This window comes from Denticeps clupeoides, chromosome 9 (genome assembly GCF_900700375.1).
Source record: "Denticeps clupeoides chromosome 9, fDenClu1.1, whole genome shotgun sequence".
NCBI lineage: Eukaryota > Metazoa > Chordata > Actinopteri > Clupeiformes > Denticipitidae > Denticeps > Denticeps clupeoides.
Genome location: NC_041715.1, coordinates 12,297,204 through 12,505,381, shown reverse-complemented (window position 1 = coordinate 12,505,381; position 208,178 = coordinate 12,297,204). Strand labels below are relative to the sequence as shown.

The following is a 208,178-nucleotide window of genomic DNA, read 5'->3' as shown; positions in this document are numbered from 1 at the left end:
GAAGCAACTGGAGGATAGCCATAAGATTAATCTGTTAGCTATAACTAAATTTAACATTTTGGTAGCAACTGTAATGGATCATTTGATTTTTGAAGGTCTCTTGGTGTTGGTGAAACGACACATAGTGGAGGTCTTGGGTCCTGCGGCTGGTGATGACACAGGTAATTCACGTCACAACACATCAGTAGGGCTTAGAATTTAAAAGCTGGAATCAGAGACCTCCTTCTGTTGTTCACTGACGTCACTGGGTATATAAACAGGGTGAAATGTCTAAAAAGGGAAGCCTTTCTCTTTTGATCTTTATCTGTGGAATCTGTTGTTGTCGTTATTTCATTCTTTGATTCTTGTTGAGTAATTTTTTGTTTGTTTTTTAAGTTACTAGAAATACTAAATACTGGGAATAAAGAATATTCCATCGGTCATAAATTCTTTCTGTGTCATTCATTAAAACTCCTACCCTTTTGTTTCCAAAAACGGGAAACAAAAGGGTAGAGGTTTTAATAAACTCTTTCAGAGGTTGTTACTTTCCAGAGGTTGCTACCTCTCTGGTGATATAGGTAAACTCCTTCTGTTGTTCAACTCCACCCATCTTGGACGTCACTGGGTATATAAACAGGGTGAAATGTCTAAAAAGGGAAGCCTTTTTGTTTGATCTTTATCTGTGGAATCTTGTGTTGTCGTTATTTAATTCTTTGATTCTTGTTGAGTAATTTTTTGTTTGTTTTTTAAGTTACTAGAAATACTAAATACTGGGAATAAAGAATATTCCATCGGTCATAAATTCTTTCTGTGTCATTCATTAAAACTCCTACCTACCCTTTTGTTTCCCGTTTTTGGCCCTCGTGCCATTTTCCTTTATAGTTAATAAATCACTGTTACCAGTATGTCCCGCCTCTGCACCATGTGTACTGATATACCAGTAAATCAAGAAAATCTTGATTTCTTGGCCAGTAGTATTCTGTGACACTCCTGTAGATCTTTGATTTGTAAAAGCTGCCAGATCTTCAAAGAGTTTGTCATCAATGTACTGTGAAAAGTATTGGATCGGACTCCAGTTTTCACAGGTTTTAGGGTCATCTTGATAGGCAGGAATCCCAGGTAGCACTGGTGTAAATCTATTTTGATGGATGAATAAAAAAACCCAAATATTGGCTTTCTATTGACCAACTTCATAAGCATATCTTTAGGTAACTTGCACATTTTTATGGCAGTTACGCATAGTACATACAAATACTATAATAATCTAACATGATAACAAAATTTGAATACATTAACCTAACCTAATAAACTTACAAACAAGTTTGTCCTGGCACAAAGAGCACAACAACATTCCTGCTCCCTACCTGGATCTGAGCCTGTCTAAGAAAACAGAAATTATTCAACTATTTTCAGATGTAAAATATTGTCATATCCATGTTAATAAACAAGCATATGTATACCTATCATGGTAAAATTAGCAATAGATAAAGAATAACAATTTTACTTACCTCTCATTTCTCCATAAAATGTAGTTGCTGGTATGGTGGCCATCTTGCTAGAGAAAAAAAAGTAAAGTTCCCTCGATGCAAACCCATCACATGACACATAACTGGAAAACCCAGGATGTCCTCTACAGAATACTATAAGGCTTAATGGTGTAACTCCAAATACTTAAGGAAGATACTTAAGGAAGATCCCTTAACCACTAACCTGACCTTGAACCAGATGAAGGCCCCTGACCTGGTAAGCTGTCCCCTAAATTATAAATATAAAAATATTAATGTCTGTTACGGCCAGTTTTTTATTTTCTTCAGTATTTTTTTGTTTAAATTTTTGAGCACTTCCCAGTCTGTAAATAAACCTGCACCACCTTTTTTCCTTCACTACTCCTGATGTCTTTGTCCTTTTTGTTTAGTGGAAGCGCGCAGTGTAGACAGGAAGTGTATGTTACTGTTTCACACTAACGTTAGTCTGTTAATATTAATAGTCTGTTAATTATCTCAAATTTTTATGTTGTATTACCTAATTAGCCCTGATGGCCGCTCTTCAATTAGAGCTCTGATCACATTTGAATTGCACTTTTTTTTATTTATTAATGAACTAAAAAATTTTTTTATTTTGTCAACTGATTAAACCCGTTTTTTATTCCTAACCCCGGAATCCCACTTTATTTTTTTAACAAGATATCTTGGGCATTGTCTGTCACGTTGTTCTAACATTCCCTGGGCATTCAAGCTTTCTTGTGCTTTTAGTATTTCTTGTTCCTTTTTATTTTTTTTACATGTAATAAGCATACTTGCCTTTGAAAAGTTAATTAGGAGGGAAAATAAAATAAAAGAATATAACAAAGTCAACACCCCAAATTTGCTAAATATGTCATTTATTTCCATTTAAATGATTACTATAATTGTCAATTTATATAAATAATGTTTGATGTTGAAAAGAACATTATTAGCGAAGAATTTTTAAAAATTCTTTGATGAGTGAGATGACAGATACAGTATTGTTCATAAGCAGTGCAATGTGACTAACCAGAATAATCCAGGTTTTTAGTATATTTTTTATTGCTAGTTACCAGTAGGTGCAGTAGATTCTCAAACAACAAACAAGACCCAGCGTTCATCGTATACACGCTCTTAACGCTGTGCAATTGTGCAGTTAGTTGAAAGGGGTGTTTTAAAAAAAATAGCAGTGTCTGCCGTTGACTTTACAAACTCAAAAATAATTTGTACAAACGTTTTTGTTTCTAGGATTTAGCAATCCTGTGAAACACTAAACTTCTTGTAAGACCAATTTCACTCCCTGATTCTTAACATTCCACAATTCATTTACATTTCTTGGTTTTGCTTCAGAAACAGCATTTTTGATATCACCCCACAAGTTCTCGGTTGAATTAAGGTCTGAGGATTGGGCTGGCCACTCCATAACATTAATTTTGTTGGTGTTTACTAGTGTTGTTTGGGGCTGAGGTTGGGCTTGTTGAAACACCCATTTCAGGGGCATGTCCTCTTCAGCATAAGGCCCATCACCATAGTAGGAGAAACATGCCCATATCATGATGCTTGCAACACTATGCTTCACTGTCTTCACTGTGTACTGTGGCTTGAATTCACAGTTTGGGGGTCGTCTCACAAACTGTCTGTGGCCCTTGCACTTAAAAAGAACAATTTTACTTTCATCAGTCCACAAAATGTCCATCCATTTCTCTTCAGGCCAGTTCTTTGGCAAATTGTAACCTCTTCTACACATGCCTTTTTTTTAAAAAAGGGAGTTTGCGGAGGATTCTTGAAAATAGATTAGTTTCACACGTCTAGACGTCTTCTAACCAATGGACAAAACCAATGCCTCCTGCCAAAAAATAAAAAAATGTGCAACGACAACTTTGGTGAGAAATGACAAGAAACTGTTCAATTTCCATATTCCAGATGAACTGCTTCAACAACAAATTTCAACAATATGAGTGTGTATTAGCAGTGATCTCACAATAAGACACGTATCACGATGTTTCACGAGATATCAAATGTAAAGGTTATACGCTGAACAAAAATATAAATGCAACACTTGTTTTTGCTCCTGCTCAATATTCATGCTGTCCATTTAGCCCTTGATATGCCACACCTATTGGGTGGAATAGATTATCTTGGTTTAATAACACAGATTTTGACAGGTTTCTGAACAATATTTGAGAGTAATGGGTCTTTTGTGTATGTAAAAAATGAAAAATGGAAGTGTCACTGCTGGAGTTCGGGGACGCATTTGCAGGCATGCTGGGAGCAAGGGGACAAGTCGTCGCACGGGGAGCAGACATAGGACGCGCTGGGGAGGAGGACCGGAAGCGTTTGGTCGGGGAGAGGGAGGCCGGAGGTAACGGGAGTGGAATCGTGGACGCGCCGCAGCACGGCGTGGAGGGAACTAGGGCTTCGTGGGGGGTAGCGGGGAGATCGTCTTCTTACAAGGGTCAGGCAAACTCAGTGTCAGTGGCAGGCGAAGGTCGTGGTGTCGAGGTGGAATCCGTCCGTAGATCTTCGTAATAAAGGGGGCAGGCAAGGCTCGTGGTCAGGGACAGGCAAGGGTCGTGGTCGTGGATTCTAGTCAGCTGGGCGTGGGAAAAAAAGGCTAGCGTCTCTGGGGAATAGATTCAACTCAAAGAGCGGGCAGCGTCTCCTCGGAGTTACCTGACTTTTATACTCTATGCTGCCCGCTCTCGTTTCCGCTTCCGGGTCGCCGTCTCTCTGTCTGGTCTGGTGCTCTCTGGTGGGCTGGAGGTGTATTGGCTGTGACAGAGCCCCCCCTCCTAGGCCCGGCTCCTGAAGGGCCCGGCAAATCAGGGTGGCGGTCATGGAAATCCAGGAGAAGGGCTGGATCCAGGATATCCCGCCGGGGAACCCAGGACCGATCCGCCGGTCCATAGCCTTCCCAGTCCACCAAATATTCTAGGCCGCGGCCCCGCCTCCGGACGTCCAGGAGGCGACGGACCGTGTAGATCAGAGAGCCGTCGATGCGCCGCGGAGATGGTGGCAGAGATGGGGGGGGGTTGCAGAGGGGATGAGTGAGCCTTACAGAGGTGGGAGACATGGAAGACTGGGCTGACACGCAGAGTGCGTGGAATGGCCACCTGATATGCAACCGGGTTGATGCGTCGAGTCACTCTGAAGGGTCCAATGAAGCGGGGTCCTAGTTTTCGCGGACTGGACGGCATAGGCAGGCCTCGGGTGGAGACCCAAACTCTGTCTCCGGGATGGTACATGATGGCCGGCCGACGGCGGCGATCCGCCTGTCGTTTCATGCGCTCCGCGGTGCGGTTGAGGACCCGGTGAACTTGGGACCAGACCGTGTGGAGCTGGCGGAGTCGGTTGTTGACCGCCAGCACCGGTCCCTCGACCATGGGCGTGGGGAACCATGTGGGTCTGAGGCCAGTGACCACCTCAAAGGGGGAGCGCTCTGTGGCCGAGGAACTGTGCTGGTTCCGTGCGAGCTCCGCCAAGAGGAGGTGTTGGGACCAGGAGGTTGGTCGGGCCGAGCAGTAGCAGCGAAGGTAGGTCTCCACCTCCTGGTTGACCCTCTCGGTCTGGCCATTGGACTGGGGATGGTACCCTGATGACAGACTGACCGATACCCCCAGTTGTCCCCAGAAGTGACGCCAGAATCTGGCGATGAACTGGGGGCCGCGGTCAGAGAGGAGGTCTACTGGGGGTCCAAACTGCCATACCACTTCTTGGAGGCAGCTGTTGGGAGTCCTGGAAGGGCAATGAACCGGCCCATCTTGGAAAAACGGTCCACAAGTACCATAATGGTGGTCATCCCTCTTGATCGTGGCAGTCCCGTGATGAAATCCATGGAGACATGGGACCATGGGCGATGGGGGCGAGGCAGGGGAAGGAGAAGGCCTTGGGGTCTTTGTGTGTCGGCCTTGTGTGAGGCGCAGGTGTTACAAGTGGCAACGTATGCCTGTACGTCTGAGGCCAGGCCTGGCCACCAGAACGTCTGCTGAATGTTGGCCAGGGTGCGCTGACGTCCAGGGTGTCCGGCCAATGGAGTGTCATGCCCCCATTGTAGGACGCGTGGTCGGAGAGGGGGTGACACGTAGGTGAGGTTGGGAGGCGTGGTCCGAGGTGGGGGGTGGTGTGTGTGATCCGCAATCACTTCTTGCATGAGGGTCCAGCGTACGGGGGCCAGTAGGAACGGCTGGGAGAGGATAGGGGAGGACGGATTGTCCTCAGCCTCTGGGGTGTAGCGGCGGGACAGGGCATCAGCCCTCGCATTCTTGGTGCCGGGGATGTAGGATACGGTGAATTCAAACCTTGTGAAGAACAAGGCCCACCGTGCTTGCCGTGGGTTAAGGCGTTGGGCGTTTTGGAGGTACGCCAGATTTTTGTGGTCTGTCAGTACCAAAAATGGGTGGACTGCCCCCTCCAGCCAATGGCGCCACTCCTCCAGGGCCAGTTTGATGGCCAGGAGTTCCCTGTTCCCGACATCATAGTTCCGCTCCGCCGGGTTTAGTCTTCGGGAGAAGAAGGCACATGGGTGCAATTTGTGGTCCAGGGGGTTGCGTTGCGATAGTACCGCCCCCACTCCTAGACTAGACGCGTCAACTTCAACGACGAATGGGAGTTGGGGGTCTGGGTGGAATAAGATGGGGGCCGTGGTGAATAGCTGTTTGAGTTTACTGAATGCCTGCTGAGCTTGGGGGTTCCAGTGGAGTCGGGTTGGTTGGCCTTTAAGGAGGGAGGTCATGGGTTGTGCCACCTTGCTGAAGTTGCGGATGAAGCGACGGTAAAAGTTGGCGAATCCGAGGAACTGTTGTAGCTGACGAATGGTGGTGGGTACAGGCCAGTCCGTGACTGCGGTTGTCTTGATGGGATCCATGGCAATTCCTTGGGGGCTGATTTGGAACCCCAGGAAGGAGATTTCCGCTGCGTGAAAAGTACTCTTTTCCAATTTCACAAAGAGACGGTTTTGTAGAAGGCGCTGGAGGACCTTTCTGACGTGGGAGATGTGGGTCGAGAGGTTGGGTGAGTAAATTAGAATGTCATCTAGGTAGACGAACACAAATTGATCCAATATGTTTCTGAGGACGTCATTAACGAGCGCCTGGAAGGCGGCTGGGCTATTCGAGAGACCAAAGGGCATTACCAAATACTCATAGTGTCCGGATGGCGTGATAAAACCCGTCTTCCACTCGTCCCCTTCCCGGATCCGAACGAGGTGGTATGCATTCCGGAGGTCCAGCTTAGTAAAGACAGTGGCCCCTGCCAGGAGTTCAAAGGCGGTGTTCAGAAGTGGGAGGGGGTACCGGTTCTTTTTAGTTATCGCGTTCAGCTTCCGATAATCAATGCATGGCCGCAGTCCCCCGTCTTTCTTACCCACAAAAAAGAACGGGGATTATGCCGCTAGCCAGGGATGCCGTGATGTACTCATCCATCGCCTTTCGCTCTGGAAGTGAGAGCGAGTACAGTCGGCCTCGTGGTGGTAAGGCACCAGGGAGCAGGTCAATCGCCAGATCATAAGGTCTATGGGGGGGCAGCTCTGCTGCCTTGTCCTTGTCAAAGACCACAGCAAGGTCATGGTAACACTCAGGGACCCCCAGTAAGGAGGAGGTGGTGTCATGTGGAGATCGAGGTGTGGTCTCTGGCAGCTTTTGGGTCACATCGTCTCTAAGGGGCGTGGTTTCAGCTAATGGGCGTGGTTTGCAGTCTTGGACCGGGGTCTTGGTCCTAGGCAGGGAGCATGGCATGGGTTGAGGGGCGTGGCCGAGTCTCACCGTTGCTACATGTGTGGGTCCAGAGCGGTTCGGGGGCGTGGCCTGTCGGGGTTGGTGGTGGATGCATTGGCGTCCCCACTGTTTGATGGTGCCTGTGGTCCAGTCAATGTGGGGCTCGTGGGTGGCCATGGGTATCCTAACACAATTGGGTCATGGGGGGTCGTGGTTAAGTAGAATGTCACGGTTTCCACATGATTGGGCTCAAGGCAGATTAGTAGGGGTTTGGTTTGGAAAAGGATTCTGCCTGAGCCCAACGGGCTGCCATCCAGTCCCATAACCACACGGGGGGGATCACACCGGGAGACAGGGAGCTGGAGTCGGGTGGCCAGATCGACGTCGATCAAGTTCATGGCCGCCCCGGAGTCCACCAGCGCTCGCCCCTGATGGTGGCCGGGTCTGGGTTTATTCCAGCAGACGATGATGGGAAGTGAGCAGCGGGTGGTGGCTCTGGGAATGGCCTTGGTCCTCGCCAGGGGACTCCAGACCTCAGGGAAGCGTGGGTTTTTTCCAGATGGGTGTGGTTTTATTCGGCGGTTGGGACAGACGGCGCTGAGGTGGTTAGGTTCTCCGCAGTAATAGCAGCGTCTCTGCTCTTCTCGGCGCTTTCGTTCCTGGGGAATGAGTGGGGGTCGGGCTCGGCTCATTTGCATGGGTTCGTAGGATCGACGGGGGGGCGGAGCCCTAGGGGCGTCATGCAGGCGCGCGGCGGGGGCACAGTGGAAAGGGGCGTGGCTACGCCGTTCTTGGTCGCGCTCAGCGTGACGTCTGTCTATGGACGTGGCCAGCGTGATTATACTGTCCAGCGTGGTTCCCCAATCGCGATTTACCATGTCGTCTTTCACCGCCTCCCGGAGGCCGTGGTAGAACGCGGCGGGGAGCGCGGCGTCAGTCCACCCACTGTCGCTCGCCAGGTTTCGGAATTCAATCGCGTAATCGCTCACGCTCCGATTTCCCTGACGTAGCGACAGGAGCTGCAAAGACGACGCGCGCCGCCCGGTCTCTCCCTGAAACACGAGCTGGAGGCGGTCCAGGAAGGCGGGGACAGACAGACAGATCGGGTCGCGTCGCTCTACCAGCGGCGTGACCCAGTCCAGCGCGCGTCCGGTCAGCCGTGTAATTATATACGCGACCGCCGTTTCTTCGTCAGGGAGGTGGGCAGCTTGGAGGCGGAGAAGCAGCCGGCACTGCGTGACACATCCGCGACAACTCTTGGAATCACCGTCATAAAGTGGCGGGGGGGCCAATCCCGCCAGGGTGGACATACGTGACTCTGGAGTGGGGACTGCAGGACCGGGACAGCTGGGCTGGGACTGCAGCGCGTGGACATGTGCCGAGAGGTCAGCGAGAGCGGAGCTGACCTGGAGAAGTGCGCGTTGTTGCTGGAGCTGCGTGTCTTGGTGATCCTGGATGGCGATGTGCTGCAGCTGTAGGAACGCGGTCAGCTGACCGAGCGTCTCTTGCATGGTGGACATGCCTGCTGCGTCAGGAGATGGCCCGCTCTTACTGTCACTGCTGGAGTTCGGGGACGCATTTGCAGGCATGCTGGGAGCAAGGGGACAAGTCGTCGCACGGGGAGCAGACATAGGACGCGCTGGGGAGGAGGACCGGAAGCGTTTGGTCGGGGAGAGGGAGGCCGGAGGTAACGGGAGTGGAATCGTGGACGCGCCGCAGCGCGGCGTGGAGGGAACTAGGGCTTCGTGGGGGGTAGCGGGGAGATCGTCTTCTTACAAGGGTCAGGCAAACTCAGTGTCAGTGGCAGGCGAAGGTCGTGGTGTCGAGGTGGAATCCGTCCGTAGATCTTCGTAATAAAGGGGGCAGGCAAGGCTCGTGGTCAGGGACAGGCAAGGGTCGTGGTCGTGGATTCTAGTCAGCTGGGCGTGGGAAAAAAAGGCTAGCGTCTCTGGGGAATAGATTCAACTCAAAGACGCTCTCGTTTCCTGCTTCCAGAGGGGTGGAGCGCCATAGAGCCCCCTGGTAGGCATGAGGACCCAGCTGGGACAGGCAGGAAGAGGGCCTGCTTGTCCCAACTGACGCAGAAGGGGCTAGCCGGATGGTCTGGCAATGCCCCCCCCTTGGCACCAGGGGCGTGCAGTGAGAGGGACTGCACGTGCCGAGAAGGCACGTGCAGTCATCCTGGGGTGTCTGGAACAGTCGCCGGAGGCTCTGGGACAATCTCCCTGTGCGGTGCAGGGGGTGACACAAGACGTGTCAGAGGGGACGTGCGGAGACAGGGCCCGCACGTACCCTGATGGATCGGCCTGATTATTGTGTGCAGGTCTGAGGGTCCAGGACAGCCACGCGGGACCACGCCAGGGAGCCAGGCCAAGGGACTGGGGCCGCTACGCTGGACCACACCGAGGAGCCAGGTCGAGGGACCGGGGCCACCACGCCTGACCTCGCCGGGGAGCCAGTCTTATCTGAGTTGAGCATGCTAACGGACATGGTCACAATGTGTTGGGTTGTATGAACAAGATAATACAAGACAAGTTAATTGTAGAGTTATTATAAAGTTATATATCTTTTCCTGCAAAATGTCCAATGTACTGCTGAGAACTGGGTTAAGTTAGTGACAGTGGTTGGTTTAGGCCTAAAACTTTTACAGGGTCTGTTGCAGAGTTGAAAAAAGCACTGTACAAAAATGCAATCAAAAAGAGAAAATAAAGCCCAAATCAAAGCAGCCACAGTGAAAATGTTCTTCCTATAGCAAACATAAATTCACTGACAAGTGAGCACACTGACTGCTGATATAAGAACTGAAATAAAGCACCTACATAATACTACAGCTGTCACGTCTACGGGTTGACGGGGGAAGGAAGCACAGAGATGGGACATCTTGCAAATAGGATTTATTACAAAACAAAGGAAAACTGTCACGACGGCCAAAAACAGGGGAATCAAAGGGGAGGACAATAACTAACCCGCAGGCGTGTGGCGAGGTCCTCTGTGCACAGAGGAGAAAGTTGTATGCTTGTACGAAGTGGTCAGATGGAAGCCAATATGAAAGTGGCTTGTAAACGTGCGTACGTCTGAACATTATTCTGCTTAAATACAGAGAATCATAATAAATGTTCTCATGTTCTAATATCACGTTCATGGATCACGCATACTCTGCACGAGCTCTCTAGATGACGTAATGACATCGCGCCATAGGCCAGCTCTAACACCAGCGTGTGTCCGCTACCACTTAAGTTAAGTAACATACAAACAGGCGATTATCCCAGCCTCCTTTACTTAACTATATTCCCAATGAGCTGAAATATGAGCATGACATTTGTCAAGGCCATACACGGCCAGGCTATCCAATGGGCGTAGACTAACCAGAACATAATTAGCAGCACAACAAACAACTCATCGCGAACTCATATGCAGTGAACCCCTTGTATTTGTACGTTGTTTTTTGGATTGCCTTTGTCTCACGCTGACTGCTTTGTTTCCTGATTACTCTCCTGGATTATCCAAACCTGTCAGATGTTCTGACCCTGATGTTGCTGACACCATCAGAGGGCTCCACCATCAGGGGTCCCACCAGCCGCTAGTGCACACCAAGTACATGAATATGACAGATTGTTTACACTCGAATGAACACACGCGGTTTTGTACGCACTCTAAACACTCAATGAAACACTGTGGTACATCATAATATTCACGTTATGTACTCACATTTATCGATACGCACACCATGTACAAAAGAGTTATTAGCAGGAGTACCGTAGCTGACTGTGCCTCATCTTCATCTACTAAGGAGTTCTGACTCCGGGTACACCACTTGTGGAAAAGAGGCATCAGGCCGCCCATTGAGCAAGATGTTTGGGGTGGCTACATTAGACGACACGTATCCCAGAGGTTTTGAATTAAGGAGCTCTTCCACCTCAATTAATACTGTCCTAGAGTATCTTGCAAGATAGCTCTGGTGGTCAGACATTTGAAAATCACCCATTTACGCCATCTATCACCCATCTCATTTATCATGGATGGATTGTTGTTTCTTTGGAACTACGCAAGAACTGGTTGACACGCTATAGTCGTTTTACCACTTATCCAAAGGTAACAAAAAAACTTTGATACACAGCACACAGTGCACACAGTGAAATGTGTCCTCTGTATTCAACCATCACCCTTGGTGAGCAGTCGGCAGCCATGACAGGCACCCGGGGAGCAGTGTGTGCGGATGGTACTTTGCTCAGTGGCAACTTGGCAGATCAGGATTTGAACCGCCAACCTTCTGATTACAGGGACGCATTCTTAGCCGCTAGGCCACCACTGCCCCACAGGTAGGCCACGGAGCCATATGCTTGCTCAGAAGCATTGCAGAATATAACTTCTCTTTGACTGTCCGAACTGTCTAGGTCAGGTTCAGTGTAAAAATGACCCAAGATAGCGGCGCGCCTGGTTGCAGCAGCCGCTCCGGGGTCCAACACTTGGTGTAAAAGTGTGTTTTTCTTTTCCTTTTTTCCTTTATATCCACCATAACACTGTCAACATGTGCATCCGAAAAGCTGGTGCACATGTTTACGACCACCAGACCCTGCTCCAGATAAAAGAAACATGAGTAACCTACCTCAAAGATGAGCTGCTGCTGCTTCTCCAAGATCTACGTGGACCGGGCCCTCAGACCACGGCATCGCCTGATGCAGAAGACCAGGGAAACAAGTCACCCAGTGAGAGTTCAGAGACTGTTGTGCTTATGTACGGAGACATGGCTCAACGACAGTGTTCCAGAGACGGCTACAACTATCAACAGCATACCGTAGCGACCGTGATGCTACTCTTAGCCACAAAGCGCGAGGGGGAGGGCTTTGTATTTACATGAGCTGATCTCAAGCTACTGCTCTCCGCTGCTGGAGGTTATGACAGTCAGATGCAAGACAGTTTTCGGCAAATTCTACCAGTATGTAGATTTTCCGACTGTGCTTATACAAACATCCCTGGCGCGTTCTGTGCTGAGCCCCGCCCCCACCTAGATCCTCCGATCACGTGTCCATCATGCTCATCCATGCCTACAGACTGCTCGTCAGACGTGCCAGACTTGTTCAAAAAAAGGTGAAGATCTGGCCCCCAGGAGCCATCTCTGCCCTTCAGGACTGCTTTGAACACACTGACTGGGCCATGTTCAGGGAGGCTGCAACATACAATGACAATACCATCCTGGAGGAGTACAAATAATTGATCATGGTTACACATTCGGCGCATGTGGCAGGGCATCCAGGCCATCACCAACTACAGAGCATCTCCACCTGCCTGTGATGATGAAGCCTCCCTTCCAGACAGGCTGAATCACTTCTACACATGGTTCGAAGGACAAAACAACATGGCAGTAAGGAAGTCCACCCCACCTCCCATCGCCACCAGCCTTCACCTGTCCCTCATCCATCTTTGTTCATAGACTTCAGCTCAGCATTCAACACCATCATTCCCAAACATCTGATCGGAAAGCTGAGACTGCTGGGCTTAAACACCTCTCTCTGCAACTGGGTCCTGGTCTTCCTGACTGGAAGGCCTCAGTCAGTTCAGATAAGGAGCAACATCTCCAACACAGGAGCCCCCCAGGGCTGTGTGCTCAGCCGTCTGCTTTTCACACTGCTGATCCATGACTGTGCAGCCACGCATAGCTCAAACCACATCAAGTTTGCTGATGACACAACCATGGTGGGTCTGATCAGCAGGAATGATGAGGCTGGGCTGCTGAGCATTGGCTGCTCCTCAGTGGAGATCGTCCAGAGCACCAAGTTCCTTGGTGTCCACATCGCAGAGAACCTCATGTGGAGCTTCAACACCAGCTCCATCACCAAAAAGGCCCAGCTGTGTCTCTACTTCCAGCGGAGACTGAGGAGAGGTGGTAGTAGCCTAGTGGGTAACCCACTCGCCTATGAACCAGAAGACCCAGGTTCAAATCTCACTTACTACAATTGTGTCCCTGAGCAAGACACTTGACCCTAAATGACTCCAGTGGGACTGTCCCTGTAAATACTGATTGTAAGTCGCTCTGGATAAGGGCGTCTGATAAATGCTGTAAATGTAAATGTAAATGTAGGAGAGCACACCTCCCACCCCCAGTCCTCACCATATTCTACAGAGGAACTATAGAGCACTTTCTGTGGCTGCATCACAGCCTGGTACGGGAACTGCAATGTGGCTCACATGGAAGACAGGATGAACTCAAAGGGATGGAGGGAGTTGGAGACTGTATGTGATGGGATTAATGTGTGGGGCTTCAATTCCCAAACCTTCTTCAACACAAAGAAGAACCCTGCCATGGCTGGTGAGATGGTTTCATTCCTCTGCTCCATGACCTGGTGTTCAAATTTGGAGAATGAGTAGAGATGGCGAAGAGGTGGTGTTGAACCAGGGAGAAGATCATGTCATGTCTCCGCGGTGATGTGGTGGGAGCTGTGCTGCCTTGGCTGGGCTGAAGATGGTGGCCAGGTTACCTTCTTCACTAAGCCCAACCAACACTAAGACTGAACACCAAGAGAGATGGGGTTAAACACAGATGGATTAAACACTGGTGCAGGATAGTAACCTTCTGGAACAGATGCTCAATAACAGTGGCCTTCTGGGAGACCTGGTCACACAAGGCTGCAAACTCCGCGGAGTTAATAGATGACTCATTCATTCTGTCACACAAAGGAGGATGAGACAAAACAATGACCGAGTGAACGCTGTCTTATATCCAGGATGCAATTACTCAAAAAACTCAATTACTGGGTGAGAGGGAAGTTTACACAATACAAAATCATACACTGATACTATCATATTCTTGTTACATAGAATGAAATGAAGCTGTGCTGGCTATGTAAAAAAAAGAAGTTGGCACCATTTTACATTGTATATGGGATTTTCTTAATCTGTTCATTTGTTTTGGAAAAATATGGTAAATTTCCTGAGTAATTGTTCAGGCACAATGGTCCCTCTGACTGCTGCTAGAGTCAGCTAGAGGACAGAACCCAAAAACTGAATGTATCCACACTTTGCGTTGTTAGGTCTAATCACAAGCCTTATAGAATATTTGTGTCATGATCCGGTCCGGCAGGGGTTATGTCACGTCTACGGACTTACGGGGGAAGGAAGCGCAGAGGTCTGACATTCTGGGAAGGGGGTTTTATTATAACAAACAATAACGAAATACAAAGAAACAATGGCGCGGTGGCCGAAAACAGTTTAACGTAAATAATGAACTGAAACAAACCCGTAGGCGTGTGGCGATTGCCAGAACGCAAAACACATAACACTAAACAAGGTCAAGTTCGTGCAGAGAGTTCACGAAAATGCCAGCGACCCCGAACGGGTGGAAACTTCCGGCATTTATGGGGCGTCAGGATTGGCTTCCGGTGTGGAGCCCAGCTGCAGGCAATCCTGACAGAGCCCCCCCTCCAAGGGCTACGTCCTCGGAGCCCCAACAGTACCATCAGTGGAGGCGGCGGGGCGGACGGCGGCAACCACAGGGCTCCTGCCCTGCTGTATCCTCCCCTTGGAGGACCCGGTCCCTCGGCCTGGCTCCCCGGCGTGGTCAGGCGTGGCGGCCCCGGTCCCTCGGCCTGGCTCCCCGGCGTGGTCAGGCGTGGCGGCCCCGGTCCCCTCGGCCTGGCTCCCCGGCGTGGTCAGGCGTGGCGGCCCCGGTCCCTCGGCCTGGCTCCCCGGCGTGGTCAGGCGTGGCGGCCCCGGTCCCTCGGCCTGGCTCCCCGGCGTGGTCAGGCGTGGCGGCCCCGGTCCCTCGGCCTGGCTCCCCGGCGTGGTCAGGCGTGGCGGCCCCGGTGCCTCGGGCTGGCTCCCCGGCGTGGCCTCGGGCTGGCTCCCCGGCGTGGTCAGGCGTGGCGGCCCCGGTGCCTCGGGCTGGCTCCCCGGCGTGGTCAGGCGTGGCGGCCCCGGTGCCTCGGGCTGGCTCCCCGGCGTGGTCAGGCGTGGCGGCCCCGGTGCCTCGGGCTGGCTCCCCGGCGTGGTCCCGCTTGGCGGCCCCGGACCCTCGGCCTGGCTCCCCGGCGTGGTCCCGCTTGGCGGCCCCGGACCCTCGGCCTGGCTCCCCGGCGTGGTCCCGCTTGGCGGCCCCGGACCCTCGGCCTGGCTCCCCGGCGTGGTCCCGCTTGGCGGCCCCAGACTCTCGTACCTGCACACAATAATCAGGGCCGATCCATCTGGGTACGTGTGGGCCCTGTCTCCACACGTCCCCTCTGACACTTCTTGTGTCACCCCCTGCACCACGCAGGGAGATTGACCCAGAGCCTCCGGCGACTGTTCCAGGCACCCCAGGCAGGTGCCTTCTGGGACTATGCAGCCCCTCTCGCTGCACGGCCCTGGTGCCAAGGGGGGGGCATTGCCAGACCATCCGGCTAGCCCCTTCTGCGTCCGTTGGGACAAGCAGGCCCTCTTCCTGCCTGTCCCAGCTGGGTCCTCATGCCTACCCAGGGGCTCTATGGCGCTCCACCCCTCTGGAGGCAGACGCAGGCCCATGCCTGGCCCGCCCTCCTCACTGGCTACCGGAGGACCCAGCTCAATCGCTTCCCCACCTCCCCTCCCCTCAGGAGGAGTCCCCAACCCGAACTGCACCCCCCCAAAAAATTCTTTGGGGGAGCACCCCCCCCGGCTGGACTTAGGGGTACCTTGGGGCTTGTCCACCTCGCCTTGGACCAGCACATTCGGGTCAGGAACCTCTGGAACACACAGACAGAGACCTGGGGTTCGGCTCCGCGGCTGGGTCGCCATCTGGTGGACACAAAGAGGGGAAGTGGGGGCGACATACGGACACATATGCCACGCACACACACACAGACAGAGACAGACAGAAGAGAGGGTCGTCTGGCTCCCTCTCTGGGCTCTCCAGGACCTCCTCAGGGGGCACAGCCAGGATCTTGGGAGGTGCGACCTTCTCGTCGCCCGCCAGTGCTTGGTCTTCTTGCCCCGGATCCTGACTGGCGCTGGACGTGGTGGAGGGGCAGAGTTCGATCCCTGGCTCAGGCTCTGACCGATCAAACTCCGCCCTCAGTCTCTGCTGGAAGTCCCGAAAACTGCTGTCTGTCTCTCCCTGCTGCCAGAGGGCTGCGCTCCAGCCCCATGCTGACCCAAGCAGACACGTGAGGATGGTGGTGGTCTTATCAGTGTCTGCTGCCCCACTGAAGGGTCCCGGGACAATTGGGCTGTCCCACATGGGGCTGGGCACGTCGCTGGAGATGGTGGTAGGTGTGTGGTGTGGAGGGGGGTGGACGTCTTCTCCAGCAGGTGTGGGCGCTGGTGCTGCGCTGCCATTTCGCTGGGGAACGTCCGGGCAGAGGGAAGGCGGGTCGGCGACTGGAGCAGGAATGGAGGATTCCCTGCGAGGCAGTCCCGGCAGCGCAGTTGCTGGCTGGCGACATCCCGTCGCCCTCTTCCACCAGCTTTCCTCACACTGCTGGGGGGGACGTGGGTCTCCACGGACCTCGTGACGATCCTGGATGGGCGCGATGGGCGGAGCCATCCCGGCACCGACTGCCCAAACGGCGTCATCCTGGTCGTCGTCCGTGTCCACCTCGTACCCCCGGAAGTCACATGGGTCATCACGGACGCCGCGATGATCTCGGACGCGCACGCTGGGCGGAGCCATCCCGGCACCGACCGCCCACCGAAAATCCACGTCATCATCGCTTTCGTCATCCGTGTCCTCCCACCGGTGACTCCAAGGGTCATCCACCCTGCGGACATCCTGGACCCATGGCGCGATAACCTCCCATGGGCAGTACTCTGGCCATTCGGGCTGGAGGCTGCCCACCTCCTCGCTGGAGGAACGCCGCCGTTGTTGTTGCCGCTTCTCACCCCCCTGGAAGTGACGTGGGTCCCCACGGACCTTGCGACGATCGCAGACTGGCGCGATGGGCGGAGCCCAACTCTCGTCTCCCGTGCTCTCGTCGTCGTCCGTGTCGTCCCAGTCCACGGGGAGCCTGGCCAGCAGAGCGCAGAGTTCTTGGCTCGACATGGCGAAGATCGTGGGGGTCGCATCTTCTGCGCTCGCTGCCCACGTCACTTCCTCGCTGCTGCCGACGCCAACGTCCTCGCTCCGCCCACTCACCCGCCGACGTTGTCGCTTCCGGGTTTCGCGGAGTTTCCCGGGGGTGACGTCATCACGCGGCGCCGCGTACCACGGCTTCTCAGGGAGAAAACGCTCCACCAGAACGGGCGCCGCGTCTCTCCCCTGGCGTCCGCGTTCGCCGCGCCGGGCTGCGTCCTTCGCGGCGTTTCTTCTCCTCTGCTTTCCACCTCTGCGCTTTTGGGTAGGTCGCTGGCATTCTGTCACGTCTACGGACTTACGGGGGAAGGAAGCGCAGAGGTCTGACATTCTGGGAAGGGGGTTTTATTATAACAAACAATAACGAAATACAAAGAAACAATGGCGCGGTGGCCGAAAACAGTTTAACGTAAATAATGAACTGAAACAAACCCGTAGGCGTGTGGCGATTGCCAGAACGCAAAACACATAACACTAAACAAGGTCAAGTTCGTGCAGAGAGTTCACGAAAATGCCAGCGACCCCGAACGGGTGGAAACTTCCGGCATTTATGGGGCGTCAGGATTGGCTTCCGGTGTGGAGCCCAGCTGCAGGCAATCCTGACAGGTTACTCCGGGTCCGGAGTTCGGACTGGAGTTTCATGTTCGTCCTGTGTAATGTTCCCTGATTGTTATCACCTGTGTATCATTGAATAAAACTATCCTGTTCGTGTCTGTTCGCCTTTGTGTGGTGATGTTTCCCCTGTCCTTTGTATTATGTATTAAGCCCCTGTCCTGTGATGTCGTGCGTATGCGTCCTCCTTCCTTGCCATGTCTAGCCATCGTGACAGTTAGGTTAAATAGATTTTGTGGTGGTGGAGGTGTGGTAGTCTTGTGGGTTTTCTGTGCAGGATTTAAAAGTAGAGCAACATCATTACTACTACTATTATAGTAAAAATGTCTATGTAACAAGGTAATTACAAATATTAATATTTTATTTTATTTACATTAAGGCAAAATGCAATTTACAAAAGGCAAAATGCACAATTACATTGTGCTTTTCATGGATTTGTTTCCACATTTGGCAACCCTGCACCCTGAGTGGTTTATGCTGCACACACAGTGTCCACAGCAACAGCCTGATATGATTTGTTGTGTTTAGTGCAGTACAGTGACTCTTTGCTGCTCTTCATTGGAAACAATTGTCGTTACAAAACATCATCAGTAAATCAAGATTTTCTTCTTATGTAACGCGTGAGTACATTGGTAAATTGCAGAGATTTAAAACTTCTCAGATCAGGAAATTATGCGTTTCACAACATAAAAGATGTGTCAACATAGTTTAAATGCTGAATAGTGGATTGTATGTACAGGCACTTGTTCCCATTCAGCCTACCTCTCCCTTTTTTAAGTTCATGTCAGATTAGTTTATTACTTCATTAATAACAATTAATGATTCAAGATGGGGTTGTTGCTTATATAGGCTTATGTTTGGACTTTTATGATTTGAAAAAGCCACGTATCTCATCGTTCACCAGTGCAGTGAGTTGCGCAGAATCCAATTGTTTGCAATTGTGGATGATGAGTGTGCACAAGATATGAAAATCACTTCCAGATAAGGTATAATGTAATTGAAAATGTGTAATGTGTAACCTATTATGTTTGTTTGGGGCAGTGGCGCAATGGTGACCTAGCAGGTCAGGAAGCGGACTCATAACCAAATGGTTGTGGGATCAAATCCTGAACTGCAAAGGTACCACTGAGGTACCCGTGAGTTATTCTAACTTTTTAAAAACAGATACAGGAATCATGATTATACTAGCTTTGTTTGGACCTACCTTTTCGGCTTCTTTAATGCTTTTCATTAATTTATCAGAAATTTAAATGAGACTTAAATTAAATCTCACAGGTGTGTTATAAGAAATATGCAAAGGTGACAGAATTTAGGCATACAGTATATGCATGTTTTTTCAGTAATGTCAGGTACTTGTCACATGATTCCATCCATGTGACCGGGAGCAACATGAAGATGAGGTAACGTGACTCCCATAAATTGGCAAGATGGCAACTGCCATCCGCTCAGTCATTGATTACCGTGACACTTGTTATGTAATTAAAAATAGATATAATTTATATTTTTTTATGTGGGTTAGAGATACTGCGGTCGGTGATGTTGGCCAGTCCTGCACTGACTGATGGCCATTGATCAGATGAACCATGTGGGAAGGATGCAGTGATTTAATGTTCCAGTGTGCTGTGTTCTAGCCTGCAGGCAATGAGATTCAAATCTGCTGAGACGAAGAACATGGATGCCTTTCCTTCAGGGCTCATTATCGGTAGGCATATCGGTGTGCATTCTATAGTCTGTAGTTCTTTACTGCATGTTTAGTACATTATCTGTTTGTGAATAAGCAGCCCGAGTGGACAGACTATTATACTGTAGCACCCTATGCAGCCTCGTAAATATTGTCTGTTCAGAATGACTGTTCTATCGTTAATTAGAAAGCATTTGATTATACCAACCTGAAAAATCAGTTTTATTCCTTTGTTAATTCCAAACCTCTGTAATTCTCGACAGGAATGCTAATATGGTCAGCACACTTTTATTTATGTTTTGTCGAGTTGCAGTAACCACTCAGTTACATATCACATCACCCAGGGTCTTATGAAGGTGCTGAGATGAAACAGAGGAGGAAAGAGGTGTACAGACAGGAGCTGCTGCAGCAAATAGCGGAGAATCATACCAACAAGAAGAGGTAAGTTAAATCTGGCTATAGGACTGGGTTTACAAATGCTGTAAAACCATATCAGCATATTTTTCTGTTCCATGCATTCAATCAATCATTCATTGCATTCTGCAATGTTCTTAATGTTTAACAGAGAAAAGGAGCTTGAACTTCTAGTTGCTGCAAGTGGTGTCACTGACCCAGAGAAGCAGGTAACTCCACTATACATTAGGCATGCGCAGAGCATCCATTACTTGTATTTCTGATGTTTGAATGTTTGATAAATGAAGCCCAATGTGAAAGTGACAGATTAGTCAGGGGTTGCATGAAAGACCTAGTTACTGTTACTGGTTGCTGTCATGGGTAAAAGAGCAAAATTTTACACATTTAACCCCATTACACATTTAACCCCACAGGTTAAATGAAATATTATTTAAAAGAAAATTTATCTTTGTTTTCATTATAACTATTCATAAATGGTAACAGCTAAACAAGAGTATAATGGCAAATAACACACATCTTACACCACAGCCAGATCGCCTCAGACAGTTTGGAGCTGTGAGGCAAGAGTATCAGACCCAGAAGAGGGACGAACCATATAACCCAGGGCCAAAGCTGGACTCCCTTGGTGCAGACTCTTACAGACAGTCCACAGAAAAGAGGATCTCTCCAGGTGTAGAGAAGAGAGCAACCCCCCTTGTGGCTTTCCCACCTTTTGACAACAGTGCCATCCTGGATCGCCTAACCACATCTGGTGGATTGGGGGCTCTCAGCATAGCTGGTATTAGTGGGGTGACCTCCCACAACCAGGACATTCACAAGAGCCTTGTGGAAACTCTGGGTGAAATGATTGCTCCCAGGTAGCTGTACATTGTGTTTACAGAGCCAAGAGGAAGATATGATCCTAATATGATTTGGTGTTATGTCAGAATTACAGGTGCAGTGCCCCCAGTTCTCCCACCAGTTGTGAGCTCTGCCTGTAGAAGCCCCTATGATGATGTTTATTACCACTATGGAGTGACGAGTCCACTGGAGCCCCATCTGCCCATATGTCTGTGCTGCACTTAAACATGTGACTTTTCTCTTTACTGAGTTTGACACAGTTCTTGCTGACTGTCACACTCTTTTCAATAAACAGAACATAGCTGCAAAAGGAACATATTTGTAACACAACATTTTTTTTGTCCATGTGGACCCTGGGGTGGTTAGCATCATCACTGGCTATTTGTTTGTAAGATACAGGATTTAGCACCCAGTGGCAAAATATGATCGCCTTGTTCATTCAGATAGTGTCTAAATACAATGATAAAATGGCAAAATCAGTCATTTTAGTAATGGGATGGTACGCCCTGGCCAACTAGGTGATACATAAATAAAATCCTTGCTTGTCATTTGCCTCATGTGTAGCTAATAATTTAAAGTCTTCCAGGTGTGTCCTACATTTTGTTAGATTCTCACTGAAGGCATCAAAACTATGAATGAACACATGTGGAGTTATGTACTTAACAAAAAAAGGTGAAATAACTGAAAACATGTTTTATATTCTAGTTTCTTTGCTCTGATTACTGCTTTGCACACTCTTGGCATTCTCTCGATGAACTTCAAGAGGTCATCACCTGAAATGATTTTCCAACAGTGTTGAAGGAGTTCCCAGAGGTGTTTAGCACTTGCTGGCCCCTTTGCCTTCACTCTGCGGTCCAGCTCACCACAAACCATCTCGATTGGGTTCAGGTCCGGTGACTGTGGAGGTCAGGTCTCCACTTTTTGTTAAGTACATAACTCCACAGGGCCACTAGAATGTAATTATTGCAATGACTGAATTTTATATATAGAAGATTTTATACATGTAAACATTTAAACATGCATACTTAGTTTAAGAATGCTAAAATTACACATGAAAAAAGGGACAAATATAATAATTTTGCACAAATTAAAAAATAAACAGTGTGATCTCTGCACTTTTGTTAGATGGTCGTGGAACAGGAAAAATTCAGCATCCCCATTCATTGAGCTTTCCTCCACTACATTCTCAACGCCTCATTAACCCTGGCCTTCAGACACAGTGGGTGCATCTCTTCATATCATCAATTCTTTCCATGAAAGATGTTTTATTTCTATCCCTTTTTGTCTGGTGTCTTGTATTTTTTTTTGATTGAACAAAGTTCTCAGTGGTCAGTTTATCTTTTTATCTGATTCTGTCATGTGACCTTCTAGTTATACATGATCATCAGTCTGCTGTTTGTACCTTTGCTTTTTTCATGAAAAGCTACTGTTTTTATATGCAGGATGCCTGGAGAGTGTGCTGCTGCTCCTACTACAGAAAGCACTGCTGGATCAGGTCCCAGACTCAACACAGAAAGCGCTTTGAGTTACCTGGAGGTGTTGAAGCAGCAGGTGGTGGTCACAAAAGTGAAATATGTCTTTATATTAGGGCTGGGGAATTATGCCTTAAACAATTAATCTAGTGATAATTTTTATGATTTTTCAGTTAATCTAATGATTTGTTTTTCCCAAACCGGATCAATTAGATACAATCCGATTCTCGGGGAACAACTTAAACTAGCCTGCAGGCTTGTGGCAGGTACAAAAACAAACAGTTGCACTGTCAAAATGTCGCCGCTGCTGAAGGGGCAGAGTTACCGACTTTTATTGGCTGTCAGAATTGACTCCAGCTGGAAACCTCACCTGGAGCCAATCCTGACAGAGCAGCCCCTCCAAGGGCTACGTCCTTGGAGCCCCAGCAGTACCATCAGTGGAGGTGGCGGGGCGGACGGCGGTAACCAGCTCCTGGTCGGCTCCTGCCCTGCTGTGTCCTCCCCTTGGAGGACCCGGTCCCTCAGGCTGGCTCCCCGACATGGTCCGGCATGGCGGCCCCAGTCCCTTGGGCTGGCTCCCCGACATGGTCCTGCATGGTGGCCCCGGACACTCGGCCTGGCTCCCCGGCGTGGTCCCGCATGGCGGCCCCCGGACCCTCGGACATGCACACAAAAATCAGAGCCGATCCTTCCGGGTACATGCGGGCCCTGTCTCCGCACGTCCCCTCTGATACTTCTTACATCAATCCAGGCTGGTGCCTTCTGGGACCATGCAGCCCTACCCCGCTGATAGAGCGGCCAGCTTCCCTCCCTGCACTGCACTGGGAGGCGGTCCCGGAGCCTCCGCCGACCGTTCACGGCACCACTGGCTAATGCCTTCTGGGCCCATGCAGCCCCTCTCGCTGCATGTCCTGGGTGCCAATGTGGGGGCTTTGCCAGACCATCCGGCTAACCCCTTCTGCGTCCGTTGGGACAAGCAGGCCCTCTTCCTGCCTGTCCCAGCTGGGTCCTCATGCCTACCAGGGGGCTCTATGGTACACCGCCCCTCTGGAGACGGACCCAGGCCCATGCCTGGCCCGCCTTCCGTACCAGCTACGGAGGACCCAGCTCTGTCGCTTCCCCACCTACCCTCCCCTCAGGAGGAGCCCCTAACCCGAACTGCACCCCCCCCAAAAAATTCTTTGGGGGAACACCCCCCCCCACTCCCAGCTGGACTTAGGGGTACCTTGGGGCTCGTCCACCTCGTCCTGGACCAGTGCAGTCAGGTTAGGAACTCCCTCCCTGGGGTTCGGCTCCGCTGCTGGGTCGCCATCTGGTGGACATTAAGAGGGGAAGTGGGAGCGACATACGGACACAAATGCCACGCACACACACACACAGACAGAGACAAACAAAAGAGAGGGTTTCTCTGGGACCTCCTCAGGGGGCACAGCCAGGATCTCGGGAGGCGCGACCTTCTCGCCGCCCGCCAGTGCTGGGCCTTCTTGCACCGGATCCTGACTTGCTCTGGGTGTGGTGGAGGGGCAGAGTTCGATCCCTGGCTCAGACTCTGGCCAATCAAACTCCGCCCTCAATCTCTGCAGGAAGTCCCGAAAACTCATTCTGTCTGTCTCTCCCCGCTGCCAGAGGGCTGCGCCCCAGCCCCATGCTAACCCATTCAGACACGCAAGGATGGTGGTGATCCTATCCACGTCTGAAAGGAGGGAAGAGCAGCAAGTACACACCACAGGATGTTATAAAAGACTGGTATGTACCTGCTGCCCCACTGAAGGGTCCCAGGAACATGGGTATGGTTGGCAAGAGTCGCTGCCACAGCAGAAGTATAACGTTTCAGCTTTCGCTGTATATGGACCACGTAGGGACGGATACACACTCAACACAGACCTCTTTGTTTCCGGGAACGCCCACAGCCTGTGGTGACGTCCTCGTTGTTTTATTGTTACATTGCGCCTTCTCATTGGCTGCAATACAATCAATTCTAACCATATACCTTACAGGTATGTTCCACACAGTATGTTCCAGACACATCGGTGAACATGGTGGTGGGTGTGTGGCATGGGGGATGGTGGACATCTTCTTCAGCATGCGGCGGCGCTGGTGCTGCACTGCCGTTCTGCTGGGGAACAACCGGGCAGAGGGAAGGCGGGTTGGCATCCGGAGCTGGGAAGGCTAATTCCCCGCGAAGCAGTCCCGGCAGCGCAGTTGCTGGCTGGCGACCTCCCATCGCCCTGATCCACCAGCTTACCCCTGCATCGCCATCTTCCTCCACGCTGTTGTCGCACCTCTGGGAGTGATGTGGGTCGTACCTCGTGCCCCATGTGGGTCTTCACGGACTTCGCGACGATCTCGGACGCGCATGATGGGTGGAGCCATCCCGGCCCCGACCGCCCACCAATCCACGTCATCGTCGCTTTCGTAGTCCGTGTTCTCCCACCGGTGGTCCCGAGGGTCGTCCACCCTGCTGGCATCCTGGACCCAGGGCGCGATCCACTCCCATGGGCAGTACTCTGGCCATTGGGCTGGAGCCTGCCCACCTCCTCGCTGGAGGAACGCCGCAGTTGTAGTTTCTCACACCCCTGGAAGTAACGTGGTTCCCCAGTCCACAGAGAGCCTTGCCAGAGTTCCTGGCTCGACATGGCGTGGGGGTCGCATTCTCTGCGCTCGCTGCCCACGTCACTCCCTCGCTGCTGCCGACACCACCGTCTTCGCTCCACCCACTCACCCACCGACATTGGCAGGGATTTATTAATAATAATAAATAAACACAAATAAATGTGGCTCGGTGGCCAAAAAACAGTGAAACAAAGGGGAGAACATAAACTTGCCCACGGGCGTGTGCCGGTTGCCAGAACTCAAAACATAAATACATTCGCCAATGGAAGTCAAGTTCATGACCGAGTCCACGAAAATGTCGTCGCTGCAGAATGGGCAGTGTTACAGCCTTTTAAAGGCAGTCAGAATTGGCTTCAGCTGTAGCGATCACCTGGAGCCAATCCTGACACACACACACACACACACACACAATTTATACATTCTAATTTACATATCTGACTGAACAAAACATTTATTTCAATGTACATAATTAATACATAGTTAGTGCTCTTAAATAAAAATCAAGTAATAGTAAAATATGTGCAAAATAATGTTAGAGGTAGCATTCAATGAATAACAAGGTTACACAGAATGCTTTCTCAGAGCAATTATCAATGTAAACTTAGTGGCTTGAATACAGAAAGTGTTGTATTGCTTTTATTAAAAAAGCAGCAATAGAAGCTGTCAGTCCACCATGGTGCCCTTCCTGTACCAACAGAATGTCATGTTATGTCATTTAAGTGAAAATTTATACATTGAAGTACTCCCACGTCTTTGACGAATTAGTATTTCTTGCACAGTTGAAATTGGCCCATTCCATATTTAGTGTATTTGTTGTGTTGACCAAATAAGTGATATTGATGCGTTGCCCCTGTTACTTTACATCTACATACAGTACAGGCCAAAAGTTTGGACACACCTTCTCATTCAATGCATTTTCTTTATTTTCATGACTATTTACGTTGGTAGATTCTCACTGAAGGCATCAAAACTATGAATGAACACGTGGAGTTTTGTACTTAACAAAAAAAGGTGAAATAACTGAAAACATGTTTTATATTCTAGTTTCTTTGCTCTGATTACTGCTTTGCATACTCTTGCATTCTCTTGATGAGCTTCAAGAGGTCATCACCTGAAATGGTTTTCCAACAGTCTTGAAGGAGTTCCCAGAGGTGTTTAGCACTTGTTGGCCCCTTTGCCTTCACTCTGCGGTCCAGCTCACACCAAACCATCTCGATTGGGTTCAGATCCAGTGACTGTGGAGGCCAGGTCTTCATTTTTTGTTAAGGACATAACTCCACATGTGTTCATTCAGTGAGAATATACCAATGTAAATGGTCATGAAAATAAAGAAAACGCATTGAATGAGAAGGTGTGTCCAAACTTTTGGCCTGTACTGTACCTACTTCATGCCTACTTGTCAGGGCCCGGGTCCTGGGGAGAACGTGCTGACATGGCCAAAGCTGGAGAGGTGGCCAGGGGGCTGGGGTTGCATGAGCAGAGTGTAGCAGAGAACTTTATACACAATCCCGGCCCTGACCACTTCAAGGTCATTTTTCCTGTGGGCGCCTGCGTGTACGAGTGGTGGGGAGGCAGCCACAACACAACTTCATATCTACACTTGGTCATTTCAAGAGTTTTGTGTTTTTTCCAGATACGAGAGCAACAGGAGCGAAGGAGGCACGAAAAAGAGGAAAATGAGCGCTACAATGCTAAAGTGGAAGCGGAAATGAAGGCATACAACCCCTGGGGTCGAGGAGGTGGTGGAGCACCACTGAAAGACAAACAGGGCAATCTTATCAGTGAGTTAATAGTTGAGTTTAAATGGCACTTCCATGGGTATATTTATTGTGCTTTGCTTGCTTCCCTGTATTCAGGTGATCTAAAGTGGATGCACAAAACCAACGAGGAGGCATACCTGTACCCTGACGTTCAGGACCGGAACGGGGTAGGAAACAGTCCTCAAGCAACAGAGCAGGTCCATCTCAGCATGTCTTCAAGTAAGGCCTTGGTTCTCAAACTGTGGAACTTGCTAGTGGTATGCCGGGAATGTCTTTTAGTATTCTAAATAAAAGGGGGTTTCTTTGTAGATGAGCCAATGTCTCAGCAACGGTACAAACAGGACAAGTACAGGGATGACCTAAGACAGCAGGTAGACACCATAGTAGCACTCACATCCAGAGGCCTGTTTCAGTGCTCGGTTATTCATGTGTCTGTTTTTATCATGAGATCGAGGAAAAGAGGCAAGCGCAGATGAAAGAGAGGAAGCGTATTCAGCTGGAGGACGAGAGGGAGGAGAAGAGGCTGGCGGAGCAGAGGGCTCGTATCCAGAGGGAGTTCGAGGAGGAACAGAGGAAGCAAAGTCTGCAGGATGTAAAAGCATAAAATCCAGATATACATGATTCAAAACACTCTTCTAAAACATTGCTGAAAAGTTAAAGATGAGGATGAAACATCTGTTGTCACTGTTGTATCGTGTGCCAGATGATTTCATAACCACCAGTAGCCTTAGTCAAGCACTTTTACTGTTCATGTCTTTAGCCAGTCACCAGAAATCAGGCATCAATCCATCAAGCGGAGGAGCAACAGAAGGCGGTCGAGCAGAAGAGAGATGAGGCAGAGGAGGAGGAAGATGGGGAGAACAGCGCCCTCCAGCTGCAGTGGGAGAGACACACACAAGTCAGCGTCACTGTGTTTGTGTGTGTTTTGAATAAAGATGCACCGATGCCACTTCTTTGCAAACCGATTTGTGCATTTTTATTTGTGTTATAGCTTATACCGAGTATCAATACCGATACCGATACTGAACAGGGAGTCGGGTCATGTCACGGTGGCAGGACAGGGCAGGAAAACGGACGCGTTCACGTGACTCACAAAAAAAGAGGGATTTACTTGAAACCTGATACACAGGACATCTACTCACATGACAAGGTACAAACACAACAAGGCTACATTTACACGCTTAACATTAGGGCATGAGGAAGACACACAGATTTAATATAACTTTCGTTATATTAAATCCCATAAACAGCTGATTGCTGTGGTGAAATGCTATTAAGATGAGTACCTGCACAGGCATCCGAGGACAGTGCTTTGCCATCCCCAATATTGTGGCAGATATTTGTTGAAAATTAAAATAAAATAAAGTGAGTGAGTGAAAGCCTCTGTTATGGCCTGTGAGCTGTCATTAGACATTTTCTCTTATGCAAAGCATGAGTTAAGTTTGGTTGCTGCGGTCTTGCACTAGCAACACTGGTTGCCTGGCGATCTCTATGTACTTAGAGCGTCATCAGATGTTTAATCCAATTTTTGGTGTCCTTTCCGCCCCTCAACGCCATAGCAGTATAGACCTTACAATCTGCTTTACTACTGTCAGTGTCTCTTAACTTCAAATAATCCCACATCACAGAAATTTTCACTGTGCCCAGTAAAAATCTACTGGCAATTATTATTGGCAATTAATTTAGGAATATGCGTGTTCTAATCAGTAGTATTTTTGCATCAGTATTGTTGCATCCTTAGTTCTGAACAAAATAAAAAGCCTTAAAAAGCCAGGATCCTTCTGTTGGATTTTCTGACATCATTAAAACCCTTGGTCATGTTGTCATTTTATTCAATGACAGGAATTTGACAAGTCTTACAGAAAATTATGACAGACTTGGTTTATGGCAATGTCAGGAAGAATATTTTTGCTCCCCATTTTCAGTGGGGTGACGTCACGTGCTGCCAAACTGAATTATAGGTCAGTCACTTTGCATTGCTTGCTGCAGAAAGTTTACAAATATTTACCTTTAGAATTAGAAGAGATTGAGTGTCCAGAGCTATTTAGTTTGACCAAATCATTGTGAGGGTGCTGTAGAGTAATCCTGTCTTTTAGGGTCTGACTGCAGTGAATGTGCAGGTCACTAATGTAATCAATGTAAAGACTTTGTTCTTCCATGTTAATGACTTCTCTAATGACAAGTAATGACAGGAGATGTCACTCTATGTCACAGAGTGGTATGGGGTGAGCCAGGAAGGACGTTGTTATCTTACGCTAACTGATAATAAACTGAAGTGCCAAGTAATGTTAATGTTAAACGTTAGTTCATTATGACTTTGGAACAGGTCACTGTCAGAAACTGGTGATTTAGCTGATGCTGCAAACTTATTCTCTTTACTGTGAAGACCAAGGGGCAGTTGACCCCTCCAACACCAGCCCAGCGAAAGAGGGTCATGGGCCAGCAGACTTCCAGGCCTCCCTCAGGAGAGTCAGGAGAAGGCCCATCTGTAAGTTATAACTCAGAAAGCACACACAGCATGAATTGGAAAGCAGGTGTGATTAGTGAATGGGATTGGTAACATGGGCTGCAATCTAGTGGGGCTTCTTGGTGTTTGACATGATGTAGTAGTCACCGGATTAGGGTTTTGGGTAAGTAGTGCTGTAGTACTTTTAGGATTAAAGTGCTGTATTGACTGTGATTTATAGTGATGGGGTTATTAGTTAGGGATACACCGATCTGATAAGTATATTGGATATTGCTCAAGTAATGATTCAATAATTTATTAAACTTTTTTTTAAAATAAAATTAAACTTTGACCGCTGTGTGATGTGATGCATTGGCACACGATCAATAGGCAAGCTCTGTTAGCATTTTTGATACAAATTTTTGAACCACATTCAATGTTAGCATGCTAACATGCAAATTTTTCAACATGCTCCAAATGTCACCAAATTTTATGTGACGCATTGTGACCATGACTCATTAGCATTCTTTAAGTTTAGCATGCCAGCAATATGCTGTAAACATCACCAAATTTCTTGTGTTAATATGTCAATTAAAGCCCAAAAATATTTTTCTCTCATCTCTTCAAGTTTTACAATTTCATCTATTCCACAAAATTAACTAATTGAACAATCGTTCCGCTCTTCCTCTTTATCCTTTCATCTTCTTGTCTTGTAACCTTTTTACTGCTTTCCGAGCCAAAATCAAACTTTGTTCACAAACTTCCCTTTTGTAATTGTTATATTGTCTTTCAAGTACAAAAAAACTGAATTTAAGGGAATATTTTAGAAGATCAGTCTTCTCCCCACAATAAGACAGTTTAATCATTAAATACCATATTGGTATTGGTATCAGAAATGAGAAAGCCAGATCGGTGCATCCCTAGTTAGAGTTCTGTGATAGTGTCATTTCAGTTGGGCTGACTAAGTTAAGCTAAACTAGTGATGTGGTGTTATCTTGGCTTAGACACCTTGGCCATCGGCTCCTCCAACTCCTGTTCCTGCCCGCTGGAATCAGCTCAGAGGTAGTGGTCCCCACCACAGCTGGTTACACTGGGACTTCCAAAACTTACTGTGCCTAATATACTGTGTGTGTGTGCGTGTCTGTCTGTGTTTCTGTGTGTGCGTCTGTGCATTAGAAAATGGCATAAGTGAAATGTCTGCACTCAGCAGACGTCTATGCATTCTGCAGAGGAAGATGGATAGCCAGCGACTGCTGACAGGGCGGGAAGAACTGGATAGCCCCATTCCCACCAGGTACAGCCAGTTGGTGGGGTCTGGGTTCTTCCAAACTGAAAAGTGTATAAACCATTCACTGGGGTGATTCTTAGGAAGCTGTGGTGGACATATTTGGGTCAGGCTTTCCAAAAAAGGCATTTCATATCCACAAGATCCTCCTCCTGACCTACAAATGCTACACCTACAAAAGTATTTATGTGACTGGTTGCTCCACAGGCAAAGGACTCCTTTTCATCCCTCACACCAGGTTGTGTTCCATCAGTGCTGATGCTCATGCTCTCTGGAATTCACATCCGCAATGCCCTGTCTCTGGACATTTTCAAGAGCCAGATGAAACAAAATTATTCTTCAAAGCTAATTAATATAAAGTGACCTTGGATTCCTGGAAGGGTACTACACAAATCAAAGTTATTATTTAATGTTAAGTAACTGTGATGCTTTCTATAAAGAAAGTATTAAATCTATCTGATGTAAAAAATGGTTATTAATGGTTATTATCTGTAACTATAAATTATGCTGCTGCATCAATTATTCCTACTGTTTTTATTTCAGCAATTGGGAGAAGCTGCTCCTCTCTCAGATGTCTTGGAGATTACAGCATTGACCATAAACCAGCTTTTTGTTCGTATATCTCTGGTCCAGGCGCAGAGGTCCACCCCCAGTAGATGTTTCGGAAGAGGGCAGAGTCAGCATACAGGTCGTACCCAGGAAGCCTTCACCCAGAGCCACTAAACCCATCAACATCCACAATATTTTTGACTTCAACCAACTAAAATGCAGAGGCAAGTACAACAAACACACACACACTCTACATGGACTTGGGTGGTAGGAGCCTAGTGGGTAACACACTTGTTAGCCTAGTGGGTAACACCTATGAACCAGAAGACCCGGGTTCAAATCCCGCTTACTACCATTGTGTCCCTGAGAAAGACACTTAACCCTAAGTTGCTCCAGGGGGGACTGTCCCTGTAACTACTGTAAGTCGCTCTGGATAAGGGCGTCTGATAAATGCTGTAAATGTAAATGGACTTCAGAGTGTTGAACAACCACACAAGCGCATATGTGATTTTGTCTATGTGCGAGATGTAGTGCCAGTGTGTGACCATTCTCAGAGAGTGCCTCCCGTAAAGAGGTGCAGCGAGTGTTCCCAGACCCGCCCACTGATGGCCAAAGTCTGGAGCTGCAGCAAGAGTCACTGATCCAAGAACAGCAGCGTGTGATTAACAACATGAGGGCGAGAACAACTGGTAAGATATACCAGCACAGTTGATTTATTGATGTTAAGAGAGAACAATAGGATAACAGAGCTGTTCTCCAAAGACACAATGTCATTGTTTAATGAAAATAAGCATATTATGCAGTAAAAGGTTCAGGTAAATCAATATTTGATCAATGTTTGATATAGGGTTTTTTTTTTCTTTCACTTTTCACTACAATTTTGCACTATACTTTATATATTATGAATGTGTGGTGGGATATTTGATAGTCTCTTAAGAGGGGAAGTGTTTATTTCTGGGTGTAAGCTAAAGTTTAACTAATGTGTTTCTCGCTTAGTCTACAGTGGGAATGATGTCACTGGGCAAAACCCATCTGAGCAGAGAGCCAACCAGATTGATGAAGTGAGAAGGCATCGGCTCCAGGCAGACAGTGATGTAACAATCAGAGCTAATTAATATTTCTCCATTTAGCCCTTCAGCAAGGACTGTTATAAACAGAAATAAAAGTAAATGCAGCATAGTGTTTACTTATAAAAGACAATAAGGAGCAAACTAAAAACAATGCAGATATTTTTTTTTACTTAACACATATATACTGGAAAGTTGCAAAGAGTGAGTTGACTGATTTGTCCACAGGACTTGCCATATCTAAGCTTAAGCAGCTTTAACATCGAGAAAATCAGGGAGAGGAACCAAGGCAGGCTGAGGCATCTAGAGGAGGGAATGGAACCAGACCGGAGGTCAGGTGAGGGATGCTAAAGTGACCCCTGGCTTCTGGGGTAACCTTTCATATACATGATTGGATGCTGCTGTCCATATTCATCTTGAACGTCATTTAAACAAATTCTGTAATAATAGAGGTTTCCAAACACTCGTTTTAATATTGCAGCTAAATTTTATTAGAAAAGTAACAGATTTTAAATGTCATAGCATGTCCCTCGTCTCCCAGAATACATAAATAACATTCAGTCGAACCAATTGTTTTGGACATTAATTTTGTTCATGTTATTAATGTGGAAATTTCACACTGATGTGAAAGTGTGTGTTTGTGTTCATTCTGCCTGATGCTCATCTACCTAGGTGCTTTTTATGTGTGAACAAATGTTGTTTGGTGATAGCAGGTTTGCAGATCTCTGATTGGTTCCCTCCACAGAAGAACGTTTTATGGATGAAGGGGACTACTCATGCCCTCCTTCCCCTCTACCAGGCGGTAGAGTCTCTGTAGATACAATTGACACAGAGCCCTGGCTGAGACCAGGAACAACGGAAACGCTGAAGAGCTTCTTGGCCATGAGGAGGTGGGCTGGGCAAGATGCTACAACTAAGCTCCGATCAGCTGACTGACAGATGAAGCCCACATGAGCTCTGGCACCCTGTCAGTCCCCAAAGCTATTTACAGAAAATCAGATACGTTTGCTGAATGATGCTTCATTTATGCTCTACCCAAATATTTACATTTCTAAATACATCATGCAATTACTTTTACACAAGTTCCAAGTTGTCCTGCAGTATATTCAGAAATGCAATATAATCATTTAGTTCACATATGTTGCTTTTGTATTTGCGCAGCAGAGCCAAGTCAAACACAATTCTAGCAGAAGCAACTACCACCTTATAGAATAATAAAGGTGCAGAAAAAAACGAAGCATTACGCTGAAGAGATAGAGGTATGGAAAGGAGGAAATTAATCCTGTTGCATTTCACAATATACCCACAAGGTGTTACTCTAGATCCATTTCAGTGTGGGTTTAGTTTAAAGTGAATGGAACTACGGAGTCAAGATTTGAGAGCTATTGTATAATGAAATAGCTTTCATGACAACCGTAACTTAAATGAAATTAATAATTGAAATCATTAAAACACAATCTACCACAATCCAATAAAAAGACAGACATTGTATCATTACAAAAACAATAGAGTGCAAAATTGAAAGTAACAATAAAATAAACAGACATAAAATAAACTGGCAATTTATCTGCATTGCCATTATTTAAAACTTATTTTTTATAGAATTAAATTAGGAATTTTTCAAGTGTCCAATAAAATGGGGACAACTTACAGGATAATTTGTGTTCCATGTAACAAATACATGCCACCTCCGCAAGGATGCTGAGACTTTCTTGACTTGAAAAGCTTTCTGCCGCTCTTAAAATTATTGTAGTATGTTATTATAAATTGTAAATGTTTTTGCCTTTATACAACTGTGAACAAGACAGAGGCTGGATTCACTAACATTACATTAAGCATGTCTTCAGAGATTTCGGCAAAAATGCACACAATAACATACGGGCTGCTTGCTAGTTGTATCTGAATTAACTAAACGTGTAGCTGGCACTTGTATGCTTGATTTCATTTGTGAGATTGCAGAAGACATACTGTGTGTACTTGCTGAGATGTTGTCAAATGCACCTCATGTGCATTCTGTCTGATTTATTTGTCCTGAATATGGTGGATGAAGAAGAAGCCCATAAAATGTGTTATTCAATTAGTGCTATGCTACTACATCCAACAATACCATATTTCCCCATTTTATGAAGGCGAGTGCAGCGTACTGGAGTCTCACAACCCCAATGTCAACCTAGAGGAATCTAGGTTCCTGGTGGGTCGTCATGGAGACAGGTTGAGGTGTTAACAGTGTTTGGGATGTAAGGGCCCATGTGATCTCCAGGGGCAAAGCGATGAGGCCTGTGCCTTAACAGCCCTGCCAAGGGACTGCCTTGTCTCCGAGGCCAGTCATCACCAGGAGCTGTTACCAAGTGTGCTTCTACTGGGATCTTCTCAGTGCACTCCCAGACTCTCTAGGCGGTCGTCTTTCCTCCCTTCCATGTCACCACATTACTTGTTTCGTCAGACTAATCAAAAAATTCATTAATTGTTCTTTTTGTAGTACTTAATGGCTTATTATTTTAAACACTAAAATGATAATTAGACCGTTATGTGAAAGCGGCATGCTTGGGAATATAAATGTAATGTCAGAGGAATATACATCAAAGAGGTGTCGACCTGTTTGTGCATGCAGCAAGTGTTTGTCCTGTCTGTTTGTAGTAATGGCTCTGGGTCTCTGGAGATTTCAAATCCAACTCCAGGCACCAGAGTAAATTAAAGGACTCATTTAGAATTTTACCACTGTTTTTTTTAGCACAAATCAACAAGTTTCACATTTTTGGGGAATTTATGGCACTTCAAGTATTGGTTACCTGCATATCATAATGAGGGGGTGACAATCCTCTATGCATCTCGAAAAAAGGAACAATGGATGACAGATCATTTTCTAATCTATGAGGGGCTTAATTCATTATAACAAATTAATATCTTTGCGTACTGGAGTGTGGTGAAACAATGCACAAGTGTGGGCTGAATTAGGAGATTGTTTTGTTTTACACATTTTTTGGGTTCGAAAGACGTTCTCTGTGGACCGCATTTTCATTACAGGATGTACGGTGGGGATCTTAAGATGTCGGTATGAAAAAGCTCTTATAAAACTCCCCTTCCCTGATGGCTGTTCAGCAGCACAGAAGTATGCAAGGGAACTGAGCTTTATTGATTTTTATTACTTTTTTTACGGCACCCTTTTCATCTCTGATTTATCATAACGCAGCGTGCTCTCCAATCGAGTCGCCGATTGTGCAGGGGAGATAATAACTTCATAAATCATTATAACTTTCTGACGGCTACATGTGTGTATTGCATCCAGGACTCACCCTAACATCCTGTCAGAGCCCGTCGCAATAAAGGCCAGTTCTAGTCAGGGCATTTAAGTGTTTCATATCTCCCTGCATACAAATTGAATGGTGTGCTAAATGAAGGAATGGAGGAATGGTAAGAGCTTAACAGCAGATCAGCGTCCCCGTTGCTCCCGCCTCAGCAATTATCTGATATAAATGATTGTAACAGTTACCGGTTAAATAATGCAAACTAATTGCTTTTGAATCGGCTCCGACTACCTGCCACCATTAACATACTCTCACATGCATTGTGGCCAGTAATGCTTCAGTACATGCATGCAACATGAAAACCTGAATTCAGAAAATTAATTAATAAATAGGAAACAATAAAAAAGTGAGCATGGAGCTGAGTGCTGGAGGTGGGAGGAGATGAGGAGCAATCATTGCTGTGGGAGGGAGGGGCTGTTCTGTTCCCATCATGCGGAGACATATGTAGTTTTGGCCAACAGCTCAATTTAAAAGGGTTTTGCATATCACTCAAAAGAGTGACATTTAAGTGTGCAGTAACCATTTAAGTGACTAGTTCTGTTTCTATTTTCATAACAACAATTTGAGAGAGAAAATTTATTCAGCAGCATCATGAAGTGAAAAAGTGAAAGTTAAGTGGTTGCCATTGTGATACACTGCCGCACAGCACTCGGTGCACAATGAAATGTGTCCTCTGCAACCCTCTGATTACAAGTCAGCTTCCTGTGATTACGAGTCAGCTTCCTACTCGCTAGGCCACCACTGCCCCCATTTTGGGGAATTCGCAGGGGTCAGCACAGCCAGAGTGCAATATCTGAGCCTCGTCCTGGGTGAACCGCTGTCTTGATCGCTGTCTTTCAAACGGCAGCTCAAGACCTTCCTCTTTACAGAATATTTAGATTAACTTGTAACCTTCTTATTGTCTGACTTATGTATAGAAATACAACAAAGTGAGTAAAAAGATTGTATTCATAGTTGGGAGTCCTAGTGAACCAGAATTGATCACTTCATTGATTGTAACATGGAAGCACGTTGTAAGTCGCTCTGGATAAGGGCGTCTGCGAAATGCCTTAAATGTAAATGTAAAAATCACGGTATCACGGCCAGGTAAGTTTCATGTTATGTCACTCTTTAGTACATTATCATAAAAAAAGATGAATTATCAGATTTTTGCACAAATTTATGGCATCTGTTAGGGGTAGGAATCACAAATAAGCCTGCAATTAAGTCATCCATGATAATACTGATTATCCATGATTATACTGATGCTAATAACAATGCGGTTGATTTGGCCGTAGCATAGTTGTCATGTTACTGTGCAAAAGAGAAACTAAAGCATTAATGAAACCATACAGAAAGGTTTAAATGTTCAACTGGGACGCCTAAAATGTATCACAAATGAAGTTACATTATATCTCTACCAAAACCGAGATTTCTAAAATGTAAGATTGTTGATAATATCACATGCAATTAAATGTATTTAATTAGGCTTTTGAAAGCTGATCACACACATAACGTGTTACATGGAGGGTCCTGTGACATTCAAAATGTGTTCTAGAGTCGATAATGTGGTTATTCAGGCAGTTTTGACCATTTACTGGGTGCAGGTGCACAGATATGAGGAAGTGAAGAAGTGTGTGTGTGTGTACGAGACTAGAAGCTGGAGGGGTCATGCAAATGGGATTTGTGATGAATCTTGTTACTAGTCATATTGTTGTTATTTGGTAAGCCACAGGCATCCCGAGGGCATCGGGTGGGGATTCGGCAGGGAGGCTGTCCTGTGGCTTTGAAAACAGCCCTGCTCAGTATGGCTAAATGAGTAGGGGCTCCCTCAAGGGCCCTGGCACGATTTCCGAATTCAAACACACTCAACTCAAGGAAACCTGACACCTTCCCATAGGACCGAGAGCATTTCAGTGAAAAGCTAGATAGAAAGAAGAGTGATATCAATCCCCACTCACACAAACCCTGTGTATACAACATTTAGTGAAGTAAATGACCCAGAACAAGATAAATCAGGTAGGCCAAAGGCACTTTCTGAACCATTGTAGATCCTCAGGTACTACTGCTTATGCCCGTTTGCCAGGAAGCACAAAGAGAAAAAATATAAACAAATGATCTTTCTCAATGTCAGCCTGAATGTGTAAGCGGTTAGAAATCAATAACGTGAGGCGGTGAAGCTTTTCTGGGACCAGCAATATCATAAATCGTGCTCAGCCCCCCTGTATAGTCATGTGGATTCCTGTTACTGTAATTTTGGCTGCTATTTATAATGTTTTATAACATTCAGGGGTAAAATACCATAGCAGCCACGGAAAATGTCAGAATCAATAAAATTATAGAAACTAAGTGCACAGTCGTTGCATGTACACCTCAGCTCTTTACTGTTCCAGCATGCCACATGGGCTTCACTCTTTATTAAGGGTGAAAATCAAGAGATTAGCACAAAATGTAACAATATTTTTTTAAATGTAATGTTCACGTAAACATATTTCTTCTTGCCAGTGCTCACACGAAACCACCAAAAAAGAAAAGATCATAATTTCATCATCACAGTAATGAAGATGTATCGCTGAAATGAACATTTTCAGAATCTGTCTGACATATCTGATAACACATTTGCATAACCATGCATTGTAGATGTGCACTACACAGTGACAACTGTGACCATTGCCATTGTAAACTATTTCCTCCCTGCCTGGAAATGAAAACAGCAAGTTTTGTAGTTAAACACTGAGACACTAAGGGCTACATGCTAAGCGTGGGGCTTGTTTGCTAGTGCAATTTTAGGCGTCCACAGGACTTACAGAAATAAATAAAAGGCAAGAAAGAACCACTTGCTATCTGTATCTTGAAGAAGAGAACCTACTGACCCTTAATTTACCCATTACATACATCTTTTAATGGTGTTTTTATGAGCAGAGTCTGATGAGCCTGATGATTGATAACCCACATGCGCACTACTTCCTCATTCTAGGTGATGTAAACCAGTGGCTGTCATCACGTCACATCATTAAAGATCATGTTTCCTTCTAGTTTTCTTTTTTTCTATGTACATCTATTTTTATTTACATTTATTTATGTAAATCTCGATTACACCTCACCTTATAACAGTGAACAAGCCCCACACTTAGCGCATTGTGCCGCCCCACCAGTTTAAAATTAGGGGCCCTAATCCTAGACTTGATTACCCGTGAGACACTGATTTCACAAAACATTTAGCAGTTGACTTCCCAATGCAGGACCTGTTTGACTTGGTAACAGTCGAATGTTTCCGACCGACAGAAATCCCTGATGCAAGTAGATTTCATTTTTACCAGACTACATTTTTAAGAAGATATTGAATTTTGAAAATTGTCCACCCATTTTAAACTCTATGAACCAAAATGGACCAGTGGTGTCCAACTGGCAATAAACACACTTTATTAAGCATAATAACAGATATAATAACATCGTATGTGTAGGCCTATGGTCATTCAGGACGGCAGTTTAACACCACTTAATTACACAGGATGAAGTGAGAGGTGTATACACATACACACACATCCACCGTCTCCTTGAGAAAATGCCTCCTTATACCTTCCTCAGTATCTGTTATTTAACCCCCACCTCCCACACACACTCCACACTGCCACTTAAACACTCTGATTAGCTCTTGACACTCTCTTGGTTCCTCAGCATTAGAGGCGGTCGAAAACACCTGTTAAGATTTCTGAAGGGTCCTAACTCCCAGTGGCTGTCATCTGAAACTCAGCATGATGGACAGAAATGATGTGTGAGAAGACAGGCAGCCTGACATCTCAGGGGAGCCTGACTTGCGCTGATGGGGATTGCTATGACAACGAGAGAGAGAAAAAAAAACAGAAGGGACAAGCATTTCTGTCTCTACAGGTGACCAGCAAGTTGAAGACTTGAAAAGATTGATGCCCACCAGTAAAACTGACTTTACTGAGCATGAATCATTTATTACTCTGGTGCTAAACTATATTATTAATGCATAGACAACCCACGAAAATAAGTAACTGGACACAACTAGTCAGACTAGTGGCACAATTCTATGTTCACACTACACAACTGTGAAAGAAAGTTTGGGTACAGTGGCCCTGCTCATCTACTGAGACTCCACAAATAGCATTTACTGTAATAACGTAGCGTTGTAATCTGCTTGTAACATTGGCTGTAGCTCTTCAGTGACTTGACCAGATGTTTAGACGAGAACGTCGGCAGCCGTGCGTCTCCATTTGAAAATGTAAATGCAACATGCAAAACGTGAGCCATCGCAATCGGCCCGAAAACTCCTTCACTGTCAATCTCCATCGTGTGGATGAGTTTTGCTTCTGTGCCAAAGGTCAGACCCCACACACGAAATAAAATAAAGCGCATTCATTTATTTTAACACGTTTATAAATGAATTGCAGCAATTCAAATGTCAACCTCTGATTTAAAAATATATAAACCGTAGTGACAGTTTGACAGTTGAGTTCATTTTATCCTCTTCCTCGACGTTGACCTGCTGTTGACCACAACCCACACCTACTTACCACCCAGTCTGCACAGAGAACACGCCAGTAACCCAGTAAAGGTCAAAGAGGAAGTGCACCCTCACCACCCCTCAATACCTGCCCCCACATTACACCCCAGCAGCTCCCAGTTAAAGGGCCAGAGTCCCCGTTTACACACCATGTACAGCCCAACCAGCACTCCACAGGCCATAACTCTGCATTCATTCTCAATCAGCGACATTTTATCACGTGAATAAAAACAATGAGTCAGTTAAAAGCATCCCGACGTCGCCCATTCGCGAGTTGTCACCAACATGTTCACACACACACACACACACACACACACTCGGTCGTGACTCGACACGGGGACGGGTGGAGAGGGGCAGTCGCCGGTCCGCCCCCACCCTCCCAGACACCCACCCAGCAGCGCGCTCCGCGGCGTCCGCGACTCCAGCCGGACTTGAGATGGGCGCCGCAGGAGCGGAGTAGCGGCGGAGCGGAACCATGCCTACCGTGTTCGGGAAGAAGGGGAAACTCGTAGACGTCTGCTGCATGCTCCGACACGCGTTCCAGGTGAGACCCGCCCGGCATTCGCCGGCATGCGGCGCAAAAGAAGGCGTCAGACCGCGCTTATTCTTCCACAACCAACGCGTTCACTTACACGGAAGAAGTTTTGATATTTTCACGGGCACAGCACTACGCACAGGTGGCTACAAGTAACACTACTGCCACAAATAGCATTTCCATTATCATTATTATTATCATTATTATTATTATTATTATTATTATTATTATAGGTTCTGTGCAGCTCTTATTTCAGATTGCGGGTTGACCGTTGAAACGGTTTCCGTCGCGCTCTCTCGCACCTTCTTCTTCTTCTTCTTCTTCTTCTTCTTCTTCTTCTTCTTCTTCTTTTTTTTTAGCTTTATCCTGATTTCAGTCTTGCTTTTGCGGACGTGTTCGACTCAGACACAAGGCAGGGATGTTACAGCATGTGTTTTGGCATGATGACTGATGCATTCTTCTAGACCGTTCATAGTTATTTGCCATGTTCATGTTACGTGGAAAAAATAATTTAATTTCTACAAATATAAGCGCAAGAAAGTGCAAATAAACTGTTTCATTTTAGCAATCCGTCAACACACATTAAGCACTGCAAACGCTGTAAAATATCGCGTTTGGCGCCATCTACCGGTATTCCCTTTTACTCGTGACGCCGAATGGAATATGATGCCAAATATTTCCGGGGGGGTCTTATATTCGTGTGAAGGTGTTAAAATACTTTGGCTTTACTTTATAAATTAGGCTTTCAGAGTACAGCCGGAGAGTTAAAAGTGACACGGCAGGCCGCTGAAGCAATGGGTGAATAAGTGAAATTTTGACTCCCTGTCTCTCTCACATTCACACCTTCTCTGACTTTACCCCTCTGCCATCACGGGTGATCCCTCCTCGGGTCTCTTGAAGAGTGACAGACACCTGCGTCCCTCTTGTCTTTCTAAATGTCCTTTCCCGTCAGACAGAATGAGTCACTGAAGCGGCTTTCACGATGGCTCCTTGCCGCACAGAAGAGAAGACGGGTGGACAGCATAACGATTATCTCCCTTTACCATCAGCTATTGTTATTTATGAGTCAGAGACGCATCAGCCACAGCCAACCCCCCTACCACACCAAACCAAGCCAGCCCCCCCTTTACAGGCCTGAGGCTAAACAAGACACTGTGCTGTGTGGAGTGGCGAGGGTGCGTCTGCACATGCTAACTAAGTTATAATGAGCTCTCTTGCTGATTATTTCTGCAATTGTGCAAAGGTGTTTGTGTGTGTGTGTGTGTGTGTGTGTGTTTGTCTGGGTCAGACCACACATGTGCCATGCCCAACTAGTTTCGGTTTATCCCAGGGCTGTTTCTTCCTTTTTTTTTGTCAGATTTTGGGCTGTAGAGAGCAACGACAGTGGGTTGACAGCTGGAGACAGTCATTATAAGACAATCTCCAGGGGCGAAGATGTGTGAAGACATTTTCAGAGAGGACATTATATTTGCCAACAGGGGGTCTATAGTCTATAGTCTATTAAATTGACCCTGTTCCCCAAAAGACACGTCTGCTGTATTCTGTCAGGTTTTAGCCTCGTGCATGCATCATGCTTTGGATTTAGACACTAGAATTAAGAGTAGAAGTTGCTCAAGATTGCACGGTTCTTGTAACTGCTTACATCCTGCAACACTGACGTCTCATACATGACGCGGCGACTGTTTGCATTTGAATCTCCCTGTTTACATTTGAAAGTTGTGTGTGTACGTGATAGGATGTGGTGGGCCTAAAAGCGCGTGGCTTGCCTCAGTGCGCAGACACACACACAATATGCGCTGGGCAACCATCATCTTGCATGCGTCTTCTGAAAGTTGAGTGGGCGCGTGGTTTCACATTGTGTGTGTGTGTGTGTGTGTGTGTCCACACGCACCTGAACGTTCGTATATGTTCGAATTCGAAAGGCCACTCGAAAGTGAACGCAGCTGCTCCTCTCAAGATATTCTGCCTCTGAGATGTAGACTTTGTTGCATCCCTTATCACTCCTTCTTATTTTGGCACTTCCCTTCCAGGGTCAGCAGTTCCAGTGCCCATTCAAAAAACTCAAACATTACATATTTTTATTTTTTGAAGAATGGATTTGCATGTGCACACTAGATCCATATGTAGCAGACCATATGTGCCATAAGCCTCAGGAAATGCGAGTAAAGGGACTAGAAAGTAGGCCATTGCCACTCGCTCCTGTGTTATTGGGCAAACGCAAAGCATGAGACACTGTGCGTCGAGAGAGAGCGAGCAAGAGGGAGAGAGAGAGAGAGAGAGAAGGGCAAGACACGAAGCAGAAAGACGGCAGCAGGCTCACCTGGGAAACCCTGTTGCTGAGAGGAGAGAGGAGAGAGGGACGAGGCGAGGTCCTTGGTGGCACTGAGGAGCCCAGAGATAATGAAGGAAAATGGATGAGCGGAGAAGGGGGAAAAGTTGCACTCCAGAGGCAGGAGTGTGTTTGTGTAGCCAAGATTGCCAGAGGACATAGACAGAGAGGGAGAGGGAGGGAGCGAGAGCGAGACAGTCGGCGTGTTTGGGTTGCATGCTACCTCAGGAGGTGAGGAAGCTAAAAGGCAGACGTTAGACTGCGCAGAACCGAAGGTGCTCACTTCGACTTTATTCCTGGAGCTCAGGACAACACAGAAGACGTTTATGAGCCTTTGTTTGCCGATTCTTAATGAGCCCACTCTTGGTGCAGCAGCAGAATTCTGCTGATCGCCTGTGACATTTCGTACTTGCTGTTCCTCTTATACCTCCAGATATTAATGTGCTGAAACAAACAAATGGCCTCCCCTAGCACAATAAATTCAGACATGCATAAAAAAAATATATGAATCAGACACATTTTAATATTAAAGAAAAAGCATTAATGCACCCACAATAATTTAGCATTAATTACAACACATTTACATTTTGGAGGAATGTTTTTTTGTCTACTCTGTAAGCAAATTTGCTCCAGTTCTGCCAAAAAATGAAATGTGGAAACCAATTTTCGTGTTGTAGCCGAGATTTTCAATTAGATTCAGGGCTAGGCCCCTGCCGGCCATTATTTTTTCCAAGACGTTGCCTTATTAGTTTGTGTCTGTAGAGTAGTCTTCGCCTTAAATGCAGATTCTCCTTAAGAACTGGCCTGTGTTTGGCTCTATCCATATAAATCCTTGGATGAAAATTGATGCCACCACCATGCTTGACAACAATGTTGATGCCGAGTGAGCCTTGGCCTTTTTTTCTTTTTGTTCTAACTTGGATAGTCATCCTTGGAAATTTGATCTGATTAGACAAATTTATAAATATTATTTGGTTCTAGATTGATTGAACCCAGGCGGATTAAAATGATTATTTGGATGCCCAGTTAACATTGATTAAAGTTTGGTCTTGTGGTTACTTGTATACAAATACATAACAGGTTTATGTTGATGCCATTATGTCCACAGAAGAGGCTATATTCAGTGTATCCTTAAACACGTTGTTTTTGGTAGAGATGATTTTGGTAGCATTGTAGTATGGCAATATTGAGGCTGAGAAAAAAAGAGTTAGAGTTTGTGATATACGAATGCTATTAAATTGTACATTTTTGGCATAGTTGCTTGTATTTTTAAGTAAATTAGTTCAGCGCAGGGTAAACATACTGTGATGTGAATAAATGACAGATTGTGAATAGTTTTGTAAATCACTGTATACGTGTTATGTACGCTGTCAGACAGAAATCACACTGCTTGGGAACGGAGGAGTATTTTAAAGAAGTGTGAATAAACGGGAGCTGTTACAGCAGGAGGGTTAAGGGTCATGGAAGTGCCAAATGAACGTGTGAGACTAGAATTTCGAAAAAATTTTCTCACCATTTTGACATATTCATAGGTCATTAATCATTTGAGATACTACCCATGTGAATTTAATTGATCGGATTTCCATGTATTTGCAGCATGATGGACTCTATTTCTGGCCTGGTGCTAAGCTTGTTTGCTAGTGTAAGGTCAGCGGTATCCTCTGGATTTATATATGGGATTTACAAAATGGCAGGAGCAAGATGGTTGACACACGCTTCTTCTGACACGCGCTTCTACTTCCTTCTGTATGAAGTTCCCCTCGTTTTATCCGTTATATCTATGTACATCCTCACACTAGCAAACATGCTCCATGTTTTTGCGACTGCCTTCTCCAGTGACAACCCAAGTTGTCATAACCGATAATACATGACCTTTTCAGTTAAATACTCCCTGTTCATAGCCAGGGAAAGAGAGGGGAGTTTCCTGGTTTCGAGCGATCACATGACATTGCCAACCTCCATGGACTGTCCTACTTGGCCCTCTGGTGACCCCATCCTATAGTCAACTGCTGGGACTTTAACACAGTACCTTGATGGTTCTTCATAATACTCAAGTGGACTACAATAACCTTCATATGCCATCATTTTCTAAATGTATTTGATTTAACATGCAATCCAGTGCTGACCAGTGGAGGATGGGTTCCGCTTGCTGAGTCTAGGTTCCTCTCAAGGTTTTCTTTCGATTGAAGGCAATTTTTTCTCTGGCTTGCTCACCTGGGGCCTTGAGCATGGTTGTATTTGTTAGGCACTTTGTGACAATGCCCATTGTAAAAAGCGCATTAAAAAATAAATTGATTGATTGATTGATGATTCAGTCCTGAGATGCTAGAGGGCACCTTATACACCCTCGATATACATGCACACACACATGCACATGCAAAGGAATGTTTGTGCAGTTTCCACAACCTGAAGCACTCAAAAAGGAAGAATAAAGCCCACTGAGACATACTTTATGTGATTTTGGGTTATATAAGAAATAAATATTGTTGTTGTTGTTGTAATGAATATACAAACCGGATTCCAAAAAAGTTGGGACTATACAAATCGTGAATAAAAACTGAATGCAATGATGTGGAGGTGCCAACTTCTAATATTTTATTCAGAATAGAACATAAATCACAGAACAAAAGTTTAAACTGATAATATGTATCATTTTAAGGGAAAAAAATACATTGATACAGAAATTCATGGTGTCAACAAATCCAAAAAAAGTTGGGACAAGGCCACCACTGTGTGACATCTCCCCTTCTTCTTACAACACTCAACAGACGTCTGGGGACCGAGGAGACCAGTTTCTCAAGTTTAGAAATAGGAATGCTCTCCCATTCTTGTCTAATACAGGCCTCTAACTGTTCAATCGTCTTGGGCCTTCTTTGTCACACCTTCCTCTTTATGATGCGCCAAATGTTCTCTATAGAAAGATCTGGACTGCAGACTGGCCATTTCAGTACCCGGATCCTTCTTCTACGCAGCCATGATGTTGTGATTGATGCAGAATGTGGTCTGGCATTATCTTGTTGAAAAATGCCGGGTCTTCCCTGAAAGAGGTGACGTCTGAATGGGAGCATATGTTGTTCTAGAACATGCAAGCTGCCCATGCCACACGCACTCATACCATTAGAAATGCAGGCTTCTGAACTGAGCGTTGATAGCAACTTGGGTTGTCCTTGTCCTCTTTGGTCCGGATGACATGGCGTCCCAGATTTCCAAAAAGAACTTTGAATCGTGACTCGTCTGACCACAGAACAGTCTTCCATTTTGCCACACTCCATTTTAAATGATCCATGGCCCAGTGAAAATGCCTGAGCTTGTGGATCTTGCTTAGAAATGGCTTCTTCTTTGCACTGTAGAGTTTCAGCTGGCAACGGCGGATGGCACGGTGGATTGTGTTCACTGACAATGGTTTCTGGAAGTATTCCTGGGCCCATTCTGTGATTTCCTTTACATTAGCATTCCTGGTTGTGGTGCAGTGTCGTTTAAGTGCCCAAAATGTACTTTTTCCAGCTTCTTATTGCTACTTGTCCCAACTTTTTTGGGATTTGTTGACACCGTGAAATTTTTAATCAGCATATTTTTCCTTTAAAATTATACATTTACTCGGATTAAACTTTTGGTCATGCTTTGGTCTGTCATCTACGTTCTATTACAAATAAAATATTGAAATTTGCCATCTCCACATTATTGCATTCAGTTTTCATTCACAATTTGTTTAGTGGCCCGGTTTGTACCTCATTTCTGTTCTGTTCTCATTTCTCCCATGAAACTTTGCTCATAATTGAGCATGTCCCGGTGGCCCAACCCCTGAAAATGTCTGTACAGTTAAACAGCATGAGCCGTGACTACGTTGTCCCCCTGAATGATCCAGGCTGTCAGTGTAGTACAGGTGTGTGTGGTCACACTGTCACAAAGTGCTAATAATAATCCTTGTCGACAGACTGAAATGATTCATGACTCTTTCCTGTTACGTTCCCAGTAAGGATGTTCAGATCATTGATATTTTTAACCTATCAGATTTACAATACAAATTCATGAATGTATCAGTAACCACTGATGCTAATTAACATTTTCATGATAACTCATTGTTTATTTGCCAATGTGATGAGAACTAGGATTTGGAAACCTGTGAAAATGTAGCCTGATCATGAAGCTTTGATAAGATCGATAGAGAAGATAAGATAAGATAGCACTTGCCCAAATTATATTGCTTGTCATTTTAGTTTTATTTTATGTGTACAGTTATCTGTGTAGGGTAGTTGTGGCCTAGGGTGCAAGAAAGTGGACACATGAATAAAGGGTTGCAGGTTCAAATTCTGAGCCACCAAGGTGCCATTGAGGTCACCTTCCCCAAGGTACCGTCCCCACACACTGCTCCCCGGCCACCTCTCGGTGGCTGCCCACTGCTCGCTGAGGGTGACGGGTTAAATGCAGAGGACACATTTCATTGTGTACACTGTGTGCTGTGTTTCTCAATGACACTTCACTTTCATGTGAATATTTCTATTGAATGTGTTTAATAATTGTTATTATTGACTCAGTTCTATTGTTTACAGCAGTTTGGGTGCTTTTTAGAATAGATTCCCCACAAGTGTGTGCAGAATTTGGAACCTGACATAAAATACCTCCACCATGCTTAATACGCTGAGAAGACTATGTGCCTGGGGGGTCTGTTTATCTGTGCTGATAGTCACTGATGTTATCAGAGCGTTTCCTCCCATTAGGGAAGTAATCCGGCAGGGAGTCAAACAATGACAACACGGCAGATGACAGATTATTTACAAAGTGGACAATGATCTGCTTGGTACCCCTTCGACAACGAGGGGGGAGGAAACAGATTTCCTTTTGTGTGTTGAGATGCAGGGTGGAAGATTAACACTTTATTTTGACCTACTTTATCTAGTTGTGCACATCCTTTTAATGCACTTATCTTTTGGTCTCTATTGCTTCTATTCTGTCGCCTCCTCTCCCCCAATCATGACTTATAAGTCCTGAGGTTCTTTACTTTCTTTTCTGAAAACATCCCTGTCTGCTTGTTTTCTATCTATGAAAAAAATGGTTGAAGGGTAGCCAATCTAACCATCATCAGCAGAGTTGCAAGTAGTACTGCACGCTGCACCACATGTCCAACACGCCCTCTGGTGGCGGCTGTCTCCACGTACAGACTAATGAAGTGAAATGAGCCAGCGGGAGGAACAAGATAATAAAAACAACTATGCGGCTCTTAGCGACGCCTCTGCGGGGGTTGCTGTGCGTGGGACATCGATACCTGTTGTGTAATTTGTTGGCTCCTTTCATCTTTACATCTTCTGACCTGTCTGACCTTTGGCCCTACTCTTTCTGCAGGACATGACCCACTCCTGGCCTTCCCAGCAACCCCCAGGGGGAGGGAATGGAGAGAATTTCCTGTACCACTCCAAGGTGCACCATACAGTATTGTAATAAAGGCTTCTTCAGAAGCATTGTAACCCCTTCGTTAAAGTATTAATTCAAGTCTCATTTCCTCCACAGGAAGTGAAACAGAGTGGCTCTCATCACAAGCCAGGTAAGCATTTATCTGTTAGTCTGACAGCCCCATCTCTCCCTGTCTGTCAGAATGTTCAGTTTTCTGTGTTTTACCCTTGTTCTCTTTTTCAGTCAGAGGTGACACTCACATGAGGACAAGCCATCCACACATTGCCCCTCACAAGTGGTAAGTGGAACGCGTTACCTGATCTGTCAGCAGTAACCAGGCACCAGTGCTCTGTGCATGAGTTACCACTGACTGTGAAGTTTATTATACACACACACTCACATGCATAAATGTTCCAAGAATTTTATATTTGAAATTATAATTGTTTTTTACAAATGTTTTCTTTTGTCAAAAACACTACAGCTTGGTAGACCTTGGCCATTGTAAATGTCAGTTTGTTGAGGTAATTGAAAATCAGGCAATGAAAGCAACAGACTTTCGATAGTTAACACATTATTCTATTGGAATTCAAGACTAATGTTTGCTAATAAAGTTCCTCTCCACATATATGTAGGTATCAATGGACATTTCCAGCTACCAGAGTCATTTACAACATGAACAATGTCTGGACAGGATTTTTGATATTTGATATTATTTTAAATGAACAAAATTTATCAAAAAGTAGGACATTTCTGAATCACTATGATCATTTGAACAATAGCTTCATTTGCTGGGGCTCATTGTAATTCTCACATTTTGGATATGTGACTAATAATAAGGCATATATAAGCTGAGGATGAGGATATGGAAACTTTATTACACCTTACTCTTCATTTAACTTTAGTAATACATTTTTGTTTTCAATAAATTTCTGTCATTGGAAATATATTATTGGTAATGATATATTTCCAATATATATGGGTAATAGACAGTAGCAAAAAGTAGTTGGATGGAGGAACTGCAGGGGACTTGGAAAGAGAGTGAATGGCGGGGGAAGGAGGGTGGGAGTTTTTACTACTCCACAGTATTGCTGTGGCTCAGAACAGGGTTCACGTGGAGGGTCAAGCCTCTGTTTTTTATCTCTTTCCTCCCTGACGACTGCACCCGTCATTAAATGCACACACATTTTTACACAGTTAGCATGCAATTAAGTGGCTGGGGGAAATTAACACCGTGTGAGCGAGAAGGAGGCCGAAGGCCAAACAACAATGAAAACCGCAGTGCCATTACACAACTGAGGGGTGTGTTTATAAGCGTGTTTTTGTTTGGCACTTGCACTGCCTGTGCAGAGCATGGTCCTCCTGTGCTATGATCTTCTGCTCGTGCTAATCTGCATGTGTCTGCTGTGCTCCACCAGCATGCTTGCTGACGACCTGAAGCTTAGCAGCGATGAGGATGACAGTGACAAGGTAGGACAGACCTAACCGCAAAGCAGACACAGGCCGATTCCTGAAAGAACCTCGGGCTGGCCTTAGGAATTGTCCGTGTCTGCCTGTTTCTCAGCTGTGTGACTTTCTTCTACTATATACCTCTGCATTGGTTGGGAAAATAAAAGAGGAAATATGGTTATCTAGAAAATACAAAATTGCATGATGTGGTGAATTGAATTGACTTTTGAAACAGAGAAAAAAAGAGGCAGAGACGTGGACTCAGGGAGAAATAAAGAAACGCACAGTGCATCTGTGGCCTGCTAATAAAGATTGTGCTTATGGTAAACAGCAGACAGCACATCTGTATCAGCCTAAATGGCACTTTGAAAAAATACATTCCTGTTCAAATACCATTCATTAAGAGCCATTTCCAGCTACCACAGTCATAGCATGTCAACGTCAGGAAAAATCAGAGCTTCACAATATCAGAGCCGCCACTGCCTTGGAGGTAAAGTCAATTGCCTAGGGCCCCAAGCTGAAAGGAGGGCCAAGAAAATGGCTAATTTTGTACTTACACAATAACCATTACTCTGCACTTAAACCCATTGGGGAAAGATTAACACCATCAGAGTGTTAATCGGAGTATGGGTCTTCACTACTGAACAAAATACTACTGCCTGTGCAAATCGTGTACAACCAATCAAATTAGAATGTTATAATCAGCTTTTGCATAAATTATTCTGTTATTTACACTGTCAATAAAGCAAAGGCGTAATACACACTACAACATTCTGATCCATTTACATTTTCCAAAGATTTAACTTTTTACTTTAATTATTATTCAGATAAGATCATGTTTGAATAATTAGATTAGAACAGAAGAATTTTCACCTATGGTCTCACACACACAACAAATACACAGTTGTGTGCACGGTTTAGACACATACACACACACTGTCATCTACTCTCATCTTTCTTATTTGACCTCATTCTTGAAAAAGAGGGGGAAGTCGCACTCTGTTTTCATTAAATCCCCTTTTCAGGCGGTAATGGCATTGCTGATTAGTTTTAAATAAATGCTATTACACTCCATTGCATGGTTCACCGCCGCCACTGTGTAAGTCACACTCATCTTGTGTATGTGTGTATCTTTTCATCTTACAATAAACTAGACAAATTAGATATGAGTAAGACTCTTGAAGACAGCACCACAGACCATTCAGGATCCCTGTATTTACATTTACTATGTATGAGATGCTTGTGAAAGTGACTTTTTAACCCATCCCATAAGTTAACAGGGAGGTTGAACGGTCACCAGACTGATAGTGACACCTGTCCACAAATGACAGGGAGATGACCCTTGTCTTTCCTTTTAATTGTCCAACAGGGTCTTCAGCAAACAGTCTCTCGGGGAGATAATGACCAGTAAGTTTATTTTAGTGTGTATGCATGTGTGTGTCTTTGGGTGATGCGTAGGAGAGGTCAGTGTGTGTGGAATGTGACAGCTGGATGGTAGACCAGTTTCTTCTGGCCTTAAAAAGGACAGTAAGGAACAATATTTTACTATCACTGCACATGCATACATCCTGACATGGACAGTATAATGGACAGTATACTAGTGTATATCATGCATATGTCAGTCACGTGCTCATCTGTCTTGATTGTGTATCTTTCTGTTTGTATGTGTGCATGTTTGTGTATGTGCATGCATTGACTTTTCCAAGCTCTAATCTAATTGGTATGATTTCAGCAGGTAGAATGCATGTGCTTGTGACTAACGTACATATACATGAGTGGGAGTGTGTAATCTGAGCTAGAAATCATTGGTGTGTGTGTGTGTGTGTGTGCGCGCGTGCACGTGTGTGTTGACCGACAGCCTGCCAGGACAGCAGCGCGCACATACACATGGCGGGAGGGTGAGACATTCCAGCTCGGACTCCTCGGCCTCTGATTCCTCCAGTGAGTCGGAGAGCAGCAGCCAGCTTTCCCGCAGCCCGAGCCCAGAAGCGCGCTCCCCGCCTGGGACACCTACACACCCTCTGACCTGCAGCAAGGAGTTGCCGCAAGTATGTCTACAACTTTCTCGTTTCGTCCGCTTTTGTACTTTCACTTTTCTCTTGTCATATTTGTCTGTCTTGACCCCAGCCTGTCACCTCTGAGGGCTGGAAGAGATTTTGGGGCCATGGTACGCCAGGTGGAGTGGTCGTTGGGGAGCGTAATGAGTGGAGCTACTCTGAGGAATGTGCATGAGCAGAGGTGGGGGGGGTGTACGGGCCGGGGGATTAGGGGCTGCTGAGAATTTGAGTTTGGGTGTCATGTCAACACAGGGAGTCCCAGTGGAATAAATGAGTAGGAAGTCATGGAGGGTCTGTTTCACTCCAGAATCCACACACGTCTCCTTTTCTTTCCCAAGACACAGTAGCTTCAAGGAATTGGAGGCATGCACCAAGGACTGTGCGCTTTCTGTCTGTGTGGAATGGTTGTAGTCATGTCAAAATATTTTTCCCCTGCTCAACTGAAGTGAGGAGCTGGGGGTTATTGTGGAGGGGGAAGGGATCTGGTCTGGGCCGCATGTGGAGAGAGAGCTGGAGCCTTGACCTGCCACACAGTATGAATGAAGGTGCCTGTGCGACATAGTTGGCTCTATTACTTAGCATATATCAGGAGCCTATAGAGAAGGAAAGGAAGTGTGTGTGTGTGTGTGTGTGCATGTGTGTGTGCGTGCGTGTGTGTGTGTGTGTGTGTGTGTGTGTGTGCATGTGTGTGTGCGTGCGTGTGTGTGTGTGTGTGTGTGTGTGCGTGTGCGTGTGCGTGCGCTCAAAATGGGGGTAACACCATGTGTTTTTCATCTGTACGGAGCTGCACAGTGTCTCACAGGAGGAAGGCTTGGAATCAGCACTCAGAGTTCCAGGTAGAGGGTGAGAGAGAGCGGGAGAGGGAGGAGGAGAGGGAGGGAAGACTGTGGTAGAGAGTCCACAAGAGATGCAGTGTCTTCTCTGGAAAGAGAGAGAGAGAAGAGTGAGGGCTGAGGGAGGGGGTTATGTTTGAGTAGAGGTTTAAATTAGCACTGCTGGTCAGCTACTGCAGAGAGAGGCGAGAGAGAGAGACGGTATATGCCGCAGCCTGCATGTGTTTGTGAGACACAGTGTAAGTGAGTATGATTATCTTTACTTACTGGCTATTTTTAAACTGGCTTTTGGTCGTATCACTGTAACAGTGATTTAGTGATTTGTACACTGGCTGGGCAGACTAAGTTGCATATGTGTCAGTGTTATGTGCTAGGACTTGTGTGCGGGCACGTGTGACTGCTGAAAATTATTTTCACATTAACTGCACTTTTTTTTCATTTAGTTTTCTTATCACTAGATATCGGTCTGCCAAAAGAAATTGTTTATTCATACTCAATGCCTTCATGCTTATATCTAATTGTTGGTACAATATATATGTAAATTAGTGTGTTTGAAGTATGTTTTTTTGTGATTTCTAAATCACATGGACAACCATTTGTATAAGCTTGAACAGGAACATGCTTTCTAAGAGGCCTTTATTATATTATTGTAATCTCTGTCAGATAGATTAATTCTATCGTTTCTCTGCCTTGTTCCACAAAACAATTAATTACTTTTTAATAAATGCTGTACTGCCATACATACAGAGTTCCAGTGATTCTGTTTTGGATTCCAGGCTGACATGCTACTTGGGGACAGGGTGTAAACAATATATCATTATTAATTTCACACATTCGAAAGTTGTCAATTCACAGATTGAACAATAATATACGTAGAACGGAACTACTGGAACTGCTGCAGTTATTTTGGAACTCTACAGAAAGTTCATGATCCAACTCCAGGCAATTAGATATATTAATCTATGGCTCTCCTGTTTTTTGTCATTTGCCGATTGCGTCCTTTTTCCTGCTGTGTCCTGTCACCATGACAGCCAGATATTCAATTCATTAATTGCCATTTTATTGGTATTATTATTGTTTTGTTTCTTTCTATCAAAAGCAATGACTTTTAAATAATGTAAATTTATGTGCTCAAAAATTTCACGTAGTCCCAAAAACAACATTTTAACACAAAGTGGATTGTTTCATTTTTATTTATCTTTGCCAGATGAGGATTCTAATGAAAAACTACGTTTTGTTATAAATTCTGACTTTCTGTCATCACCCTTTCCTCACTAGGGCACAGACAGTTCCTCTTGTACTCAATGGCAGCTAGACAAATGGCTTGGAAAGGTTCCGAAGGACCAAGGCTCCTTTGAACACGAGCCAAGAGGGAGAGTCTCTGATTCTGAACGAGGCCCATCGCCAGGGAGGTCCTGGGTGAGAGACTACAGTCCAAATCGAAGCCCTGTTCCCAGTCCAAAGTTTGATTACAGTCCCAGACATAGTTCGTTGCCAAGTCCAAGCTACAGCCCCTGCCCAAGCCCAGGTAATAGTCCAGCCCCAAGTCCTGTGCCAACTGTGTGTCTAAGCCCATCTGCAAGCCCTAGGGGGAACCAAAGTCCCAGTCCCATTCCCACACACGTCCCCAAAAGCCCTAGTCCAAGCCTTACACCGACTCAGCCATCTCGACCCAACCGCGGTCTCTACACTCAGGTCCAGAGCCGCCATCAAGAAGGGCACAGCTCTCCCTTAGGTGACACAATCAGATCCAGTCCTGTCCGCAAGCCACGAGTTCGGCCCTGGGTGCCTCCACCCTCCAACACTGACCTGAAAAAATCCCAATCAAACTCTACTTCTCACCATCATCCCCAGCAAAATTCTTTTGCAAATACATCTCATAAACAGCTCAAAAAGTCCAAAGCCACATGTACGGAGCCAAGGTCCAAGCATAGGTCCAGTAGCATTGGTCCAACTGCAAACAACAGCCCAAGGCATAAAGCACCGCCTAGCGCTGTATCAGACCCTGTTCTGAAACCCAAGCATTCTACATTGACTGTACGTAGCACAGAGCATAAACCTGTGGATCATACTCGTAAACCCAGTGGAGAAAGTCACAAGGCCAGCAATCACATCCACAAATCCAGTGAGCATAGCCATAGATCTGCACACAGTTCACGTTCCATCTCCAGTCATCAAACTCAGTCAAGTTCTTTGCCTGCACTGAGCCCCACAGCTAAAGCCAAGTGCCCTTCATCCTCTGACAGCAACAAGCAGGCCAGCAGCAGAAGCAGTCAGGAGGCCAGCTACAACTGTAGACCGCCATCTCAGCCCGATCCCCGCTCTGGTTCTAAATGCAGATCCAGTCCCAAGCCAAAACCAAGGCTAAAATCCAAGGAAGTCCCTCTTGTGCACAACTCTAGGCCCTCCCAAAAGGAGTCTAAGCCTAAGGAGAGAGACCGGGGAGTGGCCAGACACATTGAGGTCCCTCATCAGGCTTCAGAGGGCACAAGGAGACTGGCGGAAGAGCAGTTATTAAGACACCGCTGGCTCCAGAGCTCTGACGAGGAGGGGGAGCAGGAGGAGACCAACAGAAGGTGGCAGGAGGGTGAAAGGGTGAGGAAGAAGAGGAGGAGGACGACGCACAACGGCGAATGGCAGGCAGTGCAGCCAAAGCAAAGGCCCCACACCAACACCACTCATCCCCTCAACCACCAGCCCCAAAGACAAGAGCAGGACTGGGATGGTGGAGACGAACAGTCAAGGAAAAAAAAGAAGAAAACTGAAGACACATCACAGCCTCATTTCAGAGAACCTTCACCTACCGTCTCACACTCACCCACACCTGTCATCCCACCAACCGACTATTCTTCATCGTCCTCTTCCTCTTCTTCCTCATCCTCTTCAGAATCGGACTCTGAAACAAGCCCAGCACAGAACGTCACCAAGGTCAGGGCAGATTCTACATCAGGTCAACGGCAAGTGTGCAAGAGAGTGCAGCAAAGGTCCACAAGCCCGGCAGAGCCCGGATCTGGGGCTGATCAGCCTAGGAGGTTGAGTACAGATGCCTTAGGCCAAAGACAGCAAGGGAAGCACAAGCTTTATACATTGGTGCCATTTGGCAGGAATGAGAAGACCCCCACTGTCTCCCAGCGAGGCCTCAGAAACCTGGTGGTCAGGATAGATCTCTCCCTAATCTCCCGAGTGCCTAGTGCCACTGCAGCCCCCCAAAGAAGAAGAACCTCATCTTCTCCATCTGTGAAAGCCAAAGATAAAACATCCATGAGGCACGTTTATCATCCAGAGCAGGACCCCGAAGGCCTCAGAAGAAAACGCAAGGTAAGAGTGAAAGATGGAAATTGGAAGACCTACAAATCATTTTAGTGGACTATGATGCTCCAGATCATTAAGTTAAGGCTTGTTTCTCTGTTTACTCTTGCCTTAGTCTGAGAATGGAATGGTGCACAGGGATGGTAAGAGAAGTCATGAACATTCTAACCACCCATCAGACAAATCTGGCTCAGGTGGTCTAGACAACCTGGATGCCTACTTCAACATCAGAGCAAATGGGTAAGAAAAAATCCGTAGTAGCAAAAGAGTAGAGAATTCAGGGAAGGCTTGGTGAAGTGAGACGATACGTACAGTGTGACACGTAAACTTGATCCACAGTGTCTTCATGTAGGCGTGTGTGCTTTTCTGGTTTATAGGTGACCTTTGGGGTGAAATGTTTAAAACGGCATAGATGTGATGCCATATACAATATCAGGAGAATGTTACACCACAATGGAAACTGAAATGAACACAAATTAAAATGATGTTAAGGGTGTAAAAATTCATGGTGAACTGAAAAAAAAAATGGTCTTCAGTCTATCTCGTCTGTTGCGTATTAGCACTGTGGGACGGATTGGACTTAAGGTTTTATTGTCTTCAAATCACACTCTTCCTCAAATAATAGTGTTTTCTTTCTTGTTTTCTGTGAATGTCTCTGGAAGCAGGTATCAGGAAGATTACATTGACACAAAACTCCAGCCACTCTCCCCTCTCTCTCCTCTTTCGGACACTCAGGAGCCCACTAAATCATCAGACAAACCTCAGGACACTGACCAGTACTACGCACACTCAGAGAGGGATAAAGACGCTGCTAGAGTGAAATCACAGGTAAGTGCTATCCACTGGCATCTGCCATCAAGGCTGAAACACAAGAAAATCAACAGGCTCACTCTTCAGAGGCTGTCGTAAGAGGTTTAAGAGGCAACTACTGACCTGTCTTGCCATAGGTGCAGAGGGCACAGCTGAAGGTGGAGAAGGAGTCCGTAGGTGTCTCAGGACAACCTCAGACTTCATGTGCACCTTGGGCACCCACCCTAAATCCAGCCTTACACCACAGAGGAACTGTTCCGTACAAAGATGTGTAAGCTATGCTGTGCCCTTTTTGCATATATATGGAATGTATCTAATGCATGCTTATGTTGAAATGTGTCTTATTTTGTTTCAATTCTGCCTCTTTTCTGAAGCACACAGCATGCCGAATACTACATGCATGAAGCAAAGAGACTGAAGCATCGAGCAGATGCCATGGTGAGAACTGCAGGGTAACACACGTGTGTAAATGTCAGTAAGCCAGCAAAACCTTGACTCATTGCATCATTGGTTAATAAAAGACCACCAGCAGTAGTGGAAAAAAACCTTAAATGTACGTTTCCTAAAATAACTCTGATTCCTGAATATTTTGATACATCTGCATAACTCTTTGTTGCTTTTTTATACAGGTAGACAAGCTTGGAAAGGCAGTTAACTACGTGGATGCTGCCCTGTCATTCATGGAATGTGGAAAAGCCATGGAGGAGGGACCTATGGAGTCCAAGTCTCCTCATGCCATGTATGCTGAAACAGTGGAACTAATACGGTAATTTAATTGTGCATACAGAAGAACAGACACACATTCAATTACAATACATGGGTCTCATCCATTAAATGTTTGTGGAAGAAATTTTGCTACAACCCCATGATGCATATGTTAGAAATTATTTGCTTGTATTACAGTATGCATTATGTTTACAATTAGGCACATGTCTTTTAAAAAAAAAAACATTGGTTTATGGTAAGTTTTTTTTTTAAAGCATTTTACTTCAATTGTTGTACATATAATGTCACCCATGTTTATGGTGTATTCATATTGATCGATATGCACCAATATCTATTTGAACCACATCCTTATATACAATAGTTGTAACTGATTGTCTGGTTTTATGTTACCCATTATTTCAATAACATTTATGTTGTTATGATTCAATCTTTTTGCCTCATCACTATCTATACTTATTTTCAAGAGCTATAGCACAATGTAGCACACTTGACAGTGGCCCATCTTCTGTCTTTGCAGGTATGCCATGAGGCTCAAGAGCCATTCAGGACCTGGGGCCAGTCAGGAGGACAAGCAGCTAGCTGTGTTGTGGTGGGTGGCTCCTGTTGTACATCACTCACAGTGATTGCTTAACACAAAGCTCTTGTTTTATTTGTGTTCATTAAAATATATTTGTGTGTTGTTTTTGTTTTCTCGTTGTTGTACATGGACTCCAGTTTTCGGTGTCTGGCTCTTCTTTACTGGCAAATGTTCAGACTGAAGAAGGACCATGCCTTAAAGTATTCCAAAGCTCTCTTAGAGTACTTCAAGGTATGCCTTTTGTAATGCATCACAATTATGGAAATATTTCATACATCTACCAACAAACATGAGATGAATTCAACATATAGAATAAGTCATGTCATGTTGTTCTTTTCCAAGCAGAGCTCCTCGAAAGTCCCTCATAATCCGTGGAATGACGCTGGAAAGTAAGGCTGGGTCAACATTGTTTAAAAGTGTTATGATTTGTACGTCCACTGGATACTGGTTCCTTAATGTTTGGCACACACTGTGTGTGTGATTGTAGGGGCACAGTGCTTCCCGCGACAACACAAACCCCCATGGGTGCAGGGGGGACCCAAACCAGCGTGTCTCCCTACCCTTTCATCAGCATTCCCCACCGCATCCACCAGATGGCAGCAAACCACCTGAATATAACCAACAGTGTGTTATACAGTTATGAGTATTGGGAAGTTGCGGACAACCTGGCCAAAGAAAACAAAGGTGAGTGCACAGTCCGACTGGTTGAGTTTATGGATTTCTGTTAATAAAATAACAAGGTACTGCAGGCTTAAAGCAGCATTGCACCCACATTTCATAGAAATATTTGATCAGGATTTCTGTCCCTGGAGTCAGTTGTCTTGTTGTGAAAATGTCATATTTTAATGTTTTATCATCCAACTATGTATTTCTTTCTTTACAGAGTTTTTCAATTACCTCAACACACTTACTGGACCTTTGACTCTCCACAGTAGCATGGCTCATATTGTCCAGTACACAAGGCAGGGACTGCAGTGGATACGAATGAGTGGCAATCTGTCTTAGCAGTCTTGCTGAAGTTTGTCTTCTCCGTCTCTGAGCCATGAAAAAATCCAGAGCAAAGGAAAGCATCCTTGAACCTAAATGGTTCTATGCCTTTGCTCTCTATCTTCTGGTTGGGAAATCCATTTCAGTGTCTACTGTGGCTCTACTCACTGACAAAAGGACTTGCCTTGTCTTGAATGTCCAGTTTGCCCTTACCTGATACAATTAACCCAATTAGACCTCAAAGACTCTCCATGCACTCACACTGATACATGGACCCTCGTCAGGGATGAAACATCTAATGTAAGATCTACTGTTGACAAGAAGTGGGAGTAAAACCTGGATTGACTGGACAACCTCTTCCAGTGGTTGGTGCTCAAACTGTAAAACTGTAATTTTTTAAGGACCGTGTAAAAATTTGTGGCTACTGAAATGTCCATTGTCTTTGCCAAATGTGCCACACAACATGTCATAATTTATGATACTACAGATGTCTTTTTTCCCGTTTATATGAGTGTGTTGTCTCTCTTGCCGTAAAAAAGACAAGTCTGTGAAACATACATGCTGAGAAGCATAAAATCCAAGTGCAGTTTTTGACTTTTGAATGTGATCAGTCTTTGTTCACATATGCCCCTATTTGGTTTTGTACTTTTGGGACAACAAATTGCAGTTGCCTTTAAATGAGTTGATATTCTTCATTTCTATGCAAAGAGCATTGCTAAAAATGCAATATGTTGTAATTAAAGTTTTTTATATTAAAATGTGTTATTGCACTGAATTAAAACATACTTTTATTAATGTACAGTAAGCGCTATAGAATTATTCACCTCTTCCAGTGTTGCATGTTTTCACAACTATTCTTCTGCCCCCTACATGGCCTGTTGTAAAGCTTGTGGTACATTATACAATCCTCAAAGGATAAGGATAAAACCCCAAGACAAGAGGTCATGTTTAAATTTCAACTGGTAAGTCGCTCAATTGATGGTACATGAAAAGGGAACGAAATGACTGCACGCCGAGGAGGAAGTTCTACAGTAAAGTGCCGCATTTCCTTCCATTTGTACCACTACAGCTACTACCGCAATGCGAGTGGTTGTGTTGTTTGCCCGTTACAAAATCCTGCGGTGTGATTGGCTAACATTGAGTCACGCCCATGTTGCCCCGCCCAGTCTCTTCTCTCCCCCCGGAAGTAGATCACTACGCTGTAGTTCGCCACTGTTGCCGCGACGAGGCCTTCCCTGCCATGCAGGCGCCGCACGTTTAATCTGTGTTGATCGTTTTCTTTTAATTCGTGTTTTTATTGCGTCGTGCCGCCATGGCCACCGCGGCGGAGAGGACGGAACCGGGCGACAGCGAGCAGGACGAGGAGGAGGATGTGTATGAAGTGGAGAACATTGTTGACATGCGGGCGGAGGGGGTGAGTTGGTCAGCTAGCCGCGTTTAGCGTAGGCGCCCGGCGAGCCCGGACAAATTTTCCCCGATTGTTGGCTCCAGCACACGGTTCGCTTCTCAGTCCTGGACAAGCGCGGAGTCCGAGATTAGGACGAGCGGAGGGTGCAGATTTTCGGTCCTGTGTTCAAAGTCCACAGCTCCTCTTCAAAATCATTCTCTTGTGAAAAGTTAGTTGTGCTGCTGCGAAAACCGCATCACGGACACACTTGGAATTACTGAGTAAAAAACCCAACACCCTTGGTTCCGTGTCTGTTCCCAATCATTTAAACTACTAGTCTTAGCTCGACAGCGCTGAGACGTTAGACGTCCATCCTGCTCCAGGCCGCAAGAAGAACCAGACGCACCCGACGACGTCACGTGCACGCGCTCAACGTTTTACAACAACATTTATTCCTTATAAAGCCCAAAATCACACACAGTGTGTCTCAATGGGCTTTGACGGGCCCTGCAGTTGACACCCCATCACACTTGACCCTTCTGCACACAAGGAAAACTGTAGGAGAGGAAAAAAAGAGAGGAAGAAACACTGGGACGGAGTGATAGAGCGAGGGACGCTCTTCCAGGGTAGAGTGAGCCTGCAAGTGGTGTCGGTGCAGGGTTGGTGATGATCTGTCCAATAAGAGAAAAAGTTGTAGAGGTGGAGAAGTCCATAGTGTAGTCCGGTGTCATTGTGTACAACACGTGTCCATTGTGATGCTACTGGTCCATTTGAAAGTCCCTGAAGCTTTGTTGTTGTTATGGTGGTGGTGGCTCTGGTGACCCTCTGGTTCGTTCAGTCTCCCTGGACACACTCGGGGTTAAGTGGTAGTAAGTGGGGTTTGAGGGAGGCTACTACCACCCTTGGGTTTTGATTATGATTATAATGAGCCTGTATTATTTTACCTGTCCGCGTTTTTTCCGCGTGACATGGGTCTGAATAGAAGTACAGAAAGAATTATAATTAATGACTGACCAAGTTCGACTGACCAAAAAATGAATATGTATCTGTATATATCTACAAATTTACAATTTAAACAATTTAACAAAATGTACCGAAGTGTGTTTGTTTGTCTGACAGCGGTTGGAAGAAAAGACCTTCTGAACCTCTCCTTCCCACATCGTGGGAAGCTGCTCAGTGCTGTCAGAGTTTCCTGCATGGGGTGGGAGATGTTGTCCAACAGGGCCACCATTCTCCTGTCACTCACCACCTCCACTGGGTCCAGAGGGCATCCTAGAACAGAGCTGGCCCTCCGGATCAGCCTGTTCAGCCTCTTCCTGTCCCCAGCAGAGATGCTGCTACCCCAGCAGACCACACCGTGAAAGATGGCTGATGCCACTACAGAGTCATAAAAAGTCTTCAGGAGTGGCCCCTGTACTCCAAAAGACCTGAGCCTCCGCAGCAGGTACAGCCTGCTCTGCCCTTTTTTATAAAGTGCATTAGTGTTATGAGTCCAGTCAAGTTTATTGTTCAGATGAAGGTACTTGTAGCTCTCCACAGCCTCAATGTCCATACCCTGGATGTCCAGTGGTTGCAGTGGAGGATGTTTGTGCCTGCGGAAATCTACCACCAGCTCTTTGGTTTTTCCAGTGTTGATCTGGAGGTAGTTCTGCTGGCACCAGTCCACAAAGTCCCGTGTCAGTTCTATGTACTCCCTGTCGTCTCCATCAGTGATGAGGCCGACTATTGCAGAGAACTTCTGTAGGAAGCAGTTAGTGGAGTTGTGTGAGAAGTCTGCACTGTAGATTGTGAAGATTGTCCCTCCGGGGCCCCGTACTGCAGACAACCGTGTCTGACACACAGTCCTGAGCTCTCACATACTGTGGTCGGTTAGCGAGGTAGTCCAGGATCCATGTGGCTAGGTGATGGTCCACTCCTGTGTACTCCAGCTTGTCCCTCAGGATTGTGGGTAGGATGGTGTTGAAAACACTGGAGAAATCAAAGAACGTGATTCTCACAGTGCTCCTAGCGGTCTCCAGGTGAGAGAGGTGGATGTAGGAGGTGGATGATGGCATCATCCACTCCAATGCCAGGCTGGTAAGCAAACTGAAGCAGGTCCAGTGATGAGCTCACCCTAGGCTGAAGCTGGGCCAGGATCAGCCGCTCCAGGGTCTTCATCAGGTGGTATGTCAGAGCCACCGGCCTGCAGCTGTTGAGGTCCTTGGGATGTGGAGTCTTTGGCACTGGTACCACACAAGAGGTTTTCCGGAGCTGTGGGACTCTCCCCAGCTTCAGGCTCAGGTTAAAAATGTGCACCAACACCCCGCACAGCTGATCTGCGCAGGACCTGACAAGCCTTGAGCTGATTCAATCTGGACCCGCTGCCTTCCTGGCTCTCACCCTCCTCAGGTCTCTCCTAACCTGCATGGTTGAGAGAGACAGGCACCAAACAAGTGACGTTCCTAAATGACCCCAAACCTCCGAACCCTGGCGTATACATTTCCATGCTGCTCTTGGTGATTTTCGGTTTTGTGCTGGTCTGTTCACTGCACTGGTCCTGGAGCACAGTCTAACTTCTTCCTGAAAACCAGCACCTCTGCATTGGACATTGTTTTATGCTGTAGACTCGTTCCTCACTTCCGCTTCTCTCCCAGACGTCACTGTGTTCCATGCTGTATGTCAGCGTTTGTACCCTCCTCGCGCCCTCCTTTGACTACATAATTCCCACGTTTTTTAACCTTTCACCGCTGAGCTTTGTGTTTGTTCATATGTCTGTCACGGTGTGGTGTGTGTGTGTGTGTGTCCAGTCACGAAATGAGAGATGTAACATGCAGACCGTCTGCATCCCTTCAGAGTTCATCCTCGTGTATACTGGATACACACGAGCTGATCATAGCAACAGACAGATCTTATGTCCTTTCTGCTTGCAGAACATGTCACTCTTGCTTAATTTATTCTCCCTGCAATATAAGACATGCACACAATTTAATTAACAAAGAAAGTCTTCGTGTATCAAGAGCTACGTCTTGGTCACCAGCAAAGACTGGCCTGCATTTCTACTGTCACACACCACACCGGCAACGTGAAGTATTTTCAATACTTTTAATAATTTCTTCAGCTCCCCAAACTACTCAAGAAATGCTTTTGCCTCACTGCCTTACAGCTTCTGACTTCACAGGTCCTTGGTTTCAGACCAGGAACATTTTAGTGCCACTTTGTAGCCAAATTTACCTACCAATATAGGAACCAACATCAGCCCAGGGGGAAATTGATATTAGAAAGTAGTCCATTGTCTGTAGACATATCTGTTGGGATCTGGAAATCTGAGACATGTCATCCACTCTGTCTCACCAAAGCACACAGCATCCCAAACAGACTGGGCTGGCGAGGAATGTGTCACCTCGGAGACAGCCAGTGCGCCGAGCTCGCCGCTCTTCCCCACAGTGATGCATGTGACAGATTGGTTTCCACACTGACTTCTTTCTTCATGTTTTATTAGGTCAAAATACCGACAATACTGTGAAAATACAGGCTTGTCTTGTTTTCATGAAAAATCACTTCTACATTTTAAAAAAAACCTCATTCATACTGTTTGGATATGGAAGATAGGAAATGAACCTAGGGCCATAGAGAGAAGTGAAGGAAAGTGAGTGACAGCACTACAGGAGGGAGTGTGCAGAGGGGCAAAGAGACATGAAGCAGGAATGGCAATGACTGACAGAGAGACAGACAGGAAGTCCCGCCCTTGAGACCTGGCAGATGAACTGCATTATGTTATCTGCAATTCGCTGTCCAGGAGACTTTTAAAAATGGAAAGGGCTTGACGTTGAAAAGATATATAATGAAAGTGAAAGGAAATCCTCAATATATACTCATTATGAAATATATATATTCATTCAGTGTATTGCTTTAAATGGTAAATTCTATTCTGTGTTCTTTCATGCATCATTTCTTTAGAATATCATTTATAATTTAAGGCTGATTGTTGAACTTGTTTTTGTAAAGTATAAACTACAGTGTGTATGTATGTATGTACGTTATATGTACATATTACACCCTACCAGTCAAAAGTTTGAACACACCTACTCCGAGACTGAGGTGGGGCCAATTATTTCCACTTTCACCTTTTCCATCATTATAGTATGTTTTACTGTTCTGAAATGAAAAACTTTAATTAGTTTAACTACTGCTTAAAACTTTTGCACAGTACTGTATATCATTGGCTTTTTGGGCCTTATTGCCACATTTATTTGTGCTATTTATTTATTTATTTGTGACCTTTTACGTTTAGGGGCTGGTGCTATATCGTGTGCGATGGAAGAACTACACATCAGATGATGACACGTGGGAACCAGAAGCTAATTTGGAAGACTGCAAGGAGGTCCTGCTGGCATACAGAAAGGCCCTGGCTGAGAACAAGCCCAAAAAGGAATCTGGCTTGGTAAATGCTCTGAAATATAAAATAAACAAGTATATCGATAGAGGTTCATAACAGCCTTGCACTTTTCATCGAAACTCTTCCAGGGTTGTACTAATATCTTTGCATTGTTGTTTTGTTGTTGTCTTTGCTCAGAAATTGCCTACAAAGAGTGAAATCTTTGATGCTGATTCTGAAAGTGACAGTGACCCAAACCGTCCCAGGGAAGTCCCTGTGAAAAAGAAGAAGAAAAAGAAGAAACAACAAGAGGAAGAGGAGGAGGAGGAAGATGTTTCTGTGAAAGAGAGGAAGAAAAAGAAGAAGAAAGAGAAATGGAAGGAAGACAAGCCTCTGCCAGCGCCCGAGACTGATGAGGAGGACACCAGGGTCCCTTCACCTTTACCCCAGCAAAGGAAAGACAAAACCCTCGACAGCAAGAAGAGGCTGAAATCAGACGATGAAGAATCCCCTGTTGCCCCGAAGAAACATAAGAAGGACAAGACCAGAGGTGAGGGAAAGCAAAAGAAGGACAGTACACAGGACATAAAGTATAAGAAGAAGAAAGTAATAAAAGGCCTGGAGTCGTCTGAGGATGAAGACGCAGTCAGTGAAGTGACGACGGAATCGCACACTGATGATACAGCGACGGCAGAGACCAACGCAGAACAGCAGATGAGGACGTCCTCGGGGAAGGCGGTGGAAAAGCCCCAGCAGAAACCTGAGGGTGCTGATGCTACCAGGGCCAAGCACAAGAAAGGCAAGTCGGACCTGAAGCTGCAGGGCTTTAAAGACCTCCTCCAGGAGAAGAAGTCCAAGAAGTCAGAGGTGTCCACGCCTCCCCTGAAGGAAAGCAGCCTCGGCAAACTCAAAGGTCTCACCGGTGCCAAGAGCAAAGCCTCCCGGAGCGAGGAGGAGCCGGACTCCAGCGACCCTGTACAGAAGTCAAAGTCAAAAGGCAAAGGTCAGGAGGTCACCTCAGCTCCTCAGAAGCTGCCCCAAGTATCCCCGTCGTCCTCTTCGGCACCTGCCCCTGCGAGCAAGTCCAAAGAAGAGGAGCCGAAGGAAGAGGGTGGGGACAAATCTCGGTCCACAAATCTGTTTGAGAAGTTTCTGCTGAACTGTGAGGCGAAAGATCGCGTTCCCAGGAGGCAGCCAGCTGCGGGGTCCGGAGACAAAGTAAGCCTTCACAGAATGCTTCATGGTATTTATGGAGTGTTTTGCCGGACGATGGGCTCACTAACTTTGCCTCTTACTACATTGTAGGCCGTGGCCAAGGCTGACAAGAAAGGGAAGCCCATGAAGGAGTCACCTGCGCGGAGGCCTGAGCCGGAGAAGCCGGAAAAGAACAAGGAAGGTGAGGATGACAAGTTATTTAAATCAGTGTCACTGAGAGCCGAATGTCAAATCAGGAACGCGATACATTTCAGTCTCAGCAATGAAAAGATGACGTTTTTAATGCAGCAATTGACGCGCTATTAACACAAATGCGGGTTAAAGACTGCAGAGCAAGATTATTGGGAAAGTGATGCAGTTGTTCGAGGTTATTTCCACTGCAGACTTTTTAATACATTTTTTTACAGAGGGAGCAATGCAATTACATATCCGACCGAAGCACAGTTTTTTAATTCTGTCCAGATCACTCTGCTTTTAGTGTGCGATAATTCTGTGTGCTTATTTGTAATCACCGGTCTGTTTGAATCTTCCCATCTCCCAGCACTTCGTCCGGCTCATAGCCCTGGTACCCCCGAGATGGAGGAGAAACCCGAGGAGACGACGGCAAAGTTAAAGGCTGAGGATTCGGCACGGGAACGAAAAGAGCGTTTGGAAGAGGAGGAGAGAAAGAGGAAAGAAAGGATAGAAGAAGCTCAGAAGGAGCGGAAAGAGAGAATGGAGGAGGCGCAGAGGGCGCGGCAAAGGCTGGCAGAGGAGACCCGCCTAGACCGGGAGAGAAGAGCCTCAAGTGAAGCGATGGCATCTCCGGACTCTCTTGAAGACGCTGGGAGATGGAAGGACAGAAGAAGGAAGAGGCAGGACAGTGAATCACGCCTCTTCATATCTTGTGAAGACAATCAGGACAGTCTGGAGCGGCCGGAAAAAATGCCCGGTACGTAGCTCTTCCATGCTGACTCTAAATGCCTTGGTAGTGGTCATCCTTTCCATACTTTATCGGCCTGTGTTCTTTGTTTTTTTTTTTTCACGGACAGATAGGGGTCAGTCGTCTTTGAACCTTGGGGGAGTCGATCTCAAGCTGAACTGGATGACATTGGAGGACTTTCAGAAACACTTAAACGGAGAGGATGAGATTCTCTGCCCAAAACCGCTTTCACCAAGTGAGCGCTTGTCACACACACACACACACACCTTCATCGTCTTCATCGTCATCATGTTCTGTGATTATAAATTTTTTGCTGTTCACATCCTGAAACATGATGTTGACTGGTTTTAAATTATGAGAACATGAACACTTACCTAAAACTTTATTAAAAGCGCCCAGTCGTTGTCCAATATTGATCTCAAGGTGGTGTAAGCTATCAATTGATCATCAGTTAGTTACAGAATTGTGACCCATTTAATTATTATGCTGTCATTGTATCAGGCTTTACAATATTGAAATAGGTGTGAGTACAAGTGTTAGGAATGTTCACATTGTTAACTGACTGTGCGCCCGTACTTGAGACGGTGGATTTCCGTAATGTTCTACTAGCCTCTCTTGACTGGTTCTGTGCTGCGGCATCTTTCCATTTACAATTCAGGTGAGCTGCGGGAGGCTGTAAAAACTGGAGATTACCTGGCTGTGAAACTTGCACTCTCTTCTAAAGAAGAGTATAATCTGGACCAGGAGGTGCGTGTCTCGGCTTGAAAACTAATTTGCAGGAGGCTTTAACTAAAGCCCCTTTTTCCATTGTTGCTTGTTTCAGCCCTGCTGTAACCAGCAAATTGCATCAGTGTGATAATTACGTTACTTTACATTTACATTATATAAACTCCCCCTGCCATAAATGAAAATGTCGGTACAATGCCCTCTACAGGACTCCAGTGGTATGTCTCTGTTGATGCTGGCAGCGGCAGGCGGTCAGGATGACATCCTTCGGCTGCTGATTAAAAAAGGCGTGAGGGTGAATGGCAGACAGAAGAACGGCACCACAGCACTGATGCATGCTGCTGATAAGGTATGCCGGTAACCACACAAGTTCTTGTTCATGAATTCATATAGAAGATGCTCCTATCCAAAGTGACTTTATGTTTGTCTAAACAAGCTACTATCGATCAGAATCTGTCTATAATCTCTATCATAGTTATAGTGTGTGTGTGTGTGTTTGTATATATGTGTGTGTTTCTATTTATTTCTTTAATTTACACCCTTCAGCCGCAGAATTTTCTGACAACAGTGGCTATTCTGTTGGAGGCAGGGTCATTAGTCAACGCCCAAACCCAAAGTGGGGAGACTGCGCTGATGAAGGTAAGGCGTTTGAGCTGATTTAAATTACGCCACGAGGTGTTTGGGATTGGCTGTTCATTTCTTGCCTTCTACTGCCAGGCGTGTAAGAAGGGGAATGCAGATGTTGTGCACCTGCTGCTGGAGTATGGCGCAGACTGCAACATCCTGTCCAAGCACAAGAACACAGCCATGTACTTTGCCAAGATCTGCAACAATGTTGCACTTTATGACCTAATCAAAGACCACATCAACACGTGAGTTGGCAGAGGTGGCAAAAGAACAAACATTCTGCACTCAAACAGCACTACAGATAACCTGGTGAAAATGTAGTCGTTGTTGTATTTGCCTCTATTAGGAATACAAGCGTCACTAAAACAGTTGCATGTTTCCTTGCATGTCTTGCCCATTTGTCTTGTTATCGTATGTTATGTTAAAAAATGTCTAACATGTCCAAACATTCCAGTGGGAATATGTAGATGCGTGCACATGCTGCCCTGGCCCGCTGTTCCTCGGTGAGAGTTCAAATGAGTGTTGAAAGACCGAGAGAGAGTGCTAGGTAAACCAAGTAGGTTCAGTGCACAATGCCACAGTGGTTGGTCAGCAATCGTATGAAAGGAGCTGAACTAGCTCCTGGCACCTCTCAGCAATCTGCGCACAGGAGTGTCAGTATGGGGGGAAACGCCAGCACTGCACACCTCAGGTACCCCCTGAGTACTTCACCACAGTCCTCCCATGGCACATGGTTCAGATTGGCTTCTGCAGGGAACAAGGATGAGGCCTTTGCATGTATTAAAGGAGTAGGAAGTGTATGTAGCTAAAAGGTGACCATAACATTTAAAACCAAGTTAAAGATACCCAGAAACCCTTTCACTGCTGAAAATAGATAGCACAATAAATGTTTCAAATGTGAGAAATTTCAAATGTGATGCCTGCTGAAGATCTCAAAGGAGTTTAGCATGGTGTAAACAGTTTGAATATTGTCTGGGCAAATTCTGGATCTTTTCATGGCAAGTGTTTCAGATGTGTATCTTCGTGAGACTAAAGTGAAGTCAGAATGTATCTTGGAAGTCAACTCCTATGATTATGCAAACAACACGGTACTTTTCTGTCGCCTTCCACTCAAAATATCAGTATGATGTATTTTTCAGATGGTCAAACAATCCAAAATTTTTCTCAGTTTGTACACAAATGATATTATACACACTATATTTTCTCTCTCTCTCAGGTTGTCAACAGTAGCAGAGGAGACCATTCGAGCGTTTTTTGAAACAAGGCTTACTGTGCTGGAGCCAGTGTTCCCACTGGCCTGCCACAGGCTGTGTGAAGGACCAGACTTTTCCTTGGAATTCAGCTACAAACCCCCTGCTCATAATTTAGAGGGTAAAGTTAAAAAAAAAAAAAAAAAAAAAAACATGCACTTCAGCTTTCACACTATTGTACATGTTGCACAGAATATGCCTGGAAACTGTTTTATAGATGTAGTGAGAGCTGTTGAATATCATACTGCAAGCAACATATGTAATGGAAAGGGAGTAATGACTTTTTGACCAGTTTATTTTTTTGAAGATACTGTATCTGTAAGGGTTAGTGGATGTAAATCTAAAATACTTTTGTATTGACAGGATCAGGCATCTTGCTCTTCATCTTCCATGCCAACTTCTTGACTGAGATTACAGCCAGGCTCTATGGGCCATGCAGTGTCCATGCAGTCATTCTCAATGACAATTTCCAGCTACCCATCTTCCTTGTGAGTCACTTCTGCTTTGAATTTTGGTTCATTTGCATAAAGCCAGTTAGGTGAGAAGCATCGGGCTATCATTTCTCTCAGTGATTTTGTTTAAAACGTTTGTGTGTTACATATACTTGTAAATACTTGACAGTGTTCTTTGTATCTTGCTGTAGGACAGTCACTTCATCTACTCTTTTAACCCTGTACTGGGCATCAACAAACTGTTCATCAGACTGGCTGAAGCTCCTACAGCTAAGGTACAAAACAGATTGGGGTTATGGAAGGATGTACATTGACCATTTTTGTGACCCTGAGGTCACAACAGTTAACATAAAAAACAATAACCACAGTCCTGAGATTGGGCCCGAGCTCTCAAATAAAGATATATATATGTTTACAATAAAAATCTGAGGGGGGAAATAAATAAATAAAAATAAATAGACAAACTTCAAGCAAAAATGAAACTTAAAAAGAGACATAAGTGGCCGATACAACAAGGCTTTGAACTGGTCTCCATCTTCTTTCAAAGATGTGAGTCTTCAACTGTAGTTGTGCTGTCAACTGTTCCATTAAATATAACTGTGTGGTTTTTGTTTTTTTTCCACTGAGATTGTGGGTGGTTTCCGGTTTCAACCATGAGGTCTTTTTAATATATATAAAAAATATGTAGTTAATATGTAACCTAACAAATTGACTACATATAGGTAGGTCACATTTATACTTTTGAAATGTAATCAAATGATCTTTCTTGCTTTCTAGGTCAAGCTTCTCATCTGTGCATACAGAGTCCAGCTGCAATGATGCCCTTCCAGGTCAAAGTTTAAGAGAGTTTCAGTAAAACCAGAACTTCAGCAGGATACTCAAGGCATGCCAGTCACATGAAGCTGTGGTTACTGGATGGAGCAGTAATTTCCCAGAGGTGCCACCAGCGTTACAGACCATGCGATAATGTGCGCCACCCCGCATGATACATCAGAAATGTGCCACCCCTGATCCAGCCAGTGGCATAGGCGATGGATGTGGCAGGGTGGGCTGTGTTCCCCTGTCATTTGTAAATCTTGTTTGTACATTGTTTTCTTTCGTCAATAGATTTATTTATCTGTGTATTAAATTAGCTCAACATTAATCCGCTCTCACTCGTGCCTCAGAGGTTACCTTCTGTGTGTGAGACCTTTGTTACGTGTGGATTTTGCGTGTGAGCACACTCTTGTGTATTCGTGTGTAGGAATGCCCAGTAGTGAAAAACTTGGCACCCAATCACCAGAGCTTCTGGAGCTCTAAGGGTTGTTAGAGTCCCCGTAACTTTTTATAAAGAATGTTTTCATTTCTTCAGCTCTTCTGAGATCTCTGGGCTCAACGGGGTAGGTGGAGTAGGCTGTTGTTTTTTTTTTTTTTATAGATGTCTGGAGGAGGTGTATACATACAAACTGAAGGGCTATGATTTTTAAATGTTTTTTATTTGAATTTATGTTCGGACGTTGACCCTTTTTGGTGTCTAAAACTTAAAGGTTCATTTAAAAAAAAAAAAAGCTTCAATTTTTTTTGTCTTTTGAACTGCTGCTATCCAAACCTATCTTTGTTTTGATGTTAAATACTGCCTTGTTTCATTTGGAAAGACAGAAGTTCTGTAAATGGTGTCCATGATACCAGTATTAGATAAGAGTAAGTATCATTTATTTGCCTGGCCTACATGTATTTTTTTCACATAACAGAAGCAGAGTTAATGGAAACGATTTTGCAGTTCTGAAAAATAGATAAAATTTGCATTCAAAAAGAAATGGAGCTTCTTAGATTCGCAGAATGATATACAAACACACACCCACTTTTCAGCATGTTGCTGTACGAGTGCTAGTGTGAGAGGGCATGTGTGTGGTTTGCTAGAGGATCTGTGCTTGTCCTTCTCCCAAGTGTTGGGTCTGAACCCCCCAATTAGACTTTATATTAACAAAAAATCTGTACATAGTGTTTCCATTTAAAGAATTAACATCTGCTTTGTTGGTTTTATCTACAACTGTAAAGCAGATATGTATTTAAGATGTTTAGTTTTTGACTATGTCCCATTTACCGAAAACGCCATTAAACAGACTGGATGGTGACACTTTTTCTTGAAGAACTTGAAGGCTTCTGTGTAGGAAGGTTGTGTGCTGAATCTGGAAATACTGAGTGGTTGTTAAGACTATATTATCTTTTACGGGGCAGTGGTGGCCTAGTGGTTAAGGAAGCGGCCCCGTAATTAGAAGGTTGCCGGTTGGAATCCCGATCCGCCAAGGTGCCACCGAGCAAAGCACCGTCCCCACACACTGCTCCCTGGGCACCTGTCATGGCTGCCCACTGCTCACCAAGGGTGGTGGTTAAAAGCAGAGGACACATTTCGTTGTGTCGCCGTATGCTATGCTGCAGTGTATCACAATGACAAACACTTCACTTTCACTTACTAGTAACACAAGTGGGACATTTACAGGCCATTTTGCTCCCTGGACCGGCTTCACTGGTTGATGGCATTGTGTGATAAAGATTGGCATGACAAAAATTTCCAGCCTGTATATATACAGATAAACTTAACATAGTGTAGGTTTGGTTATAGAAAGCTATGATATGATGCATGGACAATACAGATACAACTCATATAAAGAACACCACCAATGGGTAGAGGTTGCATAGCGGATTAGGAAGCGGCTCCATAATCAGAAGGCTGCCAGTTTGAATCCCGATCCGCCGAGGTGCCACTGAAATGCCATCACAATGCAGTGTATTACAGTGACAATCGCTTCACTTTCACCATTTAAAAAACTATTTATTCCCCATGCTGAATGTAGTTCTAAAAAAAATAAGAGGTCCGCCGTGCAGTTTGGGGTTTTGATATTAAAATTAGGCAAATGGTTAAATGCTGCACGTACACCCCAGAAAAATGGAACTTGGCCAAGCCATACACGTTTACAGGAGCCTACTGTGTGGGGGCAACAGGCCCACCTCTGTTTGCATCACCTCCTGCTTGTCCATTATTAGTTTCTTCTGAAAACCTTCACTTCAACAAGGATTTGACTCCAGTCTCACAGACCTACACTTTTTCTGTTGAGGACCACGTCCACAGGTTAGCTAAGGTTTGCTGAACTTGCTGACGAGTAACATGGATTGCTTGAATAAATGAATAAATTCTTGGGAGGCCAATGTAGCCCAAAAACCTTATCTATTAAAAAAAAAATTCCTTATCTATTAAAATCATAATACCCTCAATAAAGCATTGCCAAGACATGTAGATTTCTGTATCACAGAATGTTACTGAACAGAGTGTTAACAGAAGGTTAATGCTAATATCTAATTCGGCTATTTTTTTTCCATATTACAACGTTTCAAATTTTGTACGTAAACTAAGTTTTTTTACGCATGTATGTAAATGAAATGTAATAACACAATTCCACCGCTGGGTGGGGTTAATGAAACCATACAAAATATTCATAGAGACCGCGCTCCCGGCGGCTGATTTAGAAGCTGTTAACTACATTTTAAATAAAAAATAATAATATTCATAATAATAAGAAGAAAACGTTGCTAGGAAAAGTTGTCGTGCGCTTCATTAGACGATGTCAATTGAACGGGCGACCTGCTACCGAGATATGAGTCGCTTAACCCCCGTAGTTAAACCTGGCCCGCCATGTTCTGAGTCCAGGTTATTTTGGTCATGGATATGTCGTTCACACCCGGATCCTGTAACGTTCATCCTGTTTTACTGAATTGTTTACGGCCAGTGATCTGTTTATAGGTTGCCTTTTTCATCCTCGTATGTTTTATTCCAGTAATGTTTTCAGGATGCATGTTTTCATGATGTTACACTGGCGCAATCGTCACAATATACAGTGGGTTTTATATTAACTGAATGTCCTTTCACGCAGTTACAAAATGTGCAATAATGCAGTGCAATCTGCATCATATATTTTCATTCATTAGTCGAATTCGTGTGCACTATAAACCGCCACATAAGGACAAGTTGGAGACTGTCGCGTCGAACGTACTGCGCATGCGCCGCCACGACAGAAGCTACGAGACTTGGCTGGCACCCTCCATCGGCGAGTGCAAGAACGAATTACGCGTATTAATAACAGCATCTGAAGCAATCACGCACAACGGCACATTTTCCCAGACAAAGATCAACAGATGGGGGGTTGTTTTGCGCAATGGAGCGTTAATTAAATCACCACACGGCTAAACATGGGCGAGCGTGCGTTGTACAATCCCAGCAAAAATACAAGGCGTTAAATGTTGTAGTACTCATATTTACATAAAACGTGGCACCTGCCATTCCGTCGCCTTGGCCTGTGCGATTCGTGAATGGGGAGCTACAACTTTCTGCGTGAGGGGACCTCCGCCAGTGCTATTCAGCAACTTGGTCTCTCCTGGGTAAAATACAGACAGATTGGACGGACGGACGGACGGACAGACTTTTTAATTGCGGCCTCGTCCAGCGCTCCGCGCATGCGCCGCGGAGAGAGGCGAGCCACGGGGCCCGTTCGTCGGCGGCGTCCTCCCACGCGCCGCGCACGTACCCCTACGTTCCCGCGCATGCGCCGCAGGATTCATGTCACGGCACAAAAGTGGCGCCCTGTCGTTTCCAGCTCTCCCTCTCCGGTAAGGAATTTCGCCGACGCTGCTGCTCCCAGGCTCTGCTGGGCGGATTTATTAGAAAAAATAAAAAATGTTTGGTCGCTAATTGGCCAAAGTTCGTCCCCGCCCGGACCAAAGTGGCGCTGCGTGTGCGGCGCGCGGGAGATCTCGCGAGCTTCTCGCGTCGTGGCGCTTCGTTTGCGGGGCGAAATTGGGCGGCGAAACGTCGCCGCCTCGCCCGGGGCGCCTCTCCCGCTCGCCGCCGCTCGTGTATTGTTCCGCCCGGGCTCTAATGGCGGACGCGAGGCTGGGCTACTTGCTCGCCGGAGAGGGGGGCAAATTGCAGCCCCACTCGGACCCGGTTTCTGGGTGTAAATAACAACGGTGATGGTAATAATCCCGGCCGCCGCGTTCGGGCCGACGGCGAGTTGCCGCGCCGCGCCGGCCCCAACAAAAGTGCGTGCGGCGTTTCGCTCACGCTTTTCAATTTACGCGAGTAGTTAGTAGGAAATATTGGGCTGCGTGGCGCCTCTGGCGGTGGCCACTGGTATCGCTCTTTGATTGCCCGGGGTTGTGGCTTTGGGGTAACTTTCCAATTAAACGTTGCACGGCCTTCGCCGCCTCCGTACGAACTACGATCTGTCCGAATCGGCGTCCGCTGCAACAGTCATGTTTATTTTATTATTATTATTTTTTTTTTTTCAAGCTGGAACATGTACTGGGTGCCGCCGCCGCGGTGGTGACACGGGGGCAGTCGGCTTTCCCGGTGATGATGAAGTCAGGTGCGTTAGCTGTGATTTTATTTTATTTTTTTTAATTTTTCCTCGTTCTCGCCGTAATAACAATGGCGCAGTCCGGCGAGCTCTCCTCCCTCCGGTCCGCCGCTAATCCAATGGCTGCGTGCGGCGCTGCGGCCTGGGGTGGGATCGGAGCCCCCCGATCCGCTTTTTTTTTATCTGTTTGTTGGTGTGTTTATGGGGGCCGTCGCGAACGCCCGAGTCACCGAGCATCACTCGACCGCCGATCTATTAAAAGTTTTCGGCCGCCGTTGGCACCCAAGTTCGGCCGAGTGAACGTGGGCGCTGCGTGTTGACGTCGTTCTCCGGCGAACCGCGGTTCCAGCCTTGCGCACAGTCAAGGGCACCAGCCCAGGGCCCGTGGCGGCGTGGACCCCCAGGTGGAGCCCAACTCGCGGCGGCGACTGCAGCCTGCGAGCCAGATGCGACCGGGCGGTGGGTGACATGTACGAACAAGATCGAGTTTATTTTTTTTATCGATGTGTATCGTAAAGGGACGAGCTCGTGGATCACTTCAGGGGGGGGGAATGCGCAGTCTGGTTCAAATGTCATCGCCAGTGAATGTGTGAGGCTCTGGTAAGTAACCCGACGCCCTGTCACCTTCGTGCGTGTTCTGGTCGCGAGGAGGTGGAGGTTCGACGCACATTCGCGTTTCGATCGCGGCCGCGCGAAGCCGTCGCGTTTCTTCTTCTTTCTTTCTTTCTTCCTTCCTTCCTTTCTGTTTTTGTGCCGGATGCGAGGCGGCGCTTGAGCTCCGTTCCTGGTCCTCTGTTCTGACCCGGGAGAGGGCGAGATGGAGGCGCCTGTTCACAGCGCTGCATTGCAGTCTCATGCTGGATGAGTTGAGAACCCGCCCGCGGTGTGTGTAGGTGAGGTTGTGGAAAGGGAATCCAGGATTTAAGCTGATGGCTGCAGCAAGTCAACTGGGGGGGTGTAGACCGGGCAAAAACCTCCAGCACCTGTGCAGATTTGAACCTCCAGCTCTGTGGAGCAGCCATGCTGCTTCTGCTTCGGACATTGCAGACATCTTTCTTTAATTTCTGCATTATTTAACAACCCAACTGCATCACAGATGGGTGTTGGGTGGCCAGTGCCCCCCACCTTTATTTTAGAGCAGGGATTGTTGACTATGGTAGATTTTATAAGCTTTATAATCATCAAAATAAAGGTTTTGGTTGTGTGTCTAAAACTGAAGGGCACCGTAAATGCACAAATAAAGTATAAATTTATAAACTGCATAATAGCAATAATGTATTTATTTATTATGTTAGGTGCTATGGTCAGTGCAACACGACGATGATGATGATGACGATAATGATTATGTAATCACCCTGAAGAGTAGCATGTCTACATACAGTGGGTATGGAAGTATTCCGGCCCCCTTAAATTTTTCACTCTTTGTTATATTGTAGCCATATTCTAAAAAAAAATTATTATTTTTTTCCTCATTAATGTACACACAGCACCTAATATTGACAAAAACCACAGAATTGTTGACACTTGCAGATTTATTAACAAAGAACAGACCCTTCAGACCCTTTGCTGTGACACTCATATATTTAACTCGAGTGGTGTCCATTTCTTCTGCTCATCCATGGGATGGTTCTACACCTTCGTTTGAGTCCAGCTGTGTTTGGACTTATGCTGGTTGGACTTGATTATGAAAACCACTCCCCTGTCTATATAAGACCTTACAGCTCACAATGCATGTCAGAGCAAATGAGTATCATGAGGTCAAAGGAACAGCAGAATTGTTGCAAGGCACAGATCTTGCCAAGGTTATAAAAAAAATTCTGCTGCACTGCATTCTGCGATTCCTGAGAGCACAGTGGCCTCCATAATCCTTAAATGGAAGACGTTTGGGACAAACCAGATCCCTTCCTAGAGTCCGGCCAAACTGAGCAATCGGGGGAGAAGAGCCTTGGTAAGAGAGGTAAAGAAGAACCCAAAGATCTAGGTGGTATGTGTTGAGAAAACCAGGCACTGCTTATCACCTGTCCCATACAGTCTGAACAGTGAAGCATGGTGGTGGCAGCATCATGCTGTGGGGGTGTTTTGCAGCTGCAGCGACAGGACAACTGGTTTCAATTGAGTTCAAGATGAATGCGGACAAGTACAGGGATATCCTGGACCAAAACCTTCTACAGAGTGCTCAGGACCTCAGACTGGGGGAAGGTTTATCTTCTAATGAGACAATGGTCCTAAGCACACAGCTAAAATACTGAAGGAGTGGCTTCACGACAACTCTGTGACTGTTCTTGAATGGCCCGGCCAGAGCCCTGACTTAAACCCTACTGAGCATCTCTGGAGACCTAAAAATGGCTGTCCACCAACGTTTACTGTCCAACCTGCCAGGACTGGAGAGGATCTGCTAGGAGGAAGGTCAGAGGATCCCCAGAGGATCCAGGTGTGGAAAACGTGTTGCATCTTCCCCAAAAAGACTCATGGCTGTATTAGATCAAAAGGGAGCTTCTACTAAATACCAAGCAAAGGGTCTTAATACTCAAGGCCATGTGATATCTCAGTTTTTCTAAATCTGCAAAAATGTCAACAATTTCTCATGTACTTAAATGATTGTAGCAAATTACTGCAATATGACAAAGAGTGAAAATTTTAAGGTGGTCTGAGTACTTTCCGCACCCACTGTTCATATCAGCTGGGCTGCCCAGTGTTTGAACTGTGTAAAAGCAGTGTTTTTTTTTTTTTTTGGTGAACCCAAGTATTTTTGGCCTTGTTGCTGACACTCGTGCAAATTGACATTGGTGTACCACAATTTGAGGATTTTTACGTTCTGATGTGATATTTTGGTGCAATATACATTATTAGTTAGGAATCCTGTAGTGAATGAAATTTTTGGATGGATTTAGTTAGGCCTGACTTCATGTGAGTTGAATAAATCTCTGTATGGGGCTGAGCCAAAATGGATCCCATGGTGGGGAATCTGTGACCTTGTTTCCGCTTGCTGTGGAGCAGCATGGCTGTTGAGTTGCTCTGAATTTGTATTCACCCCACCCATCCCCTCTTCAGCAAAGTGACGCCATTACAGCCTTCCTGGTGGCATCACCTTCATTCCAGAAATGAATCCTTTTTCATGTAACTTTAATTCTGTATTTGCATGTGTGTTGCTGCTAAATAGAAAGGAGACCACCTGGTCCTATGGACACCGAATCCCTGTAGCAGTGTCATCGCTACGGCAACCGTGGACTTGCTGCACAGTGAGGCTGCAGAGATATTTAAGAGGACATTGAAAGTGGAAGTCTAAGATGGGGATTCACTGAGATGGAAAAGGCTGCCGATGGTGGGGAAATTTTGCCAAATAATGAACTGGATTATGGATGACAGGGATTGACAGCAAAACCCAATTGTCAGTTGATGCATTGCTATTAGTCAAATAGTCACTCCACCAATCACAGTGATGTGCATTTGTTGTTTGGTGGTGGTTTTCGGCCTTCTGGGCACATGTGGCTAATTTAGCCATAACCTGTGTGAATAGACAGATACTTGTTTGAGTTCTGAGCCATGTGTTCTTTGTAACCTGTTAACTTGATCAATTTGGACTTATGGACTAGGTTGGTAGTAGCCTAGTGGGTAACACACTCACCTATGACCCAGAAGACCCAGGTTCAAATCACACTTACTACCATCGTGTCCCTGAGCAAGACACTTAACCCCAAGTTGCTCCATGGGGGGGACTGTCCCGTTAACTACTGATTGTAAGTCGCTCTGGATAAGGGATAAGTCGCTCATGGATCGTGTCTAATGCCTGTTACGGTTCTGTAAGGAGGCAGGTATTACTTCAGACTGTGTCTGTCCCCTGTCAGTCTGTCTCTCACCTGTCTGTGTTTGCGTACGCGTCAACAGGTGGTTGCCTAAGCAATGGATGGAGATCTGGAGCCCAGGACAGAGGTGGAGGAGGGGAAAATAGCCACAGAGGAAGAGCCGGAACAGAGGGAGGGGGAGGAGTCTCTGGAAACCACTACCCAGGAGGAGCAGGCCGTGACCACAGATGGGTGTGGCGGTGAGTCAGTTGCCACGGCAACGGCTGTGCCTAAAACTGGCGAGGACAATGATGATGATGTCGTTCTGGTGGAACAGACCCCTCCTCTTGCACAGACCACAACCCTTTCAGGTGCAGGCCACACCCAAGCAGATGCCACTGCTGCAGCCGCCAAACTCGCAGACTGTGCGGAGCCTGCTGCCATGGCAACAACAGACGCAGCATCATCTGTGACACCAGCCTCTCCTGCTACCACTGCTGCCTCCAATTCAACATCCATCACTCAGAGCGAGCCCATTGTCATCGATGATGAGGAGGACCCCTCCGCCCAAGCAGCTGTGAAAGGTCCACCCTCAGACAGTGTGCTGAGCAGCACGGACCCTCAGTCAGAAATAAAGATCGCCTGCGTCACCACGCTTGGCACCACATCCTCCTCTTCAGAGGGGGCGTCGTCAGACGCAGCAGACACACCTTCGGAAACTCAGGGAGACATGAACCTGATGATCACCAGTGTGACATCACTGCAGGGCGGGGTCAATTTGGGCGAAGCCGTGGAGAACGGTCTGCAAATTAGCAGCACGTTTAGCCTGAACCCTGATGCCCAGCAGAGCCAGACTGTTGGTTCCAGTGCCCGGCCCTCACCCACCTTCAACCCTGGCCGGGTCAGCAATGCCAGCCAGCCTGTGCAGAATGGAGAGACAGGCACACACCAGAGGCCTGGTAATTTCACCTCACGTGTATATAGCTTTTTTTTACCCATTAGATGTTCATATCAACAATAGAAATGAAGGCCTGAATGGACACGCCCGGTTATGTTCCAAAAAAGTTCCAGCTCTGGTTTTGAGAAATGTACCTTTCAGGTCCTCAATCAGAATGAATTGATTGCGGTGTGGTCGTAGTTTCTTGCTTGTATAACAGCTTGAAATTTTAGATTTACCTCATCTTGCTGCTTCGTTAATTAATATTGTGTTTCATCAAACTGATTGTTGTATGCACACACATTATTTTATTTTTATTTTCCCGCCCACCTCTAAATTCACTCCTTATTCAGGTGAAGTATGTAGTTATTATTTTCAGTTACTCTACTTTTTGTGCAGTTCACTGGTAAAAAAAAGCTTGTCTTATCTGTGGGAAATCATCATTACGGATCAATCGAGTATGTAGCATGCAACTAAACTAAAGATAAAGCAGTCATGCCTGGACTAACATGCCCTACCCTGAGTAACCGTACTCATTCCACAGTATATGTGACTCAGACTTGGGGCTGTTGTCTCCGGCAGTGTTAATAACACCCTTCCTGGCTTATCACATTTATTTTGTGATTCGGGCGAAACAGATTAAAGTTCTGTTTCAGTATGAAAACGCAACTGTGCTAAAGGCAGTAAAATTAATGATATTGCACTTGCACAAATATTACTGGGTAAAATATTAACAAAGCTCAGTTTAAACTGGAATCAGTTTCCATGGTAATAGCCTTGTGTAGTGTAGCCAGGTTGCGAAGACACTGCGTGATGTTTGTTGGTATTTATGTATCATTGTTTTAGCTATTCAGTCAGATCAAACCATGCAGTGGGGACTTGAATCCTGGAGTCCAGTTCAATCCTGTTTTTAGTCCTACCTGCAAAACAAAATGTGCATTACTCAAGCATACATCTTTGGGTGTGTGGTCGTAGTAGCCTAGCGGGTAACACACTCACCTATGAACCAGACAACCACAAAGTTCCAGTTTACTACCATTTACTTACTACCATTGTGTCCCTGAGCAAGACACTTAACCCTGAGTGTCTCCAGGGGGGGACTGTCCCTGTAACTACTGATTGCAAGTCGCTCTGGATAAGGGCGTCTGATAAATGCTTTGAATGTAATTTCATCATGTTCAGTCAAAAACGTACATTTCATGGCAGTGGTGGCCTTGTGGGAAGGTAACTGACTCGTAATCAGAAGGTTGCTGGTTCGATTCCCCGGGCGCCTGTCATGGCTGCCCACTGCTCACACAGGGTGATGGTTAAAGGCAGAGAACACATTTCGTTGTGTGCTGTGCTGTATTTTACAATGACAATCACAAAACCTCTTGTTACCAACCTTCTCTCTTCCAATAACCAGATTCATGGATCTCTCAGTCGGCATCTTTCCCCCGTAACCAGAAGCAGACAGGGGTGGACTCTCCATCTCCTGCAGCCTCCCTCCCCAAGCCACAGGGCCAGTCCCCCTCTGGCTCCCAGCAGCCTCCGCGCACAGTCAAGGTCACCTGTGCAAACTGCAAGAAACCCCTGAAGAAGGGCCAGACGGCCTACCAGCGCAAAGGCTCTGCCCACCTGTTCTGCTCCACCACCTGCCTCTCTGCCTTCTCACACAAACCCCAGCCCAAGAAGAACTGCACCATGTGCAAAAAGTATGAGGTTTGCCCCTAAAGATTTATGATTTCTAAGGCAATGAACAGTCCCTCCAGGATTTACCCGCAGTCACAACACACATTCAACATTACCACAAGTTATAAAATCTGTGGGAACTTGCTATTCTTACCAATACTTACCAATTTTCACATTCTAACACAGTGTTCACCTACAGGAAACATCTATACACAATCCCACCAAAACCCACACAAAAAAATCTTAGAGGGACTGAATAAGATCTTCTCATCTGTACATGTGCTAGTGGTCATGAAGTGTGTTCTAACAATCAGTCTAAATATGTACTGTCACCAACAGGGACATAACTAGTATGAAAGGCACGATTGTGGCCCAAGTGGACTCCAGTGAATCTTTCCAGGAGTTCTGCAGCACTGGCTGCTTGGGCGCCTATGAGAACAAGCAGAACCCTCCCAAAAGCGCCCTGAAAACCAAGTGCACTGTCTGCAACAAGCTGACAGAGGTCAGTAGGCACCAAGCACTAATGTTGTACACAGAGAGTCTGAGCCCTGGTTTCCATGGTTACCACGGTTCTGAATAGATTTAGTTTATTTTTTTTCCTGCAGCGTTCATGTTCTACGTTCTGTTCCCTAGATTCGACATGAGGTGAGCTTCAAGAATGTCACTCATAAGATCTGCAGCGATTCCTGCTTCAACCGGTACCGCATGGCCAACGGCCTCATCATGAACTGCTGCGAGCAGTGTGGCAACTACCTGCCCAGCCGCGCCACGGCGAATCACTTCCTCCTCATCGATGGCCAGCAGAAACGCTTCTGCAGCCAGAACTGCATCAGGGACTACAAGCAGGTCAGCAGCTCAGCGACTGCTCATCATGGCCTGAGTGTTCAGTCACAATATCTTGATTCTAAGTGTAAAGCGTTCGGGGTATATTTCGCTCATGGCGAAGCGTCCGTGTTCCTTATTCTCTGTGCCCCTTACCATATCGGTTCTTCTGTCGTCGTTTTGCAGGCTCACGGGAAGATGCTGGCCTGCAGTGGCTGTAAGACGATGTGCCGGTCGTTCGACGTTACTCACTGCATCGGGCCCAGTGGCACTATGGAACCGTATTGTTCCACTACATGCATGAGCAAGAACAAGTTTGCAGCTGTGCAAAGTGAGACCTTGCATTGACACTCATACACATTTTCTACGTGAAGAAAAAATATGGTTTTATGCATTCAGTTGTCATCAAATGTGATCTGATCTTCATCTAAGTCAAGGGTATTAATAAGTATAATGTGACTTAAAACAACCATAAACACTGAGTGTCTCCAGCGGGACTGTCCCTGTAACTACTGATTGTAAGGCGCTCTGGATAAGGCCATCTGATAAATGTTGGAAATGTAAAGCAAATAAAGAAAAAATGTGCCTTTTGGAGCCCAGACCTCAACCAAATTGAGATGCTATGGAATAGAGCTGTACATTTTGGCCCGAACCCGACCTGACCCCATCCGACGGGTCAACTTCTATCATATAATTGGTCAGGTCACGTTTGCATTGTTAATGAGCACTCTCTCTCTTTCTCTCTTTCTGCAGACGTGGAACCTTCATGTCATTTCTGCAAGAGGAATGCATTACCTCAGTATCAGGCCAACCTGCCCGAAGGAAAGGTCTTAAACTTCTGCAGCTCGCAATGTGTCACAAAATTTCAGGTATTTGTCACTCAATCTTAATTGCCATGTTTACATCAGTATACACTTTGTCCTAATTTATGGACACAATTTGTATCATCTGTAATTTCATAAATATCACCTATATAATCATATAAATTTTGTTTAACCATTTTGACTACATTCTTCACTAAATTTATATTAGTCGGAAAAATATTCTTGTGATACATTACAATGAGCCAGAGAAATTCAGATCTAACCTCATTCCTTCCTGCTCTTCCCCTGCAGAACTCCACAGTACAGAATTCCACCAACGGACAGACGCCCAGCGACCTCCAGCTGAAGTGTAACTACTGTAGGGGCACCTTCAGCCTGAAGCCGGAGGTTCTGGAGTGGGAGGTGAGACGTGTGCCTGGACAATTCTGTGTTTCCGTGGCTAAATGGAGGTATGCCGCACTGTCGTGTTTTGTACTACGTATAACGGCACAGTTGTTTCTTGCTCACTCATGCCCAATCTTTAGCTTTTATTTAGTGTTTAAATTGACAAATTATTGGTACCTTTGTTAATGGGGCCAGGTGCCAATGAGCAAAGCACCGTCCAAAAAATAAAAAAATAAAGGACAGTCAGTTGCAATGAATGTTTCTAAATTGTGAGCATCTTTGACCAAAATGTGTGGCTTTAGATTTCTGAAATGTTTTCTTTGCCCTCCAATGAAACTGCATCTGTGCACATTTACATTGTTAAAGATTAGATGGCGGGCTTATAGTTTGTTTGAAAGGTCTGTGCAGTGTCTGCTCCAATGGTTCTGCACAAGACTATGGTCATTTATACGCTGGAGAGTCTGCATCAATCTACGGATGTTTCTGGGAATGTGTACTGTACCGGTGGTGTCCGTTTTCTGCAGAGGATCTAACCTGCCTTTTCTAGAATTATCATAATTTGTTCTTGCACGTGTCAGGCTCAATGTGAGTCAGTGTTTTTCTTTTTTCTTCACATGTTCCCTGTTCTGCAGAGTAAAGTCTACCAGTTCTGCAGTAAGCCCTGCTGTGAGGATTACAAGAAACTCCACTGCATTGTTACCTTCTGCGAGTACTGCCAGGAAGAAAAGACGCTCCACGAGACGGTCAAGTTTTCCGGAGTCAAAAAACCCTTTTGCAGTGAAGGTGAGCGTCTCACTTCTTTTCTTGTTGCCTTGAATTTTGGTGTGCAATTAGCATTTAATGTATGACACATAATAGCAAGATTGCCAAAAACAAGCCCAACGTTTTGTACAGACTTGTCAACTTTGATTTTAGACATTGTTTTCAAGGTCATATGAAATTCACTTTTATTTGCTATAGTCAGAGCAGCTTGAACATATTTACAGCACTTTTCTTTTCTATTTTTTGGATTGTATGTGTAGGTTGTAAACTGATGTTTAAGCAAGACTTTGCCCGCCGCTTGGGCCTGAAGTGTGTGACGTGTAACCATTGCACTCAGATGTGTAAGAGAGGGGTCACCAATCAGATTGATGGACTCACAAGGGACTTCTGCAGCGATAGCTGTGCCAAGCAGTTCCATGACTGGTACTATAAGGTCAGTGCAGCTGCCAGCTTCTCAAAAAACACGATAATGATTTCATTCAGTTTCTAAACTTAATCGTTGTTGAAAATAGTTTTAAAATAGTTCCCCCACCCCCCAACATTTCCTGCCACATTCATTCTTGCAATTATCAATGAAAATCATGTATGTATGTATTGGAGGGAGATATGAGATGATTGTGCATTTCCCCCCATGTCCACCAGGCGGCGCGCTGCGACTGCTGTAAGGTGCAGGGGAACCTGACTGAGTCTGTGCAGTGGCGCGCTGAGATGAAGCACTTCTGTGACCAACAGTGTCTGCTGCGCTTCTACTGCCAGCAGAACGAGCCCAACATGGCAACCCAGAAAGGCCCGGAGAACACAGCTCTGGGTATGGCGGCAAGCATCCATCTTCACAACTTCTACGGGTGAATTTTAGTCATCTTTTAACCGAATGAACTGTTGTTTTATAGAATTTGGAACCCAGACGCAGGGATCTAAAATGACGGTAAGTGTGTGCCTGTGTTTGTTGGTGAGGTAGGTGTTGACTGTGAATTGGTGTGAAGGGCCTTCTCTCTTTCTCTCTCTCTCTCTCTCTCTCTCAGCTGTTTAACCAGGGCCCAGTGTCGTACGCCGGAGGAGGGCTGTTGAAGGACGTGAAGAACAAAGCTGTGCTGTGTAAACCCCTCACCATGACCAAGGCAACCTACTGCAAACCACACATGCAGAGCAAGCTGCTTCAGACAGGTGTGTGGATGAACTTGATGGGAACGTTTGGTCACATTATTAAAATGTATTTATTTATATTGTCTTTCAAATTCACCATCCATAATATATGCATTTTTATTTTATTAATTTTTTTGCTCATTGTGTACAGATGAAGGAGACCCTGATTTGGTGAAGAAGGAATATGTGCCTGTACCCATCCCTGTGCCTGTTTATGTTCCTATGCCCATGAACCTCTATGCTCAGGCCACACCTACTCCAATCACGCTTCCGGTCCCGGTAAGGACTGAACTGCTTCCAAATTCTGAATCCAAAAGACGAACAGGAGCTAACATTTTATACATGTGCTCTTAGAGGAATTCAGATAAAGAAGACCGTATCTTATTAAAACACATATATATGGATGGATTTGTGTTAAGTTGATTCTTCTTTTCACCAATGTCTTTAAATGTTTCTGCTATCCGCATCCTAAAATTGATTTGATATTTTAATATGACTTCCTGTTACACCACATCCAGTTGGATCATGCGGAGCCTGTCTCTTCGTTCTCTCACTCCGTCAGGTTCCGGTGCCGTTCTTCCTGCCCACAACTCTGCAGAACACTGAGCAGATAATAAAAACCATAGAAGAGCTGAAGGCCAAACTCTCCTCAAACTTGCCCGCAGCTGACCTCCTCACTGCAGGCAGCAACGGCAAAGACGAGAAACCAAACTGTTCAGGTAAGGAGGACCTCGGTGCACTTCTCACATCTTAAAGACTGCATGGTTGCGAATGTTGAACTTTTTCAAACTGTTTGTTGGAGTCTCATGTTTCTAGTGGATTCTGTGCATGATGCACATGCACGGTCCTCTTGCTACTAAACAAATAATAAATTAGTGTGTATATATTGGTGTAGACATTCACACGTCTGTTTTAATAATACTACACTTAGAAGCACGAAGATTGGTTAGATTCAGCATTTTAACCTTGTTGCACTGAGTTGCACATTTAATCTGCAGCTCGTTCCTCTTGTTTCAGACGTGAAAAGTGAAGAGCTGACGTGTGGGGTGAAGCGGGAGCGGGTGAAGAGCGGGAGCAGCAGCAGTTCGGATGAGCATGAGGCTGAGGAAGATTCCGAGGAGGAAAAGTATGAACCCGACCTGGATCTGGAGAGCGACTTTCCTCAAGGTGAAGTTCAACAGGGGCTCGGTATGGCAAAGGTTTTTGAAAATATTATGAACCTCGAGTGCAACTACCATTATCTAATCAGGAAGTAACAAGCTGAATGAATCGATCCAGTCAAGTCATTTCCAAAAAATGCTAACATGTTACATAACACATGATGGTCTGGAATCTCCAGGGTTCGGATGCAATAATGACATTCGTTCTTTCTTATTGTTGTAGTACCCATCCTTCTGTGACATCTTACAGCTGGCATGTCTGTATGAAGGAAATGGCACATAATGATCCGTAATTGTTTTGGCAAGCGTTACTGATCTAACTGGTGCAACAAGGGCAGAATCTTTCGTTTTTGCAGCATCACATGCAATTAAAGAATTTAATTCCTCTTCACATGCAGACAGAAATGTCTACAGTAGGGCTCGTCATTCAGGATTTTTGTCGAATTTTCACTCATAGGTGTGCTCCGACTTGATCTGTTACACAACTGATTGTTCTTTTTTTTTTTTTTTTTTTTTTTACTGAATTTACTTGGTTAATTTATGAACTTTTGTCATTTTATTTATGTATTTGCTTGTTTCTCCTGCAGCCTCTGAGCCGGTCCCTGTGTTGGAGGGTTTGGATGCCGAGATGGGCTTCACCCTGCCTCCCGTTCTGACTGAAGAGAAGGAGAAGACGCCTCGCCCGAGAGCCAGAAGGAAGGTACTGCGGTCACTCTGTTGTTCCTCTCGCCTCTTACCTGTCCTGTGATTATAGCCAACTCTACTGCTGTTCACATGCTGATGTGCTGTGATTATGGAGTTTGAATATGAGGACAGTTCAGACTGCAACTAGTAGAAGATGCCCTACAAATCAGCTAAATGAAATTAAAAGTCATTAAGATTCATTAAGAAAGTCCCAGATAGAGTGAAAAATTAATTTCATTAATTTGGTCTCTGAGCATTCTATGTATGCTCAGGGTCTGCCTGTAAAAAATTGCATAAAAAATATGTACGTTTTTTTTGTTAAAGGGAGCCAAAAAGCAAGCGTTGGAGGAGGATTCATCACCTGTGTCCCCTGCAGCAGAGCCTCAGGCAGGGACACGCTCATTTCCACTAACACCCCGCTATGGAGTCAACGCCTGGAGGAAGTGGGCATCAATAGCAGCTCAAGAGTTCAAAGTCTCTAGAAACAAAGATGGACTGAGTCGAGGTAAACTCATCTTGATTTAATTTCATCCATATTATATGTAATATGTAGTCCAGTTCTGGGAGGATAGAAGTGTTGTATACGCCGTGTTCTTATGCTGCAGCTGTGGGGGTGAAGGGTAACCTGCTCTCCCTGAGTGCTTCCCGCCTGAATCAGGCTCTGTCCCGCTTCGTCAAGGAGGTGCGGCGGCCCAACGGAGAGCGCTACAGCCCAGACAGCATCCTCTACCTCTGCCTCAGCGTTCAGAAGGTTGGGCTCCTCCTTAATCATTTAGCCATACGTTAAACTAACCACATACATTCAACTCTGCATGAATCCACATTGGAGAGTACAGTGTGTAGATTGATGTGTGTGTTTTTAGCATCTGCAAGACAAAGGGAGGACCGATGACATCTTCAGTGATCCTTCTTACCAGCAGTTCGGTGAAGAGCTCAACAACATCCTGAAAGGTTGGCAGCCCACGGTGTTGCCGGATGGTAGGTACAGTGTTTTCTTTGCCCGTACTCTCTTTACATTCCTTTCATGATAAAATGTTGGTATACTTTATAACAGTTGCAGAGGCAGTTTTCTGTATCTATCATTTGGCAGAGATACTAAAATAATGGAATACGTTTTTCATTGTATTTTAATAGTCAGGCACATGAAAGCTGTATTTTCCGTGTTATAAATGCTGGTTCCATTGGACTGTAGCAACTAACGTATGTAATTTCTTCATTATGAAACAGCCCAATTTAGTCACCGTTGGAGCCATTTTTTCGCCCATTCATATTTGTCTGTGTGTAGGGTCGCTCTGGGGTCGTGTTCAGGAACAGTGTCTGTGGGAAAGCAGACAGTTGGGTGAGGAGTCCCCCACAGCCTTGCTGCGATCGCTCGTCTATCTCAACACCAAGTACTTTGGCTTGCGCACCGTGGAGCAGCACCTGCGTCTGTCCTTCACCAACATCTACCGACCCTCTGAGAGCAGCTCGCCCAGCCAGGAGCTCTCTGTCTGCATACGCATCCCCTCCATCTCTCAAGATCATCAAGGTCTGATTCTAAGCCCGGAGGCTTCATCTCCTTTTAGGAGTTTTGTTTAGGATCTAGTTAGATGAGTAAGGAAATAATCTGTTAGAACAGAGGTTTTTGTGTAAATGTTTGACATTCACTTGTATGTTAATATATTTTGAGTTTACCACTGTAAACAGTTGATATTCAGGCCAATCATAAAATTATATAATAGATATCTGATCGTTTAATTACTGTCAAAAAAAAATAAATCTTAAAATGTTAGTATTGAAAATACTACAGAAAAGGTCAGCACTGGAGATAGAAAATGGTTTCACATTTAATGTGAATTTCATTGTTTTTGTGCACTGTTTACTTGGCCTTGTGGTATTGCAGTTTTGTAATGGATTTGAAAATTTTATTTATTAACCTTTAGAGCAACTGGGCACTAAGAGGAAACGTAATAGTGAATGTGAGACGGGGGACGATCCATCCGCCTCGACTGGCTGTCCAGTGAAGAAACACGAGTGTCGCTTCTATGAACTTTACCTGTCGAAGTGGTGAGTCGCCTACGCGTCCCGTAACTACTGAAAGCGGATTTCCTACCTTGCTAATGGTGTCCTGTGATTATAGCATTTTTGCTGTTCACATCCTGAAAGTTGGTGTTGACTTATTTTTTTTAAATGAGGACCGATTACTGTTAGGATGTAAGTTTTGATTTTCAGAATGTTATTTAGATGAATTCATGAATTTCTCTGTCTGTGTGTCTGCCCTCCTTTCCATCGTAGCCCAGCATCTCTGAGACAGAGAACGGATCTCTTTTACCTGAAACCAGAGGAGACCAGCAGCCCGGAGAGTCCTCTGTGGTTCAGCAGCTCGCCTCTGGACAGGAGCGTCCTGGAGAGCGTCCTCACACGAGTGCTCCTGGTGAAGGATATCTATCGAGAGAACCACCCAGAGGAAGAGGAGGAAGAGGAAGTGGGTGACCTTGGGGAGTAGCACCAAAAGAAAACACTATTTTCCTGTAACGCCACCGCTACCACATGCCCCTCCCGCACCTCTCCTCCAAACCACCACCTTACCAACGTCACGAAATCTCGAACTCTTGTGTGGACAGGAAGTGCATGTCCTGTGCAAAGAACCATGCGGACGAAGACCAGGATTAGAGGGGCGGAACTGGGTATTTGGGTAGACCTCAGGGGTCCCTGAGAAGCAACCCATAGACTGCTGCTTTTTAATTCTTTCCCGTTTTTTTGGTTCATTTTTTGAGAGGAGACTCTGTACATGTGATGTAGCATTAATTACGATGCCCAGATTGGGCTACCCTTATATCTGTAAATACTTCTGGAAGTAGTGGGCTAGCAGGAGCGTGGTTGGGAGTGAAGTCCTGTATCCAAAAAACAAGAATATAAAAGCAAAAAAAAAAAAAAAAAAAAAAAAAAGAACACTTGAGAGAACCGAAGAGGCTTCCTGATTCTTCCTTCACCGTTGACCCAGCAGGCCTTTTAAACACATGTATTTATTATTATGGATGGTTGATATAGGTTACAGTGTGAGCTCTTTTTACGACCGGACTGGATGTGAGGTGGTTGTGTGTGTGTGTTTGGGGGAGGGTGTGTGTGTGTGTGTGTATGTATGTATGTATGTGTGTATGTGTGTGCGATTTCTCTCCTAAATGCATTAAAATCTGCTGCAGCCCCAGACGCTCCTGTCTGTTTCTCTTTTCTTCTAGTAGGGTGGTACAGCTGCAGGAGTGGCATAACTTTTATACTCGTACATCATCTCCCCCCTTCTTTTGTTATTTCCTCACCTCGTTTCATTAAGTAAGGCGGTTCAGCCTCCCCTACATATTACTGTTATTTTTTTAAAACTAGTGAACGATCCATTCGGTTCCACTCCTATCATATGATGCGTATTGTACTCAGTCACGATAATGTAAACGGTTCATCAAAATCAGAATTCGGGTGCGTTTAGTTCCAATGCCAAAAAAATACTTTTTTTTTTTTTATGCTAACGCATTGCCGTTTATATATGTGATTGAATAATTGATATGCATCCGTTATATTCTCCCATCCATTTACTTTCGTGTGTGTGTACATTTTTTTTCTAACAATAAACTCTGAATGAGTATTTTGTATTCACAGTGACTGGTTCAGCATAGGGGAGGGCCAATAATCAATACGGCAGTAATTAGAATCACTATGCTGTTTGTATCCCATATCATGGTTTTCACTGAACATTTACAAATGTGTGTGAGAGTGTGCTTACAAAAGGACAAGGAAGGTAATGTTGTTTTTTAACACATGCTGCAGTATATGAGTACTGCTTTTTTTACTGTATATACTGCACTTTTTGTATTGTTTTCCAAATGCAGTGTTTTTTTATGATAAAATTGAGCTCTATTAAAGATGAGTTGTTTTTGAATGTTTTTGGCCCGGCAGGTGCTGCAAGTGGCTCAGCCACCAGCAAATGAGAGCCATTTACCAAATTAGCATTAACATACACCTTTAAATGCTTTACTGGAGCACTTACCCTGTTCTTAAATAGATGAAACAAAAGTGAAGTGCCATTCTGTCGTCTGTTTTTGGCCGTCTTTGTAAGTGACCACCACAACCCCTACCTAATCCTGAAGAGCGCATGTGGCGCACGATGCAGCTGCTGATCTCAGAATGAAGCCAGTAACCTCCATTGCCCTTTATCTCTATAATTATAAAGTTATGTAACATGCTCCTGCCCAACCAGTACAGTGTCTCCTACGAACTGTGCGGTTCTAGTCCTGTACTTCAGGAAATTACACCATTTTACAGTCATCTGCACTGTGAAGTCAAGGACAAATGTTTATGTGTTAAGCATTAATGTACAGAATACAGCTCAGATGGGAAATGAATATATATATATATATAATTCAAATGTGATCAGTACTTCATTTAAGAATTTAAAGAATATGTTCATTATGTTATTCACAAGCCCGTCAATGCAGAAATAAATGGCGGTGTAAAAATGTATTTGTTTATTCCTTTTCCCCAGAGCTGCAATTTGGTGCGTCACAATTTGAAGCCATTGAGCTTTACTGAGCTTCACCTGCAGCAGAGTTACATTTCTGCAGTCAGCGGTTTGTAGCTCTCACAACAGAGGGCGCTGCCTGTTGGCTGTTGGGTGGAGGTGGAGCGTCGGAACTGAAGTCCGGTTGCTGCACCATGTTAACGGTCCCACAGCGGATGCCCCGGTCAGGTGTGTATTTCGGCGGGTGCACAATCCCTGAATATCTTTTCTGTTCTGGTTTAGAATGCGCAGGTGTGTCTGAAGAGACGGCTTTTTCTTTCATTCCTGTTGGTTTGGGTTGGCCAGTAAGTTGACTCGTTCATTTGACCCTACCATATTCCTGTACACACACACACACCCACACAGAGAGAGAGAGAGCCTGGCGAATGTGGGTGAAAACATTTTTCCCACTCGTGTGTGTGTGTGTGTGTGTGTGTGTGTTTATGGTTGTGTTCAATCCCAGTCCTTTCAGGCAGCATAAAGGAAGCGCTGTGATCAGCAGGGTCATGTGGGATAGGCCTGCAGTGGAGGCGAGGCCCAGACTATAGGTGGCGATTAGGCCCTGTAATGGGCGCTGAATCCTTTTCAAATTACATGATATGATCTAATGTCACCATTTAATTATAAAACAACAGAGGTCCTGGGGGCGGGGAGGGCAGAGTCGTGGAGGGTACAGCTGCACTACGGCGGGAGAGAATAGAGCGGTAGAATGGATGACAACTGCAATTCTGACTTTTGTGTTTGTGTGAATGAGAGTATGACACCTGGTGAATGCCCCATAGGACAAGGATCACACACCAAGTACCACAGCTTCATGTTTGTATTTAATGTGGATTCGCAGTGTGTGTTATTATCTTGCGTGTCCATTCTGCCTGGTTGTACAATTTTTTTTTTCTTGAATGCCTGCAGTCTATCCATCAAATCATAGCTGAGCTGCACCCTGGGGGCAGTTGGTTTTAAACCCTTGTCTCTGAAGGGGATTAAGTTAAATTTAGGATGACCTATCCCTGCTTCAGAGAACACTGGGAGGCCGTTCCTGTCACCCATCTGACTACAGGCCACGTTCCCACTGGAGATGGGTGGTGGGAGGTCTCCTTTTCCACCTCAGTCTCCACCTCTGGAGAGCGTGTGGCCAGAGCACTTCACGCCGGATCAGAAATAGACCATGTTCAGTGGCTCAACAATGCAGTAATTTAATACGTAACGGAGAATGAAAAATGACTTTCTTCTCATCACCCAAGTGGATTACATGAATTGGTGAGGTGGTGTCATACATTTGAGGTCTAAACATTAGAGATAACACCACATCTGGTCATTTCTAACAAATGTTTTAATCTTAAATAAGGGTGGCCAATACACTCTATACTATTTTTATTATACTTTATTATAGAATTATACTTCTTATCCCAAAAATATAGGTAGAGCTGTAGAGCACAGGTCTCTTGAATCCCTTGTGATCTTCATGCGTCTGAGCGCTTGGGCACTGATCATAACATTACCTTGTGTAAGACATACAAGTGTTCCCCTTTTAACGCCACGGTGTTATGATTATCCTGCCATTTCTCTCAATTATGAAGCCGGCGTTTGGATTTTCACTCGGCTATTATTAAGCGTCATAACATATGTGCACTCACACATGCTACAATGGAAACTTGTTGCGCACTTACTTACTTAGGGCCTGTGTGTGCAGAAGAGGCTGGGGGTGAAGGCCTCGTAGAACCATCCAGGGCATTCCTGAAATAAACAACGAGCGGCCAAAGCGCTCGTGCTGCAGGGGGGCCACAGGCAATTTGTTCGGTGATTAAAGGCTATAAATAACCGTCTTAGGCCGCGGGCTGAGAGGCAGGTCTGTCACACGGCCACAGACCTTCACAGCTCACTCCCTCGCCCTTTCCTCGACAGGCAGGCATCTAGCGACACTCGGCAGCAAGTGGGTAGGCCACTTCAGCCGCCACCCTCCCCCCAGCCCCCTCGACCCACTACCCGCCTCTCCAGTTGTAGTAAATGCAAGTATTTCCATTCTGGGAGAGTTTTTACTTTAAAAGGTATACTTCAAACATACTCCACGACATTGTGTGCCACTCCTTTTTACTTATGAGTCGATAAAAATGTACAGCAGGTTCCTGACTTTTTGGGGAAATGCTGCGTTGTGCAGTGTGAGTGGCACGTGTCTTTTTATTCAAACACTAGGAAATCCGATTTACTCAGTTTATATTTGTCACTACAGTGCAATAGTAAAAAATGAATCCTCAGTTGTGCACCTATTTTTAATCCAAGTTTAAACTTAAAAGTTGCCTTTTCTGAAATCCTGTTCTTTCATTGGTTCTACCCAATGGGTATAGTTGTCCTCCAATTATCACTTTAATTGTCATCAGACGAATTAATGAAATTCCGCTGAAATATTTCTGTGAAGAGGCTTTTCACCTAACGTTGTTAAAATGAGTCCTGTTTCAAAAGTGACATTAGGACTTGTTTTTGATAACGGCTACTTTTGCTCAAGTGTAAGTATTAAATTTTAGCCTGACCAGGTTTGACAAACTACTGGTCAATAGATTTCTAGATTGATTTAAAATCAATTAAAAATCGTTAGCAGTTAGCACTGAGTTCAAAACACCACAGAGTTATGTGTGGTTATCGTCTTACACAACATTTACTCCTGCACATTCTGTTCATACTCCACTCCGAAAATAACACACAGGCTAATTCAGATCTCACTATTGTGTTTCCTGAATGATTAAAGCAGAATGTGGGCAAACACACTTTTTTTTCTGTTCTAAAACACGGGTTAAGATGTGGGAGTGGGAAATTGTGGGAAATTTACATTGTCACGCCAGAACGTGGACAGTGCAAGAGCAAGTTAGCAAGTACTTTGCATGTCATTTTCTCTCGAAGGTTGAGACTGAAAGCTGACAATGACTTAGGTATGAAAGTTATATTCACTTTAACAGCACATTTCCTTCTTTTAATGAAGGAATACTGTGAATATCTTGCCATTTTCCCTCAGATTCCTAGCTTGGTTAGCTAGCCAACAAAACCGGCAACATTAATAAATGTAATTTCCGGTTTTGAAAGCTGGTTGAACCACATTCAAAGCTGTTGTAAACACTTCCTGCAATCTGTGACTGCATATCACTTGAACCATAATTCAGTATGAGTTACTTTTTATGTGTGTGAACATATTAGCATGCTGACATTAGTTGGGGACGATATTCGATTCTCACTTTCCTAGAAGTAAAATTTTCCATTTCAAATTAGTCAAGAGCAATACTAATACTCTATTCTACTTGCACTGTTGCTAACAGCCTTGTGACCAGTCGGGTCTCGCAGTCTGCAAATAATTGGCATTGACATGTCATAACTAAAATAATTTGGGCTATGTGCCTGGCCCTAGGACCTATTCCATCATGCTTGAGAATTGCTTTTTCGTGCATTTGTAACCTTTGGTTTTCCATATAACAGGAGGAACCTGTTCTAGTTTCAAACTAGAATGTTCTAGTTTCAAACCTAAATACGTCTCAGATGCTCATTAATTAGCTAATAATGACTGGACATTCTCCTGGAATAGCACTGAATCCCTGTACTTTTGTACTTCCTTTACAGTCATTTTATGCACAAGTATCTGAATGCTTGGAGTTTTCGTAGCCTGTGAGCAAGCATGTGATCAAAATCTTGTATTGCATTGAGATGTGAAACAATCTGGTTTATGTTGAAGCAATATGTGAAATTGCTACAGTACATGTTATTTTAATTACGAGCACATAATGAAATTGTGTCATTATATGATGTGTTATGAAGCAAAGTGCAGTGTCATTCGTGCTATATGTGTCTTCCTGTCTAATGTAATGCATTATTTGGCTTCTTTTGGAATTGTTTGGAACAGAAGAAGGTTAAAGTTCACATGAATGTGAATGTTTGAAGTACCGTGAATTGTTGATTTTGACTTGTGACCACCATGTGATGTGAGTCAACAGTTAAAGGAATCTTTGTAGTGCAACAAAGACTGTGTAGCCACTGTGCACATAGGGGCCTTTTCATTTTCATTACTATACTGGGACAAAAATGGTTACAACAACATATTGTGATGCAACCTTTGGTGTTACGTTATCAAAACTCCAGTTGGGCAGAAATGTCCACCACCACCTCACTGTTTTTATGCAGCTCAGTGCACTTGACTTGGTTCAGGCAACACGTTGCATGCTCTGAAATGAGGAGATATATAATCACTCCTGATAACTCCTCTGTATTGGTGACCTAAACAGCCAGGTCAGAACAAACATCTGCAGTAATCAGTGCAGGAAAGCAATATGTTACAAAAATTTTTATTTAGTAACATTTCTGTAAACATCTGAGGTAAATGAACATTTACATCAACTTGATCTTACAAAATTCTAATACATAAGGCGTTTCCCATAAGACAGCTTTGAAACAGGCTGTTGTAGAGGGTTTTCTGACCGGCCTGTGATATCATGCTCTGCATGAGATATCGACAATCCAAGAAAGACTTTGGGCAATTAAAAGAATTCATGGGTCACACAGCCACCCTCATTTTGGTGTGACATTAGGGCATCATCAGGGAGTCACGGGAATGTTGTGAGAATGCAATTAAAGCCATACTTGAATGCTTACTCTAAGTTGAAAAAAGAGAGAAACTCTTTTCAATCCTGAAATTCATGTTTGCTTTTGTAATACTGCCTGTAATGCAAAATAATCATTAAGACATTTCTCGTAGCCATTGTCCTTTTCCTGTCACAGAACACTTTGTTTTGGCCTATATGTGCAAATTTTCATTCACCAGTGTAAACTTTAAAAACCAAAATTACAAAATAACACACACTTGAGTTTCTTTCTGAATACACTGAAAAGTTTTTACATACTTCTGAAAGCAATGTATTTTTTTCTGGTAGTACAAGCAATAGTGACAAGCAATGATATGCAAAGTTTTTCATTTTAGATCACAAAATGTGGCCTCTGGGATTTTGATAAATGGCATGTGAAATGTTTTTAAATATCGCAGCCTAAAGGTTTGATCGAGAAGCCCATCCATCAGATGCATATCTCAGCATATCTTTACTTGCTACAGGTGGTATTCAGCGCTTGGGTCAAAATATCCAAAGAACTGAAATTAAATAAAAATGAATATGTGCGAATTGTTTCATTTTGGGCCAGCTACATCATGTACTGACAGTAGGTATTTCCTCATAGGTTTCAGTTCCTTCAAAATACCACTTTGAAGAATAAAATCATTGTAAAGCATCACATATAATGTATGCACCTTCTGTTCACACGTTCTACATGAAGATGATTAAAAAGTGATCTTCTGTTTCTGATGGCAGTCATTATATGTTAAAAAGAAATGTTGAGATGTCATGGTATGACATCATTTTTGGAAGTAAAACATCTACTTTAATGTTGAATTATGAACCTTGAAACTGTGTACCAGCCGATTAGATTTTGTTTCATGTTCTTTACTGGTTGGTTATAAAATGCCAAAGCTTCAAAAAGACAACTAATTTGTTATAGTCGTTCATGGAGAAATATTGTAATTTGCCTGGTTTTGAATGGCCGTATGTCTTCACTTTGGCTTTTAAAAAATAAATACATATTTCATTGTTAGACTCAAATGTAGAGGCAGGAGCTGGAATGATGCTAGCAATCCAGTATCTGTTCATGTCAGAGGAGGCACTGTATATTGACCTATAAATAATAAAGAGCCCCACTTGTCCACATTAAATAATACTGATTCAGGTCATATAATTTACATCGCAAGCATAATAATCAGTGCAAATATATTCATGTGAAATAATAATATTCTTCCTTTTCTTCAGTGAACACTGCAGATAAAGCATTTTCCCACCTCATTGAGTTATATTGGAATGTGGAAGTGGACTTCCAGATTTTAGACTGCAGGCTCGGTTAGTGAGACGAGCTTTGAGACGAGCACCCTGATAATCTACCAGTAGCCATAAAACGGCATAATACAGTGCAATAAACGCAGTTAAGCCATAAAACGCAAAGTATCACGCGTACATATATAAAAACCGAGGCACGTAAAATACCAAACAAGCAGCTGGAATAGATCAAGCTGAACTTATTTTTATTAAAACAACGTCAGGAATTCACACTCGCTGACATTGTACCATATCAGTCCTGCAATAGGAAAAGTGCATTGATGAAAGCCATCTTCTCTGACACTGCAAACATTGTTTTTCATTGTTACGGACCCTGCGCTTGTACCATGAAGTCCTTGCAATCTAGCCAGGTGGTACGGTATTCAAAAACGCCCCCTGACAACACCACCAATTTAGACAATCTAATTTAGAAACCGCAGCCAAGCAGGGTTGAACATTTTGCAATGCTGTGTTACGTAATATATTAGATCTTCCCTACTTGCTCCAGTGCAATAGTCCGTAGGCCCATGCGATGCTCTCCATTTAGCGCTAGGCCACACTGGACCCGTAGGTCTGATGAAGAATTTAACAGCACACAGAACCACCAATTCCACCGGCAGAGCTTCATCAGTCATGAAATAAATGTCGAGGTTATACGAGTAACGCCGTTCTGAGACCATGTGGAGAACATAATCTCATCACAAGACACCTGACCCACTGAACGTGCTCTACAACTCACCAACCGCCCGGCCTGTCTGAGTGTTTACTGTTGTAGCGTTGTAGGAATGTGCTGCGTTGGAAAAATCCCTTTAGCTTCCAGCAGCCTGCCTCACATTTTTGACCTCCAGCCTCCTGCCCTTTTTTGGTTTGTAGCATTTATGTTTTTATTTATTTTTTGCACTTTATATAAAAAAAAATGTAGGCATGTGTGTGCGGGGGGGGGGTAAGGGGTTCTGAGTGGACCTACACTGCCAGGTCATTGGGTCTGGCTCTAACACTGCCGCTCTTGCTGGCTCTGCTCAGCCGGCGCGGGTCTGCCGCCGCGATGGGCGGTGCGTGCATCTCCACCGTGGTGACGACGTGCCCGTCCGCCGCCTCGTTGCTTCCGTTACTAAGGCTGCCACCGCTCAGGCTGGGGCTGGCGGTAGGCGGGGCCACATGGTTTTGGACCGAGGAGGTGGAGGAGGGGGAGGAGGAGGTGGCCTTCATCTCCCGAGTCTGCTGCTCGGTGGCCAGGTTGGCCCAGTTCTGCTCGGCGGCAAGCCTGTGGTTGTTGTTGCTGCTGATGTAGAAGGCTGACGTCTCCGGAAGATCCTTGCTCAGGGATTCCAGCTTGAAGTCCACGCCGGAGGGGGACGTTGGCCTCGTCTGCAAGAAAGCGCTGCCACCGGCGGTCACATCCGTGTAATTTGGGGGGTAGCTAAGGGTGGAAGGGGCAGTTCTGGGGGCGGGGATCGCAGGCTCTGGCTCGGCGTTGGCCAGCGACTCGCGGTCGGGGCCAAACTCATTGGTCACGCCCTGCTTGACCTTCTTCCATCCGAGGTGATAAATTTCTAAGAAATTCAGCAAAAGAGACACACAAGCCACTACAAGCATGAATAGGATGAAGATGGTCTTTTCCGTGGGCCGGGAGATGAAGCAGTCCACGGTGTTGGGGCACGGCCACCGCCCGCACTTGTACAAGGGCCGCAGCTGGAAGCCGTAGAGAAAGTACTGGCCTAGAATGAACCCCACCTCAAACAGGGTCTTGAAAATGATGTTGAACACATAGGTGCGCAGCAGGGCACCCCGGATGCGGATTTTGCCGTGCTCGTCTCTGATGGGCGGCTTCGCCTTTTTCCCGCCCCCTCCCCCATCCTGGTACAGGAGTTCCGCCTCCTCCCGGAACCTGCTGGACTTCCTCAGCTCCTCCTCCCGCTCCTTCTGCTTGTCCTCCATGCGCACGATGTGCAGGACGTGTCCCAGGTATATGAGCGTGGGCGTGGACACGAAGATGATCTGCAGCACCCAGAAGCGGATGTGCGAGATGGGGAAGGCCTGGTCGTAGCAGACGTTCTCGCAGCCGGGCTGCTGCGTGTTGCAGGTGAAGTCCGACTGCTCGTCGCCCCACACCTCCTCCGCCGCCGCGCCCAGCACCAGGATCCTAAAGATGAAGAGTACGGTCAACCAGACCTTGCCAATCACTGTCGAGTGTTCCTGTGCGTTTTCCAGCAGCCGACCCAGAAAGCTCCAGTCACCCATGCTTCACGGTGTCTAGCCTGGGGAGAACGTACGGTCAGGAGTGAACAAAGCAAAGGGGGTAGAGAGGAAAGGGAAGAGGAGACAATGAGGGGAGGAGGGGGAAAGAGAGATCATCAGGACTCAGGAATCAAAGGAAACGCAAACTACCAGCTGAGAACACAAAACAGGAACGGAGTGTTTTGGGCTCAGTCCGGTTAACAGTCCTCGCGCTGGAACCACGCTGTCCGACAGAGGAGCGGACACAACAGGAAAGAGGCCAGACAAACAGCGGGAACAAGCTGATTTGTCTGGTCGCGTACAAGTGCATTCACGGGACACAATCGAAGCTCCGAAAAAAAAAGCGAGTTCCACTCTAAACGTTCAACTTTATAGAACGCTGATGCGCTGACATGCACCAAAATGGGAAGTCTCTTCTAATGCGAAATCTCTGAAACTTTTAACTGCTGGCAATTACATGGTATTTACTGTCTGCCTCACACACACACACACACACACACGAACACACACACACACACACGTTCTCCCTCACCTGCTCGCTCCACTGCCCAGCTGGCATGTGCTGAGATCAACATTATAATGGTGAAAAACAGCGGTAAGCCCAGCGAGGACAGCGTATAGGAGCCGTGCGAGGCCGGATTCCACAGTTCCCACTGACAGCCCTGTTACAGAATTGTGCCCAAATCCTGTTTGCCCAGCACATCTTAAAATGCTGAAACATCACCACCGCACGCACAGCAGCACAGAAACGCGCTCCCAAAAAATCCGGCAGATTGTTTTTTTTAGTTTTTAACTTGCTAAGCTGTCAATAATAAGGCACCGCAGTGCTTGTTGGGAGGTTTTAACAGGCATCTGAGAGTAAACTTTTATTAAAAGTAATATTAAAAGATTATAAGAAAGTTCACTTACTAAAATGTGCTTGTGTTGTGGGTAATAAATCCATTGACTAAAGTTGAATATGTATTTGGTGTACCTGGAAAAAAAGAAAAACAGAAGCATTTAGTGTAATATAAGATAACTGTGTGCTTGTGGCCATAATGCATGTATCAATAAATAACAAAATAAATTGCCAATTCATTTAAGTGAAAATGAGCTCAAGCATTCTTTCTGCTACGTAAAAGTCGCTAGTAAATACATTAAAAAACAACTTTTTATTGTGTTTTGTAAGTTTTTATATAAAGAATCAATTAAATCATTAAAAATTTGAGCAATCTGTTAAAATAAAATGAATTGATTTTCTGATTAACTGAACTAAAAAAAAAACGTCTGTGAAACATTTATATACAACCACATAAATATGTCTATTATAAAACCAAAAATAAATCTACGCTGATGTATAGATTAATTTTTTTATTACTGCCATTTCTATAATAAGGTGATAAGGTGATGCTTTAGACCTGCTGGAGCTGAGTGCAGGCTGGGAGCAGGAACAGACATTTCTACAGACATTTCTAATATATCTATATCTATATATATCTATATATATCTAATATAACACAAGTTGCGTGATGAAAAGGTGGCGCCTGCCTGCGACAGTGCAGAGGGGGTCCGCTGTCACCCACCCGTCTCGACCATACCTTCAGGTATCCGGAGCCCTCCCCTGTCCCCTGTCCCCTGTCCCCCCCGGATCCTGGCAGCTTTGCCAGCTTACCGGACTGCGTGGGAGGACCGGCGCGCCGGCGTCTTCGCGGGGGGGGGGAGAAGAGAGAAAGTTACTTTTCTCGGTGATGGGCTGTCGCGTCCCCGGCCATCGCCAATGTCACGTCGGATGAGCATGCATGAGCGCGTCCGGAGAGTCACCAGCGCACAGGGGCGCACGCCACGCCACGCCCCCCCCCCCCAAATCACGCAATTCTGCCCCGTTCAACACGGAGCAGCGCACACTTCAATGGGCATTCCGGTCCAAACCGATATTAACGACATGTGGAGGTCGGCGACGCACCCAGTGCAATGTTCTCATATCTCATTAGGTATAAAGTATAAAACGAGTCACACGCCGGCACCGCCGCTACACGCGTAAGGACGAACCCTCCTGCGCATGCGCACACCGGCGAGCTCGTTCTTGTGGTTCTTTTTTTAACAAAATTTTCCCCCAAAAAACTCTGTTGAAGTTCACTCTAACATTTGGTTCTCTTGTTAGGTTTCTGATTTTTTGCCTGCTTTGATCCGGTGAAAGGAAGCTGTGGTGCTCTTTAAACCTTTACTACATTACTGTACTCCCTTCTGGAATATCGTTTATTCAGTACACTTATCTTTATTTGCTGTGATGCCACACAGTGAATGGTGTAGTGTAATGGCAGTACCAGCCGAGCTTCAGAAGAAGCTTATTAATGCATGGACAAGAGCAAACCAAAAAAACTCACAATGGCAAAATAGTTAATACATTTTTTATTTTAAAACCTCTATGACAGAAAAGACAGATACATTTAGAGTGCAACTGGATATCCAATTGTTTTAATGCATAAAGATCCTTAAATTCTCCATGATATTGCATTCTTTGTAATGTTTAAAATTATACGTTATGCTTTGATTCATTTAATGGCAGACAAGCACAGAATGTGTAAAAACTATTGTCTAGGTAGTTAGGAAATGCAAATTACCTGGATGTGTACTTCAATAAAAACATATTACATTATAATAACAAAGACAGAAGGCACATTGGCTCAACAATCCCTCTTCACGGTCTACCCTGACAACAAGGTCCAGAATAGAAAACCCCATATACTAAAATGGGCCCTACTCCTATAGTAGGCTCCACAGGCAACATCACGTCAGGCCGGCTTAATACAGTTTCTGGACATGAGCGTTTCTAGTGACAAATACAAACAACTCAAGGATGTAACACTAAACTCCTCACAAAAGAAATCATTTCTACCGCCAAACACTTTTCAGCATTTAATATAAACATACTTTACATACAAATGTCAGTGGAAAAAGCTTACGGCCTTCCATATTTAATAAGAAAAAAGATCTGAAAGTCAGGCCTCTGAACGGAACTCGAGGCAACATTTGATCGCATATTCATTTCACTGGGCCTGTTCAAATAGAAAAACTAACATGGAAATGCACAGAGATAGCAAAGTATAATCAAAATGTCTCCCATGATGCCAACTACATAACTCTCAAAAACAAAAAATTCACAGACCTGTAAACTTCTTACTTGGCTCTACAGTGTATTAAAACGATGGCATATCATGATTATTGCTATTGGCGTCAAATGTACAAGAACAACACAATAAACGAAAAAACTGTATTGTGCGCTAAAACATAATGGCCACCAGGTGGCGCTGCTGCCCAAAACGCATTAATCTAAAAGCCACCGCGTATTAAAGGTGTCTACTTCATGAATCGTTTTATTTAGGCAAAGCACACCTAATGGCAAATATAGATACTATTTTTTAATGTGCACATTATTTTTTTTGCATAAATTTGCATGCCACATGTGCACCACCTCGTTCCCGATTTAAAATCCTTCACGAAACCAGACGAGTCTGGAATACTGAGGTTGTCCTCCCTGCGCTCGGCTGATGGGGGTCACGTGGCCCTGCTGCTGGAGGAGTCACTGGATGAAGACAGCAGCATCTCGTTGGTCTTGTTGTGCATGTAGGCCTCCCTGGTTGAGTAGTCCGAGTGGACGTTGACGTGGTTCCTCGCGGGGCTCTTGGCCGAGCACCTCATCAAGGCTTTGATGATGAGGTAGACGAGCTCGGCGACGTTGAGCACCATGCAGGTGGCGGAGGAGGCCACCATGAAGATGGTGAAGACGGTTTTCTCGGTGGGACGTGATATGAAGCAGTCCACTTTGTTGGGACAGGGCCACTGCTCACATTTGACCAGTCGGGGCATCTGGAAACCATTGTACACGTAGTAGAGAGCGTACATGAATCCGGCCTCGAAGACGAGGCGGAAGAACAGGCTGCACGTGTACGTCCACCAGAGTGGGCCCGTGATGTGCAGCCGCTTCTTCTTCAGACTCTCCAGGTCGTTGGTCTTGGACCTCTCGCCCTGGGAGGCGATGATGTCCTTCTTCTCCCCTCGCTTGCGGTAAGCGACGTGCATGGCCACCAGCAGGGCCGGCGTGGACACAAAGATCAGCTGCAGGCACCACAGGCGGATGTGCGAGACGGGGAAGAAATGGTCGTAGCAGACGTTCTTGCAGCCGGGCTGCTGGGTGTTGCAGGTGAAGTCCGACTGCTCGTCCCCCCACACGCTCTCGGCGGCCAGGACCAGGATGGTGACGCGGAAGATGAAGAGCACCGACAGCCAGATCTTTCCCAGGCTTGTGGAGTGCTTGTTCACGCCACCCAGCTGGGTGTACAGGGTCCCCCAACTCATTTTTCACACCACCTGACAACACACACACACACACACACACACACACCTTTACTAACTCAGCCTTTACTCCTGGGCGTACGACCAAAGGAGGATACCAGCAGGTCTACTGGTCCTGGACCTGCTCCATTCTGCTGATACTCTGCGTCGGTTTCTTGGTTAAATGTCTTTGTGAATGTTGAATATTATCGAGCCGTGCTGGTTCTGGACTAGAAGCGAAATGGTGCAAATCCGAACTATTCCCCACTTGGCTCTCAGTAAAATAAAAGAGTTTAAGAACAAGCACCTTCGGCCATTCCCTCTAAAGTAGATTTTTTGTTACAAGCGAGACGGTAGAAACCACCGGAACGTTCCACGCAAATATCCCATTCATTCCTGAATTTCAAAAACTTACTACAATCGTTCACATGTACATCTTTTTTTTTTTTTTAGAGAGAATTTACATCATTATATCGCTGTTGTTGAGATTCCACGCACCGCCCGCTACTGTATCACGTGGACGCTTCGTAAAAATGGTAAATGAAATCGAATTAACGAATGAATGAACTTACCTCGCGATAAAAAGGAATAGATAAATACGATATGTGTGTGTGTGTGTATAAAATCAGAATCCCTCCATAGACACAAGTGTCGGATTTAGGCGGCGAGTCCCCGGTGTGACGCGCTCGTTCGCTGCACCTGATTTTTGTCTTGAGGAGGTTCTTCCTCCTCCTCCTCCTCCTCCTGCTGGGTGGAGTCGGCGCATGAATGTCGCTCGTCCAGCATCCGAATCAGGTCTGTTTACACCATGGCTGCCCCTCAGTCGCCGGGAACCAGGAATTTATTATTTAAAACCAGCGCTTTCGGAACCACCGCAGCCGCGGGTCCAACTAAAAAAAGATGATAAACCAAATCGGACGTGGAGTTGATTTAAAGGAAAATAAAAAAATCCAGGAAGTTGTGATTGGACTCTTCGATGATCTTGCTTTGCGAAACGCTCACAATTGTACATTTCATCAGTGTTTTTCAAGTGCATTTACTGTCAACCACATAACATTCATATTTATCATCCCAATCATCTTCCTCCTCCTCCTCCCGACATGCCCCGCGTACCCGACCTTGGGAGCAGCATGTCACCTGCATCCTGGGTATATCCTTCTCACCATTGACTATTATCTCCTTCCTATAAATCTCCTCACCGCCACAGTGCGGGTCACGCCAGAGGTCAGCGGTTTGAGTTGATACTAGTACTGGTTAGTGCTCGCTGGTAACTGGTCAGCTGCAGGTCTCTGCGTCAGGCCCCTGCAGTTTATTTACGCCGCCTGCTTTTTACAGAACATTCTGTAGAGCGCGGTGACAGTAAGTGTCAATCCCTTTTAATTCAGTGAATTAATCAATACGAATGAAACAATTATTACAGTAATTGTACAGTAATTACTACTTTTTTTTTTTTTTTGTTTGTTTCTCGCAGATTTCAAACGTCCAAAGGACCATTCCTGAAGGCTTCATTGATGTTCAGTGCTGAGGTCGCAGAGGGTTCAGGTGACCCTCCATCCTGCCAGGCAGAGCAGGAGCTCACTTCTTGAGCTTAGACAGGCCCATCAGGAGCTGGTCCCGCCGTTCCCTCCTGGCCGAGAGATGTTCCTGGTCACCGGGGATCAGCTCACCGATCTCCTGTGGATGGTTCTTCAGAACGTTCATTCCTCATTGTGGACAGGCTTTGTAAATCAGGTATTAAATTCTCACGTGCATAAATTACATCAACCTTCACACTTCTTTCTCAATTGATGGCATTGTGTGTCTATAAAATAAGAAATTCAATCCCGATCCGCCAAGGTCCCACTGAGCAAGTTCAACAGCTGAATTTCAAATTGAAAAATCCAATCGTTTTCCAATAATGCAAAATAACTAAGTAAGCAAGTTTATAGCTGCCGTCAAATAATAAAACAACGCTTCAACTTAGGGAGGATTCCACAGGATGAAATATGGCCACCCACCTTGTTGATAGCTGCAGCTTCCTCACCGGCAAATTCAGGTATAGGCCCAAAGGTTGCCAGCACCCTCCTTATTCCTTGCCGGTAGCGCTGAAGATAGTCCTCCAGGCCTTACAGAAGAAAAAAAAAAAAAAAAGGGTGTCAACACTGTATTGTCTCATCCTAACTGGAGCAAGGTTTGATATTTCCTTTAATCCAGAATCAAGTTTAAGGTCAAGTCTAATTTTTCACAACATTTTCTTCAAGGGACAATGCAAAGGGGAGCTTTTAAGTCACAAAGGTACAGTTGTCCTTGTGCCTGATATTGCCTCATCTGTCCCTCGGTACACTGTCTGCGTCTGTCTGCAACTGGTACACATCGTAACAATTTTTCAAAAGCACAAAGGAAGCACAATCTGATACCCCAGCATTGGTGTTCACCTGCACATAACCCCGACCTGCAATGATGTTGTTCCAGCACGAACAGCAACGCGGAGATATCAGATCAACCAAAAAAGGAACTCTTTTGGAACAACCTGGACTTCTGCATGAATGGCCCGGGTGGCCTTTTTTTTCCCCACTTAAGGCAAAAAAACAATGAAATTCATCTCTGCTGCACACACATTATAGCCATGCACATGCAGTGCATTTGTTCCACAAAAAAATCACGAGGCAAAGTCAGCTGCAGTTAGTCAAATAATATCATATTGTTTTAGTGAAGTTCAAACTTTTTATTTAAAAAAAAAAAAAAAAAAAAGTTTTACCTGTATAAGACACAAGCAATAAATCACTCTAAAGTGCTTGATTCACTGTGCCAAAAAGTAGCACTAGTGAGAAAGGTTACAGAAGGGGCACGTTTGGGCAAAAACGATGTATCCATGTTCACTATCACTATCATTTCCCCCAGTCTATCGCACACATTCCCATTCCAATCGATTTCCTGCTGTAACAAATGCAGCCATTGTGCTGCTGATGTGAACAGGGAACGTGCTTGTCCCATCGCTGATTTCTCTCCAACCAGTGGAATGACTCTGTTGTTTTAGGGTGAAGTCTTGCTTCTGGGAAGTGGGCGAAAGTCATGGAGCATGACTCAAGTGGTTTTGTACCTGATGTGCATGAATACGTTTAGAGTGGTACTATGAGAAAAATAATGCGACACCTCTTATGTAACAAGGCTCATTCCATCAGGACCCGTCACATGTCCAGACGGGGGGGCGCACGAACAACGTGAATGGGGTTACTCTCCAGATTTCACACGGACCTCTGACATTCTCCATGCTCATGAGGACTCTCCATGCATAGGACATGTGAAGTGTATGTCTGGCCCAAAGCACCAGCGTGATTCTATGGTTCTTGCATTGTTTGACACGGTTCAGTCACAAGGCTGCAGATGCCAAATTTTCCCTAGGGCTTCATGCCCATTAATATTTATGGTTTCTTTTTGTTGCTAGATCTAGATTGTTTAGTTCATTTCTGGCACTTGGCACACGTTTTATTTGCTATTAAAGTTCGGAAATTTTGTTTTGTTGTAGCTTCATATCACAAAGTAATGCATCTGAAGAAGCTAAACAATGACAAATATGACAAATAACAAAATAGCATTTCCAGAATAACAACTCCCGCAGCATGACAACTCTGGACAAAAAAAAATAAAAATGCTCTAAGTAAAATGCAATTATGACTTTTAATAAGCTGTTCTGTGAGTAAGAAGCTCTGATCCCCAGTTTTTAGCACCTGCCTATATAAGAAGAGGAATTTAGACTCCATACCATACAGATGAAAGGGGAAGGAATTTTAATAATAATATTAATCAACAAAGTTCTGAAGGCTCATCAGTGTAGTTCTGCTCAGGTAGACCATGTCAGGTAGGGCACTTTGAGCAAGGCCAGGATTTATAAACTCCAAATTGAAAAAAGGGACTTGGAATTATATGAAGCTTTTAATTATTTAAATTGAGAACAGCTAGATAAGTTTCTGAAGCAAGGAACCATACAAATGACACACAGTAAAGACTCATTTCTGGTCACTCTAGTGCGACATCAAAAGGTGTCTGCCTGGAACTCACCTTCAGGTGCATTGAGATGCATGGTTTCCATGGGACCAATGAAAGCGTAGCGCATGCCCAACCCCTCTGACATCACCAGGTCGATGTCTTTGACTGAGATGATTCCATCCTGGAAACGGAGAGGAAAAAAAAAAAAAAAAAAAAACACCCACGTTTAAAAACTTTTTTTCCTGCATGGCACCAAGACAGCATGCCCACATTTCATCCTCGATCTTATCTGATGAACAGGCTTCCACTGTATCTGTCTATTCTGGTTCTTAAAGCCCAACATCTTTTCATCCCTACAGTGTGGTTCTAAAGGGGCTCCCAACATATTGGGTTTCTGTAATAATCTGGTTCTGTGTGCTCGGAATAATGGGAAGGCACACTGGGGGCGCTGGGCGGCCGTGCCAGGCCTGGCTCTGCACGGCGCTCAGATTTCCTGAGGTTTCAGGTACCTGCTGGCTGAACTGGGGTGAAATCAAAGCTCGGACAACCGGCTGGGAAAGAGGAGGGGACAGGGTGGTCTTTGTTAGCTTCCAGTGGCCAACAAGGGCCCCGTTATCTTGGCGTCACAAGGCGCTGTCCAGCTTGGGGGAGTCGTGAAAGAGGCTGTTCCTCGGTGGTAATCGGCGCAGAAACCGGCATCTTTCTCAGACGCTCCACTTTCTAGCTCCGGCAGCCGCTGAAAGGACCAGCGCGGTCAATATGAGTCAAACATGAACATGACTGCCATTCTACGCTATTACTGGATTATTAATGATTTCCCCATTCTTCGTTCAGGCTCCTCATAAATACAAAGGAGCTCATGAAGGAAGCCTGCCAGCCGGAAATGTTCGGTTCTTCCTCTAGTGAATACCTTCACCAGTTCTGCACACTATGAATGTCAAACCAGTTCACCCACTTGTGACATAAGAGATTCCGAGGGCTTCTGTGCTGTCCCATGACGAATGTTCGGCATGGAAGTGGTGAAAAATGAAACTGTCATGTATGTATAACAGATCCATGTTAGGAAACCAGAAACGGCTCCATCAATAAATAATCTTCGTAAACATCCACTCCCATCACCGCCTTCATAGCCATTCTATTCAGCGTCATTCACCATGCCAAACCCAGACAGTACACGGCACATACCACACTTACAATAGCTGACATGTGACCAGTCCTACATGACATATATGAACTGTTATAAGCTTCATTCTTCATTAGGGCCAAAGCATGGGAGGTCCAGACTGCGTACATACATGAGTTAACAGGGATGTAGTAGCCTTGTGGGTAAGACACACAAAGTCACAGCTTCAAAACCCACTTAATACAACTGAGCTAGTCTCCAAGGGGACTGTCTCTTTAACTACTGATTCTAAAGTCACTCTGGATAAGGGCAACAACAACAACACGCTGTAGTGCCCGCTGCTGAGATAGCTCAACTCCAGGTGTAATTTAAGGATTCTACGTGAAATTTGACATACATTATGAATCCTAGCCACTAGTGATGAACTACTAAATAGACAATTTGTCTTGAAACGAACCAGAGGGTCACCACAGCCACCACCTCCATAACAGCTAAAGCTTCAGGGATCTTCAAATGGACCAGTAGCATGATAATGGACACTTAATGTAGACCATGACACTGGACTAAACAACTACTCTGCACTGTCCGGTACATCAAACGTGGACAGATGCTCTATACTACACTTTGGACTTTTCCATCTCTACAAATGTAGAATTTTTCGACAAATCATCACAAACCCTGCACTGACACCAATTGCAGGCTCACTCTACCCTGGAAGGGCGTCCCTCTCTGTATCACTCCTTCCCAGAGTTTCTTCCTTTTTTTCTCTCCTAGTTTTTTTGTGTGGAGTTTTTTCTTGTGTGTGACGGGTCAAGCGTTGGAGGTGTCAACTGTAGGAACTGTCAAAGCCCACTGAGATAATCACATACAGTATATGGGCTATATAAGAAATAACTGTTGTTGTTTTTATTATGCCAAGATGTCACTTATGATATGCCACAATGTGTGAAATTGCTGATGAACTGAATGTAAAATCAGTTGATAGTGCTGAACATTTATAACACATTGGTTAATATTATTACGGTGACACACATGCCCAAAACCCCTGGTAGACATAGCACCACCAGCTGGCAACAACGGGTATGTATTTTCACTTGTCTGAGGTACTATCACTGCTTGGCAGCAACACGTTTTTCACAAGGCAGGTGGAAGCGTTTTTGCTATTGTTTGTTACGCTGACTAATTAAGATCTTAATAACCAAAAATAATCATGCACAGATGATCAAAAACAGACCCACTGGCCTATACACACGTCCATTTAACCATTCAGTACAACTAAAAGTATGTCAAAAGTCTTTTTAAAATGAGCTGAGCTGGGCAGGTTACAAATAAATTCTTATGAGAATGTTACATAAGTGCTGGCTTCGTAAACAGTTGGCCGGATGCTCGCTGCTATGTAGCTCCCGGCTATCATGACTCATTTAAATTACTTAATGGTCTACGAAAGAATCTCACCTAACACTAAGATAGCTATGCAAATAGCACAACAAATTCAGATGCTTGCAAACACAACAACAGGACAAATCCCACAATCTTGTAACCCAGCAATAATCATGAGATCAATGATTCAGGTAGATGTAAGTGTTATTCTATTCTTTCTTGGTGAAAACGGTAAAAACAGCTTGATGCTTTCTTCACCTTCCGAATATTCTTCAAACTGGCAGTATGGACAGGTACTACAATATTATAATCAACTTAAAAGTGAAAGTGAAGTGATTGTCATTGTGAAACCATGCAGCACAGCACACAGTGACACAACGAAATGTGTCCTATGCATTTAACGATCACCCTTGGTGAGCAGTGTGCAGCCATGACAGGCGCCCGGAGAGCAGTGTGTCGGGATGGTACTTTGCTCAGTGGCACCTCAGCGGTCCAGGATTTGGAATACAAAGGGAGCACTTCATACTCAAAAAGGGACTTTTGGTAAAGAAACACTTTCAAACCAGTCTGGTCTGATGCCACTGAAAAAGGAAAATGTTATGATGGGAACAAGTGCTATTCTTAAAGGTAAAATAGTAATCAACCTTTAGAAAAATGGCTGAGCAGCTCGATTTACATGCTGTATAAAATGGTTAAAAAGGCAGGAAGCAACATGGTAAACATGAAAGAATTTCAATTTCACCATGTCCTCCAGCACTGACTGAATTCCACGCAATGCAATATGCAAATTACAGAATCTCTAATATGCTAATATTTCTATACATGTGGTTGTTAGTAGAGGCACAAACTAATTTAACTTTCCAATGAGCAGCAGAAAAACAACAACTACAAGCGTATCAGGGGAGTGGTTCTGGTAGAATGCGACTGTTTATGACTGACCCATTGGACATGTTGGCAGTACCCAAAAGATCACTTTGTGAAGAGCAAACTGGCCTGTTTGGTCTGTGAATGTTCTCAGAGCACATTCCTCGGTAAAGGGGGGGGGGGGGGGGGGGTGTATGCCTCAGAAGAATTCACTTGCTAATATGTGACAGGTCATTTATACTGAGAGGCAATGAAGTTTCACACAAATATTTAGTTATGCATAGAAGGTTGCTTCAAAGAATTTAAGCATAGAGACATTTTGTGACCTGTCACATGTCAAGTTCTGTGCAAAAGAATTATTTTGATGACAAAAAGCGAGGTAAAATGCACCTTCACCCATAAGAAGCTGTGATTAGTCCACAGTGTAGCTTCACTTTTCTCTAAATTTATAGAAATGTTTGTTCATTGATTCGACAGTTAATCCCCAGAATACAACAAGTTTTTAACAAGTTGCATTTCATTGTTTTTTTGCTACTGAATAAAAAAAACATTACATTTACAGCATTTATCAGACGCCCTTATCCAGAGCGACTTACAATCAGTAGTTACAGGGACAGTCCCCCCCTGGAGACACTCAGGGTTAAGTGTCTTGCTCAGGGACACAATGGTAGTAAGTGGGATTTGAACCTGGGTCTTCTGATTCATAGGCAAGTGTGTTACCCCTAGGCTACTACCACCCCAACATCAACATCACCAGTGGTGAGGGTGCGGGGACCTCCAGACACACCCTAGCTGTAAAAATTTATTCACAGGACCAATCTCAGGTGTGCATCCTTCCATAGGTACTTCAGTACTTCATTTGCCAGTTTCCTAAAGAGACTTGGGGAGGGGAAGAAACAGAAGCCCTTCTGTCTCCTTCTGTCTTCTCTCCAAACAAAGAGTCCATGCTCATCCTCCTTATTAGAGTTCAACTTCATAAAAATCCAAATTACAGGCATGGTTTGCCCAGCGAAGCTTTTTCCCTGTTTCAGGGAAGTCTGCCATGCTGACAGCAGATCTGAGGCGGCAGGGCTTCTCCTGACTCGACTCTTTGTTTCAGGGCAGACGCCGGCAGGGACCAGGCGGAAGAAAGGATCAGGGCCCAGAACATTTCAGCCTGCATCTGATATACTTCAGCTCTCAGGTAAAGTGTACAAGCAGGAAGAAAATGTCCTGTGTGAGATTTTTTCACCACACAAACAAAGTTAAACCGAAAAGAGGAAGGAGGATGTTCGCTTACTCCTGGACACAAAGACAGAGGGTCCACTGTCAGCAGATCGGCCCCGCCTCTCTCGGAGTTCGGGACAACTGAAGACAAAGGTTGGCGTAAGACAAAGATTGCAGCAATTACTGTAATCCTGTGTGGAGGACAAGCTCATCACCCACAGGACAGGGCAGGGTGTGTTGCCGCTCAGGGACTCGGGAGGAAGTTGTTGGGAAAGGGAGGGGGGTGCTTTGTTGCTTTACCCACCTTCACCAGCCTCCAAGACTCCGCAATGATGGCGTACTGGACGCGGTTCAGGGCAAAGCCGTCAATCTCCTTGTTGAGACGGACGGGGGCCTGGCCCACCTCGGTCATGAGGGAGTAGGCGAGGTCAACCACAGTTGGGAGTGTTTCCGGGTGCGGCACCAGCTCCACCAGGCGCACGTAGTAAGGTGGGTTTACCTACAGGGCAGAGAAAGGCACCCCCATTCAGACGATCGAATCAACTACGCCCATCCTTATCTCTTCATCTGACCCCGATAATCTGAGGCGAGCCTGCCAGGATTAAACATTCACCGGGTAAACAGGTAAAGGTGAACTGTCTCTCACTGTTAACCAGAGGAAGGAAGGGAAGGTGTGCCAGGAGATAAGGCTGGAATTCCAGTGTTTTTAAAAGAGCGGGACAAAGTTCAGTGCAGTTTCATTATAATGCACTGGCAGCGGCACTCGAGGACAGATTTTGGTGGCCCCATTACACACGTAGTATGTGGGGAGTGTCTGCTAATTCAGGATTTACAGAAATAAACAAGAAGTGAGAGCATGCAACTTTTTTTTTGTTTTTTGTTTTTTAAGTGATTGTCATTGTGATACACAGCAGCACAGCACACGGTGCACACAGTGAAATGTGTCCTCTGCATCTAACCAATCACCCTTGGTGAGCAGTGGGCAGCCATGACAGGCACCCGGGGAGCAGTGTGTGGGGACGGTACTTTGCTCAGTGGCACCTCAGTGGCACCTTGGCGGATCGGGATTCGAACCAGCAACCTTCTGATTATGGGGCCACTTCCTTAACCGCTAGGCCACCACTGCCCCTACCTCTTGGGACCACGTCTTTACATGGACATAGATAAGGGGCGCTTTATGTGAAGACCCTGGATTTTGCTTACAATTCCAATGTGGTACATAGAAATGGTGATAATTGAAAATACAATATTGAAACAAAGGTTTCGGTGTTGATAAAAGCGTCACACAGAGCTAAATGTTGATATATTGAGCACAGACTCTCAAAATCAAGAAGAATTCTGGTGCATACACCATCTTACCAAGATTTACAAATGCATCAGATCTTATCTGCACATACTACTATTATCTACTTAGTGTCATCTTTATCTACAAACACATATCGAATTAATACAATGCTAATCGGGACCGGTGTCACGGTGCAGCCTGACCGTTACTGGATTTATTCATTCATTCAACATGAAAAGCGCAGTATTTTAAAAAAACATCTGATTGGTTGAAAATGACACAAGACAGAATGTGTTCTCCATGAGAAATCCGTGTGAACGGCACTGACCGGGTGAGATACAATGCATCGAGTGCGGTTCTGGACTCGGGAGAACACGTTGCTCGGCATCAGGCAGGAGGTGGAGCTGCTGAGGACCACACCCTCTCCCACGTGAGTCTCTAAAGCTTTAAAGACGCTCTGCTTGGCTTCCAGGTCCTCAAAAATGGACTCCTGCAGACAACACACAAACAAATACACACAAAGTCACCCGGACGCAGCTCATGTGTCACTTTTTATATTTCCAACAACGTTTCATCTGTTATTGTAATGCCACCTCTGATAATCCATGACCACCACTGACCAGCAACACTGCATGGATGCTGACATTATGCTTTAATCAGAAGAACATCCTGGAAGAACGTAACACGTCTACACCACAAGAGCAGACAGCATGACAAAGTTGGTTCTCATATCATTTAGAATGTGAAATAATCACATTCACTTCCAGCCGCTTTGTCATTAGCCAAGCAAAACTGTCCGGATGATTCCACAGTCACATGCAATTTGTCCTTCTGCCACTTCGATGGAAACAGTCAAATATGCCAAACTGTCATGCCTTTCAAGGTGAAAAGTACAGTTTCTTCACACTCCAGGATCTGGGCGACTATGTTAAGTGTTACATTTTTAAACACAAGCAAAACGTTCATGAACAAAATATCATGCATACCGCTACACTGCTTCAAGAGTAACCTTGTCAAAGCAGCAGCGTGCTGTGTGTGTATCAGAGAGAAGAGCCTTGAATTAACTCTAAAGTAAACAGAAAATGTTTCTGGCATCTGCACCATTGTAGTCACAGTCGTCAGGGCCATAAACCTGCTGCTCTGCACCGGGCCTCAGGACACATTTCAGCCAAAGTGTGTCTTCTTGTAAACACTCTCTTTGTTCTGGTCAGTCAGGAAAAGACTTTATTTTTCTATACAGATTAAATCTGTTTGCAGTCTTTCACACCGTGTGAAAATGGAAACAACACTCTGTCCAATCCACATTAATGCGAAAGACATATTAAAATGTGAAAAAAAGAGAAAAGAATACACGTTCTGATCTGAACGTCTGATCTGAAAACGAATCTATTTAGGACTTAAGTTGGAAGCACACTGTTCAGTGTATGCAGGGATGTCAACATGTAATTCCATTTCTGAGACCTCAGAACAATTAATATATTCATCTGGATGAATATGTGAAGAGTCACATTGTGACAACACCTCTCCCCAGCAGTGGGACAGTGGAACTAGTGTAGTACTGATGACGTAAAACGTAATGCCACTCCCATCCCAAAATATCCAGGTAGAAAACATTAATCTCTGACACCAAACCCTTTACAAATGGAAAAGGAGTAAGAGGTCTAACAGTCTTTGTCTGTATATCGAAATGATGTGTCCAGAGGATCTGTATGAAACCTGAAAATCTGAAATATATTTACATTTATGGCATTTATCCAGAGCGACTTAATATCAGTAGTTACAGGGACAGTCCCCCCCTGGACACTCAGGGTTAAGAGTCTTGCTCAGGTACACAATGGTAGTAAGTGGGATTTGAACCTGGGTCTTCTGGTTCATAGGCGAGTTTGTTACTTACTAGGCTACTACCACCCATGAGCGGTGGTAGTATAATAAACGTTTTTAATGAATTGTTGAGATATTTCTATAATAGTAGTGTTTTTCTTTCTTTTTTACAGCTGGCTTTTCTTAGAAAAACTGAGTCACATTTCCATTTCCTGCTCTCACTGCCTTGAAAATCAAGACCTTTCTGTAGACCATTACTAACACCACAAACCTGTTTGGCCCATTTTCAGGACATGGCTTAACATGCACTGTGTGTTCATACAGTATTTTTTTGAAGAAATGAAAATGCAAAAAAAAAAATGTACAGTACAATAAAACACAATAATAAAACGTGTAAAGAATCTATTGTTCTATAGTTAAACAATTAGCTCTAGGACACAAAAAATGACAGAATGAAGGAATTCACAGTTGTTTGGCGTACTATGACCCAAGATCTTGATCCTCACCAACTGATATTGTGCTCTGGACTGGAATGCCAATTTAACACATTTAAAGAAAAGAAAATCTCTCAAGCTTGGTAAGTTTATTGTATTCAGAAAGGATGTGCTTTGTATCCTACGCAGGAGAGAGCAGGTCGATTCTATCCTTTCAGCATATGTCAGTGGCCGCAGTGTCATTCTGTACCTGGACGAAGAAGGCGCCCTCCAGTGCCAGGGCCAGGTCATCATGGCTGCTGAGCAGAGCGAGCTGCTCTGTGGCGCTCAGGCTGCCCCTCAGCATGTGGGACTGTTGCAGCTCCTCAAGCTGTTTCCTGCCCCACCAAACATACAATAAAAAAACATCACCAAGACACACACACCTAAACACTCGTGAAGGGAGGAAAGGGAGAAGCTTAACAGCACAGTCACTCCTAAGGCTACTTCAGAACGCATTCACTGAACTGGAAAACCTGAAGGACAGTAGTCTACTAAACTTATTCAAGGGCATGAAGCGACAACCAGCATAATGGCTTCCGAACAATGACAAATGACACATAAAAACACAAAGGCTGAAGAAAACAAACACAACAAGTTGGTGTAGCATATGTGGCATTTTCAGAAAGGCACAAGCTCTGCCCTTTAGAATGAATAAACATGATACCAGAACCGAATGAGGATCTGTGTCTGCATGATAAAGTCTCTCAGACTGACAGAATGAGTTAAATTAAATTACTGTTGCGATATATGAGATTTTAGCCATGGTGCACTATACTTTTTTTCTTCTCATTTATTAATAAGCAATAGAAAGCTTCCAGTTGACCCATGATATCATATTATATATATCATTAAGCATCTGGATGATGACACATTATGTTATTTTCACTACATTAGCCAAGTCTCCAATCCAGTTGTTCTCCCTAGAACCACTCAGGGTTGAGTGCCCAGCCCATGGCTCAGGGCGTCTGTATGAACCTCCGACTTTATGGCTCAGCTGGTTGAGGTCATATTTGCTGCCCAGTGGGCAACAACCATTCCCACATCTTGTTACTGCAGCTGTACTACACAGTTACTGTTGTTCTCCAGCCCCATTTATTTCACACTGATCACATGCAAAATAGCAGCCTAGTAGTTAAGAAAGGGGACTTGTGAACAGAAGTTCCAGGGTTCAAATCCATGGTGCCACTGAGGTACGAGATGTAATGTGTCAAATGTATATTCCCAGCTACAAAATATATAAAATTTTTTCGGAAGTTATATCCAGTAGAAGTTGTGGTTAGTGAACATGAGCAGGTTGCTGGTTAGAATCCCAAGTTGCCAAGATGCCAGTTAGTAAGGTGCCCACACACTGCTCCCCGGGCGCCTGTCATGGCTGCCCACTGCTCATCAAGGGGTGATTGTTAAAAGCAGAAGACACATTTTGATGTGTCACCGTGTACTGTGCTTCACAATGACAATCACTTCACTTAGTTCCAGTAGTAGTAGTTCCACCTGCTGGCAGCAGGGCAAAGATTGGAAAAGGTGACCTCCACCCACATTCAATTGTAGTGAAACCCCACCCCCTAGTGACAGACTAGATTAGACTCTGTATTGTCTTTCACAGAGTTTATGGTCTGTTTTCCACCGACCTGATCTCCATGATGGCCTTGGCAGCCTGACCAGGCTGGTTGTCGTAGATCTTCACCTTGTAACCCCCACTGAGGAAGACCATGGCCCAGGAACGCCCAATCAGCCCACTGTGAATATACGAACCCCAGGAAGACATGAGGGAAGCTGGAGACTCACACTGCGCAGTGATTTGTCTCATAATGGATTCAGCTTGAATCAAACTCCACTGTAGGACACTGCGTTATGCAACACGTTATCCAATGTACACTCCACAGGACTTCAGGGTTTCTTGAAAGAACTCAACTGTAATTTTGTAATGTGAATTACTGTTCATTATCTGGCTATTTACTCGTGATATTCACATAATCTGCACTGAGGCAGTACAAGTGACCATTTAAAAAGACTTACTGTGTGTGTATGTGTGTATATATATATATATAAAATATTTTTTCTCACTTTTTCTTCTAGTTGTGACACTACACAATAAACAGGCAAAAGTCTTCTGGGGAGCGTTGTGCTTGAGCAGCCCACTCATTAATCGTTAAGATCGGGGTCGAAGTTCAAGATGCGAGTTTGAACTCCACCATCTGACCCACAGCAAAGATTTCATCTCCCTAATTTTCTCAAAGCTCTTCGATGAATAACAACGTAAGGCTCACCTTCCCACAATGGTTATTATTTTCCCTTTTGAAGAACTCATTTTAGCTAACTTTAATGCCTTTACTTGTATGTCGCTGGACCAAATTAAATGCTTTTATTGCCAAGTGCAAAATAAACCTTCTAGAGAGCGTGAATGAAGCTGTCCGTGGCTTTATCACATGCACAGTAGGCGGGTCAGGCACGTGATTTATCTACGGTGTCCTGCATAGGTCAAACATTCTGTTGCCAGGTCCGCTTATTTATTGCCATTTGTCCTTAAAGGTTTATTACTATTTTTTTTTTGTTATGCAGGCACCTATCTCAACGAGAAGTCGGTCATTTTTATTTGTGCATATATGTTCCTTTTTATTTGTAATTCGTATGTCTTGGAGATCCATCTAGTTTAGTATGCGTTCGTTTTTATACACACCGAAAGAATCTGGCAACATTATTCAAGACAAAATTCACAAGCGGCCTGAGTACATCAATTCTGCTGGAAAATACCACTAAAATAGGTGAATCCTGTTTTTTTCAAGTGACTCCATTAATGTCGAAAGTGAGCTCATATAGTTTGTTAGAAAATCATCAGTAGAATTACCCGCACTATGCAGCAGAATGTTTAAACAGATATGTTTAGTTCTTGGTACTTTTGACGTCGCCTGGCTAATGCTAACTGAGAAGCATACATCTTTACGTATCATAGCAACTTTGACGATTGTCCAATACGCTTGCAGGAAAAGGATGATTGAGAAACAACGGACCAACCGTTGCTTCGAGTTCATTTTAGTCCCGCCCACAATGTAGCGTAGCCTGTTATTCCTAAAGAAATAAAAGATTCCTCTAAGGCGATAGCGGTCAACACGTGTATTTTAAAGTTCTTATTGTTTTATTTCGTCAGTGTTGTGTTTCAGCGAGAAAAATATGTTGTCGATGAAGTACTGTTTACATATTCGTTGTCGCCAAGCATGTTAAATATCAAGTTGCTACCATTAGCAAGCTATTATTTTTGTAGTCCCTTGTCAACTACAACAAAAGTGTGACTATTTTGTTTTATAATATTATGAATTTATTCTATTTAACTTAATTTACTATCTTCAATCTTTTTACTATCGTACTATCTTTTAGCAATTATACTTTTGTATTTTTTTGCCAAACCCCATCCCTCATCAGACAGATTATTTTTTTCTTTTCTTAAAAAGCAATGGAACATGTCCATTTAGCACCTGAGGATGAAGATGACCTATACACAGGGTACAATGACTACAACCCAACATTTGATTCAGAGGTAAATAGATATGTGTGTACACACACACACACTCACACACACATAGTGTATACTGTAACAATCGCTGTGTATTTTAGGAGCTGGACAATGATATTGGCTTCCAGCAGGCTGTCAGGACCAGTCATGGCAGAAGACCACCAGTAAATGTTTTTCCTTCCTTAATAAAGACACAGTACATAAGGAATCTGGCTGATTCTTGTTTTTCGTGGGATGATAATTGAGGTTTTGATGATTTCTGTAGATGACTGCCAGGTTTCCGGGCACAGCAGTTGGAGGACGGCCTTTGGCAACATCGTTTGGGGTGAGTTAGAATTAATGATACCGATGCTGAATAAGCTCTAACCTGTTGCTTAAATTAGTTTACACAGTCATTTTGAAAAGCAGGGAGGACAGACTTACATTTTTTTTCTTTTTCCAATGCTGGCAGTCAAGGGTTCCCTTGATGTCTTCAATGGGCAGACCCATGACAGGGGCTCAGGTGAAAAAAAAATCCCCAAATAATCACATTTATCATGGTTACACTTGTACATATCAGTAAATGTAATGCATGGTATTGAATAGACTATGAATTGACTGCGGTTTTCCAATACAGGATGGTGCAGCCCGTCCAATGACTGCAGTGCGAGCCGCAGGCTACTCTTCCATGGCTAGAGGTTAGATTGTCAAATGAGAGGTCAATGCCAGTGATGTCAGTAAACAAAATACTTTTGACCTCACCATTTATTAAATCATGTATTCAATTGTTTTGAGTTAATATGTACACATATGTGTGTATATGTGTGTATACTTGTACCCATACCCATTTTATAGTGAATAGAGTGGTTATCCTGCATCTGATGATATTTCTATAAAATAATACATTTACATATAAATAGCTGAAGGGAAATTGAGTTATCATCCTGTTATCATCAATTTTTATTAATTGTGTTTTTACAGGCTCTGCATTTGACCCACTAGGACAGTCCAAAGGCCCTGCTCCTCCGCTTGAGTCCAAAAATGAAGACTCGTGAGTTTCAAAAAAACAGCAAGAAGAGAACAATACTGCCCAAGGCTTTGTCTAATTACATTTAATGTTGTAGTCCTGAGGAGAAGATTAAGATCTTGGAGAAGAAAGTGAACGATTTAATAGAAGAGAGTTGCCTGGCCCAGAGCCGTGGGGACCTGCAGTTGGTGAGTTGTAGAAAAACTGTTATACTGCACTCCCACAGGGGACAGAAACTGGCTTGACATTTCATGCGTCCTCATTTGCTGTGTTTCTGGGGGTATGTCCACAGTCCCTTGAAAAAGCTAAAGAAGCAGGAAGGAAGGAAAGAGCCCTAGTCCGACAGAGAGAGCACACAGGGACTGCAGATCACATCAATTTGGACTTGACCTACTCTGTAAGTTCTCCCTGATACATTTTACATTACAAAATGCTGGGATTTTATGACATATTATGTTTTACTTCATTTTCAGGTACTGTTCAACTTGGCTAATCAGTATGAAAGCAATGACATGTACCCAGAGGCCCTAAACACGTACCAGCTCATTGTGAAGAATAAAATGTTCAATAATGCAGGTACAGTAATTGTGATAATGAAAATGTAAAATATACTTTATAATGAAAGTGCTTGGTCTGATGAAACAGTTACATAAACAGAAAATATAAACATTCACTTTTATTCTCAAGACATTGCCACACATTAGTCACGCAGAAACAATCCAGTTCATCAAGGCCATGCATATTTTTGTGTAACTTAATTATATGTTCCTTGTTTATAGGACGCTTAAAGGTGAACATGGCTAACATTTATTTCAAGCAGAAGAATTATCCGAAGGCTGTCAAATTTTACCGTATGGCTTTGGATCAGATTTCAAATGCACACAAGGAGATGAGGTAAGTTATTATTTTTTGAATTTTTATCTTTAAAAAGATTCGTATTTGGAAATATAACATTTTGTGCTGCCCAGATATTTCCCTAAACCCTATGTTTTCCATTGCAGAATAAAGATAATGCAGAATATTGGCATGGTGTTCATACGAATGGGCCAGTACTCAGATGCCATCACTTCCTTTGAGCACATCATGAGTGAAAGCCCAAACATTAAAACTGGCTATAACCTCATCCTCTGCTATTATGCAATAGGGGACCGTGATAAGATGAAAAAATCCTTTCAGAAGCTCATCAGTGTTCCGCTGGGCATTGATGAGGAAGATAAATATATACCACCTAATGTAAGCATGCTGCCTCTATTGTTTAATTTTTGGGGCCTTAAGTGTTTTAAAATAATGTCATTTATCTAATGTCTTTTTCAGGACGAACCTCATACCAATATGGTGTATGAAGCCATAAAAAATGACAAACTACATCAAATGGAGAGAGAAAGGTACTTAAATACACACTCGCCCTATGCTTACTGTTGTGGATAGAGCTTAACAGATTATCAATTATTGCATAATAAAAAGGTTATCATTTGAGGTCTAACTGCATAACTGCTACCAATTGAAAAAGACAAGTGGATTGTTGCTACCCATAAAACAGATATTGCACTCACGTGCAGCAAGGAGACCAATGGCAATAGCTGAAATATAGCATTTTTAGTTTAATCTTTGATTTTCTACTACAGCTTGTCTATATATATTTTTGTCTGAACTAATTGCGGTATAATTACATATATATATTTTCTGATATGACATCAGAATCTATATTTGAGAATTGTAGTCAAATGAGAATTTTTAAACGTTATGTGTTTTGATCTTTGCTACAGGAAAGCATTAGCAGAAAAGTTCATTATGACGGCAGCAAAGCTCATTGCTCCAGCAATCGAATCTACATTTGCAGCTGGTTTTGACTGGTAGGTGTCCAGTAGGGGGGGCAATATAGTCACTTCCTCAATCCCTCTTTAAATATGAAGGTCTCTTGCAACATGTCCTTTTCTTCAGGTGTGTGGACATGGTGAAGGGCTCTCTGTATGTAGAGCTGGCCAATGATCTGGAGATCAACAAGGCCATCACATACCTGAGACAGAAAGATTTCAACCAGGTGAGAGGCTCACGAGTCACAGCCAGACTTTGTCGTGCTATTCCTCGTACAAAATGAAGTCCAGATGTCTGGCATGTCCTTTTTCATTGACTTTTTACTTTAATTATTGATGCTTTGTCCCCTTCTGTTATAACATCCGCTGTGTTCACTGGCCCTGTTTTTCTTTTTTCCACTTTGTCCATCTGCATGGCTCTTGAGGCTGAGGTATGTGTGTCTCATTCATTTGTAGGCATGGACGTCCTGCTAGTTTACTTAATAGACGCTTGACTGCTCTGTTTTGTGCAGAAACACTGCTTCTTGACCTAACTATCTGTTTTACATATTTGTATACATATCTCTTTGAAATCATAATCAAAAAAGACTTTTATCACCGAAACACTGAGGCTATAACCAGTGCTGCCTTCTTTCAGGCTGTTGAGACTCTGAAGACCTTTGAGAAGAAGGAAAGCCGAGTGAAAAGTGCTGCCGCAACAAATCTCTCCTTCCTCTATTTCCTGGTGAGAGTGCCTTGCTGCAGTGACATCTGGTTTGCTGATACTTGTCCTGACACTGAAGTCACATTTTCCTCAGGAGAAAGACTATGAACAGGCTGATCGCTACGCTGACCTGGCCATGAGCGCAGACCGCTACAACCCTTCTGCCCTCGTCAATAAGGGAAACACTGTGTTTGTGAAGCAGGACTATGAGAAAGCTGCAGAGTTCTTCAAGGAGTCTCTCCGCAACGACTCGTCCTGCACGGAGGCGCTGTACAATTTAGGTTCTTTTATCTTTTTTAATTATTATTGATCCAGTTCATCATCCATCATGTGGTACATTTGTGTACTCTAATCTCTGATTGTCCTTCATAGGGTTGACTTATAAAAAGATGGGTCGGCTGGAGGGGGCCCTGGACTGCTTCCTGAAGCTCCATTCCATCCTCAGAAACAGCGATCAAGTCATGTATCAGCTGGCCAGTCTGTATCCTTCTTTGTTTCATGTGTTATTTGCAAAGGGCATTCGATATAAGCAGGACTAGATAAGACAAAATATGCTTACCATCCACCAGAAACCCATCAACAATGCTCCTCTGGCTGTTGATCAGTATGTTTCATTGCAGGGGCTACAACATTTAAGCAAACATGTTTAAATTATATGTACCTATATATAAAAAATCAGGCCACAGCAGCTAGTGGGGTGGCTTCACGACACAAAATTTGTGAGTTCAAATCCCCATGATGCCGCATGTTTCCTCCGGGTCTCCAGGTTCCTCCCACCGTCCAAATGCATTGATGCTAATTGAATTGTTGACTCTAAAATATACCATAGGTATAGGCGAGTGAATGACTGGGAGGTGCGTGGTCACTATGGTTGGCTGGCATCCCAGTGTCCCAGGATAGTGAGTGAGTGATATAACTAATCAACGTCTTCCACGACACTCGTCTGGCCATTTGGCATTAACCTTGACCACAAATAGATATGAAATGCTGGAAGACCCCCATCAGGCCATTGAATGGCTGATGCAGCTGATCAGTGTAACTCCCACTGATCCACAAGTGTTGGCTAAACTGGGGGAACTCTACGACAATGAGGGGGATAAGTCCCAGGCCTTCCAGTACTACTATGAGGTACTTTATATCAGACCACTTGCATGGTCTGCTGCCTTTGTAAATCTAGATTAACGCTGAATTAAAATGCTTTAGAACCAAATGTTTGTTTTAATATGTTCAGTCATTCAGGTACTGTCCCTCTAACATTGATGTGATTGAGTGGCTGGGCGCATACTACATCGACACCCAGTTTTGTGAGAAGGCCATTCATTACTTTGAAAGGGCCGGTCTCATCCAGTGAGTCAAACCTCTTTAAGTAGAATCAGTGAGTTTTCGTTTGCGTTGGAATTATTCAGTTTAAATTATAGTGCATGCTCTCCTTTTTTGCAGGCCAACACAGGTTAAATGGCAACTTATGGTGGCAAGTTGCTACAGGAGAAGCGGTATTACTTTTATGTCACACACATGCTATTCCTACTCAGACATCTCCTTGAGAATGTGAATTTTATAGCAATCTCTTCTTGCAGGAAATTATCAGAAAGCACTGGAGACTTACAAAGATATTCATCGCAAGTTCCCAGAAAACATTGAATGTATGTATTTACAACCTGGAATTAACTTGCGTTGTTTGAGACTTTGCACCATTTTTTTTTGAGGGACAAAACATACCTACAATTTGTGTTTTATAAGGTTTTTTTTTTATTGTGACAGAAAACGAATTACATCATAACTGTTGACCTCCCTCAAAACCAGCACATTGTAGAACCACTTTTTCAGCTACAAGTCGCTTTATATAAGTCTCTATGATGCTGCCACCACGTTTCACTGTGGCGATGGTGTTTTTGGGGATGGGTTGTGTTTGCACCAGTTATAGCTTTTCCCTTGGTGGTCAGAATAATTTTTATAGACACTGTAAATCCAGTAGAAAGTCCTTTTAATAGAAATGTAGGTTAGTTCATGGTGTGTTAATACGATCTGATCTGGTGTGGAATGACTCTGATTTCCCCTAGGTTTGCGATTTCTGGTTAGACTGTGCCAAGACTTGGAGTTAAAGGAGGTACAGGATTACGCCACCAAGCTGAAAAAAGTGGAGAAGATGAAAGAGATCAGGGAGCAGGTACTGTATGTCATCATCTGATCATTGCTGGTTGCTGAAAGTCTCTTCAAAATATGTTGCATGTCATCATGTTGAGGTCACTTTTCAACAAACAATCTGGTCATATAATTTGGTTAGATCTTGCAGTAAGAATAAAACAGGTTCTCAGTAGAGACGGAAAAGTCTAGCAGAGCGGGGAAGTTCATCAGATTTCAGATATCCTTGGATTGGGAATGACACCCCAAGATTGTATTTTTCTCTTTGTTGACTAGGTCGTCACTTCAGATCTTGTTTTGTTTTGTTCACCATGGTAATGTTATGTTCAGATGTGGAAACAAGTCACATTCCCCTGTATCTCTGATTACAGACCTCCATGAATCATGTTTTTGGAAAGAAGACATTCAACGTGGCTGTGATTTCTGTATTTTAGCTGCTGAATCATATTCTCCTACTTTTAATGTTCTCCTCACTAGAGGGTGAAGTCGGGGAGAGAGGGCAGTGCTCAGAGCCGTAGAGAGGGAAGTGCTGGCAGTGGTAAGTGTGCTTTTTTCCCCTCCGGACTGTTTCACAACCTCCTATTAAAAGTGCCAGTGGGCAGCCATTCAGTCTTGATGTTATTTCTTTCCCATAATCAGTCCCATCTTTCTCTAGATACCTTCTCTGACACAGTGGTATGATCTCCGTGATTCTGTTTACTTATGCAAGATTAAACCTCTCCCAAACACACCAAGCTCTGTCCTGTCTCAGATGCTGCATTCTTCTGCAGTCTTTTATCTGTGTCACTAGCAGTCACTAGTGTCACCGTGAATCTTAGTCCTCTCGGTCCTGGTGTATCCTTCATTGTCCTAATAGGACTCGTCCATAGAACACATTTAAAGGTCTAAAGGAAAATGGACAGTGTTGTTGTGCTTCTTTTGCACATTTCAGCCTTCTGTACTGTGGCATAGCATGTATTCTTCTTATATTCTGATAGGAAGGCAGGACCAAAGAGCAGGAAACTTTTTGGCCTAGCGGGTAAAGAAACGGACCCACGTTTGAATCCCGAGTCGCCATGGTGCCATTGAGGTGCCACTGAGCAAAGCACCGTCCTCACACACTGCTCCCCGGACGTAGTGAAATGTAGAGGACACATTTCGTTGTGTCACCATGTGCTGTTCTGTAGTGTTTCACAATGACAATCACTTCACTTTAATCGTTTAAGTGTTCATAATATTTTTCTAACGTTTATCTTTCTCCTCTTGTGCAACTTCAGAGAACGCTGGTGCCCAAAATGTCTCTAAGAAAGTCAGTGGTATGACACCTGGTCACTGTTTCATGTAGACTAGTGTAGTCTCAGCAGGATAGAAGTCAGCACTCTATACATTTTTACCAGAAAAATGCAACCATTTAGACTAAAAGAAGTGAATACACTGATCAGCCATAACATTAGGACAAGTCATTACAGTGGCAATGGGTGGAATATATTTGGAAGCAAGTGAACATTTTTTCAATGACACTGAGCGCAGATAGGCCTGTGTTGTCCCATCCAATAGAAATTGCTTATGGCAAGGATAACCGTTTGTTGTGTTTTGTTATATCTCAGTGATGTGGATGTTATTTTGACACATACCACCAACCTAAACTTTTTTTGGTGACCAAAGTCTAGTGTCACTTCAAAAATGTTTCAGAATGTGTTGAGGACCACAACAATGAGTTTGAGATGTTGACTAAATTCCCCATATCCATAAATCCAGGTGAGTACATGTGGGATATGCTGAAAAAAAAGTGGATTTCATGTGGGCATCACCCCAAAACTTGTAGGACTTGGTACTGTAGGTGGGTGTTGTAGAGTCTATGAGTTGACGGGTCAGGGCTGTTGTGGATTCAATTTGAGATGGTTGTTCATAGTGTTATGGCTGAGCAGTGTATATGTAGTAATTTAGTATTTGTGGAGCTGATTTTAATTTTACTTCCCTTTTGGACTATAGAGGTGGACATCAGGCCAGGTGAGCAAAATCTAGCGAGTTGGAAACTCATATTTGATAAAACCGTTCCTGTTAACGACAACTTCCGTTGTCCTTCTCATTCCTTTTGTTGGATCTGCAGTCTCTCAGTCCAAATGCAGCCCTGTGCTGAAGCAGGGCAGAGGTATGTAACTGAGGGCACATCTCCATTTTGGGTTTACAGCATTTTTAACACAGCTTCGCCTCCAGTGGTGAATACTACACCCGAAATGCATTCCAGTCTGCAGCATGATCTTCTCAACAGACCCAGAGTCACATTCCTGTCGAAATTCTGACAAGCTGCTGTTAGTTGCGCTTGCCCAGAATTATCCTTTTCTCAAGCTAATATTTATACTGACATGCCTGCAAATACAAGACGGTAGTGTGAATGCAACAGGAATCACATTACTGATTTTGTTTATTTTGAGCCTCATGGAAGGGTCAGGGTAGTCTGGGAACATTTAAAGGTCCCAGAGTTCACCTCTTGTCCGAGATTGTGGTTTTGAGACTACCTATCTCCATGGTTACCTGGCTGCCAAATGCAGGCCTGTGACGCTCACATCTGCCCCTCGGCACTTAAGCTCTGCTGTGAGCCAGGTCTGTGACAAACGGCGCATGAAGGAGGAGCACACGTCAACTTGGTAACGTTGTATTAAATCACACTGTTCCATATTAAAAGGGGAAAGTGTATTTCTCAATGTCTCTTCTGAGGCCCACATGTTGAGCAGAAGCTTTGTTGTAAATGAAAACCTGCAGCAACATGATGTTTATATGTTGTGTAGATCTTGTTTGTTTCTTTCTTCTCAGACAGTGGCAACAGTGGTAACAGTGGACGGAGTGATCATCTAAGCACAAAGCTGAGGTCCCTGCCAGGCTCCAATGAACCATATGAGACCAGTCCCCAACGGGACATTGGTGAGCACCAACAACTGTTCTTTTTTTGGTGGGGTTTGTCATTTCTTTTCTGCAAGACAGTGCTGACTCCACCTCCACCCCCTTCACTCCACCTCGTCTGTTCATTCCATTTGCACATCTTTAAGAGCAGCTGGCGGAGGTGTTGCTGTAAAAAGCAGGGAGGGGTCCACATTACACCAGTGGGTTTTCTGTTACACTGTGTGTCTGTACGGCCTCTTTTTCCATTTAATTTATCTCACAATGCTTGCAAAGATTGTCTTTAAAATGTCTTTAAGATCTACCTACGACTGTTACTACCACGGTCACAGATCCACGTACGACTGTTGCTACCACGGTCACAGATCCATGTACGACTGTTACTACCAAGGTCATGATCCACGTACGACTGTTGCTACCACGGTCACCAATCCACGTACGACTGTTACTACCAAGGTCACCGATCCACGTACGACTGTGGCTACCACAATCTCCAATCCACGTACGACTGTTGCTACCAAGGTCACCGATCCATGTACGACTGTTACTACCAAGGTCACAGATCCACGTACGACTGTTACTACGACAGTCACAGATCCACGTACAACTGTTGCTACCACGGTCACAGATCCCCATACGACTGTTGCTACGTACGACTGTTGCTACCAAAGTCACCGATCCATGTACAACTGTTGCTACCATGGTCACCGATCCACGTACGACTGTTGCTACCACAGTCACAGATCCACGTATGACTGTTATTACCACGGTCACAGATCCCCGTACGACTGTTGCTACGCACGACTGTTGCTACCATGGTCACCGATCCATGTACGACTGTTGCTACCACGGTCACAGAACCATGTACGACTGTTGCTACCACGGTGAAAGCTCCATATAAGACTGTTGCTACCACAATCACAGATCCACGTACGACTGTTGCTACTAAGGTCATCGATCCACATAGAACTGTTACTACCACGGTCACAGATCCATGTATCTATTTACAACCATTGTATCCCTGAGTATAGCACTAATCTTTATATTGTTCCAGGTGTCTGTCCCTGTAACTGCTGAGTGCAAGTCGCTCTTGATAAGGGAGTTAATTGTCATAATTTTAAATGTTTCCACATACGACTGTTACTACCATGGTCACAGATCCACATACCACTGTTGTGAAGTGTGAAAGTGAAGTGATTGTCACATGTGATACACAGCAGCACAGCACACGGTGCACACAGTGAAATTTGTCCTCTGCATTTAACCCATCACCCTGAGTGAGCAGTGGGCAGCCATGACAGGCGCCCAGGGAGCAGTGTGTGGGGACGGTGCTTTGCTCAGTGGCACCTTTGCAGATCAGGATTCGAACCGGCAACCTCCTGATTATGGGGCCGCTTCCTTAACTGCTAGGCCACCACTGCCCCACGGTTGCTACCACGGTGACAGATCAACGTACGTCTGTTACTACCATGGTCACAGATCCACGTATGACCATTGCTACCACGGTCACAAATCCACATACGACTGTTGCTACCAAGTCACCAATCCACGTACAACTGTTACAACCACGGTCACAGATCCACGTACCACTGTTACTACCACGGTCACAGATCCTCGTATGACTGTTACTACCACGGTCACAGATCCTCGTATGACTGTTACTACCACGGACACAGATCCATGTACGACTGTTACTACCATGGTGACAGATCAACCAGAAAGTAAAGTAAAGCAAAGTGATTGTCACATGTGATACACAGCAGCACAGCACACGGTGCACACAGTGAAGTTTGTCCTCTGCATTTAATCATCCTGAGTGAACAGTGGGCAGCCATGACAGGCGCCCGGGGAGCAGTGTGTGGGGACGATGCTTTGCTCAGTGGCACTTTGGTGGATTGGGATTCGAACCGGCAACCTTCTGATTACGGGGTTGCTTCCTTAACCGCGCGGCCACCACTGATCCACATACGGCTGTTACTACCACAGTCACAGATCCACGTACAACTGTTACTACCCCGGTCAGAAGATCCACGTACGACTGTTGCTACCACGGTGACAGATCCATGTATGACTGTTGCTACCACAGTCACCGATCCACGTACGACTGTTGCTACCATGGTCACCGATAAACCTACGACTGTTGCTACGAAGGTCACCGATCCACGTACGACTGTTGCTACCACGGTCACAGATCCATGTACCTATTTACAACCATTGTATCCCTGAGTATAGCACTAATCTTTATATTGTTGCAGGTGTCTGTCCCTTTAACTGCTGAGTGCAAGTCGCTCTTGATAAGGGAGTTAAATGTCATAATTGTAAATGTTTACTTGTTTTCTGCATTGTGTAAACACTCTGAACCAACAGCAGCATGTATTTATTTTATAACTGCTTATTCTATATGTTTTAGATGCTTCTTATGTGGATCCTCTTGGACCTCAGATGGAGAGACCAAAGACGGCGCTGAAGAAACGTGCTGATGAAGATGAGTTTGCTGATGAAGAGTTGGGGATGACTGTTGCCAGAATAGCCCAGTTGTGCTGCCTGTATGGGATATGCCTTAAATGCATTCCAAACACTGACTGCGACAGGCACGCACATCTACACCTACCAATACAGCAACGCACATCTCCACCGACAATAGACGTACCGCACACTACACCTACAAGACGACGGCCACGCAAGCGACAGCGACAAGACGACGCAACGCACAGCGACACGACAAGACGACGCAACGCACAGCGACAGCGACAAGACGACGCAACGCACAGCGACAGCGACAAGACGACGCAACGCACAGCGACACCGACAAGACGACGCAACGCACAGCGACACCGACAAGACGACGCATACGCACAGCGACAGCGACAAGACGGACGCAACGCACAGCGACAGCGACAAGACGACGCAACGCACAGCTACTACCGACAAGACGACGCAACGCACAGCGAACCGACAAGACGACGCAACGCACAGCGACACCGACAAGACGACGCCACGCACAGCGACACCGACAAGACGACGCAACGACAGCGACACGACACAGACGACGCAACGCAAGCGACACCGACAAGACGACGCAACGCACAGCGACACCGACAAGACGACGCAACGCACAGCGCCACGACAAGACGACGCACGCACAGCGACAGCGACAGGCGACGCAACGCGACGCAACGCACAGCGACACGACAAGACGACTCACGCACGCGTACACCGACAAGACGACGCACGCACAGCGACACCGACAAGACGACGCAACGCACAGCGACACGGACAAGACGACGCAACGCACAGCGACACCGACAAGACGACGCAACGCACAGCGACAGCGACAAGACGACGCAACGCGACGCAACGCACAGCGACACGACAAGACGACGCAACGCACAGCTACAGCGACAAGACGACGCACGCACAGGCGACAAGACGACGCAACGCACAGCGACAACCGACAAGACGACGCAACGCAAGCGACAGCTACAAGACGACGCAACGCACAGCGACACCGACAAGACGACGCAACGCGACGCAACGCACAGCGACAGCGACAAGACGACGCACGCACAGCGACACCGACAAGACGTACGCAACGCACAGCTACACCTACAATACTACTCAACTCACATCTACACCTACAATACTACTCAACTCACATCTACACCTACAATACTACTCAACTCACATCTACACCTACAATACTACTCAACTCACATCTACACCTACAATACTACTCAACTCACATCTGCTACTTCGTTGGTCAGTTTATATATTTTGAAATATTGTACTGTAAAAAAGATTAATCTAAAGAAGTGTTGTTGGTTTGTCCGCGTTTGTTCTGTGACTTTTAGAAATAAAATGAACACGTGGAGCTGTTTGGCTTCCCGCGTGGTTGTAGTATGTTGACAGCGGCCCCCGTCCGTACACGCTGGCGTGCGCGCGCCCTGATTAACGGAGACGTCCCACCGCGAGCTGTCGGTGGACGCGTTCCCGCCATGCTCAGCCTGCTCGGCGTCCTGTCGGTCGCGCTGCTGCTGTTCGGCGGAGACGGCGCGGCTGCGGCCGGAGCGCGGATCTCCAGGCGGTGCCTGGACCTGCCGGACGAGCTGCTGGAGCAGATGTTCGGGCGGCTGTCGGCGGGGGTCCTCACCGCGTTCCACCACACCCTGCAGCTGGCGCCGCCGGAGCGACTCAACCTGTCGTGCGCGTCCGCGGCGCGCGCGCTCGGTGACCGCGCGTCACGTGCACGCGCTCCGGTCAATCTGCGGAGCGTCTCTCCGTGGGGGTACAGGTAAGGAAGAAAGGATTAAATCCGATGGTTTATGTGTAATTGATGTTTCTTCCTTAAATCTCATACAGTCCTGACAAAACGGTGCACGCCAATATTGCACAGACCCACGTTGACGAGCAGTAGAAAAGTAGTTCTAAGCGCTACAAAAAGTTAAGCACAATACATCGTTAATAATCTGCATCGTGTCTAATTAATAACATTCGCTTAGTTCAATAAAAGTACATGCCTGGTCATAAGAGGCAACATTAGTAATATAAAAAGTTTATTTGGGTTGTAGTAGCCTAGTGGGTAACACACTCGCCTATGAACCAGAAGACCCAGGTCCATAGTGTCCCTGAGCAAGACACTTAACCCTAAGTTGCTCCAGGGGGGGGACTGTCCCTGTAACTACTGATTGTAAGTCGCTGTGGATAAGGGCGTCTGATAAATGCTGTAAATGTATTTCTGTAAATAGATCGTGCGCCATCTAGCGGTCAAACGCGATGTCGCAGCGACGCCAAACGAAAGTGCTTTTTTTTTTTTAGCAATTTACCAAATTAATAGCATCAGGAGTGATTGTCCATTGTTACTTTCATGAAACAGGATCTCCCATGACCCGGCGAGGTTCCCCCGCTTCATCCCGGAAGCCTACTGCTTGTGTAAGGGCTGCCTAACCGGACCCTCCGGCGAGGAGAGTGACCGGTACCGCAGCACCCCAGTCTACATGCCCTCTGTGATCCTGCGGCGGACGGGCTCCTGCGTGGGTGGGCGACACTCCTACGACGAGAGCTACGTCTCCGTCCCAGTGGGCTGCACATGTGTCCCGGTGCTGGAGAGAGACAGGGACACTCCGAGCAGGAAGCAGAGCTCCGGCCGAGGTCAGCGGGTCAAACTGAGCGCGCAGGGCAGGCCCGGCAAGAAAACCAGGAGGTCTCAGCCACAGTGTCACAGCCAAACATAGATGCTACTCACGTTTTAACCAACTAAATATACAGTACAGGTCAAACGTTTGGACACACCTTCTTTCCATGTGTTTATTTTCATGACCATTTACGTTGGTAGATTCTCACTGAAGGCATCAAAACTATGAATGAACACATGTGGAGTTATGTACTTAACAAAAAAAGGTGAAATCACTGGAAACATGTTTTATATTCTAGATTCTTTGCTCTGATTACTGCTTTGCACACTCTTGGCATTCTCCCGATGAGCTTCAAGTGGTCGTCACCTGAAATGGTTCTCCAACAGTCTTGAAGGAGTTCCCAGAGGTGTTTAGCACTTGTTGGCCCCTTTGCCTTCACTCTGCGGTCCAGTTCACCCCAAACCATCTCGATTGGGTTCAGGTCCGGTGACTGTGGAGGCCAGGTCTCCACTTTTTGTTAAGTACATAACTCACATAACATAACCTAACTCACACATAACATGTGTTCATTCATAGTTTTGCCTTCAGTGAGAATCTACCAAAGTAACTGATCATGAAAATAAACAAAACACATTAAATGAGAAGGTGTGTCCAAACTTTTGGCCTGTACTGTATATTGATGTTAATTTGATTGGAGGATATCAGCATTCAAAATGTAAAAAGCAGAAACACAAGAGTACCCACTGACACTAAGCGTCCACTGAAATGTTCAGATATTATTTTCATCGCTTGATATTAATAACAATGAAGAAGGCAGAAGGCATCTAAATAGCCCAGGACATTTTTATACACATGAAAATTAAAGTCTTGCATTTTTAATATAATATCTTGACTTTTTATTTATTCTAAATCCAGTTGTGTACAAAGATGATCTGTGTCAAATATTGACAAATCAAAATGAATTAAGAGTTATATACAGTTTCCTCTCCAGGTAATCTGAGAAAGCATTCGTTTTTATTAATATTGTGGGTAGCTGGTCATTATAAAATATCAGGTTTACGTTACTCTCACAAGAGTAAATGTGACTCGTAGTTGACGTAGCAGCGGAACTCATTGCCCAGGTTGTGGCTGTGTTTGGGCAGGAATTTGCACATTTTCAGGCCCATGAGTTTTTCAGCATGTTCCTCCATAATGGCACCTTAGAAAATTGAAAAGAGAAAAAAAATTAAAATAAATCAGAGGCAGAGAAACATCTGACATAATCTGACAACCACGTTTTAAATGGTGTTACAGAACTGTGCACATATCCCATGTAATAAGTGAAAGCGATTTTTTTTTTTTTAGATGCACAGCACATGCTGACAACGAAATGTGTCCTCTGCTTTTAACCATCACTCTTGGTGAGCAGTGGGCAGCCATGACATTTACAGCATTTGTCAGATGGCCTTATCCAGAGCGACTTACAATCAGTAGTTATAGGGACAGTCCCCCCGGAGCAATTTAGGGTTAAGTCAGGGACACAATGGTAGTAAGTGGGGTTTGAACCTGGGTCTTCTGGTTCACAGGCAAGTGTGTTACCCCACTAGGCTACTACAACCCATGACAGGCGCCCGGGTAGCAGTGTGTGGGGACGGTACTATGCTCAGTGGCACCTCGGCAGCTCGGGATTCGAACCGGCAACCTATTTTAAAAGTTCAAATCCTACAAAAATGTACCTGTGCAGAGCAGAATCTTTCCTTTGCTAAGAAATTTGACTGTTGTGGCCACCTTGCTGAGGCACTCCTCTGACAGGTACGGGGGGTCGGCCACAACAATGTCGAAGCTGTGAGGAGCGGCGTTCTCCGGCAGGCACAGGGGGTCGTTATAGTCGTAGTAGATGAACTCGTCGCCGTAGGCAGAGAACCGACGGTCGTACTCCAGAAGGACCACGGACACGTCCCCAGACCCGTCCAGGTCAAGCCGCTTCACTCTTTGGTACACGCTGGGGGAACTCAGACAGGCTATCCTGATGAAGGGGGGCATATAAAATATGGACTATAAAAATATGTACCACCATAAAAAAAAAAACACAGGCTGACCGAGAAAACCTGGCGTCTCCAAAAATGCCTCACCTGCCTCCTTTACCAGCCTGCTGAATAATTTCCTCAGCCAGCCGCTTCGCCGTCTCGTCGTCGTACCAAAACTGGCTCATTCGCTGGGGGGAGGTGGAAGCAGCAGCACAGATTCACACCAGAACACAAGGCAACAGGATTTTCCTGGATTCACCACCCACACAGCACAACTCAGGTGAAAATAAGAAGTTATAACAAACGACGATGGCAAATTATACACATGTAACATGAGTCTAGGTGCAGCGGTCACGCAATTCGATTCACTGAATCTTGAAATGAATCTTGTGTGAAGATTCATCACAAGAACTATGCTGCGCCACATTGCGGATTAAAATGACACAGATTGTCACTGTGATACACTGCAGCACAGCACACGGTGACACAACGAAACGTGTCCTCTGCATTTTACATCACACTTGGTGGGCAGCCATGACAGGCGCCCGGGGAGCAGCGTGTGGCACCTTAGTGGCACCTTGGCGGACCGGGATTCGAACCGCCAACCTTGTGATTACGGGGCCACTTAACCCCATGTAGTAATCGCGCCGAAGTGCGCACTGGGAAGTGGGGGACGCAGCACGCACCCAGTCCTCTTGCACCGCGCCCACCGAGTAGAGGCGCTCCGGGCCGCCGGCGGGCTCCTGTCGCCCCCGCTGCTCCGCGTAAAACTCCCGCAGCGCCGCCGTGGCCTCCGCAGAGAGCCCGGGGACGTCGTCGTCGCTGTCGCCCATGGTGCTGCTCACGCCGCCTACGAGAAATGGCGACAGCGTTACAGCGACATCGCTTCCGCGCCATTTAAAAAAAAAACCAAATGGAACACCAGCACAGCGGCTCACCTTAAACAGAGCCACGTTATTAAAAGGCTTAAACAGCCTGGTCGTTCCTTCAAGCCCGGTACCGGTACCGCTCCATCTGAAACACGCGGCTACGGCGGCCGACAGGGTCCAGACAGAACCGCCGCGTTCACTTCTTTTTTTTAATGTTTTATTTGTGGTTTTCAATTTTTCAACAACAAACAAATAACTGTTGATTGACTTTTTTTTTTTTTTTCAAAGCAAAAAACAAAATACCGTAAAATCACATATTTATTACTTCTGCGTTACCTTTCATGATTACGTGAACGTTTAAAGTGACCAGATGCAAGCGCTACGATGTTGCCAGACGTACGATCAATAACTCCAAAAATCCCATAATGTACGATCATTTTACCCCTTCATTATATAAATTAATTCATTAGAGCAACACGGTACAAATCTCTGTTGTCATCTGGCCACACAGACATACAGTCGTGGCTAAAAGTTTGACACGGACACTGGTTTTCACAAAGTTTGCTGCTTCAGTGTTACATCAAGTTTACGCAAAGAGTCAATATTTGTAGTGTTGGACCTTTTTTTCCCAAGACCTCTACAATTCGCCCTGACATTCTGTCAATCAACTTCTGAGCCAAATCCTGATTGATGGCAACAAATTCCCTCATAATCAGCGCGTGGAGTTTGTCAGAATTTGTGGGGTTTTTTGTCCACTTGAGGATTGACCACATGTTCTCAATTGGATTAAAGTCTAGCGAGTTTCCTGGACATGGACCCAAAATTTCAATGTTTTGTTCCCCAAGACACTTAGTTATTACTTTGTCCTTATGGGAAGATGCTCCATCATGCTGGATACGGCATTGTTCTTCACCAAACTGTTCTTGGATGATTGGGAGAAGTTGATGTTGGAGGTACCATTCTTTATTCACGGCTGTTTTTTCACACAAAATACTGATTGAGCCCACTGCCTTGGATGAGAAGCAGCCCCACACATGAATGGTCTCAGCATGCTTTACTGTTGGCACGAGACAGGACTGATGGGAGTGTCACCTTTTCTTCTCCGGACAATCATTTTAACAGATGCCCCAAACTGGAAAGGGGCTCAATCAGAGAAAATGACTTTACCCCAGTCTTCAGTAGTCCAATCCCTGTACTTTTTGCAGAATATCAGTCTGTCCTTGATGTTTTTCTTGGAGAGAAGTGTCTTCTTTGCTGCCCTTCTTGACACCAGGCCATTGTCCAAAAGTCTTCACCTCACTGTGCATGCAGATGCACCCACACCTGCCTGCTGCCATTCCTGAGCAAGCACTGCACTGGTGGCACCCCGATCCTGCTGCTGAATCATCTTTAGGAGACGGTCCTGGCGCTTGCTGGACTTTTTTGGGCTCCCTGCAGCCTTCTCCTTGAATTTTTGGATTATCCAGTAAATGGTTAATTTAGGAGGAAAGCCAAGTACAGTCATGGACAAAAGTTAACACGCTGTTGTCCCACATGTCTTTATAGCAAAGCATTGCAAGAAGTAACACATAGGTTGGCCACATCCGGCCTATGAGATGATTGAACATATATCTATTAGTAGGCCCAGCGATTTGATCCAACAATGCAGTGTTTTAGTTGCCTTGGCGAACACGATCCAGAACGTGTTGTGTAGTAAAGGTTACATTACACACTATAATATGCACAGTCTATGAGTTATGTGTTCCTGAAGCAGATTTTCTGAGCAACATCAGATTGGAAATTGCGAGTGTATGATAATACAATAATTTTAAGATGCTAGTACCATACTTTAACATTTAGGATCTGGAAACACTGAAGCACCCTATTAATTGTAGACCTCCAAATCACTCTGCTTCTCTCACTAACAGACTCAGAAGATGGAGTGTGGACTTCGGAGCCTCCTCAGGATCACCGCTTGGCCAGCATCAGGGTGCAGACAGCAGAAAGCCTTGGGAGTGCAGGCTTTGAGGATGGTGGATAATTCTACCCACATGAAGACATCATGGCATAAAACAGTAGGCCTAATCTGAATAATTATTACACTACAGGTGAATCAGAAATCTTGCCCTTGATGAAAATTGACGTTTTTAAATGTGAAACGTGAAAGCACTTCTACCTGCATTAATACATGACGATTCATTAATATCAATGCTGTAAGTCCACTGTCAGGCCACAGAGATTCTTCTGATGACAGCAGGCATAGACCTAGAACCACATGGAGTCATTTAACAAATGGTGTTGACGTTTACAACGCCATTCACCAGAATGGACTCACTTACACAGAACAGCACAAAACACACAAAACACAGACAACGCCTCATGTGCAGAAGACTCCCGATCAAACAAAAAGGAGCTTAGTTCTCGGTTGAAGAAAATAAAAATGACAAAATACCAGTCAGTGAGGTTGAGAGAGAAGTAAATAAAAAGTCTCCATATATTTTATATAATAACTTTATGTACACTTTTACATCTCATTACAATTCAGGCATTCCAAAATAACATTAGTACTCTAAACAACGGGAGGGTCAGGGGCTCAGTCAAATGGCCCCAGATAAAGCAGGTAAACCCATTCTGCTTTTCTTTTTGGTTCGTTATTGCTACAGCAACAAAGGTTTCTCCACAGTTCCAACCCATATTCTGGATCTGACGTGACTGATACAGTGTGGTGAGTCTAGTACAAAAATTCTGAAATGAAAAATTAAAATGACCCTTTTTTTGAAAAAAAAAATCAAAAGGTTGATTGAAAGGACATGCCTCAGTGCATGTTTGCGAGTCATCTTCTGCCAACTATGTTTCCTCAGAGATCCTCCTGTAGCATGGAAGGGCGGTCAGCACTAAAACAGAACATTTTTAACAAGGGCACAATGTAAAACTTGGGGAAAAAAAAAAAAAAAAAAAAAAAAAAAAAACACGCGCACACACACACACACACAAACTAGCCCCTTTTATCTTCAGGTGACGCAAAAATCATAAAAAAATTGCTTCTGTCCTCTAACAACTTATAAAAACAGCAGTCCTTTTTTTGGAAATTATATGTACACCCTTGAACACAAAGTCATTTGGTTTTTTTTTTTCCTCCAGAACGGCATTCTTCCATTTTCCTCCAGGTTTGGCAACCTGTTGTCATGGTAACACATTGCTCACTGTGGCGATGGAGCGCAGGTCTTGCACTAAGACTCGGTTCTGCACGTCACCAAGAGACAGCAGAGACACGACACAAACAAGAAAAACAAAGGCACTCTGGGAGGGGGTTGTGTCTGTGTTTGTGTAAATAGTGTGTGTGAGAGAGAGAGCGGGCATGTGTGTGTGTGTGTGTTTGCAAACAGAGGGGGCAAAACGTGTCCTGGGGCAATGGGGTGGGGCCCAAAGCGTAGGGCTTTCTACTGTCCTCTATTTGTGGCTGCAACAGAGTGACAGCCCCCTCCCATATCTCACCCCACACACACACACACACACACACACACACCACTTTCTTTTGCCCAAACTCCCTCGCCACTTCAGCGTTCCGGCCTGGCAAGGCAGCTCTACACAGTTTATCGGGAGCGGAGACGTTCGCTCCCTGTGGTTATGGGGCGGAGGGAGGATTCATTTCGGGAGAGGCGGGGTATAAAATGAAGGCGACGGGCATTGGTTATTTCACGCACAGCAGCCCCCCCACGTTGGCCACAAACTCCTCTAGACTCTTGAGGAAGGCCACTTTCTGCTTGCGGTCCATGGTTGGCGGGGTGCTGCTGGCTGTCAGCTTGTTGAAGGCATCGGCCAGACGCTGGTAGATCACAGCGTCTCTCTGGCTGGAAAGCAGAGACTCGACCAGCTCCGAGTATTCTGCCTGAAGCGGAGGAAAGGAACAAACAGAACATAATCAGTCGTGTCTCCTACAGTTTCATGCCATATTCTCCCTCAAAGGCCGCCCATAACAAGGCCGTCCATAATGTCCCCCTCTGTTTTATTTTAGGTAATTCTTTCTGAACTGCAATCTACTATTAAACTGAATAAGTAAAGTGACAAAAACAGTGGACTTGCTGAGGTTTTCAACAATGCATCTCGCCATGCAATAGCTCCACGCCCAAATATTTAGGAACCGCTGTCATAAATAAAGGAACCACATAAGGGCTCAACTGCATACATACTGCTCAATTTAATACAACCCAGTACAATCAATCTTTTCTGTCAATGGTGGGCACAGACATTTCAGATATGATATTCAGATATAAAATAAAAACATGGAATCAGCACCAAGGAAAAGTCCAGAACTAGCTGCACTACGAGGGTAAGACGCCATGGCTAATGCAACGGATTTGACTGCCAACAAGGGCACTCACTTGGTGCAGGCACACAAGCGTGTAGAGCGCCTCTCCTGCTGCCACCGTCATCTCAGTGTTGTGCTTCTGAAGCACCAGCATGTCAAACACCAGCTAACAAACAGAGAAAGGGAAGCATCAGAGCCCTGAACAGTCCAGCTTCAGTAAACATGAATGGCCGCCAGGGGGCTGCATGAGACAATCTGCGCTCTGGCAGCGATGTGGGCTCCCACCTTGAGGAAGTGGCGAGTGGCAATGAAGAGGGGAGTGTCTGTTTCCTGGGTCTTGGCACACTGCTCCGCCAGCGGGGACAGAGCTTCCAAACACAGTTGACTGATTTCTGAGCTCATCCTGCAAGGTGTGTTAAGGAGAATACAGGCTCCTCAGACAACGAAGCACTTTCAACAGACCATCCCCTAAAAGAGATGGTAAAGCCCAGATGAAAAACAACAAAAAAATGTCTTTTCAGGACTTCCTTAAGAGTTTGGTTTTGTAGAACATAAGTTTTACTATAAATATTAAAAGACATAACATGTTTTAATTAATCTCTTATTTATTCATTTACTTCTGAATATCTGCACACTGACCAAGTATGCACAGGCTGTGTTATCTATACCTACATAATACTGATTTTCATGTCCGTTTTGAGGCACTGATTTATTAAAATGACCTAAAATATAAATGTTGACATCCAGAATGTGCGTTATCCAATGGCTAATTTTATTTATAGCACACTTTACATAAAAACAGTCATACAAATAATCATTAAAAGCAAGGATTCACGTGACTGTTAAATGAATAATACATTTCAAATTCCACAAGGGGGCGATATAGAATGTACTGGCCTCTTACACCTTGATCACCTGACAACTTGTTTGCATATTTCACAGCTTACTATTATGCAAAATGATAATTAATCCTTGATCATGCCTAATTTAAAACTTCCTGCAGCACAAAATCAGACTGTAAGAAGACTAAGAAATAACTTGTGGTGGCCTAGCAGAAGGAAGCGGCCCCGTAATCAGAAGGTTGCCGGTTCAAATCCCGACCCGCCAAGGTTCCACTGAGGTGCCACTGAGCAAAGCACCATCCCCACACACTGCTCCCCGGGCGCCTGTCATGGCTGCCCACTGCTCACTCAGGGTGATGGGTTAAATGCAGAGGACAAATTTCACTGTGTGCACAGAGTGCTGTGCTGCAGTGTATCACATGTGACAATCACTTCACTTTATATAACTTACTTATGCAGTAATCTTTATTTCATGTCATTTGTTAAAAAAAAATAATATATATATATATATATATAAAATTTCGTTCTTGTCAAACGAAATGTTTTGCTTACAATAACGTACCCGGACACACACCTACTCAGCCACCCACACACACAAGGTAAGGATACGAGGTCATGCCCAGCTCCAGTGAGTACATGAGGCTCTTGAAGAGTTCCTCCGGCAGCTGCGGAATCTTCTCGGGGAAAATCTCACAGATGAATGTGATGAGCTTATAGTACTGGTTACAGAGAGATGGGAACTGGAGACAGACACGAGGTCAGACAAGGTCAAGGTGGTGTTCCTACAACAAAGTGCACTGAAAGGGACAAAAAGTCCTCACCTTCAGCAGGTCCTGAGACATGAGGGGGAGAACAATGTTGACTCCAAACAGAACCACGTCAGCAGCCGACACGGAGCGAGATGCTCCAGAGCCCTGCTCCTGACCTCGGAACACTTCATCTAAACACACACAGAGACTCGTCAAAACACCGCAACGGTGATCATACGTCACATACAATTAATAATACATACGTTTTTATGTACAATCTGAAATTGTTGACTGTTGTAAGTAGAAATCAAGTCAAATAAAATAAACTAATGATAGTATAGGGAGCCAATAGAGTAAAAAAAAAAAAAATAGTAGAAATTTCGCACCATTACCAGTGTCGCTGAAGTCAATGAACTCTTTGGAAAGCAGGTTTGTGAGCAGTTCCATAATCAGCAGCAGGTCCTGATACTGGTCCTCCTCAGCGGTGACGTCTGCCCGCTTGCGGCCCAAATTATTCTTGGAGTAGACTTGGAGCAGCGTCAGACACGCTTCATACAGCTTCATAGACTTAGACTGACGGAAGATTAAAAAAATATAATAATAATTGTAGATCACTGTTAGATAGAGATGGGCTGCAGTTTGAAATGTACCAAACTGCACATGATTGTACCTGTGAAGTGTAGGTGTACATAATAAAGTGATCAAATGACCATGTCCAAGATATAGGTGTGAATGGACTCGTAACTGAGCAAAGCACCGTCCCCACACACTGCTCCCCGGGCGCCTGTCATGGCTGCCTGCTGCTCACCAAGGGTGATGGTTAAAAGCAGAGCACACATTTCTTTGTGTCACCGTGTGCTGTGCTGCAGTGCATCACAATGACAACTTCCACTTAAAACAAACAATCTCTTTACCTCTCCCAAGTAGCAGATTTGTTTGTGGGCCACCTCCACAAACACTTCGATGATGAGGTTGACCGTTTCCGGCGTATTCCGGTACACCTCCATCAGGCCGATGCAGCTGGACAAGAAATCCATGAGGAAGCTGAAGAGGGAAGCAACATTGTCGATCTGCGTTGCCTCGGCGATGCCACACAATGCCTCCAGCGTAGCCACGATCTCACGCTTCACAGCTTCCTCCTGGCAGATCTGGGCAAAGTTCTCCTGGTTGATGAGGTTGAGGAAGCGCTGCTGTAAAGGGTGCAGAACCTAGGATGGGCAGAGACATGTTCATGGAATTGAAAATCCCTGTCTAAATAGGTACATAAAAAAAACAGGAGTGAGGAGGTGGATAACATTACAAGTGAGGAAAATATCTATGCAATCTGAAATAACTATATAGAAATAAGGTAAAAAATATTACCTTCAAGCACCTTCATTAAAAGGTACAGGGTGGTAGTAGCCTAGTGGGTAACACACTCGCCTATGAACCAGAAGACCCAGGTTCAAATCCTACTTACTACCATTGCGTCCCTGAGTAAGACACTTAACCCTGAGTGTCTCCAGGGGGGACTGTCCCTGTAACTACTGATTATAAGCCGCTCTGGATAAGGGCGTCTGATAAATGCTGTAAATGTAAATGTAGGTACGATCTGTGATTTCAGGTCAACTTTCCCCATCCACTAGGGGGCAGTATATGAAACCGGTGGGAAAGAGCAGACTTGACGCTACAGTAACTAATTATGGCCACTTTCCTTACACAGTGTATAATGTGTAAGAATAATGGAAGGGTGGGCTACTGACAATTTTGTCTTTCAGTCATGTTTCAACCATAAATGAAACAGTCGGTCAGTGTTTTGCCAACCTACCTCAGCCCAGTACTGCTGCTTGGTGTCGGAGTCCATGTGGGCGAAGCCGCCCAGCACCAGGGCCTTCATTAAAGTGCGCTGAACAGAGCTGGACAGCAAGTGCAGAGGGGGGCTGCGGCTGGCAAACTGCTTGGCCAAGTTCCACCAGTTCTCACACTGGACCACTATGTTGGCCCTGGTAGTGGATGGAAGGAGAGAACAACAGAGAAATGGAGAGAGCAGGGGGGGACATAGGTGAGTGGTACAGGTTAAGTAGTCAATATGTGATGTACGATGAACGAGTGGACTCACCTAGCTCCAAAAATGCTATTGCTTTTTAAAAAAATTTTTATTTAACGAGGATTACCACAGTAAAATATAAGCATGACTGTGTGATGGATGATTGGCTAAAGAGATAAATCACCAGCACACACCCACAGCTCACCTCTCCCTCTTCTCCACCAGTGTCACCAGCAGCTCCACAGTGTCATTGGCCAGCTCTGCCTCTGAGCTCCACACGGAGAGATTACTGATCACTTTCTCCAGCAGGTATCCCACAATCCACTGGGCCCCCTCAGTGTCTGCCCCAAAGGCTGTGCTGAGCGGGATACTTATCTGTTGTATGGGGGAGAAAAGTAGAAGTTGCGTTGGAGCTTTAGTGTGCTAATGTTTAAAGAAAAATACACAATCCATGTTCTCAAACCTCACCTGGCTGTAGAGTTTCTCATCCACCAGCAGGTACGTCTTGGCCCATCGCCTTAAAAACCAGACAATGTCCTTGCCCATCTGTGGGCTCAGCAGCTCAGTTAGACTGGCTCTCGTTGCTCGAGATTCAACCTCCGACGTCCTCAACACTGCGGACAATAACCTGAAAACAGACAAAGCCTGTAAGATGGGAGAAGGCTGGAACAAGAGAGAATCTCAAACTTATCAATTCATAAGTCAAAATCTATCAGAACCGAGGGGAACCAAATTCAACATGACAAATCTAGATCTACATGTCTAATACACATTTATAAAAATGTCTAATTGGGAGAAGAGCACAAAATACACAAGTTATCTGGGCAATTTTCTTCAGTTCCATAGTGAGTTATGGCTTCAGATTACATGTAGTATTCTTAAAATATTGTGAAAATAGAGTACTCATAGTGCTCCATTCTGTACCTCAGCACCTCAGTGATGTGTTGGTGGAACAGCAGCGTGCAGAAGAAAGACATTACACCAGATAAGTGCCCCGAGAGACATGGGCCACACTCAGAACGGCAGGTCCGCGCGTTTCACATTGTTTGCCACAACAAAACCCCATTGACATTTCGCTGATGCGGTGTCGGGTGCCGTTTTTCGGGAAACCCAATCCGCCTGCCCACTGTCTCCCCAAATCCCTCAACCTCCAGGTCACCCCACAGACACACGCCCCATCACCACCTACTGTGTTCTCAAATCCCCGAACATCCAACCCCCAACCAAAACACACGCGCGCGCCATCAGTCCGCTGCCTTTCAAAACGCTCACGTCCCTCTTACTACCAGTGCCTCCATCGGCTCACTGTCTCCGGAAAAATGCCCGACCTCCGACCTTCCGACCTCACACCCCAACTCAATCAGCTCCCTGTCCTCCACACGTCCAACCAGGGATCTGCTTTCAAAATACCTCAGGCTCGCCACCAAACACTGACTTTCCAAGCCTGTGACCCCTCCAACCCCAGTGTCCAGATCGTCTCTCCCTGTCCTTCGTACCACGCCACCACCCGTCAACATCCACCCTGAGCAGAGCCGGAGAAACAACTGTTCCGAAAGAAAACCTTAATACTACGAACAATCAACCAACAGAATACACTGAGCAGATTCGGTACAGCTTCAATTGCATATTAAATGTACTTTCCACATATGAATTAAAATAAATATATTTGTTGAAAACACCAGTCATTTGAAAATTATGATGAATTTAATTATTGATTGGTTTTCACTCCATATTTAAAACTGTGCTTGTTTATGAGTCAGTCTACAGAACAGTGAAATTTTAGCTTTTGACATTTCATGAGTTCATTCGCTTATTAAGAGCCTTTAAAAGATGAATACCAAAAGCATACACAGCTGCCGACTTCCAAACTTGTATGTTTCCAATCTTTTTCATAAATAGATTTAAACACAATACACGTCATGCTACACTGTCAGATTCTTTTGGACACACAGGCCGCCACAATTAGCAAAAGGCATTGCCATGAAGTACTAAATCGATACTTGAACATGATAGACTGAAAAAAGCTGGCATGGATGACACACATATTTATTCATTTATTTAGAAAATGTCCTGTGTATATTTACCTAGATTGAGGACCGATGGTGGGGAAACTATGTTCCACAATGTTTAATTGGGTTGTGTAATACTGGGAAGTATGAGGAAAGTCTATTAAAGGCTGGGAGATCTATTGGTCAATCTCAACTTCTGATGCCAGAAGGTCTTTCTACATACATGCAGTTTGCTGGATCAAGTTCACTTCCAGGTAACATTGAAGACCAATGGCCAATTGCAAAATGTACAAGCCACTCTTCCACATTACAGCAATCAGACAAATCTCTTATACTTTCAAGAAACTGCAACACACACACACACACACACACACACACACACACACACACACACACACACACACACACACACACACACACACACACAGAGAGACAATGAGCCGTAGCCCTCGATCTTAGCAGCACCTGGCTATGATTTAATTGAATAATGTGCAGGGAGGGGTAATAAAGCCTCAATGCTGGCGCCTTAATGCTGGCTGCTGTAAGCACCCTTAAGCACGGCTGGTATAGCTGGGCCCATGCCAAGACATTCCCCACTGGGCAAAAGGATCTTGGGCCCCCTTAGCATGCCACGCCCGTATTATTATTTTTTATTTATTTTTTAACAGGGCACCACATTCGGCTGGTTCAGCAGCGAGCGTGGCAGAACACAGCTAAACGGACGAGGCGCACTTGGCTTCCAGCTTCCGTGGAGCGCGAAGACATGGCTGTCTGACACGGCCACACACTCCCAGCACGCGACAGCTGACTGCCCGTCAATATGGCCTCATAGAAATAGCTGTGACAGAGCCGACGGCCGCCTCTCAAGATGAAACACAATCAACGGAGCAACAGGCAGAGCTTCTCAACTGATGACTGATGCGTTGTGAGCCATATGGCCGGACAACCTGTGTGAGTCATGTTAGAAGTCTTCAACACAACACACACACAAGTTATGGTTTCTACCTCACTACTGCTCAGCCTTGGGTCATGTTTCACAATCTGAACATCAAAGGCTCCACTAGTGTTCATCTTTACAACCTTTTAGTCAAGGAAATTTTTCTGTTAGCCGCCCCCCCCCCCCACACACACACACACACACACACACACACACACACACACACACGGCTCCAGGTCTCAGCCATTTAGATCTTTGGTCTAAAGCTCCATCAGATCTTTGATCACCAGCAGTAATGACTTACACCTGATGAAGAAATGATCCAAATCTTTGCTAATAAGATGCCCTCAAAGTAGAGAAGGTTCTGGAGAAAACTACGATCCTGTCATAACAAGCAATGTCACAGCTGTGGATGCACCTATATCATACATGCACCTGCTCCGGAGCTATTGATCTTGGACTATGTGTGATTGGTCTGCGGTAGCATTACCGGACCAAGAATGCAGATAGAGTTCGGAAAGTTCCGCAGTCACAAAAAAAGGAGAGGAAAAAAAAAAAAAAAGAGAAAACAATGGCAGAATTTTGAAGACGTAAACATCGTATCAATTCAGTTCCATAAATGTGAAAAATGTAAAACAAGTAATGTAATTATATTCCAACCAGCAGTGGACTCACCTGATCACAGAATCAGTTCTGTTGCATCCTGGGATTGAGGTGGCCTTCTCTCCAGGTGAGCCCAAGAGTTGGAGGGTTGTATTGATGTCCACCTCAGTTGAGTGCTTTATCGAGTACTCCATCACCTCGGCCGGGATGAGAGGGGTCTCGCCCTGAGGGTCGTCTGCCAAGAGGTATCCTGAAAAACAAATGATTTAACAATTCAAGGGGTCCTGACTCCGCAGTGACAATACCAGTATAAACCAGTTTGGACTTCTGACCTGTGACTAATATGAGCCAATGAATGTCCTCATACAGGTCATCTAAAACTTTACGGTCAACTGATCCAGGGTCTGGTGAGGCCATAAGGTGCTGCTGGTGCCGCTGGAGTTGCCCATGAAGCCGTGTAATACGGTCCTCCAATAAACTATGAGGTCAAAGGTCACACAATCAATGACAATCCATTCTAAAGGGCGTGGGTTGGAGTGTCGGTGTGTGAGTACGAACTAACCTGATGAGTAAAGGGATGCAGTGGTCAGCTGCAATTCGGCCCAGCATGCCTATGCTGGACAGCTGGTCTGAGAACAATTCTCTGTCATCTTCCTGTAGCTCGTTTATCTCGTCTTCATCGTGCGAGGCCACGCCGTTTGCTGTCTGGAGGGTGAGAAAGCAAGATTGTAGAAATTTAGGAAATCAGGCAGACACATTATCAGTCAGGTACAGAAGCGCAGGGAAATGGCGTTCCTCACCAAGTTACGAGTGCCATCAGGGGCCGCGAGGTGACACTGGATATAGGAATTAAAGACCTGCACAGCCGGCTGGACGAAGCAGCCGCGGGGGAAATGTTCGTCGTCCTGGACCAACGTCAGCCACGACTCCAACAGCTTATCATACGCCTCCATATAGACCATGTCATCTTTATCCAGCTGATCACACACAGAGAGCATGGAGCAACATTACATTTACAGCATTTACCAGACGCCCTTATCCAGAGCGAGTTACAGTCAGTAGTTACAGGGACAGTCCCCCCCTGGAGACACTCAGGGTTAAGTGTCTTGCTCAGGGACACAATGGTAGTCAGTGGGATTTGAACCTGGGTCTTCTGGTTACCCACTAGGCTACTAGCACCCTAAATCATTTACGCAAATAAGTCACTTTATTTTTAACAGATGAAAACATCTAAAGAATCAGAGATTCATGAGATGATCATTAACATGAGTGAAGGAAAAGCAGCAAAAAGAACTCTTTCAGGAGAATTGGAAAACCACACCTTGTCTAACTTCAGGTGTTTGATAAAATCTGTGAGTGTGAGGTGTGACCACACTTCAAATATGAAACATTTTGCTTTGTTTACGACGGCATCATGATGACTTTTTTGCACAACGATGTAACATAGGGTCCTATGAATTCCATGCTTTCCGTTAACTTTTTATTCACCTTAGGGGAACATGGGGAAAAATGTAGTATGACAAATCACAATCACAGTTAAAAAAAATGCTTGTGCATTTATGGTTTGCTTTTGTAAACCATTTACAAATTTACGTGAATTTCATGCAAATAACTGTTTCACAATATTACACATTCTTCCATTTGTAAAATAAAAGTGCTTTACATTTGGAATCAACATAAAACCTTATCAAATAAATAAAGATCAATAAAGATAATCAGCTGTAATTTACATGATTTTAAAAGGAGACGCGTGGCTGAGAAAGTTCTGGAATATGGAAGCAACGCACGCAGTACCACAAGACGTGGTTCACTATAGACTGCTCTAGTTTTAAACATTCTTGTTGTAAATGTAGAAAAACATTTCTTGGGCAGGCTTACCACGTAATTAATGCTATACATTCATGTGACAGATTTCAATGACTCTTCCATGACTGTGTTTATTTAGTTTTTAACCCAGTAAGTAATATATTATTTTAAATACAAATTTTCCTTCAAAATTTCTGTTATTTTTTAGCCTTTGTGGATGTTAAAGGTCCCCTGACATGAAGATTATGTAACATTAATATGAGTTCACCTAGCCTGTCTATGGTCCTGCAGTGGCCAGAAATGGTGATATGTATAAAGAATGCTTGGGTCATTCTGCTATGTCGTTCAGAGTGTGGCAGATCAGATGGTCGAATCTGGAATTTGTCCCCCTTGGGTAGTCATGAGGGAAAGGTTACCTACCGTTTCTCATGCTTTGTCCGCCCAGAGAATTTCCCACCCCTCCCCTAAAACGGTAACTCCACTGACAGTCATGGCTTGCACAAATGTATTTTTTTAGTTCAGTCATGCAAGACTCAAGAAACAATGGAATATTAATTCAACTTTTTCTGGAATAACACAGACACGACTTCCTGTCTGCGCCAAACATTGTGGTTGGTGAATGATGACTTAATTTCTGCGAATGCCCCCTCAACTTCTATAGGCTGCTCACCTCATTCCGTCTCCCTCCTGTTATGTCAGGGTATCTTTAACAGAGTCATATTAACTGTGATGCAGCAAGCCACTAGGGTGCGACTGCAATATTTTCAGTTTCTTTCTGTGAGTCATTTCCATGCGTGCAGCGCACTTCGTGAACCCGGAAATGAGCAGTATGCCGTGATTTCATTCAATTTAGAATAAAGCCTCACTAGGCTATTCCTGATTCAGTAATATCAGAGAAAATTTTAATATAAGGAGAACTCCAGCTCTCAGAACATGTCCACTGGGGAGTAAAGAATTTTGCCCTCGAGCTCCATACCTTGTTCCGCTAATTCCAATCTCATACACAAAAATGCAAAAGGTTACTGTAGAGGTTACTTGGAAAAAAATATTATTGTGTGTGCAGAATTTTGAATTTATGTATGGATTTATGGATTACTAGTAGTTTTTAAAATGGTATTTAAGGCCCTGGTTTTCAAAAATCCAATATAAGACTTAAGGATCCACGGATACCCGGTTTAATGACACTTATAAAAACACAGTTCAGTGTAGAACCCTGTCCAACCACAGATTAAAAAAAGAAAAATCAGTACACAAGCTCAATCAAAAGTGTGAAAGTGCAAAATACAACAGTTAATTTACTTTGCAAAACGAACTATTTTCAACATTAATTGGCGGACCACCTGCAGAAAATCTTCATTTTGAAAAATCTAGATTATTGTACAGAGTAGAGGACACTAAAGGTGAACAATCTCAAACTGGGATTTTGAATAGTCCTGTAATTTACCACCTGTCACCCTGGTCAATTCATGTATTGCAGAGTGGTGCAAAATATTCACAATTGAATACGACCATCAGATCTACAGAGAGATCAAAATTTCCATGGCACGCTGCTAGTTTTCCCCTCATTAACTGGCTTGATTAAGTAGGTTATAGTGTTTTATAGGTGATTTCTGCTTTTCTAGTCTTCCTGTAAAACAGAGCACTGCTTAAGACTATTATTCTGATGAATATTAATCTGATTAATTACTGTAGATGACTCTACACCTATTCTCAACTAGCATTTTTCAACCAATCTGGCAACACCACAGCCTTCTTGAAATGCATTTTGAGGTAAATGTCAAATCATGCAATCCTAATTTCATTCCATGTACTGGCTGCATTAATAACTTCAACAACAAGACGGACAGTCTATAATGCCAAATCCTGAAGTGTGTTAGGACAATCTGAATGGTTGTAGAGGGCCAGTAATCAAGTTTCTCTGGTCATCAAGTGTATTTAGGACACAGGAAAGCAGTGCTGCTATTCCGGGAGGTTTTATGTATGCAGGTCCTGGTCTGACTCAAAGGGAAGCTATATTTACACAGCGCACTTCAGCCGCTCAAAAACGGGCCGAAGAACTAAGGGGGACCTGAGCATTATAGATACCCCGGGGGTGGCTGTTGAGTAGATGCAGTACTCACCACCTCCTCCAGTGCGGCGCTGCGCCCAAAGGAGCAGGTGAGCAGCGTGAGACAGTTGATGAAGGAAGTGAAGAGTTCGGTAGGCAGGGCCGTCAGGATGCTCCTGGGGAACGTGGTGATGAGGTTACTGATGATGTTTGAGATGCCCACTGCCTCAGAATCCTCGATCTCTATACTACAGAGGCACACAGCAAAAGTAGATTTAATAAAAAAAAAAGAAAAGCAGATATAGTAGAAAACAATGACACATGTTGCCTTTTCACCTGTGAAATCATATACCACACCACATCACAAGCAGCTACGAACAAACCCAAAATGTTCTAATAGATCGGACTATTAACTAATTTTAGGTTCCTGTACATACACAGACAGTGTGTGTGGGTATGGTTTTCCCGCGGTAAAGCAGGGAACGCTGAACCCAGCATTGTCAGGGGGCTGCTCAACCCACTATGGCTGTCTGGTGTGGTACTAAACCGTATCAGATGAAGTTAAATTGCAAACAGAACTCAATCACAGCAGATTGGCAGACCTGCCGCGTAGCTTTCCAATGATGCAAATGGAAAAAGTTCCAGGAATAGGTGATTACTGAGTGTGTGTGTGTGTGTGTGTGTGTGTGTGTGTGTGTGTGTGTGTGCACGCATGTATGTAAGAGGGAGTCAAAACTATCTCCACCTACTCGGTCATGCAGCCCAGGCAAAAGTGTGTGTGCATGTGTGTGTTATTAATACATGAACCACAAGAGAGAGATAATTTGATGAAAATTGGCCCTCACATATGCACTTCCCGTTTACAGCTTAAAAACTTCACAAACTGACTGATCACTTGCTGTGGATTATATATCCAGACGTTGACAGGTGCCATTGTAATAATAGTCATTATTAAAAGTCAAAAGTTATTCACACAAACAGTCACTGGTTTTAAATGTTGTCGCTACACAGGGACTGAACCTGTTGCACTTAAATCAGCAAGTCGAAGTCCCTCTGGGCATTGTTGGTCATGCACGAAGCGGCCACCACGCTGCCTTGTGGTGAAACCCCTCACCCATTAATCATGTTGAGGAGACCTTCCACCAGATGCGCCAGGTAAGACACCTGGGCGTTTTCGTCTGGAAAAATAGGGCCGTGCAGGGAGGCCAGCTGGGCCAGGCACTGCAAAGAATCCTGGGCCATGTCCGAGTCCTCGCGGATCTTCCTGTGTACCTGGAGACGACAAAGTGAAACAAAGTGAATCCCTGCTGAGTCTTCATATCAGAACGACGAACGGGCAAAAGGAAAATGAATGCCGCATGAAACCGAAGGACGAGGACCGTGTTCCATTAGGCTGCAGAACTGCTCCTCACGTTAAGCTGGACGTTATGAGAAAGAGTCAGTGGGGGTACACATGGAGATACCAGGCCAGACATACCCCCTCTAAGAGCGCAGGAGTAACTCCAGACCAAGACACTGGCAGCAGACCAAATGCACGGCTTGAGAGCTCACACAGCCTTTCTGAATTACAGCCACACACACACACACACACACTCCTGAAGCTGCCTTCGATTTCGCACCCGTGCGAGTAAGGAAGCGCTGTCTGAAACAGTTAGGTGCTAAACCATCGATACCAAACTCACCTCTTGGTCTTTCAGCACGGAGGACGACGTCAATCAAAAAAGACGCCGCAGGCAGGCAAGCCTGTCAATCAAATCCGGGAGTCAGAATCAGTCCGCCGATCAGCATGGTAGGGGGACGGACGCAGGTCTCTTGTCAGAGCGCCGCCATGGCGACGTGCCCAAACGGGCGCATGACTCCAGCTCTTCTGTTACGGACGCGCGATTTTACCCACACGGATGAAGTTTGGCTTCGGAGCGTCTCCTTCTGCCCACCCCGATCCCAGCCTCTCTTCCAGGATTTTGGGGAAGAGAGTGCATCGACCCGCTGGCCAGACCCAAACAAGGCCGGTGCCCAAAACGCCCCAATTTCCTCCGGAAAGCTCTTCAGGCTGCTAATGCCAACCTCACGGCGAGGACCCCTGACTGCTGTAGGGGCGTGTTCTGGCTCCGTAGTGTGAAGAGGAGTGGAGAGGAGGGCAGGAAGAGAGGAGGAGGGGTGGGGGTGGTGGAGGAGAGAAAGAAGAGCAGGAGGCCAAAGGGGCTACGAGCGGCGCGGCTTCTAAAATAAAAAAAAAAACAAAAAGCAGCTGCCAACGGGAACATCCGCACCATGCTAACTATGCCAATCGGCTTGAGTTGGACTATAGTTAGAGACCGGCAGGGGGCGGGTGCGCGGGGGGAAGGAAGGTAAATCAAAACAAGACGGGTATCCACCCCCCCACCCCAACAGAGGGACGAGAGACACAGAGAATGAGATTTCTATTTTTAGAAAGAAGACAAAGCCTCGTGTCGGCTCCCTCGGGGGGGCATTTTATTCTCTCCTCCTCTCTCCCCGTTCCGTTCCTCACCGCCTTATATTGTCTTTCTGTTCTTTCATTAAGACCATCCAGCAGACCGTAACCGGACTGCAAAACAACCTTGATGTTCACATTTACAGACGCCAGAAAAACAAAAAAGCATATGGTCTAATAAAACAAAGTGCATATTTATAATCCGAAACCACAGCTCTGGGGCGGTAGGGCTGAATTCTGGTTAGGAAAATGTTAGCTTAGTGGCAGCTTTATTAGGTGTTAAAAGATGAGGGGGCTTTTATTTCTGGCACTGGGGCTTCTTTGTGAGACCGCTGTCTCTTTTCAAATCCGAGAGGGAGTCCAGCCCTGTTTGACAGAGACTCGATAAAACTGATCCCTTAGACTCCAAGGCCACCAGTGATGCTATTGGTCCAGGCTCACAGGCCTCAAACTGTGTTTAGGACACTGGGGCTGATGTTAATGGGGACCCCTAATCTAAAGGTCAGGAACTAATCCGACTGTGGGTTCACCATGACCTCTTTAACCTGTGGCACGTGTCTGGACGTTGACACCGTTGAGTGTGTGTGTCAGCTGTATGTGCGTGCAAACCCACACACTCGTGTGTCATTGTGGTGAATCGCTATCATAAATGTGTCACATATATTACATATGCGCAACAAAAACCTACTGCTCAAGGCACTTGCCTTGGTGACCGAAAATAAATATTTCCTTGCCTTTTGGTTTTACGAAGTAATGAACTGTACCTTGTGGGGACAAGTGAGACATCCCCTTAATAAGGGTGTGTACTTGTTTTTCTAACATTGTGGGGACACTTGTGTAGTAAAATAACTACACAGACAGCTGAAAACACTACAGGCCCTAACAATAACAAGTCACCCCACCCGCTGTAAATGACAAGCGCCCTCACCCTAGACAGACATTTTAAAAGGAGCCGTATTTGGAGGAAGGGTGGGGGGGTGTACAATATATGCATTGGGAGCAATGTATGTTCAGAAGTACACACTAGCAGTATGATTGTCATTATGAATGTTATAATAAAAATGAACATGGGCCAATAAATCCTCATATTGCCCGTACATACACACAGTGGACATTACTCTAACAAAATTATCCAAACGAGGAGGACAATTTTTAAGTCACTTATTCAGTAGTCATCTAAATATGGGCAGCACTATCCCACAATCCCAGTCCCCAATCCCACAATACGAGCCCAAGTATCAGCCAACCACCTCAAGTCAGCAGTTATCTTTCAGTGCAGCACGGCAATAATGGAGCGGCATTTAGCACCAGTCTGCTCAGCTTGTAGACATTTCCTAAGTGTAATAGTGGAGGAACGTAGAGCCTTATCTGGCAACAGACCCCACCAGAGCTGATGGGGTGTGTGTGTGTGTGTGTGTGTGTGTGTGTAGGGGAGCAACCTGGGGTAGACCCTTCTACAGTAATGGAGGAAAAGTGGTGCAGTATTTGGCAGCTGATGTACTAAAGAACTGACTGATTTGTTCCACATTTCTGCTCGCCCACCCCCGCCACACACCAACTTCTGAAACACATGAGCTCTTTTTAACCACAAAATTCCATTCAAACACATTCTTACAAATGCTTTCATCACAGCACGACACCACAGTCGACAGACACGCATGCACAGATGGACACGCGCACCACTGCGAAAAACACATGCACACTCGCTCCATTTTACGCCACCGCTTGGAGCCGCTCCTCTCCGGCTCTATTTTCAGACATGGCGTTATAATAACACTCCGCTCGGCCGCCACAGAACACCGGCGGTGAAATAACAGCGCCGTCTTCGAACGCGGAGCTGTATAAACACCTGTGTGTTGCTCTTTCCATGCGTCTATTAGGGAAAAATGGCTCTTAAGATCTCTGAGCAACAGCGAGGTCAGGTCAGAGGTCAGACGAGGTGAAGTGAGACGAGGGGGGGTACAGATACAGAAAAGAGTACATGATCCAGAATAAAACATGCACATAAACAGAGAGAAGCAGGCACTAGCAGGCAAAGAGACACTAAAAGAGACAGACAGGACAGAGAGACTCACTGTGAAGAAGAGGTCCATGACACGGGTGTCCAGCAGGGCCTCCCTCCATGACTCAGGGGGCTTCAGCATGACGTTCTGGGTGGCCTCAAACATTGCGATGTAATGTCTGCCCAGTGACCCTTCCGTTAAGGTCAACCGCAGCATCAGTTAGAAGACAGACTTACAGTAAACTCTTCAACCCTCCCTCGCTCGCTCTTTATCTGTCCAATTCTCACAGTTTTCCCTCCGCTGACTCGGAGTCTGCAGTGGAACTTTCCTTCTCTCCTCTTTCTCTCTGTCTGTCTGTCTTGTCTCCTTCTCTGCCTCCTTCAGTCTGTCTCCCTTCTCCATGCAGTCTTTGCCTCAAGTCTCCCTCTCTCTCTCTCTCTCTCTTTGAGGAAACTCCCACAGGAATGTCTGATCAAAGCCAGTCACCGGCATAGAGAAGCATTCCACTGGGCCCCACAGTCACTCCCCGCACACACACAATGTACGGTGCATCCATATGTATACACACACACACACCCTTTACAGAACACATGTAAGTCCACACGGCAGACAGACGGTGTATTGAATGTGTGAACATCTGTCCCTTCTTCCTACACAATCGGAGGCACTCCCAACCTTCAGACAGTGGAGTCCAGACACTAGGGCCCAAATCCACAACAACTCCAGCTGTGACAATGCTGAGTGGATCTGAATGGTGAATAACGGGATAAATAAAGAGTTGAGAGTCTCTGTCTCCTTAATGTAGGCCAAACGTCTAAAAAGGGCAAAACCCTGAAATAAGGATAGCTTTAATCCTAAAAAATCTTATAACAGTGGTTAAGTTTATCACAAAAAAATGGTAACAAACACGTCTGAGAGACAAAGAGATGAAAGGTGAAACCAGACCCAGAATAATTCATCCACATGACTGCACTTTTCCATCAGCCCTCCAATCACCTGCTCCTGGTTTCATATGGTCCACTCTAGAGAGTGACTCCCCCAACACACACACACACAGACATTAAAAGTACAGTGCGAGCCCTACAAAAATCACAAAAAGCCCACAGTCGAGCCCTACAACACAGATAATAGGTCACACACACACACCAAACGTTACACTTCAGAGCTAGACTATATTACCACCTAATAAGCATGTGAACATGTGCGGGTGGGTCACATGAACATGTTAAAATAAATAACCAACTAAATGCCTAGATTGTACATGCCCTCTTCAGTCTAAAAAGTGAAAACCATTTTCCAGTCTTTCCACTGAATTAAAAAAAAAAGTCAGCATCAGATTTTATGACCGAACTTCTTACTGATAAGATGAGGAACCCGAAAGGAGCTCCTTCGTCAAAAAGGAATTGCAATGTGATCTGTACATTTTGGTAATGACCCAAAAAAAAAAAAAAAAAAAAAAAAAGTCAAATAAAATACAGGGTCTCTCCCTCTCCTGCACACGGCAACGATGACGCGAAGGCTGTAAGGAAAATGGGGTAACGGGTGGCCCAAAGTACACCCACAAAGGCGAAGGGGAGGTCAACACACAACGTGTCTGTATGAATTACGACGTGACTGGAGGGGGGGGTACCTCTGGCAGGGAGGAAGCAGGCGCGTCTGAGATGGGCGCCGAGCGTGATGGATGCGAGCTTGGCCGAGAAACATTTCAAACTTCAGAAATTATGGAGTGCTAGAAACCCCCAGAAAGCCCTGTTCCTTGATTCGCTCATACTTTATCGGTCGCGTGTGTTTAAACACAAGCTCGGAGGGGGGGGGGGGGGGGGGGGGGGGGCGTGTACTACGTGTGTATACAGTGTCAGGCAGCCCGGCCGGATTTATCTGCCGTAACGGTTATGTGGGTGTTGACTGAGGCCCGGTGCCAGAGAGTCGAAGACGCGTGCTCAGGCCACGAGGGGGTTTAAGTGTCACATCCTCTCTCTTAAGTCAGCCACGCCGGCCTGGGCATGTGGAATAACGCCGCAGGAATGCCTCGTCCAATTACAGGCCAGGAGAGGGGTGAAGGCCTGGTCAGTCATTCTCCTTCCCCCAATCAGGACAGTGACCCTCCCAGCCCAACTTCACAGGCCTAAAGGGTTTAATAAAGACTCGCGGTAATGCAGACGTGAAGTGGGAGGCGGTGACGAGCTCGGCTTTGGGGCTCGGGCAGATGACACGTGCACGCAGCGATGTGGACAGATGACACGCATGCCACAGCAGCTTGGTTCAGAGGGAGCGGGCCGCTGCCGCCTTCAGAGGGTTGGGCGGTAAACGGGGGGTATGCTTTAAGAAGGCACACATGGCCGCCTGGCATGCAATTAAAGGGCTGGTCCCTGAGAGGGGGAGGACACACATATTCATGCTTGTCGCATCCTTAATAGGTTACAATGTTGTCACTTGATTTTTCTAAATTGCCAAAAAAGCAAGTGTAATGAACTTGAAATGCGAGTGTGATTAGACCTTAATGGCATTACATTCAGACAATTCTGTAACACTTCTCAAAGGTCTGCATCCAGTACCAATAGGCTGATAATACACACACACACACACACACACGCACGCACAAAGAACATGCCTCACATTCCAGCTGGTCACTCAATGGAGAGAGTGCCAGCTATCGAGTCGGGCGAGGGGTGAGCGCAGCCCCCTCTTTGAAAGTGATACATGAACCCAGGTTGGCACAGACGCCAACGTAGAGCCTTTTAAACAGACTGAGGGAGGCTGAGACGGATTAACACTTCAGTGAGCTGAACAGGGCTGACACTGACATATATACACACACACACACAATCCAGGCACTAGGCTAAAGAGACACAAATGAGAAGAGATACGTGTGCTTAGAATCCCACAAGACACAATCAACACTGACACTCAAACACATTCTGCAAGACACTGCGTACACTAACTTGCACTTCCTTTCTGTCATAACACACACATAATCCCAAAATGGTAAACACACACATTTCATAACGCATCACACACATATACACTATACAGTATTTTAAAACATTCCTCTGTGGGGAAAAAAGGATATGATTGGGTGGGAGAAAGTTCCAGCTGAGCACCTGATTGGCCAGTGCCAAGTAACGCTGGAACACAGAGGACATCTGAGCATTTAAGTTCTCCCTGCGACTAAACTCCTGCAGAACCTCCATGGTGAGCATGAAGATCTGTCTCAGGTCATCTTCCTGCTCACACACACATACATACATACACACACACACACACACACACACAATGTGAGAACTGATTTTTTTTTTCCCCTGAAAAAGAACATATTGAAGAATTAAACCACAAGGAACCTGAAAGAGGCGTTTGCAGTTGCCGTGGAACTCCATACTGAGGCCGATGTTGCTGGTCTTGCTGGAGCTGGAGAACTCGCTCAGGAGAGCAGTCAATATGGAGCAGGCCAACGTCTGCTGTAGGAACAGACACACAGACAAATTATAGACAAATCATCATCAAGCTAGACAAATCATAGCATTGGTCTGAGAAATTATAAAAACATAAAATCTCATTAAGCAAAAACATAAGAATATATTACATGAAAGGGGATGGGCAAAAGTTTATACTTCTGCCTGTTTCTTTGAAACTTCTTTTGAAAATAACTAACTCTAAAATGCTAAATACTTCAAATCTAAACTAAAATTAATATGTGAGCTGAACTTTCTGGAGTCAAGCAAAATTTCTTCTTTCACGCACAATCGCTCATTTCTATTGAGCATTGCGCCACCTAGTGGACAGAAAACAGCTCAACTTCTAAAAAGCCATCTTACTCTAAGAGGACTTACCATGCGAGGGGAAAAAAATTAAGATCCAGGAATGACAAAAGAGCTGAGCTTTTTTTTAAAAATAAATAAATAAATAATACAAAAAAAATTTTTTTTTTCGAAACTGGCCAGCCAACAACAAAAAAAATCTGAACATAGTAGACATTAGGAAAGCATTCTCTGTGCGACCAGCAAATGTGTAGGTGAGAATATGATCTAAAAAAACCACCTAAACTAGCCACAATATTAACATGCCCATTTTTGTGCATGTTCATATTCCAGCTCTGATGTCAATCTGCAAGAGCTCTGAATTGGTGTCTACAGACACCAAATCCTAGTCCTACAGTCAAAGGGTGAAAACTCATGCTGAAAATACCTATTAACTATTAGTAAAATACAAACAGTGCACACAGGGCTTACTGTTCCCATGGATCAGAATGAATCCAATGTAAAAATGAATATTAAGCTTAAATTGAAAACTAACACACCAGTGGACAATGCTGGAATTTCACAGGGCAACAGTTCATATAATCCAATAAACATTCAGATTAGAATATCAGACTGGGCTGCGTGTGCACTGACATTCAGAAGACATTCATATTTCACATCATAAACACATAAGCTTAGCAGGCAGTAAAAATATAGAACCTTTTCGCTTGCCGTAAAACATGCACTGGATTTCCTCAGTAATTCTCTAATATCCATCTGAGCAAGTGTGTAAACGTTCCCAGAAGGTAGGATGTTGCTTAATATTCATGTCAAAATCGAACTGAGGTCATGTTAAGTTTGGCTCTTGTAAAGTAACGTCCTTTCCACTTAGTGACCAGGGAAGTGACTTAAAAACTCCTTGTTGCTGCTGTGTGACAGACCAAGTTACAATTCATGCACACATTTTGTAAAATGAATAGGAAGAGAAGTCATTGTGCAAACCATTTTCTGAAAACACAAATAAACGACAATTAAAAAAAAAAAAACAAATGTGCATGCTACATACTCATGATGGCCTGGGAGACCACATATTACGGAAACCCCATAAATACCATCCTGACTATTTTGTTTATTGACGCAAGTGACACTCTCATTTCAATCACTAACTTCCTTAAAGTATTAATATTAATGTGCATTTTAATATGGTGGAGTGAAATTGTATTAGCCATTTATAAATCCATATAAACCTTGATTAGAAAATAATTTTCATTCATGGTCGTCCTTCATTAACAAATGTTTGGTTTATAGTAGTGCAAAGTTGTACATATCAGCCTTATCAACCAACTAAACCGCAAAACCGTAAAGCCAAATCACAGAGTCCTGGCAGAACCACCGGTTCCCACATGCCTGCCATACAGGCATCACTGAGGTCAGATAAAACATGATGTGAACAGAAGCACAACATAGCCAGGCAACTAGCACCATAGAACAATTTCATTTTTAGTCAATGCATCAGCAGCAGATTTTGGACTACATTTTCCCAGTGCGGTCAGCCTAAATGCATGTGGAGGATTCATGGCTGCCATTCACTAGTTCACCCCTCAGAATGCTTAATTTCAACATAATTCTGCAGCACCAAGCTTTTTTCAAAGTTGTTGCTATCAAAGGCCAATTTAGTGAAGCATATGAAAAACAAATCACACCGAATTATATGCCAAGTTTCAGAGAAGGGAGTCAACTTTATAATATCAAGCAATACTGTTGAAATAAGTTAACTACAAGAATGGCTGTCTTTGATTCTATCCCCGCATTTTACAACTATGTAATTGCATATATTTTTTTTAGTTTGGCTCAAAAACATCAAAATACATTTCTTTCATTGATTTGTTTAATTATTCATTTATATATATAAATGTATAAATATTATCTATCATTTTTATCAAAGGATATATAATTTATTAATATTTATTCATTCAAGTCTTTATGTTGTGTGTGTGTGTGTGTGTGTGTGTGTGTGTGTGTGTGTAATATACAAACTGGATTCCAAAAAAGTTGGGACTATATACAAATCGTGAATAAAAACTGAATGCAATGATGTGGAGGTGCCAACTTCTAATATTTTGTTCAGAATAGAACATAAATCACAGAACAAAAGTTTAAACTGAGAAAATTATCATTTTAAGGGAAAAAAATACGTTGATACAGAAATTCATGGTGTCAACAAATCCAAAAAAAGTTGGGACAAGGCCACCACTGTGAGACATCTCCCCTTCTTCTTACAACACTCAACAGACGTCTGGGGACCGAGGAGACCAGTTTCTCAAGTTTAGAAATAGGAATGCTCTCCCATTCTTGTCTTATACAGGCCTCTAACTGTTCAATCGTCTTGGGCCTTCTTTGTCACACCTTCCTCTTTACAATGCGCCAAATGTTCTCTATAGAAAGATCTGGACTGCAGACTGGCCATTTCAATGGTCTGGCATTATCTTGTTGAAAAATGCCGGGTCTTCCCTGAAAGAGGTGACGTCTGAATGGGAGCATATGTTGTTCTAGAACATGCAAGCTGCCCATGCCACACGCACTCATACCATTAGAAATGCAGGCTTCTGAACTGAGCGTTGATAGCAACTTGGGTTGTCCTTGTCCTCTTTGGGCCGGATGACATGGTGTCCCAGATTTCCAAAAAGAACTTTGAATCGTGACTTGTCTGACCACAGAACAGTCTTCCATTTTGCCACACTCCATTTTAAATGATCCCTGGTCCAGTGAAAATGCCTGAGCTTGTGGATCTTGCTTAGAAATGGCTTCTTCTTGTAGAGTTTCTGTAGAGTTTCAGCTGGCAACGGCGGCTGGCACGGTGGATTGTGTTCACTGACAATGGTTTCTGGAAGTATTCCTGAGCCCATTCTGTGATTTCCTTTACAGTAGCATTCCTGGTTTGTGGTGCAGTGTCGTTTAAGGGCCCGGAGATCACGGGCATCCAGTATGGTTTTACGCCCTTGACCCTTACGCACAGAGATTGTTCCAGATTCTCTGAATCTTCGGATGATGTTATGCACAGTTGATGATGATAGATGCAAAGTCTTTGCAATTTTTCGCTGGGTAACACCTTTCTGATATTGCGCCACTATCTTTCTGCCCAACATTGTGGGAATTGGTGATCCTCTACCCATCTTGGCTTCTGAGAGACACTGCCACTCTGAGAAGCTCTTTTTATACCCAATCATGTTTGACCTAATTAGTGTTAATTGGTCTTCCAACTCTTCGTTATGCTCAAATTGACTTTTTCCAGCCTCTTATTGATACTTTAAAATGATTCATTTACTCGGATTAAATGTTTGATTTGTCATCTACGTTCTATTACAAATAAAATATTGACATTTGCCATCTCCACATCATTGCATTCAGTTTTTATTCACAATTTGTTTATTGTCCCAACTTTTTTGGAATCTGGTTTGTATATCACACACTTTACTACAAATATTCTAAAATATTTATTTTCAGTAAAATTACCATCAAAAACTGTATCGAGTACCATCCTTAGTAGAGTTTGATATTTCAGTATCATGACAAGCCTACTTACCACTGTTGGGTTGCCACTGCTGATGAGCTGGCTGACCTCGTGGAAGATGCCCTTACAGTTGATTGATTTATCCAGAGAGCCCCGCTTCACTATAACGGCAACCGCTAAGAGCACCTGCTCACGAACATACTTCTGTAGACTGAAGGGGAGGAGAGGAGTAGTCACTTCAGGTAGAAATAAAAGTCTTCATGGGTCCAACAAGAACTCTAGTCAAATATCGAGTCTAGCTCATCTTATAGAAGGTAAAACATTGAACGACATTAAAATGTTAAAATGCCTGTATCTGTGCAACACTAACACCAAAACATCTGAACTAATGAGGGAAATACAAGACTTTGGCCTAATATGTATTTAACCAAACAACATAATGCGCTTGGTATCCTTCACTAATCCATCAAGAAATGTCCATTGCATGATGAACATGATGAAACCCCATGGCCAGAAACTCAAGTCATCATTATTTAAAAGTTCTAGGCTTCCTGGACCTTCTGGTGTTCTGTTTATTGACTAATTAAGATATTAACAATATTTTTTTTTTTAAAGACTATGCCAGAGGTTGCTGTGCAAGCACATACCAATCAGCTAATGTCAGCAGTGAGAATCTGAGAACAATACTGGCACCATGCAGTTCTACACCTTCTATACTTATGACAATATGAAAACTACCGTATTGTTCCATTCATTTTCTTTGATGTAGATGCAGCCAAGCTGAGATTCTGGTTTAAAACTTCAGGCAGTAATAATAATAATAATAATAATAATAATAATAAATGCAAACTATATTATCCAGTAAAAGGAGAAACCCCACTCTCCCTCACTCTATTGCACAATTACAAAAAGAGAGGAAGAGAGAGAGAAAAAGAGAGAGGAAGAGAGAAGGGAGGGAGAAAAAAAGAGGAAGAGAGAAGGGAGGGAGAAAAAGAGAGAGGAAGAGGGAGAGAAGGGACTCACTTGGGCCTTTGTAAGACATAGGTGAGCAGGAATGTGCGTAGAGACTCTATGCTGCTCTTCTCCAGCAGGATCCACTCCCGCACCACGGCCTCCATGATGGCTGTGGCCGCCTGGAACAGCACATAGTCCACCTTACTGGTCTCTGGAGAGAAGTGGAGAGGGAGAGAGTAGTGTCACTACCTCTTCTCATGCAAAAACAAGCAGCACGAACATGGGCTCATTCTTATCAGCTTTTCTCAGAGCAGCATCGAAGAGTCCAACAATGTTTTGGAAATCCTGCAGGACACAGTATTCCCACGGGAGTCTGTTTCATTATTCACAACTTATCACGACAACACAGGACAGTTTTTATACACACACACACACACACACACACACACACACACACACACACACACACACACACACACACACAGTTATAAAGACAAGAATGTACTAGGGTGGGAATCTATCTGGGAATTAATTTTTATTCTTTCATGGGACTGGGATGGGAAGTGAAAATACACACCAGGGTCACTTCATCCACTCTGAAGGAACAAGAGACCCGTTCACCACAGAACGAAAGACGGACTCCACTTACCCAGAATGTGCTTGCATACAGCGAAGGGTGACTTGGACTTTCTGAAGGAAAGGAATATGTGCTCTGCATGCTGCCTCTGTTCTGTGCTGACCATGGACGGCGGTGCCTGGGAGCGCAAAGAGAGAAGAACGAGGCGATTACGTTCCCACCGGAAAACCCTCAACCAGCTAACCAGACAGACAGTCGCAGCAGCCCAGCACTTCTGCCCCCCGTGTAACACATACACGCACATTCCAGTGTTAATTCCTGCGTTCGGCCTCCAGCAGAGAAGAGTTCTTTCATGAAGGCACCACCACTCATCCCACGCTTCGAGAAAATAAATAACAATAAAAAAACAGCACTTCATAGAATGCATGGGCCAACCTGAAATCATTCCCGAATAGCTCTTAAAATGGCTGCTAAGAGCAAATTTGACAGCATCACATTACTGCTGCCTGTATAAAAAAAAAAAAAAAAGGTTTGTGCCATTATTACTGACGGGCATTTGGACGATTTTCTACGTGATTCATGGGACATTTTGAAGAAAAAAAAAAAAAAAAAAACTTTAGCCCCATAACTAGTGGTCAGAACTAGTATGAACTAGTGTGACACGTATGTAGTACTTGTCGTGCCTTACTACTGGGTGGTTCATTTAGAAAGTTATGACAAAAGCCCAACAAGCAGTTTGAAAACCTGCCATGTGATGCACGGGAGACAGAAAACTAGTCGCACTTGTTAAAGTTCTCTACGAGCATTCAGACAAAAGGACAGCAATGTATAAAAGGTGTCAAAAATTAATGCACGGGACAACAATGTCACCGGTCTAAAAGCAACATGGCTAGCTGTTACATTTAACATATGATAGCCAGTACTAAGTTAAAGTTAAAATGTGGTGCGTCGTATCAATATTTTAATTAAGCCTGATTCACTATTCAGTATAACATATATAAACTAAACTTTGAATGTCTGGGTTACGATAATCTGCCTTTAACTTCATTGAAATTAGTAAACATTTTACATTGAGAGAGGTAACGGTGTTTCAAATGTCTGCACCTGTATTAGGCGCAAATACTACAGTAAAGCACCGTCCCCACACGCTGCTCCCCGGGCGCCTGTCATGGCTGCCCACTGCTCACCAAGGGGGATGGTTAAAAGCAGAGGACACGTTTCATTGTGTCACCGCGTGCTGTTCTGCAGTGTTTCACAATGACAATCGCTTCACTTAGCAACTTGAAAAGGTTCCAGGACACTCCAGCAAGGCGTGATGCTCAGAGAATAAAATCCCAGACGTGAACTAACGCTGTAGCCACCGCATGCACGACTTGGCACGGCCTTTAGTGACGCTGTTGTCACCTCGGCCAATATCCACGCAGCATCCATGCAGACTGCAGAATTTCTCAATTACACAGACATGATACTGGACCAAGACAGCAGGACGCCCCTGATGACATCTCCGAGCTTAAATGTTCAACATATTCATATTAGCAGAGGCAAGGATCTCACGACACGCATCGCAATGCGATTATACTGTGATATGTAGTGATACTGTACATATTGCGATATTCTACAGTTCACCGAAAATGTAAAAACGGAGCCGATACGGAAGATGCTGATCATGTTACGTCAATAATTCCGCAAAAACCACAAACTCAGAACTGAAAAATATCAACATTTGATGCCACTGTACAATAACGCAACACCCTGCTGTATCGGTCCCACAGCACCCTGAAGAACACATACTAGCGAGCTCCAGGGTGCATTTCCACGGACTCGGGTTCTACCAAAGCGACGAAGACGCCCAGAACCGACCCCTGAACCCGGTGCACACACAGGCAGATCCGTGGGCCGACTTTACCCCCTGTTTACACGGCTTCTACACGCGAGGAAGTCGTGCCGGAGCAGTGAAGCCGGGCCCACGGCGGCCCACGGCAGCCCACGGCGGGGTGGAAGCCCTCGCAGCTCCCCTTCGCACCTCAGAACAACTCTTTGCGCGTCTTTTAAGGAGCCACCGAAGCCGTGGCCTACGGGGCCCCGGGCCACGTACATTTACACGGCGCGCCGGGGGCAGCGGCGTGGGCTTCACCCCTGAACTTTTCCCACGGACCACAGACTCCGCGACCGTGTTCAGGCGGACCGTAAAAAGCCCCGAGCGGCGGCGGTGATGAGGAGGAGGAGGAGGATGAGGACGGACAGGGCGCCGGGGCGGGGAGAGGAAAGTGAATCAACAGCGTGGAAGTGGATGCTGAAGGCACTTTTTAAAAGCACCAGAGCCGCCGCCGCCTCCCGGGCGAGCTCTCAGCCCCGCGGCCACCGCAGGAGCGTCGCCCGAGTCGGCTCGCCGGGACGCGGGTGGGGGGGCGCGCCGACGGCTCCCCTGGACCTGGATGAAGTGCGCCACGCATCGCCTCTCCGCGCAAAAAGAAGTCGGACCCCGCGGCGCCCCGGCCGCCTCGGCCCCGCGTAACCCCGCGCAGGACCCGCCGCCGCCACGCACGCCGAGCGGCGCCGCTCCGCATCTCACCATCAAAACTTTGGCAGCGCTTTCCAGCTGTGAAATCACTTCTGGTGCACCGAGCGCCGCCATCATGGTCTCTGTTCAATGACGCGCCATGCGCTGCATTGTGGGATTGAGCGGCGCTGCGGGCCAATGGGTTCATGGAGCCTTTTTGGCACCGAGGACAGGGTGTGCCGCGCCGCCGTTATGCAATTAAAAAAAAAAAGTTGCCAAAATACGAATTTGTTAAAATGTCGTTTATGAAACAAATGTCGACGCCAACAATATTATTTTTGCGATTAAAACGTTTTTGTTTTTGAACGTTCTTTCGTATAGTTGTGTAAATTCGTCACCGTCCCTCCTACCTGTGCAGGACAGTCGCACAGGTCTAGAAATAGACACGGCAGAGTGCCAGTCCCGATATGAGAGCTATAACCAGACCCTGCTAAAAATGTAGAACACAAACACACAAAAGTGGAGGATTTATTAATTTAATTTAAACATCATATACTTTACAGTGAGGACAGTAAAGACTTTTTTTTTTTTTTTACAAATTCTCAATTCATACATAATTGTAAAAAAAAAAAAAAAAAGAAATAATAAATCAAAACGCATACTGTCTGTAATACTGTAGACATGGAGGTTTGAAGTTAGCTCAGAAGAAATGGAAAGATTGGAATACAAAAATATGTATATCTGTATAAATATATATTCAAGAGTAACAGTATTGTATAATACATTAAGGAAGACCAGAGAAGTTGTATAGAAGTCCCACCCAAGAATACAAATACACAAGATACACTAGAAGTCTCGTCATCAAAGAAGCCTAAAAACCACGTCAGTCAAAGATTGTCAGTCAACATACATAAAATACATGAAACCAATCCGTCATAAACACACACATACACGAGGCGTAATTCAAACTCGCAGGAAACGCTCACTTTTTTATACAAAGCTTTTTTTCACTGAGTAATCCATCCTGATGAATGTGGGTTGGGTAAAAAAAAAAACAAAAGGTCTGCTACACACATTAAGCTCTATACTGAACCTAAAAGATATATTTACTCAGACTCATGCCATTTAGCTGAACTTAAATGTAACTGTTTGCTCTGTATGTATCAATATCTGCTTAACTGTACAATAAGATATGATTGGAAGATTTCATCAAGCTGTAGGGCAGGGTTTTTTTCCCTCCAGGCTGACAATTTGCCATTAGTTTACCTGTGAGATGCATGGCCATATAATGGTCAGAGCTGAGATGTAGAGTGATGTGAAAAAATGTTGCTGAAAACACTAACTGGGAAAAAAATATTAACATAATTGTCACAAAAGGACAAAGAGACATTAATGGTAATAATGTATGACAATTACCATCCCATGTATGTGTGTGTGTGTGTGTGTGTATATATATAAAACCAAACAGTTGATATAAATCAGTTCAAATACTCAACCCTTGCCTTACACTACTCCTTACATCTTCCTTCCTCCCTCCTGTTTTCTCTCTGTCTCCCCCTCTCACAGTCAGGACCCGCCTGTTGCTATGAAGAGTGGGCTTGTTTCAAATCCTCATTCAAATACTGATCACTGTGTAGTAGACACACACCCGACATTCATTTAGAAGGCACACAGTTTGTCACATTCCGTGCCAAACACGCTGTCAATCAAACCCACACTTTGTACATACAAAAAAAAGAGAAAAAAGAAAAATACAGATGGCATAATAATGATAATGTCAATAATATTAATAACAATAATAAGCAGCACTGGGTCATGTAACTAGTCAAGAATATATTTTTAAACCAATATAATTTGTAATACACATATTTCAGTATTGAAAGCTCAAAAAAGGAAACTTTGTTGTGATTAGAAAGATATATAATTATATATAGTTTTTTTTTATCTGTATTGCACATAGTCATACCAGCACATACTAGATTTTTCTTAATTACATTTCTCTTAATTTTTTTTCTCGGTCAACATCCTCATACACTAACGTTGTCAGTGAAGGAGGTGAAATTAATCCAAAGTCAAGTTGATATTCTCCTGATAATACGAATGCTATGCATATTGGGGTGATTGGTATCACTGGGGGGGTGTAAGTGCTAGTTGAGTTAGTGAAGTGGCTGCTTGACAAAGTCCATTATTTGAAATCCTGAAGAACTTCACTGCCAAATCGAATGTCATGCAAAAGTACAGTACAGGCCCATAGACTACTTAAAAAGTGTTGGCTAAATAAAAAGAAAACTCATTTAAACTGTAACTCTACTTGGGCGGGTCCGGACGTTCAGTACAAATTGCCTTTAAGATGCATTCTGAGTGATATAAGCTGTGCTGATCGCAAATGCTCATGTGACAGTCCAATGAACAAGGCCTGACTTCACATCCACTAGAGGGCAACATACAGCATTGAAAATACCTCACTTCTACAAAGAGGGCCAACCTGATCACCAGCCCTCTGAGCGAAGTCCTCTGTCAACACTGGAATTACAGTTGAATTGTTTTTGGAAAGTTAACTTTCCTTTGACTGTGTGAGGAACATTAAATTACAGAAGCTGGGAAGAGAGACGTTGTCCTCCTAAACCATCTTGTATAAGCTGCATATATTAACACAGATTATATGTAGTTTTCCTTACATGTATGTGTTTGGTAGATTCGCCTGTGCAGCAAGACTCTAAAAGACCCCTCAGGTCTGTGCCTGCATGAGGTAATAATTACAAAAAAACCCCAGAAATGTCTTACATCCTGGGCTCGGCTTTACTCAGTATTTACTCTTGCTGTCATAGTAACTCCTCATTGTTGGTGCTGGGAAAGCCACAACATAGGACCACACATAACGGTGTGGTTTCCATAAGATCTCGATGACACTACAGAGTGCCCAGGCTCAGATGCAGTCAAGGAGTGACACATACTGAGCATGTCGATGTAGTTGGCCTGTACTTACTGGATGCGTCCATGGTAAAATAAAAAAAGATGGAAGGAAGGTTCCATTTTTACCCCCATCTAAAAGAGCTGAGGTGACTAACAGCTTTCCTTGATTTCACTGATTTGGTGAGATGTTTCAGTCTATTTTTTACACACACTAACACCTTTGTTTGCTTGTATTGGCAATTTCTTGGTCCCAAATCAGGGAATTTTACTGCATTCACAGTTCAGGTGCTGTCTAAGTACAGAAAGAAAAGAAGGTCGCATTATTGGAATTTCTCCCCCACGATGTCCCCCTGCTCTGTACACTCATCTTTCACAACAAAATGCGCAAACACACATATACACAAATGCAAACACACAAACACCTTAAAGGCACAATGGTAATGTGGCTGAGGATACACTCGAACCAGAGAAGCAAGTAGCTGTAGGTACGCATCTGCTGCTTCTCTAGACGTACACAGGCTCACAGCCCTCTGCATGTTCCTCCTCATCCTCTTCCTGCTCCTCTTCTTCGTGCCTCTCCTCATCCTCTGACCGTGCACTGCTGGTACTAGCATTGCTGTGTGGGGCCTCGTGTTCAGTTTCCAGGGGTTTTGGGTAACGGAAAGGGCACCCGTTGTCATCAAAGAAACGTCGGAAGGTGAACTCATAGAAGGCGTGTTCAGGATGCTTGCTGTTAGGCGATGAGAGCGTGTCCCATGTTCGGGTGCTGTCTCCACTGTCGCTCCAAGCACCAGGGCCTCCCTCTTCTTCCACAGGGTCAAAATTGGACGTGTCCATAGGGTGCGCAATCTTGGGCCGGTAGGGTGCCGGCTGGGTGCGCAAGTTGCTTGAGAAGTCCATCTGGTTGAAGAAGGGGTGGGCCTTAATCTCGCCAGCACCGTTGCCCCCAAGGCGGTCTTCAGCAGCACAGCAGAGGCGGCTGATGATGTCCACAGCCTCTGGGCTCAGCTTTACCTGTGGAGGCACCTGCAGTGTGCTCTCCCAGTTGATTACCTGTAGGATCAGATACAAATCAAGGCTTCAAACTTTAGATCAATACATCTAATCAATACGTGTACAGATCTCTAGAAAAGCCATAGATTGTGTTATATGTTTTAAGATGGTAGTAGTAACCTAGGGTGTAAGACACTCTCCTCTGAACATCCTTAAGACACTTAGCCCTGAGTGTCTCCATGGGGAGTGTCTCTGTCACTACTGATTGTAAGGCCCTCTGGATAAGGGCTTCTGATTAATAAAATATATAATAAATAAAAATAATAATAAGATGAGCAGATGAGGTGAAGATGTCAGCAGCTCTGTCTGACCTTTATCTGGGTTTCTGTGGGAGTTGAGGCAAGGAACGGTGGCTGGCCCACTAGCATCTCAAACAGAATCACCCCGACACTCCACCAGTCACACAGCTGGGTGTACCCTGCAGAGAGATGGTCGTCATTTTTAGGTTTGATGCGAGATGAATACGCCACCCAGCAAACAACATATGTCTATGTCAAAAAAAAGTAACACTACGGAACTCCCAATCTAGTCATCAGTGCACATTAGCCATTCCTGAATTTTGTTATATCTGTAATATCAGAACCGGTAGTTTCTGAGACCTGGACTCTTTAAATCTTGGGAAAGACAGAATGTTATCATTCCAACATTAGCATAATGGTGCATGTGACATGTACAAAGCAAATAATGTTGGTCAGAAGAATGCTTCACTCAACTAGGGTGGTACATGTCATAAGATATATCAAGATTAAGATTTTGTTCTCAAATAGCATACCTTTGCGCAGTAGGACCTCTGGAGCGATGTAATTGGGCGTGCCCACTAGAGAGTGTGCAAGACAGCGCTGGTGTTGGCGGGTGGCACGCTGCTCCAGAGTCATGAGGCGATCACCACAGCGGCAGTTTGACACATCATCCCAGAAGTCACTGGGCTCCATGCTGTCTTGTCGATTGTGGCTTCCTAATGAAAGAGAGGGAAACGTGGAAAAGTTTAACGCTTATACTGTGGTACATGCAACTATGAGCCCCTACCATCTTTGGCCACCATTTCTCACCTTTCTGGTAATACTTTGAGTTGTGTGTCCAGCGGAAGCCAGTGCATAGGCCAAAATCTGTGAGCTTGATGTGGCCATCCAGGTCGATGAGAATGTTGTCCGGCTTGATGTCACGGTGGATGAAGCCCATCTTGTGCACACTCTCGATGGCCAGGGTCAGTTCGGCCACATAGAAGCGTGCCAGCGGTTCGGGAAACACACCCATGCGGATGAGCAGGCTCATCATGTCCCCACCTGGGATGTAGTCCATGACGAAGTACAAGCTGTCCCGGTCTTGGAAGGAGTAGTACAGTCTCACCACCCACTCGTTGTCTGCCTCAGCCAAGATATCTCGCTCTGCCTTGACATGGGCCACCTGGTTGCGGTTGAGGACGTCCTTCTTGCGTAACGTCTTCATAGCATACAGAGCACACGTGTCGACCTTTCGTGTCAGGCACACCTCGCCAAAGGCCCCAATGCCCAGTGTCTTGATTTTGACAAACATAGACTTGTCCATCTTGGCACGGCGTAGACGGTTGTAGTTAGACTCCTTCTGGTACAGCATTTTCCTCATCTGCCCCTGCTCAGCCTCTGACAAACCCGCCTGAGGATGAGAATAAGAAAGGAAAAAATGAAAAAAATGAAGGAAAAGTGAAGGACACTGTGCAATGTCCAGTTCCTTGTAGAAGACTAACATGCTTAAACCTCCCTACCTTGGACATTTCCTGCTCCAACTGCAGTCTGCGGTTAAGTTTCTGCTGGTAGGTCTTCATCACATTCTCTACATGTTGCTCCATGTAGAACTTAAAGGCAAAAGGTGAGTAGCTCTTAATACGGGACTCTCTCTTATCCTCATCGCGTGCATTCTTTCTCACTGGCACTGGCGATGTCTGAATCTGTTTCTTGTCCTTCACAGGCTTCTCACCTTTCCCTGGCTTGACCTTGTCTTTAGTGTGGGACTCTTCTGGCTTCCCAGGAGCACTGCTCTGAATGTTCCTGCCAGTGGTACTAAGGTCTGGTGTACCACCAATGGCTCCTGCCTCCAGTGTTGGTGGCTCAGTACCTGTCCCACTTATGAGCAGGTTTTTGGGATAAGGTGGAGGAGGGCAGCGAGGCTCTTGGGTTGCTTCCAAACTATAAGCATCTTCAGCTATGTACGCATGAGGCTCAGGTCCTTCCTGTGCTTGTGGTGCAAGCCACCCTGGGTGACAAGGCCCCACAGCAGTCCTTGGTTCTGGCCTCATGACCCGGATGCTCTTCACAGGTTGTTGGATGGGAGGAGAAGTCACAGCTGTGATGGTATTTGGGGGTCCCATACTGGGCTCCTGCTTGCCACCATTGGGCGTGGGAATGGTCTGTCTTACGTTCACCTTCTGGTGGTTATTGAAGGAGTTGGTCCTGCTGGGAACGCGTACCTCCCCCCGGAAGGGACCCTGTGGTTGAGGCTGCCTGGCCGGAGGAGGGGCACCATCTGGTCCCTGAGGCCCTGTCCACATGTGCTCAAAAGCCTCCAGGTTAAGGCTGGCCCTGGTGGGGGTGAGAAGAGCCTGTGGAATATCAGCAAAGTCTGGCCCTATAGCTGCTGCAGCTGCTGCACCACCTGGGGAGCGGGGCATCATATGGACCGGGTGAGAGGTTGGACTAGACTGACGGGGATGGGAATGAGGCGGGAGATAGAGGTTAGGTGGGTAACCCGCACCATTCTGGCCACCTATTGCTCCCTGCATGGTGACGTAGTTTTCTGTAGGTGGCAGCGGAGGCTTCTTGTTCTGGAAAGAGGAACTTCTTTGTATTGGGTAACTCGAGGACTCCATCATGTGAGGTCTGCTGTGGCCATAGTCATAATGTGGACTGGGGCCAGGGCCCCCTGGTGGCTGAGGCTGAAGTTGCAGAGGCTGGCCTGGAACAGCGTAGCTCATCATGGGCGGCTCCATGCTGCCTGGGTAGGGCTTCTGTTGGGCAGGTCCAGGCTGGTACATAGGGTTCCCTTGAGGATTTTGTGGGGACATACCCGGTGGATATGCACCCATACTAGATGGACGACCCATTGGGTTGGTCATAGCAGGAGCTTGAGCACTGCCAGATGGGGGCATCATATATTTCATCATGGGTGGTCCCATGTAAGAGTGGGTTATGTCTCCTTCTGTACCATAAGGGACTCCCTCATACATTGGTGCCCCAATCTGATGGTACTGCGGCATGGTGCCATCACTGCTTCCTTCCATTGCAGGTCGGTCAACAATTGAATTAGGCATGCCACTTTTACCTACAGACAGAAAATATACACCAAAATGTGTCCAGTTACCATTAAAACCATGAGACAATTAGGATTTAACAGTGTTCAGGAATGTGTGGTGCAAAGACAGCAAGTGCTCAAAAACACCCTATTCTGCAGAAAGGCACTCACCCGGTGAGGTCTGTTTGATGACACGGACAATGAGCTCATTGCGAGGGTCAAGGTAGCCCATCTTGCTGATGTATTCAAGCGCAGCCTCAATGTTCCTACTTCCCGTCTGCTTCAATGCACGCACTGCCATGTCCTGTCAGGGAAAACCCATACATAAGTGCACATGTATGTAAATTCCACATTCCAACACGGCCTGTTTCATACATGCAGCTTCTAATCAGATCATGGAACAGTCAATACACCAACAGGGCTTCATGCACCTGCTTCCTGTAAACCTTGGGTCATGGACCAGCTCCTTCCTGCACCAGCTACTCAGCATGCAAACAAATCACCAAGACTGCTTTGAACACAATCCGCTGATCCAGAACAAATGCTTTTTGTGTCCTGGACTTACTATGTTTCAGATGTACAAACAGATATATCAAAAGGTCTCATCTCTATTGTGCCTCCTCAGTCAAGAATATTAAAAGCCTGCTGTCTTCTTTTTTCCCCCAAACTGGTACAACAGATCTGTGTGACATTTACACCAACCTTATACCACCCAGGTGAATATAAAACGCTCAGTGTGCATTTTAACCGCGCCTATAAGAGGAAACTCCCTGTAAATGGCACATGAGCTCACTGAAGAAATATACAGCAGAAACCTCAGTAACAGGCAGCGAGGCCTCTGTCCGACACTGCCCCAAGTGGACACCAGAGGAAACGCACCAGGTATTTTAGAGGAAAATAAATAAAGAACACAATTATGTCGGTATCTCTCTCTCTCTCTCTCTCTCGCTCACCCCCTCTCTTACAGGCACACACATTGCACACCATAATTAAAGGAACCATAGACGAGACAGGTTACCAGAAACAAGTGTCTGACAAAGACAACAAAAACAAACTCCGCGGGCAACAACCGGCACACTGGAAAATAAAGCGGTTTTTATTTTTACCCTGGCCACGGTCACACCAAATTCTACTCATGTGACAAAAACGTTTGAAAGCAAGAAGCACACGGACATAGGACAACCACACACAGGAAATAAGATCTAAACACGGTGTCTGTTTATGGTCATTGTTCTCAGAGGTTCAGGGTTTCTGTGCTACATTCCACGGAGAATGGAGGGTGGTCCTCCTTCAGACCCACACAAGTTCCAGGCCTGACCTCGACTGTCATGGCGACAGATGTTCAGGACATTCCAAAAGGCAGGAAGCAAGAATTCAAACTATGTTGTGTGTGTGTGTGGAAATCTGTTGATCTCTTACTCTCTCACGCACCAACTCTTTATCTTGCTCACTGTCCTCTCCTTTCCTGTCCTCCCTATTTTGCACGCCCGCTCCGCCTAGCTGCCCACTCCCATGTGGCTTCTGCCCAAAATATCGGCATGCACATTTGCATCCTTGTCATAATGGTCACCACCACGAGCCACACAGCTCAGCCAAACACGTAATCACACATATTTCAGACTGCGGTGACTACATGCACAAACACACACACAGATGCACATGCATACCAAGGAAAGGTGGCCAAACACACTCCTAGCAGACGTTTATAAGAGCGCTCAGTCTGCAGTGACATAATTACTCTGAGCCACTGTTCAGACAAAGACAAATGGCAGTAAGTTTTCTGTGGATTCACTTTCTCTTTGACCCAATTCTGAAACACATTCCAACCCAGGGACTTGAAATGAAAGACATATGGGGGACGTTCAGTCAGTTATGTGAGAAACTGACAAGCAAGGGAAAAATGGGGGCGACATCAGAACTTTGCAGGCTGGTCTGGGATTTCCATTCGAATAACGGAGGCGCGACTGCCCCGCAATGGACATTTCAACATTACATTAACATTAATCAAGGAATTAATTAATAGCAGTGACATACAGGGGGAGTGTCTTGTTCACAATGGTAGGATTTCTCTGACCACAAGGCTACTATCACCAATCACAACACAGACACATCAATTCAGACTTAAATAAACCATAAATATTGACTAATGAACCCTAAGGACAACAACTACACATTAATAGTCAATAATAGTCTTGCTGTGTTATATAGTTCCCACTGTAAAAGCAAATCACAATTATTGTGGGAATTATTAATTTAGCAACATCAGATCAAACCAAGGTCTTCCTCATTCCCTCCCATCATTCCCCTCCCTGCATCCCCCGCCAAAACATTTCCTCCTTTAAGGTGATTATGTAACCCACTGCCACATGTCTGTGTAATTTGTGGAGTGAGGAACTGTGATAAAGATCAGGCCATTGGAGCCACAGACCTCTCACAGGCAGCCAATGGGAGCTACGGTGGTCACTACACTCTGGGGAGGAAAAAAAAAAAGTGGTGGAACAGGAAGTGACACGTTGTCCACTCACAACATCAGACACATATAAAATGCAGACATATTTAATACGTCACTGCATAACGACTAACGACTCTCAAACATTCGATGCAGTTGAACCCAGGTCTGAATCTTTAAATCCGTGCAACTGTTTTAAGCTCTACTAAGATCATTGCGAGAGGGTTTTCTAAAAACCAGTGAACATTTAAAGTGACAGACTTGCATTATTGAATTGCTGATAACTGGTCTCACTGCATTCATGCATGTGTTCCATTCATTAACAGCCGTTTCCAGCTAATCTTGACTTGTTCTTGAACTAATCTCATGTTATTTTTTTGGACAACGGACGCTCGCATACTATCAAAAACGAGGACATTCTTAGATGACCCAATGTGTGTCTGGGTAACTGGGTGAGTAGGGTTCGCCCTCAGTCTACATAAAGGACAGAAGTAGTGTGCCAGGGTAAACACAGAAATAACCTTCTGAAGTTAGACACACCACTGCTGAGAGAGACAAAGAAAGAAAGAAGACAGCGAAACTGAGACAGAGTGGCTATATTCTCCCTGGTGGCTGCGGGTCACGCCAGCCGAAGGAACGGGCCCACCCAGCAGCCATTCAATGGACACTTCCTGTCCGCATGCTGAACACTGACAGGCGTGCTTAAAATGGAGAGAGGAGGCCAAAGTGCATCGCCAGCAGGCTGACCCCGGCACAGCAGCCAGATATCTGGAGGTTTTACATTTACGACGCCTTCATCCAGAGCTACTTACAACCAGTAGTTACAAGGACAGTCCGACTCAGGGTTAAGTGTCTTTCTCTGGGACATAATGGTAGCAAGAGGGGTTTGAACCTGTGAGTTTGTGGTCTTAACGACTAGGTTACTACCACCCTACTGTTCTTTAACTATATGCCTCAGAGTCGATTGTACCTTTAATTTAGTTCATTTTCGTTTCAAAGTGACAGTGACAATAAAGATCTATCTATCTAACGCGTCACACTCCTCGTGTGTTACAGTCCATATCACCGTACAAAAAAACTCCAGTCTATTTCAGAGCGGTCCTAAAGCCCGCCCACTCTCCTTGGGCGAGGCCTCATAATTCCACAGCGCTGCACCGGGTTTCTCGGCAGAGTTAAGCACAGGCTTGAGTAGTGCATTCTTCAAATGCCGACCAGTGTCACATGGCCGTTCTCAGGCCAGTGCTCAGAGGAACACGGACAGGGCCGAACCTCTTTGACTGACCCCAGATCAGCTCCGAGTCGCTGAACTCGAGATGAAGACTTATGTTACATGCATGTTTGCGCAGCGGTCTCGTTTTTGTTTGAACAAACCAGTGAATATGAATCAGCCACTAAATTTAAACTGGCATAATTATGATTTCACATCAGTCTTTTACCTACTTTTTGTTTTTTTAACCAGCCCCCCTGACAACACTTCCTGTTGGAAACATCAGTTCTTCACCTCTCTTTCTCGCGGGCGGAGGCTTTCGCCATGTCCCTCATTCCCCGGGAGTACAGGGAGACGGCAGATTGGTAGTGAAAGCCGACAGGCATTTCAACATTTCGGCCATCAATGTTATGCAACTTGGCAGAGAGAAATCGCTGTGTTCTGCAGCAAGGCCTTGTGTGCTCTGGTCTTCGCGGGTCATGTGATGGGATTTAAGGTACATGTTACCCCGAGTCAAAAGAGCAGGCAGGATGATAAAGATACTCTGCCAAATGCATCCAGTGAGCAAAAAGATTCATCTACATTAAAAATGACTGTCATACTATTCCTATATGGTCATCCAACTGACCTGTGTTGTGTTATATACTTCATATACTTCAGAAAGTAATTGGCTGCTACACATTTTCCATGTTTCGCATTGGGGTTGAGCGAACGTCGAATACGGAAAAGCACAAATAATTTATTTCGCGGTTATAATTATCTGGAGGAATACTTGCAGCCTGAGAACATGCTTTGCAGCCTGGTTACAACAACGCAAAATGTAAAATTAATACGCCGCGTGCGGACTTCCAAATTTACCGTACCATACAACATTCAGAAACATGATCCAGATCATTTTTCTCAGCAAACTATTTGCACAAAACAGCACTTTCCAAACAACCCAATCAGGCGACAGAGCAGAATAAACTCGTTTTGTGATTTTTATGGTTGTACATTAACAAAGAGCTAATCATTAATCTACACCAAATTATTACAATGTAATAAAAATCTTCTGTGTGTACAGAATAATAACATGCAAAGCACACAAAAAAAGCAGCCTTTACAAACACAGTGACACATTCATAAAGTTGCATCTCTACACAAAGGCATCCAGCATCCACCCATTTGTCATTAGTCAGGGGTAAACATCTGCAAACATCTGGATGAGATACCATGCACTTTTGATCCAGTCATTTCATAACACGGTCGCGCTGTATTTTCATAGAACTTCGCCTGGAGCACAAAAGCCCCGTCTCAAGGGGGACGTCACCAGTGTCGTGTCATCTGGCTTTCCAGAGAGGGGTTTCCAGCACTTTGTGTGCCTTAATTTTCAACGATGTAGACGAACGTGACGCAGTGCCGTTCCCCCGGGCAACGCATACTTGCAATGTGCAAAGTGAAAAAAAAACGGACGAAATGTCATATGTGACATTCATGTGAGTGTAGGATGGTAGTAGTCTAGTGGGTAACAAGCTTGCCTGTGAACCAGAAGACCCGGGTTCAAATCCCACTTACTACCATTGTGTCCCTGAGCAAGACACTTAACCCTGAGTGTCTCCAGGGGGGGACTGTCCCTGTAAATACTGACTGCAAGTCGCTCTGGATAAGGGCGTCTGGTAAATGCCGTAAATGTAAATGTGATCTCACCTGGTCGCAGCCAGCGTTGACGAGGTCCTGCAGCATCTGCCGGTTGACGTCTCCGGCGGAGTGCGCCGAGCTGGAGGCGGGGCCTGACTCGTTGGCGAAGGGCATGAGGGACTTGCGAATCTCCCGCAGGGCGTTCTGGTAGTTGTTGAACTTCTGCGGGGGGCGGAGCTGCTGCTGCCTACCTGCGGGGTCTTTGCTGCCCTTACAGTCGCCGCCTCTGCCCCCCTCTGCCCTGGAGCTGCCCCCGTGGAGGGCTTGGCTCACCAGCTTGGCCGGCTGCTTCAGGCCCTCCTTGATTTCCTGCAGCCGCTGCCGAGTGTTGCCCGCGTACGGGGCGGCTGGGAACGTCTTGGGCCTCATAATTATCCCGGGTCTGCGAGGCTTCAGCGGTAAAAAGCTCCTAACCACACTATACACACCGCAAGTTAACAAATACGTACACACACCACTCACACTCACTCACACGGTTCTAAGCTGTGGGGATCGTCCCGTACGAAGCTGTGAGCTACTCTACACAAATGGCATCGGCCCCCCTTTCAAGGGTCGCGCTCCCCCTCGTCCCAAGTCATTCCAGGGGTCACAAGGGTGGGGTTGCTCCAGTCCGGCCTGGCCCGCATCTTCGCCTGTGAACAGAGCGACAGAGACTCAGACAGGAAGAGGCTGAGGGCGTGGTCTCATTTGTGCGACCAGACACCCTCGCTCTCCAAAAAAAGAAATCAACACGGCGGCGCTGCACATCACTTGCCAAAAGCACCAGGTAGATCCTACGGCCACCATTCATTCATATTCTACAGGCATCCTGCGCCAGGCTGAAGGAAACTGATCTCTTTGCTTCTGTTGTTGTTCTTCGCCAGGCTGGATTTTTGGGTGGGAGGGCACGATCTGAGACCTTGAACACAAGAGTCACTCTTTGTGCACACCAAAGCCTTTTGAGACAAACACCTTTTTTTTTTTTTTGTCCTTTTTCTCGATGGCGGTGCCTTGCTCCGATGCGAGTTGCACAATCTCCTAAGCTCCCATTCTTGTGATGCTTCCAGCTCTGGGTCCGAGCAGGGAGCATTCCATTCCACAAGTAACAACAGGAAAACTCATACTGCGGCATCGCAGGGCCGAGCGGACCAAAATAAAACCGCGCACGGCATCTTTATGTCACCATGCGCGCGCAGGTGAATGCCAAGCCACGTAGGGTCATGGATTATAAATTCTTCATTCAAAAAAATGCCTTTCGTCTTAGATTATCCTTAAACCATGAAATTGAAACTGGCTCAAAATCTGTGAAGTTATACAGAAGAAATCCATCAGACAGACAACCGATTGACTTTACGAAATTCCCACGTCAACCTCTGCTCAATCCATTACACGCATTACATCCATCTGCAGGGAATTTTAATATTCTATAACCAAAAATGCTTTTAAACTGTTGTCCCTTTAAAGACACTACAAAGCATTTCACAATTTCATGATTTAGAGCGATAACAACAAGCTTTGCAAACACTTCCCTCTATATTTTGGGATAAATGTCCTATTCTATCAACCCCAAACATCATAAGTAACATAATAAACTAGAAATAAAAAGCAAACTAAAAAAATGAAGTCATTCACCTGGAGCACGTGGCTAGTATCCTCAACAATTAATAATCATGATAATAACAGTAATAACATAGCAGTTAACACATATGAGCAGAGAATTACTCGCACGAAAACGAAAATATTGCCATTTCTCTGCCACGTGAATATTTAACAGGCAGCATGACAGTGAGACTCATAATAAGGCAAATTACCAAGTAATACGTTCATTAACAAGCAAGCGAATGTTTCATGTTCATGTTCCAAAAATGTTCCAATAAGGTTCCAGTTTGTTCCACAGCTTCCTACATTTCAAGCGCAGATGACCGGCCACATTTTAAAAGTACGGCGTTTTATATCCTTTTTTTACAGCGTGTGCACATTAATATACATATTTCCTCACGTTGCATCACTATTCCGCCGTACATTGTAAACGAGAGGACAAAGTCACGAGAAAAAAAGCAACTAACGTGAAGGAATTTTCTCTCGTTCTCCACGCGTTTGGGGGATTTTTCCACGCTCGCTTCAGAGCTCCGGTTTGTTAAGTTTAGCGGAGTTTAGTTTAGTTTTTTTTTATCTTTCTTTTCAGGATATTCGCGCAGCCCGACATTCCAGAGGGGGGAAATATGGAGTTTCACTCAGCCTGGTGGATCCAGCTCAGCCCTCTGCGGCCCAAACTTTCTCCCCACTTTCCTCCTAAACCCAAACCTTCAAAAACATTCCGTATATTTATATATATATATATAAAAACCACGCGGCCGCGTCTACCTCGACAGATTTTCACCGATCGATCCCGTCGTAAAGCAGAAGATAGCTCTTACGTACCATGTAAGAGCTGGAAGAACGTAAATCCCAGAAATGATTTATTAAAAACAAAAAACAGTGTGTTAGATCCAACCGTATGGCGACGGAAGGAGTCAGTATTCCGCCGTTCCCGTTTCTTTCGCCCGTGGATTCGGTTCCATTTTGTCCACGCTCTCGGCAGAATTAGAACGCAGTACAAAGTTGGACACTTACTGCATTGTTAACATTCCACAGGGCGGTCACGTGACGCGCCGACGCACGTCAGCAGCGCGCATAGCCTAGGCGAGGCTTCCTACACACACACACACACACACACAACACACACACACACAACACACATATATACACATACTACACATACACCACACATATATACACATACAACACACACAACACATATATACACATACAACACACACACCACACATACAGTATATCCATATACACGCACACATTTATACACACCACACATATATACACTTACTACACATACACCACACATATATACACATACTACACACACACCACACATATATACACATACAACACATACACACAACACATATACACATACAACACACATATATACACATAAAACACACACACCACACATACAGTATATCCATATACACGCACACATTTATACACACCACACATATATACACTTACTACACATACACCACACATATATACACATACTACACACACACCACACATATATACACATACAACACATACACACAACACATATACACATACAACACACATATATACACATAAAACACACACACCACACATACAGTATATCCATGTACACGCACACATTTATACACACCACACATACTACACATACACCACACATATATACACATACTACACATACACCACACAAATATACACATACAACACACACACCACACATACAGTATATCCATATACACGCACACATTTATATACACACACATCCACACCACACATATATAACCATACACACACAACACATACAGTACAGGCCAAAAGTTTGGACATCTTCTCATTCAATGTGTTTTCTTTATTTTCATGACCATTTACGTTGGTAGATTCTCACTGAAGGCATCAAAACTATGAATGAACACATGAGGAGTTATGTACTTAACAAAAAAAGGTGAAATACCTGAAAACATGTTTTATATTCTAGTTTCTTTGCTCTGATTACTGCTTTGCACACTCTTGGCATTCTCTCGATGAGCTTCAAGAGGTCGTCACCTGAAATGCTTTTCCAACAGTCTTGAAGGAGTTCCCAGAGGTGTTTAGCACTTGTTGGCCCCTTTGCCTTCACTCTGCGGTCCAGCTCACCCCAAACCATCTCGATTGGGTTCAGGTCCGGTGACTGTGGAGACCAGGTCTCCACTTTTAGTTAAGTACATGTGTTCATTCATAGTTTTGATGCCTTCAGTGAGAATCTACCAATGTAAATGGTCATGAAAATAAAGAAAACACTTTGAATGAGAAGATGTGTCCAGATTTTTGGCCTGTACTGTACACACACACACACCCCACATATATACACAAACGCACATACACACACACAACACATATATATACACACACAAACATCAACGTTTCCCAGATGCTTTTTTTTAAAAGAATTTTAGTATCTTGATCCATTGCAATAAATACAACTTCTTCTGGCAGTACTTCTGGAATGGGATAAGTTGTTACATAATGCTGTATGACGCTGAAAATGTTCAAAATCCATTCATGTAATCCCACCAAGCAAAGTCTGATTTAGAAGAAATTTGGCATTTCTCAGCTAGAACCCAGAACACAGGAATGATGAACAATGCCGAGTCTTACATCACTTGATTAAATAACCATTATGGCAGGAGGACGGTGTTAAGTTCACGTTAAAGGCATCACGTTGCTAAAGCCAACATGGCCTTAAACAAAAATCACAAGTAACACTCACATCCATTTTGCAACATTTATTTCCCTTTAATTACAAAATGATCATTTTGGGAAACAGCCCATAAGAGTTCAAATTAAGCCTCAATAATATCAGGCATGGGGTCAGAAAACATGGCTCTTCGTTTAGTGTAAAAAGAGGTTTAGGAGTGCTCCGTCCTAAGAGTCCATGGTAAGATGCTCAGACCAGATTTGGTTCAACAGAGACATGTCGAGGAGCAAATATTTTAACTAAGAACAGATGGACAGCGATATTTTATGGTTAAATTCTACACATGGGAGTAATTGTGTTCATGTACTCAGGACGTGGAGTGTGTTTAAAACCGCTATATGTTAACATGCACTTTAAGACAAATAGTGTTATGTGTGAACATCATGGTATAAATGTTAAATACGAACAACTGTAAACCAAAAAAAAAAGACCAAACAATGAATTACACACCTAGATATTGTGCAGTGGGAGACAACGTCAGCACACACACACCTCTCAATAGATGATGGGTGCTAAGATACTTTTTATAGTTACGCTGTTCATGTAAATAAGAAAAAATACAGTAACATAATAGAGATATTAAGTGCTGATTGTATAATTTAACTTTTAATGCAAAAATAGACATCTTTAAAAAGAAATGAACCCCTGGTATACTTTACTGTCAGCATTAAAGAGCCTAAAGGCACTGGGACCTGAGGCAAAACGACAACCTTGTTGCTATTGTTCCTGGAGGTGCACTGGGCCAAAGCTCTAAGAAGATCTCGTTCTTCGGTGTATGGAATTGCCCCAAATTAAATCACACATGGAATGTTCCCTCATAACCAAACACTCTACACAGATGCAAAAGCTATCATGTCTGACTTTTATACAGCATATGTTTTGCCCCCAACACAAACACAAGCACTATTAAATTGTCCTTCTAAGCTAAGTGCATGATTATGTGCTCCAAGAAAAGTGGCTTTACTCTCGCGGGACTTCGGGAATCTCATTCTAGTGGCGCGGCAGAGATGCACAAGTTGTTCAGTGCACACGCCACCTGCACTATCTTATCAAACGTGGTCATGTTGGAAGCCCGGTCCACCATTGAAAAGGGGCTCTCCACTGGTCCTGTCAGTATAGAGTACCTCTTCTTCACCATGGAGATCACCTTCTCCACGTGCCTCTGCACGCTCACCTTCTCTGGGGACGCCGCCCCTCTGCAATGTTCCCCTGAACCCCCGGGGCTGGTGCTGCTGGCACCAGTGATCTTGAGTTCAGCCCCGCAAGCGGCAACCGACTCTGCGATGTCAAGGTCGTGGTCGGCCAGGACAACGTCACCTGGGAGGAGCTTGCACAGGAAGCCGCAGCCTTCAGCCAAACACTTATCGCTAATGTTTCCCGGCGAGCCACGGGAAACGAACGTGACCACGCCCTGAGGGGCAACCCCGATGAGGTACTTCAGCTTGCTCACGCCAGATCCTTGAGACGCCTGGGTCAGCATGGCTGCGGTTGTTGTGGGCCGCTCCTCGCTTGCGTGGGAATTGACCGGCTTCTCCAGAGTGACTCGAAAGCAGTCAATTATCACTGCGCAGTTGGGATGCGTGGACCTTAAGGCTGCCGGAAGATTCTTCCTAAGCTCTACTCGGGACGGCCAAAACACCGCGGTGGGCACCAAGGTGGTGGACATAATGTTAATGATCCTGTGAACTGTCCTGGTCACCGTGGCAACCTTCACCCCAAACCTGTACGCGAGATCTTGATTCCTAAGATCCAGCCGTAGTCGCATTAATGTGAGGAGAAGCTGCTGGAATTTGGTTAGTTTTGTGTTCTTGTCCCCTTTCATATGAGGCGACAGAAGCCACATGACAGTCTCCAACACAAAGTAGTTCGGAAGCCCCGTGTAGAAGCTTACTTTCTCTGGATCATTTCTAAGAGAAGCTTCTGTCAGGGACATCTTCTCCACAGATTCCCTCAATGCCCTGTTCTCCTTCCTCAAGGCTCGAAGACTAGCTTCATAGTCATGAGTCTTGGAGATGTTCTTGCCAGACTTCGGTCTGACCTGGTCACTGGCCTGATCAGCCTCATCTCCGTCATCGCTGCTCGAGGACGACGCAGTGCTCTCCGCCTCCTCTGCATCCTGGTTCTGACCCAGCTCCTCTGCCATCCGGCCCTGGCCTTGCAGGAAGAGTAAAGCATTGGCTGCCTCCACTTGAGCCTCTGGTTTGTCAGAGTGTTCAAAGGCGCTTGCTTCCTTCATGCTCTGAGACAGGGAAGCTGCAGTGAAAACAGAAGGAACATAGTCTGGCGACCTGGGATTCTTCACCTGTTTCCCTAAAAGAGACAAGTGCACATGACAATCATGAATGAATGGACTCAAGATGGCAGTCTAACGTCGGTCACGTCAGATTATAGAGCCCAGAAGGAAAACAAGTCTGGTGATGCATGCAAGTTGCTGAAATGTATTTTTAAATATTGGTATTAAAAAAGGCATCATCCTGCAACTGGTTCTGATATCAGTGTTGAAAATCGATAACCAGATCTGCACCCTGCATTTTTGGGGTTGAGGTTAACGTGCGAGTAGCTCCAGAGCTCTGCATTGAAAGAAATTACCTACCCGTTAGATTGGAATATACATTTTTCATATGTGCTTAATTGAGCCAATATGATTTATTTGTCACTCAGAGTACTTTAAAATTACAAAGTACTGTAATCCCTGGTAATGTAATCCCTTCTGAAATTAAATATTATGTTTATATTAGTGTATTTGTATATAATGTATATTAATGAAGTGATTGTCATTGCGAAACACAGCACACGGTGCTCACAACGAAATGTGTTACAATCGGTATGTGGGGTTGGTATTTTGCTGAGTGGTACTTGGCGCTAATCAGAAGGTTACCGGTTCGAATCCCGATTCGCCAAGGTGCCACTGAGCAAAGCGTCGTCCCCACACACTGCTCTCCGGGCACCTGTCATGGCTGCCCACTGCTCACCAAGGGTGATGGTTAAAAGCAGAGGACACGTTTCATTGTGTCACCGTGTGCTGTGCTGCAGTGTAATCACTTCGCGTTCTTAATTTCTTCTTCCTGAGCGAAGTCTGGAGTGTCATGTTACATAGTGATAAAATAAAAACTGATATATAAAACAGTTTGGATGAGCTATATATCTCATGTATTGTAGACATGAGTAGAGCAGAAATATCCCTTTACGGTCACAACGTTATTTGTTCAACGGGGAATTATTTTGCACAAACTCCCGGTATTGATCAAACGACGTGATATTAGCAAGGTGGGAAACTGCGCCTAGTGGTGAAAGAATGACACTGCAATCTCCTTCTCGAATAAACGGGAGAACCAGAAAACAGGCGGCGTGCAGGGTCTAGCGTCGCTGGCGGCAGCACGCAGCTTCAGCCGGTACCTGAAATGAAGTGGGTGCTACACAGCCTGCTCCCGTCGTTCGGCGCCCAGCCCTCGCGATTCACGGCGGCGATCCACCGCTGCTTTCTCTCTGGGTCGCGTGGAAAGCGGTAAAACGACAGCGCGGTCCCCGGGGTCCTTCTGTTTCGACAGCCTGCCACGACGCACGTGTGGACCATATTAAGGCCAGGGATCGCGTGGGGCCCGTGGTGCCCTCAACTCACTTTCTCATCCCGCTTGACTCCCAAAATGGCGGCCAGCATACACGCCACACAGGAAACAACAAGCGCTAACTTACTTTTAACTCGCGACTCTAATGGTCATTTGTCCCCTTGGAGATCCACTTCCATGGCTGTGATTGGTGGAGACCGCCCTATCCCCGCCCCCACGGATGACGTATTCAAAACGCGACACGCGGCAGCACGGTGGAGAAGTGGAGCTTGTGGCTAAGTCATTCGCGCTGCAGTTTGTGGATATTCTGGGGATAAAGTATGGCTGTGGAATCACGAGTTACGCAAGAAGAAATCAAGAAAGAGCCAGAAAAGCCAGTCGATAGAGAAAAGGTGATTTTGGTCGTTAACAAAATCAGAACGTGTATGTAACTCGTCTAGCATATAGGCTAGCGTTATGTTAACCCGTTAGCTTGTTAGCATATTTTTAAGTACGCGTCGTGAAGTTTTTATGTAGTTTGCTGCCTTTATGAAACTGTTAAGTAATCGTCATCTAATTAACACAGTTTTGCTTTTTCAACAGACCTGTCCACTACTGTTGAGGGTATTTACGACCAACAATGGCAGACATCACAGAATGGACGAGTTTGCGCGGGGGAACGTTCCATCGAGCGAGTTGCAGATTTACACTTGGTGAACTATTAATAACAGGCAAACATATATCCTTGTATATCTTTTGTGTTTTGGTCTGTAGCTCACTTTGGCTCTGCAACACAGGATGGATGCTACTTTGAAAGAGCTCACGAGTTTGGTGAAGGAGGTCTATCCTGAAGCTCGAAAGAAAGGAACCCATTTTGGTTTCGCAATTGTGTATCCAGATCCTAAACGACAAGGCTACAGGTAACGTGATGTGCTACTTCGATTTGTTTTTGACCGTTTCCCTCCACTCACAAATCAATGTTTTGGCAGGGTCAAGGATATCGGTAGCACTGTATCAGGGCGAAAGGGTGTCGATGACTCCATGACCCTGCAGTCTCAACGCTTTCAGATAGGAGACTACTTGGACATCGCCATCACTCCCCCCAACAGAGCCCCAGCCCTTCCTGGACGTATGAGACCGTATTAAGTCCCCAAAGTCTCTTCATGTGTAATCTTTGCGATCTCTGCCTTCCACACACTGTGGGCAGAAGTAAACTTGAGTGTTTTGTTTTTATTTCCAGTTTTATACATAGTGATCAGAGTCTCTTTTTCACGGAACCCATTAAAATTGAATTTCTGTTTATGACATTGCCTGTGCTTTTTAACACTTGTGAATTCTCTCTGGAAAGTAAGCCTGCTCTAAGCCCATGAAAGCATGTTTTGCATAAAGTTTTGTATCAGACCACCCAAACTTAACAATTAATGGACTCTTTTATTCTGGAATTAATCTTTTGATCTCAAATGGATGTATTCAATACATGACCCGGCCCTTGTAAATTACTAGACAAGGAAGAATGTTTAGTACAGAATTTATTTAAATGTATGTGGTTAAAAGACCCATTCCCTATGAATTGAGTACTTCATATGCATTTTACACTTACATGAACAGTAACCACTACAGACTGTGTGTGAGTATTTTATATGTTGCTTTGCTCCCGGTGCCTTGCATGTGCTCAATTTTCTTCAGCTCAGTGAGGCTCAGAAGCAGCATGGGAGCCTTTAGCCCAGCTCCAGAGATGTTCCACAACTCTTCCATTTGAAACTGAGCTGGATCAGAAATGCCACCTGCAGAATTGGGGATAGAGGAGATTTTCACTTTTTTTTTATAGATAGATAAGAACCCTTTAATCCTGTCAAAAGTACAAGTATAACTGATACCTGGGTGCCAAAAGGGTACACACACAGAACCACCAGTTTACGCCAGGGGGTGCAAAGTGGGCGGAGCCCTGGTGTGGAGGGTGAGTGCGTTAAGTGTCTTTGGGTTGGGGAAGGGAGAGAATCAATGAGTCAAGCTGCCCCGGCCCTGATGGGAGATGTTGATTCCACAGCAGCTGCAGATTAAGGGAGCTGAATGCAGATAGGAAAAAGTTGTTTTGGTTTTTCCGCCGAAGAGCTGGAACTTTCGCAGCTGATCTATTGCCTCTGATCTGCTTGATCAACATCTCCACGATGTTGTCCGGTTTCCAATCAATAGTCACAGTGATGGTATCCAATTGGCGATCAATAGTCACAATTTGTGCGCCCCCAGCTCTACCCATTCCATCAATCAATCCGGCCAGCCTGGTGGGGTTTTTGACAGCTGTAACCATCGCCTTCAATTTCTGATACACCAGGTCAATGCCTAATCCAATCAGCAAAAGTCCTGTGATCATGGCTCCGAATATGTAGATGTCTTCAATGTCCTCCACGGAAAGAGCAGACAGGCACACGACCCTCCACTCATCCCATCAGTTCATCGTGTACCCGGCAGCAAACTCAGGATCTCCCGCTCCTGGATTACTCCTTGAGATGATTGTGTCAATAGTTGAGAGACCAGCTGATCAAATCCATGATTTTTGTTGTTTGCAGAGCAGGGCTGAGAGAGTCTCTCAAAGACAGTAGACAGGAGAAGAGAAGCGAGCAGGCAAGATAAGGGGAGCGAGAGCGACACGTCCGCCTCTAATGAGAGTCAAACAGGAAAAAAAGGTTTCTATGAATGATCAAGCTGAAAAATGCCTCCATCTTCTCCTGTACGCATTTCCACAATATAGGTATACATATACTACAAGAGTAGTATATGTATATATGTCACTAAGGGTGATGGGTTAAATGCAGAGGACACTTGGCTGTTTGTTTAGGGTCATTGTCTGCTGAAAGATGAACCATGTTCAAGAGCACTCTGGAGTAGGTTTTCATCCAAGATGTCTCTGTGCATTTCTGCAGTCGTCTTTCCCTCTATCCTGAATAGTCTCCCAGCTCCTGCAGCTGAAAAACATCCCCACAGCATGATGCTGCGACAACCAAGCTTCACCGTAAGGATGGTATTGGTCTGGTGATGAGTGGTGCCTGGTTTCCTCCAAACGTGACGCCTGGCATTCACAACCAAAGAGTTCAAACTTTGTCTCATCAAACACGAATTTTGTTTCTCATGGTCTGAGAGTCCGTCAAGTGACTTTTGGCAAACTCCAGGCGAGCTGCCATGTGCCTTTTACTAAGGCGTGGCTTTCATCTAGCCACTCTACCATACAGACCTGATTGTTGAATTGGTGCAGAGATGGTTGTCCTAGAAGGTTCTCTGTCCACAGAGGACATCTGGAGCTCTGACAGAGTGACCATGGGGTTCTTGGTTACCTCCCTGACTAAAGCCCTTCTTCCCTGATTGCTCGGTTTAGCTGGCTGGCCAGCTCTGGGTAGAGTCCTCGTGGATTTGAACTTCCTGTTACAGATGAAGGCCACCGTACTCATTGGGACCTTCAAAACAGCAGCAGAAATTTTTCTATAATCTTCCCCAGATTTGTGCCCGGAGACGATCCTGTCTCGAAGGTCTACAGACCTTTGGTCCATTGACTTCATGCTTGGTTTGTGTTCTGACATGAACTGATGTGAGCCTTTCCAAATCATGTCCAATCAACTGTTTTCTACCACAAGTATATTCCAATTAAGCTGCAGAAACGTCTCAATGGTGATCAGGACAAACAGGAGGCACCTGAGCTCAATTTTGAGCTTCATGGCAAAGGCTGTGAATACTCATAGTGCAGTTCTGGTTCATAGGAGAGTGTGATACCCACTAGGCTACTACCACCCTGTATGTGCTTTCTCTCTTTTTTTTTTTTTTTAATTTGCCAAAACCTCAAGTAAACTTTTTTCCCACATTATGCGGGGAAAAATGGGGTGTTGTGTGTATAATTCTTAGGGGAAAAATGAATTTAATCAATTTTTAGAATAAGTAAAAGTGATGAGCTGTGAATACTGCCTAAAAGATGCAGATTTTCAGTAAATTCACTACCCCGACATACAATTCAGCCACATACGAGGCATAATACACACATTGTGCATACCTTTCTGCCGTCCCTGCAGGGCATGGTTGATTTTCTGGATGGCCTGGTTCAGGCTGGTAAGAGGGATCTGTTTCAGGTATCCAGGCAGACCCTGAAATTCGTCCTCAGATACAGGCATCATGCTTTGAGCCCTGCTGAGGAGATGAATAAACATTTGCATTTAACATGCATAGAAGAAGGACACTTTGCCCTTTCTTCAATAATCTCATTTATTATCAGTCACACAATGTCATAAATGTGACCACAGGCCTTGCCTAATGCCTGTGATGACAGTGCACCATTTCTTTTCACCTACAAACACTAAAGCAAAACAGCACCAGATGCCCAAGGCTTCTCTCTGGATGTTTCAGGGCTGGTTTCCCTCACCATTATCGAATATGTGCAGTAAAGCCTCATGAGACGTCTGTCCAGAACATTGATTGATTTAGGCGAGTGCAAAGAGCCACTGGTTCCGAATACAGTAAGTTCTCTCACCGATTTTCCTTCCCTGCTGCTGTTGTGTGCAGTCCAGCTTTAGGTCCCATCTCCACTAGTACTGGTGCAGCTTTAGACCTGCACTGAGATGCAACCTGCCAGATGAGAGGAACAGAGCAGCCTCTTACACTCATTGGTCAGTTAATTATACAACACAAGTCCTCCAGAAATCGCAAGAAAAGATTTTCAATCTCTCAAAAACAAGAAGACAAATGTCCTGTATGGACTTCTTCAGCGATGCTCAGTAATTTCTTCCCCAATTTTATACAAATACACTATTATTATTTTAGCTTTTTATTTACTGATCTTGAGAAGCTGTTTACCATGCCATTCTTCTTATACAGAATAATGACATGTTTAATGTTGTAGTATAAATCAAATTAATATACATCTCAGAATAAATTCATCTGATTTTTATTTCCATACCTAAATAAACTAAACTAAACGATAACACAGAACATCAGAAAGACCATCAGAGAAAGAGAGAGGGGGAAAAATGGCAACTTGCCTTGAGGATGTCCTGGGTAATACAGCTCAGGTCTGGCATCTCAGGGGTCTGTGGCTCATCCACAAAGTGCTTTCTAACCCGTGGGGTTGCCAGGTTCCACTCCTGAGTGTGATTTTCCTGGTTTGGATAACTTGGTTCCTCTAAACCACACACCTCACTGGTTCCTGTAAGATCTGTGAACGACTCACCATGCGCACTCTTCTAAAATAAAATAAGTAAAAAAAAGATCCTCTTCAAACTTGCAAAAGGTATACATGCTCACAATAATCTCCACTACCATGTACCAACAATAATTGTGATAGCAGGAGGTTGCTGTGTACAAATCATGTATTTACCATGTATTAGGTGACCAAGCATTGTAGATGTCTTTCTGGACCATGTGGTCAAAGATTACTGATAAAACATGTTCAGAGTAAATTTCTGGCCAGAGAAGACTACAAGACATCTCAGGTGTGGTCTGCTCTATCTGTGGAAGCCTAACTTGCATTTTGGGAACGTCAGGTGACCAGAACCTGCCAAAGCCCCAGTTTTCATAGAATGCTGATGATTTAGAGGAAGGAGCTGCATTCTTCATGAGACATGATGTTGTTTCAATAAAAAAAAATGATTCAATGATTCTAGAAATGTGCATAATAAAGTGACAAACAAAGAAAAACACCTTTCTAACACTAAGGAGACCATGAATGAGTGGAGATTCAAATGCAGGTAACTCGGGGGTTGCTGCGCGGTTGCACTCCACAATACTGAAATCTGCCATGACAGGTAAGGATGGAGCAGCCGGCTTTATGATCTTTAAGCCTGGGGTGCAAAACACTGGTGGCTCCGGTGAATCCATGCTTTCTGAAAAAGATAAGTGGACATGTATGCATAACAGTATCTAATAATAATGCTCATAAATGCTTTGATCATATGGTTTACACCGAAGTGGGGGTGTCTGCATTCCCAAACAAACCAAGGTTCCACTGAGGGCCCTTTGAGCAAAGCACCGTCCCCACACACTAATCACTGGGTGCCTTTCATGGCTGCCCACTGCTCACCAAGGGTGATGGTTAAATTCAGAGGACACATTTCATTGTGTCACCATGTGCTGTAGTGTTTTACAATGACAATCACTTTATTCCTCCAAACCTTTAGTTTAAACTGGCCAAAAGGAAGCAAGCGTTCCTTTAGAATAGAATCTGGAATCATTAAATTCACACCCAAACTACCACGTCGTACTCAACCAATCATTTCAACACAATAAACACACAATACGAGGTCCACATAGCAATTAGAATGACTAATAATGACTGGGGATGCATGTAATGCAGAGTTGTGTCAGGAAGGTGTAAAACTTTAGCCATGTCAGTTGTACAGACAACCAGACTGTCTTAAACATAATAACGTCTGTGTTTAATTTTGAGCTGATTAGTCAATTATGAACAACTGATGACTGAAAATGTTCTACAACAGTCATACTGTGCCATGTTACCAGGCCATTTCCCCTTGATAATAAAAAATATGATAAAACTGCATTTACCATTGGAGCCTCCATCTGGTGGGATGGTTGGTGGTTCTGGTAGGACATAGATTGGCTTCTGAATTAGATGCTCAGGTTGATCAAAGAGCATTCTGCTGTTCAAGACATTGCATTAATAGTTTAATGTCTTGTGCAAGCCTTACTTATTCATGCACAGCACAGAAAAAGGTACCTGGAGGTTTTTGGTGGCTTCTTTCGGAACAGATCCATAGTGAAGTCATTGTTTAGACATGTGGTGTGCTCTGTAATTCCAAAATCCTCCAGACGCGGCGTTGGCAAATCTTCATCCAACCGCAGGTCACACTTTGGCGTTTTTGGCATTGGGGGGTTTGAAGTGATGAAGTCTGTCAGATGTTCTTCCTTCCAGTATTCCTCCTTTCTAGGGTGCAGTGAGAGCTCTTGCAGGGGTGCAGGCTCCTGGTGCATGCCAAGCCCTTCCAAAACCTTCTTAAGATGCATTTCAGATAAACCAAAATCTGAAAGCTGTGGTGTGCGCATGGGGTCAACTGGTGGAGGATCTTCCTTTACAGGAGTTGACTTTTCCTGGTCACCCCTTGCAACTGCTTCCTCCCCAGGCCCTGCTTGGATTTCTTCTAGGAATTTGGTGCTGTCTGTGGCAGCCTCTGCCTCCGTGCGGTCTTCTTCTGATAGAGGACAGAAAAGGGGGGGATAAAAGACATTCCCTTTCTGAGCCTAAACTAAAAAAAGCACAGATGAACATTGCATGTATTACTGGTCACCATACTGGTAATTGTTTAGATGGCGAGAATGAGTTCACCTCTCAATTGGTTCCATGCACTATACAATATGATCCAAAGAGATCAGGAGCAGTATGATAATTACAAAACCCCATTACTATGCTTTCATGTTCACAGTCACGCAGCCACATCTAGCAGACCTCGAGTGGTGACACCAACAAATCTTTGCAACTTAGACCTAGGGTTTATTTAAATTACTTTTTTTCTATATGAAAACCTTGCCCACAATTTATACAGTTTTATACAATACTAATCGCTGCAGGAATAAATTGGCCATGAGTATAATGAAACACTATAATTAGCCTAATAGAATATAGATTGTGCTGTATTTGAATACCTGGAAGGGAAGTGGGCTTCTTCTGCCGTGGTTTGTAGCCATATTTCTCATAGTGCCTGGTAAGCCTTGCCATGTCTTCGGTGCTTCGCTGCTTCAGAACTGAGCAGATATGAACAAAGTTCCTCACCTCCGAGATCTCTTCATCATGCTTCCTGAGCTGACTCTGGACGTGCCGCTAATGACATCAGACAATGCAATTTAGGGCTTCAGTCAGAAAGCTGCAGCTTTAACTGACATGTTGGCGTTAGTGGAGAAAGACATTATAAGACATAAGACATTATAAACTGATTTGGTCACACAATTAACTCATAAAACTGAAATTGGACATATACTGATTGATTTAAGCAAAAACTATTTTTCAAAATGGTCCCTCTGATGGTGTACATTTACCTTGATGTAAGATGAACACGTAAAAAAACAATAAAAATAAATTAAACATAAATAAAATAATAATAAATGGTTTTACAATTCATTTAAAAAAATGTATTAAACAAATACATGTATTAAACAAACTTTGAACAATATTTTTGTCAAACAAAATCATTTTGGTGATCATGTTTTCATATATGCCCAGAACTGACGCAACTATGAACTGATGAAATTACACCGTTAACACACACAATGCAAGAAAAATTCATCTCTCGTTTTTCTGATTTTGAGAAAATAAAATATGCAGGACATTTCATCAGAGAGCCATTCACTTTCCCTCTGGACAAAACCTCAGATTAATAAGTTCAAAAGTGCTTTCCATATTTGGATCCACATGCATTTGCGAACGCACATTTTCTGCAATGACGCGCATCAAGTCACGTTTCCGTGCGCGTCTTACAGACTACAACTTACAGTCACAACTTCATTGTGCTGTTACTCCTTTTGAGCCGAATTTCACCAAATTGGTCGGCTCCCGACAACATCAGGTGTCCCATTAATGGTAAGTATAATTATACTCTCTAATGATAATAATACATCTAATTGTAATAATTTTAGATTTGAGCGTTGATGACGTCATATGTAAATAATATGCGGCCCGTGAGACTTGAACTTGGACATAGTGCGGCCCACTGCAAAAAAAAGGTTGAGAACCACTGCAATAAGCCATTTCCAAATGAACAATAACTATGTAATGACTAATAAAAATATTATTTTACTTTGTATCTGTGTATCTGTGATGATGAGGTCCAAGAGTGTGATGATTTCACATGAAATAACCCTATAGTTAAATGTGTTCACATGGTTAAAAAAAAAATTGTCGCTCGAAAAGCAGGGTATTCATATTACTGTGATAGTCCATGTATAAACAATGCGTACAATATATGCATTGTTTTAATCACGATGACCCGATTATTTTACTAATACCTACGGATCACGTGGTACAGAAAATGTACTGACATACAGAGAGAAAAGTTAATATGTGCGTCTTACTTTCAGGCATCTGACTTCCGAGTTCAGTTCATGTAAAACGCGGGTGGCGGCCTCGGGGTGATCTAAACACCATGAAATAAGTTCATGTTTAATGTTTAAATAAACAACAGGATCATTATTCGGTACAGATTTACAGTGACGGACATCCATATATCTAAAACCAGAAATCCAGACCAGGATTTTGTGTCAACCAACCATGTGATTAAAACAAATCCGACCGTCATTACCGTCGTCGGCGTTCTGGTGTATTTGTAGCAGATCTGCTGTTTCTGTTTCCAGGTGGATCGCGATACTTCGCAGTTTGGCAAAGAAACGCGCGGTTGAGTCCATCCTGTAAACACACACTACTAAGCACACGTCCACAACGGCCGCAGAAAGCTAGCAATCAGACCAAATATAAAACTATTTCGGACAGAGCAACATTAAATATCGTTGGTTTGAAAACGGGTTGTCTTAATATTAAGCGTCTAGTACCTAGAAGAGCAGAAACCAGGGATATTTTCGAATTTAGCGCCACTTCCGACTACGTAACAATGGTTGCCAGATTGGTAATTATATGCGCTTTATACTTCTGCCTTAAAATGGCACATTTAGTATGTTATCAAAATGTATTTAAATTACAGGGTATTGCAAATCTTTATCGTTAAGCTACAGTAATTGTACTCGTAAATTGGTTTACCCGCTAGCCATACATGTGAAATTAGCTGTGGAAGTAGTTGCAGACTTGTTTGCCCACACCTACTGGTCTTTGTTAAATATATGGCAACACAAAACGTCATTTTCAAAATAAAAGTTCTATCACCGCGCGTTTTGCCTCCCTTTATTACACTGTATAATGAAGAGCATGGTGTATTAAACATTGTGTATTATTGATAATTGTTATTAAAAGAAGTGGGTCGAGTAGATACAGTATCTGTCCTTTTGCCATGGCTGCAATTAGGACAAGATTAGAAGAGTGTGGACAGGGTGGTAGTAGCCTAGAGGGTAACACACTCGCCTATGAACCAGAAGACCCAGGTTCAAATCCCACTTACTACCATTGTGTCCCTGAGCAAGACACTTAACCCTAAATTGTTCCAGGGGGACTGTCCCTGTAACTACTGATTGTAAGTCGCTCTGGATAAGGGCGTCTGATAAATGCCATAAATGTAAATGATGAAATGTAAATGGACAATTTTGGGCAACAGAGGTCAGAGTGGACAAGTGACAAGAGACAAGAAGCGTGCTAGTAGCCTAGTGGGTAAGACACTCACACCTGAGTAAGACCCAGGTTCAAACCCCACTTGCTACCATTGTGTCCTTGAGCAAGACACTTAACCCTGAGTGTCTCCAGGGAGGACTGTCCCTATAACTACTGATAAGCCGCTCTGGATAAGGGCGTCTGATAAATGCCATAAATGTAAACTCAATGTTATAAACTACAGCGGTTTGTGAACATTTTAGAATCTATAACCTCAGATAAATGCTTCCAGTCTCTTACTATTTCAAACAAGGTTTAAAGACCTTTAATGTCCTCCAGATGAAAGCACATTGACACGCCCATTTGGTAGTTTCAAGAGCATTGTAGGCTGATACCTGTGAAAGAGCCCTTATCACATGATAATTTTTGGGAGGGGGTATAAATAGAGACAGGCTCAGTGAAGGTTGTATGGAATCACCAATGCTTTGAGGATTAAGGTATAAAAGGTAAGGTCTGGATTAAGGTATAAAAGCTTGTATTTATGTATGTCTGACTTGTACATAATGCATTATGTTTCTAGAGCTTCGTTATGGCACTGTTTGGGAAGGTCACAGAGCCTGTGGTCTACATGCAGACCATGGGTGTCCTAGTTCAAGGTGTCTGCTCTTATCTGAATGGCAGTGCAACCACTGAGGACGTGGACCTGGTGAAGAAGAACATGGACCAAATAGACCAAGAGTTAGAGTCTTTTGGACAGGGCCTGCTAACTGATGAAGAGGTCCATCGTCTGGAAGATGACCTGGTGGTCGTGTACAACCAGCTGGGAGTGACTATTAGGGCCCAGACCGAGTTTACCAAGAGAGAGACAGAAGTGTTCCTGGACTATGTGCGGGAGCACTGTCTGGAGAGGCAGCTCACCGCTCTCTACAACCGAATGATGGGTATCTCAGCACTGACGAAGCAGCCCACCCTGCTGGAGGATCTGATCCATAAGCAACGTCCAAAGCGTTGGGAGATGAAGGAGTTCTGTGTGAAGGTCAGTAGGTTCACTCAATTAAAATAAAGTTTTTTTTTGGTGAATAAACTGATTGTGAAACAGAAGTAATTATACCTAATGGTGATGGCAAATGTTGTACAAGCTTCATGACCAGGTAGTTTTTCATAACGAAACCATTTTTTCTTGGTAATTATTTTGGATAATATAGCAACTGATAACAACTGCTATTTAAAGCATCAATAAATACTTTAATGCAATACATACATGAATACAAAATTTATGGAAATTCAACATATTGCATATAGCATTAATGGTCAGAGTCTGACCTTGTGAAGTTCAATTGTTTTTCAAAATGTCAGCACTTATCAGAAAGCAAACAGTAGAAAAACTATGGTTGATAAAGGCATTGCTTTGAATAAACCATCAGTGAGTTTGTAGATTTACTTTTTGAACTTGAATAAAATAGGGGTGTTGTGCAATACCTCTTAGAAACCCCCCCCAAAGCTGTAGGCCACCAATGCAATATTATTTGAGGAAGGACAGAAGTTAAATTAAATGTATGTCTATAATTCTGTCAGTTCTGTGGTGTTGGTAGGCATGTTCAGCTGCTCTCATTAAAAAGTTAAAAAAATCTACAAAAATGATAATGAAAGTGTTGTAAATGATCATACCAATTCTGATACAGTGTTGCTTAATGCACCAAAGATAAAATGGACATTTCTCCATATCTGCATTTTTTTGTAGGTGAACTTTGTTCTCGGGACTGGCCTGCTCTGTCTCTTCACTCAGGCCTCACTGGTTGGCCGTGATCAGGCTCTTCTGATGAAGACCTGGTCTGACAGGATGAGTGCTCTCTACAGGAAGATGAAGGCCACTGGGGGGCGCTGCTCAGTGTACTTCTTGGAACAGGCTGGAGATGACATTCGCCAGCAACTGCGGGAAGCACAGCTGAATGGGAAGCCACCTGAGGAACAGGCAGAGTCGATCTTAAAAACCCTGGAGCGCAACTATGACTGGCTGCGCTGGGCTGTGATGGTGCACCCTGCGCTGGGCATCTGGCTGGAGGAATGTGCAGAGGTCAGTATGCAAGGTTCAGGAAAGGAACCCCACCAGAACCCCAAGCACTTTCTGCAAATCAGCACAGAGGTTCCGGGTCCTCATGTGGTGGCCTGCTACAGGGATACCCCCAGTTCCCTGGACAAGGCGCGCATCCATCAGCTGATTGTGGATCTGGAGTGGAAAATTCCCAACCCTCCGCCAGAAGTGTATGCGGCCATCGAGGAAGACGCAGAGAAAGCCAGAGTCTACCTGGCTTCCCGCATGCTTAGGAAGCTTCAGGAGGGCCTGGGTCCCGGTGTGGCCGTCCACGTGGTGCCCGGCAAGATGGAAATGAGGTGCAACTTTCCACAGGCGTCGTACTACCTGTACGAGTACAAGCACAGGCTGGCCTCCGGCACCGTCTGCGTGTTTGGCTAAAGAAGCCCCAGGATTTATGTTACAGTTTACACCAAGGTTAGAGTTTCAGTAACTTGACCATCATAATCCTCATTTGTTTATGCAAGTACACGTTCACAGTTCACAGCAACACAGTTCATTAGAAGTTCCCCAGTCTGGATAAATGTCACAAAAATTATTACAAATGAAGTGAAACTGTATTTACACAATTGGAAATTAGGTTAAAAGGTTAGGTGACCACCAAGTTAAACCTAATAATTTTGTGTTAAAAATCTTTTTTTTTTTTAGTATTTACAGTTAAATCACTGGTCCATTAAATTCATTTATTGGAATTTGCTGTTGGTGTTGTCTAGACGTAAAAGTTGTGTGTCTGATTATGTCATAAAGCTTGTTCAGCAACTCCTGCCATCGCTTCCAAATCCTGTTTGACCTCTGGAAAGTCTTGTAGGATCTCCTGAAAAGTCTCCACGGCCAGCGAGTAAATATGGCAGGGAGTCAGGGCCCGGAACCTAGCCAGACGTTTTCCTTGGAACAGGAGACACTCCTCTGAGAAAATGCACAAGAAATCACAGGCTTGTCTGTTTATCTATTCATTAGGAACAAAACAAGAGAAACCACAAAGACATTCCAGCATGCAGCAAGTGCATAAATGAGTCTGAAGCATCCACAAATAAGTATGAATGAACTCTTGCACGCATGACAGTGATGTGTGTAAAAATCAAGGGTAAGAAACCAAACCAGTGATGAATGGTCTGTGAATATATTTTATTTTAATATATAAATCACAAATTATTACTATATAAATAAAAATCTATATTTAATTTTAATATATAAATAATTTATACTGCTTCAAATGCTGAAACAATCTGGCTTCAGCATTTGCATCACCAGTCATGCTGTGTGTTCATGCATACCGGTTGGCCAAAATTGCCACATGGGCAGAATCCATGATCATTCTGTCAAAACGGCTGATCCATTCCAGATATTTCTACTGTGCCCAAGAATGCGCATGTGCAGAACAGATCAGGCAAACAGTACAGATCCGATACTGACACAGAACCATGTCACCGAACAGGTCATTGCATAAAATATGAAAAAACATTCACATTAATCATTTATAAATGGATTCATTGGACAGATCATGACCCTGACAGAGTTGGAGCAAGTGCTGTGGTCTTAATTTCAATGATAATAAAACACGCCTGCATGCAAGCATTAATGAGAAAAAGGTCACGGAATTAACAAGAGCACCAACCAACCTTCAAAGTAATCCCCATCACACAGGTCCTTCTTAAAGGTGTTGGCCTCCATCAAGACTTGACCATGCTCTATGAAGAACATGCGGTCGGCCACTGTTTCCTGATGGACGATGATGTCACCTTCCTGGTACACTTCGTATTGTAAATGCAGGATGATGACACTGATGAAGTTCTCATCCCAGCTCCGAAAAAATGGGACACTTTTTACCAGTCGGGCACACATGACTTTCAGCATTTCCTTTGAAAAAAAATAAAAAAACTACATCAATGCAGGGTTAAATTTTTTTTTTTCAGGCAGGAACGGGAAATGGAGGACAAAACTTTACCTCTCTAATACACGAGGAAACGCTGTTCAAAACTTCCTTCTCATTGTAGTATTTACCCACGTAACGGCACTGGTAGTATTTGGTGATGCGTTCCCGGATGTTTAGGGGAAGGCTCCAGAAGGTCATGTAGTTGTTAAGCTCATTCATCTGAAAGGGGACAACCACACACATGCACCGACTTCATATCAACGTACTGATTTACTTCACTACTTCACTAATGCAGCTCAAAACATTTGCAAAATGTGAACCTTCAGCCTCCCAGCCCCAACCAAGCATTAACTGATGAGAACAAGTCTCTACATTGTGTTTGAATGGGATTTATCAGCTTCTGTAAGGTAAGATTTACATAAATAGGCAAAACAGGAAACAACCGCATGTTAGACTGGTGTATGTTGAAGAATAGAAACTAAATTCCCTTTAAAATAATTCTCATTCTTGTTTTATTCGGAGGACGTCTTTGACCTTACATTAGCGAGCAAGCAAGACACATGAAGTGTAGGGCTAGTCTTAATGCCAGATTAAAAATGGAGCTTGGCTTATACCATGAATATAGCATATCTGAAGGTTGAATTTTTTTTTATTAAATTATGAAAACAAAGGACTTTTCTCATGATATTTAAAGTTTCATTGAGATGAACAAGTATATCGTGTTTTTTGGCACCTTCCTTTTGTAGGCCTTGGCTGTTGGATCAGCCTGCGCTATCATGACTGTGGAATTCGCGACTAGCACTGTATACATCAAGGCTCCGGACACCACGCTGGTCATGACCACCCACAGATCTGAAGCATCTGTAAAGAGACACACCTCGTGTTACAATTTCACGGCACATCAGGTAGCACCAAAATGATTGCGAATAAAAAAAAGTGTAAGCCTTGCTTTTTGGACTTCCCGAGGCTCCGTAGGAGATGGAAATCATGTGAGAGAAAGCGCGAAACACAGCAAAAGAGTACTTCTTAACCACGGTGGCATTCTGCAAGACACAGCCAGATGGGAGAATATATAACATGGTGTAATCAGATTACAAACTAACAGCTAACTACTACGAACTGAACCCACCGTGAGTTTCTCTCGTGCCACCCAGCAGTCTGGAGGGAAATTCTTCAGCATGGGCACAAAATACTGAATGCACCCATTCCAGTGGCAGAGCAGAAACACCATCATGAACAATGACAGCACTTTAAAAAACATTCGCACGGCCTCAAGATTGGTCTTTGACCCCTTGAAGAAATAATCAAAAAGAAACAATGGACCATTGAATCATTTAAGATCCATTCATTACTGCTATGCATTAAATGTTGTACCCACCCGCTCAACTTCATTAAAGAACCTGACAAGCCTGGACACACGCAGAAGACGGACAAGGCTGATGATCCTCACAAACATTAGAAATCGAACCATTTTAGTGTGCTTTGATGATGCAGCATCGGAAGTATAGTGCAAATCCTTAACACAGAAAATAACAATTAGATCATGAACTGTTCAGCAAGACACATCACCTTAAATATACAGTAACATATACAGGAGACATATTACGACATTTTGTTGTGTAAAAAAAAAAAGATTTATTACCGCTATGATTAATATGTAGGCGACAGGAAATGCAGCAATCAAATCAGGGATGAACCAGCTCTTTAAATATTTTTTCCGAATGGTTTTTAAATCCAGAATGGCGGTCTGTGGGAAATGTAGTGGTTAATGCATAAATTAGATATATGTGTTGGCATGAAAATTATGATATCATTGGTATCATTATAATTCAATAACTCACAATGTATATTTTGCAATAGTGCACATAGTCATATAATGGATTTTTAATCCACTTGCAGAAAATGATAGGAAAGAACACAGCATCATGTGAATGCAGATTTAATAAAACAAAGTTTAAGTTAACATGCTCAGTATCTTTTCCACTGGTGCTACTTGGTTTTGGCTGCTCCATAAAACTATACACATGCGGCACATGTTATGCATGAACTACCTTACATGCTCATGTATTATTGTTTGAATCTGTTTGCCATTTATTTGCACTGATGTAAAGACTGACTTGATGTTTGACTGATACTAATTAATTAATTAATTATGTAATTTTTACTTGCATACATTTTTATTAAATTGCTTTTCAGCTTTGGATCAATTTGTAATTAAACAATGTCACAACTGTGGTAAAAGAAAAAAACCTGATGCGTCACAGTCAGATGAAATGACGCACAACCAGTATCAAAACTATTTGTTTATTGAGACTTAATCCTGTGTTAGTGATCCACGTGCAGATGAGCGAAGCAGATTCTGCTGATCAGGTTTTATCCGTTGGCACATAAGACTTTTATATATTTATACCGTACGATCCTGCTTTAAAGGTTGTTATCAAGCGTGAAAATGCATTCTTACTTACAGCCCTACATATGGCACAGGCAGTGCAGTGTCAAAAGGCCATGAAAGCTTTGCCTTACCTCACTCTCTTCATGAATGATTCCCATCCGGAAGTTCAGGGCCACATCGAACAAGAAGAGGGTGTCAGAGAATATGTTGAAGCCCTCCCAGCCCAACGAACTGTGCCCATCTAGGAACGCTATCTCAATCGGAATTCCAATGAGGTTCAGAAATGTAACGGCCATCATGCACATGATATAATAACCCCTTAAAAAGAGAGAATGACAGTCCAAAAAACAGTTTTTCACATTCCCCTTCCACTGTATGTTCCTTTCAAATTTTATTTCCATCCCTTGAAAATGAAACCAAGCAGATTCTGATTTAATATATATAGTTAATATATCAGTAAAATGCATTATTTAATATATCAAGTTAATATATCAGTAAAATGCATTATTATGGGTATTATGTAATATATTACTTACATTGGACAAGTATAATTTTATTTTACGACGGAGAAGCAGTTAAACTTATCAGCCAAGATCAAGACCACACGCCTTAAGATACAGCCCGTGGATTCCTTACCTTATTGGGCTGAAGGGGTGGATGACCAGTACACCGCTTTCCTTCTGTCTGATGCACTCCCTCTCCACAGCCACCTCGCTGCCGTACACATAAAGAGACTGTCTGTTCATCTGCGGCAGGAGCAGCGTCCTCCACCCGCCGCCCGATTTGGCGTGCCGTTCTTCAGAGTTTGCGTGCCCCTCCATTGACGTGCCCCAAGTCAGCCAAACACGTTGAACATCCTTTACAATGCTCCTCGGCCTGTTTCAAATGGGGAAGGGTAGTCTTTTTTTTGTTTTTGGTCCTTTCTCTGTGTCTCTTCAACAGGCAAATTGTCCCTAACAGTTTCTTGGCCTCGTCCTGAACTCCCAGAGCCACCGCCGGACCTGCCCGTTCTGTCTTTCTTTCGCCTCATCAACTATTCAGCGTCTCCGCTTCATGCACAGATGATTCAGGCGCACCTGAAATGTAGGTTGGCTCATCTGTGCCAGCAGAGAACAATGGCTGGTTTTGAATATCACAATTACTGTCATCTGAACCAAACAGACACGTCTGGAGGCATGGTGCTCCATGAAGACAAGTGATGTATGTGTTATAAACGTTGTATTAATAATGAGATGAATTCGAGAACAATAAATGACAGAAATCCAATGACCTTCAGTTAATATTACCGGGGTTACGTTTTTTTTTTTTTTTTTTTGGATGGCGTACTGGGGTGTGTGACCCTACACCTTTCGGGAACACAGCTCCTTCTGATGCTGCAGATTATGTTACGCATCTGTACTTTTTGTCCAAGATGTGTGCTACATGATACAGATGCTGTGACATATCGGTGATTACTTTACCATAATATAAAGCCGAGAACAGTCTGCATTTATATGATAAAGCATACATTTTATTTCAGTAAATTATTTTTGCAATTGCCACTGTCTTTAATCTTCTGTTTGAGTATTATTCAACCATTTATTGTGCAATCCTTGGTGTTTTTGGATAGTTGTTAATTAAATGTTCTGCTTTTACTAAACTACAGTTTACAGATATTATACAGGTCAAGCTGATAATCAAGATTACTTGCTAGAGCTACTAGAAACTTGTGGATTCGCTAGAAATGTATAAAACACCCGTTTGCACAGCTAAAGGCCTTCAGGTAGAGTTTTACTTATTGTTTTACCGTGCAGTGACACCTGAACAATTGTGACCATCATAGTACAGTCAAAAGAAAACATTTCCTGCATCCTAGACACAATTTAGCAAAATTAACATAGCTGATGCACGTCTATAACAGAACATTTTGTCCACAAAGTGCAAAAGTGTGTTTGGAGAAAAAAAGGGGCACAGTCAGTGGTACAGGGTCAATTTAATTGGCTGATGGAAAAAATATTCCCATAATTACCAGCACATTTTGGTAATAAAATATAGATAGATAGATATATAGATTGATAGACAGAACAATACAGTGCATCAAGCTGTCACTACAACTACTACGACAGAAATACGTATTATAGCCCATTTAAGAGCAGGCTCTTTTAAGATTTTAAATATGTGGTAAACCGAAAGAGTTTTTAGCGAAAGTCCTACTACAGTCATGGCCAAAGATTTGAGAATGACACATATACAGGTTTCCACAAAGCTTCCATTTTTATTAAGGCAATTTGCATATACTCCAGAATGTTATTAAGAGTGATCAGATGAATTGCAAAGTCCCTCTTTGCCATGAAAATGAACTTAATCCCAAAAACCCATTTCCATGTATTTCAGCCCTGCCACAAAAAGGACCTGCTGAGATCATTTCAGTGATCTTCTCATTAAGACAAGTGAGTGTGTTGAGGAGCACAAGGCTGGAGATCATTCTGTCATGCTGATTGAGTTAGAATAGCAGACTGGATGCTTTAAAAGGAGGGTGATGCTTGAAATCATTGTTCTTCCTCTGTAAACCATGGTTACCTGCAAGGAAACACATGCAGTTATTATTGTGTTGCATAAAAAGGATGTGTTGTACAGGCAAGGATATTGCACATAAACCAACCATTTATCAGATCATCAAAAACCATAAGAACAATCAATGTTGGACTCAATAGTGGCTGGTGCTTCGGTCACGGATGGCAGTTTGTGGATGGTACAGTGGTTTGTGGCAGTCAGTAACGAGGAAGCTGAACTGAGCCCCGAGCAGCAGTGGGGGCTGCGGCTCCTGTGAGGTGTTCGGAGAGGTTGGTGAAAGGTGTGGCAAGATTCCTCTGAGTACTGATACTGGAAGATGGCTGGTGGTCGACAGGCATGGGGTTCATCGGGATGGAATGTCAGAGGGAATGCAAGAATCCAGGTCAGAGATGGAAGAAGTGGTTCAAAAACCATACCAAGTACGGGTAATCCAAAGTCATTGTCAGGGTCAACGGTTAAACAGCATTGAACAAGATCAATCCGAAAATAGGCTCATGTCAAATGAGACTTCACAATGTTTGTTTGTGTTGGCTGCCAATTTATAGTGTTGTGTTTGGGGGTTGTGAAGTACTACTGGTTTGCTGGGGTTGTGGTTTTTGGAGCGCCCCTTGGTGCCCCGGTGGTGTATTGTGGCCATGACAAAAACTTCAAGGAGAGAAGTGAAGGGTTGTGAAGAAGGATTCAGGGAGCCCAAGAAAGTCCAGCAAGCGGCAGTTTCATCTCCTTAAGATGATTCACTTGCCGGATCGGGGTGCCATCACTGCAGAGCTTGCTCAGGAAATGCAGCAGGCAGGTGTGAGAGCATCTGCACGCACAGTGAGGTGAAGACTTTTGGAGGATGGCCTGGTGTCAAGAAGGGCAGCAAAGAAAAACATCAAGGACAGACTGATATTCTGCAAAAAGTACAGGGATTGGACTGCTTCTCATCCAAGGGCGTGGCCTTACTCATATTTTTTCCTAAGAATGGTACAGAGTAATGGTATAGAGAATGGAATAAAGAATGGTATCAAAACGTCGTCGAACAGGTTTCCCAACATTGCAAGTACAGTTTGATGAAGAACAAAGCCTTTTCCAACATGATGGAGCCCTGTGCCATAAGGCCAAGGTGATAACTAAGTGGCTCTGGGAAGAAAACAGTGAAATTTTGGGTTTGTGAAATTCCCTGGATCTTAATCCA

The 208,178-nt window shown here is 44.7% G+C and overlaps 16 protein-coding genes and 1 long non-coding RNA gene across 29 annotated transcripts; 8 read left to right on the top strand and 9 right to left on the bottom strand.

The window, feature by feature from the left end:
- Positions 1–18,317: 18,317 nt before the first annotated feature.
- On the top strand, positions 18,318–34,664 carry LOC114796379 (centrosome and spindle pole-associated protein 1-like). Of its 3 annotated transcripts, none has more exons than XM_028990268.1 (22): positions 18,318–18,442; positions 19,454–19,524; positions 19,848–19,944; positions 20,069–20,126; positions 20,446–20,774; positions 20,844–20,965; positions 21,883–21,976; positions 22,200–22,308; positions 26,476–26,623; positions 26,699–26,821; positions 26,912–26,973; positions 27,051–27,194; positions 27,363–27,500; positions 27,594–27,752; positions 28,989–29,090; positions 30,053–30,110; positions 30,225–30,342; positions 30,967–31,106; positions 31,437–31,571; positions 31,879–31,943; positions 32,178–32,286; positions 32,695–34,664. In XM_028990268.1, the coding sequence occupies exons 2-22, from the start codon at positions 19,464–19,466 to the stop codon at positions 32,883–32,885; spliced, it is 2,562 nt and encodes an 853-aa protein (XP_028846101.1). In that variant the 5' UTR covers positions 18,318–18,442; positions 19,454–19,463; the 3' UTR covers positions 32,886–34,664. The 3 variants fall into 3 exon arrangements, with proteins under 3 accessions (XP_028846101.1, XP_028846099.1, XP_028846100.1); XM_028990266.1 differs by having other exon boundaries at positions 31,879–31,976; XM_028990267.1 differs by having other exon boundaries at positions 18,360–18,454; positions 31,879–31,976.
- Positions 34,665–40,102: 5,438 nt separating this feature from the next.
- On the top strand, positions 40,103–59,413 carry aff3 (AF4/FMR2 family, member 3). Of its 4 annotated transcripts, none has more exons than XM_028992331.1 (18): positions 40,103–40,308; positions 47,969–48,043; positions 48,134–48,167; positions 48,260–48,314; positions 49,432–49,483; positions 50,832–50,869; positions 51,321–51,510; positions 53,631–55,670; positions 55,777–55,901; positions 56,324–56,489; positions 56,615–56,742; positions 56,846–56,909; positions 57,101–57,237; positions 57,715–57,786; positions 57,912–58,005; positions 58,117–58,163; positions 58,262–58,458; positions 58,658–59,413. In XM_028992331.1, exons 1-18 carry the CDS (start codon positions 40,240–40,242, stop codon positions 58,777–58,779), a joined length of 3,705 nt encoding a protein of 1,234 aa, XP_028848164.1. In that variant the 5' UTR covers positions 40,103–40,239; the 3' UTR covers positions 58,780–59,413. The 4 variants fall into 4 exon arrangements, with proteins under 4 accessions (XP_028848164.1, XP_028848161.1, XP_028848163.1 ...); XM_028992328.1 differs by having other exon boundaries at positions 40,104–40,308; positions 56,609–56,742; XM_028992330.1 differs by having other exon boundaries at positions 40,105–40,308; positions 56,327–56,489; positions 56,609–56,742.
- A 542-nt stretch (positions 59,414–59,955) lies between these two features.
- Positions 59,956–71,813, top strand: mphosph8 (M-phase phosphoprotein 8). The gene is made up of 14 exons (XM_028992150.1): positions 59,956–60,175; positions 64,419–64,568; positions 64,701–65,720; positions 65,808–65,898; positions 66,259–66,648; positions 66,749–66,874; positions 67,298–67,386; positions 67,574–67,714; positions 67,912–68,004; positions 68,083–68,237; positions 69,209–69,363; positions 69,606–69,730; positions 69,886–69,969; positions 70,472–71,813. The coding sequence occupies exons 1-14, from the start codon at positions 60,074–60,076 to the stop codon at positions 70,511–70,513; spliced, it is 2,763 nt and encodes a 920-aa protein (XP_028847983.1). The 5' UTR covers positions 59,956–60,073; the 3' UTR covers positions 70,514–71,813.
- A 2,392-nt stretch (positions 71,814–74,205) lies between these two features.
- On the top strand, positions 74,206–91,021 carry zmym2 (zinc finger, MYM-type 2). Of its 4 annotated transcripts, XM_028991614.1 has the most exons (24): positions 74,307–74,335; positions 75,018–75,093; positions 78,970–79,825; positions 81,209–81,497; positions 81,814–81,976; positions 82,108–82,320; positions 82,483–82,627; positions 83,050–83,165; positions 83,412–83,522; positions 84,137–84,287; positions 84,527–84,699; positions 84,909–85,074; positions 85,157–85,191; positions 85,289–85,430; positions 85,561–85,688; positions 85,972–86,128; positions 86,427–86,576; positions 87,157–87,269; positions 87,578–87,758; positions 87,859–88,004; positions 88,117–88,231; positions 88,539–88,781; positions 89,176–89,299; positions 89,528–91,021. In XM_028991614.1, exons 3-24 carry the CDS (start codon positions 78,985–78,987, stop codon positions 89,736–89,738), a joined length of 4,113 nt encoding a protein of 1,370 aa, XP_028847447.1. In that variant the 5' UTR covers positions 74,307–74,335; positions 75,018–75,093; positions 78,970–78,984; the 3' UTR covers positions 89,739–91,021. The 4 variants fall into 4 exon arrangements, with proteins under 4 accessions (XP_028847446.1, XP_028847447.1, XP_028847448.1 ...); XM_028991613.1 differs by lacking the exon at positions 75,018–75,093 and having other exon boundaries at positions 74,206–74,335; XM_028991615.1 differs by lacking the exons at positions 74,307–74,335; positions 75,018–75,093 and adding an exon at positions 75,311–75,684.
- A 6,857-nt stretch (positions 91,022–97,878) lies between these two features.
- gja3 (gap junction protein, alpha 3) lies at positions 97,879–101,797 on the bottom strand. 2 transcript variants are annotated; one of them, XM_028990367.1, is made up of 3 exons: positions 101,559–101,797; positions 100,817–100,880; positions 97,879–99,927 (listed from the first exon to the last, which is right to left on the bottom strand). In XM_028990367.1, exon 3 carries the CDS (start codon positions 99,908–99,910, stop codon positions 98,633–98,635), a length of 1,278 nt encoding a protein of 425 aa, XP_028846200.1. In that variant the 5' UTR covers positions 99,911–99,927; positions 100,817–100,880; positions 101,559–101,797; the 3' UTR covers positions 97,879–98,632. The 2 variants fall into 2 exon arrangements, with proteins under 2 accessions (XP_028846200.1, XP_028846201.1); XM_028990368.1 differs by lacking the exons at positions 100,817–100,880; positions 101,559–101,797 and adding an exon at positions 100,440–100,748.
- Positions 101,798–102,279: 482 nt separating this feature from the next.
- On the bottom strand, positions 102,280–104,890 carry gjb8 (gap junction protein beta 8). Its single transcript, XM_028990373.1, has 2 exons — positions 104,791–104,890; positions 102,280–104,254 (listed from the first exon to the last, which is right to left on the bottom strand). The coding sequence occupies exon 2, from the start codon at positions 104,240–104,242 to the stop codon at positions 103,442–103,444; it is 801 nt and encodes a 266-aa protein (XP_028846206.1). The 5' UTR covers positions 104,243–104,254; positions 104,791–104,890; the 3' UTR covers positions 102,280–103,441.
- A 39-nt stretch (positions 104,891–104,929) lies between these two features.
- Positions 104,930–118,759, bottom strand: cryl1 (crystallin, lambda 1). 3 transcript variants are annotated; one of them, XM_028990370.1, is made up of 8 exons: positions 118,607–118,759; positions 117,968–118,075; positions 116,548–116,674; positions 114,371–114,532; positions 113,062–113,256; positions 108,257–108,365; positions 106,216–106,322; positions 104,930–105,108 (listed from the first exon to the last, which is right to left on the bottom strand). In XM_028990370.1, exons 1-8 carry the CDS (start codon positions 118,645–118,647, stop codon positions 105,067–105,069), a joined length of 891 nt encoding a protein of 296 aa, XP_028846203.1. In that variant the 5' UTR covers positions 118,648–118,759; the 3' UTR covers positions 104,930–105,066. The 3 variants fall into 3 exon arrangements, with proteins under 3 accessions (XP_028846203.1, XP_028846202.1, XP_028846205.1); XM_028990369.1 differs by lacking the exon at positions 104,930–105,108 and adding an exon at positions 105,603–105,892; XM_028990372.1 differs by lacking the exons at positions 104,930–105,108; positions 118,607–118,759 and adding exons at positions 105,603–105,892; positions 118,404–118,533.
- Positions 105,896–118,596, top strand: LOC114796420 (uncharacterized). Its single transcript, XR_003750726.1, has 3 exons — positions 105,896–105,949; positions 112,651–112,734; positions 118,416–118,596. It is a non-coding gene; the product is annotated as an uncharacterized LOC114796420 (long non-coding RNA).
- Positions 118,760–118,993: 234 nt separating the features above from the next.
- On the top strand, positions 118,994–130,934 carry ift88 (intraflagellar transport 88 homolog). Its single transcript, XM_028990741.1, has 29 exons — positions 118,994–119,101; positions 119,786–119,871; positions 119,949–120,011; positions 120,113–120,172; positions 120,299–120,349; positions 120,464–120,524; positions 120,808–120,877; positions 120,951–121,041; positions 121,146–121,250; positions 121,327–121,429; positions 121,633–121,747; positions 121,855–122,086; positions 122,168–122,238; positions 122,620–122,706; positions 122,795–122,894; positions 123,093–123,098; positions 123,305–123,391; positions 123,465–123,651; positions 123,743–123,851; positions 124,348–124,498; positions 124,602–124,717; positions 124,811–124,863; positions 124,948–125,013; positions 125,431–125,537; positions 125,990–126,050; positions 126,769–126,807; positions 127,484–127,643; positions 128,306–128,413; positions 130,800–130,934. Exons 2-28 carry the CDS (start codon positions 119,788–119,790, stop codon positions 128,322–128,324), a joined length of 2,454 nt encoding a protein of 817 aa, XP_028846574.1. The 5' UTR covers positions 118,994–119,101; positions 119,786–119,787; the 3' UTR covers positions 128,325–128,413; positions 130,800–130,934.
- A 1,387-nt stretch (positions 130,935–132,321) lies between these two features.
- Positions 132,322–133,759, top strand: il17d (interleukin 17d). Its single transcript, XM_028991822.1, has 2 exons — positions 132,322–132,680; positions 133,263–133,759. The coding sequence occupies exons 1-2, from the start codon at positions 132,385–132,387 to the stop codon at positions 133,618–133,620; spliced, it is 654 nt and encodes a 217-aa protein (XP_028847655.1). The 5' UTR covers positions 132,322–132,384; the 3' UTR covers positions 133,621–133,759.
- A 643-nt stretch (positions 133,760–134,402) lies between these two features.
- eef1akmt1 (EEF1A lysine methyltransferase 1) lies at positions 134,403–136,592 on the bottom strand. Its single transcript, XM_028991797.1, has 5 exons — positions 136,466–136,592; positions 136,214–136,377; positions 135,633–135,715; positions 135,237–135,526; positions 134,403–134,719 (listed from the first exon to the last, which is right to left on the bottom strand). The coding sequence occupies exons 2-5, from the start codon at positions 136,358–136,360 to the stop codon at positions 134,589–134,591; spliced, it is 651 nt and encodes a 216-aa protein (XP_028847630.1). The 5' UTR covers positions 136,361–136,377; positions 136,466–136,592; the 3' UTR covers positions 134,403–134,588.
- A 2,901-nt stretch (positions 136,593–139,493) lies between these two features.
- xpo4 (exportin 4) lies at positions 139,494–167,594 on the bottom strand. Of its 2 annotated transcripts, XM_028992125.1 has the most exons (23): positions 167,507–167,594; positions 165,007–165,112; positions 164,427–164,568; positions 163,476–163,614; positions 159,497–159,613; positions 159,229–159,382; positions 156,231–156,343; positions 152,818–152,975; positions 151,777–151,951; positions 148,651–148,827; positions 148,413–148,555; positions 148,183–148,328; positions 147,923–148,100; positions 144,770–144,929; positions 144,507–144,676; positions 144,083–144,257; positions 143,190–143,483; positions 142,662–142,848; positions 142,348–142,466; positions 142,136–142,266; positions 140,970–141,087; positions 140,758–140,850; positions 139,494–140,264 (listed from the first exon to the last, which is right to left on the bottom strand). In XM_028992125.1, the coding sequence occupies exons 1-23, from the start codon at positions 167,570–167,572 to the stop codon at positions 140,067–140,069; spliced, it is 3,459 nt and encodes a 1,152-aa protein (XP_028847958.1). In that variant the 5' UTR covers positions 167,573–167,594; the 3' UTR covers positions 139,494–140,066. The 2 variants fall into 2 exon arrangements, with proteins under 2 accessions (XP_028847958.1, XP_028847959.1); XM_028992126.1 differs by lacking the exons at positions 156,231–156,343; positions 159,229–159,382.
- A 360-nt stretch (positions 167,595–167,954) lies between these two features.
- Positions 167,955–182,600, bottom strand: lats2 (large tumor suppressor kinase 2). Its single transcript, XM_028991668.1, has 8 exons — positions 182,398–182,600; positions 180,007–180,629; positions 174,836–174,968; positions 173,142–174,694; positions 172,450–173,032; positions 172,173–172,355; positions 171,712–171,818; positions 167,955–171,400 (listed from the first exon to the last, which is right to left on the bottom strand). The coding sequence occupies exons 2-8, from the start codon at positions 180,364–180,366 to the stop codon at positions 170,852–170,854; spliced, it is 3,468 nt and encodes a 1,155-aa protein (XP_028847501.1). The 5' UTR covers positions 180,367–180,629; positions 182,398–182,600; the 3' UTR covers positions 167,955–170,851.
- Positions 182,601–184,390: 1,790 nt separating this feature from the next.
- Positions 184,391–187,975, bottom strand: LOC114797160 (uncharacterized). Its single transcript, XM_028991844.1, has 2 exons — positions 187,709–187,975; positions 184,391–186,622 (listed from the first exon to the last, which is right to left on the bottom strand). Exons 1-2 carry the CDS (start codon positions 187,884–187,886, stop codon positions 185,298–185,300), a joined length of 1,503 nt encoding a protein of 500 aa, XP_028847677.1. The 5' UTR covers positions 187,887–187,975; the 3' UTR covers positions 184,391–185,297.
- A 140-nt stretch (positions 187,976–188,115) lies between these two features.
- Positions 188,116–189,159, top strand: sap18 (Sin3A-associated protein). The gene is made up of 4 exons (XM_028991679.1): positions 188,116–188,270; positions 188,461–188,570; positions 188,655–188,777; positions 188,847–189,159. Exons 1-4 carry the CDS (start codon positions 188,199–188,201, stop codon positions 189,001–189,003), a joined length of 462 nt encoding a protein of 153 aa, XP_028847512.1. The 5' UTR covers positions 188,116–188,198; the 3' UTR covers positions 189,004–189,159.
- A 394-nt stretch (positions 189,160–189,553) lies between these two features.
- On the bottom strand, positions 189,554–197,423 carry ska3 (spindle and kinetochore associated complex subunit 3). The gene is made up of 10 exons (XM_028991871.1): positions 197,139–197,423; positions 196,912–196,973; positions 195,490–195,664; positions 194,567–195,038; positions 194,395–194,489; positions 193,534–193,715; positions 192,876–193,076; positions 192,368–192,462; positions 191,883–192,027; positions 189,554–189,641 (listed from the first exon to the last, which is right to left on the bottom strand). Exons 1-10 carry the CDS (start codon positions 197,239–197,241, stop codon positions 189,576–189,578), a joined length of 1,596 nt encoding a protein of 531 aa, XP_028847704.1. The 5' UTR covers positions 197,242–197,423; the 3' UTR covers positions 189,554–189,575.
- A 2,076-nt stretch (positions 197,424–199,499) lies between these two features.
- On the bottom strand, positions 199,500–205,506 carry hcn5 (hyperpolarization activated cyclic nucleotide-gated potassium channel 5). The gene is made up of 10 exons (XM_028991759.1): positions 205,085–205,506; positions 204,580–204,766; positions 203,699–203,803; positions 203,435–203,572; positions 203,186–203,347; positions 203,006–203,099; positions 202,790–202,917; positions 202,129–202,275; positions 201,803–202,040; positions 199,500–201,089 (listed from the first exon to the last, which is right to left on the bottom strand). The coding sequence occupies exons 1-10, from the start codon at positions 205,267–205,269 to the stop codon at positions 200,923–200,925; spliced, it is 1,551 nt and encodes a 516-aa protein (XP_028847592.1). The 5' UTR covers positions 205,270–205,506; the 3' UTR covers positions 199,500–200,922.
- Between the last annotated feature and the right edge of the window lie 2,672 nt (positions 205,507–208,178).

Excerpts from the sequence above, each read along its gene's own strand:
- ska3 (XM_028991871.1), bottom strand. The coding sequence starts at position 197,241 with ATGGACTCAACCGCGCGTTTCTTTGCCAAACTGCGAAGTATCGCGATC. Across the intron at positions 194,490-194,566 it reads AAGCCACCAAAAACCTCCAG|CAGAATGCTCTTTGATCAAC; the intron begins GTACCTTTTTCT and ends TGTCTTGAACAG. Across the intron at positions 193,716-194,394 it reads ACCAGATGGAGGCTCCAATG|AAAGCATGGATTCACCGGAG; the intron begins GTAAATGCAGTT and ends TATCTTTTTCAG.
- il17d (XM_028991822.1), top strand. The coding sequence starts at position 132,385 with ATGCTCAGCCTGCTCGGCGTCCTGTCGGTCGCGCTGCTGCTGTTCGGC. Across the intron at positions 132,681-133,262 it reads GTCTCTCCGTGGGGGTACAG|GATCTCCCATGACCCGGCGA; the intron begins GTAAGGAAGAAA and ends TTCATGAAACAG.
- gja3 (XM_028990367.1), bottom strand. The coding sequence starts at position 99,910 with ATGGGTGACTGGAGCTTTCTGGGTCGGCTGCTGGAAAACGCACAGGAA.
- cryl1 (XM_028990369.1), bottom strand. The coding sequence starts at position 118,647 with ATGAGTTCTTCAAAAGGGAAAATAATAACCATTGTGGGAAG. Across the intron at positions 116,675-117,967 it reads AAGGCCATCATGGAGATCAG|GAAACAGCTTGAGGAGCTGC; the intron begins GTCGGTGGAAAA and ends TTGGTGGGGCAG. Across the intron at positions 113,257-114,370 it reads GATGCATTGTATCTCACCCG|GTAAACCCACCTTACTACGT; the intron begins GTCAGTGCCGTT and ends TCTGCCCTGTAG.
- LOC114796379 (XM_028990266.1), top strand. The coding sequence starts at position 19,464 with ATGAGATTCAAATCTGCTGAGACGAAGAACATGGATGCCTTTCCTTCA. Across the intron at positions 19,525-19,847 it reads TCCTTCAGGGCTCATTATCG|GGTCTTATGAAGGTGCTGAG; the intron begins GTAGGCATATCG and ends CACATCACCCAG. Across the intron at positions 32,287-32,694 it reads GGAACCAGACCGGAGGTCAG|AAGAACGTTTTATGGATGAA; the intron begins GTGAGGGATGCT and ends TTCCCTCCACAG.
- aff3 (XM_028992328.1), top strand. The coding sequence starts at position 40,240 with ATGCCTACCGTGTTCGGGAAGAAGGGGAAACTCGTAGACGTCTGCTGC. Across the intron at positions 56,490-56,608 it reads CTGCTAGAGTGAAATCACAG|GTGCAGAGGGCACAGCTGAA; the intron begins GTAAGTGCTATC and ends GTCTTGCCATAG. Across the intron at positions 57,238-57,714 it reads GAAACAGTGGAACTAATACG|GTATGCCATGAGGCTCAAGA; the intron begins GTAATTTAATTG and ends CTGTCTTTGCAG.
- eef1akmt1 (XM_028991797.1), bottom strand. The coding sequence starts at position 136,360 with ATGGGCGACAGCGACGACGACGTCCCCGGGCTCTCTGCGGAGGCCACG. Across the intron at positions 135,527-135,632 it reads CAGGCTGGTAAAGGAGGCAG|GATAGCCTGTCTGAGTTCCC; the intron begins GTGAGGCATTTT and ends CCCCTTCATCAG. Across the intron at positions 134,720-135,236 it reads AAAGATTCTGCTCTGCACAG|GTGCCATTATGGAGGAACAT; the intron begins GTACATTTTTGT and ends CAATTTTCTAAG.
- sap18 (XM_028991679.1), top strand. The coding sequence starts at position 188,199 with ATGGCTGTGGAATCACGAGTTACGCAAGAAGAAATCAAGAAAGAGCCA. Across the intron at positions 188,271-188,460 it reads AGCCAGTCGATAGAGAAAAG|ACCTGTCCACTACTGTTGAG; the intron begins GTGATTTTGGTC and ends CTTTTTCAACAG. Across the intron at positions 188,778-188,846 it reads CCTAAACGACAAGGCTACAG|GGTCAAGGATATCGGTAGCA; the intron begins GTAACGTGATGT and ends ATGTTTTGGCAG.
- xpo4 (XM_028992125.1), bottom strand. The coding sequence starts at position 167,572 with ATGATGGCGGCGCTCGGTGCACCAGAAGTGATTTCACAGCTGGAAAGC. Across the intron at positions 159,383-159,496 it reads ACTGCAAACGCCTCTTTCAG|GAAGATGACCTGAGACAGAT; the intron begins GTTCCTTGTGGT and ends GTGTGTGAGCAG. Across the intron at positions 144,258-144,506 it reads CTGGTGGAGAAGAGGGAGAG|GGCCAACATAGTGGTCCAGT; the intron begins GTGAGCTGTGGG and ends ATCCACTACCAG.
- gjb8 (XM_028990373.1), bottom strand. The coding sequence starts at position 104,242 with ATGAGTTGGGGGACCCTGTACACCCAGCTGGGTGGCGTGAACAAGCAC.
- mphosph8 (XM_028992150.1), top strand. The coding sequence starts at position 60,074 with ATGGCCACCGCGGCGGAGAGGACGGAACCGGGCGACAGCGAGCAGGAC. Across the intron at positions 65,721-65,807 it reads CTGCGGGGTCCGGAGACAAA|GCCGTGGCCAAGGCTGACAA; the intron begins GTAAGCCTTCAC and ends ACTACATTGTAG. Across the intron at positions 68,238-69,208 it reads ATCAAAGACCACATCAACAC|GTTGTCAACAGTAGCAGAGG; the intron begins GTGAGTTGGCAG and ends TCTCTCTCTCAG.
- zmym2 (XM_028991613.1), top strand. The coding sequence starts at position 78,985 with ATGGATGGAGATCTGGAGCCCAGGACAGAGGTGGAGGAGGGGAAAATA. Across the intron at positions 81,977-82,107 it reads TCTGCAACAAGCTGACAGAG|ATTCGACATGAGGTGAGCTT; the intron begins GTCAGTAGGCAC and ends TCTGTTCCCTAG. Across the intron at positions 89,300-89,527 it reads GAACTTTACCTGTCGAAGTG|CCCAGCATCTCTGAGACAGA; the intron begins GTGAGTCGCCTA and ends TTTCCATCGTAG.
- hcn5 (XM_028991759.1), bottom strand. The coding sequence starts at position 205,269 with ATGGAGGGGCACGCAAACTCTGAAGAACGGCACGCCAAATCGGGCGGC. Across the intron at positions 203,100-203,185 it reads TGGCACGAGAGAAACTCACG|AATGCCACCGTGGTTAAGAA; the intron begins GTGGGTTCAGTT and ends TGTGTCTTGCAG. Across the intron at positions 202,918-203,005 it reads AGCCTCGGGAAGTCCAAAAA|ATGCTTCAGATCTGTGGGTG; the intron begins GCAAGGCTTACA and ends GTCTCTTTACAG.
- LOC114797160 (XM_028991844.1), bottom strand. The coding sequence starts at position 187,886 with ATGGTCCACACGTGCGTCGTGGCAGGCTGTCGAAACAGAAGGACCCCG. Across the intron at positions 186,623-187,708 it reads TAGCACCCACTTCATTTCAG|GGAAACAGGTGAAGAATCCC; the intron begins GTACCGGCTGAA and ends TGTCTCTTTTAG.
- ift88 (XM_028990741.1), top strand. The coding sequence starts at position 119,788 with ATGGAACATGTCCATTTAGCACCTGAGGATGAAGATGACCTATACACA. Across the intron at positions 119,872-119,948 it reads ACCCAACATTTGATTCAGAG|GAGCTGGACAATGATATTGG; the intron begins GTAAATAGATAT and ends TGTGTATTTTAG. Across the intron at positions 120,525-120,807 it reads CTACTCTTCCATGGCTAGAG|GCTCTGCATTTGACCCACTA; the intron begins GTTAGATTGTCA and ends GTGTTTTTACAG.
- lats2 (XM_028991668.1), bottom strand. The coding sequence starts at position 180,366 with ATGAGGCCCAAGACGTTCCCAGCCGCCCCGTACGCGGGCAACACTCGG. Across the intron at positions 172,356-172,449 it reads CTCAAAGTATTACCAGAAAG|GAAGCCACAATCGACAAGAC; the intron begins GTGAGAAATGGT and ends CTCTTTCATTAG. Across the intron at positions 171,819-172,172 it reads AGAGGTCCTACTGCGCAAAG|GGTACACCCAGCTGTGTGAC; the intron begins GTATGCTATTTG and ends ATCTCTCTGCAG.